At 44.3% G+C, this 266,563-nt stretch overlaps 9 protein-coding genes, 1 long non-coding RNA gene and 162 other non-coding genes across 179 annotated transcripts in view; 5 read left to right on the forward strand and 167 right to left on the reverse strand.

The window, feature by feature from the left end:
* Positions 1 to 2,111: 2,111 nt before the first annotated feature.
* LOC147195366 (dynein, cytoplasmic 1, intermediate chain 2a-like) lies at positions 2,112 to 15,012 on the forward strand. 4 transcript variants are annotated; one of them, XM_086129196.1, is made up of 17 exons: positions 2,112 to 2,281; positions 3,475 to 3,583; positions 3,656 to 3,770; positions 5,414 to 5,555; positions 6,962 to 7,024; positions 7,226 to 7,347; positions 7,993 to 8,082; positions 8,429 to 8,591; positions 8,679 to 8,778; positions 10,351 to 10,476; positions 11,558 to 11,704; positions 11,784 to 11,897; positions 12,068 to 12,201; positions 12,849 to 12,993; positions 13,336 to 13,476; positions 13,587 to 13,712; positions 14,036 to 15,012. In XM_086129196.1, the coding sequence occupies exons 2-17, from the start codon at positions 3,476 to 3,478 to the stop codon at positions 14,135 to 14,137; spliced, it is 1,938 nt and encodes a 645-aa protein (XP_085985322.1). In that variant the 5' UTR covers positions 2,112 to 2,281; position 3,475; the 3' UTR covers positions 14,138 to 15,012. The 4 variants fall into 4 exon arrangements, with proteins under 4 accessions (XP_085985322.1, XP_085985323.1, XP_085985324.1 ...); XM_086129197.1 differs by having other exon boundaries at positions 5,471 to 5,555; XM_086129198.1 differs by lacking the exon at positions 6,962 to 7,024.
* A 468-nt stretch (positions 15,013 to 15,480) lies between these two features.
* On the reverse strand, positions 15,481 to 31,954 carry LOC147195367 (electrogenic aspartate/glutamate antiporter SLC25A12, mitochondrial-like). Of its 3 annotated transcripts, none has more exons than XM_086129242.1 (18): positions 31,880 to 31,954; positions 31,164 to 31,217; positions 28,986 to 29,131; positions 28,393 to 28,508; positions 27,898 to 28,037; positions 27,634 to 27,780; positions 25,209 to 25,347; positions 24,991 to 25,084; positions 24,803 to 24,887; positions 23,997 to 24,084; positions 23,762 to 23,920; positions 23,605 to 23,657; positions 22,150 to 22,230; positions 21,922 to 22,062; positions 21,698 to 21,836; positions 19,572 to 19,730; positions 19,011 to 19,101; positions 15,481 to 17,606 (listed from the first exon to the last, which is right to left on the reverse strand). In XM_086129242.1, the coding sequence occupies exons 1-18, from the start codon at positions 31,889 to 31,891 to the stop codon at positions 17,396 to 17,398; spliced, it is 2,055 nt and encodes a 684-aa protein (XP_085985368.1). In that variant the 5' UTR covers positions 31,892 to 31,954; the 3' UTR covers positions 15,481 to 17,395. The 3 variants fall into 3 exon arrangements, with proteins under 3 accessions (XP_085985368.1, XP_085985369.1, XP_085985370.1); XM_086129243.1 differs by having other exon boundaries at positions 15,482 to 17,606; positions 31,633 to 31,922; XM_086129244.1 differs by having other exon boundaries at positions 15,482 to 17,606; positions 31,164 to 31,796; positions 31,880 to 31,896.
* A 613-nt stretch (positions 31,955 to 32,567) lies between these two features.
* On the forward strand, positions 32,568 to 39,776 carry metap1d (methionyl aminopeptidase type 1D (mitochondrial)). Its single transcript, XM_086129907.1, has 11 exons — positions 32,568 to 32,857; positions 33,371 to 33,474; positions 33,945 to 34,111; positions 35,229 to 35,378; positions 35,475 to 35,623; positions 37,149 to 37,191; positions 37,266 to 37,429; positions 38,380 to 38,477; positions 38,562 to 38,609; positions 38,678 to 38,756; positions 38,845 to 39,776. Exons 2-11 carry the CDS (start codon positions 33,435 to 33,437, stop codon positions 38,939 to 38,941), a joined length of 1,035 nt encoding a protein of 344 aa, XP_085986033.1. The 5' UTR covers positions 32,568 to 32,857; positions 33,371 to 33,434; the 3' UTR covers positions 38,942 to 39,776.
* A 1,219-nt stretch (positions 39,777 to 40,995) lies between these two features.
* LOC147195369 (uncharacterized) lies at positions 40,996 to 42,982 on the forward strand. Its single transcript, XM_086129703.1, has 5 exons — positions 40,996 to 41,138; positions 41,264 to 41,336; positions 41,411 to 41,527; positions 42,110 to 42,188; positions 42,273 to 42,982. The coding sequence occupies exons 1-5, from the start codon at positions 41,032 to 41,034 to the stop codon at positions 42,362 to 42,364; spliced, it is 468 nt and encodes a 155-aa protein (XP_085985829.1). The 5' UTR covers positions 40,996 to 41,031; the 3' UTR covers positions 42,365 to 42,982.
* A 6,064-nt stretch (positions 42,983 to 49,046) lies between these two features.
* Positions 49,047 to 50,617, reverse strand: LOC147195370 (uncharacterized). The gene is made up of 5 exons (XM_086130055.1): positions 50,504 to 50,617; positions 49,874 to 49,970; positions 49,663 to 49,782; positions 49,386 to 49,464; positions 49,047 to 49,291 (listed from the first exon to the last, which is right to left on the reverse strand). Exons 1-5 carry the CDS (start codon positions 50,596 to 50,598, stop codon positions 49,203 to 49,205), a joined length of 480 nt encoding a protein of 159 aa, XP_085986181.1. The 5' UTR covers positions 50,599 to 50,617; the 3' UTR covers positions 49,047 to 49,202.
* A 2,190-nt stretch (positions 50,618 to 52,807) lies between these two features.
* On the reverse strand, positions 52,808 to 52,889 carry trnas-uga (transfer RNA serine (anticodon UGA)). Its single transcript has one exon. It is a non-coding gene; the product is annotated as a tRNA-Ser (tRNA).
* A 277-nt stretch (positions 52,890 to 53,166) lies between these two features.
* Positions 53,167 to 53,248, reverse strand: trnas-aga (transfer RNA serine (anticodon AGA)). The gene has a single exon. It is a non-coding gene; the product is annotated as a tRNA-Ser (tRNA).
* Positions 53,249 to 53,518: 270 nt separating this feature from the next.
* trnas-uga (transfer RNA serine (anticodon UGA)) lies at positions 53,519 to 53,599 on the reverse strand. Its single transcript has one exon. It is a non-coding gene; the product is annotated as a tRNA-Ser (tRNA).
* Positions 53,600 to 53,876: 277 nt separating this feature from the next.
* trnas-uga (transfer RNA serine (anticodon UGA)) lies at positions 53,877 to 53,958 on the reverse strand. The gene has a single exon. It is a non-coding gene; the product is annotated as a tRNA-Ser (tRNA).
* Positions 53,959 to 58,758: 4,800 nt separating this feature from the next.
* Positions 58,759 to 58,840, reverse strand: trnas-aga (transfer RNA serine (anticodon AGA)). Its single transcript has one exon. It is a non-coding gene; the product is annotated as a tRNA-Ser (tRNA).
* A 270-nt stretch (positions 58,841 to 59,110) lies between these two features.
* Positions 59,111 to 59,192, reverse strand: trnas-uga (transfer RNA serine (anticodon UGA)). The gene has a single exon. It is a non-coding gene; the product is annotated as a tRNA-Ser (tRNA).
* Positions 59,193 to 60,180: 988 nt separating this feature from the next.
* trnaf-aaa (transfer RNA phenylalanine (anticodon AAA)) lies at positions 60,181 to 60,262 on the reverse strand. Its single transcript has one exon. It is a non-coding gene; the product is annotated as a tRNA-Phe (tRNA).
* Positions 60,263 to 60,532: 270 nt separating this feature from the next.
* Positions 60,533 to 60,614, reverse strand: trnas-uga (transfer RNA serine (anticodon UGA)). The gene has a single exon. It is a non-coding gene; the product is annotated as a tRNA-Ser (tRNA).
* Positions 60,615 to 60,891: 277 nt separating this feature from the next.
* On the reverse strand, positions 60,892 to 60,973 carry trnaf-aaa (transfer RNA phenylalanine (anticodon AAA)). Its single transcript has one exon. It is a non-coding gene; the product is annotated as a tRNA-Phe (tRNA).
* A 267-nt stretch (positions 60,974 to 61,240) lies between these two features.
* On the reverse strand, positions 61,241 to 61,322 carry trnas-uga (transfer RNA serine (anticodon UGA)). The gene has a single exon. It is a non-coding gene; the product is annotated as a tRNA-Ser (tRNA).
* A 1,347-nt stretch (positions 61,323 to 62,669) lies between these two features.
* On the reverse strand, positions 62,670 to 62,751 carry trnas-aga (transfer RNA serine (anticodon AGA)). Its single transcript has one exon. It is a non-coding gene; the product is annotated as a tRNA-Ser (tRNA).
* Positions 62,752 to 63,021: 270 nt separating this feature from the next.
* trnas-uga (transfer RNA serine (anticodon UGA)) lies at positions 63,022 to 63,103 on the reverse strand. Its single transcript has one exon. It is a non-coding gene; the product is annotated as a tRNA-Ser (tRNA).
* A 277-nt stretch (positions 63,104 to 63,380) lies between these two features.
* trnas-uga (transfer RNA serine (anticodon UGA)) lies at positions 63,381 to 63,462 on the reverse strand. Its single transcript has one exon. It is a non-coding gene; the product is annotated as a tRNA-Ser (tRNA).
* Positions 63,463 to 63,739: 277 nt separating this feature from the next.
* trnaf-aaa (transfer RNA phenylalanine (anticodon AAA)) lies at positions 63,740 to 63,821 on the reverse strand. The gene has a single exon. It is a non-coding gene; the product is annotated as a tRNA-Phe (tRNA).
* A 270-nt stretch (positions 63,822 to 64,091) lies between these two features.
* On the reverse strand, positions 64,092 to 64,173 carry trnas-uga (transfer RNA serine (anticodon UGA)). The gene has a single exon. It is a non-coding gene; the product is annotated as a tRNA-Ser (tRNA).
* A 277-nt stretch (positions 64,174 to 64,450) lies between these two features.
* Positions 64,451 to 64,532, reverse strand: trnas-uga (transfer RNA serine (anticodon UGA)). The gene has a single exon. It is a non-coding gene; the product is annotated as a tRNA-Ser (tRNA).
* A 277-nt stretch (positions 64,533 to 64,809) lies between these two features.
* trnas-aga (transfer RNA serine (anticodon AGA)) lies at positions 64,810 to 64,891 on the reverse strand. Its single transcript has one exon. It is a non-coding gene; the product is annotated as a tRNA-Ser (tRNA).
* A 629-nt stretch (positions 64,892 to 65,520) lies between these two features.
* Positions 65,521 to 65,602, reverse strand: trnas-aga (transfer RNA serine (anticodon AGA)). The gene has a single exon. It is a non-coding gene; the product is annotated as a tRNA-Ser (tRNA).
* A 270-nt stretch (positions 65,603 to 65,872) lies between these two features.
* On the reverse strand, positions 65,873 to 65,954 carry trnas-uga (transfer RNA serine (anticodon UGA)). Its single transcript has one exon. It is a non-coding gene; the product is annotated as a tRNA-Ser (tRNA).
* A 277-nt stretch (positions 65,955 to 66,231) lies between these two features.
* Positions 66,232 to 66,313, reverse strand: trnas-aga (transfer RNA serine (anticodon AGA)). Its single transcript has one exon. It is a non-coding gene; the product is annotated as a tRNA-Ser (tRNA).
* Positions 66,314 to 66,942: 629 nt separating this feature from the next.
* trnas-aga (transfer RNA serine (anticodon AGA)) lies at positions 66,943 to 67,024 on the reverse strand. Its single transcript has one exon. It is a non-coding gene; the product is annotated as a tRNA-Ser (tRNA).
* Positions 67,025 to 67,294: 270 nt separating this feature from the next.
* Positions 67,295 to 67,376, reverse strand: trnas-uga (transfer RNA serine (anticodon UGA)). The gene has a single exon. It is a non-coding gene; the product is annotated as a tRNA-Ser (tRNA).
* Positions 67,377 to 67,653: 277 nt separating this feature from the next.
* trnas-uga (transfer RNA serine (anticodon UGA)) lies at positions 67,654 to 67,735 on the reverse strand. The gene has a single exon. It is a non-coding gene; the product is annotated as a tRNA-Ser (tRNA).
* Positions 67,736 to 68,012: 277 nt separating this feature from the next.
* trnas-aga (transfer RNA serine (anticodon AGA)) lies at positions 68,013 to 68,094 on the reverse strand. Its single transcript has one exon. It is a non-coding gene; the product is annotated as a tRNA-Ser (tRNA).
* Positions 68,095 to 68,361: 267 nt separating this feature from the next.
* trnas-uga (transfer RNA serine (anticodon UGA)) lies at positions 68,362 to 68,443 on the reverse strand. Its single transcript has one exon. It is a non-coding gene; the product is annotated as a tRNA-Ser (tRNA).
* A 629-nt stretch (positions 68,444 to 69,072) lies between these two features.
* Positions 69,073 to 69,154, reverse strand: trnas-uga (transfer RNA serine (anticodon UGA)). The gene has a single exon. It is a non-coding gene; the product is annotated as a tRNA-Ser (tRNA).
* A 273-nt stretch (positions 69,155 to 69,427) lies between these two features.
* Positions 69,428 to 69,509, reverse strand: trnas-aga (transfer RNA serine (anticodon AGA)). Its single transcript has one exon. It is a non-coding gene; the product is annotated as a tRNA-Ser (tRNA).
* Positions 69,510 to 70,139: 630 nt separating this feature from the next.
* trnas-aga (transfer RNA serine (anticodon AGA)) lies at positions 70,140 to 70,221 on the reverse strand. The gene has a single exon. It is a non-coding gene; the product is annotated as a tRNA-Ser (tRNA).
* Positions 70,222 to 70,499: 278 nt separating this feature from the next.
* trnaf-aaa (transfer RNA phenylalanine (anticodon AAA)) lies at positions 70,500 to 70,581 on the reverse strand. Its single transcript has one exon. It is a non-coding gene; the product is annotated as a tRNA-Phe (tRNA).
* A 270-nt stretch (positions 70,582 to 70,851) lies between these two features.
* Positions 70,852 to 70,933, reverse strand: trnas-uga (transfer RNA serine (anticodon UGA)). The gene has a single exon. It is a non-coding gene; the product is annotated as a tRNA-Ser (tRNA).
* A 277-nt stretch (positions 70,934 to 71,210) lies between these two features.
* On the reverse strand, positions 71,211 to 71,292 carry trnaf-aaa (transfer RNA phenylalanine (anticodon AAA)). Its single transcript has one exon. It is a non-coding gene; the product is annotated as a tRNA-Phe (tRNA).
* A 267-nt stretch (positions 71,293 to 71,559) lies between these two features.
* On the reverse strand, positions 71,560 to 71,641 carry trnas-uga (transfer RNA serine (anticodon UGA)). Its single transcript has one exon. It is a non-coding gene; the product is annotated as a tRNA-Ser (tRNA).
* Positions 71,642 to 71,918: 277 nt separating this feature from the next.
* Positions 71,919 to 72,000, reverse strand: trnas-aga (transfer RNA serine (anticodon AGA)). The gene has a single exon. It is a non-coding gene; the product is annotated as a tRNA-Ser (tRNA).
* A 277-nt stretch (positions 72,001 to 72,277) lies between these two features.
* On the reverse strand, positions 72,278 to 72,359 carry trnas-aga (transfer RNA serine (anticodon AGA)). Its single transcript has one exon. It is a non-coding gene; the product is annotated as a tRNA-Ser (tRNA).
* A 270-nt stretch (positions 72,360 to 72,629) lies between these two features.
* On the reverse strand, positions 72,630 to 72,711 carry trnas-uga (transfer RNA serine (anticodon UGA)). The gene has a single exon. It is a non-coding gene; the product is annotated as a tRNA-Ser (tRNA).
* A 277-nt stretch (positions 72,712 to 72,988) lies between these two features.
* On the reverse strand, positions 72,989 to 73,070 carry trnas-aga (transfer RNA serine (anticodon AGA)). Its single transcript has one exon. It is a non-coding gene; the product is annotated as a tRNA-Ser (tRNA).
* Positions 73,071 to 73,347: 277 nt separating this feature from the next.
* Positions 73,348 to 73,429, reverse strand: trnas-aga (transfer RNA serine (anticodon AGA)). The gene has a single exon. It is a non-coding gene; the product is annotated as a tRNA-Ser (tRNA).
* Positions 73,430 to 73,696: 267 nt separating this feature from the next.
* Positions 73,697 to 73,778, reverse strand: trnas-uga (transfer RNA serine (anticodon UGA)). The gene has a single exon. It is a non-coding gene; the product is annotated as a tRNA-Ser (tRNA).
* A 629-nt stretch (positions 73,779 to 74,407) lies between these two features.
* On the reverse strand, positions 74,408 to 74,489 carry trnas-uga (transfer RNA serine (anticodon UGA)). The gene has a single exon. It is a non-coding gene; the product is annotated as a tRNA-Ser (tRNA).
* Positions 74,490 to 74,762: 273 nt separating this feature from the next.
* Positions 74,763 to 74,844, reverse strand: trnas-aga (transfer RNA serine (anticodon AGA)). The gene has a single exon. It is a non-coding gene; the product is annotated as a tRNA-Ser (tRNA).
* A 630-nt stretch (positions 74,845 to 75,474) lies between these two features.
* trnas-aga (transfer RNA serine (anticodon AGA)) lies at positions 75,475 to 75,556 on the reverse strand. The gene has a single exon. It is a non-coding gene; the product is annotated as a tRNA-Ser (tRNA).
* A 278-nt stretch (positions 75,557 to 75,834) lies between these two features.
* Positions 75,835 to 75,916, reverse strand: trnas-aga (transfer RNA serine (anticodon AGA)). The gene has a single exon. It is a non-coding gene; the product is annotated as a tRNA-Ser (tRNA).
* A 270-nt stretch (positions 75,917 to 76,186) lies between these two features.
* On the reverse strand, positions 76,187 to 76,268 carry trnas-uga (transfer RNA serine (anticodon UGA)). The gene has a single exon. It is a non-coding gene; the product is annotated as a tRNA-Ser (tRNA).
* Positions 76,269 to 76,545: 277 nt separating this feature from the next.
* trnas-aga (transfer RNA serine (anticodon AGA)) lies at positions 76,546 to 76,627 on the reverse strand. The gene has a single exon. It is a non-coding gene; the product is annotated as a tRNA-Ser (tRNA).
* A 270-nt stretch (positions 76,628 to 76,897) lies between these two features.
* Positions 76,898 to 76,979, reverse strand: trnas-uga (transfer RNA serine (anticodon UGA)). Its single transcript has one exon. It is a non-coding gene; the product is annotated as a tRNA-Ser (tRNA).
* A 277-nt stretch (positions 76,980 to 77,256) lies between these two features.
* trnas-aga (transfer RNA serine (anticodon AGA)) lies at positions 77,257 to 77,338 on the reverse strand. Its single transcript has one exon. It is a non-coding gene; the product is annotated as a tRNA-Ser (tRNA).
* A 629-nt stretch (positions 77,339 to 77,967) lies between these two features.
* Positions 77,968 to 78,049, reverse strand: trnas-aga (transfer RNA serine (anticodon AGA)). The gene has a single exon. It is a non-coding gene; the product is annotated as a tRNA-Ser (tRNA).
* A 270-nt stretch (positions 78,050 to 78,319) lies between these two features.
* Positions 78,320 to 78,400, reverse strand: trnas-uga (transfer RNA serine (anticodon UGA)). Its single transcript has one exon. It is a non-coding gene; the product is annotated as a tRNA-Ser (tRNA).
* Positions 78,401 to 78,677: 277 nt separating this feature from the next.
* On the reverse strand, positions 78,678 to 78,759 carry trnas-uga (transfer RNA serine (anticodon UGA)). The gene has a single exon. It is a non-coding gene; the product is annotated as a tRNA-Ser (tRNA).
* Positions 78,760 to 79,036: 277 nt separating this feature from the next.
* On the reverse strand, positions 79,037 to 79,118 carry trnas-aga (transfer RNA serine (anticodon AGA)). Its single transcript has one exon. It is a non-coding gene; the product is annotated as a tRNA-Ser (tRNA).
* A 270-nt stretch (positions 79,119 to 79,388) lies between these two features.
* Positions 79,389 to 79,470, reverse strand: trnas-uga (transfer RNA serine (anticodon UGA)). The gene has a single exon. It is a non-coding gene; the product is annotated as a tRNA-Ser (tRNA).
* A 988-nt stretch (positions 79,471 to 80,458) lies between these two features.
* On the reverse strand, positions 80,459 to 80,540 carry trnaf-aaa (transfer RNA phenylalanine (anticodon AAA)). Its single transcript has one exon. It is a non-coding gene; the product is annotated as a tRNA-Phe (tRNA).
* Positions 80,541 to 80,810: 270 nt separating this feature from the next.
* On the reverse strand, positions 80,811 to 80,892 carry trnas-uga (transfer RNA serine (anticodon UGA)). Its single transcript has one exon. It is a non-coding gene; the product is annotated as a tRNA-Ser (tRNA).
* Positions 80,893 to 81,169: 277 nt separating this feature from the next.
* Positions 81,170 to 81,251, reverse strand: trnaf-aaa (transfer RNA phenylalanine (anticodon AAA)). The gene has a single exon. It is a non-coding gene; the product is annotated as a tRNA-Phe (tRNA).
* A 988-nt stretch (positions 81,252 to 82,239) lies between these two features.
* trnas-aga (transfer RNA serine (anticodon AGA)) lies at positions 82,240 to 82,321 on the reverse strand. The gene has a single exon. It is a non-coding gene; the product is annotated as a tRNA-Ser (tRNA).
* Positions 82,322 to 82,591: 270 nt separating this feature from the next.
* trnas-uga (transfer RNA serine (anticodon UGA)) lies at positions 82,592 to 82,673 on the reverse strand. Its single transcript has one exon. It is a non-coding gene; the product is annotated as a tRNA-Ser (tRNA).
* Positions 82,674 to 82,950: 277 nt separating this feature from the next.
* On the reverse strand, positions 82,951 to 83,032 carry trnas-uga (transfer RNA serine (anticodon UGA)). Its single transcript has one exon. It is a non-coding gene; the product is annotated as a tRNA-Ser (tRNA).
* A 277-nt stretch (positions 83,033 to 83,309) lies between these two features.
* On the reverse strand, positions 83,310 to 83,391 carry trnaf-aaa (transfer RNA phenylalanine (anticodon AAA)). Its single transcript has one exon. It is a non-coding gene; the product is annotated as a tRNA-Phe (tRNA).
* Positions 83,392 to 83,661: 270 nt separating this feature from the next.
* trnas-uga (transfer RNA serine (anticodon UGA)) lies at positions 83,662 to 83,743 on the reverse strand. Its single transcript has one exon. It is a non-coding gene; the product is annotated as a tRNA-Ser (tRNA).
* A 277-nt stretch (positions 83,744 to 84,020) lies between these two features.
* trnas-uga (transfer RNA serine (anticodon UGA)) lies at positions 84,021 to 84,102 on the reverse strand. The gene has a single exon. It is a non-coding gene; the product is annotated as a tRNA-Ser (tRNA).
* A 629-nt stretch (positions 84,103 to 84,731) lies between these two features.
* Positions 84,732 to 84,813, reverse strand: trnas-uga (transfer RNA serine (anticodon UGA)). The gene has a single exon. It is a non-coding gene; the product is annotated as a tRNA-Ser (tRNA).
* Positions 84,814 to 85,091: 278 nt separating this feature from the next.
* Positions 85,092 to 85,173, reverse strand: trnaf-aaa (transfer RNA phenylalanine (anticodon AAA)). The gene has a single exon. It is a non-coding gene; the product is annotated as a tRNA-Phe (tRNA).
* A 270-nt stretch (positions 85,174 to 85,443) lies between these two features.
* trnas-uga (transfer RNA serine (anticodon UGA)) lies at positions 85,444 to 85,525 on the reverse strand. Its single transcript has one exon. It is a non-coding gene; the product is annotated as a tRNA-Ser (tRNA).
* A 277-nt stretch (positions 85,526 to 85,802) lies between these two features.
* Positions 85,803 to 85,884, reverse strand: trnaf-aaa (transfer RNA phenylalanine (anticodon AAA)). The gene has a single exon. It is a non-coding gene; the product is annotated as a tRNA-Phe (tRNA).
* Positions 85,885 to 86,151: 267 nt separating this feature from the next.
* trnas-uga (transfer RNA serine (anticodon UGA)) lies at positions 86,152 to 86,233 on the reverse strand. Its single transcript has one exon. It is a non-coding gene; the product is annotated as a tRNA-Ser (tRNA).
* Positions 86,234 to 86,510: 277 nt separating this feature from the next.
* On the reverse strand, positions 86,511 to 86,592 carry trnas-aga (transfer RNA serine (anticodon AGA)). The gene has a single exon. It is a non-coding gene; the product is annotated as a tRNA-Ser (tRNA).
* A 277-nt stretch (positions 86,593 to 86,869) lies between these two features.
* Positions 86,870 to 86,951, reverse strand: trnas-aga (transfer RNA serine (anticodon AGA)). The gene has a single exon. It is a non-coding gene; the product is annotated as a tRNA-Ser (tRNA).
* Positions 86,952 to 87,221: 270 nt separating this feature from the next.
* trnas-uga (transfer RNA serine (anticodon UGA)) lies at positions 87,222 to 87,303 on the reverse strand. The gene has a single exon. It is a non-coding gene; the product is annotated as a tRNA-Ser (tRNA).
* A 277-nt stretch (positions 87,304 to 87,580) lies between these two features.
* Positions 87,581 to 87,662, reverse strand: trnas-aga (transfer RNA serine (anticodon AGA)). Its single transcript has one exon. It is a non-coding gene; the product is annotated as a tRNA-Ser (tRNA).
* Positions 87,663 to 88,291: 629 nt separating this feature from the next.
* On the reverse strand, positions 88,292 to 88,373 carry trnas-aga (transfer RNA serine (anticodon AGA)). Its single transcript has one exon. It is a non-coding gene; the product is annotated as a tRNA-Ser (tRNA).
* A 270-nt stretch (positions 88,374 to 88,643) lies between these two features.
* Positions 88,644 to 88,725, reverse strand: trnas-uga (transfer RNA serine (anticodon UGA)). The gene has a single exon. It is a non-coding gene; the product is annotated as a tRNA-Ser (tRNA).
* Positions 88,726 to 89,002: 277 nt separating this feature from the next.
* Positions 89,003 to 89,084, reverse strand: trnas-uga (transfer RNA serine (anticodon UGA)). The gene has a single exon. It is a non-coding gene; the product is annotated as a tRNA-Ser (tRNA).
* Positions 89,085 to 89,361: 277 nt separating this feature from the next.
* On the reverse strand, positions 89,362 to 89,443 carry trnas-aga (transfer RNA serine (anticodon AGA)). Its single transcript has one exon. It is a non-coding gene; the product is annotated as a tRNA-Ser (tRNA).
* A 267-nt stretch (positions 89,444 to 89,710) lies between these two features.
* On the reverse strand, positions 89,711 to 89,792 carry trnas-uga (transfer RNA serine (anticodon UGA)). The gene has a single exon. It is a non-coding gene; the product is annotated as a tRNA-Ser (tRNA).
* Positions 89,793 to 90,421: 629 nt separating this feature from the next.
* trnas-uga (transfer RNA serine (anticodon UGA)) lies at positions 90,422 to 90,503 on the reverse strand. Its single transcript has one exon. It is a non-coding gene; the product is annotated as a tRNA-Ser (tRNA).
* A 273-nt stretch (positions 90,504 to 90,776) lies between these two features.
* Positions 90,777 to 90,858, reverse strand: trnas-aga (transfer RNA serine (anticodon AGA)). Its single transcript has one exon. It is a non-coding gene; the product is annotated as a tRNA-Ser (tRNA).
* Positions 90,859 to 91,488: 630 nt separating this feature from the next.
* trnas-aga (transfer RNA serine (anticodon AGA)) lies at positions 91,489 to 91,570 on the reverse strand. The gene has a single exon. It is a non-coding gene; the product is annotated as a tRNA-Ser (tRNA).
* Positions 91,571 to 91,848: 278 nt separating this feature from the next.
* trnas-aga (transfer RNA serine (anticodon AGA)) lies at positions 91,849 to 91,930 on the reverse strand. Its single transcript has one exon. It is a non-coding gene; the product is annotated as a tRNA-Ser (tRNA).
* Positions 91,931 to 92,200: 270 nt separating this feature from the next.
* Positions 92,201 to 92,282, reverse strand: trnas-uga (transfer RNA serine (anticodon UGA)). The gene has a single exon. It is a non-coding gene; the product is annotated as a tRNA-Ser (tRNA).
* A 277-nt stretch (positions 92,283 to 92,559) lies between these two features.
* Positions 92,560 to 92,641, reverse strand: trnas-aga (transfer RNA serine (anticodon AGA)). The gene has a single exon. It is a non-coding gene; the product is annotated as a tRNA-Ser (tRNA).
* Positions 92,642 to 92,911: 270 nt separating this feature from the next.
* trnas-uga (transfer RNA serine (anticodon UGA)) lies at positions 92,912 to 92,993 on the reverse strand. Its single transcript has one exon. It is a non-coding gene; the product is annotated as a tRNA-Ser (tRNA).
* Positions 92,994 to 93,270: 277 nt separating this feature from the next.
* Positions 93,271 to 93,352, reverse strand: trnas-aga (transfer RNA serine (anticodon AGA)). Its single transcript has one exon. It is a non-coding gene; the product is annotated as a tRNA-Ser (tRNA).
* A 627-nt stretch (positions 93,353 to 93,979) lies between these two features.
* trnas-aga (transfer RNA serine (anticodon AGA)) lies at positions 93,980 to 94,061 on the reverse strand. Its single transcript has one exon. It is a non-coding gene; the product is annotated as a tRNA-Ser (tRNA).
* Positions 94,062 to 94,688: 627 nt separating this feature from the next.
* Positions 94,689 to 94,770, reverse strand: trnas-aga (transfer RNA serine (anticodon AGA)). Its single transcript has one exon. It is a non-coding gene; the product is annotated as a tRNA-Ser (tRNA).
* A 270-nt stretch (positions 94,771 to 95,040) lies between these two features.
* trnas-uga (transfer RNA serine (anticodon UGA)) lies at positions 95,041 to 95,121 on the reverse strand. Its single transcript has one exon. It is a non-coding gene; the product is annotated as a tRNA-Ser (tRNA).
* A 277-nt stretch (positions 95,122 to 95,398) lies between these two features.
* Positions 95,399 to 95,480, reverse strand: trnas-uga (transfer RNA serine (anticodon UGA)). Its single transcript has one exon. It is a non-coding gene; the product is annotated as a tRNA-Ser (tRNA).
* Positions 95,481 to 95,758: 278 nt separating this feature from the next.
* Positions 95,759 to 95,840, reverse strand: trnaf-aaa (transfer RNA phenylalanine (anticodon AAA)). The gene has a single exon. It is a non-coding gene; the product is annotated as a tRNA-Phe (tRNA).
* A 270-nt stretch (positions 95,841 to 96,110) lies between these two features.
* trnas-uga (transfer RNA serine (anticodon UGA)) lies at positions 96,111 to 96,192 on the reverse strand. The gene has a single exon. It is a non-coding gene; the product is annotated as a tRNA-Ser (tRNA).
* A 277-nt stretch (positions 96,193 to 96,469) lies between these two features.
* Positions 96,470 to 96,551, reverse strand: trnaf-aaa (transfer RNA phenylalanine (anticodon AAA)). Its single transcript has one exon. It is a non-coding gene; the product is annotated as a tRNA-Phe (tRNA).
* A 267-nt stretch (positions 96,552 to 96,818) lies between these two features.
* Positions 96,819 to 96,900, reverse strand: trnas-uga (transfer RNA serine (anticodon UGA)). The gene has a single exon. It is a non-coding gene; the product is annotated as a tRNA-Ser (tRNA).
* Positions 96,901 to 97,177: 277 nt separating this feature from the next.
* Positions 97,178 to 97,259, reverse strand: trnas-aga (transfer RNA serine (anticodon AGA)). Its single transcript has one exon. It is a non-coding gene; the product is annotated as a tRNA-Ser (tRNA).
* Positions 97,260 to 97,536: 277 nt separating this feature from the next.
* Positions 97,537 to 97,618, reverse strand: trnas-aga (transfer RNA serine (anticodon AGA)). Its single transcript has one exon. It is a non-coding gene; the product is annotated as a tRNA-Ser (tRNA).
* A 270-nt stretch (positions 97,619 to 97,888) lies between these two features.
* On the reverse strand, positions 97,889 to 97,970 carry trnas-uga (transfer RNA serine (anticodon UGA)). Its single transcript has one exon. It is a non-coding gene; the product is annotated as a tRNA-Ser (tRNA).
* Positions 97,971 to 98,247: 277 nt separating this feature from the next.
* Positions 98,248 to 98,329, reverse strand: trnas-aga (transfer RNA serine (anticodon AGA)). Its single transcript has one exon. It is a non-coding gene; the product is annotated as a tRNA-Ser (tRNA).
* Positions 98,330 to 98,958: 629 nt separating this feature from the next.
* On the reverse strand, positions 98,959 to 99,040 carry trnas-aga (transfer RNA serine (anticodon AGA)). Its single transcript has one exon. It is a non-coding gene; the product is annotated as a tRNA-Ser (tRNA).
* Positions 99,041 to 99,310: 270 nt separating this feature from the next.
* On the reverse strand, positions 99,311 to 99,392 carry trnas-uga (transfer RNA serine (anticodon UGA)). Its single transcript has one exon. It is a non-coding gene; the product is annotated as a tRNA-Ser (tRNA).
* A 277-nt stretch (positions 99,393 to 99,669) lies between these two features.
* On the reverse strand, positions 99,670 to 99,751 carry trnas-uga (transfer RNA serine (anticodon UGA)). Its single transcript has one exon. It is a non-coding gene; the product is annotated as a tRNA-Ser (tRNA).
* Positions 99,752 to 100,028: 277 nt separating this feature from the next.
* On the reverse strand, positions 100,029 to 100,110 carry trnas-aga (transfer RNA serine (anticodon AGA)). The gene has a single exon. It is a non-coding gene; the product is annotated as a tRNA-Ser (tRNA).
* Positions 100,111 to 100,377: 267 nt separating this feature from the next.
* Positions 100,378 to 100,459, reverse strand: trnas-uga (transfer RNA serine (anticodon UGA)). Its single transcript has one exon. It is a non-coding gene; the product is annotated as a tRNA-Ser (tRNA).
* Positions 100,460 to 101,443: 984 nt separating this feature from the next.
* On the reverse strand, positions 101,444 to 101,525 carry trnas-aga (transfer RNA serine (anticodon AGA)). The gene has a single exon. It is a non-coding gene; the product is annotated as a tRNA-Ser (tRNA).
* A 630-nt stretch (positions 101,526 to 102,155) lies between these two features.
* Positions 102,156 to 102,237, reverse strand: trnas-aga (transfer RNA serine (anticodon AGA)). Its single transcript has one exon. It is a non-coding gene; the product is annotated as a tRNA-Ser (tRNA).
* Positions 102,238 to 102,515: 278 nt separating this feature from the next.
* On the reverse strand, positions 102,516 to 102,597 carry trnas-aga (transfer RNA serine (anticodon AGA)). The gene has a single exon. It is a non-coding gene; the product is annotated as a tRNA-Ser (tRNA).
* A 270-nt stretch (positions 102,598 to 102,867) lies between these two features.
* Positions 102,868 to 102,949, reverse strand: trnas-uga (transfer RNA serine (anticodon UGA)). Its single transcript has one exon. It is a non-coding gene; the product is annotated as a tRNA-Ser (tRNA).
* A 277-nt stretch (positions 102,950 to 103,226) lies between these two features.
* Positions 103,227 to 103,308, reverse strand: trnas-aga (transfer RNA serine (anticodon AGA)). The gene has a single exon. It is a non-coding gene; the product is annotated as a tRNA-Ser (tRNA).
* Positions 103,309 to 103,578: 270 nt separating this feature from the next.
* On the reverse strand, positions 103,579 to 103,660 carry trnas-uga (transfer RNA serine (anticodon UGA)). Its single transcript has one exon. It is a non-coding gene; the product is annotated as a tRNA-Ser (tRNA).
* A 277-nt stretch (positions 103,661 to 103,937) lies between these two features.
* trnas-aga (transfer RNA serine (anticodon AGA)) lies at positions 103,938 to 104,019 on the reverse strand. Its single transcript has one exon. It is a non-coding gene; the product is annotated as a tRNA-Ser (tRNA).
* Positions 104,020 to 104,646: 627 nt separating this feature from the next.
* Positions 104,647 to 104,728, reverse strand: trnas-aga (transfer RNA serine (anticodon AGA)). The gene has a single exon. It is a non-coding gene; the product is annotated as a tRNA-Ser (tRNA).
* Positions 104,729 to 105,355: 627 nt separating this feature from the next.
* trnas-aga (transfer RNA serine (anticodon AGA)) lies at positions 105,356 to 105,437 on the reverse strand. The gene has a single exon. It is a non-coding gene; the product is annotated as a tRNA-Ser (tRNA).
* A 270-nt stretch (positions 105,438 to 105,707) lies between these two features.
* Positions 105,708 to 105,788, reverse strand: trnas-uga (transfer RNA serine (anticodon UGA)). The gene has a single exon. It is a non-coding gene; the product is annotated as a tRNA-Ser (tRNA).
* A 277-nt stretch (positions 105,789 to 106,065) lies between these two features.
* trnas-uga (transfer RNA serine (anticodon UGA)) lies at positions 106,066 to 106,147 on the reverse strand. Its single transcript has one exon. It is a non-coding gene; the product is annotated as a tRNA-Ser (tRNA).
* Positions 106,148 to 106,425: 278 nt separating this feature from the next.
* On the reverse strand, positions 106,426 to 106,507 carry trnaf-aaa (transfer RNA phenylalanine (anticodon AAA)). Its single transcript has one exon. It is a non-coding gene; the product is annotated as a tRNA-Phe (tRNA).
* Positions 106,508 to 107,136: 629 nt separating this feature from the next.
* On the reverse strand, positions 107,137 to 107,218 carry trnaf-aaa (transfer RNA phenylalanine (anticodon AAA)). The gene has a single exon. It is a non-coding gene; the product is annotated as a tRNA-Phe (tRNA).
* Positions 107,219 to 107,485: 267 nt separating this feature from the next.
* trnas-uga (transfer RNA serine (anticodon UGA)) lies at positions 107,486 to 107,567 on the reverse strand. The gene has a single exon. It is a non-coding gene; the product is annotated as a tRNA-Ser (tRNA).
* Positions 107,568 to 107,844: 277 nt separating this feature from the next.
* Positions 107,845 to 107,926, reverse strand: trnas-aga (transfer RNA serine (anticodon AGA)). Its single transcript has one exon. It is a non-coding gene; the product is annotated as a tRNA-Ser (tRNA).
* A 277-nt stretch (positions 107,927 to 108,203) lies between these two features.
* Positions 108,204 to 108,285, reverse strand: trnas-aga (transfer RNA serine (anticodon AGA)). The gene has a single exon. It is a non-coding gene; the product is annotated as a tRNA-Ser (tRNA).
* A 270-nt stretch (positions 108,286 to 108,555) lies between these two features.
* On the reverse strand, positions 108,556 to 108,637 carry trnas-uga (transfer RNA serine (anticodon UGA)). Its single transcript has one exon. It is a non-coding gene; the product is annotated as a tRNA-Ser (tRNA).
* Positions 108,638 to 108,914: 277 nt separating this feature from the next.
* On the reverse strand, positions 108,915 to 108,996 carry trnas-aga (transfer RNA serine (anticodon AGA)). The gene has a single exon. It is a non-coding gene; the product is annotated as a tRNA-Ser (tRNA).
* A 629-nt stretch (positions 108,997 to 109,625) lies between these two features.
* On the reverse strand, positions 109,626 to 109,707 carry trnas-aga (transfer RNA serine (anticodon AGA)). Its single transcript has one exon. It is a non-coding gene; the product is annotated as a tRNA-Ser (tRNA).
* Positions 109,708 to 109,977: 270 nt separating this feature from the next.
* trnas-uga (transfer RNA serine (anticodon UGA)) lies at positions 109,978 to 110,059 on the reverse strand. Its single transcript has one exon. It is a non-coding gene; the product is annotated as a tRNA-Ser (tRNA).
* Positions 110,060 to 110,336: 277 nt separating this feature from the next.
* Positions 110,337 to 110,418, reverse strand: trnas-uga (transfer RNA serine (anticodon UGA)). The gene has a single exon. It is a non-coding gene; the product is annotated as a tRNA-Ser (tRNA).
* Positions 110,419 to 111,044: 626 nt separating this feature from the next.
* trnas-uga (transfer RNA serine (anticodon UGA)) lies at positions 111,045 to 111,126 on the reverse strand. The gene has a single exon. It is a non-coding gene; the product is annotated as a tRNA-Ser (tRNA).
* Positions 111,127 to 112,110: 984 nt separating this feature from the next.
* On the reverse strand, positions 112,111 to 112,192 carry trnas-aga (transfer RNA serine (anticodon AGA)). Its single transcript has one exon. It is a non-coding gene; the product is annotated as a tRNA-Ser (tRNA).
* Positions 112,193 to 112,822: 630 nt separating this feature from the next.
* On the reverse strand, positions 112,823 to 112,904 carry trnas-aga (transfer RNA serine (anticodon AGA)). The gene has a single exon. It is a non-coding gene; the product is annotated as a tRNA-Ser (tRNA).
* Positions 112,905 to 113,182: 278 nt separating this feature from the next.
* trnas-aga (transfer RNA serine (anticodon AGA)) lies at positions 113,183 to 113,264 on the reverse strand. The gene has a single exon. It is a non-coding gene; the product is annotated as a tRNA-Ser (tRNA).
* A 270-nt stretch (positions 113,265 to 113,534) lies between these two features.
* Positions 113,535 to 113,616, reverse strand: trnas-uga (transfer RNA serine (anticodon UGA)). The gene has a single exon. It is a non-coding gene; the product is annotated as a tRNA-Ser (tRNA).
* Positions 113,617 to 113,893: 277 nt separating this feature from the next.
* Positions 113,894 to 113,975, reverse strand: trnas-aga (transfer RNA serine (anticodon AGA)). Its single transcript has one exon. It is a non-coding gene; the product is annotated as a tRNA-Ser (tRNA).
* A 270-nt stretch (positions 113,976 to 114,245) lies between these two features.
* Positions 114,246 to 114,327, reverse strand: trnas-uga (transfer RNA serine (anticodon UGA)). Its single transcript has one exon. It is a non-coding gene; the product is annotated as a tRNA-Ser (tRNA).
* A 277-nt stretch (positions 114,328 to 114,604) lies between these two features.
* Positions 114,605 to 114,686, reverse strand: trnas-aga (transfer RNA serine (anticodon AGA)). The gene has a single exon. It is a non-coding gene; the product is annotated as a tRNA-Ser (tRNA).
* Positions 114,687 to 115,313: 627 nt separating this feature from the next.
* Positions 115,314 to 115,395, reverse strand: trnas-aga (transfer RNA serine (anticodon AGA)). The gene has a single exon. It is a non-coding gene; the product is annotated as a tRNA-Ser (tRNA).
* A 627-nt stretch (positions 115,396 to 116,022) lies between these two features.
* trnas-aga (transfer RNA serine (anticodon AGA)) lies at positions 116,023 to 116,104 on the reverse strand. Its single transcript has one exon. It is a non-coding gene; the product is annotated as a tRNA-Ser (tRNA).
* A 270-nt stretch (positions 116,105 to 116,374) lies between these two features.
* Positions 116,375 to 116,455, reverse strand: trnas-uga (transfer RNA serine (anticodon UGA)). The gene has a single exon. It is a non-coding gene; the product is annotated as a tRNA-Ser (tRNA).
* A 277-nt stretch (positions 116,456 to 116,732) lies between these two features.
* On the reverse strand, positions 116,733 to 116,814 carry trnas-uga (transfer RNA serine (anticodon UGA)). The gene has a single exon. It is a non-coding gene; the product is annotated as a tRNA-Ser (tRNA).
* A 277-nt stretch (positions 116,815 to 117,091) lies between these two features.
* On the reverse strand, positions 117,092 to 117,173 carry trnas-aga (transfer RNA serine (anticodon AGA)). The gene has a single exon. It is a non-coding gene; the product is annotated as a tRNA-Ser (tRNA).
* A 981-nt stretch (positions 117,174 to 118,154) lies between these two features.
* Positions 118,155 to 118,236, reverse strand: trnas-uga (transfer RNA serine (anticodon UGA)). The gene has a single exon. It is a non-coding gene; the product is annotated as a tRNA-Ser (tRNA).
* A 278-nt stretch (positions 118,237 to 118,514) lies between these two features.
* trnaf-aaa (transfer RNA phenylalanine (anticodon AAA)) lies at positions 118,515 to 118,596 on the reverse strand. Its single transcript has one exon. It is a non-coding gene; the product is annotated as a tRNA-Phe (tRNA).
* A 270-nt stretch (positions 118,597 to 118,866) lies between these two features.
* Positions 118,867 to 118,948, reverse strand: trnas-uga (transfer RNA serine (anticodon UGA)). Its single transcript has one exon. It is a non-coding gene; the product is annotated as a tRNA-Ser (tRNA).
* Positions 118,949 to 119,225: 277 nt separating this feature from the next.
* Positions 119,226 to 119,307, reverse strand: trnaf-aaa (transfer RNA phenylalanine (anticodon AAA)). Its single transcript has one exon. It is a non-coding gene; the product is annotated as a tRNA-Phe (tRNA).
* Positions 119,308 to 119,574: 267 nt separating this feature from the next.
* On the reverse strand, positions 119,575 to 119,656 carry trnas-uga (transfer RNA serine (anticodon UGA)). The gene has a single exon. It is a non-coding gene; the product is annotated as a tRNA-Ser (tRNA).
* Positions 119,657 to 119,933: 277 nt separating this feature from the next.
* trnas-aga (transfer RNA serine (anticodon AGA)) lies at positions 119,934 to 120,015 on the reverse strand. Its single transcript has one exon. It is a non-coding gene; the product is annotated as a tRNA-Ser (tRNA).
* A 277-nt stretch (positions 120,016 to 120,292) lies between these two features.
* On the reverse strand, positions 120,293 to 120,374 carry trnas-aga (transfer RNA serine (anticodon AGA)). Its single transcript has one exon. It is a non-coding gene; the product is annotated as a tRNA-Ser (tRNA).
* Positions 120,375 to 120,644: 270 nt separating this feature from the next.
* On the reverse strand, positions 120,645 to 120,726 carry trnas-uga (transfer RNA serine (anticodon UGA)). Its single transcript has one exon. It is a non-coding gene; the product is annotated as a tRNA-Ser (tRNA).
* Positions 120,727 to 121,003: 277 nt separating this feature from the next.
* Positions 121,004 to 121,085, reverse strand: trnas-aga (transfer RNA serine (anticodon AGA)). The gene has a single exon. It is a non-coding gene; the product is annotated as a tRNA-Ser (tRNA).
* A 1,692-nt stretch (positions 121,086 to 122,777) lies between these two features.
* On the reverse strand, positions 122,778 to 122,859 carry trnas-uga (transfer RNA serine (anticodon UGA)). Its single transcript has one exon. It is a non-coding gene; the product is annotated as a tRNA-Ser (tRNA).
* Positions 122,860 to 123,137: 278 nt separating this feature from the next.
* Positions 123,138 to 123,219, reverse strand: trnaf-aaa (transfer RNA phenylalanine (anticodon AAA)). The gene has a single exon. It is a non-coding gene; the product is annotated as a tRNA-Phe (tRNA).
* Positions 123,220 to 123,489: 270 nt separating this feature from the next.
* trnas-uga (transfer RNA serine (anticodon UGA)) lies at positions 123,490 to 123,571 on the reverse strand. Its single transcript has one exon. It is a non-coding gene; the product is annotated as a tRNA-Ser (tRNA).
* Positions 123,572 to 123,848: 277 nt separating this feature from the next.
* trnaf-aaa (transfer RNA phenylalanine (anticodon AAA)) lies at positions 123,849 to 123,930 on the reverse strand. The gene has a single exon. It is a non-coding gene; the product is annotated as a tRNA-Phe (tRNA).
* Positions 123,931 to 124,197: 267 nt separating this feature from the next.
* trnas-uga (transfer RNA serine (anticodon UGA)) lies at positions 124,198 to 124,279 on the reverse strand. The gene has a single exon. It is a non-coding gene; the product is annotated as a tRNA-Ser (tRNA).
* A 277-nt stretch (positions 124,280 to 124,556) lies between these two features.
* trnas-aga (transfer RNA serine (anticodon AGA)) lies at positions 124,557 to 124,638 on the reverse strand. The gene has a single exon. It is a non-coding gene; the product is annotated as a tRNA-Ser (tRNA).
* A 277-nt stretch (positions 124,639 to 124,915) lies between these two features.
* On the reverse strand, positions 124,916 to 124,997 carry trnas-aga (transfer RNA serine (anticodon AGA)). Its single transcript has one exon. It is a non-coding gene; the product is annotated as a tRNA-Ser (tRNA).
* A 270-nt stretch (positions 124,998 to 125,267) lies between these two features.
* Positions 125,268 to 125,349, reverse strand: trnas-uga (transfer RNA serine (anticodon UGA)). Its single transcript has one exon. It is a non-coding gene; the product is annotated as a tRNA-Ser (tRNA).
* Positions 125,350 to 125,627: 278 nt separating this feature from the next.
* trnaf-aaa (transfer RNA phenylalanine (anticodon AAA)) lies at positions 125,628 to 125,709 on the reverse strand. The gene has a single exon. It is a non-coding gene; the product is annotated as a tRNA-Phe (tRNA).
* A 270-nt stretch (positions 125,710 to 125,979) lies between these two features.
* Positions 125,980 to 126,061, reverse strand: trnas-uga (transfer RNA serine (anticodon UGA)). The gene has a single exon. It is a non-coding gene; the product is annotated as a tRNA-Ser (tRNA).
* Positions 126,062 to 126,687: 626 nt separating this feature from the next.
* Positions 126,688 to 126,769, reverse strand: trnas-uga (transfer RNA serine (anticodon UGA)). Its single transcript has one exon. It is a non-coding gene; the product is annotated as a tRNA-Ser (tRNA).
* A 277-nt stretch (positions 126,770 to 127,046) lies between these two features.
* trnas-aga (transfer RNA serine (anticodon AGA)) lies at positions 127,047 to 127,128 on the reverse strand. Its single transcript has one exon. It is a non-coding gene; the product is annotated as a tRNA-Ser (tRNA).
* Positions 127,129 to 127,405: 277 nt separating this feature from the next.
* On the reverse strand, positions 127,406 to 127,487 carry trnas-aga (transfer RNA serine (anticodon AGA)). The gene has a single exon. It is a non-coding gene; the product is annotated as a tRNA-Ser (tRNA).
* Positions 127,488 to 127,757: 270 nt separating this feature from the next.
* trnas-uga (transfer RNA serine (anticodon UGA)) lies at positions 127,758 to 127,839 on the reverse strand. Its single transcript has one exon. It is a non-coding gene; the product is annotated as a tRNA-Ser (tRNA).
* A 277-nt stretch (positions 127,840 to 128,116) lies between these two features.
* trnas-aga (transfer RNA serine (anticodon AGA)) lies at positions 128,117 to 128,198 on the reverse strand. The gene has a single exon. It is a non-coding gene; the product is annotated as a tRNA-Ser (tRNA).
* Positions 128,199 to 129,175: 977 nt separating this feature from the next.
* Positions 129,176 to 129,257, reverse strand: trnas-uga (transfer RNA serine (anticodon UGA)). The gene has a single exon. It is a non-coding gene; the product is annotated as a tRNA-Ser (tRNA).
* A 277-nt stretch (positions 129,258 to 129,534) lies between these two features.
* On the reverse strand, positions 129,535 to 129,616 carry trnas-aga (transfer RNA serine (anticodon AGA)). Its single transcript has one exon. It is a non-coding gene; the product is annotated as a tRNA-Ser (tRNA).
* A 270-nt stretch (positions 129,617 to 129,886) lies between these two features.
* On the reverse strand, positions 129,887 to 129,968 carry trnas-uga (transfer RNA serine (anticodon UGA)). The gene has a single exon. It is a non-coding gene; the product is annotated as a tRNA-Ser (tRNA).
* Positions 129,969 to 130,245: 277 nt separating this feature from the next.
* trnas-aga (transfer RNA serine (anticodon AGA)) lies at positions 130,246 to 130,327 on the reverse strand. Its single transcript has one exon. It is a non-coding gene; the product is annotated as a tRNA-Ser (tRNA).
* A 270-nt stretch (positions 130,328 to 130,597) lies between these two features.
* On the reverse strand, positions 130,598 to 130,679 carry trnas-uga (transfer RNA serine (anticodon UGA)). The gene has a single exon. It is a non-coding gene; the product is annotated as a tRNA-Ser (tRNA).
* Positions 130,680 to 147,441: 16,762 nt separating this feature from the next.
* Positions 147,442 to 172,309, reverse strand: mmp16b (matrix metallopeptidase 16b (membrane-inserted)). Its single transcript, XM_086129027.1, has 10 exons — positions 171,884 to 172,309; positions 170,549 to 170,697; positions 168,648 to 168,764; positions 165,541 to 165,845; positions 157,528 to 157,689; positions 156,573 to 156,790; positions 156,349 to 156,487; positions 154,642 to 154,792; positions 152,313 to 152,428; positions 147,442 to 151,321 (listed from the first exon to the last, which is right to left on the reverse strand). Exons 1-10 carry the CDS (start codon positions 172,205 to 172,207, stop codon positions 150,960 to 150,962), a joined length of 2,043 nt encoding a protein of 680 aa, XP_085985153.1. The 5' UTR covers positions 172,208 to 172,309; the 3' UTR covers positions 147,442 to 150,959.
* A 10,638-nt stretch (positions 172,310 to 182,947) lies between these two features.
* Positions 182,948 to 184,798, reverse strand: LOC147195534 (uncharacterized). The gene is made up of 3 exons (XR_015102837.1): positions 184,721 to 184,798; positions 184,284 to 184,600; positions 182,948 to 183,318 (listed from the first exon to the last, which is right to left on the reverse strand). It is a non-coding gene; the product is annotated as an uncharacterized LOC147195534 (long non-coding RNA).
* Positions 184,481 to 237,561, forward strand: egfra (epidermal growth factor receptor a (erythroblastic leukemia viral (v-erb-b) oncogene homolog, avian)). Its single transcript, XM_086129083.1, has 28 exons — positions 184,481 to 184,619; positions 207,758 to 207,909; positions 208,489 to 208,675; positions 208,761 to 208,895; positions 208,970 to 209,038; positions 209,799 to 209,917; positions 210,711 to 210,852; positions 212,641 to 212,757; positions 214,942 to 215,068; positions 215,136 to 215,209; positions 215,285 to 215,372; positions 215,464 to 215,663; positions 216,269 to 216,401; positions 216,582 to 216,672; positions 221,263 to 221,420; positions 222,521 to 222,559; positions 224,477 to 224,621; positions 224,739 to 224,861; positions 225,761 to 225,859; positions 228,211 to 228,396; positions 229,210 to 229,365; positions 230,045 to 230,120; positions 230,770 to 230,916; positions 231,510 to 231,607; positions 231,684 to 231,851; positions 234,124 to 234,171; positions 234,256 to 234,349; positions 235,600 to 237,561. Exons 1-28 carry the CDS (start codon positions 184,505 to 184,507, stop codon positions 235,917 to 235,919), a joined length of 3,606 nt encoding a protein of 1,201 aa, XP_085985209.1. The 5' UTR covers positions 184,481 to 184,504; the 3' UTR covers positions 235,920 to 237,561.
* Positions 237,562 to 238,886: 1,325 nt separating this feature from the next.
* npc1 (Niemann-Pick disease, type C1) lies at positions 238,887 to 262,644 on the forward strand. Its single transcript, XM_086130091.1, has 25 exons — positions 238,887 to 239,049; positions 243,946 to 244,074; positions 244,265 to 244,371; positions 244,469 to 244,638; positions 245,412 to 245,579; positions 245,653 to 245,902; positions 247,656 to 247,738; positions 247,833 to 248,203; positions 248,946 to 249,172; positions 249,288 to 249,388; positions 249,836 to 249,938; positions 250,713 to 250,902; positions 251,966 to 252,148; positions 252,234 to 252,348; positions 252,455 to 252,582; positions 252,656 to 252,790; positions 252,907 to 252,996; positions 254,048 to 254,238; positions 254,339 to 254,454; positions 255,180 to 255,309; positions 255,387 to 255,572; positions 256,756 to 256,987; positions 257,061 to 257,174; positions 260,124 to 260,286; positions 261,418 to 262,644. Exons 1-25 carry the CDS (start codon positions 238,972 to 238,974, stop codon positions 261,498 to 261,500), a joined length of 3,843 nt encoding a protein of 1,280 aa, XP_085986217.1. The 5' UTR covers positions 238,887 to 238,971; the 3' UTR covers positions 261,501 to 262,644.
* A 1,609-nt stretch (positions 262,645 to 264,253) lies between these two features.
* Positions 264,254 to 266,563, reverse strand: part of cables1 (Cdk5 and Abl enzyme substrate 1) — a 29,130-nt gene continuing 26,820 nt past the window's right edge. For all 3 annotated transcript variants that reach the window (XM_086130092.1, XM_086130094.1, XM_086130095.1), the window contains one exon: positions 264,254 to 265,947. In XM_086130092.1, the coding sequence (XP_085986218.1) occupies positions 265,807 to 265,947 (141 nt within the window). In that variant the 3' untranslated portion in view covers positions 264,254 to 265,806. The remainder of the gene's footprint in view (positions 265,948 to 266,563) is intronic.

Raw genomic sequence — 266,563 nt, forward strand, 5'->3', positions numbered from 1 at the left:
CATTGAAAATTTCGTGGTTTTTTCCTGCCGTTATTTTGACATATAAAATGCTTTGGTATGTTATAAGGATTTTTTGCTCTTTATAAGGATTTTTTTGGTAGTTTATACAGGTTGGCGCTCCAAAAAGTTGACAGGTATGCCAATGCAACATAAAAAAACGTGATTTTCTTGGCACACATTTGCATTATTTGATTAATATTTCTCATATAACTATTGAGGGCGGCCCGGTGATCCAGTGGTTAGCGCGTCGACCTCACAGTGCAGAGGTCGTGGGTTCGATCCCGGCTCCGGCCTCCCTGTGTGGAGTTTGCATGTTCTCCCCGGGCCTGCGTGGGTTTTCTCCGGGTACTCCGGTTTCCTCCCACATTCCAAAGACATGCATGGCAGGCTGATTGAACACTCAAAATTGTCCTTAGGTGTGAGTGTGAGCGCGGATGGTTGTTCGTCTCTGTGTGCCCTGCGATTGGCTGGCAACCGGTTCAGGGTGTCCCCCGCCTACTGCCCGAAGACAGCTGGGATAGGCTCCAGCACCCCCCGCGACCCTAGTGAGGATAAAAGCGGTTCGGAAAATGAATGAATGAATATAACTATTGAACATAAATAATTAGACACAACACAAGCATATGTGGTATACTGGCCTAATAATAATCACTGTTATTTTCAGGCAGCACAGAACTCTTCTTAAACTGAACCCCAAAGCTAAGAACTATTTGTATGCTCTTGCATTTAGTTGAACTACCGGTACATGTTGGCTTGTTTGACTATTGCTTTTTCTGTTTTTATGTGTAAGTATATACTATAAATGTGTGTACGCACAGATATTTATAACACATTTCAGAGATTATTGCATTTGAATTAGTTGTGAGGTCGATTCAAGTCAAGTACAACTTTATTATCAAATGTACACATACAGCACGTGTACAGCACAGATGAAATTTCCTCCCACTTAAACAGACAACAGACAACAAGAGGAGCCGCTGCGGGTGCCCGTGCCGCCATCAAGAGAACACTAAACATAAAATGACAAAATAATACAACACAACAAATAAAACAGACAGTCGTGCCATCTTAACCACTTTTCCTCCATTCACTTTGTTGTTTGAAGCAGTAATAGATGAAAGAGTGTCATTTTCACCAGTGGATCAAAGATGTCAAGCTGTGTGCTTTAATGCACAGCATGTTTGCATGTTTGCACTGAGGAGGATTGAGAGGAAGAAATTTCATCTATGCTGCATGTCATACATAAAGCATATTTGACAATATAGATGACCTTGACCTTGACCTGCAATGTGCACACGTCTGCTACAAGCTAGCTTGAAAGCAACAAGAAGCTGTAGCATTCATGAACGAAAAAGAGATTGTCTCTCTTCTCCTTTCCGCATACATGTAACATAACACTCAGGTACTGTACGTGTTCTATGTAAATGTCGCACACTGCTTGGAGAAATTTACAAAACGGTTTGAATGATTTTATTAGTAAACAATTAAGATTTGTATTAGGACTATTCTAGGCACAGGGTAATGCTCTAATATACGCGGACATGACTTCAGGCGAAAATAAATAATAAAATGTAGCCTCCAAGTAAAATCAAATACTTGTGGCCACGAGGACGAGATTCAACTTTCAAGTGTACGTTATACCTATTTCGTAACCACAGCTGAACCCCGGCCCCCAAAACACACACACATTTTCAAGCTATTTTATGGCCAAAAATTTGTAGTATGCGTGCATGTTATATCTACTTTGTGTTTTTGGACTGTGGCCACAATTAAATCCCCACCCATGTATAGATCAAAATTGTGCACAAAATACTATATTTGTGGCCACGGAGTCAGTACAATGTGCACAAAAACATTGGACAGTTGGGTAAAAAAACCAAGCGCACCTCTAAACTACAGCTAAGGAAAGCTAAGGTATAGGGAGAAAAGGTGCGCTCCATATGCTTCCCAGACACCCCAATTATTCATGGAAAAAATGTCAAACGCACAAATGAGTATTTCCTGCGCAGGTTATGCGTTTTTCCGCGGCCAGACCGGAAATACAAGATCTGTTCACAACTTTTCTGTACAATTCTCGCCCGTAGGCGGCGGTAATTCCCGGCTTGTTTCATTAAAAGCTTCGACGAAGAAAGCGGCCGCAGGGGCCGGGCGGCGTCTGGGTCTTGTCTTGCACTCCAGTTTCCAGCATCATCACCGCCCATCCCTTATTTTTGTTCTCCTCGGGAATCAGGCCAACCACACCGGGCTGCTTTGTCACTGAACTGTTTTACTTGGACGTCAGGTGCTCATTCCCTTTCCATTTTTTTTCCCTCGACGTGCTTCGGCGATATGGCTTTTGTTGTTTTTATTTTTATTTTTTTTGGCGTGGCTTGTCGCGGGCCCTCTCGGATTAGCATGCTAATTTAGACAGCGACCTGCTGGTCCAGGCTGACAGTGAGGCTTTTACCGGTAATTCGATCAAAACATGTTTGACAGGGTCGCCACTATGTGGGAGACATTTATCTGACATGGTCAAGTGACTAAAACCTCACTCGTTTTGAATACATTTTCAATTTGTCACAATAGCTACTGTTGGGATATATAGTTGTCAGGACAGCGGGAGGAGCAGTATTTAGCATCTTGGAAGTGCTGACGTCATACATGGGCAAAAGTAGGAGTGCACGTTAAAAACAACTAGTTATGTGTTTTAATTCTCTGCGAATGACACCGTTGTTGGTATGTTTATCCGTCCTGGTTATTTCATAAGGGTTTTCAGTTTCGATTATTTGAGTATTCGAGTTTCATTAAAGTTAATATTTCTTTCATCTCTTTTTTTTAGCTTTAATTTTCATTTTACTGGTTGATCTTATTTGGTTTATTATGAGCTGTGCATTCTTGACTGGACCGCATTATGTGAGTACGAGATTATACAAACAAACAAACATTTTAGTGAAAAAGAATGCCCAATCTCAGTCATGAACACATATATAAGATATCCTTTATTTGTCCCACACTGGGGAAATATAAAGAGAGCATTGTAATAAGCAGCTGTTCTCATATTAATAGTGTGACAGCCCCGGGGCCACTTCTTCCTTTCTTGGTGAATCAGCCCAGGCATCACATAAACACTGGTTTTGTTCGTCAAAACGGAGGTTAAAGTAATCCCATGTTCACATGTTTATACTTTGCAGAGCTGCAAAAATAGGGATCTACGTTAACAGTCACCCAGGGCCACTATGTGACTGTGATTGGGACACTCACACGTTCATTGACGCAGGCCCCACCAGGCTGCGACAAATTTCTTTCTAAACTACCACGAAATCAACATGCTCTTGTTTGTACTCACATGAACTTGTATTAACTCTTTCCAGTATGTATTGTTTGTGATTGTGATTGTGTTTTTGTTTTCATTTTTCTGAGAAGTGCCTTGAAGACAGAATGTCCTCTTTAATTCACTGATGTAAGTGATGAGCAAACGCTGCCGTCATCCCACAGTATGTCCGACAAGAGTGAGCTGAAGGCCGAGCTAGAGAGGAAGAAACAGCGCATCGCGCAGATTCGAGAGGAGAAGAAGAGAAAAGAAGAGGAGAAGAAGAAGAAGGATGTTAGTCGCCTGAACAATAACACATATTAAGAGGTTGGAAGTGCTCTTTGAGCTTGTCCTTGTCCTCTGCAGGGAGACTCAAAGCGTGCTGTGGAGGCAGGTGGCGAAGACTCAGACCTGGAGAAGAAGAGAAAGGAAGCCGAGGCTTTGCTGCAGAGTGTTGGCATTACCCCTGACATACAACATGGTATACACACACACACACACACACACACACACACCGCAGCAGCATGCACATCTTTTTTTGTTTGTTTGTTTCACTGTCGTGGTACTTTGACTTGACCTTAAGGCTGACCAATTTTCAAAAAGAGTCTAATTGCCGTTTTTTTCCCCTCCTCAGTATTGCCATTGTGATGTAATCTGCAATTATTTTTCCCATGTCCTCATTTCATTTATTTTTGAAACAAACACAAGCAATAAAAAAAATCAATAATATCAAATTGATTATATGGAAATGTTTTGGTCTTATAGTTTAGCTACTGCTAAAATACAGGCAAATAAACCATTAATTAATATGAAACACATCTAATTTATCTACCTCAATTTGAGCTGTTTAAACTGACTTGTAGGCTTTTACGCAATCACGATGCCAACTTCACAAAATTAAACCAATGTGATGTGAAGTGTGAACTCAGATGAAAACAATAATGCAACCAAATCTGTGGCTTTTTCATTTCAACTTTACACGTTGCTATTCATGCTATCGACTGCAGTTGACATGACAGCAGCGCCCCTGGGCTCAGGTTGCAAACGTCATGTGACCAAACCCAGAAAACAGGTGAGCCATGACGTTGGCAAGCTCAGCCCGTGTGGCTTTGCTTCATTTTCTTCCATCCATCCATTTTCTAATCTGCTTATCTTCAGAAGGGTCGCGGCAGTGCTGGAGCCTATCCCAGCTGTCTTCGGATAGTAGGGGGTAATCCCTAGTTGCCAGCCACTCGCAAGGCACACAGAGATGAACAACCATCCGCACTCACAATGACACCTAGGGACAATTTAGAGTGTTCCATTAATCTGCCATGCATGTTTTTTGGAATGTGGGAGAAAACCAGAGTACCCGGAGAAAACCCACAAAGGCATGGGGAAAAAAATGCAAACTCCACAAAGGAAGGCCAGGGCCTGAATCGAATCTTCCACCTGTGCACTGTGAGGCTGACATACTAACCAGTAAATCACTGTGCTGCCCTGCTTCATTCTTATTTCCACAAAATCCTTTTAAGCGTATGAGGGTACAAAGAAAAAAATTGACTCGACTTTCACTTTGTCGTTTGACATTTGCTGGACTTCATACCTTGTTCAAGCCATTTCTTGTGGAAGAATTTAATCTGACGCGTCAGTCAATGTGCACGGCACGTGAAAAAGACCAATGATGATCGATCACTTCAAGTGGATACGCTTCCAAATATTGAATAGCAAGAACCTGTTAATTTCATCCTTATTCCTTCTGACAATTGTACCGTGCCTGTAATATTGCATGGTACACTGTTAATGCTTAAGTCAAAGTATCACTGTACGTATGACAGTATCTGGGATCACCTCTGATGGACTGCTTGATACGGTGAAGCTTGAACAAAGTCTAATGTTGCAGTTTGGCTAAATTGTGTTCACCCCTCTCTTCGCACATTATCCGACCGCTTTGTGCATGATACCTAAGCCCGCCTGTCATTTATGTTCATTCTCTCTTTTCTCCTGTATCTGTGTGTGTGTGTGTGCGCGCACGTGTCGTTGGGTGGGCCCCCCCTGCTGCATGCTTGACTCATCCGCGCGCCACTGCTACTCCAACAAACCCCTCACTCTCCCACTCACTCCCACCACCCACCGGTCAAACAGCCACAGCTCAGCCCCTGAGGGTAGTAACAGAGGATACCTGTCTATTTCACTACCTAGTCCCCGCCCCCATGTCTCCCTCCAACAAATCAGTGGCCAGCGACGCGGGAAGCCAGGATTCCGGGGACGGAAACGCAGGACCAAGGTGCGTGCGCACATGCGTGCTGTGTATATTTGTGAGAAAGAGTGAGAGAAGCAGACACTTCATTAGCTACATTCAACACTGTATTCAAGCAGAAGCCAAGTCCCCAAACTTCTTTGCAATAACATGTTCTCTTTATCGCCACTGATTAATGTCGTGCAATAGGAATTAGGCAAGTAAATCCACCCGGGAGGCTGACGTTTTAAGCAGCGCTGCCCCCTGCTGGGCTTGCTCACGTGTGACACGCCCGCGGAGACTTTGACGTCCAATTCAGTTGACAGCATTGATTAAACTATTGCAAAGAACATTTTTGGCTTGACTTCCGTTTGAAGGTAGTAATGCATACGGTATTAATAAAACAAAATACTTTCTGTTGTGTTTACATTGTTCAGCACCATAATGCAACTTCTCTCTGGTGTACAACTCTACAACCACGATAATGAACAAATGAAATTAACTTTCTGTTAATGCGACTTAAGACTGAGCGTTATTGTTTTTCTAAAGGCAGAAATGTTGACACATTAGCTCATTATCATAGATCAGGGGAGCCTCTTAATATTTGCTGCATTATTTACCGGTAAATGTTTTTCCTTCTAAAATTGGTGAATTCAAATATCATTTATCTTATTAAATAGTGAAGTAATTTATTGGACATGGAAAAATTAGGACTGGGGGAAAAATAGCCAGCGGGGTTAAGTCAACGACAAAAATTGCTCGACACAAGAATATTTGTGGCAATCTGTAAGCAATGTTTGGCCACTTCTGTGTTTCCTCAAGGACTTTTGTTGCTGAGGACGCTCTTTTCCGGCGCCGAACGTTCATGCTGATTACTCAAGTAAATCGATGGAATAATCGCTCGAATAATCGATTCTAAAAAGATTAGTTCGTGACATCCCTCGGAAAAATAAAAGGCGGTTCATTAGTAAAACAACCCATTTTGTATTTATAATGAAGTACTTTTGGTTGAGTCATTTAATCATATATAATAATAAGACCAAAATGCAAAGACAATAATCCAATCTATTCTTCCCAAAACAATTTTGATGACACGATTGAACAATTTCATCTACAAATAAGGTGGCACTGTCCATTTTGAAAATCAATGCTGGCCCCTGAGCACCAAAGTTTGCACACATCACGCTGGAGTATACTGTATGTGACAAATGCTGACCCTTGACCTCTTTGCCTTTTCCGCAGCACGCTGATGTTTACCCGATTAACACGAGCTTCTTCTTCTTTTCCCCTTTCTTTCCTTACCTTCTTTTGACTCCTCCATCTTTAACTTGATCCCATCTCACCCTTGAGCCGTCTCCTTGTGCGATTGGTTCGTCCCGCTGCTGTCCACGTGTCCACTTTCTCCCGTCTCTCTGTCTCTTGCTAACTCTGGTCTGGTGGTTTGGCCCCTTAAGGACTTTGCATTGGGATCCTGACCCCTCTACTCTGCAACTCCACTCCGACTCTGAGCTGATGGGGTACTGCTCCTCCTCTCAACTCTTGTAGCTACCAGCCTTTAATTGGCTTCTCGAAAGTTTCAACTCACGAGTGTCCAAATATGTTTGAGTGTTAGTCATATGTCTGTTAGCCCTCATCACCATGTCTCCTGTCATCTCAAGTTTTCTCCGGCGCTGCATTCTTGCTCGTATGTTCATGTGAGCTGTGATGCCTCTATGCAGGCGTGGGGCTGTGAGGCTCGGCATGTCTAAAGTGATCCAAGTGGACATTGTCCCCAAAGAAATGGTCTCCTATTCAAAAGAAACCCAGACCCCCACTGAAGCTCACACAGATCAAAAAGCAGGTAAAGAAACACACTTTTTTTTTTTAATCGCTTGCTATTCCTGGACGAAAGGGGATAGCAAATAAATGACGTCCCCTCCCTCATAAAAGAGGTTCATAATTGTGGATCAATGCCACAAAATGACGAACAAGCATTTTTCCAAAATTTATACTATTGGTGATTCCACGCGTGAGGGTGTTATTTTTACAAACGATTGACCAATCTCAAGTGTTGAAAGTGGCTTGAAGATCAAGTGTTAACGGTTGACGAAATAGGCCGTTTTTGCCGTCTCCTGAAAAATGGGTTTCTTTTTGAGGGGCAAGGTTTCGGACCGACGCCAGCGATAATTGTGTCACCGTAATTGCACCATCCTCACATCAGGCTCACTAATAATATTACCTAGCATATTAGCCTAAAACACAAACTGCCCTGACATCACACAGAGGCAAATAAATCACCACACTCGTACTTTTCACAGACAACTATCAATGAATTAAATCAGGTGGCGCCAAAGTCAAAATGTTATCAATAGATGAGTTTTGAACTGTTAGAAGAAAGGTCCTGGAGACCAAAAAAATCGAAATTTGCAAATGCAGAACCACCCATATGTGGGAGGTGACAGTACTCTTTTAATTGTTTCATGGGTGTATTTTGTGTGCTCTACAGATGAGGATGAGGATGATGAGATAAGTGCGCCCCCACCAGCAGAGGATGCTCAGGAGGAGAAGGAAGACCAGGGCGACCAACATGAGGAAGGTTTGTAACATCACAACATCAGACAAAGTCAAATCAAATCACACTGTCTATGAGACACACCCTGAACTGGTTGCCAGACAATCACTGGGCACACATACACAAACAACCATTCGCGCTCACAACCACACCCAGGGACGATTTGGAGCCTTCAATCAACCTACCATGCCTCTTTTTGGAATGTACCCTGGAGAAAACCCACACAGACACGGGGAGAACATGCAAACTTCACACAGGAAGGCCAGGACCTGAAATCAAACCCATGACCTCTGAGGCAGAGGTGCTAACCAGATGCTCACCGTGCCACCATTAAAAAGAATTGTTTGTGTGTGTGTGTATATGTGTATAGACACCCCCAAGGAGCTGACAGAGGAAGAGAAGCTGCAGGTCCTGCACTCAGAGGACTTCCTGGCTTTTTTCGAACGAGGCAGCAGGATTTTGGAGCGGGCATTGTGCGAGCAGGTGGACGTCTGCTTTGACTACAGTGGGCGAGATCTTGAGGACAAGGAAGGGTGAGTCCCATTCATGAGGAGAGAGGGAAAACAAAATGGAGGACGGAGATGAAATCCAGGACTAGCAATGCATTCTGTCCTGTTCAGGGACTTGCAGGCGGGTGCCAAGCTGGTTCTGAGCAGACAGTTTGCAGATGAACGCTGGAGCAAAAACAGAGTGGTCACCTGTCTGGACTGGTCTCCTCAGGTGGGTTTGTAACACAGGACTATGTATCACTTCGAATCACACCTGGCCAACCCAATGCATATACAGTGATCCTTCGCTGTATCGCGCTTCATTTATCGCGGATTCACAACATCCCCCCCCACCAAAGTACTGTATTCAGAAAAAAAATGCAGAATGACTCAGAGGTTTTGTACATGACTGTACGCATGATTGGTTCCCGGTGCGACATCTATGAATGACAGCACGAGTGGATTTATCCCGTGAGCTGATTGGCTGCGCATCTTCGCAGTCCTGCCCAGCACCTTCCCTGTTGACTCTCTGATCAGTGTCTCATCAGCTGATGACTCTCTGATCAGTGTTTCGTCACGCTGTTGTGTTTGCTACATGTGCTGCAGAGAGAGAGAGAGAGTGAGTGAGTGAGTGAGAGAGAGAGAGAGGGTGATATGGCTTGTCCGAAAAAAGCAGCACATCTCTCTTCGCCTCCTCCTCCTCAATACCGATTAATTGTCTTATTATAAACACATCGGCTGCGCGGGGTAGCTGGCCAGGAGCTAGCTGGAGGCTAACGGCGGCTACACTGTCGGAGCGTCAAGTGAAAGCCCCTCTCCCAACACAAGTCTCTTCGCCTCACTCAATTATACCCCATTCCCACTGCCGCAAAACCACGGGAAAACACGCATTTTTTGGGCAGTGGGAAAGGCTCACTGGCCAGTGTCGATTCGTGTCCACCAGCACGCCATGGGAGGCGGGTTGTGATCGCCTCCGCTCCGTATCACTTGCAGTTTGAAAGCCTGACACGGTAGCTGCCCGGTAATTACGTGATGACATAGGGCGGTGCGTAATGCGTCATAACATTGCGCACCATCGGTCTCGTATATAGCACGCCCCCCACAATTTTGGCCAAAAACTCGCGTCGTCTACGTTGTCTCAGTACACTAGTAGCAAAGAGTTGAATCTCCGCTGCTTTTCAGCCATTATGAGGACGGTAAAAAGCATGATAAAGAAAAAGAACACTCGCTTCCATGTTGCTTTGTTTACCACCAAGAAATCTGTCGCGGTATCATCGACGCAATCACAGCGTGGTGACGTACCCGGCCGCAAAGTGGTGGAGGGGGGCGGGGGGCTGAATCGCCTTCTGTTGATCAATAGGAAAGGGACAATATGCCAATTGGTGGCGTGTCGCCACGATTCACTCCTATACACTAGTTTCAGTGGGAAAACGGTATCAGAAGGCAATGCTGATGAATGTATAAGGTTTTAACATTAAAGATTTAAGTAAATATGTGTAACGCTGTCTTTGTCTCAAATATGTAAAATATAAATACTGTTTACAAACATGCTGGTACTCACATACCCTCCTTCGCGGTTTTTCACTTATCTGCGGGAGGGTCCCGGTCCCCATTAACTGTACGAGGGATCACTGTTCGTCCTAAAAATTGGTTTACAAAGTGATTTGTCAATGAGCTGAAGTTCCACCTTTGCTTCATTTTTATCCCCCCGCTGTACTTTTACATTGGGGCACTTTTAAGTCAGGGTATTTGTATACTTTGCTGTGAATGACGCTTACCTAATGAGCTGATTGCGTTCCATCAGTACCCAGAGCTGCTTGTGGCCTCCTACAACAATAACGAGGACTCTCCCCATGAGCCTGATGGAGTAGCGCTTGTCTGGAACTTGAAATACAAGAAGAACACCCCGGAGTACATCTTCCACTGCCAGGTTAGAGGGAGTTCACATTCTGCTAACAGCATCGAATGAACAACGCAGAGTACATCTTGTAATGATGACCGTGTTTTTTCAATCCAGTAAGGGTATATTATGATGTTAAAGACTGTTTAAAAGAGGAAAGAAGTCCCAAAATATCCAATGAGATCATACAGGCCGAAATTCATAGCTGTCCTCCAAGTGGACTCCTTGATATTATTGTGGTCGAATGAGCTGCACTTCTTCCAATGATGGTACTCACAAAGGGATTACAAGGAGTAATTAACCCTTTCACGCACACTGTGACATGGTAAGCTTCCCACTGTAGTAAGCGCTGTCCCTGAAAGGGTTAATTGAGGGGGAGCCAAAGAAGCCATGCTCATCGCTAAGGTGATGTAATGTCATCATGACAGACCCGAATTGAAAGCGCATGGGTGATTGAGTACACTTTGCAGAGGTCTCGCTGGAACAAATCAAACTTTGATCAGCAAAACAGCTGGCAATTAGGGTCTGAAGAGAAAATTCAGACAAGTTCATGCTACACACAAAACGAAACAGGAAATGTGACAGCGTCCTGGAAGAGAGGCCTCGAAAAATTAATACTGAGCGTAAGCAATTCAAAAAATGGATGCAAAAATAGTGAGTGTATTTGATGCATCGACTCCTACAAATAGGATTTTTTTTTTCACGATACAGTTCTGAGTTTTGACTTTGACTTTTGAGATCTGCACGATAAATGTAGAATTTGAAGGGCTTTTGAAGTGCAAATGATATGCTGTTCAGAAAATTTCCCCAAGATGGCTGCCCCTTTTCACATTGCTATTGTAATAATACACCTTTTGGTTCTAAGAAGGAAAAATAGGCTGACCCGGAGATGTCGTCTTTATCTTATGTGACATGATATGACATGTCACAATCATATCAGAACTTCCAGTTGGTTTCTTTTATTGGATGGTCCTCATCTGCTGTGACGCCATTTTGAAATGATACAACATAGTCATTTATTGCAAATTGTTGTGCGTCATCACCAGTTTAAGCGGCCTCGACCGAAATATATTTGAGATAAAGCTTGACTGTTTTGTGTGCCTTTCTTTAGTCAGAGGTGATGTCAGCCGGCTTTGCCAAGTTTCACCCCAACCTAGTTGTCGGCGGCACCTACTCGGGACAGATTGTCTTATGGGACAACCGCAGCAACAAGCGAACCCCGGTCCAGAGAACCCCGCTGTCTGCCACTGCACACACTGTAATTCCCCGTCTGCGTCGCTCCACCTCCCACCAACATCGACGCGCGCTCGCTGTACTCGGTTCTTGTTGTGCCGCAGCATCCCGTTTACTGCGTGAACGTGGTGGGAACCCAGAACGCCAACAACTTGATCAGCATCTCCACAGATGGCAAGATGTGCTCATGGAGCCTGGACATGTTGTCCCAGCCGCAGGTATAAGCATCGCTTGCCCTTGTTGAAATCCACGTAAGACAATTAATTGGGAAGAGTCTTTTGGTATGTGTGTGTGTGTGTGTGTGTGTGTGTGTGTGTGTGTGTGTGTGTGTGTGTGTGTGTGTGTGTGTGTGTGTGTGTGTGTGTGTGTGTGTGTGTCCCTCCAACAGGACAGTCTGGAGCTGGTGTTCAAGCAAAGCAAAGCAGTAGCTGTCACTTCCATGGCCTTCCCGCTCGGCGACGTCAACAACTTTGTCGTGGGCAGCGAGGATGGGTCCGTCTACACCGCCTGTCGGCACGGGAGGTGCGTGCTCATCATACAGCCCTTCCAACAAAGGAGCGCAGCAAAGTTAATGGCTTGCTGGCAGTGTGGTTAGTGTGGTGGGCAGAAGCACTGAGCTACATTTCCAACGTTAAGTCTAATCTTTGTTCCTTGCTATTGTATATTCATTTTTTGCCAACAGTCTATTCTCTTCATTTTTGTTTTTCTTGGCTGCACTGCTTCCACTTCGTACATGTGTGTGTGTGTTCGTATGCTTGCACGTGCGCGATCGGGTCCATCGTGGGAGGTTGGTCGCTCCAAAAGTCGATCTTTGGGCAAAAAAGTGTGCGTGCGTGCGTGCGTGCGTGTGGCTCTTTGCAGTAACACAGTAAAAAAATTGGCTCTTAGTCTCTGACTGGTTGGCTACCCCTGCTCTAAATTGTCCCTCGGTGTGAGCGTGGATGTTGTTCATTGTGCGGTTAGCTGGCAACCGGTTCAGAGTGTCCCTCGCCTCCTGCCCGAAGACAGCTGGGATAGGCTCCAGCACGCCACGCGACCCTAGTGAGGATAAAAGCGGTTCGGAAAATGGATGAATGAAAGTCCCCACTGAGGGCCAAGGCACCAAAATGCACGGACTGCCACTGTCTTTCCCACCAGGCTGATTCTGTTGTTTTGCGTTTGCCTTTTAGTAAGGCGGGCATCACCGAGGTATTCGAGGGCCACCATGGCCCCGTGACGGGTTTGAGCTGTCATACCGCAGCAGGACCTGTGGACTTCTCTCATCTCTTCATCTCCTCTTCGTTCGACTGGACTGTCAAACTGTGGAGCACCAAGGTGACTTGATGTCAGTTATCTTCAATCCTGTGCCTGGAGGGCTGCTGTCTTGGCTGTTTTCCATCTATCCCTGCTGCAAAACTGGCCTGATTCAAATGATCCGCAAGATCGTAATCCAGCATCTGCAGACCTTGCTGATTTAGCCATCATTTGTGTTGCCGATTTAGCGATCGGATTTGTTGCAGCAAGTGGACATATAAAACAGGCAGGACAGTGGCCCTCCAGGAACAGGACTGCAAACCACAGACTTACAGTGTGCATTTCCAAATAGCAGTCAGGATATGACTTTTTGTTGGGGTTTTTTTTTCTTCTCATTCTTGCCAATCAATTTCCTCCACGCAGAGCACCCGCCCGCTGTACTCCTTCGAGGACAGTTGCGACTACGTGTACGATGCCATGTGGTCTCCGACGCACCCTGCACTCTTCGCCTGCGTGGACCTGGCCGGACGTCTGGACTTGTGGAACCTCAACAGTGACACAGAGGTACGCCCACAGGAAGAGGACTCGGTGGAACCGATCGTAACATTCTGTTTTTGGGGTGCGGGGAGGCTTTAGGCGGTCATCTCACAGTAGCACCGCTTATTGTTCACCAGGTTCCCACTGCCAGCGTGTATGTGGAAGGGGCTCCAGCGCTGAACCGCGTGCGATGGGCTCACTCCGGAAAAGAGATCGCCACCGGAGACTCTGAGGGTCAAGTGCAGGTGTACGATGTGGGCGAGGTGAGCGAAAGCAGCCACTAAATGAGCACATTCCAAATGTGGTTTGTTCTCCATGTGACGTTCGCAAGCTGAGCCATCATTGGTCCGTACCTGTGCCCCCGAGGGAGTGACAAAACGGACAAAAGCGGGTGGATTATGTTCATATTCCACAAATGCAATATTAATCAGAATACCGTTTGTAGACTATTGGGGCTGCATAGAACATATCCCAAAGAAAATTTGGGGTTTGACTTCCTTCCCCTTTAAGCACAGCAGCAAAGTTGGTTAGTTGATCACCACTGCCGTTGGCAGCTGCTTTTCATCGTCTTTCATCTTTTCTTCAGCAAATCTGCGTGCCCAAGGCTGACGAGTGGACGCGCTTCGTCAGGACTCTGGCCGACATCAATGAGAACAGAGACGAAGCCGAGGAGCTCACCAACGTTTGACGATGCAAGCGCTCTTCTTTTCCATACACTACATCCCAAAATCACACGAGTGGAGCTTTGCCATCCGACTTATCCTCTAACCCCTTTTCGAGATCCCGACTTGGCCTGGAGATGTGTGCAGTGTTAGATTTTAATAGAACACTTTTGAGATTTGTAGATATTGTTACATTTTGAGTGCATTTTAGGTTGTCCAAAGTCTCTGGCGGCAGTACTAGAGCAAAAATCAAGTATGGCAAACTGGAAAACTAAATACTGTAATCTAAATCGGAACTTTTAACATTCGAAGCTCTATGCTAATATGCAACCCTTTGGAGTTGCATCATCATACTCCCAATTTCTGATTATTTTATTGTTTTTGCCAAGACAAGTTTTACTATTTCCACAACACCCTTGTGCACATGGTGGGAATGTGTCCGGCAAATAATGAAAAAAGGATACGCCTGACCTGATCAGCACAACTTGGTCACACTATTTCGCTGCAGCCTGAGAAGTGTTACATTTTAACCACTTCAATATTTAATATTTATTCTGCTGCTTGCACTTATTTAAAATATGATATGTTTTCTTTCTTTCTGCTTTGTACTTAAAGCACACATAATTAGCATTGAAGCTTTAACCTTTAAAGCAATCCAGGCTTCAGCGTTTAACTGTGTGCCATGCGGTGCTTAAGAATAGTACTGTATTCACATTTTTAAGATCAAAGTGGACTTTGTTGATGAAGGTATAATCCACAGGTCCTTTTTGTAGCCACTTTACCGTCCAAACCTTTCCTTCTGTCTGTGTAACAGTCTAACTAGTCCTTATCAAAATGTTTCTCAATGTCATGAACAATGGTTTGAGACCTTGTTAATTAAAAAACAATGAAAAAAATGTGACTACCTGGATATTGTTTCTCAGTGCAAACAACTACCTGTTGGACTAAAATGTGTGTAAATAAAGCCACCAGCGGATGGAATATATACCACTGGGACGTTGCAGGGCTTCTCCACATTGCAACGAGGCGCTCTAAAGCTAGTTAGCTAGCTGCACATTGCAATTCCATTGGATAACCATTCATGAGAACAAAGGCACTACAAGTTCTTATGTATAGACCAAGGGGGTGTTCACTGGGCCCTGATTTAACCACCTCCTACAAAAACAAAATTGAAAATTGGTGAAAAATATTTCAATGCAATATTTCCACAATTGGGTTCTATGTAGTTGTTTGTCCGTCTTTGGGCGTTTTCACCAATTACTGTGGTCAACAAATATTTCGGAACTTTTTTTTATTTTTATCAGAGATGCAAGTAAACTTTTCTAGATTTTTGTCTGAATCTGCCCTTGTCACGTCAGGTTTCAATAACAACAGTAATATAACACAATGTAATAAGTCATATTTTTGAATTAAGGCTTAAGTGCAGCAACAGGTGGATTTATTTCCTGTAATGTCATAGCTATAAATTGATAAAATACATGTTAAAACTCTGTATTGCGCAAACGTTTTTAGGTCAGAAAACAGTCACCATTTTTTAAATCAACATCAGATACATTAAAGCAGCAGTCCCTTTTTTGCCCCAAGAACCGGTTGAATGTCAGACAATATTTTCAAGAACTGGCCTAAAGACAACAAAATAATATATAACCTGCATGAAAACTGTGGTATTTTCTAAACATAAAAATGAAAACAAATCATGACAAGAGGACTCCTATCTGACCGGAACGCTCTCCGATTGCTCGGACATGCCTTCAAAATAAGATACGTGGCAAACACAAAGTGCATGTAAAATACGACCCAGCATCACCGCATATTGTGCAGAGTGCACATCAATGACATAGGCCACTCTTTCATGGATTATTGTAATGTACTTCTTGAATTATGGTGATGTGCTTAAAGGTCCTCGGGTGCAGGATTGATACACTACTCGTGAAAAGAACGTTTACGGTCTCCAGCACCAGACTCATCAGCAAAGCTTGCTTCTGCTGTCAAACTTTTTTATAGGGCTCACAAGAAGAAACACATGCACTTTTGGAAAGCCTCTAACAGATTGGATTGGATTAAACTTTGTCAAATGTACTGTATGTGAAACATACAGCACAGATGAAATTTCTTCCCTCTCAACACAAAACAAGATGATGAACAGTATTTCAAGTATTTAACATTCTTCACATGTTTGCGGTCAGATCTTAAACAAGGAGAGGCCCCATTTGAATGCACATATTGCAAGCACACATGATGGCTGAGAACTCAAATCTGGAAATGCATCATACTCTGTGGATTAGACGGCTGCACTTTATCGAAATAAAACTCCAACGTCCGTTTTTGTATAATTAAAACCACATGGATGATTTATTTGACTAAAATGACTCAATTTATAAGCACATCATTCAATAATACCTAATTTCATGAATACAGAGGTCTGTACACTAGTAAGCATAACTTTTTTTCCGTAACATCACAATAAGCACACCATGCATCAGTGGATGTCGCCTCGTAACAGTTCTGTCTCGGCAGTTTTGTACAGTACTCCATTACGCATACTGCATGTTACGCCGTCCTATGCATATGACGTTTACAATATGTACAGTGTTCATTCTCCTGTGAGTGTGGACTCACGCGACTAGGGTTGCAAAATTCTGCACCTTTTCAAAGGTTGAAACTTGACATGGAGAGAAGCCAGGAATTTACAAAATTTCAGGTTGGCTCTTAATATGGAATTTTACTTGAGTTGGGGAACAGCCAAATTCAAAGTACAGCAATACCTTATCAGTTCCCCCAACTTTTCTATGAGATCATTTGCAAAAGTTCCACAGCTAAAAATTCTCATGGAAATTACCCAGAAACTACACGCCGCCCATTGCAACCCTACACACATCACACTGCTTACCAAGTTAATCACTTTCTATACCCCAGCCTTACTCACAAAGAGTATCAGACGAAAAGAAACAGCAAAAATCATAGCTACTCAGAATAGTGCGTAAGGCTGTCTCCTAGGAATTCTGGAGTGCGCGATGGTGATTCCACAAGTCAACACAGTGCTGAAGTCTGCTGACAAGTTGCTGCTCCACGATTGGCTGAGGGATGGGGCCGCACCATGATGACACATACGCTGCCGTTCTTGAATCTACGGCCCACCCCGGTGATTTGGGGTACACTGAAATTGAGGCAGCGTTTTTTTAATTGTTGTAAAATATCTTCTTGCCCGACCCCTGGAGAAGGAGGATGACTTGGGGGGGGGGGGGGGGCAGGATGGAGAAGCGATATGAACACTCAGACCTTCCCTAAGGGGACTGAGCGGGAGCGGCAGCGGGCTCTTGAGGGTGGATGGACACCACACCCGAAGACTTGAATTTGGGCAGGTGGAGCCCAAATTTGTTCTCCACTCCAGCGAAAGTGGCGGCAGCCAGACGGTAGCCTCCCACATGATCGGCATTGATGGGAGGGAGTTCCGAGATGCGAGACTTGGGTGTGGGCTCGGATCCCGATGGACGACTGCAATGGAGGAGCAAAAAAAAAAAAAAAAAAAAACATGTTTCAGTCTAATGATTCTAACGAGATTCTAACGGCCGCCGGGGAGCGCTCGAGCAGAAAAGGTAACAATGAGATGCTATCATGTGTCACAGTTGAAAACAACCGGCCATGAGAGGGCACATTTTACTTGTGTTTTGAGCTGGACTGCAATCCGAAAGCTGTGTGGTCGTGTCTATGACAGACTTGACCGAGCACAAAATAATTTTTATGGAGGCTATATATGACTGAAAATAGAAAATGTACCGCATTAATAAAATAAAATACTGAGATATGTCAAATGTAACTAACAATAGAAAAGTATACAAAAATAGACGAAAGTCGTGGCTTGAGAGCACTTTCTGGCATGTTGCATGCACCCGAAACATGCAGAAAACGACTAATCTTCCCTGCTTCATGGCTGTTCAACACGACTCACCGTGCGACACCATTCAATCTCCCAAACGACAATATTTTACTCTTAATATCGGCCGAGTTACAATGCCGATTGCAGATACATTGGTTTGGAATAAGCACAGCTCAGCGTTCGTCACACTTCACTTTGTGGCCCAGGTCTTACGAGATTTCCCACAAGATTATCCAACGCTCCTTTTAAAGTGACCGTGCTCCATTTATCAAACGTGAATACTGACTTATTCACTACAACAGTCATAATATTGTTCACCTGGTTACATATGCCAAAAGAAATGCCAAAAGACACTGTCGTGAAAGGTAGAAAACCTAATGAAGGAATGCTTGACCGAGTGTTTCGGCAAGCGAGAAATTTTTTATTTTCAAAACAAACCATTACTCGAAAGGGAACGGTGCCTTTTCTTTTTTTAGCCAGCCGTGTGAGTGCTGTTTTACTGACGTGGTGCTGCTGTGTTACAGGCACTATTTGGAAAGAAAAGGTAAGATATGTCATTAAACGTTGAAGCCTCTTTCTGTGCCACATCTTTCTTTGCAAATATCTCATGTTACAATATGGGCACCTGCGGCTTGTAGACCGGTGCGGCTTATGTGTGTACAAAATGTTTCTTCCCTTAAAAATGTACTTGGTGCAGATTATAATCAGGTGCGCTCTATAGTCCAGAAATTATGGTATGTATATATGTGTTTCACACGACCCCCCCACTCCCATCCAATATAGGCATGGCTTGGGATTTGCTCCCTCGCCATCTCATGTGTTTTCCACTTCATATCTAAGAAATTGGGGTGCAGCCTGGCAACCCATCAAATTCCCTGTCTCCCCACTCTTTTCATGTTTCTCTTGGACTGTAAAATGAACTTCGTTGCTCTCTACTTGCAACAACAATACATTCGATTCCATTCCATGTTAAGATCGGTAGCAAAAATTGTCATTTGGCTTCAGAAACAAAAAGAACTTACTGTCCTCCAAAGTCAATATAGAACCACCTCTGCAAGAGTTCATATGTCACCAGAGTCACGCCAAACTGGGGGGAGGACCGGCACATACGAGCTGGACGAGAGAGACAACAGTGCTGTGTCAACATTGAAAATGCGCGTGCGTACACGCACGCGCATTTGACTGAACAACTTTTCAGATTTGCATAATCTTGACTCAGACAATAGACCTCTTTTGTTTTCGTTTCGTTTGAAAATTGTGACAAAGGTAAGGAAGCTCCCAGGGTCATGAGCATGTCTTCAAAAGTTACCGAGTGAAAACTTGAACAATAGCTGCACAATAAACAGTTTTCCATACTGTCACTTATCTTTTTTTAAAAAATAATTTAATAGTACCCTGAATTCAAGAAAAATGAATTGAGTCCTCACCAGCGGGCAGAAAACAAACAAACAAAAAGCCACTTCAATCAAGACCTTAAGGAAGTGGATAATACCGCCCTACACACACCGTCACTACTATTCTATCATCATACACTCATTCCCTCTCACACACACACTCTATCTTTCTGTCACTCATTGACTGACCGCCGGCTCCCTTCCAGAGAGCTTGGAATCCTTCCTCCCGCATGATCTTCCGGAAGCAATCAGTGACTCCGGAATAGGTGGTCTGACCCGCCCGGGCGGCCACTTGCAGACGAGTCTTGATGACGTCGGCTGGCGTCACGAGCGAGGCTGCCGGGATGCCTGGGAAATCAAGCCGGAAGAGACGACTGCTGAGATTGCCCGATGACACAAGTTAAGTTCCGAATACCCTTCCTACTGGCAGGTCACACATTGATTGATTATTTTTAGTTAACATACATTCGCTTATTATTAATGTTATTATTGTTATAATGATATTGATTAATTGGTTGATTATGCTCGCAATGAAGAACGCTTATGCCTGCAATGATAAATTGATTATGCTTGCAAAGAACGGTTATGCCTGCAAACATTAATTGAAGAACGCTTATGCTTTTAATAAAGATATACTGCTTCTTAAACATTATATATATTCATCATAATGTGCTCACATTTATAATCCTTTTTATCCTCACATTTATACTCAAGAATGCTTAGTGCACTGTGTGGAAGTTTAGGGACGCAACCACCTTTCCGAGGACATGGTTGGAAAGAGATAAGTGTTAAGACTAAACAGGAGCAAGGTTGGACAGTGGATGGAGCCATCAACACCGGCTGCAACGTGATGTTTTTGTAACAATTGCACACATGTACGTAATTTACACTCACATACACACACATAGTCAAACAAGTTCAGTGTGTCTTCAACAGCCCCCACCCTTTAGGCTGGGTTGTTAGCGGAAGTTACGGAAGGAGAGTCTTTGGCGGATTTGTTTTTATAGTATTTGTGACACTTTCAGAAAGAAGGACAGAGTGGACAGAGAAGCAGAACGTGAGACTACAATGGCCAGCAATACAGAAATGTCTATTAGTTCAGCGATGCAGTAAATCCACAGAAATTTTACTGTGTTCATTTTGTTGTTTGTAGTGAAAGGACTGCGATTGGCTGGCAACCGGGTTAGGGTTGCCCCCCGCCATCTGCCCGAAGACAGCTGGGATAGTTAAAGGATATAAGAAGCAGAGTTTTTAAAAATGGATTTCTTGAAGCTCCATTGCACTAAATGTGCATCGAATTACTGCTCAGTGACGGTGGTGTTTCATTTTCGACAATGATGTGCAGTTGTGCTAAGAAGGCAAAGAAGTAGTGAAGTGTAAAGATTGATGTGGAGCACACGACGCACTTGTATTTTACTTTGCAGGTTAGGTAAAGAACGAAATAGAGCATCCATCCATCCATCCATTTTCCGAACCGCTTGATCCTCACTAGGGTCGCGGGGGGTGCTGGAGCCTATCCCAGCCGTCTTCGGGCAGTAGGCGGGGGACACCCTGAACCGGTTGCCAGCCAATCACAGGGCACACAGAGACGAACAACCATTCATGCCCACACTCACACCTAGGGACAATTTAGAGCGTCCAATCAGCCTGCCATGCATGTTTTTGGAATGTGGGAGGAAACCGGAGCACCCGGAGAAAACCCACGCAGGCCCGGGGAGAACATGCAAACTCCACACAGGGAGGCCGGAGCTGGAATTGAACCCGGTACCTCTGCACTGTGAAGCCGACGAGCTAACCACTGGACTACCGGGCCGCCCCGAAATAGAGCAACTCCTGCTTATTTGTTTATTCCAACTTACAACTCCTCACAGTCGGTTCTGCTAAGCCACGTTTCGTGCAGGTGGAAGCTTTCGACCTCCTCTTTTTGTTGCATTGCCTTTTGAAGAATAGGACTCTCAGCAAAAGCCCATACAGAGCAACTCCTTGGAAAATGGACCTTGAAGTTCAACAACGCATTTGGGGTCTGGAATTTATTACTGTATTCCAAATTGAATCACTAGCAAAGAGAAATCTGTTTTCGAAATCCAAGCCAGCAGAAGATGGATTCTTGGATAACTCTTATTCGGTGACAGTGAGCGAGTATCCTTTGGTGTGGGGGTGTGGTTGTTTCCCCCGGCCCCCTCTCTAATCGTCTCATAAAACGGTTGGGGCCAGCAACCATAGCTAAATATTTCCAATCGCAAGAGATACACTCTGCGATGATTATTTTTCAACACGGACTCACAAACGGCATACGAAACAGCATCTGCGTTTACCCGCAATTGCTCCAGCCGTGAGAAGCTGCAAGGGGCCGAGCCGACCTTGGTCGTCGGCCATTGTAGACTTGAGGTGGGCGTAGGCGGGGAAATAGATGGCGGAGAAGGGGATGTCCCTCAGGAAACAGGCCTTAGCTCCCTAGAAACGCAATGCGCAGTAAAGCACCAGCGTAACCAAGAGGCGGCGGCGGCGGCTTGCGGAATGTACCGGGACATATTTTTACCTTGTAGAGTCCAAAGAAGCCCAAGTCTCGTACCACGTTGAGTGCGCTAACTCGAGGCCCGGTGGTGATCTCACCTGCCACCTGCAGACGGATTTTCACGATCTCCAGAGGGTTAGTAAAGATCACCTGGGAGCCTCCAGCCTGCAAGAACCACGGCAACAAGAGCTTGTGAGCATACTTGCGCTACCCCTTCCACATGGGTGCTTGATGGCGCGTGATGCCACTTACACAGCCGCCAGCCAAGATCTCTGCGAGGAAAGGGATTGAGTTGTCCTTGTCGGTGAACTTGTCTCGTACAAAGTCATTCACCTGTGAAGCGCAAGTACAGATAAAGTTTGCGGGTTTGTCTGTCCGGGGAAAAAAGCCACCATTCAAAGAAAGTCTGATTTTTTTTTCCACCAAGAACTAAAGGCATATTTTCTCAAGAATATAAAGCCAAGATTTTTTTTAAGGCATCATTTGAAGAGTAAAAGGCATACGATTATAAGAAGTTGAATTGTTTTTGCACTTTACTTCTTCCCTCGTTAAACTTTCACTTCAACATTTTAATGTTAGATTTCAGCTTGGTAAAAGTTAAAGCGTGAATCTTGCCAAATTTCTGAAGTGCAAAAACTACATACGGTTCCTGATTTTATTTAGGGCTGCGGCTTTCAAATAGTATTAAAATCAGCTATTCTACTTATTATCCCTTTGATTAATCAAGAAAAAAAAAATTGGATTAAGAACAATAACAATACAAAATATGCATGTGAGGTGCAAGAATACATTTTCTCCACTTTGGCTCGGTGTGACAAGAGACCGAGAAAGATTTTGAGACGATAATGCCTTCGGCATTGTTTGGGGAGGAAAAGAGTGTCTATCGGTGTTTAAGTTTTAATCTAAGTTTTTACAAGTCCAGTTTGCCATGTTATAATGTGGAGAACCGTGCCAATTAAAACAAAGGGGCCAATGTGTGAAAAAATGTGTTTTTATGGCCACATTTAGCTGTTGCGGCTTTTACCAGGTGCATTTTGTCATCTGGAAATTAAGATACTGTATTTTCTGCACTATAAGGCGCACTTAAAAGCATTCCATTTTCTCAAAAGCCGACAGTGCACCTTATAAATGGATCAATATTCTGATTTCTTGGACGTAGTATTCTAAATGTTCTGTAAAGCGCTTTGTTACAGCTGCAGTGGTGATGAAAGCTCGATATAAATTAATTATATTGTTTTCCTTTAGCGTAGCTCCATCTAGTGGATGCATAACGCAACCGCAGCCACTATTGTAGCTTCTACTCTATGCGCGTACAATGCAGTGCGCCCTATACATGATAAGAGCTTCAAATTATGCCATTGAAGGTGCGCCTTATACTCCAAAGCGCCTTAAAGTGCGGAAAATACTAAAAATCTAGTTTATCCAAATCCACAAGTACTCTATCGAATTTTCAGTAGTATACACGTGAATGCTGGAAATTTTATTTTAATTTAAATTTAATTTTAAATTGCAGCCCTCACATTAATATTACATTGTCGTATTTCTGTTTAGCAAAATCTCTGTCCATGGAATTAACCTACAAACAAACAGAAAAATAAATTAATTGCTCCTCATAGGAAAAAAAAAAGTTATTTTGAGCCTTTGTAGTGATCCAAAATGTTCATCTCGTTTGATCTCTACATTAGTGTACGAATGGAGGGGACTCACAGTGAGTTTGATGGCTTTCTCAGGCGCCACGCCAATGAGCTGGGGAACCAGACCTGCGGGTCATCATGCGCGAGAAGCGTTTGTAGTCGTTTGCGATGCCAACTGGTTAGTCGAATGGAAGTGACGGAACGGGCAGGAGTGGTTCACTGTGGCGTACCTCTGTAGAAGCCAAAGAAGCCTTCGTAGCGGAGCACTTTCTTAGCGCAGTCAAAGCTGTTCTTGTACATCAGCTCCCCGACAAACGAACCTGTGGACCTCTGGTTCTGCATTCGGGTCTTCACCAAATCGATTGGGTACACCGCCGTGGCGCCCGTCGCTGGGCATAGAAACACGAGCTTGGAGCAAAACGGATTCTCTCACGATGTCGATGGCCGCAAGGAAGAAGAACTCACCTCCAGCAATAGAGCCCAAAGTGAACCTGTAAGCAGATTCTGCAATTTGCAGCCACACGGGCCTCGAACTGTCCCCTTGAGCATGAGTCTGGGGAATCATAAAACGGAAAATGACGCCCGATGCAAGTGTTGAATAGTGAATACTGTACTTCCTAAAACGGAGGCCTCTACTCTTAATAAACTGCCCCATTCCCATTTATCACAAATAAGCGGTGCAGCATTCCCTGCCTCATGAGCCATTTGGAGTTACTACTTGGCTGTAATTAACGACTACGACTGGTACCGGCGTGTATCGTGCTACACCCCTTGAATGAACACATACAATTTGCATGGCAGGAATGGCAACGCAAATATGCAGTGCACTCCAACATTTCCTTCAAAGCATACTGTAATAAGTTCCAAAATATTACACTGATTGCAAATGAGGTGTATACGCAATAGGGCTGTCCCGAGTCAAGACTTTTACAATCAATTATTTTATCCATTAAGCAAATAATTGATACAATTTTAGTTGGCTTTTTTCCTTCTTCAAGATGACTGTTTATTCATCGATTGTTAATTATTTCTAAATTTTAAGTGATTAAAAAAAACAATTAAGCAATATCACAGGAGACGGGTAGATGTTGTACTTGCAAACATTTTAAAACTGATTGGGGTACTTGTTCAGTCATTTCCTAAAGTTAAAGTGGATGCTCGCAAATGCTTTATTTTAAATAGTTGAATTAATAAACACCAATGGGGAGATATACATACACTATGTACACGATTTAATGTGTGAGATGGGCAGTGGGGGAGGGACAAGTTACCTGTTTTTGGGTTTCAGCCAGGTTATATGGAAGACTTCCTTCTTCCAGGGGAGCGATTCTCTCAATGTCGGCAAGATTCAGGCGCCTGACACACAAGTACAGAGATGAGCCACTGTTGACAGCTGATAAAAGAAGTGTTGAACTTGACCCCGTTTGTTGGTTTTACAGCAATACGCGAGCATGTTTACCCAGAGGGGGAGTGCAGGCCTGATAACTGGTACAGGATGTCAATCTCCATTGGCGTGATTTGACCAAACTTGTTGGCAGCATGAACAAACTCCTCTGTAGGGGACAAATAATAAGATCAAACACACACACACACACGCACACACACACAATATAAATAAAAGTTTGCTTTCGCATTGTTGTTTGGAGACAAAATAAATAAATAAATAACTGCACGCACCTTTGGTGACCAACGTGTCATTCCAGGAACCGGCCAGTGTGCTATAGATTTTGCGGATCAGCTCCATGTTGTTGAGGAGGGAGTTGAAGGCGTTGAAGTAAGAGAAGCTAACCAGATGCGAGGTGCTGCCTCCAGCTGCCTGAGAAGAGAAAGCCACAAAAAAAAGCACCATTTCATTACAGCTCAATCATGTCTCGAGTATTTCGTACTACTATTGAGACAAGACCAGTTCATCGCGGCGCATATGCTCGAGACCCACCAAAATCCAGTTGTACGTCAAACAAAATGATTCAAGCAGCCTTTCTTTAGGCATTTGAACGCAAGAAAATTGCAAGAATGAAAATGGAAAAATCCACAACTTCATGTCTGGTAGTGGCCATGTGTTCATTATGTGCCTATGTGCAGAGCCACAAGGGGCGGATCATGAGTGATGATGGCGAGTTTGCGTGTGAGTGTCCAGGCGTGAGCTGTCGCGGACAACAGCTCCTGCATGAGTCTCCTCATTGTGTTTAATAACTGTTTCGTGGGTTTTCCGTCAGAAAGTGCACCGCCAACTGTGGCTCTCTTTTCCAAGAAAGTATCCTGTAAAAATCCATTTAAAAACGATGGTTACAAGCCACAAATTTCCACGGAAATTATGTCTTCGACAAACTGATACACTCTATACAAAACAAAATAAATCTGTAATACAGCAGGAGCGCAAACAACACTAATGACTACCTAAAAAAGACAGACAGTACTTGCTCTGGGAAAAAAAAGCAGAAGCTTCTCTGATGTTGCAAGACTGCAGGTAAATTAGTACATGAGTTGAGGATTGGGTCATGTGATTTTTGTTGTTGGGTGAAATCTGACCACCACGCATTTTTCCCCCCTCTAAATATCACAATTGCGATTTAATATATGCTTCATTTTTCAAGGCCCTCTTCCTTTGCATTTAATAAAAAACACAACCAATACATTAATCTGCATTACAATAAACCAGATTTATTCGACAGGATTAGCTTTCCGCTAACATAAAGGCAAATGAACTATCAATTTAATATGAAAGCGTAAGAGACATTCGCTCGGACAGTTGAACAGACTCAGGAAGAGATTGCCTTTTTTGCCAGCAGGAGGCGCAGTTTTCTACAAAGCCACTCCTCGTGCTTCTTAACTGACACCTGACCTCTGCAGCCTCTTTTTAATGATAGTGTATGCAAATTACAAGTGATATATCAGAAAAACACTCCCTTCATCATTTACATGTCACGCCTCAGCCCAGCCCACCGATACGCCCCTCAGAGGCCAAAACATCTCTCGGTACAAACAATGGATACCTTGTTCATTCAGTGGGTATATTTCGCATGAATTGAGACACTGCACAAACTCAAGGACATCTTATCGTGCTGCCCACCCAAAGTTGAACCTTCCTGTTTGTACTATCAGTTAACAAGGCCTCAGTTTCATTCCGCTCGAGTTGGCCCCTTTTTCTGTGTGCTCTAAAAACACGCTTATAAGGTCAATCAAGCATACAACAAAATGAAACTTTTAAACACGACAACTTTGAGTTTGTCTATACTCTATCAGAAAGATAGCTTGTTGTTGTTAACTTGCTCATCACTTTGACGTGCAGTCATTTTACTTGAGAAATCCTTTATTCGTCTCATATTACGCATTCACTGCACCAACTTCACTAAATTCTACCCAACAAGTGTGCCGTAAAAAAAGTCACTCAGGCAGATGACAACAATAATGTCAACAAATCTGTGGCTTTAACACGTCACCGTTTCCTATTTCATAAAATATATGGCACTTCTTAAAGCAAGACGGCAGTGAAAATTCCTTTCCCTTCATTCAACGAGGCAGTGTGAATAAACATTAATAGTGGATATATCAATGGCATCTGATTTCCCAAACAAAAGTTTCAGGCGATTAACTGAAGCCATACTACGAAAATATTCAAACGAATGACTGCACTGACCTCTAAGTAATAATTGATTTATTTATTTTTAATGAGTTACAGCAGAAACTTGGGGGAAGGTTCACACACCTTCATTCATCGATTCGCCTGCTACTCCAGGAGTTGGCAAACAGTCCCAAGAGGCAAAAGGAGTGGCAAATATCCCAAATAGCAGCAAACAGTTGCCCTCTATCTTTCACAAACAGAACGTTGTCTCGAAGCATTGCTAACAGTGGCTAAATGTGGCGAATGAAAGAGGCGACCTCCTGATTTGTGTCAACATTTAACAAAAGAAAAAAGGTTGCCCAAACTAATATTCCCTACCTGCACAAGCATTCACCGCCCAGTGAGAGACCACTCTGGGCAGAGGTTCAAAAGAAATAAATGCATAAACCTGGCCAAAAATGAGCTGTTCATGTACATGGGATTAACATCACCTGGTGAGAGAAAAAAAAAAAAAAGACTGTCTGTCACACACTAACTCACCGAGACGAGGTTCTCCTCCACAAAGGGTGTGAGCATGTGGTGCCTGATGGTGGCCATAATGTCAGAGAAGTCCAAGGCGGAGATGACCCCATTCTTCCCTTTGTCCTTCTGGGCAAAGGCCTGCCGAGCGTGCTCCAACTGTAGCTCCTGCAAGAGAATGACACTGTGAAGCTGCGCTAAAACAGAGGACACAATTTGGTGTCCCGTCGCGATGCGACAAGGAAGTGAAAAGCAAACGCGGCGATGTTTCATGGGTCAAAATACCTGCAGGAATTGGGTGAATTCGAGGTAGTTGAGACGTTTCTTGCGGTCGTGGCCAAAGTGCAAATGGATGAACTCACAGTCCCAGTTGAAGGGAATGTGGTGGTGCACGGTGGTCTGGCTGAAAATGTCCCGCACATTTTCTGTGGCAAAATTACACATATTTAAAAAGATAGGACTTCAAACTCAGAGTAGCGCAAAGAATTGTGTTTTCTCAGACGAAGAGGGAAACAGTCAGTTCATACATGCTGGAGGGAGCTAGAAAGAGCAATTATCGGGTTCAAAGAGTCACGGTAGGAAAAGTCCATATCTGCCGGGGACTACACAAACACACACAAGAAGGTGCACTGATGATGAGGCACGCAAACACAGAGGACATCAAGTTGGGAACCGGACCAACGGCAAGCAATGCTGTGTGGGTTTACGGATCAACTGGTCACATGACTCGAGCCCGGAGGCGGTCAACAAACAAAAGACGAGACAATGGCACGTACGTACCAAAGGAAATGTCTCCTGTTCCAGTCTTGTCAAAGAGCTGGAAGGCAACTATGAAGAGAGCGTCAGGTGCACACAAGACGGACTCAAAAGCAAGAAACTCCTGGAAAGAGATGAGCCTGTCCAAGCAGTCAGACAACAAAAACATTTTTCGATTCAATCTTAAAGAAGTAATTGAGGTCATAACGAATCAAATAAATGTCTCAAAGTAGTGGTTCTCAAAGTGCCCTCGCTAGGATCACAACTAGTGGTATGCGGGCTCTTTCTGGTGGTACACAAAAGTATCCATTTAATACAAATAAAAGATTTCCAACTTGTAATGCAATTCAAGAGATCAGAACGACGCTCGTCGCTAGACGTACTGCCTGTTTACACTTTTTGTTTTGAAATCCAGTCCAGGACTTTTTTTTTTTGTGGTACATTTTGAAGTACACTTTAGTTGTGTTTAACATGAAAGATACGCGTGCGTATTGTCTGTGTGTCATTTGTGCACAAGTTGTCGATCTTATCTTTATGAGGTAACAGTAGCAAGTCCTTCATCAGCCACCGTTTAACAATTAGTACTGCGTAATGTTTTGGGGGTTCGTGGCACAAACCCGTCCTTGGTGGTGTCGGCCACAGCAGCCAGCAGTTGTACAGTTTTGGGGTTGTGATGGAGCTGTGTTTGCAGTCCCAGATACTTCTGGACAAAGTCTCCAGGGGTCATGAACCTGTCTCCATCCTTGTCCACTTCGCTGGCATACTGACGGTACAAAAAGCCATACGAGAAGATTTACGTTGAAGTCGGCCATTGTGACTTGGGGACTTCAGCTTCACAGACCACATAACGCTTCACGCTGCTTTGTGTGTGTGTGATGCGTGCACTATTAAATAATCACGCTCATGTGTCGCATGAGTATCACTTTATATCATCCACAGTCTTGCTAATCCGCAGCATTTCAGTTAGAACACCTTCAAGGACCACGTTTGTTTGGAAAAGCTCCAGGGGAAAGAGCAAACTGAAACGGTTGAGGGGGAAAAAAAAGTCAAAGGATAGTGATCGGACAATTCTGTCAGTCATTCATAATGCATTTTTCAGTCATCGCCACCCCCCAAAGAAAGAATAACTTACATAATTTCAACGATTAGACTCCCTTCTAAATTTGAAATTCAGTATGGTACATGTGATGGTAGACACAAGTAGAATTGGTTCTGTGAGCAGGCTCAGAACTTAAAACACTATACAGTATCGCCTATATCCTTTTCTCTGACGGGCTAGCATTAAGTATGTGGATTTGAAGGCAAAGTTGTGTTCAGTTTAACGGTAAACCATAAATTACAAGAAGCAAAACTACAGTATTGTGGCCAGCAGCCAGGCTGGCTGGTCATGATGTATTCAAAGTTACGTCGCTGTCCGACACACATCACCCTAGAGGCTGGCCAAGATGTCTCACAACAAATTAACATATTCCCAGGTGTCATATATCTGTTGTGGGCGGCACCTCAACAAATTCGGACATGTCAGACTGACCCGACTGAGCTAGTGGATGTATCTTCTTGGCTTGAGCTCGTGTGCTATTCAACCCCATGCATGTCCTCGCAAGTACCAACAAGGGCTTGTCATGCAAGGGTCACATGGTCAGTCACACATTGGCTATGCCGAGAACATCGTGAAGGTTAACTGTTGCTGTAATAAGCCAAGGTGGCTTATGGACTGCCCAAGTATTTTTTTTTTTAATACGAAACGTGATCAGTGGAGTGGCCCGGCTGGTAAAAGGCTCCTTAAGCACTTGCTTGCGTGTGTTCTCAGCTGACAACAATGCTTGCCCCTTTATTAAGCCTCACGCTGAAGAAAAACAACAGTGCCAAACAAGCTGACACGCACCCCTAACGCATGTGTTTTGAGCCTTGACAAGTCACTCAAGAGATTCAACTTTAAATGTCAGCGTATTTGGTTTCAATCACTTGTCATTTAGAGTTTGAGTTTTGTTTTCTACTTTGTACATGAAGCAAAACAGCTGCCTTTTACGGCCATTTAGCGTTGGCAAACAGTGTAATTTAAAACCTGAGACACAAACTCCTCAGCTCACTTACCAAGCAAAATCAGACTGGACTCACTCTTTCTTCTCATGCACAGTCTGAGGCAGTCTTGCCTAATCTTTTTTTTTTTTTTAAGCCAAGGTACTGGAAAAATCCCACACCAGAGCACCAAACAAAAATGTCACAAAAAGTATGAATGAATGATGGTCTCTTCTGAATTTAGTTTAATAAAAATCTACATATCATCATATACATAAGGGTAAAAGTATTTGATGATATGTAGATTTTTCTGTTCTTCTTTGTTTTGAAAAATGATCAATTCAAATTGCTACAAAATAAGGGGCAGGACTAGATAAGTTACTTACTTCTTCCTACTCCCTTGAGCATACAACTGTGATGATGTGTTTTTCTTCTTTTATCTACTTTCTAATTTTCCTTTCATAATTTTTGTTCGACTTTTGTCAACCTGTAATTGTGTATACTATATATGCTCAATAAACAATAAAACAAACAAACTCATTGTGAAATCTGGACCTGTTCAACTAAACACATACTTGCACGAAGTTATGCATTCAATTGTTCTGCCTCCCACTATACATCGCTGAGATGAACAGAGGTGTATTTTCAACTAATAACTATTTTTTGACAAATTAAGCTACACACTAGTGAGCTACTACACCTTGGTTCAATAACGCTCACAAAAATTAAATCAAAACATCTGACCACGGAACATATTTTAAAAGTGCAATACTCACCTTTTGGAAGATTGCTTTGAGCTCACTTGGATCCCCGCGTTTGGTTGATTGCACCTAAAAATAAAAAAAATATATATATATAGAAAAATCCAACAAAAATTATAAGAGGGTGATAGGGAATTTGAGGCTGTTTACACATCCCTTCCCCCTAACAAATATGTAAATTATAGCCTATGTTGGTGTTGGAAGGCCAGGCCAAAGACGCACGTGTACATTTTAGCTTGCAATGAACCGAACTAACGCTGATGCTACCCAACAGAACCGGGCTGGCGGTTGCTCACAGGTCGAACCTCGAACCAGCCCCTGGTAACGACAAGCTAACAGCTAGCACGAAAAGGACGCGACCCGTTACAGTGACTCGGGAAATAAAAGGCAAGGCAACTAATGGATTAAAAAAAAGAGAGAAAGAGGGAGGAAAAGAAAAAGACGTCCCGTTTAGCGTTTTTGTCAGGAAGAAAGTAAGACTGACAGCTGGTTAGCATTACGGAGCTATCCTCCCTCCAGCCTGTTGGGAAGTGTCATCAAGGCCAGCAGCCGCCGACCGGCCGCCGGGCGTCAGCTAGCCCGGTGATGCTACAAGGCAGCTCCGAGCACGACGCCCGCTCGTCTGGCACACACTCGCTTCGACTGTTCCTACACACGAAAACGAGCAAAACACCAAGAGAAATGACGGAAGTAGGGGTTGCAAATTGCAAAGGAAATGATGCCGAAGTCACCTTGACCGCCATGCTGGTTTGACGTCACGGATCGTATGCGGGGGGAGAGAAAGAGTGAAGGAGCAAGAGAGAGACGACGGAGGAGGAGGCGATGGGGGCGGGGGTGCAGACAGTCAAACAAAGTGCCAAAGTGAATCACTACAACAAAAAATGTAAACTATTTTACTCATCAAAACGAAACGTTGATGCGACCTTTTGAGCTGGTCCCGCTGATGATGCCGTTTAGCACTTTTGTTGCAAGACAGATGATTTGCAATTTCTGCCGACTATCCTGACAACTTTCCTCACAATAGGTGTCAAACTAATTTTTAATCGCGGCTCACATTGTAGTTACGATTTATATCAGAGGATCGTGATGATTATGAAATCAAATAAATGTTAAATCATCACACCCTTGCCACTGTGAAACCTACACAATGTTATATATAAGGATGTCTAACACAATAGCAATGGAATTCTCTTAGCAACTTTTTAAGACCTTTAACATTTTCCTAAAATAACGTAGTGCGTAACACTGCGTCCAAGGGTGCAGCCAGTTCAACAGAGTGAAGCGCTCAAACAAAAATGCAAACGATTCACTTTATCACTTATCAAACCGAATCAGTGTCATTGAAGGGCGTGTTGCTTTTCTCACAAATATGAACAGAACACACGGAACAACGAAGAACAAACGATTGAATCTGTGTATCTTTTTCTTGTATTGTTCTCCTCCCAACTCTCTGCTCTTGGATTACCGTTGGCCCAATCTGGAGTCATTTTAGGTTAAAAAACAAAACACATTGGAGTTTCCAGTGTCAGTAGACGAGAGAGCTTTCTTTGGCAAACTCATCTAGAAGTTATGTTAATTCTATCAAAATGTGAACCTGAAAATGTGACCAAATTGATGTCTATGTGTTTTCTGTACACCCAGGTGGCTAACTGTGTTTTCTGCTGTTGAAGGGGGGATGTTTTGGCTTGTAATAACAGCAGGTGGAGAGAGTAAGTCAAACGTTTTGTAAAAAAAATTGTGTTGTAAAAAAACAAAGTTCCTACTTATAGTATAGGAGTGTTATTAGTTTCTATTTCATTTTCCAACGTGTGAAAAGCCGAATGTTGTACTGTATTTTACAAGAGTTAAGCGCACTGAGTTGCCTTGTGTATGAAATGTGCTATGTACATAAAGCTGCCTTGCGTTTATAACAACTAAATTTCATCACCGATAACAGAAATGTTTTGGCTACTGTTCCAAATCACAAAATAATAATTACCCTACGACTATTATATTGGTATTCACACTTATTCACACGTATTTTTTAATCGTGGCTGAAGAATTATGTGACTTAATTATAAGCACAATGATTTTTTTTCATTTTCCATTTCAAAACTTTTTTACTTTGAAGAAAGATTGATGAATGCAGTGTGATCTAACATTCCATAATATTTAGAATTTTAATTAAAAACATATTTTGTTTTTACACGCAACAAAATTGATGGATGGATATCCACCTACAGTCATGGCGTCCCTGATTTGCTGCCCCACGTCACATGACTACTGTACCGCGTGACGTCACTTGTAATGGCTTCCTACTGCTCTTCGGGATCTGCAACAAGATCTGGTAGGTGACTTAAACAGGTCACACGTATCGGTGAACAACGCACCCGAGTAAAAGGCAGGTGGAACAGCCGTGTTACGTTCACACCATGTCTTTGGCATGTGTGCTAACTGTGGGGAAGTAACTCCGGCTGAGCAAACTAATACATTAAACAACCAGAGGGGAACACACGCGCACACACATTCGAACAGCGTGCGCTTGAATAACATGCGTTTGGACTGATCACTTTTAGCTTTTATCAATAACACATCAATGCTGTTTTGCAAATACAATAGATGGAAGACTGTTACACTTATACAAAGCATCGCACTTATATTTTTAAAACTAGTACCACTAGTATATACTCATTTACAAGTTTTTTTCCCCCACCCTTTATTTAGCCAAGGCGCACATTTTACATTCGGACACATCACAGCACAACACTAAACAAAGATTTCACAAATGTATATGCTGAGATAAAGATTTGCTTGCAGGACTGGCCGGTGTCCTTCGCCGAGTGTGCGGTTTTGACCTGTGCAGGTCCACCACGGTGCGACTGTGTCAGCCACATCGACGCTTCTTCTGGAGGAAGTGGATGAAATCTCATTCATACAATGTAGTTCGTCCAGCTATTGTCAGGCCCGCTTATCCCGTACCCAGGGTAGAGACTTTTTTTTCCCGTTTTTCAAGTCAAGAAATAGGCTGATACAGGTTTTCTTTTTCAGGCCAATGCATACCAATTACACTGGTCAACGCATTTTTACAACGGCATTATTTTCTTTTTAAAATCAGAGATACAAGTTTTAGATAAATTGTTTGCACTGATACTGAATCTGCCCTCCTTTTTTCTTTGGCAGGACAGGTTATTATAATCATAATTATATAACAAGAAATATAAAATGTTAGGGATATATTTAGTAATATTTATGAATTTAGAGTTAGGTTCAACAGCAGGTGGAATTTATTTCTGAAACGTCATTGCTACAAAGCATGTTAAAATCCATATTGCAAAAGTGTTTATAAGTTAAAAAAATCATAAGTCTGATGTTGCTAGGAAAAAAGTAAGTACATTTTTCTAAAATCACTGTCAAAAATATATCGAGGGACACATAGCACCATCTTTGGGGGGGTGCTGGAGCCTATCCCAGCTGTCTTCGGGCAGTAGGCGGGGGACACCCTGAACCGGTTGCCAGCCAATCACAGGGCACACAGCGACGAACAACCATCCACGCTATGGGAAAATATATTTAAAAAAATGTCTTTCAGCATATCTCTATTAAACTACTATTCTTGTTTGCAACACAAAACGGGCAGAAAGCTCCCTGTCGGGGTCACTAGAATGTCTTATAAAGTTAAATGAAAGAAAATAAATTGTACCTGAAGTTTTCTACAGTAAATAAAGTTTTCCAGAAATTAAATCTAAATGAATGTTAAACTTTCATTTATCTTTGTTTCAGTTCAAACAAAAAGAGCAAGTAATTGAAAAGTTACTGTAAATCAGTAATTAAATAGTTCCCTGAAGTTAACCCAGTTTTTAATAGCTCTCATATCTGCTGTCAGATAAAAATAAATAAATAAATGATATATCCGATATTCATTCAAATATAGCTCGAAATTTGCCATTGCGGAAGTTTTATTCCCTCTCTCCTCGACGGATGTGAACTACTGAACTCATGATGTGTCAATTTAATTTCTTATTAGTTTGTTTCTGGATATGTCGTCCATATTTCATACAGCTTTTTGGACAACAATGTTTTTCTCTCCTTTCCGGCTATCAGCACATTGAACAGCCGGATTACGTTGGCACTGGACTGGTCCCAGAATGGCCTGACTATATCGAAATCAAAAATGCAGAGCAAATTGAAGGCCTCGCCAGAGCGTGCCAGCTAGCTCGACATGTGCTGCTACTAGCCGGGGAAAGTCTGAAAGTAAGCGTCGACTTGCACACACAGTTCTTGTTTGTGGGTTTGTCATAAAAAAATGACAGTGTGAGATGTTATATATATATATATTTTTTATTCCAGGTTGGTATGACAACAGATGAAGTAGACTTCCTTGTACATCAGGAAACAATCCAGCACAACGCATACCCCTCCCCTCTCAGATACGGAGGTTTCCCAAAATCCGTTTGTACTTCAGTCAACAACGTGGTGTGTCATGGCATACCTGACAGGTACGCGACAAGTGTGACTGCTTAAATCCTTGACATGTTTGGGGAGAAATCCTGGACAGGAACATTTGTCTCTCTCTCTTTCTCTCTTTCTTTCTTTCTTTCTTTCTTTCTTTCTCTCTCTCTCTCTCTCACACACATACACACACACGCACACACACACACACACACACACAGGATTGAGCAGGATTTTACAGCAGTGATTCCAAACTATAACGAGAGATCTTCACCTATGCCGCAAGAATTTGTCCAGTCTCAGTTAATGTGGCCCATGATGATGAATTCATTACAAATGTTTTTTTATCGATAACTATTTATGCCAGAACACGCTATGCACAAATGTTTCTCGAAAAAAAACCAAATCTACATTTTGTGACTGATCTGATTTAGAAGTAAGAAAAATATGAAGAAAATTAGGGAGCTGTACCAGTCCCTTTTCACGGGTGTGCACAATACCCAATACCATTTGTGAAAAAAAGCCCCCCCAAATAATTTTCCCTGTGAAAGGTTACTGTAATTTCCCTTGTAGTCATTGTATGGCATTGTACAACACAACCGTTTGCAACACATGCTTGCCGTTTTCGTTTTGTCACCATCCACACCCAGAATTCGCGACTTTGACCCCCCTTACTTAGCCTCACATTATGCGCAGACACACCTTTTCATGTTGACCCATTCATGTCCGTGATCATGATGTCATGAGTGGTGTGGCGCAACAGTAGATATGTGATTGAAAAACTGAGATCATTCTCTTTTTGATGCCGAAACCCCATTTTGAAATGTAGGTCATGAGTCATTTTGCTGTGCTGTGATATTTTTTTCCAATAGAAAAATTTGCGGCGCCCCGGTGGTCGAGTGGTTAGCACGTCGACCTCACAGTGCAGGGTTCGATTCTGTCTCCGGCCTTCCTGTGAGGAGTTTGCATGTTCTCCCCGTGCCTGCGTGGGTTTTCTCCGGGTACTTTGGTTTCCTCCCAGATTCCAAAAACATGCATGGCAGGCTGTTTGAACACTCAAAATTGTCCCGAGGTATGAGTTTGAGCGCGGATAGCTGTTCGTCTCTGTGTGCCTTGCGATTGGCTGGCAACCGGTTCTGGGTCTACCCCGCCTACTGCCCTGAGACAGCTGGGAACGGCTCCACCATGCCCCACCACCCCTGTGAGGATGAAGCGGATCTGAAAATGGATGGATGGATAGAAAAATTTGCGCCTTGGCTTGGTGTTTTTGAGCAAGGTCTTGTAGCCCACTACTGCACTGTATAGCTTTAGTAACTGGCCACACATAGTATTAGGTACATTTTGATTTAATGAATCCAAGAGGTGAGTAAATTCTTGCGCCTTTCCAAACAATAATGCTCTGTCTGAAATTTGTGTGTGCGTGTGCGTGTGAATTCTGCAGTACGTTGCTGATGACCCCAAAACGCTGAGTGCATGTGTATGAAAGATGACATGCAGTGTCGTCATGAATGTTATTGCCAATGAGAAGAACTTTGTGTATGCAGCATTCATCCTCTATTCGTATGCCTGCAGTCGGCGACTTGAAGATGGCGATATTATCAACATAGATGTCACTGTAAGTTGACGGTTGGGAACCAGGATACAGCTGTGAAGAGTCTGAGGTGCACTCATTCCGCCCGTTCCCCCTAGGTGTATTTGGACGGTTACCACGGTGACACATCAGAAACCTTCTTTGTCGGCGAAGTGGATGAGGTCGGCCGGCGACTGGTGGAAACGGCAAAGCGTTGCAGAGATGAGGCCATCGTCGCCTGCAAGCCTGGTGCACAGCTTTGCGTTATCGGAAACACGATTAGGTACGCACCAGGGTCAGAACAGTTTGGGAATTCTTATAATTACTTTTATTGCCTTTTGAGTTTTGTTTATTGCACTTTATTTTTAATTTGATTTCCAAGCAGCTTTATTAGATTTTTTAGTTTAGTTTAGTTTTAGTTTTTTTGATTTTGTGTATTTGTTGCGATTCAAAAAACATAATAAATATTGTGCGGTAAAAACTCAACAAAAATATTCTTTTTAAATCAGCCATCCGCAAATGAAATACAGGCACCGTATAATAGCCCACAGACTTTGTAATCCAATAAGCGCAACACCTAATAGTGCTCTTTATGTTGTTCGCATCACAACCCAAACGTCTTAAATGAGGTTAGCATGGTCACGCTTTCTTTCCCTTGTACGCCAAGCTGTCAACTTCTAAAGGGCCGAATTAAGTGACAAAAGCTGGCAAGGTGCAGTGTCTTTTTGGTGGCGAAAGGACCCCAAACTCTCAGACAACTCTTCGACCTTGCTACTTCCGACGAACGGTCGTGCTGGAATACCCCAAAACATTTGAAATGAATCCGTTTTAAATAATAATAATAATAATAGATTTTATTTATAAGCGCCTTTCAAGACACCCAAGGACACTTTACAATAACAAAAAACACAAAACAATACAGGTTGAGCAGCGGCAGCCAAAACGTGCCAGCGTTCACTGAACCCGGAAGTCAGAAAATCAACGGATTGAATAAATTGCCAAGAACGAAAAGGAAGGACATTTTCGCCGTAATTGTAGTTAGTTCTGTAATCATAAATCAAAAAATGTAGTCTCAGCTATTTATTTTTATTTTTTAAAGTTTCATTTCATTATTGTTCATCTACTATACCTTCATACGCACACATATACGGTAATCTGTGGGATGTATAACTGACTACCCATCGATTACAGTACACCTCGAGCGTGAACTAAAATGTTTGTGCTGTGTCACAGTGAAATAGCTCGCACTAATGGCTTCCAAGTGTGTCCCTATTTCATTGGACACGGAATCGGCTCCTACTTCCATTGCCATCCTGAGATCTGGCACCATGGTGAGTTATCTTGAGGAGAGCCCTTGTTGCGTGCTTCACGGTTGGGTTTCTCGCATACACCGCACTCCCTGTCTTTCTTTCCAGCCAATGACAACGACATGACCATGGAAGAAGGCATGACTTTCACAATTGGTGAGGCCAATTATCAATTTGTTGCGCTGATGTGGGGGGTGGGCTGACAGGTTCTGCTCCTTTGGCAGAACCCATCCTAATGGAAGGGTCGGCAGAGTTTCAAATCCTCCGGGATAAGTGGACCGCGGTTTCTGCAGACGATGCAAGGTGGGTTGCTGGACTTCGCCTTTCTCATCCAAATCTTACCTACCGGGATGTACAGTATGTCGCCTGTGCTTTCTTCCCACTCATGCAGATCGGCTCAGTTTGAACACACAGTCGCTATCACCTCGGACGGAGTGGAAATTCTCACCAAATTGCCAGAAGAGGACGATAAAAAGATTCTCGTGTGAAATTTGACTGTTAGAAAGTCTACACTTGGACACATGCGCACACATGGACAAAAACATACTTGAACTGGAAGGTCTCAGGTCAAATGTTTAATTCGCATCTGCAAGACAACATATGCATACATGGATTTCACATTTCAACATGATGTTTTGTTTTGTTTTGGGGTTTTTTTCTCCCCTGGCCACATCCAGTACAACAGGTTTTCAACATTAGTTTTTTGGAACAGCACCCTCAACTATACCAACGTGAGCATATCTCCAATTGAACACAAGTGATGTGTTTTTCATAAAGTAACAATGTTGAATGTCTTTGACTCCTACCTTGTAACATGCACCGCAGTTTGATTCAAATTCCATTTGTTGTTGTTGTTGTAATACACCATAGAGCACATGTGTCAAACTTAAGGCCCGGGGGCCAGATCCGGCACTCCAAATCATTTTATGTGGCTTATAAAAGCAAATCACGTGTGTCAGCTTGCTACAATGTGTACTGAAATTTCAAATTGTCATGTGTAATAAGTAACTTTGAGGTTTTGCAATAATTTTGTTACCCTGATTACACTCACTTGAACAATAATTGGACAAGCTATTATTATTATTGTAGTATGTATGGAGGAATCATGAAATACTCTGTATGAATGATATGGATATTCTGTTTGCCCATGACACATCGCAGACTGGTGTTGACCTGAAAGTCGTCGTGCAACCCCCAAAAACATTTTTTTTGACAGGGAAGTGGGAACCACATCGATCCGAGAGATGGCAGCATACGCTTCTCCTTCCATTTGTCACTTGCTTTTGTGAGCATGTTTTACCAATGAAGCCACTCTCCACTCATGCCGCGTGGTCTGCGTCTATTTGGGCCAGTTGGCTGATTCAACAAGGCGTCGACACAAGCCAAATCACACTTTCTGCTTGAATCGCCAGCCTCACAATTGGCAGTCGGCTCTTCGATCCGGAAAAATTGGAGGTGGTGAAAATGTGATTATGCACACATGAGTTTATTCCTGCATTTCGCAGGGTCACAGGAGTCTTATTTATCAGCCACTTCATGCAAGACGCTTGCACATAAAACAGTTCAGTGGAAGAGCTGCCCATCCATCCATCCATTTTCCGAACCGCTTGATCCTCACTAGGGTCGCGGGGGGTGCTGGAGCCTATCCCAGCTGTCTACGGGCAGTAGGCGGGGGACACCCTGAATTGTTTGCCAGCCAATCGCAGGGCAGGAAGAGCTGCCCATTTTTTTTTCTTCATTTTGACATTGAGCACTATGCGGATTAAGGTGGTTGTGGTTGCCACCCTGTCAAACTGAAAGCAGCTTCTTCAAGGCCACCACATTCCGCTTTACATGGTCAGGTGATTTTCCTCAATTTTGTGAAATTTACATACAGACTTAAAATGTTCAAGTTGTTCAATAAAACACTTTTAAGGTCGGCAGAAGAAAAATCCACTTTGACGCAGGTGCGTGGAGAGCGTGGGACCGATAGAGCAGCGTCCCCCGGCACCCACCAGACCCCCCATTGTGTATTTACTGCCATGTGGAAGCGGCATCCGGCTGAAATTGACTTGGCAAAACTGCCACCCGCCGTTAGGGTTTCAGATGATGTTTTTCGTCTTGGGTTAGCCTTTCAAATTACCGGTAGTTCCTTTAACTTGGGTTAAGGATGTACAAAGAAGGCTTTCAAATTAGTATTAGGGTTTTCAACTCAGATTCGGGTTTCAAATTAGGGTTTTAAAGTACGCTTAGGAATTCCAAGTAGGATTCGGGTTTCAAACTAGGGTTTAATGTCAAGAAACAATAATAAATGCTCTTGCGATGCGGAGGCCCAGTCTCCCAAGAAACAATAGAAGATGATATTGTGGACAGTTACACAAAGAACACAGTGTTATGAAAAGACAGATGTTGCATGTATGCGTGTGTAAAATGTGTCCAAAATCCGAGCGTGCACCATGAAGTGTCATGCTAATGCCATTTACATGCTGCCACATGATCGTTCTCACCGAGGAAGTTCTTTAAAAAGCCAAGTCGGGCGTGGACATTCCCAGACAAACTGCCATCGCCGCACTCTGAGCACATTTTTTTTCCTGCCGCCATGTCCACTAAAGTCAAGTTTGCTGCTCTTTTCCTCGTTTTAGGTTTATGCGTTTTTGCACATGGCGCGCCCACCGACCTGACGCGCGCCTTCTGCAAGATCGTCTGGTAAGACCGCGCGACCTTTGTCTTTGTTGTGAAGTTTCTACCGGCCATATTTATGCAAAGGTAGCGGTAATTGCAATTCTAATCCTGGATTACGCGGATGAGTAAATCAAATTTAATCTGTCCAGGCTGCTCGGTGTGCCGTGCAATAAGGCCAACATGGCCATTGTGACTCAAATAAAAGCAATGGGGTCATACAAGGTAAGAAACGAAGGGTTAATTCATGTAGGTATGGATTCATAGATGACAAACTTCCCACTGTGTGTTGAATGCAGCTGGGACCGGTGACCCCGTTGCTAATCCAAGCCAACCACACCTCCGCAGTAGGCCAGATGGAGAGCGTTAACTTCACCATAACGTCCACCGCCATGAGCCTGGGTTGCCGTGTGGATGTAAGTGCTTTTCTGTTGCATTATTCTTCATGTTGTCATTGTACCACAGGGTGCAAGGAAATGGAACATACACGAGCCATCCAGGAGACAGAACAAACAATGACCAACAGGGGAATCCAGAACGGGAGTCGCCTTTTACAGCTTGCCTTTTACGTTTTTGCTGATAAAAAGGGGGGAAAAAAGAAATAAGGGAGAGGGACGCGAAAGAAGAACAGCCCCAGACTAAGCTCCTTTAAGAGGAGCCCAGTATGGATTTAGGGCAGGGGTGTCAAACTCGTTTTTGTCGCGGGCCAGATTTTAATTACAGTTTCCCTTGGAGGGCCGTTATGAAACCACGTAAAGGAGTGAAGAAGAACAGTTTTTTTCACCAATTGTTTAAATGACTAACTGTAGGGGTAACAAGAAAATGCTTACAGTATCACTGTTATTTATTACAAATGAGAATTTGAAATTTTGGTAGCCAATAACATCCTCCTCAGTTAGAATATTTCTCGTATTAGCAGTGATTCTGGTTCTCGTAGCACACATTGAGCATCGCTGATGTCGATGGAGTAACTCACTTCAATTGCGACTTTGTTTCAGGGTGCGTCAACGTCCGCCTTTTGGTCCAGCCTGTTTGATAACGGCACCAACTATTGCAATCTCCGCAATGTGATGCAAGGTAGGCTTTTCTGTCCTTCATTTTTCACGCCCAGTGCTCTTTCCCCCCCCCCCCCCCCATCGCTACCATTTCCCCTCTGCGCAGGAAGTGGCCTCGCCAAGGCTCCGGGCTTCACCGAGTACACCAACGAGTGGCTCTGCCTGGGTTACGGACTCTCAGCCTGCAAAACCACATGAGTCGGAAAATGTTTGTGTTGCCTTTGCTCCGAATAATAATGCAAATAAAAGCCGCAAGCAATGATGAACCTTCTAACCTATGCCAGTGACGTATGGCGAGAGACAAAAAAATTCAACGTCCCTCCGCTTGACGGCAGTCGGCACAATAACCCATGTATCCATCACATTTTGCTTTTTGTACAGTTCAACTAATAGGCCATGGCTTCCTGTGACTATATCAGCTTTGTGGTCAACTAAAGAGGCTCGCATTTCACACTAGGTACATTTGTGAGTGAATTGATTGATTTCAGGACACATTTCTTACGACATATTTGTTTGGTGGTGTGAGATTTTCCTCATGTCAAATATGGGCCTTGGTTTCTTCAAGAAGAAAAAGGATCATTAAAATATATGACAAAAATGTGAAGTTTACACAAGGAAGCGTTGAGTTCCAGAGCATTTTTCATGAATCTAAATTCCAATTTGATTATACATGACACTTGCTAATGACCTTGCCTCCTCTGTTGTTCACTCTCTCATACTTTACCCATTTTTTTGGAATAAAATGCTCATTTTATTTCTCAGCATTTCCTGTATCTGTGCAGTTAATCAATTGTGTTCAATAAAAGGAACATGGAGCACTTTTTCAGGATTGTTTGCAAAACACAACATCCTCATTTTACATGACCCAAAAGCGTACAAACAGAGCCAAGCAATTGTTCCCGTGACAGCAGTGGTGGGCACCCTTCGAATTTGCAATGCGTTTTAGCCAAACACAGATTTTTGCATGATATTGACATAAAGTGGCGCCCTGAGTTGAAAATAGCACGTTATTGTATTGAATGTAAAATCAACGAATAAAACTTCAATAATCCGTCCATCCAGTCTCTCAAATAGCGTAAATACAATGCAAAGTGTTGAACAATTCACTGGGGTGCACTGGAGGGCAGTACAATACTGTTGCGCAGACAAGTCAAAATAAACAGCTGGCCAAAATAAAACCTCTCCTCTCACATGAACACTTTGAGACAGTAATTCATGCCTTTGTCACATCCCGGCTCGATTACTGCAATGCCCTTTACTTTGGAGTCCGCCAGTCCTCCATTAAGCGGCTCCAGCTGGTCCTGAATGCTGCTGCTCGCCTCTTGACTGGTACTCGTAAGAGGGAGCACATAACTCCTACTCTGGCATCCCTTCACTGGCTCCCCATACATTATGTTATAATGTTATTTTCAAGATCCTCTTATTTGTTTTCAAATCTCTGAATAATCTCGCGCCACCTTACCTCTCTGAGCTCATCCGCCCCTACACACCTGCCCGGCGCCTCAGGTCTGTGGACCAGACATTATTAGAAGTACCAAGAACTAAACTGAGGCTCAGAGGGGATCGAGCCTTTTCTGTTGCTGGTCCCTCTCTCTGGAATGACCTCCCACTGAACATTCGGCAAGCCTCCTCGCTGCCCATCTTCAAAACTCTCCTCAAAACTCACTTGTATTCTTTGGCATTCGACTCAGCATGACTTAGATTTGTTCTTGGTTTTACTGTTTGGTGCTTTCTACCGCCTTTATTACAGATTTATCTTACTGTTTATTGTGCATGTTAAATTGCTCCATGTACAGCACTTTGTATGCAGCGATGGCTGTTTGAAAGTGCTCTATAAATACAGTTGACTTGACTTGACAAGTCAGGCGCTTCACTGAACTACTGCAAGTGACTCGGGAAGCCGGAGTCGATTACTGTTGCCATTTTTGCGCAGAGGCTAATGACTATACTGTACATTCCTGAGAGTATTCTTATAGCGACCACCTGAATCTGTTGGGCCATAGTTCATGTTCAAATATCGATTGGTTAAAACATCATGCAGATGCTATTCGTTAGCCTGTCCGTGGCATTGTTCATTGTTTGTCGGCATTAAGAGATACAGACATGCCAAAGGCAAAGCTATGTGCTAGTTCATAGGTGTCAAACTCAGGTCCTAGAAGGCCGCTGTCCTGCATGTTTTCCAAGTCTCCCTGTTGCAACACATCTGATTCAAATGATCAGCTCATCAGCAAGCTCTCTGGAATCCTGACATTGAACCTGTTCATTTGAATCAGGTGTGTTGCAACAGGGAGACTTGGAAAACATGCAGGACAGCGGCCCTCCAGGACCTGAGTTTGACACCTATGAACTAGCACATAGCTTTGCCTTTGTGCTAGTTGAAATGTGTCATTGTCTCGGTTTACTTTGACAGTAAAAATGAGTTCACTGGCACCGCAAAACAAATGCTTTGGCTCAGTAAGGTTGAAAAAAAAAACCTGTTTTAAGCCATTCAAATTGGAAGACATCCGCTATAAAGACAGGGTTCTCAAACTCCGGACCACGGGGCCTGCTCTGCTGCATCTTTTTGATGTTTCTCTCCTCCAATATACCTGATTCAATGATCTGCTCATCAAAGTTTTCCGGGAGCCTGAGAATGATCCTGATCATTTGAATGAGGCGTGTTGGAGGAGAGAAACATCTAAACCAGGGGTGTCAAACTCATTTCACATTGTGGGCCTCATATGGCCTCGGTAGTTGTCAAGTGGGCCGGACCATTAAAATTATACCATAATCTGCTATGTTCTTCTTCTTCTTTTCCTTTCGGCTTTTCCCTTTACGGGTCGCCACAGCGAATCAGTTGCCTCCATCTAGCCCTGTTTTGTGCATCCTCTTCTCTCACCCCAGCTACCTTCATGTCCTCTTTCACTACAGCCATATACCTCCTCTTTGGTCTTCCGCTCGGCCTCCTGCTTGGCAGTTGAAGACTCAGCATCCTTCTTCCAATATATTCACTCTCTCTTCTCTGGACATGTCCAAACCATCTCAGTCTGGCCTCTCTGACTTTCTCTCCGAAACCTCTAACATGAGTTGTCCCTTTGATGTACTCATTCCTGATCCTATCCAACGTGGTCACTCCCAAAGAGAACCTCAACATCTTCATCTGTGAAAAGGGACTGGTACAGCTCCCTAATTTCCTTCATATTTTTCTTACTTCTAAATCAGATCAGTCATAAAATGTAGGGGTTTTTTTCGCGGAAATTTGTGCATAGCGTGTTCTGGCATAAATAGTCATCGATAAAAAAACATTTGTAATGAATTCATCATCATGGGCCACATTAACTGAGACTGGATAAATTCTTGCGGCATAGGTGAAGATCTGGTCTACCTCCAGCTCTGCCTCCTGTCTTTTCTTCAGTGGCACTGTCTTAAGTCCAGCATGACTGGTCTCACCACAGTTTAATACACCTTTCCTATCATCTTATCTGAAACTCTTCTATCCCACATCATACCTGACACTTTTCTCCAGCCTTTCCACAATTCCTCCACTTCAATGCCCTCCTCACTTCATCCTTGCTCCTGGTCTACAACAGTAACCAAAATAAAATGTCTTTCCTTTGTTTTGGTATAGTGAAGCCCAAGAACAAAATGTTTACATTTAATGACCATATCTTTTGCAAAACAATTCATGAAACACCTTCGATTTCCGAAACACGAGATTTATAAAGAAAGGATTTTTAAAAACCATTTACACATGTGCATATTAAATCTGAATTTAAACCCTGCCTACACTTTACAAACTAAAGAGAAACAGTGTGCCCCCTAGCGGATAATCCATGAATTGCTTCTCACTAAAATTATTCATTCCGTGTCTTTTATGCATTTTTTTATTTTTTAATTATCCTGCGGGCTTGATCGAACCACAGGGCCGGTTCCGGCCCGCGGGCCATATCTTAGACACCACCGATCTTACACATGGTGGAAAGCAGCCCTCAATAAGGCTTTTGGGGAAGGCTAAATAGAGGGTCCGGCAGACCTGCAGCCCGCCAACCCAAAACCCAAACCACAACGGACATTTGTTCCTGAATCGTGTGTGTGTGTGTGTGTGTGCGCACGCGCGTCCGTGTGTGTGTGTGTATGTTGTGTGTTGTTTAAGTTCCGCAAAAGAGGCATTCATTACCTGTTACTGTCATTAGTCTGGGAAGGCCCTTTCAGTGGTGATGCTGATTTTCCACCCCAAATGCAGTTTAAGGCGAATAAGGCATGATCGACATCACGCAAGTCACATGTCCAGGCCATTTCTGAGTAAATGCGGCTATTCTCTTCATGCGCTCTTTGTTTATTGCGGTGACCTGAAGTAAGATCATCATTTCTGGGAGGTCGGGTCAGAGCATCTTTTTCCCAAAGGATTTGATGCGCCAAGGTTCTGTCAGATCAATAGAGAGGGAAAAACCAAGGACATAAAATCTGACCTTTTCACAGGCGGTTCTGAGCATTTTAAGTGTGTGGAGAATGTCTGCAAAATTGCCCATCCACACTGAGGAAATTCATGTGAGCAAAGATTAAAAAGGCATGTGAGTTAAGACAGGCTTGTTTATGGGCGAAACTGTAGAGTACCAAACAGGAATTTCTTTTGTGGGTTTTTTTTTCTTTTTTCCTCACTGGAAGTAGTTTAATGAATGTTTCAGCTGTGATCAAGCCGTTTTGGCTGACCGGATGCTGTTGGCTACCCGTATCTAATGATGATAGTTGATAAGATTTGCTCATTCTCACGCAATCTCCCCAAAGGAATCAAGCTTCAAGGGGAAGTCAACCCCCAAATTTTCTTGACAGGACTATGTTGTATACACTTCTACTTGTCTAAATATAGCATTCAGATGAATATTGTATTTGTGGAATATGAGTTAAGGTGTAAAATGCAACCATTTTGTCCATCTCAGACCATTTCGACATCACCATTGCTCAGGTCATTGCCTGAGCCCTGAGCGGTGAGGTCTTTTTCAGTCCATAGCAAGTGGGAAAGAACATTTCTGACTTGACTTCCCCATCAAAATTATCCAAAAAATACATGATGCATACAATGCGCAATTTTTGTTGAACAAAAAAAAAAAAATCCCCCTCCCCCAGAAACAAGCTTAAAATAAAATAAAACAAATTATGTAAAAACTATGAATAAATACAATAAGAAGAATATGCATATACACCGGTACTCATTTTATTTTTTTTAATTTCAAAATGATTCCACAGAAGCACATTTTGTTGCTTAAAAAAACAAAAAAAGTCATCTTAAAATGAAAATGAATGAATTGCATAATTATATACATCCAATCCAATCCAATACATCTTTATGTATATAATGCTTTTACAACAGCTGCAGCTATTACAAAGCGCTTCACAGAACATTTGACATAATATCACAATAATACAACAGAACACATGAAATTAATGAAAATATTTATGTATCATCTTGGAATTAAGATTTCCACATACAACCCCTGGAATGTGCTTCCGTCTCCCTGATTGTGAAGCACTGATTTAGAGCATTTATATGCGGAAATTGAAAAATGGCCAGAATATTCCCCACATTTTAATTTAAAAATGCCTGGTGTTTTTTTGGTTTCTGCCTGAAAATGGATAGCATAGGCGTCAAACTCAAGGCCCAAGGTCAGATTTGGCCCACCATGTCATTTTATGTGGTCCGCAAATGCAAATTATGTTCACGGTCATAGCGGCCCTCTGCAGGAAACCATGACTCTATTGTGGCTTGTGACAAAAATGAGTTTGACACCCCTGGAATAAATTAATAAATACAATTGATCTCTTGACCGAAAATATGAGAATATGAATGTCAGGGCTTACACTTTGTCACATATGATAAAAGCATATCACTGGTGTGGTGCCTTATGTAGTCTGTGACGAGATCATGTCTGCATGCGCAATCCAAAGTGATTGCGGCTTGACAGTTGATTAAAATCCACAAATCAATTTGAATTGTACAAGAAAGAAATCCAAAATCATGTGGTCCACGAGTAACACATTCATCCTGGTCCACAGTGGCGGTCACAAGACATTGGAGAAAAATAATAATGCAGTAAACAAACAAACAAATACATATTCGCTCGCAAAAGCTTTGTCCTACCAAAAGATTAATGAACTAATAATACAATCGTGTGACAAGATAGTGTGTACATTATGCTTCACTGTACCTCTTCTGGCACTTTTGGACATGTACACTCATAAACTACTAAAAAGTCAAATATAAATATTTCCCCTTGTGTTCTCTGGTTTGAAATATTTGTTGTATGAAATGATTGTTCGTTTAATTCATGGATTAAATATTTATATCATTTTTTTTTTTTTTTTAACATATTACTGACTGGCGGCACGGCACACTGGTTATCTGGTTAGCACGTCCGCCTCACAGTGCAGAGGTGCAGGGTTCGAGTCCGGCTCTGGCCTTCCTGTGTGGAGTTTGCATGTTCTCCCCGGGCCTGCGTGGGTTTTCTCCGGGTACTCCGGTTTCCACCAACGTTCCAAAAACATGCATGGCAAGTGAATGGAACACTCCGAATTGTCCCTAGGTGTGAGTGTGAGCATGGATGGTTGTTCGTCTCTGTGTGCTCCGCAACCGGATGAGAAAATGGATGGATGGATGGGGGGAAAATCCAAGTCCAGAAAGTAAAATCTCAACTACACTTTGGTTTAAGCCACAGGTGCTTCTACTCAACGGGCAGGTCAGCGAGCCCAGGAGCCATCTCTTTTGAATTCACATAACTTTTCTTGGATGTTGCATTTTTTTTCAATGAACTATTTGATTAAAAAAAAAGAAACAGACTGTACTGTATCCCCAGCCACGAAGGGTCGCCAGTGTTGATAACATCATCAAAAGTCACAAACGCAGGAATTAATGATGCAGCCAAGTAAAGCTTTATTATTTCAAAAGCAGAAGACGCGAAAAACATTCTCAGTGAATTTCTTATGCTTTAGTTAAAATGCAAAAAAAAAACCCCCATCACATTGGTGCTTTGTTTTTCTTTATTGCTTTTTTTTTTTTTTTTTTTTAGACTTTGCAAGTTGCAAGTCCATAGCCCAGGCAAGCCCATTCGTTGGTCATCTCCATGAAGCCTGGACCACTGTTGAGTCCGCTCGCTGGGTTGGAATGACCAAAAACAACAAGAACAAAAAACAATAGTATTCGCATTAGCATTAAAAAAATAAAACTTCTTGAACAGGGGGAGCTGACCTGAAAGCAGATCATAGAGGTTGCAGTAGTTGAGGCCATCGTCCAGAAGGCTGGTAAAGCCGAGAGAGGTGGACTGAGCCTGGTAAAAAAAAAAAAAAAAGGAGAAAAAAGGTGCATATATATATATATATATATTTTTTTTTTCAATTCACTTTGCAAAACTATTTTTTCTATTTAACAAATAAAAGACCGAAACAACATCCCTTAGTGAAGAAGCGCGTTCAACCATTCCGCCCAATACTCTTAAACCGGACAATGTCAGATTAGGTGGATTTACAGTCACGCGGCAGCCGGTGCTCATCACAGTGGAGCTGAAGGTGAAAGTGATGTTCTCCGCTTTGAGACCGTCTGCCGACGTGTGGTTGGCTGTGACACCCAGAGGAGTGCCGAACACCAGCTGTAGGAACATTTTGATGGATGGGAAAACCACTGAAATATGTCGAATGAATTTGCTGAAATGACTTTCTGATGGAAAAAAACAACATTACCATGTAGTGACACTTGGCACAGCCAAACATGGGGTTGAAGGCTTGGATCTGCTGCACCAATTTGGTGCTGACCTCCGCACAAGTTGAAGGAAAGAGCCTAGAGGAGCAGAGACGATGTCAGGTTTGGTCTTTGAAAACAGGGGACGTTCTTTTCTTTCATTTTACATTTTAAATTAGTGCCACGGGTCACAGTGTACTTCTGATTTGTGTCAGAGGGCCATAAACATGTACAACTCTGTCATCATGTGACATGTACGGTACACAAAATAAATTCACTCATTACTGTTCATAATAATTAGTGTTTGGTAAAACAACGGGTTTTAAATCAGAGATGTGAGGAAAGTTTTCGAAATGAACTTTTTGTGCGGATTGTGAATCTGCCTTTGTTTTATCTCTCTGTTGACCAGTGTGATTAAATTTGACAATTGGTAACTCTGGTTTATTTTAGGAAAAGACATGAAGTAAAAGGAAATCATTTAATTTGACAGATGGCCTGGCCCAGTGTGTTCAATATGAAATTAATGTGGCGTGAGGGTGAAGAATCTTAGCGTCGAACCTGACCCGACCCCCAAGCTTAGCACTTAAGCGCAATCGTTGGCCCACCGGCGTTTCATGTGCAATGTGACTTACCAGAGTGTTCTGCAGAAGGCGTGGTAGGTGGGCCCGGGGAGAGGCACGGCAGACACAAACAGGAGCAGCCCGGAGAGAAGAATGAGAGCCTTCATGGTGGCGGCTGATGCAGGAGGTTGTTGTGGGAGCAACAGTGACCGTTGGCCCCATCCTTTTATACAGACGAGGTCATTTGTCCATCTGTCCCGACTCAGTCATGCGCTCGGCTCCATGGCGGCCTGACATTGGATTGAGCACGGTTCACACTGAGCCCGAGTTCTGAGACAATGGCAACTATTTTGCACCACAAATGTTAGCGTGGCCCCGTGATGAAGACGATGGGCCAGAAATCCAGTCTTGTCTACCAACCCAGGTTGAAGTCCTGTCAAGAGCGAATACAGTTTGGAGATTTGAAATCAAACATGCTGACGTTTTCGAAGAAAAGCACAGAATTTCAGAAAATGTTTTTCCAATAGATTTACGTGGTCAGCAGGATTTTAACCGACGCAAAAAAACCCAAAGGGTTTGAAGGTCAATCGCCTTAAGCACTCGGCAACGAAAAATCATTTGGTTTCCAATGAATGACAAATTTGTAGGAGAATAATTCTGAACCCAATGGATTTCTAGTCCATCGCCTTAACCACTCGGCCACAACAACACAGCTGCTTTTGCTATAGAAGACATTTTTGTCGGAGAGTACTTAATTTTGAGTGCCGTGCAGGAGTCCTGAGACAATGGCGGCTATTTTGCACCACAATGTTGGTATGGCCCCAAAATGAAGACGAAAGACAAGAAATCCAGTTGGGTCCCGCTACCCAGGTTATAATCCTGTCGACAGTGAATAAAATTCTGAGGTTTGATTTAAAACATGCTGACTCTCGAAGAAGAAAAGCACAGCACTTTAGAAGATTAGGAGAAACTATTTACACTTGGCAGGATTTAAACCTAAGGAGATTTCAAATCCATCACCTTAACCACTCTGCCATGACAACTGATTTAAAGTCTATTGGGTGACATTTTTGTCGGAGAATAATTTTGAGGGTCTCGTTTCACCCTGAGCCCGAGTCCTGGGACAATGGCAGTTATTTTGAGGCACAAATGTTGGTGTGGCCCCATGATTAAAATGATGGACAAGAAATGCAGTTTGGTCTCTCGACCGAGGTAGAAGTCCTGTCGACAGGGAATGCAGTTTGGAGATTTGACATTGAACATGCTGACTCGCTTCAAAAGAAGCACAACATTTCAGAAGAATTTTCTCCAGGAGGGGATCGTTGTCGGCAGGATTTAAACCTATGCAGGAAGAACCCGATGGATTTCGAGTCCATCGCCTTAACGACACGGCCAAAACAACACAGTTGTTTTTACTGTAGGTGACATTTTTGGAGGAGAGCACGTAATTTTGAGGATCGTGTAGGAGTCCTGAGACAATGGCAGCGATTTTGCACCACAAATGTGTGGCCCAAAAGTGAAGATGATGGATGATAAATGCAGTTTCGTCTGCCAACTCAGGTTGAAGTCCTGTCGACAGGGAATGGAGTTTGGCGAATTGACATAAAGCATGCTGACGCTCTTCAAAAGTAGCACAACATTTTAGAAGAATTTTCTCCAGGTGGTGATCGTTGTCGGCAGGATTTGAACCTATGCGGGAAAAGCCCCATGGATTTCAAGTCCATCGCCTTAAGCACTCGGCCACGACAACTGATTTGATGTTTATTCTGTGACATTTTTGTAGGAGAATAATTTTAAGGGTCTCGTTACACCCTGAGCCCGAGTCCAGAGAAAATGGCAGTTATTTTGAGGCACAAATCTTGGCGTGGCCCAATGATTAAAACGATGGACCAGAAATAGACTTTGGTCTCTCGACCGAGGAAGAAGTCCTGTCGACAGGGAATGCAGTTTGGAGATTTGACAGGAAAGATCCTGACTCTGTCAAAGACGCGCACAACATTTCAGAAAATGTTACTCCGAGAGATGATCGTTGTCGGCAGGATTTGAACCTGCGCGGGTAGAACTCAATGGATTTCTAGTCCATCGCCTTAACGACTTGGCCACAACCACACAGTTGGTTCTGCTATAGACGACATTTTTGTTGGAGAGTACTTAATTTTGAGTGCCGTGCAGGAGTCCTGAGACAATGGTGGCTATTTTGCACCACAAATGTTGGTGTGGCCCCATGGTGAAGATGGTGGATGAGAAATACAGTTTGGTCTGCCGACGCAGGTTGAAGTCCTGTCGACAGGGAATGGAGTTTGGCGATTTGACATAAAACATGCTGACGCTCTTCAAAAGAAGCACATTTTAGAAGAATTTTCTCCAGGTGGTGATCGTTGTCGGCAGGATTTGAACCTACGCGGGAAAATCCCAATGGATTTCAAGTCCATCGCCTTAACCACTCGGCCACGACAACTGATTTGATGTTTATTCGGTGACATTTTTGTAGGAGAATAATTTTAAGGGTCTCGTTACACCCTGAGCCCGAGTCCAGAGAAAATGGCAGTTATTTTGAGGCACAAATGTTGGCGTGGCCCAATGATTAAAATGATGGACCGGAAAAGCACTTTGGTCTCTCGACCGAAGTAGAAGTCCTGTCGACAGGGAATGCAGTTTGGAGATTTGACCTGAAAGATCCTGACTCTGTCAAAGAGGCGCACAACATTTCAGAAAATGTTACTCCGAGAGATATTCGTTGTCGGCAGGATTTGAACCTGCGCGGGAAGAACCCAATGGATTTCTAGTCCATCGCCTTAACCACTCAGCCACAACAACACAGTTGATTTTGCTATAGACGACATTTTTGTTAGAGAGTACTTAATCTTGAGGGCCGTGCAGGAGTCCTGAGACAATGGTGGCTATTTTGCACCACAAATGTTGGTGTGGCCCCATGGTGAAGATGATGGATGAGAAATACAGTTTGGTCTGCCGACGCAGGTTTAAGTCCTATCGACAGGGAATGGAGTTTGGCGATTTGACATAAAACATGCTGACGCTCTTCAAAAGAAGCACAACATTTTAGAAGAATTTTCTCCAGGTGGTGAGCGTTGTCGGCAGGATTTGAACCTACGCGGGAAAACCCAATGGATTTCAAGTCCATCACCTTAACCACTCGGCCACGACAACTGATTTGATGTTTATTCGGTGACATTTTTGTAGGAGAATAATTTTAAGGGTCTCGTTACACCCTGAGCCCGAGTCCAGAGAAAATGGCAGTTATTTTGAGGCACAAATGTTGGTGTGGCCCCATGGTGAAGATGATGGATGAGAAATACAGTTTGGTCTGCCGACACAGGTTGAAGTCCTGTCGACAGCGAATGCAGTTTGGCGATTTGACATAAAACATGCTGACGCTCTTCAAAAGAAGCACAACATTTTAGAAGAATTTTCTCCAGGTGGTGATCGTTGTCGGCAGGATTTGAACCTACGCGGGAAAATCCCAATGGATTTCAAGTCCATCGGCTTAACCACTCGGCCACGACAACTGATTTGATGTTTATTCGGTGACATTTTTGTAGGAGAATAATTTTAAGGGTCTCGTTACACCCTGACCCCGAGTCCACAGAAAATGGCAGTTATTTTGAGGCACAAATGTTGGTGTGGCCCAATGATTAAAATGATGGACAAGAAAAAGACTTTGGTCTCTCGACCGAGGTAGAAGTCCTGTCGACAGGGAATGCAGTTTGGAGATTTGACCTGAAAGATCCTGACTCTGTCAAAGAGGCGCACAACATTTCAGAAAATGTTACTCCGAGAGATGATTTTTGTCAGCAGGATTTGAACCTGGGCGGGAAGAACCCAATGGATTTCTAGTCCATCGCCTTAACCACTCGGCCACAACAACACAGTTGATTTTGCTATAGACGACATTTTTGTTGGAGAGTACTTAATTTTGAGGGCCGTGCAGGAGTCCTGAGACAATGGTGGCTATTTTGCACCACAAATGTTGGTGTGGCCCCATGGTGAAGATGATGGATGAGAAATACAGTTCGGTCTGCCGACACAGGTTGAAGTCCTGTCGACAGGGAAGGGAGTTTGGCGATTTGACATAAAACAAGCTGACGCTCTTCAAAAGAAACACAACATTTTAGAATAATTTTCTCCAGGTGGTGATCGTTGTCGGCAGGATTTGAACCTACACGGGAAAATCCCAATGGATTTCAAGTCCATCGCCTTAATCACTCGGCCACAACAACTGATTTGATGCTTATTCTGTGACATTTTTGTAGGAGAATAATTTTAAGGGTCTCGTTACACCCTGAGCCCGAGTCCAGAGAAAATGGCAGTTATTTTGAGGCACAAATGTTGGCGTGGCCCAATGATTAAAATGATCAGAATCAGAATCATCTTTATTGGCCAAGTATGTAGAACACACAAGGAATTTGTCTCCGGTATAACACGCTGCATTAGTATCATCGTAAACAACAAATCATTGAACCATTTTAGAGTAACCAGTAGCAGTATTTGTAGTACAAGAAGAGTGACTACGTCAGTGACTGTTTAAGGAGTTAATGGCTAGAGGGAAGAAGCTGTTCAAGTGTCTACTGGATTTGGTGCGCATGGATCTGTAGCGTCTGCCTGAGGGGAGTAGCTGGAAAAGGTGGTGGGCAGGGTGCGGGGGATCCAGGAGGATTTTCCGTGCCCTTGTCTTGATTCTTGCAGTGTGCAAGTCCTCAAGAGTGGGTAGGGCGGTGCCAACGATTTTTTCCGCCGTCCTAACTGTCCGTTGAAGTCGGATTTTGTCCTTTTTTGTGGCGGCCCCAAACCAAACCGTGATTGAAGAACACAGGATTGATTCGATGACTGCTGTGTAGAACTGTCGTAGCACCTCCTGTGGCAGGCCATGCTTCCTCAGCAGCCTCAGGAAGTACATCCTCTGCCGGGCCCTTTTCAGGATGGAGATGGTGTTGACTTCCCACTTCATGTCCTGGGAGACTGTGATTCCCAGGAACTTGAAGGTCTCGACGGTTGACACGGGGCAGTTGGATAGTGTGAGGGGCAACTGTGGAGAAGAATGTTTCCTGAAGTCCACGATCATCTCTACAGTCTTGAGCGTGTTCAGCCCGAGGTTGTGTCGGCTGCACCAGAGCTCCAGCTGCTCCACTTGTTGGCGGTACGCAGACTCGTCGCCGTCTTTGATGAGACCGATGACCGTGGTGTCGTCTGCGAACTTTATGAGTTTGACAGCTGGATCTGTTGAGGTGCAATCGTTTGTGTAGAGAGAGAAGAGCAGTGGAGAGAGGACACATCCCTGTGGGGCTCCAGTGCTGGTGGTGCGTATTGATGATGTTGTTGCTCCCAGTCTCACCTGTTGTGTCCGTCCAGTCAGGAAGCTGAGGATCCACTGGCAGATCGTAGGGGACACACCGAGGTGGAGAAGTTTGGGGGTGAGGAGTTCCGGGATGATGGTGTTGAACGCAGAGCTGAAATCCACAAACAGAATCCTTGCGTAGGTCCCTGTGCTGTCGAGGTGCTCGAGGATGTAGTGCAGACCTATGTTGACTGCGTCTTCCACAGACCTGTTTGCCCGGTAGGCAAACTGGAGAGGGTCCAGCAGGGGTCCGGTGACGTTCTTTAGGTGGTTCAGCACAAGGCGTTCAAATGACTTCATGACCACAGACGTCAGGGCGACAGGCCTATAGTCGTACAGTTCCGATGTTGCCGATTTCTTGGGAACTGGGATGATGGTAGACTGTTTGAAGCAGGATGGGACCTCACACAGCTCCAGAGATCTGTTGAAGATTTGTGTGAAGACCGGAGCCAGCTGGTCAGCGCAGACTTTCAGGCAGGAGGGGGACACTTTGTCGGGCCCCGCAGCTTTCTTGATCTTCTGCTGCTTGAAGAGCCGTCTCACATCCTGTTCGTGGATCTGTAGTGGAGAAAAAGAGGGTGTGGGGGTAGGTAGAGTGGTTTCTGGTAGAGGTGGGTGTGTGTGGGAAATGGGGGTGACCTTTTCAAATCGGCAGAAAAACATGTTTAGTTCATTAGCAAGACCCTTATTGTTCACTGTTTGGGGGGGTGGCATTCTATAGTTAGTGATTGCTTTCAGGCCATTCCATACAGATGCAGAGTTGTTAGCAGAGAACTGGTTTTTCAGCCTCTCTGCATAGCTTCTCTTAGCGATGTTAATTTCCTTTGTCAATTGGTTTCGGGCGTGTTTGTACAGTGCCCGATCTCCACTTCTAAATGCGGCCTCTTTCTCTTTCCTGAGTTGCCTGAGTTTGGGAGTAAACCATGGCTTGTTATTGTTGAAGGAGCGGAAGGACTTCGTTGGTACACACATGTCCTCACAGAAACTGTTGTATGATGTTACAGTGTCTGTGCATTCATCCAGTGTGCCCGTTGAAGTTTCAAAGACGCCCCAATCAGTGCAGTCTAAGCATTCTTGTAGAGCTAGCTTTGCATCATCTGTCCATTTTTGCACAGTCTTAACAACCGGTTTAGCACATTTGAGTTTCTGTCTGTATGTAGGTATTAAGTGGATTAAATTGTGGTCAGAAAGACCCATTGCTGCACGGGCGACCGATCGGTATGAATTTTTGATTGTTGTATAGCAGTGGTCTAGAATGTTGCCTTCTCTGGTGAAACAGTCGATGTGCTGCTTATATCTGGGAAGTTCACGCTTAAGATGTGCTCTATTAAAATCGCCCAAAATTATCAGGGGTGACTCTGGGTATTTTAGTTCGAGTTTGTTTACTTGTTCGGCTAGCGTTTGTATCGCCGTGTTAGCGTTAGCTTGTGGCGCAATGTAAACACCGATTAGTAAAAAGGAGGTGAACTCACGTGGCGAGTAGAATGGCTTGCAGTTTAAAGACAGCGACTCCAGGTCCGGGCTGCAGTGTGCGTCGAGCTTCGTGACATCAGTGCACCATTCTTCGTTGATATAGAAGCAAATCCCGCCACCTTTCGATTTCCCTGATAGCTCCGTGTCGCGGTCGGCTCGGAGAAGGCGGAAGCCGGGTAGATGTAGCGCGGAATCCGGGTGGCGGTCACTGAGCCAGGTTTCAGTGAAGCAGAGCGCAGCAGAACGTGCAAAGGTTTTGTTGGTCTTTGTGAGGAGAAGAAGTTCATCCATCTTGTTTGGCAGAGATCGTAGATTAGCAAGATGGATCGATGGGAGCGGGGTTCGAAATCCGCGCTGCCGGAGCTTGACGAGCACGCCGGCTCTCTTCCCCCTCCTCCGGCGGCGTTTCCATGCTCCGTACAGCGCAGCCGCTCCGCTCGCGATTAGCTCCGAAAAACCTTGTGGGTTTTCGTGTGCTGGTGAAAAAAGACCGAGCGTAGACTCCCCAATGCGCAGCAACTTTTCCCTCGTGTAAGTAAGCCGCTCAGGGTCGCCAAAAACTAACGAAAATGACAAAAACAAGGATAATACTAGGGAGCGTGTGACCGAGGCTGCCATACCTGTCGGCGCCCGATGATGACAAAATGATGGACCAGAAATGCACTTTGCTCTCTCGACCGAGGTAGAAGTCCTGTCGACAGGGAATGCAGTTTGGAGATTTGACAGGAAAGATCCTGACTCTGTCAAAGAGGCGCTCAACATTTCAGAAAATGTTACTCCGAGAGATGATCGTTGTCGGCAGGATTTGAACCTGCGCGGGAAGAACCCAATGGATTTCTAGTCCATCGCCTTAACCACCCGGCCACAAAAACACAGTTGATTCTGCTATAGACGACATTTTTGTTGGAGAGTAATTAATTTTGAGTGCCGTGCAGGAGTCCTGAGACAATGGTGGCTATTTTGCACCACAAATGTTGGTGTGGCCCCATGGTGAAGATGATGGATGAGAAATACAGTTTGGTCTGCCGACGCAGGTTGAAGTCCTGTCGACAGGGAAGGGAGTTTGGCGATTTGACATAAAACAAGCTGACGCTCTACAAAAGAAGCACAACATTTTAGAAGAATTTTCTCCAGGTGGTGATCGTTGTGGGCAGGATTTGAACCTACGCGGGAAAATCCCAATGGATATCAAGTCCATCGCCTTAACCACTCGGCCACGACAACTGATTTGATGTTTATTCTGTGACATTTTTGTAGGAGAATAATTTTAAGGGTCTCGTTACAACCTGAGCCCGAGTCCAGAGAAAATGGCAGTTATTTTGAGGCACAAATGTTGGCGTGGCCCAATGATTAAAACGATGGACCAGAAATAGACTTTGGTCTGTCGACCGAGGTAGAAGTCCTGTCGACAGGGAATGCAGTTTGGAGATTTGACATGAAAGATCCTGACTCTGTCAAAGAGGCGCACAACATTTCAGAAAATGTTACTCCAAGAGATTATCGTTGTCGGCAGGATTTGAACCTGCGCGGCAAGAACCCAATGGATTTCTAGTCCATCGCCTTAACCACTCGGCCACAACAACACAGTTGATTTTGCTATAGACGACATTTTTGTTGGAGAGTACTTAATTTTGAGGGCCGTGCAGGAGTCCTGAGACAATGGTGGCTATTTTGCACCACAAATGTTGGTGTGGCCCCATGGTGAAGATGATAAATGAGAAATACAGTTTGGTCTGCAGACGCCGGTTGAAGTCCTGTCGACAGGGAAGGGAGTTTGGCGATTTGACATAAAACATGCTGACGCTCTTCAAAAGAAGCACAACATTTTAGAAGAATTTTCTCCAGGTGGTGATCGTTGTCGGCAGGATTTGAACCTACGCGGGAAAATCCCAATGGATTTCAAGTCCATCGCCTTAACCACTCGGCCACGACAACTGATTTGATGTTTATTCGGTGACATTTTTGTAGGAGAATAATTTTAAGGGTCTCGTTACACCCTGAGCCCGAGTCCAGAGAAAATGGCAGTTATTTTGAGGCACAAATCTTGGCGTGGCCCAATGATTAAAATGATGGACCAGAAATGCACTTTGGTCTCTCGACCGAGGTAGAAGTCCTGTCGACAGGGAATGCAGTTTGGAGATTTGACATGAAAGATCCTGACTCTGTCAAAGAGGCGCACAACATTTCAGAAAATGTTACTCCGAGAGATGATCGTTGTCGGCAGGATTTGAACCTGCGCGGGTAGAACTCAATGGATTTCTAGTCCATCGCCTTAACGACTTGGCCACAACCACACAGTTGGTTCTGCTATAGACGACATTTTTGTTGGAGAGTACTTAATTTTGAGTGCCGTGCAGGAGTCCTGAGACAATGGTGGCTATTTTGCACCACAAATGTTGGTGTGGCCCCATGGTGAAGATGGTGGATGAGAAATACAGTTTGGTCTGCCGACGCAGGTTGAAGTCCTGTCGACAGGGAATGGAGTTTGGCGATTTGACATAAAACATGCTGACGCTCTTCAAAAGGAGCACAACATTTTAGAAGAATTTTCTCCAGGTGGTGATCGTTGTCGGCAGGATTTGAACCTAAACGGGATAATCCCAATGGATTTCAAGTCCATCGCCTTAACCACTCGGCCACGACAACTGATTTGATGTTTATTCTGTGACATTTTTGTAGGAGAATAATTTTAAGGGTCTCGTTACACCCTGAGCCCGAGTCCAGAGAAAATGGCAGTTATTTTGAGGCACAAATCTTGGCGTGGCCCAATGATTAAAATGATGGACCAGAAATGCACTTTGGTCTCTCGACCGAGGTAGAAGTCCTGTCGACAGGGAATGCAGTGTGGAGATTCGAAATGAAAGATCCTGACTCTGTCAAAGAGGCGCACAACATTTCAGAAAATGTTACTCCGAGAGATATTCGTTGTCGGCAGGATTTGAACCTGCGCGGGAAGAACCCAAAGGATTTTTAGTCCATCGGCTTAACCACTCGGCCACAACAACACAGTTGATTTTGCTATAGACTACATTTTTGTTGGAGAGTACTTAATTTTGAGTGCCGTGCAGGAGTTCTGAGACAATGGTGGCTATTTTGCACCACAAATGTTGGTGTGGCCCCATGGTGAAGATGGTGGATGAGAAATACAGTTTGGTCTGCCGACGCAGGTTGAAGTCCTGTCGACAGGGAATGGAGTTTGGCGATTTGACATAAAACATGCTGACGCTCTTCAAAAGGAGCACAACATTTTAGAAGAATTTTCTCCAGGTGGTGATCGTTGTCGGCAGGATTTGAACCTACGTGGGAAAATCCCAATGGATTTCAAGTCCATCGCCTTAACCACTCGGCCACAACAACTGATTTGATGTTTATTCGGTGACATTTTTGTAGGAGAATAATTTTGAGGGTCTCGTTTCACCCTGAGCCCGAGTCCAGAGAAATTGGCAGTTATTTTGAGGCACAAATGTTGGCGTGGCCCAATGATTAAAATGATGGACCAGAAATGCACTTTGGTCTCTCGACCGAGGTAGAAGTCCTGTCGACAGGGAATGCAGTTTGGAGATTTGACAGGAAAGATCCTGACTCTGTCAAAGAGGCGCACAACATTTCAGAAAATATTACTCCGAGAGATGATCGTTTTCGGCAGGATTTGAACCTGCGCGGGAAGAACCCAATGGATTTTTAGTCCATCGGCTTAACCACTCGGCCACAACAACACAGTTGATTTTGCTATAGACTACATTTTTGTTGGAGAGTACTTAATTTTGAGTGCCGTGCAGGAGTTCTGAGACAATGGTGGCTATTTTGCACCACAAATGTTGGTGTGGCCCCATGGTGAAGATGATGGATGAGAAATACAGTTTGGTCTGCCGACGCAGGTTGAAGTCCTGTCGACAGGGAAGGGAGTTTGGCGATTTGACATAAAACATGCTGACGCTCTTCAAAAGAAGCACATTCTAGAAGAATTTTCTCCAGGTGGTGATTGTTGTCGGCAGGATTTGAACCTACGTGGGAAAATCCCAATGGATTTCAAGTCCATCGCCTTAACCACTCGACCACAACAACTGATTTGATGTTTATTCGGTGACATTTTTGTAGGAGAATAATTTTGAGGGTCTCGTTTCACCCTGAGCCCGAGTCCAGAGAAATTGGCAGTTATTTTGAGGCACAAATGTTGGCGTGGCCCAATGATTAAAATGATGGACCAGAAATGCACTTTGGTCTCTCGACCGAGGTAGAAGTCCTGTCGACAGGGAATGCAGTTTGGAGATTTGACAGGAAAGATCCTGACTCTGTCAAAGAGGCGCACAACATTTCAGAAAATGTTACTCCGAGAGATGATCGTTTTCGGCAGGATTTGAACCTGCGCGGGAAGAACCCAATGGATTTCTCGTCCATCGCCTTAACCACTCGGCCACAACAACACAGTTGATTCTGCTATAGACGACATTTTTGTTGGAGAGTACTTAATTTTGAGGGCCGTGCAGGAGTCCTGAGACAATGGTGGCTATTTTGCACCACAAATGTTGGTGTGGCCCCATGGTGAAGATGATGGATGAGAAATACAGTTCGGTCTGCCGACACAGGTTGAAGTCCTGTCGACAGGGAAGGGAGTTTGGCGATTTGACATAAAACAAGCTGACGCTCTTCAAAAGAAACACAACATTTTAGAATAATTTTCTCCAGGTGGTGATCGTTGTCGGCAGGATTTGAACCTACGCGGGAAAATCCCAATGGATTTCACGTCCATCGCCTTAACCACTCGGTCACGACAACTGATTTGATGTTTATTCGGTGACATTTTTGTAGGAGAATAATTTTAAGGGTCTCGTTACACCCTGAGCCCGAGTCCAGAGAAAATGGCAGTTATTTTGAGGCACCAATGTTGGTGTGGCCCCATGGTGAAGATGAAGGATGAGAAATACAGTTTGGTCTGCCGACACAGGTTGAAGTCCTGTCGACAGGGAATGCAGTTTGGCGATTTGACATAAAACATGCTGACGCTCTTCAAAAGAAGCACAACATTTTAGAAGAATTTCCTCCAGGTGGTGATCGTTGTCGGCAGGATTTGAACCTACGCGGGAAAATCCCAATGGATTTCAAGTCCATCGGCTTAACCACTCGGCCACGACAAATGATTTGATGTTTATTCGGTGACATTTTTGTAGGAGAATAATTTTAAAGGTCTCGTTACACCCTGAGCCCGAGTCCACAGAAAATGGCAGTTATTTTGAGGCACAAATGTTGGTGTGGCCCAATGATTAAAATGATGGACCAGAAATAGACTTTGGTCTCTCGACCGAAGTAGAAGTCCTGTCGACAGGGAATGCAGTTTGGAGATTTGACCTGAAAGATCCTGACTCTGTCAAAGAGGCGCACAACATTTCAGAACATGTTACTCCGAGAGATATTCGTTGTCGGCAGGATTTGAACCTGCGCGGGAAGAACCCAATGGATTTCTAGTCCATCGCCTTAACCACTCGGCCACAACAACACAGTTGATTTTGCTATAGACGACATTTTTGTTAGAGAGTCCTTAATTTTGAGGGCCGTGCAGGAGTCCTGAGACAATGGTGGCTATTTTGCACCACAAATGTTGGTGTGGCCCCATGGTGAAGATGATGGATGAGAAATACAGTTTGGTCTGCCGACGCAGGTTTAAGTCCTATCGACAGGGAATGGAGTTTGGCGATTTGACATAAAACATGCTGACGCTCTTCAAAAGAAGCACAACATTTTAGAAGAATTTTCTCCAGGTGGTGAGCGTTGTCGGCAGGATTTGAACCGACGCGGGAAAATCCCAATGGATTTCAAGTCCATCGCCTTAACCACTCGGCCACGACAACTGATTTGATGTTTATTCGGTGACATTTTTGTAGGAGAATAATTTTAAGGGTCTCGTTACACCCTGAGCCCGAGTCCAGAGAAAATGGCAGTTATTTTGAGGGACAAATGTTGGTGTCGCCCCATGGTGAAGATGATGGATGAAAAATACAGTTTGGTCTGCCGACACAGGTTGAAGTCCTGTCGACAGGGAATGCAGTTTGGCGATTTGACATAAAACATGCTGACGCTCTTCAAAAGAAGTACAACATTTTAGAAGAATTTTCTCCAGGTGGTGATCGTTGTCGGCAGGATTTGAACCTACGCGGGAAAATCCCAATGGATTTCAAGTCCATCGGCTTAACCACTCGGCCACGACAACTGATTTGATGTTTATTCGGTGACATTTTTGTAGGAGAATAATTTTAAGGGTCTCGTGACACCCTGAGCCCGAGTCCACAGAAAATGGCAGTTATTTTGAGGCACAAATGTTGGTGTGGCCCAATGATTAAAATGATGGACAAGAAACAGACTTTGGTCTCTCGACCGAGGTAGAAGTCCTGTCGACAGGGAATGCAGTGTGGAGATTCGAAATGAAAGATCCTGACTCTGTCAAAGAGGCGCACAACATTTCAGAAAATGTTACTCCGAGAGATATTCGTTGTCGGCAGGATTTGAACCTGCGCGGGAAGAACCCAAAGGATTTTTAGTCCATCGGCTTAACCACTCGGCCACAACAACACAGTTGATTTTGCTATAGACGACATTTTTGTTGGAGAGTACTTAATTTTGAGGGCCGTGCAGGAGTCCTGAGACAATGGTGGCTATTTTGCACCACAAATGTTGGTGTGGCCCCATGGTGAAGATGATGGATGAGAAATACAGTTCGGTCTGCCGACACAGGATGAAGTCCTGTCGACAGGGAAGGGAGTTTGGCGATTTGACATAAAACAAGCTGACGCTCTACAAAAGAAGCACAACATTTTAGAAGAATTTTCTCCAGGTGGTGATCGTTGTCGGCAGGATTTGAACCTACGCGGGAAAATCCCAATGGATTTCAAGTCCATCGCCTTAACCACTCGGTCACGACAACTGATTTGATGTATATTCGGTGACATTTTTGTAGGAGAATAATTTTAAGGGTCTCGTTACACCCTGAGCCCGAGTCCAGAGAAAATGGCAGTTATTTTGAGGCACCAATGTTGGTGTGGCCCCATGGTGAAGATGATGGATGAGAAATACAGTTTGGTCTGCCGACACAGGTTGAAGTCCTGTCGACAGGGAATGCAGTTTGGCGATTTGACATAAAACATGCTGACGCTCTTCAAAAGAAGCACAACATTTTAGAAGAATTTTCTCCAGGTGGTGATCGTTGTCGGCAGGATTTGAACCTACGCGGGAAAATCCCAATGGATTTCAAGTCCATCGGCTTAACCACTCGGCCACGACAACTGATTTGATGTTTATTCGGTGACATTTTTGTAGGAGAATAATTTTAAGGGTCTCGTTACACCCTGAGCCCGAGTCCACAGAAAATGGCAGTTATTTTGAGGCACAAATGTTGGTGTGGCCCAATGATTAAAATGATGGACCAGAAATAGACTTTGGTCTCTCGACCGAAGTAGAAGTCCTGTCGACAGGGAATGCAGTTTGGAGATTTGACCTGAAAGATCCTGACTCTGTCAAAGAGGCGCACAACATTTCAGAAAATGTTACTCCGAGAGATATTCGTTGTCGGCAGGATTTGAACCTGCGCGGGAAGAACCCAATGGATTTCTAGTCCATCGCCTTAACCACTCGGCCACAACAACACAGTTGATTTTGCTATAGACGACATTTTTGTTAGAGAGTCCTTAATTTTGAGGGCCGTGCAGGAGTCCTGAGACAATGGTGGCTATTTTGCACCACAAATGTTGGTGTGGCCCCATGGTGAAGATGATGGATGAGAAATACAGTTTGGTCTGCCGACGCAGGTTTAAGTCCTATCGACAGGGAATGGAGTTTGGCGATTTGACATAAAACATGCTGACGCTCTTCAAAAGAAGCACAACATTTTAGCAGAATTTTCTCCAGGTGGTGAGCGTTGTCGGCAGGATTTGAACCGACGCGGGAAGAACCCAATGGATTTCTAGTCCATCGCCTTAACCACTCGGCCACGACAACTGATTTGATGTTTATTCGGTGACATTTTTGTAGGAGAATAATTTTGAGGGTCTCGTTTCACCCTGAGCCAGAGTCCAGAGAAAATGGCAGTTATTTTGAGGCACAAATGTTGGCGTGGCCCAATGATTAAAATGATGGACCAGAAATGCACTTTGGTCTCTCGACCGAGGTAGAAGTCCTGTCGACAGGGAATGCAGTTTGGAGATTTGACATGAAAGATCCTGACTCTGTCAAAGAGGCGCACAACATTTCAGAAAATGTTACTCCGAGAGATGATCGTTGTCGGCAGGATTTGAACCTGCGCGGGAAGAACCCAATGGATTTCTAGTCCATCGCCTTAACCACTCGGCCACAACAACACAGTTGGTTCTGCTATAGACGACATTTTTGTTGGAGAGTACTTAATTTTGAGTGCCGTGCAGGAGTCCTGAGACAATGGTGGCTATTTTGCACCACAAATGTTGGTGTGGCCCCATGGTGAAGATGGTGGATGAGAAATACAGTTTGGTCTGCCGACGCAGGTTGAAGTCCTGTCGACAGGGAATGGAGTTTGGCAATTTGACATAAAACATGCTGACGCTCTTCAAAAGGAGCACAACATTTTAGAAGAATTTTCTCCAGGTGGTGATCGTTGTCGGCAGGATTTGAACCTACGCGTGAAAATCCCAATGGATTTCAAGTCCATCGCCTTAACCACTCGGCCACGACAACTGATTTGATGTTTATTCGGTGACATTTTTGTAGGAGAATAATTTTAAGGGTCTCGTTACACCCTGAGCCCGAGTCCACAGAAAATGGCAGTTATTTTGAGGCACAAATGTTGGTGTGGCCCAATGATTAAAATGATGGACCAGAAATAGACTTTGGTCTCTCGACCGAAGTAGAAGTCCTGTCGACAGGGAATGCAGTTTGGAGATTTGACCTGAAAGATCCTGACTCTGTCAAAGAGGCGCACAACATTTCAGAAAATGTTACTCCAAGAGATATTCGTTGTCGGCAGGATTTGAACCTGCGCGGGAAGAACCCAATGGATTTCTAGTCCATCGCCTTCACCACTCGGCCACAACAACACAGTTGATTTTGCTATAGACGACATTTTTGTTAGAGAGTACTTAATTTTGAGGGCCGTGCAGGAGTCCTGAGACAATGGTGGCTATTTTGCACCACAAATGTTGGTGTGGCCCCATGGTGAAGATGATGGATGAGAAATACAGTTTGGTCTGCCGACGCAGGTTTAAGTCCTATCGACAGGGAATGGAGTTTGGCGATTTGACATAAAACATGCTGACGCTCTTCAAAAGAAGCACAACATTTTAGAAGAATTTTCTCCAGGTGGTGATCGTTGTCGGCAGGATTTGAACCTATGCGGGAAAATCCCAATGGATATCAAGTCCATCGCCTTAATCACTCGGCCACGACAACTGATTTGATGTTTATTCGGTGACGTTTTTGTAGGAGAATAATTTTGAGGGTCTCGTTTCACCCTGAGCCAGAGTCCAGAGAAAATGGCAGTTATTTTGAGGCACAAATGTTGGCGTGGCCCAATGATTAAAATGATGGACCAGAATTGCACTTTGCTCTCTCGACCGAGGTAGAAGTCCTGTCGACAGGGAATGCAGTTTGGAGATTTGACAGGAAAGATCCTGACTCTGTCAAAGACGCGCACAACATTTCAGAAAATGTTACTCCGAGAGATGATCGTTGTCGGCAGGATTTGAACCTGCGCGGGAAGAACCCAATGGATTTCTAGTCCATCGCCTTAACCACTCGGCCACAACAACACAGTTGATTCTGCTATAGACGACATTTTTGTTGGAGAGTAATTAATTTTGAGTGCCGTGCAGGAGTCCTGAGACAATGGTGGCTATTTTGCACCACAAATGTTGGTGTGGCCCCATGGTGAAGATGATGGATGAGAAATACAGTTTGGTCTGCCGACGCAGGTTGAAGTCCTGTCGACAGGGAAGGGAGTTTGGCGATTTGACATAAAACAAGCTGACGCTCTACAAAAGAAGCACAACATTTTAGAATAATTTTCTCCAGGTGGTGATCGTTGTCGGCAGGATTTGAACCTACGCGGGAAAATCCCAATGGATTTCAAGTCCATCGCCTTAACCACTCGGCCACGACAACTGATTTGATGTTTATTCGGTGACATTTTTGTAGGAGAATAATTTTGAGGGTCTCGTTTCAACCTGAGCCCGAGTCCAGAGAAATTGGCAGTTATTTTGAGGCACAAATGTTGGCGTGGCCCAATGATTAAAATGATGGACCAGAAATGCACTTTGGTCTCTCGACCGAGGTAGAAGTCCTGTCGACAGGGAATGCAGTTTGGAGATTTGACATGAAAGATCCTGACTCTGTCAAAGAGGTGCACAACATTTCAGAAAATGTTACTCCGAGAGATGATCGTTGTCGGCAGGATTTGAACCTGCGCGGCAAGAACCCAATGGATTTCAAGTCCATCGCCTTAACCACTCGGCCACGACAACTGATTTGATGTTTATTCGGTGACATTTTTGTAGGAGAATAATTTTGAGGGTCTCGTTTCACCCTGAGCCAGAGTCCAGAGAAAATGGCAGTTATTTTGAGGCACAAATGTTGGCGTGGCTCAATGATTAAAATGATGGACCAGAAATGCACTTTGGTCTCTCGACCGAGGTAGAAGTCCTGTCGACAGGGAATGCAGTTTGGAGATTTGACAGGAAAGATCCTGACTCTGTCAAAGAGGCGCAAAACATTTCAGAAAATGTTACTCAGAGAGATGATCGTTGTCGGCAGGATTTGAACCTGCGCGGGAAGAACCCAATGGATTTCTAGTCCATCGGCTTAACCACTCGGCCACAACAACACAGTTGATTTTGCTATAGACTACATTTTTGTTGGAGAGTACTTAATTTTGAGTGCCGTGCAGGAGTTCTGAGACAATGGTGGCTATTTTGCACCACAAATGTTGGTGTGGCCCCATGGTGAAGATGATGGATGAGAAATACAGTTTGGTCTGCCGACGCAGGTTGAAGTCCTGTCGACAGGGAAGGGAGTTTGGCGATTTGACATAAAACATGCTGACGCTCTTCAAAAGAAGCACATTTTAGAAGAATTTTCTCCAGGTGGTGATCGTTGTCGGCAGGATTTGAACCTATGCGGGAAAATCCCAATGGATTTCAAGTCCATCGCCTTAACCACTCGGCCACGACAACTGATTTGATGTTTATTCGGTGACATTTTTGTAGGAGAATAATTTTGAGGGTCTCGTTTCACCCTGAGCCGGAGTCCAGAGAAAATGGCAGTTATTTTGAGGCACAAATGTTGGCGTGGCCCAATGATTAAAATGATGGACCGGAAAAGCACTTTGGTCTCTCGACCGAGGTAGAAGTCCTGTCGACAGGGAATGCAGTTTGGAGATTTGACAGGAAAGATCCTGACTCTGTCAAAGAGGCGCACAACATTTCAGAAAATGTTACTCCGAGAGATGATCGTTGTCGGCAGGATTTGAACCTGCGCGGGAAGAACCAAATGGACTTCTAGTCCATCGCCTTAACCACTCGGCCACAACAACACAGTTGATTCTGCTATAGACGACATTTTTGTTGGAGAGTACTTAATTTTGAGGGCCGTGCAGGAGTCCTGAGACAATGGTGGCTATTTTGCACCACAAATGTTGGTGTGGCCCCATGGTGAAGATGATGGATGAGAAATACAGTTCGGTCTGCCGACACAGGTTGAAGTCCTGTCGACAGGGAAGGGAGTTTGGCGATTTGACATAAAACATGCTGACGCTCTTCAAAAGAAGCACAACATTTTAGAAGAATTTTCTCCAGGTGGTGATCGGTGTCAGCAGGATTTGAACCTACGCGGGAAAATCCCAATGGATTTCAAGTCCATCGCCTTAACCACTCGGCCACGACAACTGATTTGATGTTTATTCTGTGACATTTTTGTTCGAGAATAATTTTAAGGGTCTACACCCTGAGCCCGAGTCCAGAGAAAATGGCAGTTATTTTGAGGCACAAATGTTGGCGTGGCCCAATGATTAAAAAGATGGACCAGAAATAGACTTTGGTCTCTCGACCGAGGTAGAAGTCCTGTCGACAGGGGATGCAGTTTGGAGATTTGACATGAAAGATCCTGACTTTGTCAAAGAGGCGCACAACATTTCAGAAAATGTTACTCCGAGAGATGATCGTTGTCGGCAGGATTTGAACCTGCGCGGCAAGAACCCAATGGATTTCTAGTCCATCGCCTTAACCACTCGGCCACAACAACACAGTTAATTGTGCTATGGACGACATTTTTGTTGGAGAGTACTTAATTTTGAGTGCCGTGCAGGAGTCCTGAGACAATGGTGGCTATTTTGCACCACAAATGTTGGTGTGGCCCCATGGTGAAGATGATGGATGAGAAATACAGTTTGGTCTGCCGATGCAGGTTGAAGTCCTGTCGACAGGGAATGGAGTTTGCCGTTTTGACATAAAACATGCTGAGGCGCTTCAAAAAAAACACAACATTTTAGAAGAATTTTCTCCAGGTTGTGATCGTTTATCGGCAGGATTTGAACCTACGCGGGAAAATCCCAATGGATTTCAAGTCCATCGGCTTAACCACTCGGCCACGACAAATGATTTGATGCTTATTCGGTGACATTTTTGTAGGAGAATAATTTTGAGGGTCTCGTTTCACCCTGAGCCCGAGTCCAGAGAAAATGGCAGTTATTTTGAGGCACAAATGTTGGCGTGGCCCAATGATTAAAATGATGGACCGGAAATGCACTTTGGTCTCTCGACCGAGGTAGAAGTCCTGTCGACAGGGAATGCAGTTTGGAGATTTGACAGGAAAGATCCTGACTCTGTCAAAGAGGCGCACAACATTTCAGAAAATGTTACTCCGAGAGATGATCGTTGTCGGCAGGATTTGAACCTGCGCGGGAAGGACCCAATGGATTTCTAGTCCATCGCCTTAACCACTCGGCCACGACAACTGATTTGATGTTTATTCGGTGACATTTTTTTAGGAGAATAATTTTGAGGGTCTCGTTTCAACCTGAGCCCGAGTCCAGAGAAATTGGCAGTTATTTTGAGGCACAAATGTTGGCGTGGCCCAATGATTAAAACGATGGACCAGAAATAGACTTTGGTCTGTTGACCGAGGTAGAAGTCCTGTCGACAGGGAAATGCAGTTTGGAGATTTGACATGAAAGATCCTGACTCTGTCAAAGAGGCGCACAACATTTCAGAAAATGTTACTCCGAGAGATATTCGTTGTCGGCAGGATTTGAACCTGCGCGGGAAGAACCCAAAGGATTTTTAGTCCATCGGCTTAACCACTCGGCCACAACAACACAGCTGATTTTGCTATAGACTACATTTTTGTTGGAGAGTACTTAATTTTGAGTGCCGTGCAGGAGTTCTGAGACAATGGTGGCTATTTTGCACCACAAATGTTGGTGTGGCCCCATGGTGAAAGTGATGGATGAGAAATACAGTTCGGTCTGCCGACGCAGGTTGAAGTCCTGTCGACAGGGAAGGGAGTTTGGCGATTTGACATAAAACATGCTGACGCTCTTCAAAAGAAGCACAACATTTTAGAAGAATTTTCTCCAGGTGGTGATCGTTGTCGGCAGGATTTGAACCTACGCGGGAAAATCCCAATGGATTTCAAGTCCATCGCCTTAACCACTCGGCCACGACAAGTGATTTGATGTTTATTCAGTGACATTTTTGTAGGAGAATAATTTTGAGGGTCTCGTTTCACCCTGAGCCCGAGTCCAGAGAAAATGGCAGTTATTTTGAGGCACAAATCTTGGCGTGGCCCAATGATTAAAATGATGGACCAGAAATGCACTTTGGTCTCTCGACCGAGGTAGAAGTCCTGTCGACAGGGAATGCAGTGTGGAGATTCGACATGAAAGATCCTGACTCTGTCAAAGAGGCGCACAACATTTCAGAAAATGTTACTCCGAGAGATATTCGTTGTCGGCAGGATTTGAACCTGCGCGGAAAGAACCCAAAGGATTTTTAGTCCATCGGCTTAACCACTCGGCCACAACAACACAGTTGATTTTGCTATAGACGACATTTTTGTTGGAGAGTACTTAATTTTGAGTGCCGTGCAGGAGTTCTGAGACAATGGTGGCTATTTTGCACCACAAATGTTGGTGTGGCCCCATGGTGAAGATGATGGATGAGAAATACAGTTTGGTCTGCCGACGCAGGTTGAAGTCCTGTCGACAGGGAAGGGAGTTTGGCGATTTGACATAAAACATGCTGACGCTCTTCAAAAGAAGCACATTTTAGAAGAATTTTCTCCAGGTGGTGATCGTTGTCGGCAGGATTTGAACCTACGCGGGAAAATCCCAATGGATTTCAAGTCCATCGCCTTAACCACTCGGCCACGACAACTGATTTGATGTTTATTCGGTGACATTTTTGTAGGAGAATAATTTTGAGGGTCTCGTTTCACCCTGAGCCCGAGTCCAGAGAAAATGGCAGTTATTTTGAGGCACAAATGTTGGCGTGGCCCAATGATTAAAATGATGGACCGGAAATGCACTTTGGTCTCTCGACCGAGGTAGAAGTCCTGTCGACAGGGAATGCAGTTTGGAGATTTGACAGGAAAGATCCGGACTCTGTCAAAGAGGCGCACAACATTTCAGAAAATGTTACTCCGAGAGATGATCGTTGTCGGCAGGATTTGAACCTGCGCGGGAAGAACCCAATGGATTTCTAGTCCATCGCCTTAACCACTCGGCCACGACAACTGATTTGATGTTTATTCGGTGACATTTTTGTAGGAGAATAATTTTGAGGGTCTCGTTTCACCCTGAGCCAGAGTCCAGAGAAAATGGCAGTTATTTTGAGGCACAAATGTTGGCGTGGCCCAATGATTAAAATGATGGACCAGAAATGCACTTTGGTCTCTCGACCGAGGTAGAAGTCCTGTCGACAGGGAATGCAGTTTGGAGATTTGACATGAAAGATCCTGACTCTGTCAAAGAGGCGCACAACATTTCAGAAAATGTTACTCCGAGAGATGATCGTTGTCGGCAGGATTTGAACCTGCGCGGGAAGAACCCAATGGATTTCTAGTCCATCGCCTTAACCACTCGGCCACAACAACACAGTTGGTTCTGCTATAGACGACATTTTTGTTGGAGAGTACTTAATTTTGAGTGCCGTGCAGGAGTCCTGAGACAATGGTGGCTATTTTGCACCACAAATGTTGGTGTGGCCCCATGGTGAAGATGGTGGATGAGAAATACAGTTTGGTCTGCCGACGCAGGTTGAAGTCCTGTCGACAGGGAATGGAGTTTGGCAATTTGACATAAAACATGCTGACGCTCTTCAAAAGGAGCACAACATTTTAGAAGAATTTTCTCCAGGTGGTGATCGTTGTCGGCAGGATTTGAACCTACGCGTGAAAATCCCAATGGATTTCAAGTCCATCGCCTTAACCACTCGGCCACGACAACTGATTTGATGTTTATTCGGTGACATTTTTGTAGGAGAATAATTTTAAGGGTCTCGTTACACCCTGAGCCCGAGTCCACAGAAAATGGCAGTTATTTTGAGGCACAAATGTTGGTGTGGCCCAATGATTAAAATGATGGACCAGAAATAGACTTTGGTCTCTCGACCGAAGTAGAAGTCCTGTCGACAGGGAATGCAGTTTGGAGATTTGACCTGAAAGATCCTGACTCTGTCAAAGAGGCGCACAACATTTCAGAAAATGTTACTCCGAGAGATGATCGTTGTCGGCAGGATTTGAACCTGCGCGGGAAGAACCCAATGGATTTCTAGTCCATCGCCTTAACCACTCGGCCACGACAACTGATTTGATGTTTATTCGGTGACATTTTTGTAGGAGAATAATTTTGAGGGTCTCGTTTCACCCTGAGCCAGAGTCCAGAGAAAATGGCAGTTATTTTGAGGCACAAATGTTGGCGTGGCCCAATGATTAAAAAGATGGACCAGAAATAGACTTTGGTCTCTCGACCGAGGTAGAAGTCCTGTCGACAGGGGATGCAGTTTGGAGATTTGACATGAAAGATCCTGACTTTGTCAAAGAGGCGCAAAACATTTCAGAAAATGTTACTCAGAGAGATGATCGTTGTCGGCAGGATTTGAACCTGCGCGGCAAGAACCCAATGGATTTCTAGTCCATCGCCTTAACCACTCGGCCACAACAACACAGTTGATTTTGCTATAGACGACATTTTTGTTGGAGAGTACTTAATTTTGAGTGCCGTGCAGGAGTTCTGAGACAATGGTGGCTATTTTGCACCACAAATGTTGGTGTGGCCCCATGGTGAAGATGATGGATGAGAAATACAGTTTGGTCTGCCGACGCAGGTTGAAGTCCTGTCGACAGGGAAGGGAGTTTGGCGATTTGACATAAAACATGCTGACGCTCTTCAAAAGAAGCACATTTTAGAAGAATTTTCTCCAGGTGGTGATCGTTGTCGGCAGGATTTGAACCTATGCGGGAAAATCCCAATGGATTTCAAGTCCATCGCCTTAACCACTCGGCCACGACAACTGATTTGATGTTTATTCGGTGACATTTTTGTAGGAGAATAATTTTGAGGGTCTCGTTTCACCCTGAGCCGGAGTCCAGAGAAAATGGCAGTTATTTTGAGGCACAAATGTTGGCGTGGCCCAATGATTAAAATGATGGACCGGAAAAGCACTTTGGTCTCTCGACCGAGGTAGAAATCCTGTCGACAGGGAATGCAGTTTGGAGATTTGACAGGAAAGATCCTGACTCTGTCAAAGAGGCGCACAACATTTCAGAAAATGTTACTCCGAGAGATGATCGTTGTCGGCAGGATTTGAACCTGCGCGGGAAGAACCAAATGGACTTCTAGTCCATCGCCTTAACCACTCGGCCACAACAACACAGTTGATTCTGCTATAGACGACATTTTTGTTGGAGAGTACTTAATTTTGAGGGCCGTGCAGGAGTCCTGAGACAATGGTGGCTATTTTGCACCACAAATGTTGGTGTGGCCCCATGGTGAAGATGATGGATGAGAAATACAGTTCGGTCTGCCGACACAGGTTGAAGTCCTGTCGACAGGGAAGGGAGTTTGGCGATTTGACATAAAACATGCTGACGCTCTTCAAAAGAAGCACAACATTTTAGAAGAATTTTCTCCAGGTGGTGATCGGTGTCAGCAGGATTTGAACCTACGCGGGAAAATCCCAATGGATTTCAAGTCCATCGCCTTAACCACTCGGCCACGACAACTGATTTGATGTTTATTCTGTGACATTTTTGTTCGAGAATAATTTTAAGGGTCTACACCCTGAGCCCGAGTCCAGAGAAAATGGCAGTTATTTTGAGGCACAAATGTTGGCGTGGCCCAATGATTAAAAAGATGGACCAGAAATAGACTTTGGTCTCTCGACCGAGGTAGAAGTCCTGTCGACAGGGGATGCAGTTTGGAGATTTGACATGAAAGATCCTGACTTTGTCAAAGAGGCGCACAACATTTCAGAAAATGTTACTCCGAGAGATGATCGTTGTCGGCAGGATTTGAACCTGCGCGGCAAGAACCCAATGGATTTCTAGTCCATCGCCTTAACCACTCGGCCACAACAACACAGTTAATTGTGCTATGGACGACATTTTTGTTGGAGAGTACTTAATTTTGAGTGCCGTGCAGGAGTCCTGAGACAATGGTGGCTATTTTGCACCACAAATGTTGGTGTGGCCCCATGGTGAAGATGATGGATGAGAAATACAGTTTGGTCTGCCGATGCAGGTTGAAGTCCTGTCGACAGGGAATGGAGTTTGCCGATTTGACATAAAACATGCTGAGGCGCTTCAAAAAAAACACAACATTTTAGAAGAATTTTCTCCAGGTTGTGATCGTTTATCGGCAGGATTTGAACCTACGCGGGAAAATCCCAATGGATTTCAAGTCCATCGGCTTAACCACTCGGCCACGACAAATGATTTGATGCTTATTCGGTGACATTTTTGTAGGAGAATAATTTTGAGGGTCTCGTTTCACCCTGAGCCCGAGTCCAGAGAAAATGGCAGTTATTTTGAGGCACAAATGTTGGCGTGGCCCAATGATTAAAATGATGGACCGGAAATGCACTTTGGTCTCTCGACCGAGGTAGAAGTCCTGTCGACAGGGAATGCAGTTTGGAGATTTGACAGGAAAGATCCTGACTCTGTCAAAGAGGCGCACAACATTTCAGAAAATGTTACTCCGAGAGATGATCGTTGTCGGCAGGATTTGAACCTGCGCGGGAAGGACCCAATGGATTTCTAGTCCATCGCCTTAACCACTCGGCCACGACAACTGATTTGATGTTTATTCGGTGACATTTTTGTAGGAGAATAATTTTGAGGGTCTCGTTTCAACCTGAGCCCGAGTCCAGAGAAATTGGCAGTTATTTTGAGGCACAAATGTTGGCGTGGCCCAATGATTAAAACGATGGACCAGAAATAGACTTTGGTCTGTTGACCGAGGTAGAAGTCCTGTCGACAGGGAAATGCAGTTTGGAGATTTGACATGAAAGATCCTGACTCTGTCAAAGAGGCGCACAACATTTCAGAAAATGTTACTCCGAGAGATGATCGTTGTCGGCAGGATTTGAACCTGCGCGGCAAGAACCCAATGGATTTCTAGTCCATCGCCTTAACCACTCGGCCACAACAACACAGTTGATTTTGCTATAGACGACATTTTTGTTGGAGAGTACTTAATTTTGAGGGCCGTGCAGGAGTCCTGAGACAATGGTGGCTATTTTGCACCACAAATGTTGGTGTGGCCCCATGGTGAAGATGATAAATGAGAAATACAGTTTGGTCTGCAGACGCAGGTTGAAGTCCTGTCGACAGGGAAGGGAGTTTGGCGATTTGACATAAAACATGCTGACGCTCTTCAAAAGAAGCACAACATTTTAGAAGAATTTTCTCCAGGTGGTGATCGTTGTCGGCAGGATTTGAACCTACGCGGGAAAATCCCAATGGATTTCAAGTCCATCGCCTTAACCACTCGGCCACGACAACTGATTTGATGTTTATTCGGTGACATTTTTGTAGGAGAATAATTTTGAGGGTCTCGTTTCACCCTGAGCCAGAGTCCAGAGAAAATGGCAGTTATTTTGAGGCACAAATGTTGGCGTGGCCCAATGATTAAAATGATGGACCAGAAATGCACTTTGGTCTCTCGACCGAGGTAGAAGTCCTGTCGACAGGGAATGCAGTTTGGAGATTTGACATGAAAGATCCTGACTCTGTCAAAGAGGCGCACAACATTTCAGAAAATGTTACTCCGAGAGATGATCGTTGTCGGCAGGATTTGAACCTGCGCGGGAAGAACCCAATGGATTTCTAGTCCATCGCCTTAACCACTCGGCCACAACAACACAGTTGGTTCTGCTATAGACGACATTTTTGTTGGAGAGTACTTAATTTTGAGTGCCGTGCAGGAGTCCTGAGACAATGGTGGCTATTTTGCACCACAAATGTTGGTGTGGCCCCATGGTGAAGATGGTGGATGAGAAATACAGTTTGGTCTGCCGACGCAGGTTGAAGTCCTGTCGACAGGGAATGGAGTTTGGCAATTTGACATAAAACATGCTGACGCTCTTCAAAAGGAGCACAACATTTTAGAAGAATTTTCTCCAGGTGGTGATCGTTGTCGGCAGGATTTGAACCTACGCGTGAAAATCCCAATGGATTTCAAGTCCATCGCCTTAACCACTCGGCCACGACAACTGATTTGATGTTTATTCGGTGACATTTTTGTAGGAGAATAATTTTAAGGGTCTCGTTACACCCTGAGCCCGAGTCCACAGAAAATGGCAGTTATTTTGAGGCACAAATGTTGGTGTGGCCCAATGATTAAAATGATGGACCAGAAATAGACTTTGGTCTCTCGACCGAAGTAGAAGTCCTGTCGACAGGGAATGCAGTTTGGAGATTTGACCTGAAAGATCCTGACTCTGTCAAAGAGGCGCACAACATTTCAGAAAATGTTACTCCGAGAGATATTCGTTGTCGGCAGGATTTGAACCTGCGCGGGAAGAACCCAATGGATTTCTAGTCCATCACCTTAACCACTCGGCCACAACAACACAGTTGATTTTGCTATAGACGACATTTTTGTTAGAGAGTACTTAATTTTGAGGGCCGTGCAGGAGTCCTGAGACAATGGTGGCTATTTTGCACCACAAATGTTGGTGTGGCCCCATGGTGAAGATGATGGATGAGAAATACAGTTTGGTCTGCCGACGCAGGTTTAAGTCCTATCGACAGGGAATGGAGTTTGGCGATTTGACATAAAACATGCTGACGCTCTTCAAAAGAAGCACAACATTTTAGAAGAATTTTCTCCAGGTGGTGATCGTTGTCGGCAGGATTTGAACCTACGCGGGAAAATCCCAAAGGATATCAAGTCCATCGCCTTAACCACTCGGCCACGACAACTGATTTGATGTTTATTCTGTGACATTTTTGTAGGAGAATAATTTTAAGGGTCTCGTTACACCCTGAGCCCGAGTCCAGAGAAAATGGCAGTTATTTTGAGGCACAAATGTTGGCGTGGCCCAATGATTAAAATGATGGACCGGAAAAGCACTTTGGTCTCTCGACCGAAGTAGAAGTCCTGTCGACAGGGAATGCAGTTTGGAGATTTGACCTGAAAGATCCTGACTCTGTCAAAGAGGCGCACAACATTTCAGAAAATGTTACTCCGAGAGATATTCGTTGTCGGCAGGATTTGAACCTGCGCGGGAAGAACCCAATGGATTTCTAGTCCATCGCCTTAACCACTCGGCCACAACAACACAGTTGATTTTGCTATAGACGACATTTTTGTTAGAGAGTACTTAATCTTGAGGGCCGTGCAGGAGTCCTGAGACAATGGTGGCTATTTTGCACCACAAATGTTGGTGTGGCCCCATGGTGAAGATGATGGATGAGAAATACAGTTTGGTCTGCCGACGCAGGTTTAAGTCCTATCGACAGGGAATGGAGTTTGGCGATTTGACATAAAACATGCTGACGCTCTTCAAAAGAAGCACAACATTTTAGAAGAATTTTATCCAGGTGGTGAGCGTTGTCGGCAGGATTTGAACCTACGCGGGAAAACCCAATGGATTTCAAGTCCATCACCTTAACCACTCGGCCACGACAACTGATTTGATGTTTATTCGGTGACATTTTTGTAGGAGAATAATTTTGAGGGTCTCGTTTCACCCTGAGCCAGAGTCCAGAGAAAATGGCAGTTATTTTGAGGCACAAATGTTGGCGTGGCCCAATGATTAAAATGATGGACCAGAATTGCACTTTGCTCTCTCGACCGAGGTAGAAGTCCTGTCGACAGGGAATGCAGTTTGGAGATTTGACATGAAAGATCCTGACTCTGTCAAAGAGGTGCACAACATTTCAGAAAATGTTACTCCGAGAGATGATCGTTGTCGGCAGGATTTGAACCTGCGCGGCAAGAACCCAATGGATTTCAAGTCCATCGCCTTAACCACTCGGCCACGACAACTGATTTGATGTTTATTCGGTGACATTTTTGTAGGAGAATAATTTTGAGGGTCTCGTTTCACCCTGAGCCAGAGTCCAGAGAAAATGGCAGTTATTTTGAGGCACAAATGTTGGCGTGGCCCAATGATTAAAACGATGGACCAGAAATAGACTTTGGTCTGTCGACCGAGGTAGAAGTCCTGTCGACAGGGAATGCAGTTTGGAGATTTGACATGAAAGATCCTGACTCTGTCAAAGAGGCGCACAACATTTCAGAAAATGTTACTCCAAGAGATTATCGTTGTCGGCAGGATTTGAACCTGCGCGGCAAGAACCCAATGGATTTCTAGTCCATCGCCTTAACCACTCGGCCACAACAACACAGTTGATTTTGCTATAGACGACATTTTTGTTGGAGAGTACTTAATTTTGAGGGCCGTGCAGGAGTCCTGAGACAATGGTGGCTATTTTGCACCACAAATGTTGGTGTGGCCCCATGGTGAAGATGATAAATGAGAAATACAGTTTGGTCTGCAGACGCCGGTTGAAGTCCTGTCGACAGGGAAGGGAGTTTGGCGATTTGACATAAAACATGCTGACGCTCTTCAAAAGAAGCACAACATTTTAGAAGAATTTTCTCCAGGTGGTGATCGTTGTCGGCAGGATTTGAACCTACGCGGGAAAATCCCAATGGATTTCAAGTCCATCGCCTTAACCACTCGGCCACGACAACTGATTTGATGTTTATTCTGTGACATTTTTGTAGGAGAATAATTTTAAGGGTCTCGTTACACCCTGAGCCCGAGTCCAGAGAAAATGGCAGTTATTTTGAGGCACAAATCTTGGCGTGGCCCAATGATTAAAATGATGGACCAGAAATGCACTTTGGTCTCTCGACCGAGGTAGAAGTCCTGTCGACAGGGAATGCAGTTTGGAGATTTGACATGAAAGATCCTGACTCTGTCAAAGAGGCGCACAACATTTCAGAAAATGTTACTCCGAGAGATGATCGTTGTCGGCAGGATTTGAACCTGCGCGGGTAGAACTCAATGGATTTCTAGTCCATCGCCTTAACGACTTGGCCACAACCACACAGTTGGTTCTGCTATAGACGACATTTTTGTTGGAGAGTACTTAATTTTGAGTGCCGTGCAGGAGTCCTGAGACAATGGTGGCTATTTTGCACCACAAATGTTGGTGTGGCCCCATGGTGAAGATGGTGGATGAGAAATACAGTTTGGTCTGCCGACGCAGGTTGAAGTCCTGTCGACAGGGAATGGAGTTTGGCGATTTGACATAAAACATGCTGACGCTCTTCAAAAGGAGCACAACATTTTAGAAGAATTTTCTCCAGGTGGTGATCGTTGTCGGCAGGATTTGAACCTAAACGGGATAATCCCAATGGATTTCAAGTCCATCGCCTTAACCACTCGGCCACGACAACTGATTTGATGTTTATTCTGTGACATTTTTGTAGGAGAATAATTTTAAGGGTCTCGTTACACCCTGAGCCCGAGTCCAGAGAAAATGGCAGTTATTTTGAGGCACAAATCTTGGCGTGGCCCAATGATTAAAATGATGGACCAGAAATGCACTTTGGTCTCTCGACCGAGGTAGAAGTCCTGTCGACAGGGAATGCAGTGTGGAGATTCGAAATGAAAGATCCTGACTCTGTCAAAGAGGCGCACAACATTTCAGAAAATGTTACTCCGAGAGATATTCGTTGTCGGCAGGATTTGAACCTGCGCGGGAAGAACCCAAAGGATTTTTAGTCCATCGGCTTAACCACTCGGCCACAACAACACAGTTGATTTTGCTATAGACTACATTTTTGTTGGAGAGTACTTAATTTTGAGTGCCGTGCAGGAGTTCTGAGTCAATGGTGGCTATTTTGCACCACAAATGTTGGTGTGGCCCCATGGTGAAGATGGTGGATGAGAAATACAGTTTGGTCTGCCGACGCAGGTTGAAGTCCTGTCGACAGGGAATGGAGTTTGGCGATTTGACATAAAACATGCTGACGCTCTTCAAAAGGAGCACAACATTTTAGAAGAATTTTCTCCAGGTGGTGATCGTTGTCGGCAGGATTTGAACCTACGTGGGAAAATCCCAATGGATTTCAAGTCCATCGCCTTAACCACTCGGCCACAACAACTGATTTGATGTTTATTCGGTGACATTTTTGTAGGAGAATAATTTTGAGGGTCTCGTTTCACCCTGAGCCCGAGTCCAGAGAAATTGGCAGTTATTTTGAGGCACAAATGTTGGCGTGGCCCAATGATTAAAATGATGGACCAGAAATGCACTTTGGTCTCTCGACCGAGGTAGAAGTCCTGTCGACAGGGAATGCAGTTTGGAGATTTGACAGGAAAGATCCTGACTCTGTCAAAGAGGCGCACAACATTTCAGAAAATATTACTCCGAGAGATGATCGTTTTCGGCAGGATTTGAACCTGCGCGGGAAGAACCCAATGGATTTTTAGTCCATCGGCTTAACCACTCGGCCACAACAACACAGTTGATTTTGCTATAGACTACATTTTTGTTGGAGAGTACTTAATTTTGAGTGCCGTGCAGGAGTTCTGAGACAATGGTGGCTATTTTGCACCACAAATGTTGGTGTGGCCCCATGGTGAAGATGATGGATGAGAAATACAGTTTGGTCTGCCGACGCAGGTTGAAGTCCTGTCGACAGGGAATGGAGTTTGGCGATTTGACATAAAACAAGCTGACGCTCTTCAAAAGAAACACAACATTTTAGAATAATTTTCTCCAGGTGGTGATCGTTGTCGGCAGGATTTGAACCTACGCGGGAAAATCCCAATGGATTTCACGTCCATCGCCTTAACCACTCGGTCACGACAACTGATTTGATGTTTATTCGGTGACATTTTTGTAGGAGAATAATTTTAAGGGTCTCGTTACACCCTGAGCCCGAGTCCAGAGAAAATGGCAGTTATTTTGAGGCACCAATGTTGGTGTGGCCCCATGGTGAAGATGAAGGATGAGAAATACAGTTTGGTCTGCCGACACAGGTTGAAGTCCTGTCGACAGGGAATGCAGTTTGGCCATTTGACATAAAACATGCTGACGCTCTTCAAAAGAAGCACAACATTTTAGAAGAATTTCCTCCAGGTGGTGATCGTTGTCGGCAGGATTTGAACCTACGCGGGAAAATCCCAATGGATTTCAAGTCCATCGGCTTAACCACTCGGCCACGACAAATGATTTGATGTTTATTCGGTGACATTTTTGTAGGAGAATAATTTTAAAGGTCTCGTTACACCCTGAGCCCGAGTCCACAGAAAATGGCAGTTATTTTGAGGCACAAATGTTGGTGTGGCCCAATGATTAAAATGATGGACCAGAAATAGACTTTGGTCTCTCGACCGAAGTAGAAGTCCTGTCGACAGGGAATGCAGTTTGGAGATTTGACCTGAAAGATCCTGACTCTGTCAAAGAGGCGCACAACATTTCAGAACATGTTACTCCGAGAGATATTCGTTGTCGGCAGGATTTGAACCTGCGCGGGAAGAACCCAATGGATTTCTAGTCCATCGCCTTAACCACTCGGCCACAACAACACAGTTGATTTTGCTATAGACGACATTTTTGTTAGAGAGTCCTTAATTTTGAGGGCCGTGCAGGAGTCCTGAGACAATGGTGGCTATTTTGCACCACAAATGTTGGTGTGGCCCCATGGTGAAGATGATGGATGAGAAATACAGTTTGGTCTGCCGACGCAGGTTTAAGTCCTATCGACAGGGAATGGAGTTTGGCGATTTGACATAAAACATGCTGACGCTCTTCAAAAGAAGCACAACATTTTAGAAGAATTTTCTCCAGGTGGTGAGCGTTGTCGGCAGGATTTGAACCGACGCGGGAAAATCCCAATGGATTTCAAGTCCATCGCCTTAACCACTCGGCCACGACAACTGATTTGATGTTTATTCGGTGACATTTTTGTAGGAGAATAATTTTAAGGGTCTCGTTACACCCTGAGCCCGAGTCCAGAGAAAATGGCAGTTATTTTGAGGGACAAATGTTGGTGTCGCCCCATGGTGAAGATGATGGATGAAAAATACAGTTTGGTCTGCCGACACAGGTTGAAGTCCTGTCGACAGGGAATGCAGTTTGGCGATTTGACATAAAACATGCTGACGCTCTTCAAAAGAAGTACAACATTTTAGAAGAATTTTCTCCAGGTGGTGATCGTTGTCGGCAGGATTTGAACCTACGCGGGAAAATCCCAATGGATTTCAAGTCCATCGGCTTAACCACTCGGCCACGACAACTGATTTGATGTTTATTCGGTGACATTTTTGTAGGAGAATAATTTTAAGGGTCTCGTGACACCCTGAGCCCGAGTCCACAGAAAATGGCAGTTATTTTGAGGCACAAATGTTGGTGTGGCCCAATGATTAAAATGATGGACAAGAAACAGACTTTGGTCTCTCGACCGAGGTAGAAGTCCTGTCGACAGGGAATGCAGTGTGGAGATTCGAAATGAAAGATCCTGACTCTGTCAAAGAGGCGCACAACATTTCAGAAAATGTTACTCCGAGAGATATTCGTTGTCGGCAGGATTTGAACCTGCGCGGGAAGAACCCAAAGGATTTTTAGTCCATCGGCTTAACCACTCGGCCACAACAACACAGTTGATTTTGCTATAGACGACATTTTTGTTGGAGAGTACTTAATTTTGAGGGCCGTGCAGGAGTCCTGAGACAATGGTGGCTATTTTGCACCACAAATGTTGGTGTGGCCCCATGGTGAAGATGATGGATGAGAAATACAGTTCGGTCTGCCGACACAGGATGAAGTCCTGTCGACAGGGAAGGGAGTTTGGCGATTTGACATAAAACAAGCTGACGCTCTACAAAAGAAGCACAACATTTTAGAAGAATTTTCTCCAGGTGGTGATCGTTGTCGGCAGGATTTGAACCTACGCGGGAAAATCCCAATGGATTTCAAGTCCATCGCCTTAACCACTCGGTCACGACAACTGATTTGATGTATATTCGGTGACATTTTTGTAGGAGAATAATTTTAAGGGTCTCGTTACACCCTGAGCCCGAGTCCAGAGAAAATGGCAGTTATTTTGAGGCACCAATGTTGGTGTGGCCCCATGGTGAAGATGATGGATGAGAAATACAGTTTGGTCTGCCGACACAGGTTGAAGTCCTGTCGACAGGGAATGCAGTTTGGCGATTTGACATAAAACATGCTGACGCTCTTCAAAAGAAGCACAACATTTTAGAAGAATTTTCTCCAGGTGGTGATCGTTGTCGGCAGGATTTGAACCTACGCGGGAAAATCCCAATGGATTTCAAGTCCATCGGCTTAACCACTCGGCCACGACAACTGATTTGATGTTTATTCGGTGACATTTTTGTAGGAGAATAATTTTAAGGGTCTCGTTTCACCCTGAGCCAGAGTCCAGAGAAAATGGCAGTTATTTTGAGGCACAAATGTTGGCGTGGCCCAATGATTAAAATGATGGACCAGAAATGCACTTTGGTCTCTCGACCGAGGTAGAAGTCCTGTCGACAGGGAATGCAGTTTGGAGATTTGACATGAAAGATCCTGACTCTGTCAAAGAGGCGCACAACATTTCAGAAAATGTTACTCCGAGAGATGATCGTTGTCGGCAGGATTTGAACCTGCGCGGGAAGAACCCAATGGATTTCTAGTCCATCGCCTTAACCACTCGGCCACAAAGACACAGTTCATTTTGCTATGGACGACATTTTTGTTGGAGAGTACTTAATTTTGAGGGCCGTGCAGGAGTCCTGAGACAATGGTGGCTATTTTGCACCACAAATGTTGGTGTGGCCCCATGGTGAAGATGATGGATGAGAAATACAGTTTGGTCTGCCGACGCAGGTTGAAGTCCTGTCGACAGGGAATGGAGTTTGGCGATTTGACATAAAACATGCTGACGCTCTTCAAAAGAAGCACAACATTTTAGAAGAATTTTCTCCAGGTGGTGATCGTTGTCGGCAGGATTTGAACCTACGCGGGAAAATCCCAATGGATTTCAAGTCCATCGGCTTAACCACTCGGCCACGACAACTGATTTGATGTTTATTCGGTGACATTTTTGTAGGAGAATTATTTTAAGGGTCTCGTTTCACCCTGAGCCGGAGTCCAGAGAAAATGGCAGTTATTTTGAGGCACAAATCTTGGCGTGGCCCAATGATTAAAATGATGGACCAGAAATGCACTTTGGTCTCTCGACCGAGGTAGAAGTCCTGTCGACAGGGAATGCAGTGTGGAGATTCGACATGAAAGATTCTGACTCTGTCAAAGAGGCGGCACACAATTTCAGAAAATGTTACTCCGAGAGATATTCGTTGTCGGCAGGATTTGAACCTGCGCGGGAAGAACCCAAAGGATTTTTAGTCCATCGGCTTAACCACTCGGCCACAACAACACAGCTGATTTTGCTATAGACTACATTTTTGTTGGAGAGTACTTAATTTTGAGTGCCGTGCAGGAGTTCTGAGACAATGGTGGCTATTTTGCACCACAAATGTTGGTGTGGCCCCATGGTGAAAGTGATGGATGAGAAATACAGTTTGGTCTGCCGACGCAGGTTGAAGTCCTGTCGACAGGGAAGGGAGTTTGGCGATTTGACATAAAACATGCTGACGCTCTTCAAAAGAAGCACAACATTTTAGAAGAATTTTCTCCAGGTGGTGATCGTTGTCGGCAGGATTTGAACCTACGCGGGAAAATCCCAATGGATTTCAAGTCCATCGCCTTAACCACTCGGCCACGACAAGTGATTTGATGTTTATTCAGTGACATTTTTGTAGGAGAATAATTTTGAGGGTCTCGTTTCACCCTGAGCCCGAGTCCAGAGAAAATGGCAGTTATTTTGAGGCACAAATCTTGGCGTGGCCCAATGATTAAAATGATGGACCAGAAATGCACTTTGGTCTCTCGACCGAGGTAGAAGTCCTGTCGACAGGGAATGCAGTGTGGAGATTCGACATGAAAGATCCTGACTCTGTCAAAGAGGCGCACAACATTTCAGAAAATGTTACTCCGAGAGATATTCGTTGTCGGCAGGATTTGAACCTGCGCGGAAAGAACCCAAAGGATTTTTAGTCCATCGGCTTAACCACTCGGCCACAACAACACAGTTGATTTTGCTATAGACGACATTTTTGTTGGAGAGTACTTAATTTTGAGTGCCGTGCAGGAGTTCTGAGACAATGGTGGCTATTTTGCACCACAAATGTTGGTGTGGCCCCATGGTGAAGATGATGGATGAGAAATACAGTTTGGTCTGCCGACGCAGGTTGAAGTCCTGTCGACAGGGAAGGGAGTTTGGCGATTTGACATAAAACATGCTGACGCTCTTCAAAAGAAGCACATTTTAGAAGAATTTTCTCCAGGTGGTGATCGTTGTCGGCAGGATTTGAACCTACGCGGGAAAATCCCAATGGATTTCAAGTCCATCGCCTTAACCACTCGGCCACGACAACTGATTTGATGTTTATTCGGTGACATTTTTGTAGGAGAATAATTTTGAGGGTCTCGTTTCACCCTGAGCCCGAGTCCAGAGAAAATGGCAGTTATTTTGAGGCACAAATGTTGGCGTGGCCCAATGATTAAAATGATGGACCGGAAATGCACTTTGGTCTCTCGACCGAGGTAGAAGTCCTGTCGACAGGGAATGCAGTTTGGAGATTTGACAGGAAAGATCCGGACTCTGTCAAAGAGGCGCACAACATTTCAGAAAATGTTACTCCGAGAGATGATCGTTGTCGGCAGGATTTGAACCTGCGCGGGAAGAACCCAATGGATTTCTAGTCCATCGCCTTAACCACTCGGCCACGACAACTGATTTGATGTTTATTCGGTGACATTTTTGTAGGAGAATAATTTTGAGGGTCTCGTTTCACCCTGAGCCAGAGTCCAGAGAAAATGGCAGTTATTTTGAGGCACAAATGTTGGCGTGGCCCAATGATTAAAATGATGGACCAGAAATGCACTTTGGTCTCTCGACCGAGGTAGAAGTCCTGTCGACAGGGAATGCAGTTTGGAGATTTGACATGAAAGATCCTGACTCTGTCAAAGAGGCGCACAACATTTCAGAAAATGTTACTCCGAGAGATGATCGTTGTCGGCAGGATTTGAACCTGCGCGGGAAGAACCCAATGGATTTCTAGTCCATCGCCTTAACCACTCGGCCACAACAACACAGTTGGTTCTGCTATAGACGACATTTTTGTTGGAGAGTACTTAATTTTGAGTGCCGTGCAGGAGTCCTGAGACAATGGTGGCTATTTTGCACCACAAATGTTGGTGTGGCCCCATGGTGAAGATGGTGGATGAGAAATACAGTTTGGTCTGCCGACGCAGGTTGAAGTCCTGTCGACAGGGAATGGAGTTTGGCAATTTGACATAAAACATGCTGACGCTCTTCAAAAGGAGCACAACATTTTAGAAGAATTTTCTCCAGGTGGTGATCGTTGTCGGCAGGATTTGAACCTACGCGTGAAAATCCCAATGGATTTCAAGTCCATCGCCTTAACCACTCGGCCACGACAACTGATTTGATGTTTATTCGGTGACATTTTTGTAGGAGAATAATTTTAAGGGTCTCGTTACACCCTGAGCCCGAGTCCACAGAAAATGGCAGTTATTTTGAGGCACAAATGTTGGTGTGGCCCAATGATTAAAATGATGGACCAGAAATAGACTTTGGTCTCTCGACCGAAGTAGAAGTCCTGTCGACAGGGAATGCAGTTTGGAGATTTGACCTGAAAGATCCTGACTCTGTCAAAGAGGCGCACAACATTTCAGAAAATGTTACTCCAAGAGATATTCGTTGTCGGCAGGATTTGAACCTGCGCGGGAAGAACCCAATGGATTTCTAGTCCATCGCCTTAACCACTCGGCCACAACAACACAGTTGATTTTGCTATAGACGACATTTTTGTTAGAGAGTACTTAATTTTGAGGGCCGTGCAGGAGTCCTGAGACAATGGTGGCTATTTTGCACCACAAATGTTGGTGTGGCCCCATGGTGAAGATGATGGATGAGAAATACAGTTTGGTCTGCCGACGCAGGTTTAAGTCCTATCGACAGGGAATGGAGTTTGGCGATTTGACATAAAACATGCTGACGCTCTTCAAAAGAAGCACAACATTTTAGAAGAATTTTCTCCAGGTGGTGATCGTTGTCGGCAGGATTTGAACCTATGCGGGAAAATCCCAATGGATATCAAGTCCATCGCCTTAATCACTCGGCCACGACAACTGATTTGATGTTTATTCGGTGACATTTTTGTAGGAGAATAATTTTGAGGGTCTCGTTTCACCCTGAGCCAGAGTCCAGAGAAAATGGCAGTTATTTTGAGGCACAAATGTTGGCGTGGCCCAATGATTAAAATGATGGACCAGAATTGCACTTTGCTCTCTCGACCGAGGTAGAAGTCCTGTCGACAGGGAATGCAGTTTGGAGATTTGACAGGAAAGATCCTGACTCTGTCAAAGACGCGCACAACATTTCAGAAAATGTTACTCCGAGAGATGATCGTTGTCGGCAGGATTTGAACCTGCGCGGGAAGAACCCAATGGATTTCTAGTCCATCGCCTTAACCACTCGGCCACAACAACACAGTTGATTCTGCTATAGACGACATTTTTGTTGGAGAGTAATTAATTTTGAGTGCCGTGCAGGAGTCCTGAGACAATGGTGGCTATTTTGCACCACAAATGTTGGTGTGGCCCCATGGTGAAGATGATGGATGAGAAATACAGTTTGGTCTGCCGACGCAGGTTGAAGTCCTGTCGACAGGGAAGGGAGTTTGGCGATTTGACATAAAACAAGCTGACGCTCTACAAAAGAAGCACAACATTTTAGAATAATTTTCTCCAGGTGGTGATCGTTGTCGGCAGGATTTGAACCTACGCGGGAAAATCCCAATGGATTTCAAGTCCATCGCCTTAACCACTCGGCCACGACGACTGATTTGATGTTTATTCGGTGACATTTTTGTAGGAGAATAATTTTGAGGGTCTCGTTTCAACCTGAGCCCGAGTCCAGAGAAATTGGCAGTTATTTTGAGGCACAAATGTTGGCGTGGCCCAATGATTAAAATGATGGACCAGAAATGCACTTTGGTCTCTCGACCGAGGTAGAAGTCCTGTCGACAGGGAATGCAGTTTGGAGATTTGACATGAAAGATCCTGACTCTGTCAAAGAGGTGCACAACATTTCAGAAAATGTTACTCCGAGAGATGATCGTTGTCGGCAGGATTTGAACCTGCGCGGCAAGAACCCAATGGATTTCAAGTCCATCGCCTTAACCACTCGGCCACGACAACTGATTTGATGTTTATTCGGTGACATTTTTGTAGGAGAATAATTTTGAGGGTCTCGTTTCACCCTGAGCCAGAGTCCAGAGAAAATGGCAGTTATTTTGAGGCACAAATGTTGGCGTGGCTCAATGATTAAAATGATGGACCAGAAATGCACTTTGGTCTCTCGACCGAGGTAGAAGTCCTGTCGACAGGGAATGCAGTTTGGAGATTTGACAGGAAAGATCCTGACTCTGTCAAAGAGGCGCAAAACATTTCAGAAAATGTTACTCAGAGAGATGATCGTTGTCGGCAGGATTTGAACCTGCGCGGGAAGAACCCAATGGATTTCTAGTCCATCGGCTTAACCACTCGGCCACAACAACACAGTTGATTTTGCTATAGACTACATTTTTGTTGGAGAGTACTTAATTTTGAGTGCCGTGCAGGAGTTCTGAGACAATGGTGGCTATTTTGCACCACAAATGTTGGTGTGGCCCCATGGTGAAGATGATGGATGAGAAATACAGTTTGGTCTGCCGACGCAGGTTGAAGTCCTGTCGACAGGGAAGGGAGTTTGGCGATTTGACATAAAACATGCTGACGCTCTTCAAAAGAAGCACATTTTAGAAGAATTTTCTCCAGGTGGTGATCGTTGTCGGCAGGATTTGAACCTATGCGGGAAAATCCCAATGGATTTCAAGTCCATCGCCTTAACCACTCGGCCACGACAACTGATTTGATGTTTATTCGGTGACATTTTTGTAGGAGAATAATTTTGAGGGTCTCGTTTCACCCTGAGCCGGAGTCCAGAGAAAATGGCAGTTATTTTGAGGCACAAATGTTGGCGTGGCCCAATGATTAAAATGATGGACCGGAAAAGCACTTTGGTCTCTCGACCGAGGTAGAAGTCCTGTCGACAGGGAATGCAGTTTGGAGATTTGACAGGAAAGATCCTGACTCTGTCAAAGAGGCGCACAACATTTCAGAAAATGTTACTCCGAGAGATGATCGTTGTCGGCAGGATTTGAACCTGCGCGGGAAGAACCAAATGGACTTCTAGTCCATCGCCTTAACCACTCGGCCACAACAACACAGTTGATTCTGCTATAGACGACATTTTTGTTGGAGAGTACTTAATTTTGAGGGCCGTGCAGGAGTCCTGAGACAATGGTGGCTATTTTGCACCACAAATGTTGGTGTGGCCCCATGGTGAAGATGATGGATGAGAAATACAGTTCGGTCTGCCGACACAGGTTGAAGTCCTGTCGACAGGGAAGGGAGTTTGGCGATTTGACATAAAACATGCTGACGCTCTTCAAAAGAAGCACAACATTTTAGAAGAATTTTCTCCAGGTGGTGATCGGTGTCAGCAGGATTTGAACCTACGCGGGAAAATCCCAATGGATTTCAAGTCCATCGCCTTAACCACTCGGCCACGACAACTGATTTGATGTTTATTCTGTGACATTTTTGTTCGAGAATAATTTTAAGGGTCTACACCCTGAGCCCGAGTCCAGAGAAAATGGCAGTTATTTTGAGGCACAAATGTTGGCGTGGCCCAATGATTAAAAAGATGGACCAGAAATAGACTTTGGTCTCTCGACCGAGGTAGAAGTCCTGTCGACAGGGGATGCAGTTTGGAGATTTGACATGAAAGATCCTGACTTTGTCAAAGAGGCGCACAACATTTCAGAAAATGTTACTCCGAGAGATGATCGTTGTCGGCAGGATTTGAACCTGCGCGGCAAGAACCCAATGGATTTCTAGTCCATCGCCTTAACCACTCGGCCACAACAACACAGTTAATTGTGCTATGGACGACATTTTTGTTGGAGAGTACTTAATTTTGAGTGCCGTGCAGGAGTCCTGAGACAATGGTGGCTATTTTGCACCACAAATGTTGGTGTGGCCCCATGGTGAAGATGATGGATGAGAAATACAGTTTGGTCTGCCGATGCAGGTTGAAGTCCTGTCGACAGGGAATGGAGTTTGCCGATTTGACATAAAACATGCTGAGGCGCTTCAAAAAAAACACAACATTTTAGAAGAATTTTCTCCAGGTTGTGATCGCTTATCGGCAGGATTTGAACCTACGCGGGAAAATCCCAATGGATTTCAAGTCCATCGGCTTAACCACTCGGCCACGACAAATGATTTGATGCTTATTCGGTGACATTTTTGTAGGAGAATAATTTTGAGGGTCTCGTTTCACCCTGAGCCCGAGTCCAGAGAAAATGGCAGTTATTTTGAGGCACAAATGTTGGCGTGGCCCAATGATTAAAATGATGGACCGGAAATGCACTTTGGTCTCTCGACCGAGGTAGAAGTCCTGTCGACAGGGAATGCAGTTTGGAGATTTGACAGGAAAGATCCTGACTCTGTCAAAGAGGCGCACAACATTTCAGAAAATGTTACTCCGAGAGATGATCGTTGTCGGCAGGATTTGAACCTGCGCGGGAAGGACCCAATGGATTTCTAGTCCATCGCCTTAACCACTCGGCCACGACAACTGATTTGATGTTTATTCGGTGACATTTTTGTAGGAGAATAATTTTGAGGGTCTCGTTTCAACCTGAGCCCGAGTCCAGAGAAATTGGCAGTTATTTTGAGGCACAAATGTTGGCGTGGCCCAATGATTAAAACGATGGACCAGAAATAGACTTTGGTCTGTTGACCGAGGTAGAAGTCCTGTCGACAGGGAAATGCAGTTTGGAGATTTGACATGAAAGATCCTGACTCTGTCAAAGAGGCGCACAACATTTCAGAAAATGTTACTCCGAGAGATGATCGTTGTCGGCAGGATTTGAACCTGCGCGGCAAGAACCCAATGGATTTCTAGTCCATCGCCTTAACCACTCGGCCACAACAACACAGTTGATTTTGCTATAGACGACATTTTTGTTGGAGAGTACTTAATTTTGAGGGCCGTGCAGGAGTCCTGAGACAATGGTGGCTATTTTGCACCACAAATGTTGGTGTGGCCCCATGGTGAAGATGATAAATGAGAAATACAGTTTGGTCTGCAGACGCAGGTTGAAGTCCTGTCGACAGGGAAGGGAGTTTGGCGATTTGACATAAAACATGCTGACGCTCTTCAAAAGAAGCACAACATTTTAGAAGAATTTTCTCCAGGTGGTGATCGTTGTCGGCAGGATTTGAACCTACGCGGGAAAATCCCAATGGATTTCAAGTCCATCGCCTTAACCACTCGGCCACGACAACTGATTTGATGTTTATTCGGTGACATTTTTGTAGGAGAATAATTTTGAGGGTCTCGTTTCACCCTGAGCCAGAGTCCAGAGAAAATGGCAGTTATTTTGAGGCACAAATGTTGGCGTGGCCCAATGATTAAAATGATGGACCAGAAATGCACTTTGGTCTCTCGACCGAGGTAGAAGTCCTGTCGACAGGGAATGCAGTTTGGAGATTTGACATGAAAGATCCTGACTCTGTCAAAGAGGCGCACAACATTTCAGAAAATGTTACTCCGAGAGATGATCGTTGTCGGCAGGATTTGAACCTGCGCGGGAAGAACCCAATGGATTTCTAGTCCATCGCCTTAACCACTCGGCCACAACAACACAGTTGGTTCTGCTATAGACGACATTTTTGTTGGAGAGTACTTAATTTTGAGTGCCGTGCAGGAGTCCTGAGACAATGGTGGCTATTTTGCACCACAAATGTTGGTGTGGCCCCATGGTGAAGATGGTGGATGAGAAATACAGTTTGGTCTGCCGACGCAGGTTGAAGTCCTGTCGACAGGGAATGGAGTTTGGCAATTTGACATAAAACATGCTGACGCTCTTCAAAAGGAGCACAACATTTTAGAAGAATTTTCTCCAGGTGGTGATCGTTGTCGGCAGGATTTGAACCTACGCGTGAAAATCCCAATGGATTTCAAGTCCATCGCCTTAACCACTCGGCCACGACAACTGATTTGATGTTTATTCGGTGACATTTTTGTAGGAGAATAATTTTAAGGGTCTCGTTACACCCTGAGCCCGAGTCCACAGAAAATGGCAGTTATTTTGAGGCACAAATGTTGGTGTGGCCCAATGATTAAAATGATGGACCAGAAATAGACTTTGGTCTCTCGACCGAAGTAGAAGTCCTGTCGACAGGGAATGCAGTTTGGAGATTTGACCTGAAAGATCCTGACTCTGTCAAAGAGGCGCACAACATTTCAGAAAATGTTACTCCGAGAGATATTCGTTGTCGGCAGGATTTGAACCTGCGCGGGAAGAACCCAATGGATTTCTAGTCCATCACCTTAACCACTCGGCCACAACAACACAGTTGATTTTGCTATAGACGACATTTTTGTTAGAGAGTACTTAATTTTGAGGGCCGTGCAGGAGTCCTGAGACAATGGTGGCTATTTTGCACCACAAATGTTGGTGTGGCCCCATGGTGAAGATGATGGATGAGAAATACAGTTTGGTCTGCCGACGCAGGTTTAAGTCCTATCGACAGGGAATGGAGTTTGGCGATTTGACATAAAACATGCTGACGCTCTTCAAAAGAAGCACAACATTTTAGAAGAATTTTCTCCAGGTGGTGATCGTTGTCGGCAGGATTTGAACCTACGCGGGAAAATCCCAAAGGATATCAAGTCCATCGCCTTAACCACTCGGCCACGACAACTGATTTGATGTTTATTCTGTGACATTTTTGTAGGAGAATAATTTTAAGGGTCGTTACACCCTGAGCCCGAGTCCAGAGAAAATGGCAGTTATTTTGAGGCACAAATGTTGGCGTGGCCCAATGATTAAAATGATGGACCGGAAAAGCACTTTGGTCTCTCGACCGAAGTAGAAGTCCTGTCGACAGGGAATGCAGTTTGGAGATTTGACCTGAAAGATCCTGACTCTGTCAAAGAGGCGCACAACATTTCAGAAAATGTTACTCCGAGAGATATTCGTTGTCGGCAGGATTTGAACCTGCGCGGGAAGAACCCAATGGATTTCTAGTCCATCACCTTAACCACTCGGCCACAACAACACAGTTGATTTTGCTATAGACGACATTTTTGTTAGAGAGTACTTAATTTTGAGGGCCGTGCAGGAGTCCTGAGACAATGGTGGCTATTTTGCACCACAAATGTTGGTGTGGCCCCATGGTGAAGATGATGGATGAGAAATACAGTTTGGTCTGCCGACGCAGGTTTAAGTCCTATCGACAGGGAATGGAGTTTGGCGATTTGACATAAAACATGCTGACGCTCTTCAAAAGAAGCACAACATTTTAGAAGAATTTTCTCCAGGTGGTGATCGTTGTCGGCAGGATTTGAACCTACGCGGGAAAATCCCAAAGGATATCAAGTCCATCGCCTTAACCACTCGGCCACGACAACTGATTTGATGTTTATTCTGTGACATTTTTGTAGGAGAATAATTTTAAGGGTCGTTACACCCTGAGCCCGAGTCCAGAGAAAATGGCAGTTATTTTGAGGCACAAATGTTGGCGTGGCCCAATGATTAAAATGATGGACCGGAAAAGCACTTTGGTCTCTCGACCGAAGTAGAAGTCCTGTCGACAGGGAATGCAGTTTGGAGATTTGACCTGAAAGATCCTGACTCTGTCAAAGAGGCGCACAACATTTCAGAAAATGTTACTCCGAGAGATATTCGTTGTCGGCAGGATTTGAACCTGCGCGGGAAGAACCCAATGGATTTCTAGTCCATCGCCTTAACCACTCGGCCACAACAACACAGTTGATTTTGCTATAGACGACATTTTTGTTAGAGAGTACTTAATCTTGAGGGCCGTGCAGGAGTCCTGAGACAATGGTGGCTATTTTGCACCACAAATGTTGGTGTGGCCCCATGGTGAAGATGATGGATGAGAAATACAGTTTGGTCTGCCTACGCAGGTTTAAGTCCTATCGACAGGGAATGGAGTTTGGCGATTTGACATAAAACATGCTGACGCTCTTCAAAAGAAGCACAACATTTTAGAAGAATTTTATCCAGGTGGTGAGCGTTGTCGGCAGGATTTGAACCTACGCGGGAAAACCCAATGGATTTCAAGTCCATCACCTTAACCACTCGGCCACGACAACTGATTTGATGTTTATTCGGTGACATTTTTGTAGGAGAATAATTTTAAGGGTCTCGTTACACCCTGAGCCCGAGTCCAGAGAAAATGGCAGTTATTTTGAGGCACAAATGTTGGTGTGGCCCCATGGTGAAGATGATGGATGAGAAATACAGTTTGGTCTGCCGACGCAGGTTGAAGTCCTGTCGACAGGGAATGGAGTTTGGCGATTTGACATAAAACATGCTGACGCTCTTCAAAAGAAGCACAACATTTTAGAAGAATTTTCTCCAGGTGGTGATCGTTGTCGGCAGGATTTGAACCTACGCGGGAAAATCCCAATGGATTTCAAGTCCATCGGCTTAACCACTCGGCCACGACAACTGATTTGATGTTTATTCGGTGACATTTTTGTAGGAGAATTATTTTAAGGGTCTCGTTTCACCCTGAGCCCGAGTCCAGAGAAAATGGCAGTTATTTTGAGGCACAAATCTTGGCGTGGCCCAATGATTAAAATGATGGACCAGAAATGCACTTTGGTCTCTCGACCGAGGTAGAAGTCCTGTCGACAGGGAATGCAGTGTGGAGATTCGACATGAAAGATTCTGACTCTGTCAAAGAGGCGGCACACAATTTCAGAAAATGTTACTCCGAGAGATATTCGTTGTCGGCAGGATTTGAACCTGCGCGGGAAGAACCCAAAGGATTTTTAGTCCATCGGCTTAACCACTCGGCCACAACAACACAGCTGATTTTGCTATAGACTACATTTTTGTTGGAGAGTACTTAATTTTGAGTGCCGTGCAGGAGTTCTGAGACAATGGTGGCTATTTTGCACCACAAATGTTGGTGTGGCCCCATGGTGAAAGTGATGGATGAGAAATACAGTTTGGTCTGCCGACGCAGGTTGAAGTCCTGTCGACAGGGAAGGGAGTTTGGCGATTTGACATAAAACATGCTGACGCTCTTCAAAAGAAGCACAACATTTTAGAAGAATTTTCTCCAGGTGGTGATCGTTGTCGGCAGGATTTGAACCTACGCGGGAAAATCCCAATGGATTTCAAGTCCATCGCCTTAACCACTCGGCCACGACAAGTGATTTGATGTTTATTCAGTGACATTTTTGTAGGAGAATAATTTTGAGGGTCTCGTTTCACCCTGAGCCCGAGTCCAGAGAAAATGGCAGTTATTTTGAGGCACAAATCTTGGCGTGGCCCAATGATTAAAATGATGGACCAGAAATGCACTTTGGTCTCTCGACCGAGGTAGAAGTCCTGTCGACAGGGAATGCAGTGTGGAGATTCGACATGAAAGATCCTGACTCTGTCAAAGAGGCGCACAACATTTCAGAAAATGTTACTCCGAGAGATATTCGTTGTCGGCAGGATTTGAACCTGCGCGGAAAGAACCCAAAGGATTTTTAGTCCATCGGCTTAACCACTCGGCCACAACAACACAGTTGATTTTGCTATAGACGACATTTTTGTTGGAGAGTACTTAATTTTGAGTGCCGTGCAGGAGTTCTGAGACAATGGTGGCTATTTTGCACCACAAATGTTGGTGTGGCCCCATGGTGAAGATGATGGATGAGAAATACAGTTTGGTCTGCCGACGCAGGTTGAAGTCCTGTCGACAGGGAAGGGAGTTTGGCGATTTGACATAAAACATGCTGACGCTCTTCAAAAGAAGCACATTTTAGAAGAATTTTCTCCAGGTGGTGATCGTTGTCGGCAGGATTTGAACCTACGCGGGAAAATCCCAATGGATTTCAAGTCCATCGCCTTAACCACTCGGCCACGACAACTGATTTGATGTTTATTCGGTGACATTTTTGTAGGAGAATAATTTTGAGGGTCTCGTTTCACCCTGAGCCCGAGTCCAGAGAAAATGGCAGTTATTTTGAGGCACAAATGTTGGCGTGGCCCAATGATTAAAATGATGGACCGGAAATGCACTTTGGTCTCTCGACCGAGGTCGAAGTCCTGTCGACAGGGAATGCAGTTTGGAGATTTGACAGGAAAGATCCTGACTCTGTCAAAGAGGCGCACAACATTTCAGAAAATGTTACTCCGAGAGATGATCGTTGTCGGCAGGATTTGAACCTGCGCGGGAAGAACCCAATGGATTTCTAGTCCATCGCCTTAACCACTCGGCCACGACAACTGATTTGATGTTTATTCGGTGACATTTTTGTAGGAGAATAATTTTGAGGGTCTCGTTTCACCCTGAGCCAGAGTCCAGAGAAAATGGCAGTTATTTTGAGGCACAAATGTTGGCGTGGCCCAATGATTAAAATGATGGACCAGAAATGCACTTTGGTCTCTCGACCGAGGTAGAAGTCCTGTCGACAGGGAATGCAGTTTGGAGATTTGACATGAAAGATCCTGACTCTGTCAAAGAGGCGCACAACATTTCAGAAAATGTTACTCCGAGAGATGATCGTTGTCGGCAGGATTTGAACCTGCGCGGGAAGAACCCAATGGATTTCTAGTCCATCGCCTTAACCACTCGGCCACAACAACACAGTTGGTTCTGCTATAGACGACATTTTTGTTGGAGAGTACTTAATTTTGAGTGCCGTGCAGGAGTCCTGAGACAATGGTGGCTATTTTGCACCACAAATGTTGGTGTGGCCCCATGGTGAAGATGGTGGATGAGAAATACAGTTTGGTCTGCCGACGCAGGTTGAAGTCCTGTCGACAGGGAATGGAGTTTGGCAATTTGACATAAAACATGCTGACGCTCTTCAAAAGGAGCACAACATTTTAGAAGAATTTTCTCCAGGTGGTGATCGTTGTCGGCAGGATTTGAACCTACGCGTGAAAATCCCAATGGATTTCAAGTCCATCGCCTTAACCACTCGGCCACGACAACTGATTTGATGTTTATTCGGTGACATTTTTGTAGGAGAATAATTTTAAGGGTCTCGTTACACCCTGAGCCCGAGTCCACAGAAAATGGCAGTTATTTTGAGGCACAAATGTTGGTGTGGCCCAATGATTAAAATGATGGACCAGAAATAGACTTTGGTCTCTCGACCGAAGTAGAAGTCCTGTCGACAGGGAATGCAGTTTGGAGATTTGACCTGAAAGATCCTGACTCTGTCAAAGAGGCGCACAACATTTCAGAAAATGTTACTCCAAGAGATATTCGTTGTCGGCAGGATTTGAACCTGCGCGGGAAGAACCCAATGGATTTCTAGTCCATCGCCTTAACCACTCGGCCACAACAACACAGTTGATTTTGCTATAGACGACATTTTTGTTAGAGAGTACTTAATTTTGAGGGCCGTGCAGGAGTCCTGAGACAATGGTGGCTATTTTGCACCACAAATGTTGGTGTGGCCCCATGGTGAAGATGATGGATGAGAAATACAGTTTGGTCTGCCGACGCAGGTTTAAGTCCTATCGACAGGGAATGGAGTTTGGCGATTTGACATAAAACATGCTGACGCTCTTCAAAAGAAGCACAACATTTTAGAAGAATTTTCTCCAGGTGGTGATCGTTGTCGGCAGGATTTGAACCTATGCGGGAAAATCCCAATGGATATCAAGTCCATCGCCTTAATCACTCGGCCACGACAACTGATTTGATGTTTATTCGGTGACATTTTTGTAGGAGAATAATTTTGAGGGTCTCGTTTCACCCTGAGCCAGAGTCCAGAGAAAATGGCAGTTATTTTGAGGCACAAATGTTGGCGTGGCCCAATGATTAAAATGATGGACCAGAATTGCACTTTGCTCTCTCGACCGAGGTAGAAGTCCTGTCGACAGGGAATGCAGTTTGGAGATTTGACAGGAAAGATCCTGACTCTGTCAAAGACGCGCACAACATTTCAGAAAATGTTACTCCGAGAGATGATCGTTGTCGGCAGGATTTGAACCTGCGCGGGAAGAACCCAATGGATTTCTAGTCCATCGCCTTAACCACTCGGCCACAACAACACAGTTGATTCTGCTATAGACGACATTTTTGTTGGAGAGTAATTAATTTTGAGTGCCGTGCAGGAGTCCTGAGACAATGGTGGCTATTTTGCACCACAAATGTTGGTGTGGCCCCATGGTGAAGATGATGGATGAGAAATACAGTTTGGTCTGCCGACGCAGGTTGAAGTCCTGTCGACAGGGAAGGGAGTTTGGCGATTTGACATAAAACAAGCTGACGCTCTACAAAAGAAGCACAACATTTTAGAATAATTTTCTCCAGGTGGTGATCGTTGTCGGCAGGATTTGAACCTACGCGGGAAAATCCCAATGGATTTCAAGTCCATCGCCTTAACCACTCGGCCACGACAACTGATTTGATGTTTATTCGGTGACATTTTTGTAGGAGAATAATTTTGAGGGTCTCGTTTCAACCTGAGCCCGAGTCCAGAGAAATTGGCAGTTATTTTGAGGCACAAATGTTGGCGTGGCCCAATGATTAAAATGATGGACCAGAAATGCACTTTGGTCTCTCGACCGAGGTAGAAGTCCTGTCGACAGGGAATGCAGTTTGGAGATTTGACATGAAAGATCCTGACTCTGTCAAAGAGGTGCACAACATTTCAGAAAATGTTACTCCGAGAGATGATCGTTGTCGGCAGGATTTGAACCTGCGCGGCAAGAACCCAATGGATTTCAAGTCCATCGCCTTAACCACTCGGCCACGACAACTGATTTGATGTTTATTCGGTGACATTTTTGTAGGAGAATAATTTTGAGGGTCTCGTTTCACCCTGAGCCAGAGTCCAGAGAAAATGGCAGTTATTTTGAGGCACAAATGTTGGCGTGGCTCAATGATTAAAATGATGGACCAGAAATGCACTTTGGTCTCTCGACCGAGGTAGAAGTCCTGTCGACAGGGAATGCAGTTTGGAGATTTGACAGGAAAGATCCTGACTCTGTCAAAGAGGCGCAAAACATTTCAGAAAATGTTACTCAGAGAGATGATCGTTGTCGGCAGGATTTGAACCTGCGCGGGAAGAACCCAATGGATTTCTAGTCCATCGGCTTAACCACTCGGCCACAACAACACAGTTGATTTTGCTATAGACTACATTTTTGTTGGAGAGTACTTAATTTTGAGTGCCGTGCAGGAGTTCTGAGACAATGGTGGCTATTTTGCACCACAAATGTTGGTGTGGCCCCATGGTGAAGATGATGGATGAGAAATACAGTTTGGTCTGCCGACGCAGGTTGAAGTCCTGTCGACAGGGAAGGGAGTTTGGCGATTTGACATAAAACATGCTGACGCTCTTCAAAAGAAGCACATTTTAGAAGAATTTTCTCCAGGTGGTGATCGTTGTCGGCAGGATTTGAACCTATGCGGGAAAATCCCAATGGATTTCAAGTCCATCGCCTTAACCACTCGGCCACGACAACTGATTTGATGTTTATTCGGTGACATTTTTGTAGGAGAATAATTTTGAGGGTCTCGTTTCACCCTGAGCCGGAGTCCAGAGAAAATGGCAGTTATTTTGAGGCACAAATGTTGGCGTGGCCCAATGATTAAAATGATGGACCGGAAAAGCACTTTGGTCTCTCGACCGAGGTAGAAGTCCTGTCGACAGGGAATGCAGTTTGGAGATTTGACAGGAAAGATCCTGACTCTGTCAAAGAGGCGCACAACATTTCAGAAAATGTTACTCCGAGAGATGATCGTTGTCGGCAGGATTTGAACCTGCGCGGGAAGAACCAAATGGACTTCTAGTCCATCGCCTTAACCACTCGGCCACAACAACACAGTTGATTCTGCTATAGACGACATTTTTGTTGGAGAGTACTTAATTTTGAGGGCCGTGCAGGAGTCCTGAGACAATGGTGGCTATTTTGCACCACAAATGTTGGTGTGGCCCCATGGTGAAGATGATGGATGAGAAATACAGTTCGGTCTGCCGACACAGGTTGAAGTCCTGTCGACAGGGAAGGGAGTTTGGCGATTTGACATAAAACATGCTGACGCTCTTCAAAAGAAGCACAACATTTTAGAAGAATTTTCTCCAGGTGGTGATCGGTGTCAGCAGGATTTGAACCTACGCGGGAAAATCCCAATGGATTTCAAGTCCATCGCCTTAACCACTCGGCCACGACAACTGATTTGATGTTTATTCTGTGACATTTTTGTTCGAGAATAATTTTAAGGGTCTACACCCTGAGCCCGAGTCCAGAGAAAATGGCAGTTATTTTGAGGCACAAATGTTGGCGTGGCCCAATGATTAAAAAGATGGACCAGAAATAGACTTTGGTCTCTCGACCGAGGTAGAAGTCCTGTCGACAGGGGATGCAGTTTGGAGATTTGACATGAAAGATCCTGACTTTGTCAAAGAGGCGCACAACATTTCAGAAAATGTTACTCCGAGAGATGATCGTTGTCGGCAGGATTTGAACCTGCGCGGCAAGAACCCAATGGATTTCTAGTCCATCGCCTTAACCACTCGGCCACAACAACACAGTTAATTGTGCTATGGACGACATTTTTGTTGGAGAGTACTTAATTTTGAGTGCCGTGCAGGAGTCCTGAGACAATGGTGGCTATTTTGCACCACAAATGTTGGTGTGGCCCCATGGTGAAGATGATGGATGAGAAATACAGTTTGGTCTGCCGATGCAGGTTGAAGTCCTGTCGACAGGGAATGGAGTTTGCCGATTTGACATAAAACATGCTGAGGCGCTTCAAAAAAAACACAACATTTTAGAAGAATTTTCTCCAGGTTGTGATCGTTTATCGGCAGGATTTGAACCTACGCGGGAAAATCCCAATGGATTTCAAGTCCATCGGCTTAACCACTCGGCCACGACAAATGATTTGATGCTTATTCGGTGACATTTTTGTAGGAGAATAATTTTGAGGGTCTCGTTTCACCCTGAGCCCGAGTCCAGAGAAAATGGCAGTTATTTTGAGGCACAAATGTTGGCGTGGCCCAATGATTAAAATGATGGACCGGAAATGCACTTTGGTCTCTCGACCGAGGTAGAAGTCCTGTCGACAGGGAATGCAGTTTGGAGATTTGACAGGAAAGATCCTGACTCTGTCAAAGAGGCGCACAACATTTCAGAAAATGTTACTCCGAGAGATGATCGTTGTCGGCAGGATTTGAACCTGCGCGGGAAGGACCCAATGGATTTCTAGTCCATCGCCTTAACCACTCGGCCACGACAACTGATTTGATGTTTATTCGGTGACATTTTTGTAGGAGAATAATTTTGAGGGTCTCGTTTCAACCTGAGCCCGAGTCCAGAGAAATTGGCAGTTATTTTGAGGCACAAATGTTGGCGTGGCCCAATGATTAAAACGATGGACCAGAAATAGACTTTGGTCTGTTGACCGAGGTAGAAGTCCTGTCGACAGGGAAATGCAGTTTGGAGATTTGACATGAAAGATCCTGACTCTGTCAAAGAGGCGCACAACATTTCAGAAAATGTTACTCCGAGAGATGATCGTTGTCGGCAGGATTTGAACCTGCGCGGCAAGAACCCAATGGATTTCTAGTCCATCGCCTTAACCACTCGGCCACAACAACACAGTTGATTTTGCTATAGACGACATTTTTGTTGGAGAGTACTTAATTTTGAGGGCCGTGCAGGAGTCCTGAGACAATGGTGGCTATTTTGCACCACAAATGTTGGTGTGGCCCCATGGTGAAGATGATAAATGAGAAATACAGTTTGGTCTGCAGACGCAGGTTGAAGTCCTGTCGACAGGGAAGGGAGTTTGGCGATTTGACATAAAACATGCTGACGCTCTTCAAAAGAAGCACAACATTTTAGAAGAATTTTCTCCAGGTGGTGATCGTTGTCGGCAGGATTTGAACCTACGCGGGAAAATCCCAATGGATTTCAAGTCCATCGCCTTAACCACTCGGCCACGACAACTGATTTGATGTTTATTCGGTGACATTTTTGTAGGAGAATAATTTTGAGGGTCTCGTTTCACCCTGAGCCAGAGTCCAGAGAAAATGGCAGTTATTTTGAGGCACAAATGTTGGCGTGGCCCAATGATTAAAATGATGGACCAGAAATGCACTTTGGTCTCTCGACCGAGGTAGAAGTCCTGTCGACAGGGAATGCAGTTTGGAGATTTGACATGAAAGATCCTGACTCTGTCAAAGAGGCGCACAACATTTCAGAAAATGTTACTCCGAGAGATGATCGTTGTCGGCAGGATTTGAACCTGCGCGGGAAGAACCCAATGGATTTCTAGTCCATCGCCTTAACCACTCGGCCACAACAACACAGTTGGTTCTGCTATAGACGACATTTTTGTTGGAGAGTACTTAATTTTGAGTGCCGTGCAGGAGTCCTGAGACAATGGTGGCTATTTTGCACCACAAATGTTGGTGTGGCCCCATGGTGAAGATGGTGGATGAGAAATACAGTTTGGTCTGCCGACGCAGGTTGAAGTCCTGTCGACAGGGAATGGAGTTTGGCAATTTGACATAAAACATGCTGACGCTCTTCAAAAGGAGCACAACATTTTAGAAGAATTTTCTCCAGGTGGTGATCGTTGTCGGCAGGATTTGAACCTACGCGTGAAAATCCCAATGGATTTCAAGTCCATCGCCTTAACCACTCGGCCACGACAACTGATTTGATGTTTATTCGGTGACATTTTTGTAGGAGAATAATTTTAAGGGTCTCGTTACACCCTGAGCCCGAGTCCACAGAAAATGGCAGTTATTTTGAGGCACAAATGTTGGTGTGGCCCAATGATTAAAATGATGGACCAGAAATAGACTTTGGTCTCTCGACCGAAGTAGAAGTCCTGTCGACAGGGAATGCAGTTTGGAGATTTGACCTGAAAGATCCTGACTCTGTCAAAGAGGCGCACAACATTTCAGAAAATGTTACTCCGAGAGATATTCGTTGTCGGCAGGATTTGAACCTGCGCGGGAAGAACCCAATGGATTTCTAGTCCATCACCTTAACCACTCGGCCACAACAACACAGTTGATTTTGCTATAGACGACATTTTTGTTAGAGAGTACTTAATTTTGAGGGCCGTGCAGGAGTCCTGAGACAATGGTGGCTATTTTGCACCACAAATGTTGGTGTGGCCCCATGGTGAAGATGATGGATGAGAAATACAGTTTGGTCTGCCGACGCAGGTTTAAGTCCTATCGACAGGGAATGGAGTTTGGCGATTTGACATAAAACATGCTGACGCTCTTCAAAAGAAGCACAACATTTTAGAAGAATTTTCTCCAGGTGGTGATCGTTGTCGGCAGGATTTGAACCTACGCGGGAAAATCCCAAAGGATATCAAGTCCATCGCCTTAACCACTCGGCCACGACAACTGATTTGATGTTTATTCTGTGACATTTTTGTAGGAGAATAATTTTAAGGGTCGTTACACCCTGAGCCCGAGTCCAGAGAAAATGGCAGTTATTTTGAGGCACAAATGTTGGCGTGGCCCAATGATTAAAATGATGGACCGGAAAAGCACTTTGGTCTCTCGACCGAAGTAGAAGTCCTGTCGACAGGGAATGCAGTTTGGAGATTTGACCTGAAAGATCCTGACTCTGTCAAAGAGGCGCACAACATTTCAGAAAATGTTACTCCGAGAGATATTCGTTGTCGGCAGGATTTGAACCTGCGCGGGAAGAACCCAATGGATTTCTAGTCCATCACCTTAACCACTCGGCCACAACAACACAGTTGATTTTGCTATAGACGACATTTTTGTTAGAGAGTACTTAATTTTGAGGGCCGTGCAGGAGTCCTGAGACAATGGTGGCTATTTTGCACCACAAATGTTGGTGTGGCCCCATGGTGAAGATGATGGATGAGAAATACAGTTTGGTCTGCCGACGCAGGTTTAAGTCCTATCGACAGGGAATGGAGTTTGGCGATTTGACATAAAACATGCTGACGCTCTTCAAAAGAAGCACAACATTTTAGAAGAATTTTCTCCAGGTGGTGATCGTTGTCGGCAGGATTTGAACCTACGCGGGAAAATCCCAAAGGATATCAAGTCCATCGCCTTAACCACTCGGCCACGACAACTGATTTGATGTTTATTCTGTGACATTTTTGTAGGAGAATAATTTTAAGGGTCGTTACACCCTGAGCCCGAGTCCAGAGAAAATGGCAGTTATTTTGAGGCACAAATGTTGGCGTGGCCCAATGATTAAAATGATGGACCGGAAAAGCACTTTGGTCTCTCGACCGAAGTAGAAGTCCTGTCGACAGGGAATGCAGTTTGGAGATTTGACCTGAAAGATCCTGACTCTGTCAAAGAGGCGCACAACATTTCAGAAAATGTTACTCCGAGAGATATTCGTTGTCGGCAGGATTTGAACCTGCGCGGGAAGAACCCAATGGATTTCTAGTCCATCACCTTAACCACTCGGCCACAACAACACAGTTGATTTTGCTATAGACGACATTTTTGTTAGAGAGTACTTAATCTTGAGGGCCGTGCAGGAGTCCTGAGACAATGGTGGCTATTTTGCACCACAAATGTTGGTGTGGCCCCATGGTGAAGATGATGGATGAGAAATACAGTTTGGTCTGCCGACGCAGGTTTAAGTCCTATCGACAGGGAATGGAGTTTGGCGATTTGACATAAAACATGCTGACGCTCTTCAAAAGAAGCACAACATTTTAGAAGAATTTTATCCAGGTGGTGAGCGTTGTCGGCAGGATTTGAACCTACGCGGGAAAACCCAATGGATTTCAAGTCCATCACCTTAACCACTCGGCCACGACAACTGATTTGATGTTTATTCGGTGACATTTTTGTAGGAGAATAATTTTAAGGGTCTCGTTACACCCTGAGCCCGAGTCCAGAGAAAATGGCAGTTATTTTGAGGCACAAATGTTGGTGTGGCCCCATGGTGAAGATGATGGATGAGAAATACAGTTTGGTCTGCCGACGCAGGTTGAAGTCCTGTCGACAGGGAATGGAGTTTGGCGATTTGACATAAAACATGCTGACGCTCTTCAAAAGAAGCACAACATTTTAGAAGAATTTTCTCCAGGTGGTGATCGTTGTCGGCAGGATTTGAACCTACGCGGGAAAATCCCAATGGATTTCAAGTCCATCGGCTTAACCACTCGGCCACGACAACTGATTTGATGTTTATTCGGTGACATTTTTGTAGGAGAATTATTTTAAGGGTCTCGTTTCACCCTGAGCCCGAGTCCAGAGAAAATGGCAGTTATTTTGAGGCACAAATCTTGGCGTGGCCCAATGATTAAAATGATGGACCAGAAATGCACTTTGGTCTCTCGACCGAGGTAGAAGTCCTGTCGACAGGGAATGCAGTGTGGAGATTCGACATGAAAGATTCTGACTCTGTCAAAGAGGCGGCACACAATTTCAGAAAATGTTACTCCGAGAGATATTCGTTGTCGGCAGGATTTGAACCTGCGCGGGAAGAACCCAAAGGATTTTTAGTCCATCGGCTTAACCACTCGGCCACAACAACACAGCTGATTTTGCTATAGACTACATTTTTGTTGGAGAGTACTTAATTTTGAGTGCCGTGCAGGAGTTCTGAGACAATGGTGGCTATTTTGCACCACAAATGTTGGTGTGGCCCCATGGTGAAAGTGATGGATGAGAAATACAGTTTGGTCTGCCGACGCAGGTTGAAGTCCTGTCGACAGGGAAGGGAGTTTGGCGATTTGACATAAAACATGCTGACGCTCTTCAAAAGAAGCACAACATTTTAGAAGAATTTTCTCCAGGTGGTGATCGTTGTCGGCAGGATTTGAACCTACGCGGGAAAATCCCAATGGATTTCAAGTCCATCACCTTAACCACTCGGCCACGACAAGTGATTTGATGTTTATTCAGTGACATTTTTGTAGGAGAATAATTTTGAGGGTCTCGTTTCACCCTGAGCCCGAGTCCAGAGAAAATGGCAGTTATTTTGAGGCACAAATCTTGGCGTGGCCCAATGATTAAAATGATGGACCAGAAATGCACTTTGGTCTCTCGACCGAGGTAGAAGTCCTGTCGACAGGGAATGCAGTGTGGAGATTCGACATGAAAGATCCTGACTCTGTCAAAGAGGCGCACAACATTTCAGAAAATGTTACTCCGAGAGATATTCGTTGTCGGCAGGATTTGAACCTGCGCGGAAAGAACCCAAAGGATTTTTAGTCCATCGGCTTAACCACTCGGCCACAACAACACAGTTGATTTTGCTATAGACGACATTTTTGTTGGAGAGTACTTAATTTTGAGTGCCGTGCAGGAGTTCTGAGACAATGGTGGCTATTTTGCACCACAAATGTTGGTGTGGCCCCATGGTGAAGATGATGGATGAGAAATACAGTTTGGTCTGCCGACGCAGGTTGAAGTCCTGTCGACAGGGAAGGGAGTTTGGCGATTTGACATAAAACATGCTGACGCTCTTCAAAAGAAGCACATTTTAGAAGAATTTTCTCCAGGTGGTGATCGTTGTCGGCAGGATTTGAACCTACGCGGGAAAATCCCAATGGATTTCAAGTCCATCGCCTTAACCACTCGGCCACGACAACTGATTTGATGTTTATTCGGTGACATTTTTGTAGGAGAATAATTTTGAGGGTCTCGTTTCACCCTGAGCCCGAGTCCAGAGAAAATGGCAGTTATTTTGAGGCACAAATGTTGGCGTGGCCCAATGATTAAAATGATGGACCGGAAATGCACTTTGGTCTCTCGACCGAGGTAGAAGTCCTGTCGACAGGGAATGCAGTTTGGAGATTTGACAGGAAAGATCCGGACTCTGTCAAAGAGGCGCACAACATTTCAGAAAATGTTACTCCGAGAGATGATCGTTGTCGGCAGGATTTGAACCTGCGCGGGAAGAACCCAATGGATTTCTAGTCCATCGCCTTAACCACTCGGCCACGACAACTGATTTGATGTTTATTCGGTGACATTTTTGTAGGAGAATAATTTTGAGGGTCTCGTTTCACCCTGAGCCAGAGTCCAGAGAAAATGGCAGTTATTTTGAGGCACAAATGTTGGCGTGGCCCAATGATTAAAATGATGGACCAGAAATGCACTTTGGTCTCTCGACCGAGGTAGAAGTCCTGTCGACAGGGAATGCAGTTTGGAGATTTGACATGAAAGATCCTGACTCTGTCAAAGAGGCGCACAACATTTCAGAAAATGTTACTCCGAGAGATGATCGTTGTCGGCAGGATTTGAACCTGCGCGGGAAGAACCCAATGGATTTCTAGTCCATCGCCTTAACCACTCGGCCACAACAACACAGTTGGTTCTGCTATAGACGACATTTTTGTTGGAGAGTACTTAATTTTGAGTGCCGTGCAGGAGTCCTGAGACAATGGTGGCTATTTTGCACCACAAATGTTGGTGTGGCCCCATGGTGAAGATGGTGGATGAGAAATACAGTTTGGTCTGCCGACGCAGGTTGAAGTCCTGTCGACAGGGAATGGAGTTTGGCAATTTGACATAAAACATGCTGACGCTCTTCAAAAGGAGCACAACATTTTAGAAGAATTTTCTCCAGGTGGTGATCGTTGTCGGCAGGATTTGAACCTACGCGTGAAAATCCCAATGGATTTCAAGTCCATCGCCTTAACCACTCGGCCACGACAACTGATTTGATGTTTATTCGGTGACATTTTTGTAGGAGAATAATTTTAAGGGTCTCGTTACACCCTGAGCCCGAGTCCACAGAAAATGGCAGTTATTTTGAGGCACAAATGTTGGTGTGGCCCAATGATTAAAATGATGGACCAGAAATAGACTTTGGTCTCTCGACCGAAGTAGAAGTCCTGTCGACAGGGAATGCAGTTTGGAGATTTGACCTGAAAGATCCTGACTCTGTCAAAGAGGCGCACAACATTTCAGAAAATGTTACTCCAAGAGATATTCGTTGTCGGCAGGATTTGAACCTGCGCGGGAAGAACCCAATGGATTTCTAGTCCATCGCCTTAACCACTCGGCCACAACAACACAGTTGATTTTGCTATAGACGACATTTTTGTTAGAGAGTACTTAATTTTGAGGGCCGTGCAGGAGTCCTGAGACAATGGTGGCTATTTTGCACCACAAATGTTGGTGTGGCCCCATGGTGAAGATGATGGATGAGAAATACAGTTTGGTCTGCCGACGCAGGTTTAAGTCCTATCGACAGGGAATGGAGTTTGGCGATTTGACATAAAACATGCTGACGCTCTTCAAAAGAAGCACAACATTTTAGAAGAATTTTCTCCAGGTGGTGATCGTTGTCGGCAGGATTTGAACCTATGCGGGAAAATCCCAATGGATATCAAGTCCATCGCCTTAATCACTCGGCCACGACAACTGATTTGATGTTTATTCGGTGACATTTTTGTAGGAGAATAATTTTGAGGGTCTCGTTTCACCCTGAGCCAGAGTCCAGAGAAAATGGCAGTTATTTTGAGGCACAAATGTTGGCGTGGCCCAATGATTAAAATGATGGACCAGAATTGCACTTTGCTCTCTCGACCGAGGTAGAAGTCCTGTCGACAGGGAATGCAGTTTGGAGATTTGACAGGAAAGATCCTGACTCTGTCAAAGACGCGCACAACATTTCAGAAAATGTTACTCCGAGAGATGATCGTTGTCGGCAGGATTTGAACCTGCGCGGGAAGAACCCAATGGATTTCTAGTCCATCGCCTTAACCACTCGGCCACAACAACACAGTTGATTCTGCTATAGACGACATTTTTGTTGGAGAGTAATTAATTTTGAGTGCCGTGCAGGAGTCCTGAGACAATGGTGGCTATTTTGCACCACAAATGTTGGTGTGGCCCCATGGTGAAGATGATGGATGAGAAATACAGTTTGGTCTGCCGACGCAGGTTGAAGTCCTGTCGACAGGGAAGGGAGTTTGGCGATTTGACATAAAACAAGCTGACGCTCTACAAAAGAAGCACAACATTTTAGAATAATTTTCTCCAGGTGGTGATCGTTGTCGGCAGGATTTGAACCTACGCGGGAAAATCCCAATGGATTTCAAGTCCATCGCCTTAACCACTCGGCCACGACAACTGATTTGATGTTTATTCGGTGACATTTTTGTAGGAGAATAATTTTGAGGGTCTCGTTTCAGCCTGAGCCCGAGTCCAGAGAAATTGGCAGTTATTTTGAGGCACAAATGTTGGCGTGGCCCAATGATTAAAATGATGGACCAGAAATGCACTTTGGTCTCTCGACCGAGGTAGAAGTCCTGTCGACAGGGAATGCAGTTTGGAGATTTGACATGAAAGATCCTGACTCTGTCAAAGAGGTGCACAACATTTCAGAAAATGTTACTCCGAGAGATGATCGTTGTCGGCAGGATTTGAACCTGCGCGGCAAGAACCCAATGGATTTCAAGTCCATCGCCTTAACCACTCGGCCACGACAACTGATTTGATGTTTATTCGGTGACATTTTTGTAGGAGAATAATTTTGAGGGTCTCGTTTCACCCTGAGCCAGAGTCCAGAGAAAATGGCAGTTATTTTGAGGCACAAATGTTGGCGTGGCTCAATGATTAAAATGATGGACCAGAAATGCACTTTGGTCTCTCGACCGAGGTAGAAGTCCTGTCGACAGGGAATGCAGTTTGGAGATTTGACAGGAAAGATCCTGACTCTGTCAAAGAGGCGCAAAACATTTCAGAAAATGTTACTCAGAGAGATGATCGTTGTCGGCAGGATTTGAACCTGCGCGGGAAGAACCCAATGGATTTCTAGTCCATCGGCTTAACCACTCGGCCACAACAACACAGTTGATTTTGCTATAGACTACATTTTTGTTGGAGAGTACTTAATTTTGAGTGCCGTGCAGGAGTTCTGAGACAATGGTGGCTATTTTGCACCACAAATGTTGGTGTGGCCCCATGGTGAAGATGATGGATGAGAAATACAGTTTGGTCTGCCGACGCAGGTTGAAGTCCTGTCGACAGGGAAGGGAGTTTGGCGATTTGACATAAAACATGCTGACGCTCTTCAAAAGAAGCACATTTTAGAAGAATTTTCTCCAGGTGGTGATCGTTGTCGGCAGGATTTGAACCTATGCGGGAAAATCCCAATGGATTTCAAGTCCATCGCCTTAACCACTCGGCCACGACAACTGATTTGATGTTTATTCGGTGACATTTTTGTAGGAGAATAATTTTGAGGGTCTCGTTTCACCCTGAGCCGGAGTCCAGAGAAAATGGCAGTTATTTTGAGGCACAAATGTTGGCGTGGCCCAATGATTAAAATGATGGACCGGAAAAGCACTTTGGTCTCTCGACCGAGGTAGAAGTCCTGTCGACAGGGAATGCAGTTTGGAGATTTGACAGGAAAGATCCTGACTCTGTCAAAGAGGCGCACAACATTTCAGAAAATGTTACTCCGAGAGATGATCGTTGTCGGCAGGATTTGAACCTGCGCGGGAAGAACCAAATGGACTTCTAGTCCATCGCCTTAACCACTCGGCCACAACAACACAGTTGATTCTGCTATAGACGACATTTTTGTTGGAGAGTACTTAATTTTGAGGGCCGTGCAGGAGTCCTGAGACAATGGTGGCTATTTTGCACCACAAATGTTGGTGTGGCCCCATGGTGAAGATGATGGATGAGAAATACAGTTCGGTCTGCCGACACAGGTTGAAGTCCTGTCGACAGGGAAGGGAGTTTGGCGATTTGACATAAAACATGCTGACGCTCTTCAAAAGAAGCACAACATTTTAGAAGAATTTTCTCCAGGTGGTGATCGGTGTCAGCAGGATTTGAACCTACGCGGGAAAATCCCAATGGATTTCAAGTCCATCGCCTTAACCACTCGGCCACGACAACTGATTTGATGTTTATTCTGTGACATTTTTGTTCGAGAATAATTTTAAGGGTCTACACCCTGAGCCCGAGTCCAGAGAAAATGGCAGTTATTTTGAGGCACAAATGTTGGCGTGGCCCAATGATTAAAAAGATGGACCAGAAATAGACTTTGGTCTCTCGACCGAGGTAGAAGTCCTGTCGACAGGGGATGCAGTTTGGAGATTTGACATGAAAGATCCTGACTTTGTCAAAGAGGCGCACAACATTTCAGAAAATGTTACTCCGAGAGATGATCGTTGTCGGCAGGATTTGAACCTGCGCGGCAAGAACCCAATGGATTTCTAGTCCATCGCCTTAACCACTCGGCCACAACAACACAGTTAATTGTGCTATGGACGACATTTTTGTTGGAGAGTACTTAATTTTGAGTGCCGTGCAGGAGTCCTGAGACAATGGTGGCTATTTTGCACCACAAATGTTGGTGTGGCCCCATGGTGAAGATGATGGATGAGAAATACAGTTTGGTCTGCCGATGCAGGTTGAAGTCCTGTCGACAGGGAATGGAGTTTGCCGATTTGACATAAAACATGCTGAGGCGCTTCAAAAAAAACACAACATTTTAGAAGAATTTTCTCCAGGTTGTGATCGTTTATCGGCAGGATTTGAACCTACGCGGGAAAATCCCAATGGATTTCAAGTCCATCGGCTTAACCACTCGGCCACGACAAATGATTTGATGCTTATTCGGTGACATTTTTGTAGGAGAATAATTTTGAGGGTCTCGTTTCACCCTGAGCCCGAGTCCAGAGAAAATGGCAGTTATTTTGAGGCACAAATGTTGGCGTGGCCCAATGATTAAAATGATGGACCGGAAATGCACTTTGGTCTCTCGACCGAGGTAGAAGTCCTGTCGACAGGGAATGCAGTTTGGAGATTTGACAGGAAAGATCCTGACTCTGTCAAAGAGGCGCACAACATTTCAGAAAATGTTACTCCGAGAGATGATCGTTGTCGGCAGGATTTGAACCTGCGCGGGAAGGACCCAATGGATTTCTAGTCCATCGCCTTAACCACTCGGCCACGACAACTGATTTGATGTTTATTCGGTGACATTTTTTTAGGACAATAATTTTGAGGGTCTCGTTTCAACCTGAGCCCGAGTCCAGAGAAATTGGCAGTTATTTTGAGGCACAAATGTTGGCGTGGCCCAATGATTAAAACGATGGACCAGAAATAGACTTTGGTCTGTTGACCGAGGTAGAAGTCCTGTCGACAGGGAAATGCAGTTTGGAGATTTGACATGAAAGATCCTGACTCTGTCAAAGAGGCGCACAACATTTCAGAAAATGTTACTCCGAGAGATGATCGTTGTCGGCAGGATTTGAACCTGCGCGGCAAGAACCCAATGGATTTCTAGTCCATCGCCTTAACCACTCGGCCACAACAACACAGTTGATTTTGCTATAGACGACATTTTTGTTGGAGAGTACTTAATTTTGAGGGCCGTGCAGGAGTCCTGAGACAATGGTGGCTATTTTGCACCACAAATGTTGGTGTGGCCCCATGGTGAAGATGATAAATGAGAAATACAGTTTGGTCTGCAGACGCAGGTTGAAGTCCTGTCGACAGGGAAGGGAGTTTGGCGATTTGACATAAAACATGCTGACGCTCTTCAAAAGAAGCACAACATTTTAGAAGAATTTTCTCCAGGTGGTGATCGTTGTCGGCAGGATTTGAACCTACGCGGGAAAATCCCAATGGATTTCAAGTCCATCGCCTTAACCACTCGGCCACGACAACTGATTTGATGTTTATTCGGTGACATTTTTGTAGGAGAATAATTTTGAGGGTCTCGTTTCACCCTGAGCCAGAGTCCAGAGAAAATGGCAGTTATTTTGAGGCACAAATGTTGGCGTGGCCCAATGATTAAAATGATGGACCAGAAATGCACTTTGGTCTCTCGACCGAGGTAGAAGTCCTGTCGACAGGGAATGCAGTTTGGAGATTTGACATGAAAGATCCTGACTCTGTCAAAGAGGCGCACAACATTTCAGAAAATGTTACTCCGAGAGATGATCGTTGTCGGCAGGATTTGAACCTGCGCGGGAAGAACCCAATGGATTTCTAGTCCATCGCCTTAACCACTCGGCCACAACAACACAGTTGGTTCTGCTATAGACGACATTTTTGTTGGAGAGTACTTAATTTTGAGTGCCGTGCAGGAGTCCTGAGACAATGGTGGCTATTTTGCACCACAAATGTTGGTGTGGCCCCATGGTGAAGATGGTGGATGAGAAATACAGTTTGGTCTGCCGACGCAGGTTGAAGTCCTGTCGACAGGGAATGGAGTTTGGCAATTTGACATAAAACATGCTGACGCTCTTCAAAAGGAGCACAACATTTTAGAAGAATTTTCTCCAGGTGGTGATCGTTGTCGGCAGGATTTGAACCTACGCGTGAAAATCCCAATGGATTTCAAGTCCATCGCCTTAACCACTCGGCCACGACAACTGATTTGATGTTTATTCGGTGACATTTTTGTAGGAGAATAATTTTAAGGGTCTCGTTACACCCTGAGCCCGAGTCCACAGAAAATGGCAGTTATTTTGAGGCACAAATGTTGGTGTGGCCCAATGATTAAAATGATGGACCAGAAATAGACTTTGGTCTCTCGACCGAAGTAGAAGTCCTGTCGACAGGGAATGCAGTTTGGAGATTTGACCTGAAAGATCCTGACTCTGTCAAAGAGGCGCACAACATTTCAGAAAATGTTACTCCGAGAGATATTCGTTGTCGGCAGGATTTGAACCTGCGCGGGAAGAACCCAATGGATTTCTAGTCCATCACCTTAACCACTCGGCCACAACAACACAGTTGATTTTGCTATAGACGACATTTTTGTTAGAGAGTACTTAATTTTGAGGGCCGTGCAGGAGTCCTGAGACAATGGTGGCTATTTTGCACCACAAATGTTGGTGTGGCCCCATGGTGAAGATGATGGATGAGAAATACAGTTTGGTCTGCCGACGCAGGTTTAAGTCCTATCGACAGGGAATGGAGTTTGGCGATTTGACATAAAACATGCTGACGCTCTTCAAAAGAAGCACAACATTTTAGAAGAATTTTCTCCAGGTGGTGATCGTTGTCGGCAGGATTTGAACCTACGCGGGAAAATCCCAAAGGATATCAAGTCCATCGCCTTAACCACTCGGCCACGACAACTGATTTGATGTTTATTCTGTGACATTTTTGTAGGAGAATAATTTTAAGGGTCGTTACACCCTGAGCCCGAGTCCAGAGAAAATGGCAGTTATTTTGAGGCACAAATGTTGGCGTGGCCCAATGATTAAAATGATGGACCGGAAAAGCACTTTGGTCTCTCGACCGAAGTAGAAGTCCTGTCGACAGGGAATGCAGTTTGGAGATTTGACCTGAAAGATCCTGACTCTGTCAAAGAGGCGCACAACATTTCAGAAAATGTTACTCCGAGAGATATTCGTTGTCGGCAGGATTTGAACCTGCGCGGGAAGAACCCAATGGATTTCTAGTCCATCACCTTAACCACTCGGCCACAACAACACAGTTGATTTTGCTATAGACGACATTTTTGTTAGAGAGTACTTAATTTTGAGGGCCGTGCAGGAGTCCTGAGACAATGGTGGCTATTTTGCACCACAAATGTTGGTGTGGCCCCATGGTGAAGATGATGGATGAGAAATACAGTTTGGTCTGCCGACGCAGGTTTAAGTCCTATCGACAGGGAATGGAGTTTGGCGATTTGACATAAAACATGCTGACGCTCTTCAAAAGAAGCACAACATTTTAGAAGAATTTTCTCCAGGTGGTGATCGTTGTCGGCAGGATTTGAACCTACGCGGGAAAATCCCAAAGGATATCAAGTCCATCGCCTTAACCACTCGGCCACGACAACTGATTTGATGTTTATTCTGTGACATTTTTGTAGGAGAATAATTTTAAGGGTCGTTACACCCTGAGCCCGAGTCCAGAGAAAATGGCAGTTATTTTGAGGCACAAATGTTGGCGTGGCCCAATGATTAAAATGATGGACCGGAAAAGCACTTTGGTCTCTCGACCGAAGTAGAAGTCCTGTCGACAGGGAATGCAGTTTGGAGATTTGACCTGAAAGATCCTGACTCTGTCAAAGAGGCGCACAACATTTCAGAAAATGTTACTCCGAGAGATATTCGTTGTCGGCAGGATTTGAACCTGCGCGGGAAGAACCCAATGGATTTCTAGTCCATCGCCTTAACCACTCGGCCACAACAACACAGTTGATTTTGCTATAGACGACATTTTTGTTAGAGAGTACTTAATCTTGAGTGCCGTGCAGGAGTCCTGAGACAATGGTGGCTATTTTGCACCACAAATGTTGGTGTGGCCCCATGGTGAAGATGATGGATGAGAAATACAGTTTGGTCTGCCGACGCAGGTTTAAGTCCTATCGACAGGGAATGGAGTTTGGCGATTTGACATAAAACATGCTGACGCTCTTCAAAAGAAGCACAACATTTTAGAAGAATTTTATCCAGGTGGTGAGCGTTGTCGGCAGGATTTGAACCTACGCGGGAAAACCCAATGGATTTCAAGTCCATCACCTTAACCACTCGGCCACGACAACTGATTTGATGTTTATTCGGTGACATTTTTGTAGGAGAATAATTTTAAGGGTCTCGTTACACCCTGAGCCCGAGTCCAGAGAAAATGGCAGTTATTTTGAGGCACAAATGTTGGTGTGGCCCCATGGTGAAGATGATGGATGAGAAATACAGTTTGGTCTGCCGACACAGGTTGAAGTCCTGTCGACAGCGAATGCAGTTTGGCGATTTGACATAAAACATGCTGACGCTCTTCAAAAGAAGCACAACATTTTAGAAGAATTTTCTCCAGGTGGTGATCGTTGTCGGCAGGATTTGAACCTACGCGGGAAAATCCCAATGGATTTCAAGTCCATCGGCTTAACCACTCGGCCACGACAACTGATTTGATGTTTATTCGGTGACATTTTTGTAGGAGAATAATTTTAAGGGTCTCGTTACACCCTGAGCCCGAGTCCACAGTAAATGGCAGTTATTTTGAGGCACAAATGTTGGTGTGGCCCAATGATTAAAATGATGGACAAGAAATAGACTTTGGTCTCTCGACCGAGGTAGAAGTCCTGTCGACAGGGAATGCAGTTTGGAGATTTGACCTGAAAGATCCTGACTCTGTCAAAGAGGCGCACAACATTTCAGAAAATGTTACTCCGAGAGATATTCGTTGTCGGCAGGATTTGAACCTGCGCGGGAAGAACCCAATGGATTTCTAGTCCATCGCCTTAACCACTCGGCCACAACAACACAGTTGATTTTGCTATAGACGACATTTTTGTTGGAGAGTACTTAATTTTGAGGGCCGTGCAGGAGTCCTGAGACAATGGTGGCTATTTTGCACCACAAATGTTGGTGTGGCCCCATGGTGAAGATGATGGATGAGAAATACAGTTCGGTCTGCCGACACAGGTTGAAGTCCTGTCGACAGGGAAGGGAGTTTGGCGATTTGACATAAAACATGCTGACGCTCTTCAAAAGAAGCACAGCATTTTAGAAGAATTTTCTCCAGGTGGTGATCGGTGTCAGCAGGATTTGAACCTACGCGGGAAAATCCCAATGGATTTCAAGTCCATCGCCTTAACCACTCGGCCACGACAACTGATTTGATGTTTATTCGGTGACATTTTTGTAGGAGAATAATTTTGAGGGTCTCGTTTCACCCTGAGCCAGAGTCCAGAGAAAATGGCAGTTATTTTGAGGCACAAATGTTGGCGTGGCCCAATGATTAAAATGATGGACCAGAAATGCACTTTGGTCTCTCGACCGAGGTAGAAGTCCTGTCGACAGGGAATGCAGTTTGGAGATTTGACATGAAAGATCCTGACTCTGTCAAAGAGGCGCACAACATTTCAGAAAATGTTACTCCGAGAGATGATCGTTGTCGGCAGGATTTGAAACTGCGCGGGAAGAACCCAATGGATTTCTAGTCCATCGCCTTAACCACTCGGCCACAAAGACACAGTTCATTTTGCTATGGACGACATTTTTGTTGGAGAGTACTTAATTTTGAGGGCCGTGCAGGAGTCCTGAGACAATGGTGGCTATTTTGCACCACAAATGTTGGTGTGGCCCCATGGTGAAGATGATGGATGAGAAATACAGTTTGGTCTGCCGACGCAGGTTTAAGTCCTGTCGACAGGGAATGGAGTTTGGCGATTTGACATAAAACATGCTGACGCTCTTCAAAAGAAGCACAACATTTTAGAAGAATTTTCTCCAGGTGGTGATCGTTGTCGGCAGGATTTGAACCTACGCGGGAAAATCCCAATGGATTTCAAGTCCATCGGCTTAACCACTCGGCCACGACAACTGATTTGATGTTTATTCGGTGACATTTTTGTAGGAGAATTATTTTAAGGGTCTCGTTTCACCCTGAGCCCGAGTCCAGAGAAAATGGCAGTTATTTTGAGGCACAAATCTTGGCGTGGCCCAATGATTAAAATGATGGACCAGAAATGCACTTTGGTCTCTCGACCGAGGTAGAAGTCCTGTCGACAGGGAATGCAGTGTGGAGATTCGACATGAAAGATTCTGACTCTGTCAAAGAGGCGGCACACAATTTCAGAAAATGTTACTCCGAGAGATATTCGTTGTCGGCAGGATTTGAACCTGCGCGGGAAGAACCCAAAGGATTTTTAGTCCATCGGCTTAACCACTCGGCCACAACAACACAGCTGATTTTGCTATAGACTACATTTTTGTTGGAGAGTACTTAATTTTGAGTGCCGTGCAGGAGTTCTGAGACAATGGTGGCTATTTTGCACCACAAATGTTGGTGTGGCCCCATGGTGAAAGTGATGGATGAGAAATACAGTTTGGTCTGCCGACGCAGGTTGAAGTCCTGTCGACAGGGAAGGGAGTTTGGCGATTTGACATAAAACATGCTGACGCTCTTCAAAAGAAGCACAACATTTTAGAAGAATTTTCTCCAGGTGGTGATCGTTGTCGGCAGGATTTGAACCTACGCGGGAAAATCCCAATGGATTTCAAGTCCATCGCCTTAACCACTCGGCCACGACAAGTGATTTGATGTTTATTCAGTGACATTTTTGTAGGAGAATAATTTTGAGGGTCTCGTTTCACCCTGAGCCCGAGTCCAGAGAAAATGGCAGTTATTTTGAGGCACAAATCTTGGCGTGGCCCAATGATTAAAATGATGGACCAGAAATGCACTTTGGTCTCTCGACCGAGGTAGAAGTCCTGTCGACAGGGAATGCAGTGTGGAGATTCGACATGAAAGATCCTGACTCTGTCAAAGAGGCGCACAACATTTCAGAAAATGTTACTCCGAGAGATATTCGTTGTCGGCAGGATTTGAACCTGCGCGGAAAGAACCCAAAGGATTTTTAGTCCATCGGCTTAACCACTCGGCCACAACAACACAGTTGATTTTGCTATAGACGACATTTTTGTTGGAGAGTACTTAATTTTGAGTGCCGTGCAGGAGTTCTGAGACAATGGTGGCTATTTTGCACCACAAATGTTGGTGTGGCCCCATGGTGAAGATGATGGATGAGAAATACAGTTTGGTCTGCCGACGCAGGTTGAAGTCCTGTCGACAGGGAAGGGAGTTTGGCGATTTGACATAAAACATGCTGACGCTCTTCAAAAGAAGCACATTTTAGAAGAATTTTCTCCAGGTGGTGATCGTTGTCGGCAGGATTTGAACCTACGCGGGAAAATCCCAATGGATTTCAAGTCCATCGCCTTAACCACTCGGCCACGACAACTGATTTGATGTTTATTCGGTGACATTTTTGTAGGAGAATAATTTTGAGGGTCTCGTTTCACCCTGAGCCCGAGTCCAGAGAAAATGGCAGTTATTTTGAGGCACAAATGTTGGCGTGGCCCAATGATTAAAATGATGGACCGGAAATGCACTTTGGTCTCTCGACCGAGGTAGAAGTCCTGTCGACAGGGAATGCAGTTTGGAGATTTGACAGGAAAGATCCGGACTCTGTCAAAGAGGCGCACAACATTTCAGAAAATGTTACTCCGAGAGATGATCGTTGTCGGCAGGATTTGAACCTGCGCGGGAAGAACCCAATGGATTTCTAGTCCATCGCCTTAACCACTCGGCCACGACAACTGATTTGATGTTTATTCGGTGACATTTTTGTAGGAGAATAATTTTGAGGGTCTCGTTTCACCCTGAGCCAGAGTCCAGAGAAAATGGCAGTTATTTTGAGGCACAAATGTTGGCGTGGCCCAATGATTAAAATGATGGACCAGAAATGCACTTTGGTCTCTCGACCGAGGTAGAAGTCCTGTCGACAGGGAATGCAGTTTGGAGATTTGACATGAAAGATCCTGACTCTGTCAAAGAGGCGCACAACATTTCAGAAAATGTTACTCCGAGAGATGATCGTTGTCGGCAGGATTTGAACCTGCGCGGGAAGAACCCAATGGATTTCTAGTCCATCGCCTTAACCACTCGGCCACAACAACACAGTTGGTTCTGCTATAGACGACATTTTTGTTGGAGAGTACTTAATTTTGAGTGCCGTGCAGGAGTCCTGAGACAATGGTGGCTATTTTGCACCACAAATGTTGGTGTGGCCCCATGGTGAAGATGGTGGATGAGAAATACAGTTTGGTCTGCCGACGCAGGTTGAAGTCCTGTCGACAGGGAATGGAGTTTGGCAATTTGACATAAAACATGCTGACGCTCTTCAAAAGGAGCACAACATTTTAGAAGAATTTTCTCCAGGTGGTGATCGTTGTCGGCAGGATTTGAACCTACGCGTGAAAATCCCAATGGATTTCAAGTCCATCGCCTTAACCACTCGGCCACGACAACTGATTTGATGTTTATTCGGTGACATTTTTGTAGGAGAATAATTTTAAGGGTCTCGTTACACCCTGAGCCCGAGTCCACAGAAAATGGCAGTTATTTTGAGGCACAAATGTTGGTGTGGCCCAATGATTAAAATGATGGACCAGAAATAGACTTTGGTCTCTCGACCGAAGTAGAAGTCCTGTCGACAGGGAATGCAGTTTGGAGATTTGACCTGAAAGATCCTGACTCTGTCAAAGAGGCGCACAACATTTCAGAAAATGTTACTCCAAGAGATATTCGTTGTCGGCAGGATTTGAACCTGCGCGGGAAGAACCCAATGGATTTCTAGTCCATCGCCTTAACCACTCGGCCACAACAACACAGTTGATTTTGCTATAGACGACATTTTTGTTAGAGAGTACTTAATTTTGAGGGCCGTGCAGGAGTCCTGAGACAATGGTGGCTATTTTGCACCACAAATGTTGGTGTGGCCCCATGGTGAAGATGATGGATGAGAAATACAGTTTGGTCTGCCGACGCAGGTTTAAGTCCTATCGACAGGGAATGGAGTTTGGCGATTTGACATAAAACATGCTGACGCTCTTCAAAAGAAGCACAACATTTTAGAAGAATTTTCTCCAGGTGGTGATCGTTGTCGGCAGGATTTGAACCTACGCGGGAAAATCCCAATGGATATCAAGTCCATCGCCTTAATCACTCGGCCACGACAACTGATTTGATGTTTATTCGGTGACATTTTTGTAGGAGAATAATTTTAAGGGTCTCGTTACACCCTGAGCCCGATTCCACAGAAAATGGCAGTTATTTTGAGGCACAAATGTTGGTGTGGCCCAATGATTAAAATGATGGACAAGAAATAGACTTTGGTCTCTCGACCGAGGTAGAAGTCCTGTCGACAGGGAATGCAGTTTGGAGATTTGACCTGAAAGATCCTGACTCTGTCAAAGAGGCGCACAACATTTCAGAAAATGTTACTCCGAGAGATGATTTTTGTCAGCAGGATTTGAACCTGGGCGGGAAGAACCCAATGGATTTCTAGTCCATCGCCTTAACCACTCGGCCACAACAACACAGTTGATTTTGCTATAGACGACATTTTTGTTGGAGAGTACTTAATTTTGAGGGCCGTGCAGGAGTCCTGAGACAATGGTGGCTATTTTGCACCACAAATGTTGGTGTGGCCCCATGGTGAAGATGATGGATGAGAAATACAGTTCGGTCTGCCGACACAGGTTGAAGTCCTGTCGACAGGGAAGGGAGTTTGGCGATTTGACATAAAACATGCTGACGCTCTTCAAAAGAAGCACAGCATTTTAGAAGAATTTTCTCCAGGTGGTGATCGGTGTCAGCAGGATTTGAACCTACGCGGGAAAATCCCAATGGATTTCAAGTCCATCGCCTTAACCACTCGGCCACGACAACTGATTTGATGTTTATTCGGTGACATTTTTGTAGGAGAATAATTTTGAGGGTCTCGTTTCACCCTGAGCCAGAGTCCAGAGAAAATGGCAGTTATTTTGAGGCACAAATGTTGGCGTGGCCCAATGATTAAAATGATGGACCAGAAATGCACTTTGGTCTCTCGACCGAGGTAGAAGTCCTGTCGACAGGGAATGCAGTTTGGAGATTTGACATGAAAGATCCTGACTCTGTCAAAGAGGCGCACAACATTTCAGAAAATGTTACTCCGAGAGATGATCGTTGTCGGCAGGATTTGAACCTGCGCGGGAAGAACCCAATGGATTTCTAGTCCATCGCCTTAACCACTCGGCCACAAAGACACAGTTCATTTTGCTATGGACGACATTTTTGTTGGAGAGTACTTAATTTTGAGGGCCGTGCAGGAGTCCTGAGACAATGGTGGCTATTTTGCACCACAAATGTTGGTGTGGCCCCATGGTGAAGATGATGGATGAGAAATACAGTTTGGTCTGCCGACGCAGGTTTAAGTCCTGTCGACAGGGAATGGAGTTTGGCGATTTGACATAAAACATGCTGACGCTCTTCAAAAGAAGCACAACATTTTAGAAGAATTTTCTCCAGGTGGTGATCGTTGTCGGCAGGATTTGAACCTACGCGGGAAAATCCCAATGGATTTCAAGTCCATCGGCTTAACCACTCGGCCACGACAACTGATTTGATGTTTATTCGGTGACATTTTTGTAGGAGAATTATTTTAAGGGTCTCGTTTCACCCTGAGCCCGAGTCCAGAGAAAATGGCAGTTATTTTGAGGCACAAATCTTGGCGTGGCCCAATGATTAAAATGATGGACCAGAAATGCACTTTGGTCTCTCGACCGAGGTAGAAGTCCTGTCGACAGGGAATGCAGTGTGGAGATTCGACATGAAAGATTCTGACTCTGTCAAAGAGGCGGCACACAATTTCAGAAAATGTTACTCCGAGAGATATTCGTTGTCGGCAGGATTTGAACCTGCGCGGGAAGAACCCAAAGGATTTTTAGTCCATCGGCTTAACCACTCGGCCACAACAACACAGCTGATTTTGCTATAGACTACATTTTTGTTGGAGAGTACTTAATTTTGAGTGCCGTGCAGGAGTTCTGAGACAATGGTGGCTATTTTGCACCACAAATGTTGGTGTGGCCCCATGGTGAAAGTGATGGATGAGAAATACAGTTTGGTCTGCCGACGCAGGTTGAAGTCCTGTCGACAGGGAAGGGAGTTTGGCGATTTGACATAAAACATGCTGACGCTCTTCAAAAGAAGCACAACATTTTAGAAGAATTTTCTCCAGGTGGTGATCGTTGTCGGCAGGATTTGAACCTACGCGGGAAAATCCCAATGGATTTCAAGTCCATCGCCTTAACCACTCGGCCACGACAAGTGATTTGATGTTTATTCAGTGACATTTTTGTAGGAGAATAATTTTGAGGGTCTCGTTTCACCCTGAGCCCGAGTCCAGAGAAAATGGCAGTTATTTTGAGGCACAAATCTTGGCGTGGCCCAATGATTAAAATGATGGACCAGAAATGCACTTTGGTCTCTCGACCGAGGTAGAAGTCCTGTCGACAGGGAATGCAGTGTGGAGATTCGACATGAAAGATCCTGACTCTGTCAAAGAGGCGCACAACATTTCAGAAAATGTTACTCCGAGAGATATTCGTTGTCGGCAGGATTTGAACCTGCGCGGAAAGAACCCAAAGGATTTTTAGTCCATCGGCTTAACCACTCGGCCACAACAACACAGTTGATTTTGCTATAGACGACATTTTTGTTGGAGAGTACTTAATTTTGAGTGCCGTGCAGGAGTTCTGAGACAATGGTGGCTATTTTGCACCACAAATGTTGGTGTGGCCCCATGGTGAAGATGATGGATGAGAAATACAGTTTGGTCTGCCGACGCAGGTTGAAGTCCTGTCGACAGGGAAGGGAGTTTGGCGATTTGACATAAAACATGCTGACGCTCTTCAAAAGAAGCACATTTTAGAAGAATTTTCTCCAGGTGGTGATCGTTGTCGGCAGGATTTGAACCTACGCGGGAAAATCCCAATGGATTTCAAGTCCATCGCCTTAACCACTCGGCCACGACAACTGATTTGATGTTTATTCGGTGACATTTTTGTAGGAGAATAATTTTGAGGGTCTCGTTTCACCCTGAGCCCGAGTCCAGAGAAAATGGCAGTTATTTTGAGGCACAAATGTTGGCGTGGCCCAATGATTAAAATGATGGACCGGAAATGCACTTTGGTCTCTCGACCGAGGTAGAAGTCCTGTCGACAGGGAATGCAGTTTGGAGATTTGACAGGAAAGATCCGGACTCTGTCAAAGAGGCGCACAACATTTCAGAAAATGTTACTCCGAGAGATGATCGTTGTCGGCAGGATTTGAACCTGCGCGGGAAGAACCCAATGGATTTCTAGTCCATCGCCTTAACCACTCGGCCACGACAACTGATTTGATGTTTATTCGGTGACATTTTTGTAGGAGAATAATTTTGAGGGTCTCGTTTCACCCTGAGCCAGAGTCCAGAGAAAATGGCAGTTATTTTGAGGCACAAATGTTGGCGTGGCCCAATGATTAAAATGATGGACCAGAAATGCACTTTGGTCTCTCGACCGAGGTAGAAGTCCTGTCGACAGGGAATGCAGTTTGGAGATTTGACATGAAAGATCCTGACTCTGTCAAAGAGGCGCACAACATTTCAGAAAATGTTACTCCGAGAGATGATCGTTGTCGGCAGGATTTGAACCTGCGCGGGAAGAACCCAATGGATTTCTAGTCCATCGCCTTAACCACTCGGCCACAACAACACAGTTGGTTCTGCTATAGACGACATTTTTGTTGGAGAGTACTTAATTTTGAGTGCCGTGCAGGAGTCCTGAGACAATGGTGGCTATTTTGCACCACAAATGTTGGTGTGGCCCCATGGTGAAGATGGTGGATGAGAAATACAGTTTGGTCTGCCGACGCAGGTTTAAGTCCTGTCGACAGGGAATGGAGTTTGGCGATTTGACATAAAACATGCTGACGCTCTTCAAAAGAAGCACAACATTTTAGAAGAATTTTCTCCAGGTGGTGATCGTTGTCGGCAGGATTTGAACCTACGCGGGAAAATCCCAATGGATTTCAAGTCCATCGGCTTAACCACTCGGCCACGACAACTGATTTGATGTTTATTCGGTGACATTTTTGTAGGAGAATTATTTTAAGGGTCTCGTTTCACCCTGAGCCCGAGTCCAGAGAAAATGGCAGTTATTTTGAGGCACAAATCTTGGCGTGGCCCAATGATTAAAATGATGGACCAGAAATGCACTTTGGTCTCTCGACCGAGGTAGAAGTCCTGTCGACAGGGAATGCAGTGTGGAGATTCGACATGAAAGATTCTGACTCTGTCAAAGAGGCGGCACACAATTTCAGAAAATGTTACTCCGAGAGATATTCGTTGTCGGCAGGATTTGAACCTGCGCGGGAAGAACCCAAAGGATTTTTAGTCCATCGGCTTAACCACTCGGCCACAACAACACAGCTGATTTTGCTATAGACTACATTTTTGTTGGAGAGTACTTAATTTTGAGTGCCGTGCAGGAGTTCTGAGACAATGGTGGCTATTTTGCACCACAAATGTTGGTGTGGCCCCATGGTGAAAGTGATGGATGAGAAATACAGTTTGGTCTGCCGACGCAGGTTGAAGTCCTGTCGACAGGGAAGGGAGTTTGGCGATTTGACATAAAACATGCTGACGCTCTTCAAAAGAAGCACAACATTTTAGAAGAATTTTCTCCAGGTGGTGATCGTTGTCGGCAGGATTTGAACCTACGCGGGAAAATCCCAATGGATTTCAAGTCCATCGCCTTAACCACTCGGCCACGACAAGTGATTTGATGTTTATTCAGTGACATTTTTGTAGGAGAATAATTTTGAGGGTCTCGTTTCACCCTGAGCCCGAGTCCAGAGAAAATGGCAGTTATTTTGAGGCACAAATCTTGGCGTGGCCCAATGATTAAAATGATGGACCAGAAATGCACTTTGGTCTCTCGACCGAGGTAGAAGTCCTGTCGACAGGGAATGCAGTGTGGAGATTCGACATGAAAGATCCTGACTCTGTCAAAGAGGCGCACAACATTTCAGAAAATGTTACTCCGAGAGATATTCGTTGTCGGCAGGATTTATACCTGCGCGGAAAGAACCCAAAGGATTTTTAGTCCATCGGCTTAACCACTCGGCCACAACAACACAGTTGATTTTGCTATAGACGACATTTTTGTTGGAGAGTACTTAATTTTGAGTGCCGTGCAGGAGTTCTGAGACAATGGTGGCTATTTTGCACCACAAATGTTGGTGTGGCCCCATGGTGAAGATGATGGATGAGAAATACAGTTTGGTCTGCCGACGCAGGTTGAAGTCCTGTCGACAGGGAAGGGAGTTTGGCGATTTGACATAAAACATGCTGACGCTCTTCAAAAGAAGCACATTTTAGAAGAATTTTCTCCAGGTGGTGATCGTTGTCGGCAGGATTTGAACCTACGCGGGAAAATCCCAATGGATTTCAAGTCCATCGCCTTAACCACTCGGCCACGACAACTGATTTGATGTTTATTCGGTGACATTTTTGTAGGAGAATAATTTTGAGGGTCTCGTTTCACCCTGAGCCCGAGTCCAGAGAAAATGGCAGTTATTTTGAGGCACAAATGTTGGCGTGGCCCAATGATTAAAATGATGGACCGGAAATGCACTTTGGTCTCTCGACCGAGGTAGAAGTCCTGTCGACAGGGAATGCAGTTTGGAGATTTGACAGGAAAGATCCGGACTCTGTCAAAGAGGCGCACAACATTTCAGAAAATGTTACTCCGAGAGATGATCGTTGTCGGCAGGATTTGAACCTGCGCGGGAAGAACCCAATGGATTTCTAGTCCATCGCCTTAACCACTCGGCCACGACAACTGATTTGATGTTTATTCGGTGACATTTTTGTAGGAGAATAATTTTGAGGGTCTCGTTTCACCCTGAGCCAGAGTCCAGAGAAAATGGCAGTTATTTTGAGGCACAAATGTTGGCGTGGCCCAATGATTAAAATGATGGACCAGAAATGCACTTTGGTCTCTCGACCGAGGTAGAAGTCCTGTCGACAGGGAATGCAGTTTGGAGATTTGACATGAAAGATCCTGACTCTGTCAAAGAGGCGCACAACATTTCAGAAAATGTTACTCCGAGAGATGATCGTTGTCGGCAGGATTTGAACCTGCGCGGGAAGAACCCAATGGATTTCTAGTCCATCGCCTTAACCACTCGGCCACAACAACACAGTTGGTTCTGCTATAGACGACATTTTTGTTGGAGAGTACTTAATTTTGAGTGCCGTGCAGGAGTCCTGAGACAATGGTGGCTATTTTGCACCACAAATGTTGGTGTGGCCCCATGGTGAAGATGGTGGATGAGAAATACAGTTTGGTCTGCCGACGCAGGTTGAAGTCCTGTCGACAGGGAATGGAGTTTGGCAATTTGACATAAAACATGCTGACGCTCTTCAAAAGGAGCACAACATTTTAGAAGAATTTTCTCCAGGTGGTGATCGTTGTCGGCAGGATTTGAACCTACGCGTGAAAATCCCAATGGATTTCAAGTCCATCGCCTTAACCACTCGGCCACGACAACTGATTTGATGTTTATTCGGTGACATTTTTGTAGGAGAATAATTTTAAGGGTCTCGTTACACCCTGAGCCCGAGTCCACAGAAAATGGCAGTTATTTTGAGGCACAAATGTTGGTGTGGCCCAATGATTAAAATGATGGACCAGAAATAGACTTTGGTCTCTCGACCGAAGTAGAAGTCCTGTCGACAGGGAATGCAGTTTGGAGATTTGACCTGAAAGATCCTGACTCTGTCAAAGAGGCGCACAACATTTCAGAAAATGTTACTCCAAGAGATATTCGTTGTCGGCAGGATTTGAACCTGCGCGGGAAGAACCCAATGGATTTCTAGTCCATCGCCTTAACCACTCGGCCACAACAACACAGTTGATTTTGCTATAGACGACATTTTTGTTAGAGAGTACTTAATTTTGAGGGCCGTGCAGGAGTCCTGAGACAATGGTGGCTATTTTGCACCACAAATGTTGGTGTGGCCCCATGGTGAAGATGATGGATGAGAAATACAGTTTGGTCTGCCGACGCAGGTTTAAGTCCTATCGACAGGGAATGGAGTTTGGCGATTTGACATAAAACATGCTGACGCTCTTCAAAAGAAGCACAACATTTTAGAAGAACTTTCTCCAGGTGGTGATCGTTGTCGGCAGGATTTGAACCTACGCGGGAAAATCCCAATGGATATCAAGTCCATCGCCTTAATCACTCGGTCACGACAACTGATTTGATGTTTATTCTGTGACATTTTTGTTCGAGAATAATTTTAAGGGTCTACACCCTGAGCCCGAGTCCAGAGAAAATGGCAGTTATTTTGAGGCACAAATGTTGGCGTGGCCCAATGATTAAAATGATGGACCAGAAATGCACTTCGGTCTCTCGACCGAGGTAGAAGTCCTGTCGACAGGGAATGCAGTTTGGAGATTCGACATGAAAGATCCTGACTCTGTCAAAGAGGCGCACAACATTTCAGGAAATGTTCATCCGAGAGATGATCGTTGTCGGCAGGATTTGAACCTGCGCGGGAAGAACCCAATGGATTTCTAGTCCATCGCCTTAACCACTCGGCCACAAAAACACAGTCGATTCTGCTATAGACGACATTTTTGTTGGAGAGTAATTAATTTTGAGGGCCGTGCAGGAGTCCTGAGACAATGGTGGCTATTTTGCACCACAAATGTTGGTGTGGCTCCATGGTGAAGATGATGGATGAGAAATACAGTTTGGTCTGCCGACGCAGGTTGAAGTCCTGTCGACAGGGAATGGAGTTTGGCGATTTGACATAAAACATGCTGACGCTCTTCAAAAGGAGCACAACATTTTAGAAGAATTTTCTCCAGGTGGTGATCGTTGTCGGCAGGATTTGAACCTACGCGGGAAAATCCCAATGGATATCAAGTCCATCGCCTTAACCACTCGGCCACGACAACCAATTTGATGTTTATTCTGTGACATTTTTGTAGGAGAATAATTTTAAGGGTCTCGTTACAACCTGAGCCCGAGTCCAGAGAAAATGGCAGTTATTTTGAGGCACAAATGTTGGCGTGGCCCAATGATTAAAAAGATGGACCAGAAATGTACTTTGGTCTTTCGACCGAGGTAGAAGTCCTGTCGACAGGGAATGCAGTTTGGAGATTTGACATGAAAGATCCTGACTCTGTCAAAGAGGCGCACAACATTTCAGAAAATGTTACTCCGAGAGATGATCGTTGTCGGCAGGATTTGAACCTGCGCGGCAAGAACCCAATGGATTTCTAGTCCATCGCCTTAACCACTCGGCCACAACAACACAGTTAATTGTGCTATGGACGACATTTTTGTTGGAGAGTACTTAATTTTGAGTGCCGTGCAGGAGTCCTGAGACAATGGTGGCTATTTTGCACCACAAATGTTGGTGTGGCCCCATGGTGAAGATGATGGATGAGAAATACAGTTTGGTCTGCCGACACAGGTTGAAGTCCTGTCGACAGGGAATGGAGTTTGGCGATTTGTTATAAAACATGCTGAGGCGCTTCAAAAGAAACACAACATTTTAGAAGAATTTTCTCCAGGTTGTGATCGTTGTCGGCAGGATTTGAACCTACGCGGGAAAATCCCAATGGATTTCAAGTCCATCACCTTAACCACTCGGCCACGACAACTGATGTGATGTTTATTCTTTGACATTTTTGTAGGAGATTAATTTTGAGGGTCTCGTTACACCCTGAGCCCGAGTCCAGAGAAAATGGCAGTTATTTTGAGGCACAAATGTTGGCGTGGCCCAATGATTAAAATGATGGACCAGAAATGCACTTTGGTCTCTCGACTGAGGTAGAAGTCCTGTCGACAGGGAATGCAGTTTGGAGATTCGACATGAAAGATCCTGACTCTGTCAAAGAGGCGCACAACATTTCAGAAAATGTTAATCCGAGAGATGATCGTTGTCGGCAGGATTTGAACCTGCGCGGGAAGAACCCAATGGATTTCTAGTCCATCGCCTTAACCACTCGGCCACAACAACACAGTTGATTCTGCTATAGACGACATTTTTGTTGGAGAGTAATTAATTTTGAGTGCCGTGCAGGAGTCCTGAGACAATGGTGGCTATTTTGCACCACAAATGTTGGTTTGGCCCCATGGTGAAGATGATGGATGAGAAATACAGTTTGGTCTGCCGACGCAGGTTGAAGACCTGTCGACAGGGAAGGGAGTTTGGCGATTTGACATAAAACATGCTGACGCTCTTCAAAAGAAGCACAACATTTTATAAGAATTTTCTCCAGGTGGTGATCGTTGTCAGCAGGATTTGAACCTACGCGGGAAAATCCCAATGGATTTCAAGTCCATCGCCTTAACCACTCGGCCACGACAACTGATTTGATGTTTATTCGGTGACATTTTTGTAGGAGAATAATTTTGAGGGTCTCGTTTCACCCTTAGCCCGAGTCCAGATAAATGGCAGTTATTTTGAGGCACAAATGTTGGCGTGGCCCCATGATTAAAATGATGGACAAGAAATGCAGTTCGGTCCCTCGACGCAGGTTGAAGACCTGTCGACAAGGAATGTAGTTTGGAGATTCGACATGAAAGATGCTGACTCTGACGAATAGAAGCGGATTTCAAAAATTGTTTCACCGAGGGGTGATCGTTGTCGGCAGGATTTGAACTTGCGCGCGGGAAGAACCCAATGGATTTCTCGTCCATCGCCTTAACCACTCGGGCACAACAACACAGTTGCTTTCACTATAGGTGACATTTTTGTAGGAGAGTACTTAATTTTGAGGGCCGTGCAGGAGTCCTGAGACAATGGTGGCTATTTTGCACCACAAATGTTGGTGTGGACCCGTGGTAGAATAGGTCCCTAGCACCCCCTTGCTGTTCGTAAGAGGCGACAAATGGGGCGAGTCGTTTGCCGCGAGTTGCGACCCGTGGGGTGGGAGGAGCTCCTCAGCCTTGGTCGGCAATCTTCCTTCGGGAGTAAACCCAGAGGCCAAATCCGGAGTTTGAGTCCCTAAGGCGGTGCGTTGTGAAACTCCCTCAGGGTCCCGGCAACTCCTGCGACGACGTCGATGCCAAGCTGCTTGGGCCCCGCCCGTCCCTTGGAGAACATCAACGGCGTGGAGAGGGGGTATCTAGCGCATGGGCAATGCCAGGTCCTCCATACACACCTGCCCAGGCTTGTGCCCTGGAGAGGACACTCCAGCGTCATCGTGTGACGACACAACACGAGGAGTGGCAGACACCAGTGATAAGTCAGTGCTTAATTGGCGTAGAGCTAGGCGCTAGGGGTCACTCCTGACAGTGGGAGGGGGCCTCATACCCCCACTGGCTAGTTACCGCCTGTCACGTTTCGGGCAAGCCGAATAAAGTTGGGATCCCAGAAGTGTAGACACCAGACAAGGTCTCCATAGCAAAAAGGGTTTAATATACAAAAATCACACTGCCAAAGAAGTAACAAAGTGCTGGTCAAAACAAGGACCAGAGGGCACAAAAACGAATAACAAAAGGCGCTTGCACAAAAGGCAAGGGAGGAAAATAAGAACCGCGAAGGCAAACAAAAAACAACGTAGCAAATACACGCAAGCGAAAGCCAAATCACAAAATAATAACCATACTTACAAAATACTTGGTACCGAGAGTTCAAAAGCAAAACACGACAAGGTCTATAGCAAAAGCAGTCTATGAGCAAGGAAGCAGCAAGGCAAAGGCAATACTCGGACAACAGGTGCACAGCAGAGGGGTCCTTAAATACAGAGAGTACTAATCATAGATTGGCAGCAGGTGTGCACAGAAGTCCGCTCATGCCACCTGCTGGCTAGACCGAAAACAGACCCGTGACACCGCCCGCTTCAAGCCGGGCAGCCCCCGGACAGTAAGGTGCTACCCCTCCACAGTTCACTTTCCTTACTGGGTGCGTAGGGATTAGGACCAGGAATAGTTTGAAAGGTGGACTGTAAAACCGATGCACCAGGAAACAACAAAAGAAACACAACAAGGAGCAAGTCCTTGTTAAAACTTGCAACATGGAATGTCAGGACAATGACAACCGGTCTGACGTCAGACCTAATGGACATCAGCGATGCCCACAAGACAGCAGTGATCAACAACGAGCTGCTGAGACTCAGCATTGACATTGCTGCGCTGCAAGAAACCCGCCTCGCCGAAACTGGATCTCTCCGGGAGAAAGACTACACCTTCTACTGGTGCGGTAAAGCTGCCGACGAGACCAGGGAGCACGGCGTTGGTTTCGCTGTCAAGAACTCCCTGCTGAGCATGATAGAGCCTGGTGGAGAAGGGACTGAGAGGATTCTCACCTTGCGACTTCACACTACAGTCGGCACTGTCACCCTGTTCAGCGTCTACGCCCCTACTCTATACTCCACGCAGGAGGTGAAAAACAAGTTTTATGACCAGCTGTTGGCAGCCATCCAGAAAGTTCCAACCACCGACCAACTTGTTCTTCTTGGGGACTTCAACGCCCGCGTTGGATCAGACCACATATCATGGCCCAGTTGCCTCGGCCCTTGGGGAGTGGGTGACATGAACAACAACGGACAACGTCTCCTGGAACTGTGCACACTTCAAGACCTGTGCGTCACCAACAGCTTCTTCCAGAGCAAAGCGCAGCACAAGGTGTCGTGGCGCCACCCCCGCTCAAAGCGCTGGCACCAACTGGATCTCATCTTGACCCGCCGCAAGCAGCTAAGCAGCATTCTCACCACACGCTCCTACCACAGCGCTGACTGCGACACAGACCACTCCTTGGTCTGCTGCAAGATCCGACTCCAGCCCAAGAAGCTGCACCGAGCCAAGCCACCAAGCAAGCCCCGCATCGACACAGCCATGGCAAACCATGTGGGCATGGTGGAGGCACTCGCCCGGCACCTGAAAGACGCCCTGGAGAAGAAACCACCAGAAGGAAACGCGGAACAGAGGTGGGACCTCCTCCGCAACACCATCCACGACATTGCCTATTCCATCTTCGGCAAGAGAAAAAGGAAAAGCCAGGACTGGTTTGAAGCATACGTGACGGAACTCATTGCTGTAATGGAAGCGAAGCGCACAGCACTGCTGAAACATCACCAGCATCCCTCCCAGTCCACACTGCAGGCTCTCCGAGCTACCAGAAGTCAAGTCCAGGCTACAGCGAGGCGCTGCGCCAACAAGTACTGGATGGATCTCTGTGATGGCATCCAACGAGCCGCAGACACCGGCAACATCAGAGGCGTCTATGACGGGATCAAGAAAGCCATAGGTCCTTCACACAGCAAGACAGCCCCCCTCGAGACGAAGACAGGCGAGACTATCACAGACAAGAGCAAGCAGATGGAGCGATGGGTAGAGCACTACTCAGACCTCTACAGCAAAGAAACCACCATCTCCGATGCCACCCTAGAGTCTGTTGAGCGCCTGCCCGTCATGGAGGAGCTAGATGAGTTACCAAGCCTTGAGGAGCTCAGCAAAGCCATCGACAGCCTGCCCGTCGGGAAAGCTCCTGGCCTTGACGGTATCCCAGCAGAGGTGATCAAGACCGGCAAAGAACCTCTGCTGCACCACCTACACAACCTACTCTGCCAGTGCTGGGAAGACGGTGAGGTACCTCAAGACATGCGTGACTGTAACATCATCACCCTCTACAAGAACAAAGGTGGTCGCAGTGACTGCAACAACAACAGAGGCATCTCCTTACTGAGCATCGTGGGGAAACTCATCGCCCGAGTGGTCCTGAACAGACTCCAGAAGCTCGCTGACAGGGTGTACCCCGAATCACAGTGTGGCTTCAGGTCGGAACGATCCACCATCGACATGATTTTCTCGCTCCGCCAGCTCCAGGAGAAATGCAGAGAGCAGAACCAGTCATTGTATGTTGCCTTCATTGACCTGACCAAGGCCTTCGACCTTGTGAGCCGCGACGGCCTCTTCAAAGTCCTTGACAGGATTGGTTGCCCGGGGAGGCTGCTGAGCATCATTCGTTCCTTCCACTCCGGAATGAAGGGTGTCGTCCAGTTTGACGGCGTAACATCTTCCTCTTTCGAAGTGAAAAGCGGTGTTAAGCAAGGATGTGTACTTGCTCCGACCCTCTTCGGCATCTACTTCGCTGTCATGCTCAAGCACGCTTTCGGGAACTCCACTGAGGGTGTCTACCTCCATACTCGCTCTGACGGCGGCCTCTACAACATGGCGAGGCTGAGGGCCAAGACCAAGATCCGCAAAGTCCTGATCAGAGACATGCTGTTTGCGGACGATGCTGCTGTCACTGCCCACAAGGAAGAACATCTTCAGCATCTCATGGATCGTTTCTCGAGGGCGTGCAGCGACTTTCAGCTGACCATCAGTCTCAAGAAGACCAACATATTGAGTCAGGACACGGAGAGCCAACCCACCATTTCCATTAACAACTACCAGCTGGATGTGGTCAAGGAGTTTACTTACCTTGGCTCCACGGTGACAGACTCGCTTGACTTGGACCCTGAACTGAACAGAAGGATCGGCCGAGCCACCACAACTCTTGCCCGGCTCACCAAACGCGTGTGGGAAAACAGCAAGTTGACGACCAACACCAGGATGGCAGTCTACAGGGCCTGTGTTCTCAGCACCCTACTGTATGGCAGCGAGTCCTGGACCCTGTATGCACGCCAAGAAAAGAGGCTCAACACCTTCCACATGCGAAACCTCAGGCGAATCCTTGGTATCAAGTGGTCCGACTTCACCACCAACAAAGACGTCTTGGAACGTGCCAACATCCCCAGCATGTACACCCTCCTCCGTCAGCGTCGCCTTCGGTGGCTCGGCCACGTCCGCAGGATGGAGGACGGTAGGATCCCCAAAGATCTGCTCTATGGAGAAGTCGCAGTTGGAAAGAGAACACAGGGCCGCCCACAGCTTCGTTTCAAAGACGTTTGCAAGAGGGACATGAAGGCTGTTGAGTTAGATGTGAAGGAATGGGAGTCACTGGCCCAGAACCGCCCAAACTGGAAACAAGAACTGGCACGTGGTCTGTGCCGAGGGGAGGAGAAGATGAGAGCATCAGCAGAAGACAAGAGAGCCAGGAGAAAGAACAGCCAGGACAAACAAGCGCCCCCCTCCAACTGTGTGTTCAGGTGCATCCACTGCAACAGGGACTGTCACTCCCGGATCGGCCTCTTTCGCCATACCAGACGGTGCTCCCAGTCAGGCACAAACAGATAATCACACTGTGATTGAAATGCCAATGATGATGATGTTGGTGTGGCCCCATGGTGAAGATGATGGATGAGAAATACAGTTTGGTCTGCCGACGCAGGTTGAAGTCCTGTCGACAGGGAATGGAGTTTGGCGATTTGACATAAAACATGCTGACTCTCTTCAAAAGAAGCACAACATTTTAGAATAATTTTTGCCAGGTGGTGATCGCTGTCGGCATAATTTGAACCTACGCGGGAAAATCCCAATGGATTTCAAGTCCATCGCCTTAACCACTCGGCCACGACAACTGATTTGATGTTTATTCGGTGACATTTTTGTAGGAGAATAATTTTGAGCGTCTCGTTTCACCCTGAGCCCAAGTCCAGAGAAAATGGCAGTTATTTTGAGGCACAAATGTTGGCGTGGCCCCATGATTAAAATGATGGACAAGAAATGTAGTTTGGTCTCTCGAACCAGGTTGAAATCCTGTCGGCAGGGAATGCAGTTCGGAGATTTGACATTAATGACATTGACTCTGTCGAAGAGGACCACAACATTTCAGAGAAAAATTCTCCAAGAGGTGATTTTTGTCATCAGGATTTGAACCTACGCGGGAAGAACCAAATGGATTTCTAGTCAATCACCTTAACCACTTGGCCACAACTGATTTGATGGCTTTTCCTACAAAGCCCTCCCACTCCCTCAACTTGGTGCCTCAGACCACACCACTGATGCTAATGCCAGCATACAGGCCGCTGGTGAAAGTCATCAAACCAGTGAGGAAGCAGGTACGAGTGTGGCCTGAGGGGTCCACAGAGTGACTCCAAGACTGTTTACCCACCACAGACTGGAGTGTGTTTAAACATGCAACCACTAACCTCAACGAGTACGCGGAGACCGTCCATGAGAAGTGCATCGATGAAGTCACGGTCACCAGAATCATCACCATCCGTGCCAATCACAAACCATGGCTGACAGGTGAGGTCCACAGGCTCCTGAGGGCCAGGAACACTGCCTTCAGAGCTGGAGACATTGTGGGCCTCAGGACTGCCAGGGCCAACCTGTCACGAGGCATCAGACTGGCCAAGAGACAATTTTCAATAAGGATTGCAGACCAGTTCAAGGACAGCAGAGACACCACGAACCTGTGGCGGGGAATCCGGACCATCACAGACTACAAGCCTTCTCCGCACACCTGTGACAATTCCATCTCTCTTCTGAACTACCTGAATGACTTCTTCGCCCGTTTCGAGATAGACAACAACACCCGAGCACAGAAAACCCCACCTCCTACTGGCGACCAGGTGCTGACGTTTTCCCAGGATAGTGTGAGGCGTTCCCTCAGAAGAACAAACGTACATAAAGCGACAGGTCCTGACAACATTCCTGATCGCGTCCTTCGAGGCTGTGCTGAGGAGCTCACAGATGTTTCACAGACATCTTCAACACCTCTCTGAGCCAGGCTGTTGTCCCCACTTGTTTCAAAGCCACCACCATCATCCCGATCCCGAAGAAGTCGTCCCCCTCCAGCTACAATGACTACCGCCCGGTCGCACTCACCCCCATCCTCATGAAGTGCTTCGAGCGGTTAGTCATGCAGCACATAAAGTCTGCCCTCTCCCCCACCCTGAACCCCTACCAGTTTGCATATCAGCAGAACAGATCGACTGCAGACGCCATCTCCACCACCCTCCACTCAGCCCTCACCCACCTGGAGACCAAGGACTCACACATCAGAATGCTGTTCATCGACTTCAGCTCAGCATTCAACACCATCATCCCGCAGCAGCTCATCCACAAACTGGACCACCTGGGGCTCAACACCTCCCTGTGCAACTGGCTGTTGGACTTCCTGACGGAGAGACCACAGGCAGTTCGGGTCAGCAGCAACACCTCCAGCACCATCATGATGAACACAGGTGCCCCACAAGGATGTGTGCCGAGCCCCCTCCTCTTCACACTGCTGACCCACGACTGCACTTCTTCGTCTAGCTCCAATTTCTTCGTTAAGTTTGCGGATGACACGACTGTAGTGGGTCTCATTAACAACGACGATGAGACAATCTACAGGAGTGAGGTGAGCAGGCCGGTCTTGTGGTGTAAAGACAACAATCTCCACCTGAATGTGGAGAAGACAAAGGAGATTGTATTGGACTTCAGAAAGACGCACTCCCAGCATGCTCCACTGATCATTAACGGTGCCACAGTGGAGAGAGTGAGCAATTCTAAGTTCCTGAGAGTGCACATCTCTGAAGACCTGTCCTGGAGCCACAATACAGTACCTCATCACTCGCCAAAAAAAGCCAACCAGCGCCTGTACTTCCTCTGCAAACTGAGGAGAGCAAGAGCCCCGCCCCCCCCATCATGCAGACATTTTATACAGGCACCATTGAGAGCATCCTGTCCAGCTGCATCACTGTGTGGTATGGTGCTTGCACTGTGTTCTGCCAAAAGACTTTGCAGCGCACCGTGAGAGCAGCTGAGAAGATCATTGGTGTCTCACTCCCCCTACTCGTGGACATTTACTACTCCCGTCTCACCCGCAGAGCCATTCGGATTGCAGGTGACCCCACCCACCCATCTCACAGCCTCTTCGGCCTGCTGCCGTCGGGAAGGAGATTGCGGTGACCATTTTGTCTGAGAAATTTCTTCCCTCAGTGCAAACATGCAGGGGCTCTGTAGTACAAATCGTTCCTGGACTGATATCACAAAAGATTCAATTGAAGCACAAACTCGGAGTTATTATCTGGGAATAAATCAGAGTGCCCTTGCTGATTAACCCCCGCCCCCCCCCCCACACACACACACACACTTCTTTTTTCCATTTTTGGTTGGACGGATGCCACACAGCCATGAATTTTTTTTTACAACCAACTAATCATATTGCATTCTAAAAAAAGCTTCGATACATCAATAATATTTTGCAGTTTTATTTTTTTGCCCACTGTTAAGACGTTATACGTTTAACCAGGTCCCATCTCTTCAATAAAATAGAAACAACATGGCTCATATAATCTATTAATGGCTATTATCAAGTCGGATTCTTGTCCCTCTGGCACACAAACACAAACAGCATATTTGTTCATCAGGATTTTGGTTTTTAATGATAATTCATCATTTCGATTAAATGCAAACACTTTTTAAACATGCAGCAGAAAGTAGTTGAAGTGCTCAAGGAGCACATATTCATGATGGAAAACACTTTCTGACACAAGATGGCGACAGAGCGTTTCCATCAAGCATCGGCAAACGTCAACTATCAGATGCACAGGAGCCCATTTGAATGCTTAAAAGGCAGAATAAGTTTTTTGTTGCGTTCTTTTTCTTTCTTTCTTTTCTTTCAAAGCTTTGCATGTGGCAAGTCCGTAACCCAGGCAAGCCCACTCGTTGGTCATCTCCATGAATCCAGGTCCGCTGGCCAGTCCACTAGCTGAAGGAAAAATAAAACACATTAGCATCAGTATGGTATTGTTTCAAAAATCTCTCCCTTGCATGTGAGTGGCTAACCTGAGAGCAGATCGTACAGGTTGCAATAGTTGAGGCCGTTGTCCAGAAGGCTGGTGAATCCCAGAGAGTTGGACTGGCCCTGCGTACAACCCCCCCCACAAAAACACTCATTGTCAAACATTTAGCCTGCGATTCACCAAAATGATCCCCAAACACTTGAATATCACTGCAACTTAATCTAACATCGTCACCTAGACAGTTTACAGATGACTGAGTTTCAGAGGAAACACTCTGCTCACAACCAAGACTGAATTTAGCTCCTCCCTGACACAGAGCTTGTCTCTCGGTCAAGATATATCATTAATATGATGCCAATTTCTGTATAGACAATGTTAAGTAGGGTGTTTCGGAAAGACCACAATTGCAAATCTTCAGCAAAACAATTTCAAGTCAAGTGCGGAGCTTCGTGGAGACACAACTAGTCTCTTGACACCATCTTGTGGCATGTAAAGACGATTACAAATGGCATTCATGACTACAAGACCACACAATGTAATAAGAGTGGGTGGACGTACGGACACCCTGCATCCTCCGGTCATGAGAGTGGAGCTGAAGGTGATGTTCCCAACCGCCAGGCCGTCGATGGAACTGTGGTTAGCAATGAGGCCCAAAGGAGTGCCGGCTACCAGCTGGAGGAACGATTGGAATGGTTAAATCTGTGGAAATGTCATTTGATTTGGATTTCTTGCCACGTTTTCTGAGGGGCGTCCAAATTGCTCTCACGGGCGGTCACATCAAGAAAAATGGAAGAAGGATCATGTGTTTGGGAAACATACGAAAACCAATGCAAAACTGCATACTGGCGGTCAACAAAGCACGTGTTGTGATTAAAAAAAGGCATGATGTATTTTCTATCTTTCTTTAATCAGACAATATTTTGTAAAATTCAAGTTTAAAAATGTTAAAATGTAGTGTGATATCGTGTTGTTACAAATTCAATTCTCTTTCATCCATCCATCCATTATGGGTGCCACTTCTCCTCACAAGGCTCACAGCCGTGTTGGAGCCTATCCTAGCCGCCTTCGGGCAGCAAGTACACCCTGAACTGGTTGCCAGCCATTCGCAAGGCATACAGAGACGAACCACCACCCACGCTCACACTCACACCAAGCGACAATTTAGAGTGTTCCATTCACCTGCCACGCATGTGTTTGGAATGTGGGAGGAAACTGCAGTACCCGGAAAAAACCCACATAGGCACAGGAAGAACATGCACACCCCCAGGAAAACCAGGGCCTGGAATCAAACCTATGATCTCTTCACTGCGAGGCAAACGTGCTAACCAGCCTCTCTGATTCTTTTTTTCATTTTTAATTATAAAATGGTGTGACAAATTTCCATTTCATTAAAAAAAAAATCTAAAGTACTTAGAGTTATGTCTTTTAAAATTTAGCTCTTCTGTTTTTAAATTGTCATGAGTTGAATAAAAATAGCCAATATCACGTAACATACAGAGTACAGGATGTTAAAAAACTCATATGATGTGAACTCTATTTTTATTTTTACAATTTAAAATCAGTTCACAAAACGTTCAAAGTACATATTTTTAATATTAAAAAAATACTGTGCGACCTTTCAACAAACTTGGAAATTTTTCTTCATACCGGTAAATTTCAGCTTGCAGAGAGCCGTACATGGTATTTTCAACACACACGTGTGAAAACAAGATTACCATGTAGTGACACTTTTTGCAGCCAAACATGGGGTTGAAGGCTTGGATCTGCTGCATCAATTTGGTGCTGACCTCTGCACACAGTGAAGAAAATAGCCTAAAGGTGCACAGATGACATCACATTACACGTGTGTGTATATGTGTGTGTGCGCGTGTGTGTGTGCATGCGTGTGTGTGTGTATAATATACTAACACGTGCGTGTGTGTGTGTGTGTGCGTGTGTGTTCACACACACACACACACACATAAAATGAGTGACATTGGGCATCCAGATAAAATGTCAACCTGAAATGCACTCTTATCTTGAGAGGTCAACTTAGTTTGACCATCTCTCTACTTTGGAATGTAATGCACTTGTCTTGCTCAGGTCTTACTTTTCCACAACATACTGCTCTCGAACAAGGAACTGAATTGCAACATTGCAGAGACAACCACTCCTATGCCTTTCTGTGATTCTTCCAGTTACTCTTTTGCAAAATGCTACGCTGAGTGGCCACATTGAAATGGTGCGCTTCAGTTGATCAATTCTTGATCAAAAGTGATGCCTTCGTCTGATGATGTGAAAAGGTGAACAGTATAATTCCAACTGAGAGACACAGTGACTGAAGGAGTCACAGAAAGGCATGAAAGTGGTCTTCGCTGGATTTTCTTTTTTTTTTTTTTTTTTGCTGTTTCTCAAACGTTTAGAAAAGCTCAAATGAAGTTGACTATTTAAGGTTTTAGATTCATCCTATGTACTAAATAGTGTACATATTGATAATACATAGTCAGTTTTACCAGAGAGTTCTGCAGAAGGCGTGGTAGGGCACAGGAACAGGCATGGTGGCTGCAAGGGCGACGAGTCCAGCGAGTAGAATGAGAGTCTTCATGGCGGCAGGTGGAGGCGTTTCTTGCTCTTCCTGAGCTCAAAGAGAATCTGCGCTTGGACAAATGCCGGCCAGATGTTTCTTATAAAGCCGATTGATGCAGGCTCACGCGCTCGGCTCAATGACGGCCTGCCAATAGATTAAGCACGCAGTTAGTTACAGTATTATTATTAATAAATGACCTGACACTGAGATAGTCTTTTATCTCCAACTCTCTGTCTTACATTATCTCTGCATAAACATGCATAAACAATTGGACGCTCCAAATTGTCCTGAGGATTGTGATTATGAGCGCGTATGGTTGTTTGTCTATGTGTGCTCTCCGATTGCCTGGCAACAAGTTACAGGTGTATCCCGACTACTGCCTGAAGACAGCTGGGATAGATGGATGGATTATTAAGCATTCTTTTTTGTACCCGGTATATAATCGGACCCATTTGATGTTCTGGTTAAAACTGTATATGAATGTTGTGCTCATTTTCATCAGAATCAGAATCAGAATCATCTTTATTTGCCAAGTATGTAGAACACACAAGAAATTTGTCTCCGGTATAACACGCTGCATTAGTATCATCATAAACAAGGACATGACAAATAGGTATGGAAAAATTAAGTATGGAAGGACATTTCGTAATTTAAGTGAACCGTAGTGCGGTGGTACCACCCTGTGACAACTGTGAGACCATGTGCAAAGTATCAAGCAGAGCGAAAGTGATCAGTGGTAGAATACAATACTATAAAAGTTGTGCAATCATTTTAAAGTGACCAGTCGCAGTATTTGTAGGACAAGAAGTGTGCAATTGTGCAGATGTCCTTGAGCGCTTTGAAGTGTCTGGTGCGGTGGAGTATACATCAGTGACTGTTTAGGTTTAGGGAGTTAATGGCTAGAGGGAAGAAGCTGTTCAAGTGTCTGCTGGATTTGGTGCGCATGGATCGGTAGCGCCTGCCTGAGGGAAGTAGCTGGAAAAGGTGGTGGGCAGGGTGCGGGGGATCCAGTAGGATTTTCCGTGCATGTAATCTTTTATGGTTTATGTTAATTTTCTTGTCTGTAACTTGTAATGTTGCAAGTTGATTTTTGTGGCAAAGCATGTGCATGATTTCATCCATCCATCCATTTTCCAATAAGCTTTATCCTCACAGTGTCGTGGAGGTGCTGTAGCCTATCCCTGCTGTCTCCAAGCAGTAGGCGGCGGCCTGAACTGGTTGCCAGCCAATCGCAGGACACACAGAGACGAACAACTATCCGCGCTCACACTCACACCTTGGGACAATTCAGAGTGTTTGTATGATTTCAATGTAATTGAATTCATTTAGTAGTTTTAATTTAACATTTTTACTGAACTTTGTCATTTCTGTAACATTGTTGGGTTTGTTTTGACTGTAGCAAGAGTACAATTTTGGTGAATCACACTTACATTCGGATGCGGATCAATGAATTTCATCCTCCAAAGTTTGAGTTTTGTTCTTTGCTCTATGCTGTGGCATGAGCATAATTTCATTACATTTATGTTAACGTCTGCCAGCCCCCCACCCAAAAAATTCCAAAATGGCACAGTAAAGGATATCTTAATCTAGTACAGTATAGTAGTAAATTATCATAAGTATAAATTGAAATGAATTGCACTCTTGCTCCAATTGTCTTTGTATTGATGAATGTATTTTTGAGGTTGTAAGCGCTAACTCTGTCACATGCTCTGGTTTCTTGCATTGTACTGTTTCCTATATACAGTATATATATCTAATTTTTTTCATGGTTGTAGCATGTGAGCGGGATACATTTTGTAGGTATTTTTTTTCTGTTAACTGCTGAAAAATGGTAAATTTGCATTGTTGTCTGAGATAACCACAACGATTTGACTGCGTGGACTTCTCTCACAAATTTAGCCTACTCCAGCAAAGCGTCTCATAATTTTGGCGTGGGTGAATCTGTTTGCGGTTAGTGCGTCGACCTCACAGTGCAGAGGTTGTGGATTCGATTCCGGCTCCAGTCTTCCTATATGCCTGCGTAGGTTTTCTCCGGGTACTCCGGTTTCTTCCCACATTTCAAAAACATGTGTGGCAGGTTAATGGAACACTCGAAATTGTCCCTAGGTGTGAGTGTGAGCATCTCTGTGTGCCCTGCGATTGACTGGCAACCTGGTCAGGGTGTCCCAGCCTACTGCCCAAACACAGTTAGGATAAGGATAAAAGCAGATCGGAAAATGGATGGCTGGATGAATCTGTTTGTTCATTCCAGATTATCCACAGAATACCATAGAAAATTACTCTCTGAGGCAATGAGAGATGGAAGAAAAGGAAGCAAACAACACATTTTGGGATATTACTATTAGACCTGTGATGTGATGCTCTAAATAGCCAAAGAGACCATGCAAAACAAATCCACAAGATTCCGACAAAACCAAGAAATGATGGTTTTTGGCCTTGAAATTTGTTTAGATTCTCTCCATCTTTTGAAGTCTGAATTCCTTGCTACTGGTAATTGAATTGAAAATGACACACACTGACACAAAGTTGTTATTGAAGAGAAGTCATATGCCACAATGAGCATGGACAACAAGTATAAAATTGTGTTATTCTTGCTGACACGCCTGACTGTCATCCGCACATCAGCTGATCCTGACATGCAGCATTTGATCAATGAGGCCAGTGCAGCGAGGTGGCAGCAGTTGGGGACTTCACGGGACCTACGGCAGAGATTAATGATGACCAACCACAAGGCCTCAATTCTGGCTGCCTGGCTGCAAACCAAATAAACCCAATTATTAAAAACTGATCAAATAGTGTTAAAACTATCCATTGAACTGTATCATCGCTGATACCATTGTTAAGGGGAGTCCCACATGCATGGGTCATTGTCATATAATTTGGCCAAGAATGGTAATGACACTTTACACAGAAGGAAATAATAAGACACAGAAGAAAATAATAATTCTGTTTTAACAATTTTTCGTGATTTATAGTTTTAAGCATTCACCATAAAAGCAGCGTAGGTGCTTCATGGTGGCCATTCCCACAGTATTTTCAGATCTCCTTGCACTCGGCCACAAATCATTTGTAGGAAAAGACACCGTCTTTAGAATATACATTTATATGTATATTATATATATATATATATATATATATATATATATATATATATATCCATCCATCTTCCGAACCGCTTGATCCTCACTAGGGTCGCGGGGGGTGCTGGAGCCTATCCCAGCCATCTCCGGGCAGTAGGCGGGGGACACCCTGAATCAGTTGCCAGCCAATCGCAGGGCACACAGAGACGAACAACCATCCACGCCCACACTCACACCTAGGGACAATTTAGAGCGTCCAATCAGCCTGACATGAATGTTTTTGGAATGTGGGAGGAAACCGGAGCACCCGGAGAAAACCCACGCAGGCCCGGGGAGAACATGCAAACTCCACACAGGGAGGCCGGAGCTGGAATCGAACCCGGTACCTCTGCACTGTGAAGCCGACGTGCTAACCACTGGACTACCGGGCCGCCCTATATATATATATATATATACTGTACGTATGTATATATATATATATATATATATATATATATACTGTACGTGTGTATATATATATATATATATATATATATATATACATACGTACAGTATATATCAAGAGAGACATATCAGCGCACCTACCTACCGATTTTTGTGTCATTGTGTTTTTTATAAGTGGTTCGAATGAATGAGCCTTTGGTCAAAAGATTCAAAATGGCGGCAGCTGATCACGCTGATTGGCTGTTATCTGGCTAATCAGTGCATGAGCTAGAACTATGAAACTATGAGGCAGGATACAAAAGCAACACAATGGCAAAGAAAATTCAGCTTAGCAAAATATTGCTTTTTACTTTGACTTGTTCTTTTGAGTGTGTTGGGCAAGGTTCTGTATGTGTATTTCATGAAATCTGGCTGTGGAAGGTATGATAAACAATTACTTCCTGGCATCACCACTTTCATGACAAATCCCTGAAATGGTCAGCAAACAGATCTTCATCATGACCCGTGGTTTCCATGTTTGGATTATATTGTATTTTTTTTTTTTTTGTTTGTTTCATGCTATCCCCCTGTGTCCCGTATTGATGTCTTGTCCTTAGGTCATTAAGTTTTTATTTCCCCCTACTCTTGAGCCACTCCCATCTTGTCCAGGTGTGCCTCATCGTTTTGTCAGTTGTTTTGTGTTGAGCTTTGTTTTTTTCTTCTTTCTATCCCCCAATTTTGCTGCTGTAGACTGTAAATTTCCCCATTGTGGGACAAATAAAGGATATCTTAATTCTTAATTCACTGGTTTCTTTGCCTCTGTCCATTGTTGTTGTCACAAATAATGTTCCTTTTGTAGAAAATGTATGGCTGCATAGATTTGAACAAAATACATCAGAGTTGCTTGTGCACCACTACCACTAACAGCAAGGTTGTGAACAGAGCGAAGCTTGTTTCGTGAAAGCATCGTGACCCCCGTGATGGCGTGTGCTGTCGTGTAGTTCAAAGATTTGTCATGTGCCCCATGAGGCTCAATCCAAATCTCTTGGCTTCACCGTTGTTTTTGACGACGCTGTCAACTAATGCAACCTCTACAATGTGCTACCAGGTAAGCTCAGAACATTCAGGTGTCCTCAAATATGTGCTGAAAATATTTGCTTGTTATCCGGTGTCATCAATCATCATCATCATCATTATTAATAGTGTCAGATTCTGTCTGTTTTGACTGTGTTTCAGATCCAACTGGAGTGAAGGGCATTTCCCTTTAGCAGGTACACCTGTTATACATTTGCCTCATATTTGATGGACTGTCAAGTTTCCAAGTCAGTTTATTCTGTCAGGTTCCGGACCAAACCGAATAATGTCTTGGGAAAAGCGCACTGACAACGTCCAAACAGAAATCGCTGGTCACAAGGAGCCAGGAAAAACAATGCAGGAACAAAAGCCGAGAATAAACAAACAAAATATCTTGAAGCCAAAGTTCAAGAGCAATAAGAAAAAATAAAAATACTTACAGATTCGAATCTATGAATAACGAAGGGCCTAGAAAGCAACACTTGAAGGACAATAGCGAACAAGATCAACAAGCCAACAGTGACTTGGAAACAGTGATAGAGAAATCAATGAGCAAAATGGTATCATGTTTAAAGTTTCGTTTAATTTGGGCATGTCTAGACGTTTGGGGCGTATTCAGCGCCCCCAAATGCCTGTGCGCAAAGGTGTCAGCCGTTTGAGTGGAGGGCTTTTGAAGTCCACAGGTAAAACATCAAAACAAGGGGGGGGGGGGCAGATGGAAGAAGGCTTGACTCGGTCACAAAGTGGGAATAAACAATTTGGGAACGAAGTGTTGTTGAACATCAAAAGACAGTTTGGGAATGAGTGTCGCGCCCAAGCGGACGTTTGTCATCTGCGAAGTCTTCAACTTGCTGATTCGTTGTAGACCAGACTGGAAGGTGTCAAGGTGTCTGTGGTGTCTGTGGTTCAAAGCTTAAACCAAGGTAATCAGATCACGACCAAGGGGCCGGACTGGGGGCGTGGAATGCAAATATTGGGCAGTGTTTTTCTTGTATTTTGCATATGTAAACAATAGGTCCGACAGGAGCACAATGTGTGCTTCCCCGTGAGCTGCTCCATAATAATTATATGCACGTACTTCGACAAGCGAGCGAGGGTGAGGTCTGGCTTGTTTCGGCAGGCGGCATCGCGTCGCTACACGCACTTCCTTATAAACACAGTTTGGTGGGCTTTTGTGGCGTCGACGCCCCCTGGACTGAGTCGACACAGTTCATGTATTGGTCACGTGATCGTCTTGAAGCAGCACCAATGCATGGATTGCTCTGAGAGCTCAACGCGCGCGTCGACGCATCGGTGTTGCTGGACCCATCGCTTTTTCACTTCAACATGCTTTGGGACAATGAAGGCCTCTGTGACTCACTCGTTTGTTATGCACTTGCTTTTATTTAGAACATACAGCATGTCGTTACCCTTGGAGTAGTAGATGGTTTAAATAAAAACAAATCTTTCGAGCAGACAGCATCCTCCACTTTATGTACATAGTGTATATACGTTTAATCCTACTACATGAGGCCTCGGACGTGTTGGGAATTTAGAACAAAACCTTCCATAGTTGCATCAGCTACTTCCTGTCTTTAGCCCTAATGCTTAGCGGCACAAAGTTGGATGAAAGGCAGACAAGAAAATAAAACGCAAAGGTGGAGTTAGTCCACATGTCAAAGTGTCAGTCAGTACTGCTTTCAAAGCTTGTGATTGGTATCTCTACAAAAACACATGAATGCAATGAGCAGTCTAGGAGATAAAATAGCAGCTTCAAATGCATTTTTCTTTCTCTAACATGAAATACGGTACTTAATACTGTCCCACCTGGCCTTATTGTACCCACAAATCCACGGTTCATCACACGCACGTCCACTTTACGACTTTTAAATGCTTTTAAGACTGACATAATACCTTGTACACAGTCACAGATGGTGGTCAGGTCCAATTTCTTAAAAAAAAAAAAGCACAAAAAGACACCTTGTACAGCAAGTAGAACCTTTAGGACCGCAGCTTCAACCTCCTCCACCACTAAACTTAAACCATTCATTATGGGAGCGCTTCTCCTCATGAGGGTCGCAGGCATGCTGGAGCCCATCCCAGCCGTCTTGGGGCCGTTGGCGGAGATCACCCTGAATCGGTTGCCAGCCAGTCGCAGGGCACCACTAAAATGATGATGCGAAAGCTCCACCCAACGTAAATGACATCACCTTTGAAGGCTGCAACACGTTTACTGAGAGGTTGAGTCTGTTTCAAGTAGAAAAAAAAAAAAAGATCCATCAAAGCTCCACTTAAACTGGCGTGCCTGCGTTGATGATACATATTTGTCAGAAGCTGCTCATCTTAAATATTTCATCAGACTTTGGTTAGACATAAATACTGTATTTCATTTTGGATATGTAATGTCACAGAGTATGTGAAATGTTAGAGGTGATTTATTTCTATAAATATACTCATTGATTCAAGCCGTGGTAGTCGTTAAACAAGATTGGATTCTTTCTCTTCTTAACAATTTTATTTTTTTGCGGTTAATCTGAATTATTGTTTAATTTTAGTAAAACTACTTCATATTTTCAGCCACACACCGGATGAACACGCACTTCATATCTCACGTTGTGTCTTGAGATTCAAAGACTATTCTTTTTTTTTTCCTCTTTTCCCAGAGGAAAAATAAGTCTTCTTTTGCTTTCATCCCCATTCCCATGTGCATGTCCAAACACAAAACATAGTATGGATGACCAAACTTGTTGAAGGTGAACGGAATGCACTTGTTGATAGCAGAAACAAACAAACAAACAAACAAACAAAAAGCTCTCAAACCGAGCTAAATTGGACAGAAATATTTGTAATGGTTTAGGATTGGGATTAGGTAGTTTAGGGTCAGTTTACTTCTCCAATGCCAAGATAACTTTGACACAGAAATGTTTTAGTTTTCTTCCCAAAAGAAATCTATCAATATCTTTATATATAATAACATTAGCTGTGTTAAAGTGGGGAGGTGAAGATGAGAGCACTCAATATAAAGGTATTGCATCAAACAAACTAGTCAACTAGTCAACCAGTCCACTTTACTAACCCGTATCCATATGTTTGACTACAATAATGAATAATCACGTGTTTTTGATATCTCGTCTTCCAATCGGCCAATAAGGAGGACTTGAGACTCGGCCGCCAACCACGATCACTGGCGAAAGATAATCTGCCAGAAGACAACTCGGTCTACAGATGACAAAGGCTGGTTAGCCGTCCGGCGCGAGCGTCGGCCAGTTAGATTGCTGCTAATCTTTAAAATATTCAGGGCAGTGGGACCATGGGACTGGCGGTGAGGAACGAGGGCAGCGGCGCCAAGTGACGCTCCATATTTGTCGCCAGAACGTTCTGCCCAACAACTGTATGCTAATGGAACAAGCATCGTAACACTTTGAGTAGTTAGTACAGGACGGCCTGCCATGAGAAAAACGCAGCGCTCCCACTGATTATAACTAGATTCGGTGTAATGCTGGACTGTATTTTAATCAGATGTTTTTATTTCTTTCTAAGCAGGTTAATCAAAATCTATCTTTTCATCAAATTCATAAGTGGTGCAGAAATGTTGCCGACCGCCGTACTGTACCGACTAGTCAACTTTGATGTAACTTTAGATTATCATTAGCATTGACTACTAAGAATTCACTTTGCGCTTGGGAAGTCAAAATTTTGTATCGATATATGGTGATAAAACTTTGCGACCAAGCTCTGAAAATAACAAAATATAGTTTTCCCCAATTTTGCAATACGAGTATGTTTCGTGTACATGCTTCCAAGGGGAAATCAAGATGACAGTAAAATGTTCTATGTGCACCCACGTGTCAAAAACATGGTATTCTGATGAATATTGTGTTTGTGAAATATGAATTAAGCAGCGTTTTTAAACATCGCAGGGGGCAGCCATCTTACCACTTGCTGTCAACTGAAAATGACATTACAGTTGCCGAGATGACTACAATGTCATTTTCTCTCGACAAATGGCAGTACAAGACCAAAATGGTTGCACCAAGAGATGAATGAAAACGACTGGATTTTTCTGCTTAAGTCATATTAATTCATTATTAATTTTCATCAGAATGCCATGCTTGGACTAGTGGAAGGGCAGAGAACATATTGTTGTAAAGAACGATATTGACTTGCCTTCCCCTTTAAACTTGGTAGCAAATTTTGGTTGGCCAAATGACCACTTCAAACAAAAATGGCCGACTTTCTGTATCTTGTGCATTTATTCATGAATGGACTGGCATGCCTGCTCATTCTAAAGTTTCTAACTCCGTGAGGCCGTTATGGGACAGTTTTTTGGATGAAGGACATACCCTCAAAATGGCTAGTTAGTTCTGTTGTGTTGTTGCATTTTTACCACACTTTATAGCTGCCTGCCATGTGTTATGAAAAAAAATCTGAATGTGTTACCAAAAGTAAGGGAAAAAACTTGAGCCAACATCCTCTTTGGAAGAAAAGGTCCACACAATCTTTGTGTGCGCGCGCATGTGTGTGTGCGCGTGTGTGTGTGTCAGTCTGTCATACAATTTCAATTAAAAAAAAAAAAAAGCACAGCTCAGGGTGATTCCATTGAGAAGAAAAGTCAATTTGAAGCTTAAATCTAATTGGTTGGTGCTCAGGAAGTTTCTTCAAGCAAGTGTGCAGACAGGAGAGACAAAAAAAAAAGAAAAGTCCACTTACATACAGGAACTTGAGTCACACTCGCACTGTTGAGTTCATTAGAGAAAAAGAGTCCAAGTAGATAAATACACAGGACTTAAGAGATATGGCTCCCTCACTGCCTTCAGTCTCCTTTTGTGCAGTTCTGCCGGGCATCGCAAAACGCGGCCGGCGATTTCGAAACCTGTCGATCCCAGCTCGGCGAGCTCTTCCTCACACCCACTCCTGCATGGAGCGCTTGCAGTACAGTATGTGGCGCTGCGTGCTCTTCCTGCGGAACTGGAACACGGTGTACAGCAGGACCATCATGCAGAGCGCCAGGACACACGGGATGGCGATGGCCACCGCCTTCTCCGTGCCGCCCGCACCGTCCAGTTTGATGACCACGTCGGCGTCGCCGCTGTCGTAGTGGCGCTCCTCGGCTGCCGGCGGGCTCCAGTCCCAGTCGGGGTCCGGGGGGAGACCGTCGCAGCCCATGAAATCGCGCAGGATGGAGCGCGGGTAGCCCGGCTCCACGCGGAGCAGCTGGTTGTTGAACTTCCAGTATTCCTTACCCTTGTAAAAGTAGGTGAAGCCTGGACGGACACAGGGAGCCGGCATTTCAGTGCTGCTTTTTCATTTTGATTCACAATTTGTCAGCAACATGGTGAAATATTGGTGAGCGCATGCATTGCCTACCATTGGCCCTCTGCTCATTTGGTACCGGGCCACAAAGGTAAGCACTACATTTTTTCTTTTTCTTTTTTTTTTTTGTTTGTTTTGAAGGGGAACATATACATCCGGATCAGCAATGTATGTCTGAATCCCATCCCCCCATTCAGAAGCAAAACACAAACTGACAAACACTTGTGGACCATCAACGTGATTTGTTCACGAAGCAGAAAATGGAGGAATTTTTGTTCATGAAACTGAATTATCTTTCTTCTCCACAGTGTCAGGAAAGAGAAATTATGTTACAATAGTAGTCGTAATAGGAGTGTTGGTCTTCGTTACTCACATGTCCCCACAACATCCAATGCTGCCAACCCTCAAACTGCAAAATTAATTCCACACGGACCACTAAAAAGTGCACTGGGGGCTGCAAAAGGCCCCGGGCCATAGTTTGGATATCCCGGCTCTACAACATGGACTTATTTTAGTTCCATGTTTGGCTTTTCAGTAAGGTGAATAACCAGTGTGTGAAAAATCACATCAAATCTGTTTATAGTTTTTCAATGTAATTTTTTCGACCCTGATCACATTGTTGCGCTGTCTCAGTGTGAACTGCTCAGGGTCCATTTTAAAACCGCTCCCCATGTTACCAAATGTCTTTCAAATATGGTCAGGGTGTCATAAGTAGTTACTGTTGCTGGGTCACGTGACACGCCTGGTCAAAGCTTACGTGACAATCACACGCCGATGCCGCAGTGCCTTCCTTGTGTTCAGTGTAAGCAACAAGCAAAGCAGCTTAATGGCGCTCGGCTGCCGTCGCGCTCTCAAATCGGCTTTGAAACAACGACGGCATTGAACCGTATATGCCGTTGCAATCTCTCTCTCTAATGGGATTTGCGGCACCAGGTGGAGTACCGTTGGCTTTGTCCACGAAAGCCCCCTGCGGAGAATCGGGGATGCCCTTCCAGATGGTGATAGGCTTGGGATAACCTGGATCCATGGTCCTCATGTCTTCATTATAGCGCCAGTATCTGGAAAATGGCACACAAACACCACATTCACACTCATATAAGCAGAGAGTTTCATTGTTTTACACTATCGGGCGATTCACAAAGATTCCAATGAGCCGGTGCTCAATTGTGTGTTCGCACTCTAACAGATTGCAGGAGCTGTTGGCAGCAGGTGAAAAAGTCCATTGCGTTTAAAAAAAGAATGATGCACTTTGGATAACTCAAATGGTTTTCACATTTAGTTTTGCTCTTTCGATTCAGCACAGGAAGATGCACATGTCAAGTAAAAGATGATTTTGTTTACCTTTTATTAACGTCTTGACAGCAGCATTGACACATTCCTTTGACCACTGAAATGGAGCTATATACTCATTTACGTTGCAACGAAATCCCGGCTGTCCGATGGGAACATTTACTCCTTGGTTGTGTAGCTCAGCTGTACTGGATTCTGAGTTTGGCTATCAGGCTTACATTCCAGCGTGATGCTCAATTCAGATTTTTAGTTAAATCTGATCTTTTTATTTACTTGTTCATACAGTCACATAACTAATGCAACGTCTAATGCAATTGCGGCATGGATGTGATGTGTCACGCGTGCGCACAAAGCATGACGTCGAGTGGCATGCACTAAAAAATGATCAACATCACGTGGTGCAGTGTTTATGGAAGTAAATATGGTCCCGCATGTAGGGGCTCATCTCATCATTTTATATCGCCAGAGTAGCGAGGTGGGAGGAGGTAGAAATATTTTGGAGATAGGAAACAACGGTTTGGCTCCTCATTTAATGGATACGTCAATCAAAACGAGGCATATTCGCAGACAATTGTCAGTCGTCTCCCGCGCATAGTGCATATTTGGCTTTTGATGACGAATAGGTCTGATGTGTGCAGATGAGTGTTCATACTGAGGACACTTCACATACACTATGCGATTGAAAAAGATTGCAATTGTACTGTTCACACTATATGAAAAAATAATCAGATACATATCGCATACAGGCAAAAAAAAAGTATGAACATAGCTAAAGTCATGGTCTCCCAACATATGAGACAGAATGCTTTTGAGTTGGATAGTGGAGGAATAAAAAAGTACCAGTACTTGGATTTGGTTTTAAAAACTCTTCTCAGTGAACTTGAGGAACTTTGGAATAGTCGTGCAGCATTGTGTCTGCAATACTGCAAATCTCGTCTGGTCAACAAACAACTGGATTGGCTCATTATGGTCCCTTGACCACAATGATGCTGAATATACCAAGTCTGTGACCGCCATGTACAATATGTGAGAATAAATGGCTGCATGATGATTCAAATTCCGCCGGTATTCTTACATAGGAACTAGGGGCTGTTAAAAAAATACTGGTATAAAAATCAACATGCTCGACCATTGCAGCCAATTGGAAGTTGACACGAATTTTGCAATTGATACCCCACACCTGACTTCTTCCTGATAACTGACAACCGCAATTTTTGTGGGTGGATTAAAAAAAAAAATCCAGGACTAAATCAAGAAGTCAGATTTCATGTTGAGACTGCACCACCACAAATGAAGGACCAATTTCAGAAATCGACTGATTTTAAAATGTGTTTGGGTCTCACGTTGATCGGAAATGCATTCATTGTGTCACATGCGAGGAGATAAACAAAATGCGGGCATGATATCACCGTTGCCATGATGATCGTGGCAAAGCAATTTGTCAGCGCCACATTCCCCTCTTGGTGACCCCTACTGCAGATGATTTATGGTGACAGCTGTACAAACATGTCACAGAGCTATGCTGGCAAGCTGTGAGACTCCACTGCCATTCATTTGCAACAAGGGAGAAGCTATTGTACCTCCGAGACACCTTGATGCACTTGCTCAAGCAGCTTGCATACAGATTACAATGAAAATCAGGACAAATTTGAGCATCTTCCTTCCATTGCAATCAAAATCAGAAAAAGGTCGACTCTGGAATCTCTCGAAAAGACTATCCTAAGCGTTTGTGTGTGGTGTGTGTTAAGAGTGATTTTTCCGACCACCGACAAATTTGTTTTGTACTGACACCGTTTAGGTACAGTGAGTGGACATTTTGACCAAAAATGTATTCATAAGAATTTTGCGGTAAATATGACAAAGCATGTGCTCATTTTGGGCTCATAACGAAACTTCTCAGATTCTCAGAATATGTCCTATAAGTGCTTGGCAAAGTGGAAAAATGTCCCCATTGACACCCTAGATGATGCATGACGCAGACCTGTCTCCTTTGAAGAAGTAAGTCTTGGCCACATCCTCCCACCACACGGCCGTCTCAATGCTCTGTGTGGGCATGCCGCTGCCAAACAGCGAGATGTCCTGCGGGTAGGACGGCTGCAGAGTCGTGTCCTTGAACACCCAGAAGCGGCTACCTGTGAACGATGACGTGAACGTTAGCTGACCTTTGTGTTGTCATTGGTATGCATATGACCTCATTCTAGCAGAGATTCCAGATTGACTGACAACACACTCTGATCCAACTGGGTGACAGATGTCATGCTCATCTGCCTCATAGATGTGTGACTGTGTGTGAGACCTGCACGTGTTATGTTCAGTTAGCAATCCAACAGAAAATTACACCCTTCAAATTGGCTTCTGTGCAACATGAATGCATATACACAGCAATCAAAATGGCTCAAAAGTAGAGAATGCTTTTTCTAGAGGCGCTGTTTTCTGAGCCCCGTATGGTGGTAGTCAATTCAACTCAATTCACTTTACAATGAGCAGCAGTTTCTTGACATAAAAGCTGCTTCGAGCTGTTTAAAGCCACTCCGCATTGATGTTTACTGTACTGTCAACCTCAGCATAAACAAAGAGAATTATGTGTTCCGTATTAACCAAACCACAAAGCCTTTCTTTACTTTCGTCCACTTGCTTAATGCTAATGCACAACACAAAACACCACACATAGGCTAATTTATAGCATAAGGGTTGTGGTATCGTAACCCTTTAGAAATGGATACTTTAACACAAAGTATGGAGCAACACATGCAGACAGACAATACTCACAGGCGTATATTCTTTTTCCCCATTGAAAAACAATTCTCTGTGCCTCTCTGTAAAAAGGCCTTATCATACTTCATTTAGTAGAACCCAGCATGCCATCGACGAACTCAGTCATTGTGTATGTGTTGCAAGGGCACAAAGATGGAGCGCCGTGTCATGTAGCGACACAGACAGTAGATGTTTGTCGTCGCTCCACCACTTTGAACTGAAAGGCATTCGTTTCGGGAGAGTTGCCGAGTGATTTCGGAGAACACGTCCAATAGGAGAGGGCTTGGCCGAGTGACCTCAGAGTCCTATCAGCAAAAGACTTTGGCTGACTTGACTCGTACTGTAAAGGGCACGGACAATTGAATGAGGTCATAATAAATGAAGTGTCCGAGTGTCCCAAACTTTGGGACACAAGAAGAATGCCATACGGTCGACTTCACATGCAAACAGCGGGTAAAGTCAGCAGGCTACTCTCTGGGAGGCCGTTAAGCAACCACTTTTCAAATATGGCCAAGCTTGCGCTGGGACACCATCAGCCCTGCACCCTGTTCTGCATTTCACACCAAGACAACCAAATGCAATGTGAAGAGGCCTTTATACTGCCCCCTTTTGGTCAAAGTGCACACACCAGAAGGAACCGCACAATGTCAATGGAATTGAAGAAAACGTGGCAAAACCTATTGAACGCTTTACATTTTATTGAACAGTTGCATTACTTTATATAGTGCAATATTATAGAGTAAGCGACTATCGTTCTAAAGTTTAAAAAACACATGACAAACGTTTTTGCTGGGTTTCTTTGGAAAGCCAGACAGAATTATTATTATTATTATTACCGTATTATTCTTACTATTATTAAATCAAGCCGTAGTCTTTGCCTCCACAAGCTCACTGTTTTGTTCCCAATCTAAAATGTGTATCTTGCGTTTATTACCTTTGAAAAATACAAATTTTCCTTCGCTGTTTTCATAAACGGCATCAATTTTGGCAGGCAAGCCTTTCCAGAAGTAGTTGATTTGCATGGGGTATCCAGGGACCACCGAGTTGTCCCGCACCCTCCAAAACCACTGGTCCTACAGATAAAGCAGGGATCAGGAAAATCATCATCATCACCAGAGTGATCGTCAGCAGCATCGCTCATCGCTGTGCCGCTTTTACCTTGAAGACAAAAAGTTCCTGCCGCAGGATGGCCAGCGTGTTGAAGCCTCCATCGCAGATGTTGGGCTTGGAGTTGGGGTTGGATGGCTTGGCCCCTTGCGGAGGGCGGTGGGGCCTGGCGTGGCGGTCGTGCTTGCGGGGGTCCGAGGGAAGGTGGAAGCGAGGAGGGGGCGCCGTGGGCGGAGGCCTTGTCGGCTGCGGGGCTCTGTCGGGTGGACCTGAAGAAATCATCGCAAAAAGCAAACTTGTTTGTCTTCTATTGACTGTAAAAATTCTTCAATTACAAACAATCAATGCTCTATAAATTTCAAAGAAAAAGTCAAAAATAAATCTTTCAATATAATTAAATACAAGTGTAAACATGTTGGGGAAAAAAATCCTAAATTAACAATATGAATATGATGTAAAATGAGGTATTTAAATACAGTTCATTTCATCATGTGAGAGGTTTAATTTTTTTTTTAATTTATCATAAAAATACATTTTTAAACCCCCCCCCCCCAAAAAAGTCTCAAAAATAAATTCATGGTGTGGGTGACTTGTCACCAAAATAAAACATTCAAGACTTTTTAAAATATCTGAAGTAACATCAATCAATATATGAATTAGACACATGATTTACATTTTGAGTACATTATATGACATCATATCAATATTACATAAGTATTACAATACAAAGTAGTGTTCAATTCCTGTATATCACCTCCCCCCCCCCAAAAAAAAACCTTTCCGGGAGATCGTCCAAATCATTCAGTCACTTCAGTTCATTTCAACGAAAGAAAATCTGTTTGGAAAGGTCTTCCCATTTATTCACATGTACAAAAAAACTGAATAATGCTGGTGACATGTTAGCTTTGCCTTTTTTCTTGATATGTGAGTATATGTGCACCAAATACATTAGCTGGCTTTCTTGTCCTCAAGTGTTTTTACTCTAAGCAAATAGCTGCAGTGTTACCGTAGATCTTCTGGATGCCCTGCAGGTCGTCGTGAGGTAGTTTAAAGTTCTCTGTATCCATGTACTGGTAGAAAGGAGCCATGATGGCAGTGGGATCATTGGAGTGTTCCAGGCCGAGGGCGTGGCCCAGCTCGTGAACAGCGACCAAGAAGAGATCGTTCCCTACAGGGGGGAACGGGGACAACATTGTGGATCCATGACACATTGAGAAAGAAGTACAGTGATCCCTCGCTACTTCACGGTTTGTTTATCGCGGGTTCAGTGCATCGCGGATTTTTTCAAACATATTAAAAAAAAAAATTATATATATATATATATATATATATATATATATATATATACACAGTATATATATATTTATTATTTATTTTACATATACACGGAGTACAGTACTGTATATGTTGCTCTATGTGACTCGCTGTTGTTTTGCAGCTTCTCGCGGACCGTTTGCGGACTTTAAAATGTTTTTTTTAACCTGTTTATGTTAATTGGACGCTACTTCGCGGATTTCCGTTTATCGCGGGTGGTTTTGGTCCCCATTAACCGCGATAAACGAGGGATTACTGTATTATTGAGCTTCATACTTCATTTGATGATTCAAATAATTTTTAATGCTCGCTGAAACTTTCGGTGGCCCAGAATGTCTGTGTTGTTTTCTTTTGGGGGGGGGGGGGGCATTTAAACAGGTTATCCTCCGAATGAGTCACTCATCTATATGCTATCAAATCCATCCTTTATTGTGTGTATGGTGGAAAGCCCTCAAGCCAATTCGTGTTCTGTGTCACATTGATGTCTCCCTCCTCTAACGCATCCAATTCAAATGATCAGCTCATCAGCTCCTGGACATTTGAATCAGGTGTGTTGGAGGAGGGAAATATCTCTCTAACACAGGAGTGCCCATTACGTCGATCCTGATCTACCGGTAGATCTAAAACAGGTCCCAAGTAGATCCGAAGAGTGTCGAGGAGAAAAAAAAACAAACAACCATTTGTGTGTCTTTGTACATGTTAGTAATATATTTTTTTGTGTTAATGTACGCTGCACCATAATCATCCTATCATTCTCCTTTTCACAAAATAAATATTTAAAAAATAAAATAAAGCAGGTAAATCTTGAATTCATAGTGGCGCGTGATGACGTCACCGGACGTTGTTTGCGCTCAGCAGTCTGCAATTGCAGCTTGTGATCAGAGCTGTTGCGATCTATCTTTTATCGACATTATTCTCATTCAGAGTTTGCTTCGTGTACAATTCACCGATGGCACGGGCAAAGAATAGGAACCTAGGAGGGACCAGGGAAGCACTTTAAAACTGAGCTACGACAGTTAACAGGCTGCAAAAGTGCATCGCCTGCCTCAGTTTCAGGCTGTTTCTCATCATGGCGTGCGTGTGTGTGTGTGTGTGTGTGTGTGTGTGTGTGTGTGTGCGTGTGTGTGTGTGTGTGTGTGTGTGTGTGTGCGTGCGTGTGTGCGTGTGTGTGTGCGTGTGTGTGTGTGCGTGTGCGTGTGCGTGTGCGTGTGTGTGTGTGTGTGCGCGTGCCGGTAAGGGTAAATCCCGTGAGGTTAGTTGATCGAAAAGTAGATCTTCGGTCCAAAAAGTTTGGGCACCCCTGCTCTAACACATGCAGGAGAGTGGCCCACAAGGACCGTAGTTGCCCACCCCTGGCCTGGATGGATGTGAATGTATTGACAGCTTGTATCGTGTTGAATTGTGTTGTATTTTCACAACAACAAGTCTGGTTCGAAGGTGCAAAAAAGTGACGAGAGTGTGTGACTGGATGCCCATAATTACCAAAACTGGGTCAGTGTGTTCTTCCTGTCACTGCCAATGATATGCGAATTTATGATAATGTGTCACACACACAACACCAGTGTGCTCGCTGAACAGTGTGTGATGTTATATGAACAGGCTACCGTGTCTGTACACACACAAACGTTAGCTGTCCATCATGTCTGATGATGGCACTTGCTCCAAGGGAGGGGAGGATGGGTAAGGTGGGGGGGGGGGGGGGTGTCGGGGGTGTCAGCGACTCTGTTGCTGGTGCCACTTCTCGTGGGCATAGAGACCGATTCTTGAGCCGCAGACTCGACCACAGATGGAGCAAGGGAAACCGGATACCAGGGGGGTACCAGCTGCCCGCTGGTGTCGTTGAATGCGTTTCTCGGTTCGTCTGGCTTGGTTAATTTTGTGTATTTGAGAGATTGCAGTGGCACAAGTGATCTGCCAGGTTGGTCTGTTGAGTGCAAGTGTTTCAAGCTGCGTGGGGTTGACGTTGGCTCGCTTTAGGAGGTCCCTGCTGTAGTCCTTGAGGCGCCGCTTTTGCCCCCCAGCAGAACGCTTTGCACCTCTCAGTTGGCCGTAGAGGACCTGGCGGGGCAGGCGGTTGTCTGGCATGCGAATGGTGTGTCCAATCCACCGAAGATGTTTTTTCGCCACGGCCGCTTCCATGCAGATGGAATTGGTGCTTTTGAGGATGTCTGTATGGGGAATTCGATCTTGCCAGGACAGGCCAAGGATCTTTTGCAGGCAGCGGATGTGGAAGGCTTCCAAGGTAGTAATGTGCCGGCGATATGGAGTCCATGACTCTGACCCGTAGAACAGAGTGGAGAGACACACTGCATTGTACACAGCAATCTTGGTACAGGTCTTCAGGTTTCGGTTTTCAAAGACCCTGCTGCGTAGGCGACCAAAGGATGATGATGCTTTATTAATATGGGTGTGGACTTCAGTGTCAAGGGAACAGTTTGAAGATAAAGTGGAGCCAAGGTAGGTGAAATGGTCCACTACGTTTAGTGGAGTGCCATTAATGTGAAAGCTGGGGGATGTGGAAGTTGGGGTAGCGAGTTGGAACATGACCTCAGTTTTTTTAATGTTGATCTGAAGACCAAAGGATTGGTACAGATTGGAAATGGTGTCCAGGGCGTGCTGCATAGAGTTTGAACTGTGAGCTAGTATAGTGCAGTCATCAGCATACTGAAGCTCACAGATCTGACAGATTTTTGTCTTTGTGTGAGCCTGGAGCCGTCTGATGTTGAAGAGGCTTCCGTCTAGGCGGTACTCCATATGGACACCGTCTTCATGTCCCATGCCACGGTGGAAGAGGCACGTGGTGGCAGAGAGGAGGATGTTAAAAAGCACTGGAGCCAAGACACAGCCGTGCTTCACCCCGACTTTCACCTTGAAGAGCTCTGACTGGAGTCCTCCGATGAGCACTCTGGCTTGCATCCCATCATGCAGCTGCTGGAGGATGCAGAGAAACTTGGGTGGCACCCCAAGTTTGGAGAGGTGTTTCCAGAGCAACTCCCGGTTGATGGTGTCAAAGGTTTTGCTGAGATCGATGAAGGCTATGTACAGGTCCTTGTGATGTTCTCTGCTTTTCTCCATTAGCTGTCTTAAAACAAAGATCATGTCAATGGTGGATCTAGTCTTCCGGTAGCCACACTGGGTTTCTGGAAGCACACCTTCTGAGATGTGCTCGACCAGCCTGCTGAGCATGATTTTGGCCAAGATCTTTCCTGCGGTGGAGAGGAGAGAGATTCCTCGGCTATTCCCACAGGCTGCTCTGTCCCCTTTCTGCTTATAAATAACAACGATGTTAGCATCCTTCCAATCCTGCGGGACGGTCCCATGTTCCCAGATGTTTTGAATCAGGAGGTGCAGTCGGCGCGTGAGGAGATAACCTCCGTGTTTGAAAACCTCTGCAGGGATGCCATCAGGTCCAGTGCTTTTGTTGTTCTTTAGGCCCGCAATGGCTTGATGGGTTTCAGAATAGGATGGTGGGGCGTCGATGCTCATGATTGTTGGCAGGTCTGGAAGATTGTCCAGAATGTGTGGGTTGACAGGGTTGGTATGGTTGAGAAGATTTTTAAAGTGGTTTGCCCAGCGGGCAAGGATCTCATGGTGGTCCTTGAGGAGTGCAGAGCCATCAGCTGATCGGACTGGAGCAATTGCCCGCTTCTTGGGACCATACAGTGCTTTGATGGCATTGTAGAAGCCCTGGGTGTTGTTACAGTCTGCCAGGTTTTGGATCTCATTTGCCTTCTGCACCCACCAGGTGTCCTCCATGGTACGGAGTGCTCGCTGGGTCACTGTTCTAACTGCAGAAAAGGCGGCTTTACGGGTGAGAGATGTAGGGCAGGACAGGAGAGCTTTATGGGCCTCATGCTTTGCTTTCAGAAGTGTATGTATCTCGGTTGAGTTGCAGTCAAACCAATCCTGGTGGCGTCTCTTTGACTGGCCAAGCACCTCCGAAGCTGTGCTCTGGATAGCCTGGTGCAGAGCTGGCCAGTCACCTGATTCCTCCGGGATCTTGTCAAGGTTTTCAGCAAGGAGTCGCCGGAGGTTGGCTCTGGTGGTGGGGTTGTTCAATGCTGCACAGTTGAGCCTTTTGTTGGGAGCTGTCCTTGGATGACGGGGTTGAATGCTCATGAGGAGTTTGGATCTGACCATGAGATGGTCAGTCCAACACTCAGCTCCGCGCATGACACGGGTGATGAGGACATCCAGTATGTCCTTTTGACGGACAATCACATAGTCCAGGAGATGCCAGTGTTTGGAGCGGGGGTGCTGCCAGGTGGTCTTAAACCTGTTCTTCATTTGGAAAATGGTGTTAGTGATGACCAACTGATGTTCTGCACAGAGAGAGAGGAGCCGTAGGAGTTGTTGTTCATTTTTCCCACTCCATGCTGGCCAATAACTTTACTCCATACCAGGTGTTCCGTGCCCACCCGAGCATTGAAATCTCCCATGACTATGAGCTTGTCCATAGCCGGTGTTTGCTGCAGGATGGTGTCCAGAGCTCTGTAGAAATCCTCCTTTATATTGTGCTCGGCATTCAGAGTTGGTGCGTAAGCACTGATGAGTGTGGCGAAGCGTCCCTTTGCCAGGGGAATGCGCCATGTCATCAGCCTTTCATTGATGCCGGTGGGGGATTCTGGGATGCGCTTCAGCAGTTGGGACTTCACAGCAAAGCCAACTCCATGGTTTCGACGAGTGCCTTCAGGGACCCCTTTCCAGAAGAAGGTATACCCTGCACCAACTTCTGTCAGGGAGTCCTCTCCATGTATCCTGGTCTCGCTGAGAGCTGTGATATCGATGTTATACCTCGCGAGCTCTGTGGCCACAAGTGCTGTCCTCCGGTGGGGCCTGTCAGGAGTTTCAGCCAGGTCCAGCAGTGTGCGGACATTCCACGAAGCTATGCATAGATTTTTTCTATTTCGTTTATTATCCTTTCGACTGCAAGGGGGATGCTCTGACGATTGCGGTTTACCGTCCGGAGTGTGGAGAGCAGACAATTTTTAGACCATTTTTTCTAGGTCCCTCCCCATCACAGGGGTGAGCAGTGTGGAGCTGCTCAGTCACAATGGAAGCTGCCGAAGAGATGCGCTGCTCCATCCCGCAGTGTCAACGACCATCACTCCATTGCCGCCTGTGTGCATGGTTTGGCTAGGCACTCCCAGCCACATCCTTGGCCTGTGCCCACCGCCATTCCACATCGCCACAGGACTTTGGGGGATTAGGGGGATGCAGGGTGGGGGATTGGGTGTGGGGTTGGGGCAAGAAGCTTGCGCAGAGGTTCGGATTAAGGTGAGGGTGTGGGTGCACAGTCCTCACTCCCACCATCTTCACTCCTGCCAGGTGGTTTCCGGTGGCATGAGGGTACCCATGACGACCTTCTCCTGGCAAGAGTTGCAGGGGGCTGCCGGTAGTCACACACACACACACACACACGCGCACACACACGCACACACGTGTGTGTGTGTGTATACTGTATATATATATCATTTTGTGTTAGTAATGCCCCAAGTATTGTCTGACAACACAAATACTGTGTATATAGATGAGTGGTTGCAACAGATCCCCAGAACAACATCGGACATCTCAGTCCAGAAATGTGCAGTGCGGAACAGCAAGGATACTGCGCAGAACCCTCAAGCTTCCTGGGTGAGACGAGGAATTATATATATATATATACATATATACTGTATATATTCAGTATATATATATATATATAATCGCTGGCAACCGATTCAGGGTGTCCCCCGCCTACTGCTCGAAGACTGCTGGGATAGGCTCCAGCACCCCCCGCGACCCTAGTGAGGATGAAGCGGTTCGGAAGATGAATGAATGCATATATACTGTATATATATACAGTATATAGCATTTTGTGTTAGTAATGCCCCAAGTATTGTCTGACAATGCATCCAATTCCTTATGAAACTTATAGCATCTTGCATGTCTTTGCAATCTCCCAATTGCATGGACCAATTTCACGATGATGATATTATTGCAGCCATTCACACAAAATTCAAAACGTTTATATTTAGAAAGAGCTGTTTCCAGGAACTAATCGCAGCTGCTGTCCCTGGCAACAGTGCACATGAAAACGCAGGTTATTACAAACTATAAAGCGTCTCAAATCAATGATGTTGTTTTCATGAAACAAAAAATAAGGATGGCCTGGCCGTTGTGTTCGAAGCTGCAACTCACAGTGCCAAACAAATTTTTGTCAGACACTCAACATTTTCATATAGCTTGTAACTGCCTGCCTCCTCAGGAGATTGTTGCCCTTTAAAAGACGAAATCCACTCCCGCCAGATTCCACCCAGCCAGAGCCAACAGCTAAAAGGTTACACATGATTACTGTATGTATGCAACACGACCAGCCTCCTGCACCAACGTCCCACAAGGACTCCCGAGCGAGCGGCCGGGGCCACCATTAGCGCACATGTCAACATGCATCATTTACAATTACACTGCTGTGAAAGCCCATTAAAAGGCTGCGTGGCTTTCGAGACACACAAACAAAGACGGGAGCTTTTCCCGAATGTGAAGCACCAGGGAGGATGGGAATTTGACTTGAGGGTTTTAACAACGACCACTCACACACACGTCAGCTGGGAAACACAATGTACCGGTCGGTTGGATGGAAGCTTGCATTTTGCCTTTACAAAGTTCAACTTTCATGTGTTTTATTGTGGTTGCAGTTTGCAGGTGTGTAGTGCCCCAACTTACATTTTCCAAGATACGAACCATTGCGTGTTTGACTTGTTATTCGTCTTGCAAGAAAATAAATCGGACTTAATAAGGGACTTTGCAATCCGCCCGCTTGTTGCACAGTGCGAAAATGATCTGTGAAAAAAAAAATCCCTCACACATGGGCACACATGCCCCAAATAAACAAGGTTGTGAGGGCTACTGCTCCTAAAATTGCGAGGTGCTTTCATTGATGAAGATGCTATGGAGTAATTTTCTGCTAGCCAGCACAGCAAAAAGCTGTTGTTTCCCATCATTTGCAGGAAGAAAACACAAGCGGCAGATGGGCTGATGCGTCCTTACACAGCGCAGCCCGAAGATGAGAAACCTTTTTGCATCCTCTTTCGTTTTTGCTCCCTTTCACCCTGCTGAAACGTCTCATGCTGTCACACCAACTTTGTCTTCCCGAGACGCCCACTTTGTTCTGTCGCTTTCCTTTTATCTTTTTTCTATGCTCGCTCTTCCCCTGTTGACGTAAATTCGAGCATCCCACACTCAGCGTTTCTTTCTTTTACTTCAATAATTACCTTCCCGCTGCTGTTTTGTATATGACAAAAGGTAGAACACAAACAATACTGCTAACTACACTGAAAATGTTGTCCTTTGAATTGACTTAATTTCAACATGCGGATGATCACAGTGTGGTCAAGCAACATCATTTCTAAAAATGTTTCCCCATCTTCGAAAATCAGCTGACCGCATTTCAATAATGTGATGTATATGTTCAGTTCAAGTCAATTTTCCACTAACAACAAAGGCTGAACTTAACTCGTCCCTGACATAAGAATACGTTCATCCCAAAGTCCAGATGGATCGCTTCAACTTAATTTCTGGACATCAACTATGACTTTCAGGGCTTTGGTGCCATCTTACAGTATGAAGAGAAAGATCCCAAAAACCATAAACAGGTGATGATAGTTCCGTGGCAAAATACAAATCGGGCTAATTTATAACCGAGCCAATCATCTTGTCCACTTACCGTCATGGTTGGGGTTCCCCAGAGTCCAAGGCTCATCTGAGTCAAAGTGGGTGTCGCCACCTATTCCGGGCCCAGGAAAGTAGGCGTGGGCGAGGAAGCCGCCCTCCCCGTCGAAAGGTGAGCTGTCACCGTGGAAACCCGAGGCGAAGATGATGGTGATGTCCACATCACGCCGGCCCGTCTCCAGGGCACTGTAAGGGACGGCCTCGAAGCGCAGCGGCGTCACGCCCTGCCACACGTCGAATGCCCGGCGGATGGCGTCGTGGGTCTCCCGGGCCCCCACCTTTGGCGTGACATTTTTTATACTGTGGGAGAACAACACAGAGCTGCCCATTCACAGCCAGAAACTCAATGAAATTCGGCTACACAGATTTATGACAGGGCGGTGTAGCGCATCCCTGCATCCCAGTGTTGGGAATTTCGTAGACAAGTGCAGGGCGAAGATCTGTGCTACTGCGGGAGTGGTCACAGCTTACTTCAATAATGGCCACTCAAAGGGGAGCCTTTCATTCTCAGTCTTGATATGATAATGACATGGGTGAAGCAGGCACATGGAGTTCCAAAACATCTGCACGGGCATTTCAAGACCGAGCCCCATCCCCCACCCGCTATCGTTCGTGTATAGTGTGCAGTTAGCTAGCTTTGTAGCTATGTCTACAACCCGAAAGTGATTTACAGAACAACTTGGTGTCGTTACTTAAATTCCCAAGTGATGAGTTGCCACCGCGGCTGAGAGGGAGCCCTGGAAATTTGCGAGCTCGCGAGCAATCTGGTGGCGAGTGCCTCTCATTGCGACATGGAAAGCCCAGTGATGGCCCTGTGGGATATTTTCCAGTCAGCGGAGAATTTAAGCGCATACGTTTTAGGATGTGCAGGCATAAAAGAGACGGTACACAAAGCGGAATCCGTTTTTCAGCGGGATGTGGATTCATTCATTCAGTAGACACGCCCACATCATTCAAGAGAGCCTCATTTTATATATACAAAGTACTTTGATAGGATGATTATTGACACTTGTCTCTGTGGTGCATCAAATTAAAAAGACACCTACAAACTATTTTCACTTTACATGGCCTTTAGCCGGACTGTGAAACGGGAACCCGCGTTGGTGAGGGGTTTACCGTTGAAGAAAATTCAAATTGCATGTTCTCCCCATACCTGCGTGGGTTTTCTCCGAGTACTCCGGTTTCCTCCCACATTCCAAAAAAACGTGCGCGGCAGGTTAATGGAACACTCTAAATTGTCCCAAGGTGTGAGTGTGAGCACAGATGTTCATCTATGTGTGCCCTGCGATTGGCTGGCAGCCAGTTGAGGGTGTACCTCGCCTACTGCTAAAAGACGGCTGGGACAGGCAAGCCTTTGTGGGGATCAGCGAATCAGAAAATGGATGGATGGATGGACTTGAAGTACACATTTTTAACATCTTCAAGGGGAAGTCAAGTCAAAAATGCTCTTGTATGCACTCTCCACTGATCTAAACACAGCATTCTGATTAATATTGCTCAGGGCTCAGGTAACGATCAATTGCGGCTCACCTGTTTTCTGAGTTTGGTCGTGTGATGTTCGCAAGCTGAGCTGCAATGATGTGACATTCGCATTTCGCATCAGAAATGGGATGTGCTGTGCCAAATCGGATGGTGAACTGAACTGAAGTGATGGAAACCAAATGCATTGACAATCCCTCGTACCTCCATAGGTCAGTGTACAGAGAACATTTGACTTAGTCAGTGAGAAAATAAGTTGATGCAACTATTTCGAGGCTGGCAGCATTCATTGAACTTTTACACACAGCCCTCTTTATCAGTGCCTGGCAGGCAGAGAGGAATTGGGAATCTTCTCTCTCACCTCCCATCTTCATGAATAACACGGGAGTCACCGGCTCAGCACTGATTGACATTCTATTTGGAGAATGTTCTCATCAATTCAAATTAAGGGAGGGAAGGATTTGAATAAATTGACGGCATTATCTGCGACAACGGCTGAAACCTGTCAATTTCTGCCGCCGCAGACCCGTTTATCGGTCCTCCTCAGAAGCCATTAAAAAAAAAAAAAAAAAAACGAGGAGGCCAGAGCCTAATCGGTCGGAGAGTTAAAATGAGGTTGGAAATATTTTCTGCTGAAATGAGGGATTCTGCAGTCAGGGACTCATGTGGAAATTGTTTGCTGCAGGGTATGAAAAGGCAAAAAGAGAACCGCTAGCTGTTTTTTATAAATAGAACATGACGGCAAATGGCGAAACACACACTCACAGAGATGGCAAAACTACTCACACTTAGGTCGAAGTACTGTGAATACACAACGCTTGTGTAGAAACCATCCATCCATCCATTTTCCAATCTGCTTATCCTCACAAGGGTCGCGGGGGGTGCTGGAGCCTATCCCAGCCGTCTTTGGGCACCCTGACCCGGTTGCCAGCCAATCGCAGGGCACACAGAGACGAACAACCATCCACGGTCACACTCATACCTAGGGACAATTTAGAGTGTTCATGTTTTTGGAATGTGCGAGGAAACCGGAGTACCCGGAGAAAACCCACGCAGGCCCGGGGAGAACATGCAAACTCCACACCGGAGCTGGAATTGAACCCGGTACCTCTGCACTGTGAGGTCGACGCGCTAACCACTGGCCCACCGGGCCGCCCTGTGAAGAAACCCTTTACTTAAATCAAAGTAAAAAGGATAGACTCTGAAATGTAATTCAGTGCAAAAGTAAAAATAATAGATTTTTAAGAATGATGTGAATGTTGTAACAAGCCTACTTTGACAGAGTAAGGAGTAGAAATTCCAGATTTGCATATGTTGAAGTGCAGTAGAGAAAGCTGAAAAATCAAATGCCACCACTGGCGCGCGCACGCACACATGCACGCAATGTATGTGTCGAAGCCCACGTTACTGTGAGTGTGATGCGGACTGTATTTTCTTGTAAGATGACGTTTTGGAGCAGTCGCCATGGCAACACAGAGCATGTGCTCACCATTGGTGCTGACAGAAAAAAAAGTCATCACTGGCACACATGACTGCTCCTCCTCCTTCACGGTTAAGTGCAGCTAAAGCTGAATGGTCTCCAAGGCAACTGCCTCCCTCCTACCCTGCCTGGCTTCTCCTCACCTGTAGGTGATGTGCGTACGCTGCCACTTCTGTCCTGTCAGCGCATATCTCCGCCTCCGTGACCTCGAAGCACTTTTGAGCGTGTCTGGAACGCCGCAGCGGGGCTTCTGCATCCAACTGGAAACAGACAAAAGGAGATCATTTCAGGAGACCGTTCACATATGACAGATCTCCACATCCATGCGAGGTCAACGTTCACTCCATCTCCCATGAATGTGCAATTGTAATTCAATAACAATAGTGTCAGGGTACAGTGAGGGTCTACACAGTAATACATGTCATCACAGTGCCAACATATTGAATAAAAATCCACATTTTGCCGTCCAATATCTCATACACCGCAAACCCGGATTAATTGAGCGTAGATACTAGTAAATCGCTTACCTTGAAAGCACTAAGCCATGAAAGAGGAAAACTTACACAGGCTTTTCTCAACTTTTTCTGTCGTTTCAACACGATTCGACAGAACATGTTTCATTGAATAAACATAATGCTTATTTGTGACAACTTCAAATATTAAGTAATGGCAATTATTTTTCCAAAATAACTTACAGTTAAGTTAATTTAATTCTGATTCAATTACCGGTACATTTGAAATATTTTGTATAATTTAGAGAAGAAGGGACTTTCAGCTTTTCCCAGTCATGTCTCAAGATATGTTTGGAACACTTTCCACAGCCATCCATTTTTAGCCAGGTTAAGGAAACAGGGTACTGTAAATGCATGTCTTACCTAAAGTGAACATGAGCATTTGCCCTGCCCGGGATTTGAACCTCTTTCCTCTCTCCTTGCATCCAAAGTCAGCTGTGTTACCCTCAGGGCCATCCAGCCATCAAATCCCATTTTAGCCAGGTCACAAAAACACTTATTTAAAAATGCTTTTACCGCGAATGTAGAGAATGTTGGGTTTTTCATCGGTGTTCGTGAAAGATTGCGAAAGGCTGCAAAAAATGATTTTCTCATCGCCAAGAAATTGTGAGCATGTTCCAAATGTTCCCTAAATTGACCGTCCTTCGCCTTCACAGCACTTTGCAACGTTGATATGTTTCACACAGCTAATAAACTGTCGCCCGCCTAGAAATACATTTCTTCAATGTCACAACACTACTTGATCAGCAGAAAATAACACAAACTAGTCCCGATAGGGCGATCCATTTTTGCAGTCACCAGTGTGTCCAGGTCTCGGGTTGAACATCCCACCAGCCAATCACTGACCCCCACTTCCTTTCGAATTAGGGGTGTGGTTTGGGGTGTAAGCTTGAATGTATTTATGCATTCTAATAAGCACCTGAATTCGTAAATTGCGCTTGAATTACTCAAGTTCTGCAACAAAACTTTTTGATTCATGTGGGGAATGTGGGTTTACCATGTAGGAACTCCCAATATTGCATTTAACACTGGTATCATAATGCAGTCACTGTGCGATGATCAAAGATAAGCTATCCTTTATTTGTCCCGCAATGGGGAAATTTACAGTCAGAGTTCAGAAAGGAAAACACTGGGTAGGGAGAGGGAAAAACACAAAGCATTGCATTGCAAGCATTGCAAACACAAAAAAAAAGTATCATAAATGTTCATATTGTGAGAAAACTCAATTAGTGTGGTAGCATTTTAAACCAATTTGTGAAGTTGGCATATTCACTAGTGACAAATATTCTTTGACAAGTTTGTGCAAACTACACTACCACCACTTATGAGTCACACACACAGAAAGAAGGCAAGAAATAACATCAAGGCTCACCTCAGTGTGATATCACTGCATCATCATGCAAAATGAGAAGGACAAGTGTTAAAGCATCACCTGCACGTTGATGGGCGTGTGAGGACAACACGGCTTATTTCTGTTCTTCACACACACACACACACACTTTTGCATGTCAATGACAATGCGCCATACTCACTCCTTGGTTCTTTCATCCAGTGTCCCGGTGACATTGAGGCCGTAGGCACGCTGCATGGCGGCGATGGCCAAGTGCACGGTTTGGGCTGAGCGCAAGACGGACATTTTGGGTTCTGTGCGGGGAAGGTAGCCGTACCTCTGTAGCCATCCCTGTAAAGTGACAACATTTGATTGATTTATATGTGATAGACAGACAGTAATATGCGAAAGTCGGATGGCTTTGTTGTTTTCTTATAGCTGTCAAACGTGGTACAAAAACAATCATTCTGTGTTCCTGCTATTTATGTCAATTAATTGATCCAAAAGGAGTCGATTCCGTTTAGCAATTAGAAATACTTACCATTTGAGCCTATTGAAGAAGCATTTATGTCTTTTGTCTACTTTGTGGCTAACTATTTGAAACTGTAGGTTATCTATCTATCGATCAATCGATCTATCTATCCATCCATCCATCCATCTCTAGCAAGCAAAAATAGTAGCTTTCCAAAGTGGAAAAATTCCAAATGTGGATCAAAATGGACCCCGAGCACCTTTTAACCTATACTCCGGATGAGCAAGAGTGTACCAAGGAGGACACTTGTTCAGTTTTGAACAGAGTAACTCACAACATATCCACCATATTGATGTACCGAGTGCCAGTATCCGCTTCATCATCCGTTCATCCACCCTCGCATCCATTCACACGGTAACGAGCAGCCTCGCCGCGGGGGCGGCCAATCAGAAATGTCCCTCCCCCCACCCTCCTACACTACCTATAATCTGTCGGTCCCTCCCGGTTTCCCGACAGCCTTGTTTATGATCCATTTCCTGCAGCCAGCGTGTATGCGTGTTTGTTTTTCCTGCGATTATTCCGAGCGACTCGTCTCCCACATGTATGGCAGCGAGGCGTAAAATTAATTCGGGGAGAATGCTGGAATCCGCGACGAGGGGAGGCTTATATATCGGATAAAATAATGAAAAAAGAAAAACAACCCTAACAAATCTTATTATGCAACTGGCATGTGTGAATGGCTAATCCATTCCATCAACTTGATGTTAAGGCTTATCACTTTTGTTCATCAATGAATGCATTGCAGGCAGGCCCCAACAAAGCATGCATCTGTATCTGGGTTACATGCGCGCGCGCACGCACACACACCCACACCCACACACACACTCAAGCACACGCGCACACAAACGCGCGCGCGCACAAATGAGCCTTGAGTGGCCACGTCGTGCTGTTGGTGTTTCAAATTTGGATTTTTGGGGGGGCTGCTGGAGGAGAGAGCACGGTCACGGATGGAGCCAAACAGCAGGGAAGGGCCGCGTATGTATTATGCATATATGTGCATCCTACCTCGACGTTGAAGTGCTGGTGCTCCTCTCCGGACACTGCACAGGCAATCCAAAGCATGAGATGCAAACACAACGCGGCCGCCTGAACGCAATCCGATGGTTTCCTTGCACTGGAGGCGTCTAAGGTCATAATGACCCTCTTTAATCCCGAGTCTCTTTTATTGTTGTTGTTGTTCTGCTTTTCAGGGAGAAGCGTCCCGCGTTTCGCTTTGGCGTTTTTTTTTTGCGTCAAGCTAAAGGCATGGATGCATAGCGTGCAGCGTCCGCAAGGCGCGTCGAGAAGAAACTGTCCGATGTCAATCACACATGAGGCGGCGTGTTCCATCCGCTGCCCTCGCCATCCTTGTATTTACATCACGGGCTCCATTTAGGTAGCAGCAGCAGCAGCAGCAGCTGCGGCAGCATCAGCAGCATCACTGGGGCTGAAGGCAGGCAGTCTGCGCAAGATTGGCCGCCTCCTCCACCTCCTCCCCCTCCTCCTCCTCCTTCACGCCTGCGCTTTGATTTCGTGCATAAAAGAAAGTGCACGGTGTCCATAAAGGAAAATGTTTTTTATTGCGCGTTTGTTCTGACACTTGCAAAATCTGAGGTTCCCTGGTGGGGAGTTGCTTCAAATCCCCTTTAAAAACACCAACTAATAACACCGATGATTATTTGGGATTTTGATCAGTCACTACAACAATGAAAAAAAATGTCACAAATGGTGACAAAAATACACATCAATCGTTTTTCTATTTTCATTCCCGAGCAAAACACAGCAGCAACGTAGAGTAAAAACATGAACACGTGACGTCACACGTCTGCCCCGCCTCTCGTTGCCAGGCAGACTTGTGTACACGCAGGTTGGCCTTGGAATGAAAACAAATGGGGAAGGTAAAGCTCGAACCCATGACAGAAACAAACAAACGAATATATATACAGTATATATATATATATATATGTATATATATATATATATATATATATATATATATATATATATATATATATATATATATATATATATATATATATATGTATATATAGTATATATATATATATATATATATAGGCGGCCCGGTAGTCCAGTGGTTAGCACCTCGGCTTCACAGTGCAGAGGTACCGGGTTCGATTCCAGCTCCGGCCTCCCTGTGTGGAGTTTGCATGTTCTCCCCGGGCCTGCGTGGGTTTTCTCCGGGTGCTCCGGTTTCCTCCCACATTCCAAAAACATGCATGGCAGGTTGATTGGACGCTCTAAATTGTCCCTAGGTGTGAGTGTGGGCGTGGATGGTTGTTCGTCTCTGTGTGCCCTGCAATTGGCTGGCAACTGATTCAGGGTGTCCCCCGCCTACTGCCCGAAGACGGCTGGGATAGGCTCCAGCACCCCCCGCGACCCTAGTGAGGATCAAGCGGTTCGGAAAATGGATGGATGGATGGAATATATATATATATATATATATATATATATATATATATATATATATATACATATACACTACCGTTCAAAAGTTTGGGGTCACCCAAACAATTTTGTGTTTTCCATGAAAAGTCACACTTATTCACCACCAAACGTTGTGAAATGAATAGAAAATAGAGTCAAGACATTGACAAAGTTAGAAATAATGATTTGTATTTGAAATAAGATTTTTTTTACATCAAACTTTGCTTTCATCAAAGAATCCTCCATTTGCAGCAATTACGGCATTGCAGACCTTTGGCATTCTTGCTGTTAATTTGTTGAGATAATCTGGAGAAATTGCACCCCACGCTTCCAGAAGCAGCTCCCACAAGTTGGATTGGTTAGATGGGCACTTCTTGCGTACCATACGGTCAAGCTGCTCCCACAACAGCTCAATGGGGTTCAGATCTGGTGACTGCGCTGGCCACTCCATTTCCGATAGAATACCAGCTGCCTGCTTCTGCTCTAAATAGTTCTCGCACAATTTGGAGGTGTGTTTGGGGTCATTGTCCTGTTGTAGGATGAAATTGGCTCCAATCAAGCGCTGTCCACTGGGTATGGCATGGCGTTGCAAAATGGAGTGATAGCCTTCCTTATTCAGAATCCCTTTTACCCTGTACAAATCTCCCACCTTACCAGCACCAAAGCAACCCCAGACCATCACATTACCTCCTCCATGCTTAACAGATGGCGTCAGGCATTCTTCCAGCATCTTTTCATTTGTTCTGCGTCTCACAAACATTCTTCTTTGTGATCCAAACACCTCAAACTTGGATTCATCCGTCTACAACACTTTTTCCAGTCTTCCTCTGTCCAATGTCTGTGTTCTTTTGCCCATCTTAATCTTTTACTTTTGTTTGCCAGTCTCATATATGGCTTTTTCTTTGCCACTCTGCCCTGAAGCCCAGAATCCCGCAGCCGCCTCTTCACTGTAGATGTTGACACTGGTGTTTTGCGGGTACTATTTAATGAAGATGCCAGTTGGGGACTTGTGAGGCATCCTTTTCTCAAACTAGAGACTCTAGTTAGTACTTATCTTCTTGCTCAGTTGTGCAACGCGGCCTCCCACTTCTTTTTCGACTCTGGTTAGAGCCTGTTTGTGCTGTCCTCTGAAGGGAGTAGTACACACCGTTGTAGGAAATCTTCAATTTCTTAGCAATTTCTCGCATGGAATAGCCTTCATTTCTAAGAACAAGAATAGACTGTCGAGTTTCAGATGAAAGTTCTCTTTTTCTGGCCATTTTGAGCGTTTAATTGACCCCACAAATGTGATGCTCCAGAAACTCAATCTGCTCACAGGAAGGTCAGTTTTGTAGCTTCTGTAACGAGCTAAACTGTTTTTAGATGTGTGAACATGATTGCACAAGGGTTTTCTAATCATCAGTTAGCCTTCTGAGCCAATGAGCAAACACATTGTACCATTAGAACACTGGAGTGATAGTTGCTGGAAATGGGCCTCTATACACCTATGTAGATATTGCACCAAAAACCAGATATTTGCAGCTAGAATAGTCATTTACCACATTAGCAATGTATAGAGTGTATTTCTTTAAAGTTAAGACTAGTTTAAAATTATCTTCATTGAAAAGTACAGTGCTTTTCCTTCAAAAATAAGGAAATTTCAATGTGACCCCAAACTTTTGAACGGTAGTGTATATATAAGCCATTGTAGTGTATGTAGCGGTCCCAAGTGATGGAATCATTAGAAAGAAGGAACACGAGAAACTCGAGAAATACCAAGGGCTCAGAGAGGAGCTGGAGAGAGCCTGGAAGGTAAAGGTGACAGTCGTGCCTCTGATGATCAGAGCAATCGGGCAGTGACCCCCAAACTGGATGAATGGTTGCAACAGATCCCGGGAAAAACAACGGACATCTCAGTCCAGAAAAGTGCAGTGTTAGGAACAGCAAGGATACTGCGCAGGACCCTCAAGCTTCCTGGCCTCTGGTAGAGGACCCGAGCTGAATGGACACCACCCGCTGGGTGAGACGAGGATTTTATATATATATATATATATATATATATATATATATATATATATATATATATATATATATATATATATATACAGTATGTGTGTGTGTGTGTGTGTGTTATATATACAGTATATACATATATATACAGTATACTGTATATATACTATGGTTGTTCATCTCTGTGTGCCCTTCGATTGGCTGGCAACCGGTTCAGGGTGTCCCCCACCTGCTGCCCGAAGACAGCTGGGATAGGCTCCAGCACCCCCGCAACTCTTGTGAGGATAAATCACGCCCGGCTGTCCCATGTCCCCCGTTACGTCGAGCTCTGTCCATGTCAGGCCACGCCCAGCCAAAGGGTTGCCGTCGCTTTTGTTCCTGTTCCCTGGCGAGGCGAAGGTCGCCGTCGCTTTTGTTCCTGTTCTCCGGCGAGGCGAAGGTCGCTGTCGCTTTTGTTCCTGGTCTCCGGCGAGGCGAAGGTTGCCATCGCTTTTGTTCCTGTTCTCCGGCGAGGCAAGGGTTGCCGTCGCTTTTAGTTCCTGTTCCCCGGCGAGGCAAGCCTTTGGACAACTTTGGGACATCTGGGATCTGTCCCTTGAGGGAGGGGTACTGTCATGATTTGGTTTAGGACCAACAGGTGGCACTGTAGGGTTCCCCTGCAGTTGCACACCTCTTGGTCATTATGTAATTATTAGTTGTATAAAAGGACTCCTGCCTGAACACTCAGTGTCGGGTCATTGTTGCTTTTTGCTGCTGTCATGTTTGTTTCTGGCTGTTGGTATGCTCCTGTCATGTTTGTTTCAGTCATGTTTTTAGTTTCTGCCATGGTTTTTGTTTGTTACTTTCGATTCGTTTTGTTTTCATGACTTTGTTTTGGATTTAGTTTTCTGTGTTTTATCAATACACTACTTCAAATACACCCTGCTCCTCCCTCCTGCCTGCTTTTTGGGGTCCACCACCACCTTGCTACATGACAGGCAAGGCAGGGTGCATTTCATAAACAAGATACTTTGATGTGCCTAATACAATTAAAAATATGGATTTTAAAAGCATTTACACAAAAGGAATTAAAGACATTTCAAAATATAGTCAAGAAATAAAAAATACCGTTGCTTACAAAAATTACTTTACAATTGTACAGTGCTAAGCAAGTCTTTGGAAAATTGAATTTTAAAAGCCTTAATCATGTCTATGGGTAAAGAAAAAAAGGTTTTAGACTGAATTTAAAAGAATTTTATTTGACCTCAAATGCTCTTGCAGGCCTCATTCTTTTCAACAATAATCTATTGCACATATTGCTTGAGGATCAATAAATGTATCACTAAAATGTATTCTGTTCTATTTTGAGTCAGATTCTTGAAAAGGGTTTCCACTGAACAAAATGGAGTGTTTAATTTGTATTTTCATGTTAGGATGCCATTTCATCGAACATTAATTTATTAATTTGGGGTTTTATTATTTTGGGACATCCTAAAATTATTAACTGAGTGGAAACAACAACACGCTGTTGAATAGATATGAGCATACCACAGAAATCTCTAGATGCAAATGTACCACTAGTAGCCGTGAACAGCATGGCCATCACCTACGCTGGTCACACAGCTACCTGGAGACATATTTGCATGGGATTCAACGGTAGTTGTGATATGTTGTTGTTTCCAGTATTTGCAGCTGTGGGATCCATGAAAAGAACTTTGAAATTACCCCTGAGGAGTGCATCTGGAAGCACAACAGCCTGCAACTTGCAAAGTGGCCAAACGATGGCGGTGTTTCCTGGAGCTTTTTGCCTGCAAGCCATTACCTGGCCGTGAACCCTTAAGGGCCCCAGAGCGCACTGCAACCTGTTCCCATCTTTATTGGAACGTCCTTAAACAGAGCAAAAGCAAGCTGGATCATTCCACACCATAAGGATGGAGGGATGCTTTCACGGTCTGCTTGACTGTCCGACGTTTGATCGTCATTTCATGTAGGTATTGAACACTGAGACAGGGAGAAGACAAGCCTTTTACTGGAAGCGTCTGGCACGAGTCTTGGGAACTCATAGGCTTCAAGTCCCCGACTGGTGCTTGTTAGTGGTTGACTTTTGGGCATCTTAATATGTTCATGTTAGTGTTCTCTTCTACTGACATGATAGGCAAAGAATGTCTTCAATCTAATGAATTTTAGAGGATGCCCTTGAGGGTGGCCCGGTGGTTGACTGGTTAGCGCCTCGGCCTTGCAGTGCAGAGGTGCAGGGTTCGATTCCGGCTACGGCCTTTCTGTGTGGAGTTTGCACGTTCTTCCGGTGCCTGCGTGGGTTATCTCCAGGTACTCCGGTTTCCAACCACATTCCAAAAACATGCATGGCAGGTTGATTGGGCACTCCAAATTGTCCCTAGGTGTGAGTGTGAGCGCGGATTGCTGTTCGTCTATGTGTGCCCTGCGATTGGCTGGCAATTGGTTCAGTTGTCCTCCACCTACTGCCCAAAGATGGCTGAGATTGTCTCCAGCACGCCCCATGACCTTTGTGAGGATAAGCGGATCAGAAAATGGATGTATGGATGGATGCCCTTGACAAGTCAGTTGTTACGAATCAGATCATGTGCAGTAAAATGTAAGTGTGACTGAAATGAGTTGCTCAACCTAACCACCCATCCATTATCTGACGAGGTCATGGGTGTGCTGGTGCCTCTCCCAGCTGTCTTTGCACAGCAGGCGGGATACACCCTGAACTGGTTGGCACACAGAAACGAACAACAAGCATCCACACTCGCAATCACACCTTGGGGCAATTTAGAGTGTTCTATTCATCTACCATGCATATTTTTGGAATGTGGGAGGAAACCGGAGTACCCGGAAAAAAACACATAGGCATGGGGCAAACATGTAAACTCCACGCAGGGAGGCTGGGGCCAGAATTGAACATACTAACCAGTTGTCAACCGTGCGACCTTCCTCAACCTAATTGGTTTTTATGTTCTTCAACAGGAAACCCCTCTCCAACGCGGTTTCCAGGTTTACAGTCATGGTATTTAACAGATTTTTTTCTTTTGTCCAATTATAAATTTGTATAGTTATGTCTCCTTTTTGGTGTGATTTGACAATCAACCAGTAGAAGGCGGCATGGTATGTCGTTCAACACTGTACTGTAATTTTTGGGGGGAACATGCCTCGAGGGCAAAGAATTTTAGCCAAAACTTTGGAGGAAACCTTTACAGGAAAGAGTCATACTACTTCCATTAACATTTTTGGAAATGTTGGCAAAATGTCTCTTAAAAATAACATTTAAAAAAAATTCAAAAGAAAAGGGGAGAGCTCTCCCCTCAAAAGTCAAACAATTTCACCCTCAGTTTTGGGAGAATTTTTGCCTCAAGTGTGTGTGATACAACATGACGTACAGCCGAAACCCGTATTACTCAAGAGTTGTGGTGCATCTTTTGAAACAGGATGTAGTAGGTTGAGGGGCTGAACGTGAAATTGTGTCGACGTCAATGCAGGCTCATTCATAAACTCAGAGGTGTTGCTGTGTGTGGCTCACAGGTCGCCATGACGATCTCATGCTCTGGCAAGCCCACAGCAACAATGCCGGAAACGGTTAAAAATGGAGCCCAAGCAGGGTGTGCGTATGGCTGTGCACGAATCGGTGGTGACTTGAATAGTCCATGGCCACACTTGCCGGTCTCTCTCTTGGCAGCCGGAGTACGTGGCCGATCATTTTCCTTCTCCTTTCAGAGACAATGTCTGACAGTTCAGCCACTCCTGCCCTCTTCATCACCTCCTCGTTGGTGATGTGGTCTCTCCATGAGATCCTCAGGATGGATCTCAGGCAAGGCCGATGAAAGACATCTAACTTGTTGGTAATGTTGGCTGTCTTCATCCATGTCTCACAGGCGTAAATCGCTGTTGGGATAACCACTGACATATAGAGGCGTAGCTTGGTGGTCGTAGTGATGGCTTTCGATGACCAGATGTTGCGGAGGCGTTGGAACACTCCCGCAGCTTTACCAAGTCTACTGTTGACGTCTTTCTCCACACCACCTGTATTTGAGATGTTACTCCCAAGATATGTGAAGCTGTCAATGTACTCTATGTCATGTTGGTGTAGAGTGAGTGGTTGAAGGTGTTGGTGCTGTCCGACGGCCATGGCCTTGGTCTTTTCCTGGCTAATTCGTAAACCGACTTTAACTCCGTGCTCATGCAGATTGTTGGTCAACTCCTGGAGTGCGGGCTGGGTGTGACTTAACAGAGCCAAATCATCTGCAAATCCCAGGTCAGCTAGTCTGCTCCCTCCCCACTTGATACCAACTTCTTCCCCTGTGATGGACTTCCTCATCACAAAGTCAATTATGATGATGAAGAGTAGGGGTGACAGAATGCAACCCTGTCTTACACCAGTGACAATGTCAAAATCATCAGTTGTGCCACTGTTGGTTTTGACACAACAGGTTGAGTTGTGGTACAATGACCTGAAGATGTTGATGTACTTGAGGGGTACACCATACAGCTGGACGATCTGCCACAGTGACTCCCGGTGGATGCTGTCAAAGGCTTTCTTGAAATCGATATAGTTGATCATGAGTGGTGTCTGAAGTTCTTGGCACTGCTCTATGATGTTTCGAAGGGTAAAGATCTGTTCGGCGCAAGACCTTCCCTTCCTGAAACCGGCTTGCTCTTCCCTCAAGATGTTATCCACTTCATCTTTAAGGCGATGTAGCAGGACACTGCAGAATACCTTGCTGGGGATTGACAGCAGTGTAATGCCCCGCCAGTTATTGCAGTCTGCGAGGTTTCCCTTCTTAGGAAGCGTGACAATGACCCCACGTCTCCAGTCGGCAGGAACCTCTTCAGCATGCCAAATCAGGTTGAACAGGTGGGTAAGGCTCTCCACAACAGCGTCTTGGCCGTGTTTCAACATCTCGGCAGCTACCTCATCGAGTCCCGGTGCCTTGTTGTTCTTAAGGCCCTTGATTGCTCTGGCAACCTCAGTCTCGGATATCTCTTTCGATGTAATATTTAGAGCTGGAGCTGGTGTCTCTTGATCAAAATTGAAGAGCACGGGAGGCATTGGTTGGTTGAGAACCTCCCTGAAGTGTTCCAGCCATCTTGCTTCTTGCTCCTCGTCGCTTAGAAGTGTCCTGCCATCCTTGCTCCTGATTGGCACGCTAGAGCTGCTCCTGGAGTTGGTTAGCTCCCGCACGATCTTGTATAGGGTCGTCGTGTTGTTGTTCTCGGCTGCTTCCTGTGCCTCTCTTGCTTTCTCTTCTAGCCACTGTCTTTTATCCTTCCTGCAACTCTTCTTCACTGCCCTGTCCAAGCGCCTGTACTCCTCGTCTTCCATCCTCCAGCTCCGGAGCCTCCTCTTTTGTTCTCTTTTTATCTTGGCCACTTTCCTTTCATCAATCAACTTCCAGGTGTTGTCTGTTATCCATCTCTCTTTGTTGGTACCCCTCTTTCTGCCGATAACTGCTTCTGCAGTTTCAGCAATGGCACAAGAGAACATACTCCACTGCTCCTCAATGTTTGCAAGGTGTTGTGATACCTTGAGCTTCCTACTCAACTCCTCACAGAAGCTTTCTGAGATGTTGTTATCCTTTAGCTTGTCCACTGCGTAAGGTCTCTTGGGCTGCACCCTTTTCACCTTCTTCAGCTTCAGCTTGATTTTACTCACCACAAGGAAGTGGTCTGAACCCACATCTGCACCTCTGTGGGAGCGAACGTCGAGCAATGACGAGCGCCACCTTGTGTTGATGCAGATGTAGTCCAGTTCGTTCTGGGTCCCGCCACCAGGTGAAACCCAGGTTACTTTGTGGATCCGCTTGTGCTCAAAAAAGGTGTTGCCAATGCTGAGGCCGTTGGCACTGGTTAGCATCAACAGTCTCTCCCCGTTATTTTTTGGACTATGACGTGTACTATGACTTGTTTTTAGACAAAAGTGCAATTAATAACAAATCAGGGTTGATTTGGGACTCGCAGCTTTCAATGGTAAACAAAGAGCGAACGAGGATTTTGAATGCGAGGCCGAGCTTTAGGTGTGAGTATGTTTTCCCGGTGTTAAAAGTCAACAAAGTGTGTGTGTGTGTGTGTACTCGTAATTAAAACCCATCACTGCTTTTCAAATATTTGCCGAGAGCAGTAGCTGGAGAGTCATTTCCTTCAGGGAGGCAGATGATGAAATACACGTGGAATTCTCCAATTCAACTTAATTAATTGCTACTTGACAGTTTGTTCTCTAGCGCACCAGGCACTTTTTAAGCCTGAAAAACAGATTTAACAACCATTTCTAAATCTTTCGAGGTTTCCTAAAAATAAAATGTACATGTTGTAGAAGTGGGCGGCCCGGTAGTCCAGTGGTTAGCACGTCGACTTCACAGTGCAGAGGTACAATTCCAGCTCCGGCCTCCCTGTGTGGAGTTTGCATGTTCTCCCCGGGCCTGCGTGGGTTTTCTCCGGGTACTCCGGTTTCCTCCCACATTCCAAAAACATGCATGGCAGGCTGATTGAACGCTCTAAATTGTCCCTAGGTGTGAATGTGAGCGTGGATGGTTGTTCGTCTCTGTGTGCCCTGCGATTGGCTGGCAACCGATTCAGGGTGTCCCCCGCCTACTGCCCGAAGACAGCTGGGATAGGCTCCAGCACCCCCCGCGACCCTAATGAGGATCAAGCGGTTTGGAAAATGGATGGATGGATGTTGTAGAAGTTCATTTTCGACAAATGACAGCTTTTTCATCAATCCAAGACCAAAAATGTAATTTGGACAGTAGAACTACAATGATGCACTAAAAAAATAGTAATACTGTACATGAAGGAAAGAACGGTGAGCTCGTGGTTAGCATGTCTACCTCACAGCTACAAAGGCTCTGGTTTGGGATATCTCAGCCTTGCTGTGTGGAATTTAAATGATCTCTCCATGCTTCCATCGAACCCAAGCTTCCTTCTCCCTATATGACCCAAAACAGGTTCATTGAAGATTGTTCAGACATAAAGATGAGAGTGAATGCTTGTTTGTATATACACTGTAATACCCTCCGATTATGACAACGATTCATGAACATTTGAAGATGTAAAATAAAACCCCAAAACAAAACCTAAGAATAATAAAGTGCTGTCTGTATAACGGCATTGTTTCATGGTAAATAAGCCATATTTGCAATAGACCTAAGTCTACAGAGCACAAGTACAATAGAGTGCTGTTACTCAACTGAGTGGCTACATTTGTCAATTAACAGTTTCATGAACACTTCGGGTTATTCCACTGGGCCTTATTGACCCCCCGCCAAAATCTTTGTGGTATTTAGAGAAGATAAAATTTTTGGCCCATGTTTACACTTCAAATACTGTTACAAACAAAACAAAATTTAAAACTTTCCACGGTGATTCGATAAACAATGTATCCCAAATCACTGTATGGGACCAAGAAGTCTAGGTGTCCGTATTTTTCCATGCAACGCTCCCATAAGTACTTATGATGTTGCCAACCCATCTGGACCCAGTCATACGGAATAGACATGTAAAGATCCCGCACCCCACAGCCACTCACCCTGCCCTCACACACACACACGCACACACGCACGCACACACGGCAATAATATTCTGTAAGAGACATGTTACTTGAAATGTATTTTATTGATAAAAATATTGGGCCACAACTAAGTAAATTGCATATTTGAACTCCTAGTATTTAGTGTATGTATGGAACTTCTTAGGCGGCATGGTGGCCGACACAGAGGTGTAGGGTTCGACTCCAGGTCCGGCCTTCCTGTGTGGACTTTACATGTTTCTCCTGTGGCTGTGTGGGTTTTCTCCTGGGACTCCGGTTTCCGCCCACATTCCCAAAAAATGTATGGGATTGTCCCTGGATGTGTTGTGAGCAAGAATGGTTGTTTGTCTAAATGTGCCCTGCGAATAGCTGGCAACCAGTTTAGGGTGTACCCCACCTACTGCCCAAAGACAGCTGGGATAGGCGCTCCAGCACGCTCCCGGCCCTTGTGAGGATAAGAAGGCTTGAGAAAATGGATGGCTGAATGGATGGCCCTTCTTTTGCTGGTTCACTGTTGAACAAATACAACAAAAAAAGGCAAACTCCTCTTCCAAACAAATTCAGGCCGTTTCTGATAATATTATGACTTTATTTTGGATGACATTAATTTTCTCAAGATTATGACTTTTCATCCTGACATGGTTGTTCTTGTAAAGATTATACTGTACCTTTGTGTATGTGTTACCGTGATACTATTACGTTTTTTGTCTCAAAGAGACACATTTTTACACTGCATTGACACACAGTTTTGTTGAATTTGTGTGTTGGATAATGAGGAGGTCTTGGGGAAAAGAAATCTCCACTGTGAGAGCCAAGGGTATTCTTAACTAATTCTAATGAAATTTAAAGTGACTACAATTAAAATTGCAAAATATTTTTATTCATGAAAAAAATAAAAACGAATGTGCTTTTACCAAAACGAAAATTAACTGAAACTACATCTTACATTTCTAAAAGTAACGAAAACTAACTACAACTATAGTGAAAATGTCCTTCCTTTTCGTCTTTATCAATTCCAGTACTATCTTACATGAGCCTTCGGGATTCATTTTCAATTGATTTATTTCGGTATTGGTGTATGTCTGTACAGAAGAAGGAAGGCCAAACAGTCGTTTGAGAATTGTAGTTTGGTTTATTACGCAATAATTTATGATATATACTTTAACTTTCACCCAACAAATGCTGAAAAACAATTTTTAAAAGAACTATAACTTTAACGAAGCATTGTCGAAAAAAGGGGAAACTAATAAAAACGAACAAATTTGCTCGAAAAACTCATTAAAAGGAAGTGAATTTAAAAAAATGTCAAAACGAAATAAAACCTGACTAGAAGGAATAAAATCCCAAACTATTATATAGATATATACCCGAGGCGTTGAAAGTGAGAATCCCGGGTGTGTGTACCGAATGCAGAATCCAGTGAGAAGCGGAGGGACGGAGAGGCGGGAGAGAGGCAGCGCGTGTGCGCGCGCGTACCTGCGGCTCGCGTGACCCTGCCTCTTGTGACGTCATCGCGAATCGTCCTCCTCCGGCGGCCGAAGTACTTGGAGGGTGTTTCAGAAGGAGGAGCTGTCAAAGTTGCCGGACAGTCTCTTGCCGCGGAAAAAAAGAAAAAAGGAGAAAGAAAAGCAAGCAGCACGTCTGCATTGGACGTGGGGCACGGTGGACCTACTTCGAGCGTTGATTGTGTTCGGAACATGGCTTGGCACCTTCGAGGTCACAGCGTCGAAAGGAAGATGACTCGCCGCCTTCTGGAGTGGCTCACCGTCACGTCGCTGCTGTGCTCCTCCTCTCTTGTGGCCGAAAAGAAAGGTATGTCTGCGGGGAACGAAGGGGGGGGGGGGGGGGGGGCTGGCTGGGAAACCGCAGCCTGAGAAAGTCCACGTTCGTGGCGGTGGGGAAAAGTTTCTCACCGCTCAGCCTCGCAGCTGAGGTTGAGGCTCGGTTCCGGTAAAGCTTGAATGAGCGTCGCTCCTGGCGGCCGACGTCGGTTAAACATCTGGCCCGATTTGGACCAAATGCATTTTTGTCACATTCTAACGGCAAGGGAGCATTGTGCAATTGTGTCTTGTTTTACTTTGGGTATCTTCGGAATCTGTTCTGCCGCGTACAATCAGTGCACCTTTTGCACTACCTTTTGACACATGAGAATCCAGTTTTTCATTTTTCACTTATGCTCTTACCGATGCAATATGATATGGTTCAATGCAGTAGATGTAAAAAAAAAACAAAAAACAAAGTCTCCATTTGCAGTGGGGCTGAACAATTAATACAATTCAAATCGACATCACAATGTAGTCAAATGTCATTTTCATGCTGCAAAGGCTCCAATTTGGAAAAAAACCCGGCTTCATTTCATTTTATTGGTAGGCTTTCTTCTTTTATGTATGTACAGAACATTGTAGCCATTTATTTATATAGTGACTCGATTCGTTCAGGGCTTTAGAACAAATGTTTCCACGATTATTTTCCAAAACATGAAAACATTGAAGTGATAAATCACAGATCTGTTTGCATTATTGCTGTCATCTGATTTATCTTGTCGTCACACTTCTTTGGTAGAATTCTGTGCATTTTTTGTATTGAATGCTTAAAAGTCAAAGTATTAAGTTCAGACCTCTTTCATATGTATTCAAGGTGAATACATACGATTTTAGCGTAAGTCTAACCTACAAGACAAAAACATTTATGAATAATACACCTGATGTTAGTGATTGTGCTCCACATCAGGCTGCATGATGTTGGAAAAAAAACAAGAGATGGGTTTTGAAAATTACTATAGCAATATTATTGCAATATTTAGTGTGTACCGAAAGAAACAATATTTTTCTTATCTCAAGAAATACAGTTTTCCTTTGTGCAAAATAAGCAAGCTCAGTGTAATCTTAGCTAAATAATTGTAATGCCTATAGATACTGTTCACAGATTGTATGGCGATCCACATTTAAAAGTTTGCATCTGACTCGATAAAAAAAACAAAACCCTTTTCCTTATGAAACTCATTCCCCGCCTTTGCGAGATGCACATTGCATTGCACGGGCCCCTATTGCAATGATGATGTCCCAGTGGCGCTCTGGTGTTAGCACGTGTTGGTGAAGATGGATAGAAAAGACGCTGAAAGATTCGAAATGATTGAAAACTGCACAATGAATAGAACATGATGACACAGAAGAACCTGTGCCAAGAAGAAGAGTGGCACTGTTGTTTGGAGGATTGTTTGGGTCTTCATAAAACCTCAGCCAATCAAATAATCATTTTACGCAAGTGTTTCCGGGCTTAAATTATTGCCTGAGTCAGCAACACAAGCTGTTTGCACTACATCCTTAGCAGCAAGCATAGAATATCACAAACATATGAAGCTAAGCTCAGCATGTTGGCCTTACAACGGGAAAGCAAAATAAAATTGGAGCCAACTATCACTTCAGGACGCGTTTGCTAGAATAACTTCCCACAACAGAAAAAGCCAACGTTGTATCAAGATTGCAAATGTTTTCCCGACCCACCTGGCAGAAAACATGGTTCTGCTTAAGGAAAAGAAAAACAAAAGTAGTTGATCAAGACGGTGGATTGCAGGGATGACATAGCCAAGCAGAAAGTGCTTTTACCAGCTTGGGTGGCTTCTTTCAGTGCTATACCTTTGAAGAAAGTAACAAGTATTGCAAGTTGCCTCAGTTTATTTGTTTGCATGTGTAATAGACCTGAAAGCTATGCAAATTGTCATTTTACATTGACTTGAATACGTGTGTCATGGACCACGGCTTTCACGAATGCGATTGACAAGGATATACGTGTACAGCCTTTTATATGATATGGAAGTTGCCTTTGTTTGCTCTTCACTTGTGAATTTACCCTCCAAGCACATAATAATGCAAATTGTCTTTTCACTACGCACAAGTTCCACTCCTCGCGATTGTAAAATACGCCACTCCAAGTTGGTCTACTGCAGTGATTCCTCACTCAACCAGTAGGAAATATTCTAGAAAAACAAAACACAGCAACAAAAAACATTAAATGCGGTGGAAATATTTTGAAAATGCCATGATGTCGATTTTTGGTCGGCACTGTGATTTCCGATGTTCCTTTTGTTGTCCTGTAACTATAGAAAATAACCTTTGAGTGTGAACCAAAAAAAAAAAAATCAATTTCTGAGAATCATTACAGTCACTCGTTGGAATAATATCAGGTCTATTTTTTTCCAAGTAGAGATTTATCTTCATTGGGTGACTCAGAGGCTTGGAAAGGCCAGATGTCAGTAGAGAAAGTGACCAGGAGTGTTCCCGTACTTCCTATTAGTATGAATCATCCAGTGCTCGTTCTTTCCTCCTATGTGCACAGCGTGCTGCACAAATACAACATGCTCGGTAGCCAACAAGGACAGCGCTCCTAAATATAGCCGCACTTCGAAACCAAAAAAATGGGCAGCACTGTTTGAGAACAGAGAAGCACAATCTAGCCTAATTTCCATTTGTCAAGAGATGCCAGTTCCTGTTAGCGCCGAGCGCATGTGTTAATGTGCTTTGTGAAGGTTTCCCCCAAAGACGTCAGATGTCAGACTCAAACGTTTTGGGCATCTCAATTGCACCTCCTGCTGAACTAGAAGCAAGACTTTGTGGGGACCGTTTGGGGAAAGGGCTTTTTCTTCTTCCCAAGCATGGTCAGGAAAGGCTCCCTTGCATGAGTTTGGAGTGCAAAAACTCTTCTTTTGCTCTCAGCCCGAGTCAAAGCGGCCATTAATTGTTTCATGTCTCCGTGTGAGCCGTAGCACTTGCTGAAATGGAATCAAGACTATGTGGAAACAGTTTGGAAAAAGCCTTTTTTTTTTCTCTCCACAGCATGCTGCACAAAATCATGCTTAACTTTGGTGCGGTCGAACTGGAGAGCCATGCTTTTGAAGCCCATTAGTCTCTTCTCATGAATGAATTTATATGGACCGCCATCATTTGTGCTAAAACTGTTGGCGACCCGCAGCCCCACCGCGGGTCGTAACTGCGGCGGTCATTTCCCCAAATGACGGGCCAGGCTTGGCGGTCACCGTGATAAAAAAAAAAAAAAAACTTTTTTATATGGTCTCTCCAAAGTGCAGCCATGAGGTGAACCTGCTCAGAGTTTGACTGAGCGGTATGCGGGATAATCTGTCAAAGATGAATCTAATCTGACTGCGTGTTAATGGCAAAATCCTTAATCCAGAAAGGCGCAATTCCCAGGTCATCTTCAGCACATGGTAACAAACTCATTTCATTGAACTGTTTTTCATTGTTTTTGGGGATTCTCCTGTTTTTGCAAATACAAATGCTGGTGCGGGATTTCTTTCCTCAGTTGCAGATGGAAGGAGATGTCTCGGGGGGGGGGGGGCACCTTGATTTTGAGACAGTTTGGAATAAGTGTATCAGTAAATTACAATTTGCGTCAAGTAAAGCTTGTATTCAAAACAAAAAAGACAAGAAATTAGAGATTGCGTAAAAACAAATCTGTTAACTCCGTTCGCTGATGTGTGACAATCTATGAAAATGCTAATCGTTGTCCATGCGCAATGTACGAATCATCTTGAATACTGGACAAGGATCTCGTGTCAAACGCTGAGCAGGCAACTCCCTTGCAGAATAACTTCACAATCTTTTCGCTCAGACTGTTTTGTGTTTCAGTCGGTACTGCTATTTTGTTTAGCTCGTTCCTACCAACTGCTGTCAGGCTGCTGAATAAAAAATAGCAACAATAATATTTAATAATTGAATGATGTGGAAAACAACTGTAAATAGCACTGCGATTTATCCATTTTGTATTTATATTGCACTTAATTGGACGGTGTTTGTTTGTTTTTTCTTCTTCTTTCTGCCTACATTCTTGCTGCTGGAGGCTGTAAATTTCCCCAGTGTGGGACTAATAAAGGATATCTTATCTTATCTTATCTTATAGTTACAGTTCCCACCTTTTTTTTCCTGACGGGAAAACAGAAGGCAAGGCAAGTTTATATTTATAGCACACCTCCGGCACAAGACAACTCAAAGTGCTTTACAGAAAACAAGACCATAACAGAAAGATAAATAAAACATTTCGAAGAAATTGATTTAAAAAAAAAAGCAAGCAACAGTTTAGATGAGTTAAAAGGTACCGTGCAGATTTCATGCATAGGGGCATGGAGAACTAAATCTCGATTTGAAAGTGTCTGCGTGTGGTTAAAATTAAATCTCCACTGGCAGTTTATTTCCTTTTTTTTCTCTTTATAATTTTTTTTTTTTTTTTGCAGCGTTAACAGCTAAATGCTGCCTCAACACGTTTAGTCTGGACCCTGAGTTGTTGGATCTGAGAGCTCTTCTAGGGTTGTATTCTCCGAGATGTGTTCTGGGCTCAACCCATTTTTGTGAACGATCAGTAGGTTTTGAAAATATATTCTGTGACTGACTGAAAATCAATATGGAGATCTTAAAACTGTTGTGATGTGCTCAGATCTCATAGTCCTGTTTAAGACGTGAGCAGCAGCGTTCTGGATGAGCTGCCACTGTTTAATGCTCTTTGTTTCCAAAGTTGGGCAGAAGCGTTCGCGTTCTCCAGGAAGTCGGTCGTTTTAGTTGGGCAGAAGCGTTCGCATTCTCCAGGAAGTCGGTCGTTTTGGTTGGGGGCAAACCTTTTTGGGTCATTTTGCGTTGTTCCAGGAAACGCAAACTCGTCCGACAGATTTTGTCCGATTGCTCCCAAAGTCCATATCATCGCTGCCCTGTGAGAAACACAAATGTCCGTTTTTGTCCCTTTTTTTGTTTGCTTTTTCACATTCATTCATGGGACGTCCAAAACGCAGACACCCCATGAATGTAAACGTTTTAAAAAGGACAAACATGGACATACCTGGATGTGTTTTTCACAGCGCAACTACGATAGACTAGACATGACGGGCTGGATAAAATTCTTGTTTCAATCCTCGCATCTGCGCGCAACATTGCGGCGAAGCTCGATGATCATTTGAAAATAGAAGATGAAAAGGGCAGGTTCGGCATCGTCCCTCTGGAAATTGAACAGATGTTTTTCATGACAAAAGTTCACCCTGCAGCCAGCACACTTGGGAGACGCCCCCCAAAAGCTATTCCTCGTCACTCACAAATCTCTCCAGGATGAAAAACCGGGCCTTTGCTGATCATTAAGGCAATCTCTGCGGGAAAAGATGGATGCGCGCAGTGTACTAAAAGTGATCCCGTGTCATCGGAGAAGCTGGCGCCTGTCCTGATGAACTTGCCAGACGCCCGTTATGCTGCAGACGTCGAAAATGTGCCTTTGCGTTTTGAATGATCATTTTTCACTGCCACCCCCTCTCAACTTGAGAAACATTAGAGAGTCTCTAGTTGAGGTGAACGATTCTGGTGTCACTCTGGGACAATAGCAGCTCTGTCTTTAGCAGCTCTGGGTGCTATCTGAAACCCGTCTACTGCAGCCATTTACTGGTTGTCATTGAAAGGAAAGAAAAAAAGTGACTTTTTTCATCTCATTTCATTTCAGCACCCACCTGCCACCATTTAAAGTGCTTCCGATGAACCCCAAATTAAGCTCACATGCTCTAGTAGGCCTTTTCTGATCGTTTTTCCCTGATTCAGTTTTGCTGACGCTGACTGTTTTTTTTTTTTTTTTTTTTTTCTTAACTTGAAGGAAAAACAGCCCCAAAGCATCATGCTGCCATCATCAGTATTGTGCTGTGTCCGTGTCTGGGTAATGTCAATCTTGTGGAATATTTTCACCACTTGATGATGAGTATCATCACTCTGTTCCACGATGAATTTATTGTATTGCCTTGGAAATGATTTGTACCCTTCTCCTAACTTGATATGATTGAACAATTTGGGCATGTAGACTTTTCACCTGCACTGTATTTTTTCTTTCCGATGGCAAAAGTGAGCCTCCTGTTTTTGGAAAGCGTTTATTTGGCTTGATCAATTGGGCCACTTGGGGCTATTTTTGGGACAGAAATCTAGTTTGTAGATAGCAATGTGTTGTTTGCATAGATAAAGCACTTGCACTCTGTTTCAGTTGAGCCGCGCGGTGCAAACACATCACAAAAACACAGACACTCATTCATTAATTGGTGTATACATGCAATAAGTCGTGGTTACTCATTGAACAGGTTGGTGTCTTTTGTTTGTACGGGGTTGGAAGAAAACCACCCGCTTCATTTTATGGCCTTTCCGTGATTCACAGCATCGGTCCTAGTGGAAAGCAAGAGTTTCAAAGTGGGGGAAAAAAGCCGGTTATCTTCGGATCTCATCAGATGTAGCGTGGCACTAAAAAAAGAAGGGGGAAAAAAAGCAGAATAAGGCCTCTGATGTTTTCCTCTCACAATACATCTTTAGGCTTGGCTAGAATTGAGTTGTATTCACTTCTTTCTTTTCTATCTTGCCTGTGATGCTGTGATACTAACTCAAACCACGTCAATTTGCCAGGTTGCCCCCCACCGTCCACACCCCTCGCTCCATATCAAATGTAACCTCGATGCTTCAAGAAATGAAAGCCTCAAGGTGTTCGACTGGAGTCCACCATGGCTATTTGTGTGCTCCACTGCTTGGGCGACTGCTTCCTCGTCAGGGCAATCTGCAATCGTATCTCTTTACTACTGCCGGTCCTGGGGAGGGATCTCCCACGGTGAGGACAACAATGGCAGAGCAAACAACTCAGCAGCTTTTTCAAGCACCTGATCTCCGCAACACCACCCTTCTTCTTGTGTGGCCCTCACTTTTGGAAACGGAACGCTCGGACTCACACGTTGTGTGTTTCTGCCTGAATTCTGAATTCTTTGGATGGATGAAATGTAGGTCTTGATTCTTCATCCCCAGGGCGTTTCGATCATCTTGGCTTCACTCTCTCGCTTGAAGCCACATTTTTACACTGTCCTGTAAGCTTCAGGATGACTTGACTCGACAGCCACGGTGGATGTGTCAACATCGAAGTGCCGTCCATTTCAAATCCTTCATGATGCTGTGCCTGATCGGGCCTGTCTTGGTTTATTCGCTAGACTGCCTTTGAAAACCTGTACTATCCCCCCGACAACAACCCCCTCCCATCCTCCGCTTCCCACCACCACTTGTTTTCTTAGTGCATTACACGGTACATTACAAGGGTGTGTTGAGATATCACTCAAGATTTCCTTGTTTTCACTTCTGTTGAATAGGTGGCTGCATAGTTTCTGATGTGCGATAGATTAGAAGGGATTTTTTATTTATTTTTTTTACGGAAAATGTACTTTGTAATTGTTTTTGATACAACTTGATGGGACTCTGGAGTGCCTGCCCAACCACCAAGGGTGAAATAAAGACAAAAGACATACACTTTTTCCGATCTGCCCACTTCAAAGATGTTACTTATGGTAACAGCATGGCAAATTTGCATAATAACCCCACCCAAAGTGGGGGTTGCATGAAGGGGTGTACAGCCTGCTACAATAATGTCACAGACCTGTGGAATGTTTTAAATTGTGAGGAAAATGCATCTTATGTGCATTCATAGAGCTCCCAATTGGGCTAATTACATTGAAAGTCATGTAGAATTCATTCATTCACTGCGCTCCTGTTTCTCATTGCCTCCACCTCCTGTCGCTTCCTTGGACAAGGACTGGCATTGACAACATGCAGTCAAAGCGTTGGTTCTCGACTTACACTTTTCTTGTTTGGCTTGGCATCCAAACTGGACTTGTGAGAATGAGCAAAAATGTCCTCCAATGCGCAGCCGAAAGGCGTCCCTGCAGAGCGCCGACACCCCCAACCCCCACCTTGAGACGGAGACAAAAGGTTTATTCAGGACTTTGTTTCCTTTTTGACACAGACTTATCTGTCTTGTGCGTGACCTTAACTTGCCATGTAGACATGACTTTACAACCCGCCGTCAACACATACAGAGGAGAAAGGCATCCCAGTTTAGTTGACGGCTTTCATGCCGTCAAAGGCCTTTTTGTGCTTTTTTTAGTGCTTCTTCCAACGGTCGCGCATGAAAGCTGCGAATGGTCACTAGAGTCATTTTAAACTACGACGATAGTATTATACGCCGTGGATCCTCTGAAGCGTACCTTATCAGATGCCAATTCAGCGAGAAATGATTGGCTCTGCACATGCGTTTTGCTTTTTCTTTGGCTTTTTGCTGACACTTCACTCCATAGCCCCAAAAGGTTTCGATACATTTGAGCATCACGGTACACATTTGATAAGAGTTGAGATGTTTCACACTGGTTCAGTTTACATGACCTTGAACAATGTTAAACCCAGTGTTTTCTAGTTTCAACGTCTTACTTACCGTCAACTGCGGTAAACTTGCTTCTTGACACTTGAATGGCAGTAAAGACTTTAATCCTTTTCTCTTGTCCTGTTACAAAGGCTTGGTCTTAGAAGAGATTCTTTCCATTCATTCCAACAGGAAAACAAACAGCTCGGTTGACCACCATCCGGCTTCACCGTACTTTGTCATGTTAGCATGCGTGAGCAGGTGCTTTAGATGAGAATGCGATCACTCTGGCCCGTCGCATGAATCCAGTTCTTGTGTACGGTACGATGCAACCAGGTGCTGAAAGATTTGTTCACATGATCACATCATACTCTTTGTCGTAGTGGCGAGTGACATCAGGGTTTTTGTTGAAGCACATCCCAAAATGTGGTCCTTGGAATTGAGGTTTGATGTCTGTGAATGCCATCCCTCCCATTCTAGCCGAGGCAATAAGCAGCCGTATAATCCTTGCAGCAGGTTGTGTAGGAGACCCGAAGGTACTGAGCTCATTGTCACTTTGATAAGCCGGTGGTAAGGGGGGGGGGGGGCATAAAGTTTATGATGAAATGTGGCATGTGGTCAGCAATAAAAATCAGCTTATCAGTGGTGGTTAGTTGATACTAAAAAGCAAGTTACCCACCACAGCAAGACAATAGCCCCCCTGTGTTTTTTAAGGGCTTTGGAAAATACTTCATTAGATAGTTTGGCTCACGCCTAAAGCTTTGTTTCCGACATGATACAAAAATACACCAGCAAATTATCTTGTCATGCACTTCTAAAGTGTTATTTCTTGAGCAGTGAATTGCAATGATAGGGGCTGCCGGCAGTATAATTTGACTGTGTGTTGCGGGGGAAGAAAACAAGATGTCATCCCGTCTCTCGCAGTGGTTCCGGCACATTATGAGCTCGGTGTTTCATCATCAGTGTAAAATGTCTTTTTTTGCCGTTTTTTTTTTTTTTTAAATTCCTGCTATTTAAAGATGAGCTGATGGAAAATGTCACTTCATATTTGGAGAGATCCATCAACTCCCACAGTGCTAAAACATATTGTGTTGCAATGTCTTCAAGTTGTAGCTTTCTCATTTGTCTTGTAGGCTTAAACACCAGTGCTTCATTGCACTCAGTTAATTTCCTTGTGGTGCAACCTCTCCATTACCACAAGATTTCATGATTAAATCCGAAGGCCTGCATGGGGGGGAGGAAAAAAGTCCTTGCGGTGTTTCGTTCCATAAAAATAGGTTGCGCTAACTTTCGCATGACATAATATGCACATGGTCTGCCTTTGTCTTACAACTGCTTGACTCTTAAAGAACCAAAAAAAAAAAAACACTCCGGAGAATGAGCAATGTTGCTACTCTGACTTTAATATCCACAATAAACCACTTTATGCTGAACGCTTTGTGGTAAGGGAAAGACTGTTCCCCGTGGTGCAAATACCCTCGAGTGCATAGCTGGAGCGGTGCCAGGCGGGAGGGATTAGTCCTCTTGACCCGGAGTGTTTCCACTCCATCAACAATCCACCACTGAGTTGATTGGCTGGTTTAAAAAAATATATTCTCCTTGTGAGGTGTCCAGCTAAATCTCAGTAATCGGGTGGCCAGGCAATTTTCACAAGATTAAAAAAAAAATAATAATAAAATAAGGGTTATTGGGTCAATGGACCTGCAAACAACCCACTAAACTAGAGTTAATTTATTCTTAGATCCGATTTCTGCATGATTTGTTCGAACTGCATGGGTGTTTTTATCAGCAGATGACAGCAACTAGAATTGCACTCAGTTGAGTACAGACCTGTGCCAAGTCAAAACATTCCTGACCGAAACTGTTGCCGTTGAGAATGTCGGTGCGTTAACTGAAACACAATGCCACGCATAGCATGCTTTCTATTTGACCAAACTACCTGGTTGGTCACTGCACCACTGAGCCCCAATGCAAGTGGCCTGCAGCATCGAAACAATCAAATAGACGCCTTGATCGGCACAGAAATCTCATAGGTTCTTGCTTGGCCCAAGTACCAACCCTCTACTAAGTTTTATTGAAAAGAAGTAAGAATGAATTCTTTTTTTGCCGGTGTTCGACACAGTAAAAAGTCATCTATGTTTATTTGCAATTTATATAAGGCTTAGGTAGTCGTCAGATGACCACTGGGAGGCGCCCATGTAAGCATGAGCGTGATGTCGACCACAGAAGAATCTTCAAAATTCCGTATCGTATGGTTTGACATGGTCAGTCAAAAAATATTTAATGTTAAATTATGGATTTAATGTTATTTTTGAATTTCAGATGCACTTTAAATCTTTTCTGTTCCAGTTACTAAAGCTATTCTTTATTGTAGGTTGGTCCATAAAGTTGATACATATTTCTTACTTTTTTAAATTCTCTTATACGTTAATAAGGATTATGCAAAGGTGTACTTATAACAATTTTATAGACAAATGATACTATTTATAGCCGTGCGGGGGGGGGGGGCGCGAGATGTTTTCCTCTTCCTTGGGGGGGCATGAACGAAAATAATTGAGAACCACTGGGCTAAGGTAATTTACAGCAGTAGGGTACGCTAATGCCAGCATGTTTGGCTAGCGGGGGTTTTAGTTTCTGCCCGCTTCGAACTCCAGCTCATGAGGTACCGGTACTTGAAAAAGTACCTTGTAGTATCTAGTAAAGTTTCAAAAAGGGTTTTAAATCTCTGCTGAGAATTGCAGCAGCGACGATATGGTGATAGAATTTATTGGCCGAGTGCCGACCAAAGGAAAAGACAGTGACTATAACATGACGTAGGTTGAAACTTGTCTGCTACGTGTGATGACTGATGTGAAGCAGTGGAGCAAAAGCCCCTCAGTGTGTTCCTGCCTGAAACAACAGCCATCATCTGTCATCCCGTTTTGTTTTGGGGGGACTTTGTCAACTGTGATTGTTTTGAGGCGTCGGGCGAGGCTAACACCCCCACCTCTCATAACAATGGATGAAAGAAGCTGAGGCATGCATTGCCTGCAGTGTGTTGGGCAAGTTTTGTTACCAGAGCGTAATATCTTCTATGATAGTTGAATTGTTTATGTAAAATTACAGTCTAAATTGTGTTAAATTCTCCACTTCTGCACTCCCAACTTACACTTTTTAGCAAACTACATGATTACTGACACTACAGTAATGACGGCAGGAAGGCGGGACTTTGCTTTACTATGGACCGATATTATTATTATTAGTAGTAGTAGTAGTAGTAGTAGTCGTAGTACTGTGGAACTTTGAGTTACCAGTTAAATTGGTTCAGTGATTTTATTTTTAACCTGAAAAATTCATAATTCCAGGTAATGTTTCCCATTGAAATTAATCCATTCTTAATCTGGTATACCTACTTTTTTTCTTTTTAACCAGTGTGTGGTTAAGAATCAACGTAATTGAATGCAGAAATTCAGTGAAAGGATAATTTTAGAACCTATTACAACTCTAGAGCTATTTATTGCTCATTAGCTTTAACTAAGGAGGGGAACTACAGCTCTTCTTCCATGATAACATGGGAAAATTCTCATTCTCTCTTCTTTTTTTTTCCTTTCTAACTCATTGGTTGATTTTGGCATACTAATCCAGGGAAATTTGTCCCTTTCTGTCTAAAAACATTCATAAAGTGGAACGGCACATTGTCATTTAAAAGATGAATTGCTTTTGGTCATTTTTGCAACTTTTTGATCGCCTTGCTCACGCTGTCACCAACAAGAGCTTTCTTTTTCCACAAGGCAGTTTTTCTTTGGCGTGTACTCACAAAATATTTTTATTGACTCGACCCAGTCCAACTCTGTTTTTATTTGTGGAAATGATCGTCCTCCCTCTACAGAAACATGAAATAAAGTTTCTCTGATGATCAAAATAGCCATCGATTGGTTAACCAGAGTTTAACCAGAACTATTGCAAGAGCTCATTTCCTGTTCCATAATAACTCTTTGCGTTGCTTTTCTACATCGCCAGGCATTCTAACGTGCTGCTGCCAGAGTCAGATGTCTTGTCACCACACGAATCAGCGATGACTATAAATGCTTTACTTTTCCAACACGCAGCACTGATTGCCAGTCCTCCGTTGCTCTTCTTCACACGGCTCTGGTGTAAAACAGTTGATTTTAACGGAGAGCACCCCCACCCCGCCCCACGAGTCTTGGCAGGGGCATGCCACTGCATGACAAACATATCAGCTTGATGTGTCATGAGGAGGCCGCTTGCTCCAAACTCTCTTCTTTGCTTGCTTGCGCAAATGAAATTGGTCACAGTTTTGGTGAGAACAAAAGCTGTCTTGAACAGGAAAGAAAAGATAGTCGTTCCTCGGGTGTTGTGAGCCATTCTCGCAGAAGCATCGACTCAATTTAATGGGCCACTGCTGTGTAAAGTAGGGGTCGAGATGGTGAGTAAGGGCTGAGTAAAGCTCGCTCTCTCCAACCTTCCCGGGGGCTTTTTGCGGAATATTCCTTTTATGGGGCCTCTTGTGACGAGGATGAGTCGCCGAAGCACCGGCTGAACTGTCGGCACAAATGAGCCTGTCAGCGCTCGTTTCTAAAAATAAGAAAGCTCTTCAAGTGGAAAAGGCTGATTATCGCTTTTTGGTTAGCTGGAGTTGAGGAGTTATCTGTCGCTCCTGTTGTGTTGATGTGCTCCAACCTGGGCCTCAGACCAGGAATGCTTAAAGCAAACCAACAGGGGATTCCCAAATCACAGCTGGCGAAATCGCGTGTGTGAAACATACGCGTCCCACTTTTGCCCGTGGTTGTTGTTTTTCCTCCCCTGCTCATGCCTCTGTGACAGTTTGAGGGAGTTTTTTTTTTTTTTTAGGGAGGCGGCGGGAGGGTCGAGGAGTGAGTTAGCAGGAGCGTGCTGGCCGCCCACTCCCTCTGCCGGCCTTCCTCTCTTGCTTCCTGTGGGAACGAAGAGGAGTATGGCGTATGGCTTTAACAGGGAAAGGTGGATGGGGTGGGGGGTTCTTGGCCGGGAGAATGTGTGCTGGATGTTGGGAAGGAAGCGGGCTGTTTTCAAAAGAGAATGCTGGGTGCATTATTGAAATTTTCAATTGGGCCGGGGGGGGGGGGGGCATTGTGTGAGTTTTGAATAGCACAGGAGTGAGATTGTTTGTGGGGCTAATGGACTTGGGGGAGATTTATCTGACTGATGACATACTACACTGAGGAGTTGGGCCCAGCTGTGTATACTTCATACAAGTAAATGAACTTGGGGGCCCGGCACACTCACAATAAGGTGGATTTGTCCCCCACTGTCATTGAAGCAGAGAATCCCTGGTTACACATTGTGTGTTGATAATTCACCCCAGCAGCTCAAATGATAACCAACAAAAGAGCATCCAGTGAGTCAATAACTGTGGAATTAATCATTGAAAACGAAACGTTTCTCCCTCGCTCACTTGCCTTGTTTTTCTGAACATTGAGTGGTTGGGAGAACTCCTGTAGGACATATCTGGCTCTTCGGCTGCTAACTGCTCTTCCAGTCAATATTTAGGCGTCTCTGCTGTCAGTCGGCTTGGTTTTACAGTTTTTGATTTTGTTGATGCGTTGAATAATGAAGGGAAAGGTTCTCCAGAGTGAGGGGCCCCAATTCAACTTGATGGCATTTAGCGTAATTCATGTCATAGATGAAAAAATTAATACTGTAGTTTAAATGAAAAAAAAATACTGTATCTGCTATTTGTAAATCCAATACAAACTGTATCTCAAGGCCGCGGAACTCCACAAATGCCGAACAAGATCACCAAACCGACAGATTCCAAAAAGCCAGCCATTGACGCTAGAAATTGGAGAAGCCAGGATTTGGGTATTATGTATTACGTGTTGCAGTAATCCCTCATTTATTGCCACAGTGATGTTCCACAAAGAACCTATGACGAGTGAAATCCGTCAAGAAGTCATCTCTATTTTTTAGTTTCTCTCTCTCTCTCTCTCTCTCTCTCTCTCTCTCTCTCTCTCTCTCTCTCTCTCTCTCTCTCTCTCTCTCTCTCTCTCTCTCTCTCTATCTCTCTAAGATAAGATAAGAAAACCTTTATTAGTCTCGCAGTGGAGACATTCCCAATTCACAGCAGCAAAGTTATGAGAGGAAGAAGTAGAACAACAAAATATAGGAGCTGCTGGAAAGGCAGCCACTCTCGCGGCGCCATTTTGAAGTCAAAATAACAAAAATAACACAACACAACACAACACATAGGACACAGACAGTCGTGCAATCTTCACCACTTTTCTGCATACACTTTGTTGTCTGAAGCAGTTCTAGATGAAAGAGGAGAGGATCAAAGTGTCCTTTCACCAGTGGATCAGAGACGTCATGCTGAAAATGTGCACACGTCTGCTACAAGCTAAGTTTTGAAAGCAAACACGAAGCTGTAGCGTCCATTGACGAAAAGAGATTAGTTAATTTCTCCTGTCCCACGTAATCCGCTTCAAACTCCAAGCCGCGACTCCCAGTTCCAAATCCGCATCGGCGCTCCGCGCTAACGCTCCTTTCTTCTCATCGTCGGCTCCTCAAGACTTACATCCATCCAGCCGCAGACCGTTCAACAGCACCGATCTCTCCGCTGAACAAAGCGGGGCTGTGAAAAATGCTGCCCATTACAGGCGCAAGACACAAGCGCCCCGGGACTGTCCAGCAACGACAGTCAAATGGCGCCGACATTCGTCCCAGTCAAAAACAGTGCTGGTATACCCATGCTGCCGAGAAGGCGCAACCACCGAGCACAGAGTCTCCTCCTCGATGAATGTCATGGCCAAAAAAATGCTGAAAAAAGTCCACATCAGGTCCACACGACGTAACAACAACACAAAGTGACAAAACAAACACAAAAACAACAAAAAAAGCAAGGCTCATGAGAGCACTTGCCGACGGCTGCCTACTCGGGTGCCATCTTGACTTCTATATATATATCTATAAAGTGTGTGTGTGTGTGTGTGTATATATATACACACAGTAAAGATTAAACCTGTACTCTGGCCAAGGATTTAAGAAAAACAAAAATATCGTTTTCTTCCAAACAACCGACAGGTTTTAGAAATACTGTATTGTACAGAATGTTTGGTCGACATTTGTGGGTTTTGTCATGGAGGAAATTTGGTAACATCAGGTTAGTAAGCGATGAGGCACGGAGATTGTTGACATTAGTCTCCAGTTCCTTAGCCAATCAGGATGCAGAACACAATGCACTACGAAAAAAAAATGCACGAAAAAAATCTGTGAAACAGCGAAGCCGTGACAGATGAACCTTGTTCTGGTGAGGGATTACTGTGCGTATTTTACAAGTCATTCTTGACATGGGTCCATGCTTGTGCGTTGCCTTTGAAATCCAGCTTCCTCAAGATGAGTTAAAGCCCCAAACATTAAATCAGCTCAGCCAAGAGCATCTGCAGTGGCTCATACACTTTGAAACCCATCATCTTTGTTTGGTCTCCTTGAGCTTTTCTCAGACTGTTCTTCACAGACTCCTTCAATGGGCTTGTTTATGACCCATGGTTAGTCTTCAGGGGAAAGACCCTGACATGTTCATAGGTTAGCCTTTGTCCAAAGCTAAAGATTCCAAAGAATTAAAGTTTGACTACACAACCAACAGCTTCAGCCCACTTGCAGTTGAACCATGACTGATCACCCCCCACTTCCCTCATTCCCCACGAGAACAACCAGGAATATACCCAGCTTCGTAGTTATTGTGCAGAACAAAGGTCCGATGAGAGAAAAAAAAGTAAATTTGTAATAATTTCTAAATTTGTCAGGCAGCAGCATTTTGGACCAGATGGAGAGTCTTCTTCAGCTAGTTGCTTGAGCGGCCTGCGAAGCGAGAGTTACGGTAGCTTCTCAGGATTCAGTAACAGATTCACTATCATTTGTGTGACAGCTTAATATATTTCAAACCATCTTAAAATTAATTTTCTCAAAAATCGACGGAGCGCCTTGTAATCCGGTGCGCCTTGTGCAGTGATTCCCAAAGAGTGTGCCAGGGCACTTTATTGTCCCGTGAGATCGCTGAAGGTGTGTCGTGGGAAATAATTACATTTCACTTAATTGTTCAGAAAATTATTTCTTTATAACAAATAGTGTATATTTATTCATCCATCTATTCCAGCAACTTCTCGTGACAGACATGACAAATAAATGATCTTTCTCTTCGATGGCAGAAAGTATATAACTGACATCTGTCTCCACTTTTTGTGACACTTTTGTTTGGTGGTGTGCCATGAGATTTTGCGGACTTAAAATATGTGCCTTGGCTCAATAAAGGTCTGGAGTGCCTGGCCTTGTGAATGGATGTTGCTTTTTCATTACTCGTCTTTTATTCAGATTTTCTCCTGTGTACTTTCATGCATCAAAACGCGAGCTGGTGTACAAGTTTTCCTTATACTGGACCTAGAACTACTTGCTGCTTCCACGTCTAAGAATAATGGAAAATGTAGTCCTACTAGCCTGATGCTGAGCATTTCTGGTCGCGCCTTTCAAATGGTAAAATGTGGAACAATATCATTGCGGTGTGTGCGACCGAGAGCTAAATGACACAGCCAGCTTCCAACAGCAACCTAGCATAAAATGAGCAGGCTTGAATAATGGCGAGTCAGGAATTTGAAAGTACCCAGTGAGTGTATTGACTTGTTTACAGCTGTTGAACTATCAACCAATATAGCATTTCACACACAACCACCAATCACCATATTGACTAACGATGTTTAAACTTTCCCCCCCCCCCAACCTTCAGAGGAGCGCCTTCTCTTATCCATTTGACAGGTGAACAAAAGCACGTGGCACCCAGTCTAAACCTATTTTATCGTCCTGATTACCAGTCTTTCAAATTTGTCCCCTGTAGAGGACATTTGTGAATCTAAATATCTCCCACCCAGTGCATCCAATCGCATTAACTTTTGTGCTCTAAAGAGGACATTCAGTGCTTTCCAATGATACCAAATCTGTAGGGGGTGGGGCTTTGTTACTTTGACTTCTCAATAGAAGAAAATGGCTTCCTTCAGTGCAAGCACTTTTTATTGCAAGAGGAAAAGTAATACTTTTTATCAAACACATTTTGTCTTGAAATGCTGTTGGCATTTTATTTATAAGACTCTTATGAACACGTTAAAGTGTTGTTTGAGTTCTTTTAAGGGTATTTGACCCTCGTATTCAAGTGTTTTAAAATGTCTTCTGTAGTGGAATTTCTTTTGGAGTAGTCCAATTACTTCACATAGATTGGGGAATTTCAAAATAAATGTGATTGGACAACATTTTTTTTCCTGGTAGTCAGGAGGATAGGCACACAATATCTATCCAATAAACATAGTCTGAAAAGTACGATGCAGTCGCACAACTGGAGGATTCTGAAAGTATTTATTTATTTATTTATTTTTTAATTTTTAATAGGCGAGGAAGGGATTTTAAATTACCTTATCACTTGCAGTGTCAGCCTGCGAAGAGAGAGCTGCAATAATCCCGCCTAGATGTTGCAAAAGCAAGTGGTTCATTTTTCAGCATTGTCTTTTGATAACCTTGCTGACGGCGCTACATATAGAATAGCAACAAACAATCGAAGGATGACATCTATGACCCTGCTTTTCTACTTTGGAAATCTTTTCTCTCACTTCCTGCCCAGAGTTGTACATAATTCCGTCCATCCTCCTCTTTCCCCGGAGACGAGAATCAACTACCATCTGGTCCGGCATCACAGGGTAGCCGCCTGGAGCGGATCAAGCGCAAAGAGCAACTTCCTGACATGTCATAGAAGGCTTGGGTTTCTTTTTTTCCCTCCCGTCCTTTATTGCACTCCTCCCACCTTTTTCTTCCCTTTCCGAGACTCAGAGACGTTTGTTGTCAGGGCCCGAGGCAGCTCCCTCATAAAGGAAGAATGTATTTCCCGTTTCCAGCATCTAGGATATTGATACCTTTGAGAAGCCCTCGCTGATCTCCAAGTGAGTCGGTCCACTGCAGTTCTGTAGGGGGCAGTAATGTGCATTACACATGAATCAACAGCTGCCCCAAAAGACAGATGATGATGTTTTGATGTACTGTCATAGACAGGACATCTTAGAAGATGAAGACGGTGTGATTATTCTGATTATTCAACGAGGCAATTTACTGTCAGACTGAAGGCACAGGTTACATAACGCTAATGCTGTTGACTGGCAAATCAACAAGAATGGCAGTTAGCATCCTCCTTTGATTATGTACACTATATGTTTACACATAATTGAATGAGCGGCCTCTGGATGCAGCGTAATTCAATTGCAGCTCGCGGGCAAGAGGAAGCGGTCCGCTCATAAAACGAGCTTGGATTTCAGTGTGGATTGGATGTCCAAAAGAAATCATTGGACGGCTCTTGACAGCTTATTGCGTGTTGGTTGTAACCCATCAAAGCCGAGGTTTGAATTTGTAGACTTTCATTGGTTTGTCTGAAAATGCACAGTTTTGCACAAAGTGTAATTCAGACCGAGAGAAACTTGTATTTATGACCCACTTGAGCCGTTGCAGAAATGAGCTTTTGAGTTATCTGGCTGCTGCAGCGTTTCCAGTAAATCTCCCAGTTATCACAGTTCAGTTTTGCTTGCTGCAGTATCCACTTGGTGATTAGAATCCATTTTGGGTGACAGATGGAAGAAGATCAGATAAATTGACACTACTTGCATGATCGCGAGAATTCGCACGCAGGCCTGCGCACTAGCCTTGTTGGAAACATTGGGGAAGTTTGCAGTGTGCCAGTTGACCGTTACGCTTCTCATGCACACATTTGCATTTTGTTCACTTTATAATAATAATAATAAATTTTATTTATAAGCGCCTTTCAAGACACCCAAGGACACTTTACAATAACAAAAAACACAAAACAATACGGGTTGAGCAGCGGCAGCCAAAACGCGCCAGCGTTCACTCAACCTTTAGCACGGCAAAATATGATTGCGTGAAGCCAGTCGACGAGTTTGTTCGTATGCATTTTTCCATTTTAAGTTTAACATTTCACATGCTTTACGCTGCAATTGATTTCCCCAGAAGAACGGTGACTACTCTATTCAGATAAACATTTTGCCATATTTACTTAACTCTCGTAAAATTATGACTTCCTCCTTGGAAAATAACTATGTTTTGGAAAATACTTTTCTGTAAATTTATTACTTTCTCCTCGGAATTGTTTTTTTCTTAAAATGATTTTCACCTGCATTTGCTTTTAGATAATTTATTCCAGTATGTGATTATTGTAAATTCAGTTTCATACAATTACAACTTTTATAAGATAGGAACTTTTTTTTTTTTTACAAAGAAATTTTATTTGTAATGTTACTTACCACATAGTTACTTTTTGGTATTATTGTAATTTTCTTCTCTTAAAAGTTAGCTTGTCCCCTCAGAATTACATTTTCCCCCAAAATACTTTTTCCTCATAATATTACAGCCATATTCTTCTAGAATTATGACGTCTTGACGGTTAGGACCTTTATCTCTAAAAACAACCACCCAAAGAAAATCACATTAATACTAATTTATTCATCGAAAAATTGGAAAACACCCATGATTTTCTAAAAAAAAATATTAATTTTGTGATAATGCCTTTTTGGAAGTTGACAACGTAATCATTCTAAGGTCAAGTTTTTTTTCCCCCCTCTTATAGTATGACAACTTTTTATAACATTGTGTCTTTTCTTGGGACATCTTGTCAGCCAAATATCGTAATTGCCTCAGTCATTTTTCAATATTTTTGCAAAACATGAAAAAGTGCAATTTTTTGAAGACACACGGATATTTTTCAAGGGGTCTTTTTCCTTCCGCTTACTTGTTCATCCAAAGCAGCCTGATACAATTTTTGTGAACACAGGTACACACACACTGCCAGATATTGTCGCCCTGAGAAACAAATACCGGTACTTGGCCCACAGCCTTGACTTCCAACGTAAATCCCTGAGGACACACCTGTGTGACTCTGCAATTAATCATAGTAAAGATGGTTCGCTTTATCATATTGGCTGCTCACAGGGTCAATAATCTCAATGCACACACACTGTTCTCGGAGCCACTCCTTGCCTCGGTTGCCTTTAACTCCATGTGAAGGCAGCGCAGCGGCAGGAAGTGAAGCAATGGCTAATTTGTAATTTGTCTCTGTTGCACTGTTCCTGACGTCAGCACAAGCCCCGCCCATGTACTGGGTGACAGGTACTTTTGAGTCAAATGTGTTTAGTGGAAAACACCAAAGTGTTTCAACTACAATACAAGTCCTTGTCTTGTACTCGCCGTAATTGAGCAAACCTGCACAATGTACCCTCGCTGGCCACGTTTTTAAAAGGTACACTAGCATTCCATTTCACAATGTTTTTTTTTTTTTTCGTTATTACTGTATATTTTTAAAGCACTTGAGCAACAAGAAAGTCTATGATGTTAAAAGAAATCGTGAAATAATAAAGAAAACCCGTCAAGACAAACATACAAATACACTCCAATGCATTGTATTAAAAATAAAATAATATCCATCACCTTAAGTAGAAAAAACTATTAGATTAAAATTTCATTTGATGAGTAAAAAGGTAATAAATAAATACATAAATACCTTGGTCAGGAAATAATTCATGATTTTTTTTAATAGGTTCAGTTTAATTATCAAATGATTTTTTTTCTTTTTTCTTCCTGTTAAGATTATGATTTCCAAATGACATGACAAGAATTTTGGATTTTGAATGTTACATTTTGGGGGGATTTTTTTTCCTTCATGCTATTTTCTTCTAAAAAGGCCGTTTTCTTGTTAGAGTTCAACAAAATCAGATTTTCCATAATATTGTTCTTGTAAAATTATAGCTTTGTCTAATATTCCCACTTTTTTCTCATAATGTTAGGTTTTGTTCTTGATTTTTATTTATTGATGGGTGTGCTTCATTCTCAAAAGATGCCAGTCTCTGATAAACAAGCATGACTTTTAATGGAATATTACCAAATTTGAGGATATATGTTCCACAGTCCTTGGATCCCACTACCTTCTTCTTCTGATATGCATTACAAGAAGTACTGCATTTACAACACATCCAGCCTTGACAGAGATGACGAACAGTGATATTTAATAATGTAGCTTGAATATACTCAGAGTCTGAATTTTGCGGTGTTGCTATATTGTGCAGCCGTTGGGTCCAGATGAGTAAAATCTAAGCAGCCCAGTGAGGAAAGCTTGCGGTGGCCTGTGTGTTGATACAGTCTGACCTTGTTTTCTGCCTGCCGGCCTAATAAGGAAGTGACTTTATGGTCCCAGGCAATCAGGCCCTTTACCACCTGCAGGGCCCGTTATGAAATCAGGAACGCCAAGCAGAGGTGGCTTTGCTTGTTTCTTGCTGCCACCCCCACTTGCGCAGCTAACCGATTCGTCGGTGGGGCATGTGTGTTGACGTTACCCGGTTTTCCCCGCCGTTTGTCGTAAATCAGAATAACGTAGTAATCAGAGAAAGCAGCTGTGCCATGTGTACATATTTACCGGACACACCGTTTACTTATTGTGCTTTGGCTTGAGGACTAATTACAACACAAATTGCATCTTACGTGGCTCCCCTAATTAATTTAAAGCTTCCTAGTGTGCCTTCGGTTGTCGTGGACGGTTGGCCCGGTTCGTGTCAGCAGGGGCCCTCAGGGAGCAGCTAATGAGGAGGGAGAGGGAGGATGACGGCAGGCAGATGTTTACCTCCTAATTCCCGCTCAATCAGTGCAATGAAGTTGTTTGCATATGCATCAGGTGAAATTTTAGTGTTTTTCCTACTGAACCTAATTTAGAGTAGGCCTGCAGCTGTTGAATATTTTTAGAATCGAGTATTATACCACTGATCCCGTCCGTTCATGGAATAATCAGATTAAAATGGATTCTGCGATATTAAAGACAGCGTGCATGTGAGGGGGCATGTATTAGTGTCCACTTGGGCGCCCTCTCATCGTGTGTATGGCTTCTAAAGTTGAGGCCTGGCCTGTGACAACAAATATGACTTCAAACTGACTCCATATCATACGACAATTTAAATTTTTTGTTCTAGGGGAAGACAATTATTTTCTCAATTGTGTGTCCCCCGCCTACTGCCCGGAGATGGCTGGGATGGGCTCCAGCACCCCCCGCGACCCTAGTGAGGATCAAGCGGTTCGGAAAATGGATGGATGGATGGCTTCTAGGAACTTTGTGTTTTGGTCATTATGTCTTTTTCCAAGAACATTGTAACTTCATTATCATAGTAAATTTTTTTCTCTCAAATTGTTTCTATTTTTCTTCCCCCTTTCTAATAAAATCTACAAGAAGTGCTGACTTTATGGTTTGATCTGTTTGGCAGTCAAGTGCTAACCTGTTGTGGAATGCTGCCTGGGAGACTTCAGAGTACGGCAATACCGTGATTTCCACTACACATCTGGAAGAGTCTTTGCTTGCTGGCGCTTTTTGTATAACCATAAATCTCCACTTTAAAAGTGCCAGCCAAAGAAATTCATTACACAGTTACTAAATGTGCCGGTCGGTAATATGAGTGAATGTATGGCAGTGTGTGTTGCTGGCGGAGGGGGTTACACAGCACGGGGTGACTCCTGCCTTGGGCCGGTCAGAACTCGTCGGACCGGCTCGCGCTACAATGGAAGCCTCGTTCAGCACTTATCCTTATTTAGACACTCTGTTGGTGTGTGCGTGCGTGCTTGTAATGTCAGTGACTGATAGCAATACAGGCCACAGTCATTAGTGGCATTGCCCCATAGTTACAGATGATTGTTTGTATTTTTCCCGGCAGTGTGCCAAGGCATCACCAACCGCTTAAACTTGCTGGGCTCCAAAGAGGATCACTACCTGAACATGGTAAAAACCTACAGCAACTGCACTGTGGTCCTGGAGAACCTGGAGGTCACTTACATGGAGGAACACCATGACTTGTCCTTCCTCAGGGTAAAAATATATTTCTCTTCTGTGTTCATTTTTCTCCTTTTACAGCTTACAACCTCCCCAACACAAAAATGACTATTCTTTAAAATTGAATCCCAGAGAATAGATTCCCCCCCCCCCCAAAAGATCTCATAAGAGTTTGTCTTTAATCTCTTAAAACAAATTTTTTCATGTAAAAGTAGAACATTGTCTGAAAAAACATTTTTTTTATTCCTATTATTATTTCTAGTATTACTTTGCTCAAAAGGATATGACTATTATATTCAGATTAAAACGTTTTTTTCATGAAAGAGTACAAAATTAATTATTCTCCACAATTAAATTCTTCAAAAAAATGCTTCTTTTTATCAATTAACATTTTTCTTGCAGATGGATAAGCGGATTAGAAAATGGATGGATATATGACATGAATATTCACATTTCCACAATTTTACTAAATATTACTGATAAATGGGTTGAAGTGTGGAGCAGAAGTTTTTTAGCAACAAAAATAATCAAGAATAGTTAAAATAAAAAATAAAAAAGCTATACCCAACCAGTCGTGGTTATCTGAAAGCACATTTAATGTTTTTGCTTCTACAGACGATAGAAGAAGTGGGCGGCTATGTGCTCATCGCCCTCAACACTGCATCCAGGATCTCGCTGGACAACCTGCGCATCATTCGTGGTCACTCGCTGTACGAGGGAAGCTTCGCCCTTACCGTGTTGGCCAATTACGACAAAGTCTTGGGTCTGGGCACCAGTGAGCTCCTTCTGAGCAGCCTCACAGGTCTGTGCCAGCACATTAGCGCTTTGTCTTAGAGAACGATCACTTCATTAAAGTTGACATTCTAATTGTGGTTTGTCTTTTCCAGAAATCATCAAAGGTGGTGTAAAGTTTGGCAACAACCAGCTGTGCAACGTGGAGACCATCCAGTGGTACGACATCATTAACGAGGACAGTAAACCCAAAATGGAGTTGCCACCCGTGGCTAGCAACTACCCGCTTTGTGAGTGATGCACTGAGGAGTATTATTCATCATTAATTATGGCAGTAAGAACATGTTTCTGCTTTTTCTTGCAGGTAAAAAATGTGATAAAAGTTGCTTCAACGGTTCTTGCTGGGCACCCGGACCCCAAAACTGTCAAACTTGTAAGATGATTTCTGTCATTTATGCTGAATGTGGGCTGAACAATATGGACAAAATTTCAAATCTCATTATTCGATTTCTTGAAATCGATACTGTATGATGTGACAATGTTCTGGCCTTTAAAAACAGCTCCTGTGAGTTTTAATAACATTTGTGTGACCTGCTTCCGTCAGAATTCCCCTCAAAATTCAAGATAAGCTCCATGTTAGGGGCTAGTGTGTGTCTCAATCAAGTAAGCGTGTATCCCCCGCCCCGACAACGTGGGACTTAAAGACGCTGAAACAATGGATTCATATGCTCACACACTCACACTCTGGCAAAATATATTGCGTAGCCGCCCCTGCCCCGAGGAAAGCGTGGCTGCCAGCGTGCGCCTTTAGCCCCTCCCACCACCAGCCAACATTCATGCCTAGTGTCTTGCACAAGGACACGACGACACATGACTCAGGCACAGCGGGATTTGATCAGTGGTCTGCGCATTCCCATTCCAAAAATACTCATTGCAGCTCTGCTTACCTTTTGGCTATGATGTGATAGCTGGGCCTTGTACATGTGGGCTGTTTGCGCATCAGAGTGCTTAATTTGAATGATCGTGTTTCAGAGAGTGTAGTCACTGGAAAGTGGCCCCAGGTTTTCAGAGACCCAAATATTGTGCACAAGTCAATCCAATTTGAACACAAAACATGAAATGGTCCATTTTAAATGAAAGAAGTCAATCAAAGGCTTCTCATTGCATTTTCTTTATTGTGCTCCTTTGTGCAGTGACCAAGCTAAACTGTGCTCAGCAGTGCTCCAAGAGGTGCAAAGGACCTTCGCCTAGCGACTGCTGCAATGAACACTGCGCTGCGGGATGCACGGGACCACGTCCCACCGACTGTCTGGTAGAAGATTATAGGGCTACCGTCACTATTTATTTGGAGGAGATTACAGCTTCCATTAACCTATTAAAATTACGGCTCCATCTCGAAGAATGCTTTTTTTTTTTGTGTTATTACTTTATTCCTGTAAGAACAATTTTTTTCTCGTACGATAATTACTACTAAGAAAAGTATAATAATTATTCTACAACTTTATTGTCATTTACCAGCTTTATCTTGTAACATTGCGACTATGGCTGGAAAAATGCTTCTTCTTTTAATGATCACTTCATTCTCATAAGAAGGCATTTATCCTTTTCCCATAATGATTTATTTCTCGATTCGTGGTTTCAGCTGAATACTGCACTGAGTGTATGTGGCACATGGGCACATCACCAACACAAATCCAACTTTTGGGGGACTGAGAATTCAGAAAATTCGCACTTTCAACTCATACTAGATACTGTTTTCTTAATATTGCCACTTATTATGAAAATGATGACTGTCTGATATGCTATTATTTCATACTGCCTCATAGTATCACAGCTATCTACAAGATGTCCATACTATCTTGAGATAATATTATGACAAACTAGCAGCACTGCGCAGGTTACTGAATTATTTATTTTTCGGCGAGGGCCCAGATAGTTTATGTTGTCTGACGGGAGGCCAATTCTTTCAAAACTCCCATCTTAGGTTATTGCAAGCGTTCTGAGCGTTGTGCGTTCAGCAGGAGCCTGAGCAGCCTCGGGAGCTTCGAGGCCGGCGTGGAGGAATGCACTGTTTTCATTAAGCCTGCGCTCTGTTTGTCCTGCAGGCCTGTCGGGACTTCCAGGATGACGGAGTGTGCAAGGACTCCTGCCCGGGCCTCATGCGCTACGACCCTAACCAGCACCAGTTGGTCCCCAACCCGCACGGGAAGTACAACTTTGGCGCCACCTGTGTCAAGAACTGCCCCCGTAAGTGAGGCTCCTGAGCAACTTCACTTGCTGTCAACACTTTGTTGTTGGACATTGGCTGCTCCCTGGTGTAATGATAAACCTTTGTGGACAAAGACAGAAAATGATTGAGTTTCCTGGCATTCTCATGTCACATCTGTTCTTTCTCACTTTAACTTCTTTGAGATATTTGAGTCCTGTCAGCCTGTGAACAGTCAACCTTGTACCATTCGAAACAGCACACTATTTTCTCTGAAAATAGGACAGTTCCCCTCTAGACTAGTGTCCAAAAAATACAGCCATTTTTTTTTCTAAGCGTACCACTTTAACCTTCTGGAATTTTCTTTTTTCTTAAAAAAATACATTTTATGAGAGTACAACTTTTTTCAAATAAGACTTCTTTCTTTAAAAAAATGTCTTCAATTTTGACTTTCTTTTTACTCTTCTGGGGGAAAAAAACTATTTTCTCAGGTTTTGATGTATTTTGTCAGAGCGTGCCTTCAAAATAAGGTACACCGCAAATACAAAGTGCATGAAAAATATGACTCACCATCGCCGCATATTATGCAGAGAGGGCTTGGTGCGTGGGAATCTCCCGTTGAGATAAATCCACATTTTAAATAGGACTCCTCATACTGAGATTAAATGTAGCCTTCTTTTTCTTGGAAGTCATAGGCTCCTCTTCTGTCTCCTGGCTGGACCTTTCCCACTTGCCAAAGAAACCTTCCAAGGACATTTGTTTTTTTACTCATTTTGCGAGTTCCTGGGCTTCATTTTAGCGGTAACCTATCACGTGACCAAGAAGCGTGCTTTGACCTGCGTCAAGAGTAACATACTCTAGACCAGTGGTTCCTAACCTTGTTAGCGGTACCGAACCCAACCAGTTCATATGCACATTCACCGAACCCTTAGTGAAAAATAAAAATTTGATTCAAGAAGTGTTCCTTGAGTTTTGCTGGAGTGAGACTAGAGTTGCTCAACTTGGCATGACAAATCATGCAGATAGGACGCTGTGAATCCATGTTGTACATATTCGTCCGACCACTTTCTTTTTTTGCTCAACATAGCATGTATTAAAACAATTTTTAAAAATCACATGACGTACTATCACGACAGTTACACGTTGACAACTGAGCGAACTGAATTTCCTGCAGCACTGATTGGACAAGCGATGTAATGTGATCATCTGCAGCGGGCGTGTCATAACTAATTGACATGTTGAGTCGGGAGTGTCTTAACCTCCATGGCAGAGGCTGCGTCGAACCCGTGAGATTGAGTCATCAAACCCCTGGGGTTCGACCGAACCCAGGTTAAGAACCACTGCTCAAGACCAATGTAAGAGAATCCGGTAATTTTTCAAAATAAAACATCTTTCAGATTCTGAAATGAAAGTAATGTAAGTTATCTATCCTTTCTGTGCGGCCTGGTACCAAATGACCCACAGATCGGTACCGGTCCGCAGCGCGGGGTTGGGGACCGCTGTACTAAGACATATTTTTCTTGCAAAAAGACTTTACTCTTGCAGAGAATTTTCATGTAAGTACAATTTTTAAAAAATTAAAAAATCAAATAAGCAAATGTCATTTATTTGGTCTTTTTTTTAAAGTTCACATCACTTTTTTCTTGAAAACAAGCCTTTTTTTTTAAGAGTATGACTTCTTTCAAGAAGCAGTACGTCTCATAACACAATAACTGTCTTGAAAATGATTGTTGACTTGATCTACAATGTTTAAGTCTCATCAGCCTGTAAAACGTCACGGTGCTCGCATCCGAAAGCAAAACCACTCACGTGTTTTTCAATCCTCGCAGATAACTATGTGGTGACAGACCACGGCGCGTGCGTGCGGACGTGCAGCGGCAACACTTACGAGGTGGAGGACGGCGGCGTTAGGAAATGTGCCAAATGCGATGGACTGTGCCCCAAAGGTGAGTTCCCCAACTGACACCGGTCTCTCTTACATCCATCAGAAAACGTTGAGCCATATTTTACACACAAACACACCTGCTTAGCATGACCACAAATGCAAATCATTATTAGACATATTTTGACTCTGTGAATCATTTCTAGTCGTGCTTATTTCTACTGCAGGGTCATGAATTACTGGCCAGAAGAGCAGTCGGATCTGTGCAGTGATTTTTACAGTTTTTTTTTATGACCGTATTGGCCCGAATATAAGACGGTGTTTTTTTGCATTGAAGTAAGACTGAAAACGTGGGGGTTCGTCTTATATTCGGGGTCTAGACATTATACCCATCATTGAAGCGAATGCTGAACTTGACTCCCCAGGCCAAAGTGAACCCCTGTCACGAAGAATAAAAATAAATATTGCGGTAGCACGAAGAAGAAAAATAAAAAATAGCGGTAAGAAAGAAAAGAGAAGAAAATAATCGAAGAGATAACAGAAAATGGAGAAACGTAGCGACAAGCTGGAGAAAAGTGGGTTGAAGATCGGCCAGGTTAACTGGCAGCTGAGAAGTTATGATGTAATTTACATTTCAAAAACCAGAAGCCATTCATTTATGAATGTGATTGCACTTTAGTTTACATATTTAAATGTTCAGATAAAAAGATTTGAATGAAGCAAAATAACATGCTTTTTCTCTCAAATATATTGTTATAATAATTTGTTTCAGATGTACTGTAATTCTTTTCTGTATAAAAATTAATTTGGTGTTCAAAAAGTATTTTCTCAAACTTGAAAAGAGGGGGGTTGTGTTATAATCAGGGTTTATATTCGGGCCAATACGGTAAGCGCTGTGGATTATTTCTAGTTGGACTGTTCATTTCTGTTGTGCAAGGTGGCACCTCTCCTGAATAATCATGGACAAAAGGAACGAGTGCATGTTGTGTCTTATGTGTTGTGTTGTATTATTTTGTCATTTTATGTTAACTGTTCTTTCGATGGCGGCGCGGGCACCCGCAGCGGCTCCTCTGGTTGTCTTGTTGTCTGGTTGAGAGGGAAGAAATTTCATCTGTACTGTATATTACACATAGAGCACATTTGACAATAAACTTGTACTTGACTTGTATGGCATGTACTTTGTGCACATACATGTGACAGTGTGCCGTTTTCTTATATTTTGTGTATTAGTCGTAGTTCTGTTCATTTTTTTTAATCCAATGTGGCACTTGTGTTTAGTAACTTACAAGGAATCGACCGCATAGCAGTGATTTAGTGACAAATCTGTGTGCGTGTGTGCGTGCGCGTGCGCACCGTGGGCTTTTTTACTCTATTGATAATTTATAATTAATTCTTCCAGAAAGTTGTATTGTGCAAGTTGGCAGCTATCATGAATTAATAAACAATATAACTGTTTCAAATATAACAAAAAATTGGGGGTTTTTTTCTCTGGTTTGTCCTTGTGTGCCTTGGCGCAGCATTCTTTGGACTTTTTTTTTTTTTTTTTTTACCGCTGGATTATTTGGAGTTTATTTCTGTTGCGTAAGATGGTTCATGAATAACTGACAGAATGATCACTTGACAAGATGCTTGTCTGCTTTGTGAGCCGAGGACATTTTTCATGCTATGGATTTATTCGATGTATTTGTGTTGGGCAAGGAGGCAGCTATCATGAATCATGAATAACAGTTGTGAATTTTTGCCTGTGGCATGTGCTTTGCATGTGGCCTTTGTTATTGACTATCTTTTAAACTGTATTTCTAATTGTTCTACTCCTTTCTATTGTCCTAAGTCTAAGTGTGCATTTAACTTTTTGACTTATTTCTCTTTATTCTGCTTCATGCTATTGTTGTTGACTCCATTAGGCAACATGACAGTTGTAATTAATCATTGGCAAAGAACGATGGCATGACAGTAATTGTATGACATGCCTCTGTTTGTGCTCCCATGTGCCTTTGCATGACTGAGTATGCTGTGAACCTGAATCAGATTTTTTTAGTCTGTGCATTATTTCGACTCATTCTTTATTTCTATTGTGTAACATGGTGGTTATCGTGAATGACTGTCAAAAGGAAGTCGGAATCTTGTTGTAGAGATGGTCATTGAGCAATTGTATATATTGTGTTTATTATGGGGGTTGAGATTTGCCTCAGCACATGAGCTGAATGCCTCGCATTCAACATGTCCCCGTTGTTTCAATTGTCGACAGTGTGTAACGGACTGGGGACAGGCCACCTGGCCAACACGCTCTGCATCAACGCCACCAACATTGACTCATTTAAAAACTGCACCAAAATCAACGGCAACATCGCTTTCATCCGCACGTCCATTCACGGGTAAGTCAGGGACCTCAAGAGCCTACGTGCCCTCAACGCAGAGCGCCAACCTGTCCGATGTTTGCAGGGACGCATACACCAAAACGCCAAAGATGGACCCCGCCCAGCTGGATGTGTTCAAGACGGTTAAAGAAATAACTGGTAAGTTTTCTGGAGTTTTTTTAATACAAGCTCTGCTCATTGTTTTCATGCTTGACAAGACCGCTGCCGCCTCAGGATACTTGTGGATTCAAACGTGGCACAAGAGCATGAATGCCCTCACTCCCTTTGAGAACCTGGAAATCATTCGAGGACGCACCAAGCGGTAAAGAGAGTGCAAAATCTTGATGTTTTTTTAAACATTTACTTTTTATTTAGCAGTGTCATGAAAAAAAATGTTTGATTTCATTAATTAGGGGAAGCCGTAGCCTGGTGGTTACCCAGCTGGACATTAGCTACCTGGGCCTGCGCTCCCTCAAAGAGATCAGTGATGGTGACGTGGTCATCATCAAGAACCAGAACCTCTGCTACACCAACAACAGTCACTGGAAGGCGCTCTTCAAGTCCGCCAGCCAGACTACCACCGTCGCCGAGAATGCCAGCTCTGACAAATGTGGTAAATAAGCATAATAATTTCACACATGCCACACGGTGGGGGACTGGCTTGCATGTCGGTGTAGAGGTCGTGCGTCCGATTCTGGACCCGGCATTCCTGTGTGGAGTTTGCATGTTCTTCCTATACTCTGGTTTCCTCTCACATTCCAAAAACATGCATGGCAGGTGAATGGGACACTGTAAATTGTCCATCGGTGTGATTGAGAGTGCGACTGGTTGATTGTTTATATGTGCCCTGCGATTGGCTGGCAACCAGTTCAGGGTGTCCTCCGCCTACTGCCCGAAGATAGCTGGGATTGGATCTGGTACACCCCTGACCTACATGAAGATAAAGCGGCTCGGATAATGGATGCGTGTTTGAATTTCACACATATTTTACAGACCTTGTGCTTATGAATGCTGGACCATTTAACATATTCATGGTAATAAATACACACAGATTTTTCAAACTAGAACAAACAATGTTCTCAACTCTTTTTTTAATGTGAAAAATAAAGATATTTGGGAAATATGCAATAATCTTTGATATTTTGGCTCCCAAGGAGGCACTTACAGCGACAGCAAATGGGTAACTCGATCATCCCCCCGGCCCCTGTTTGTCTCCAGTTCAGCGAAACGATACGTGCGATCATAAGTGCACGGTGGACGGATGCTGGGGTCCCGGCCCAGACATGTGCTTTGCCTGTCGGGACCACAGTCGCGACGGCAGCTGCGTGGACTCCTGCAACATCCTGGAGAGGTAAGGGAGGAAAACGTATCCTGAAGTGTACTCCCTTCCCGGCGTAATGTTTAACGAGCGATTTGTTATTAAAAAGCAAGCCGGTTAAATGTACTGCTGGAATAAGGCAAACATTCTCACCTGAGTTTGTTTGTCAAAGGTTCACTCTGGTTTAAAATGTAACCCTCTTTGGCTTTGCAGGGAGCCACGGGAGGCCATGGTGAAGAAAACCTGCGTGCCTTGTCACCCGGAGTGTCGTCATATGAACGGGACGCCCACTTGCAGCGCTCCAGTACGTGACGCCTTAACACCAAAACACCCGAGGTCCCTGAATGCAGCATGGGTGATTTCATTAAGTGGAGGCTCACACGATCATGAATAACTTAACGTATATATGACACTTAGATTGCACACAAGTATGGAATTATGTTTGCGTCTGGATTATTTATGCTTATTGTGCAGGGTGGCAGTTTAAATCATGAATAACTGGATTGCGTTAATTCTCGTGACATATACATTGCTGTGAGCACAAATGTGCCTCTCAATTTAAAAAAAAAAAATTGGGGGATGATTCTGTGGGCTATTCATTGTGTTTGTCGATTGTAGAGGGTGCTGCTTATCATAATTAACCATCAAGAAGAGCTTTTCAAACTTAGGACGTACTGTTCTGGCGCGCGCAAGGGCTTGAGCTGATCAGTCAACTAGCCGAGTGAACTTTAGTCACACCGCACTCGAGGTTTAAACTTGCAGTCATCCAACTAAACATAAACATTTTGGGCATCTTGTCCTCCAATGGTCCAATTTACAGAAGACCTTTCACTTGCTTGTCGGCCATCATCACCAGACTCTAAAGCTCTGTGGGGAAACGAAATGTTTGGCCAACAAGGCATTGCAGTCTTCATACATACAGTATGCGTGGGTCCTGTAGTACAGATATAAGCATCACTGTTAGCCTCACTAGCTTCTCTTCAAGTGTCTTTAACTCATGTAGTCCATCCATTCATCCATCCATCTTCTACCGCTTATCCGGGGCTGGGTCGCGGGGGCAGCAGCTTTAGCAGGGAAGCCCAGACTTCCCTCTCCCTAGCTACTTCTTCCAGCTCTCCCCGGGGATCCCAAGGCGTTCCCAGGCCAGCTGGGTGACATAGTCTCTCCAGCATGTCCTGGGTTGTCCTCGGGGTCTCCTCCCGGTGGGACATGCCCGGAACACCTCATCAGAGAGGCGTTCAGGAGGCATCCGAATCAGATGCCCAAGCCACCTCATCAGGCTCCTCTCGATGTGGAGGAGAAGCGGCTCGACTCTGAGCCCCTCCCGGATGACCGAACTTCTCACCTTATCTCTAAGGGAGAGCCCGGACACCCTGCGGAGAAAACTCATTTCGGCCGCTTGTATCCGGGATCTCGTTCTTTTGCTCACGACCCATAGCTCGTGACCATAGATGAGGCTTCGCCCTTTCGCTCAGCTCCTTCTTTACCACGACAGACCGATACAACGTCCGCATCACAGCAGACGCTGCACCGATCCGCCTGTCGATCTCTCGCTCCCTCCTGCCCTCACTCGTGAACAAGACCCCAAGATACTTAAACTCCTCCACTTGGGGCAAGATCTCCTCCCCGACCCAGAGGGGGCACTCCACCCTTTTCCCACTGAGGACCACGGTTTCAGATTTGGAGGTGCTGATTTTCATCCCAACCGCTTCACACTCGGCTGCGAAACGCTCCAGTGAGAGTTGGAGAGCCCTGCTGCAAAAAGCAGAGATGCAATACTGAGGCCACCAAAACGGACCCCCTCAACGCTTCGGCTGCGCCTAGAAATTCTGTCCATAAAGGTTATGAACAGAATCGGCGACAAAGGGCAGTCTTGGCGGAGTCGTACCCTCACTGGAAACGATTCTGACTTACTGCCGGCAATGCGAACCAAACTCTGACATCGGTGGTATAGTGACCGAACAGCCCGTATCAGGGGGTTCGGTACCCCATACCCACGAAGCACCCCCCACAGAACTCCCCGAGGGACACGGTCAAACGCCTTCTCCAAATCCACAAAACACATGTAGACTGGTCGGGCGAATTCCCACATACCCTCGAGGACCCTGCTAAGGGTGTAGAGCTGGTCCACTGTTCCACGGCCGGGACGAAAACCACAATGCTCCTCCTCAATCTGAGGCTCGACTGATGGACCCTCCTCTCCAGCACCCTTGAATAGACCTTACCAGGGCTTACCAGGGGTTGGGGGTTACCAACCTTATCCCTCTGTAGTTGGAACACACCCCCCGGTCCCCTTTTTTAAAAAGAGGGACCACCACCCCGGTCTGCCAATCCAGAGGCACTCTCCCCGCTGCCCACGCGATGTTGCAGAGGCGTGTCAACCAGGACAGCCCCACAACATCCAGAGCCTTGAGGAACTCCGGACGGATGTCATCCACCCCTGGGGCCTTGCCACCGAGGAGCTTTTTAACCACATCAGTGACTTCAACCACAGAGATGGGAGAGCCCACCTCAGGGTCCTCAGACTCTGCTTCCTCGGAAGGCATGTTGGGGGAGTTGAGGAGGTCTTCGAAGTACTCTGCCCACCGGTTCACAACGTCCCGAGTCGAAGTCAGCAGCTCCCCATCCCCACTGTACACAGTGTTAGTGGTGCACTGCTTCCCCCTCCTGAGACGTCGGATGGTGGACCAGAATTTCCTCGAAGCCGTCCGGAAGTCGGCTTCCATGGCCTCACCGAACTCTTCCCACGCCTGGGTTTTTGCCTCGGCGACCACCGAAGCTGCGTTCCGCTGAGCCAGTCAATACCCGTCAGCTGCCTCTGGGGTCCCACTGGCCATAAAGGCCCGATAGGACTCCTTTTTCAGCTTGACGGCATCCCTTACTGCTGGTGTCCACCAGCGAGTACGGCCACGACAGGCACCAACCACCTTACGTCCACAACTCAGATTGGCCGCCTCAACAATAGAGGCACGGAACATGGTCCATTTGGACTCAATGTCCCCCACATCCCCCGGGACATGGGAAAAGCTCTGCCGGAGGTGGGAGTTGAAACTCTTTCTGACAGGGGATTCTGCCAGACGCTCCCAATAAACCCTCACAATACGTTTGGGTCTGCCAGGACGGACCGGCATCTTCCCCCACCATCGCTCCGATGGATGGTGGGGGAAGATGGTGATCAGTTGACAGCTCCAGCCCTCTCTTCACCCGAGTGTCCAAAACATGCGGCCGCAAATCCGATGATACAACCACAAAGTCAATCATCGAACTGCGGCCTAGGGTGTCCTGGTGCCAAGTGCACATATGGACACCCTTATGTTTGAACAAGGTGTTCGTTCTGGACAATCCGTGACGAGCACAGAAGTCCAATAAAAAAACACCACTCGAGTTTTGATCGGGAGGGGCCGTTCCTCCCAATCACGCCCTTCCAGGTCTCACTGTCATTGCCCACGTGAGCATTGAAGTCCCCCAGCAGAACAAGGGAGTCCCCAGCAGGGGTACTCTCCAACACACCCTCCAAGGACTCCAAAAAGGGTGGGTTCGCTGAGCTGCTGTTTGATACATGTGCACAAACAACAGTCAGGACCCGTCCTCCCACCCGAAGGCGGAGGGAGGCAACCCTCTCGTCTACTGGTGTGAACCCCAATGTGCAGGTACTGAGCCGGGGGGCAATGAGTATGCCCACACCTGCTCTGCGCCTCTCACCGTGAGCAACTCCAGAGTGGAAGAGAGTCCAACCCCTCTCGAGAGAACTGGTGCCAGAACCCAGGCTTTGTGTGGAGGCAAGTCCGACTATATCCAGTCAGAACCTCTCTGCGTCACACACCAGCTCGGGCTCCTTCCCTGCCAGAGAGGTGACATTCCATGTCCCAAGATCTAGCTTCTGCAGCCGAGGATCGGACCGCCAGGGTCCCCGCCTTTGGCTGCCGCCCAGCTCACATTGCACCCGACGACCCCTTTGGCCCCTCCCATGGGTGGTGAGACCATGAAAAGGGGGACCCACGTTGCCTCTTCGGGCGAGCGCCTGGTGGCCGGGTGTAGGCCCGGCCACCAGGCGCTCGCCAATGAGCCCCACCTCCAGGCCTGGCTCCAGAGGGGGGCCCCGATGACCCGCGTCCGGGCAAGGGAAACTGAGTGCCATTTATTTTATTCATTATTAGGGGTTTGTGAGCCGTGCTTTGTCTGGTCCCTCACCTAGGGACCCTGCCAGGGGCATAAAGCCCCAGACAACTTAGCTCCTAGGATCATTGGGACACACAAACCCCTCCACTACGGTAAGGTGATGGCTCACGGAGGGGACTCATGTTGTCATTCATTAAATTGGTCAACACATTTTGACAAAGTAAACTTGTTTTGCACCGATTCCAAATCGACCCACGTTTTTTAGCCAGCAACTCAGGTTTTCATAATAATAATATGTAAAAAAAAAATATATATATAATATTTTTAGGAATATTTCTGAAATAAAGGTAAGACTTAGTAGGTAACTTTTTTTCTAAAACGCCATCGCTATCACACACATGGTGAAATCAGTATTGCACAAGCTTTTGAAGGTCAAACTTAAAAACAAAACAAACAAACAAAAAATGAAAGTATTTCAAAAAGGTGTATGAATCGACTTTTTTTTCATGGACGTCAAACTGATGCGAAGGGACACATAAAGACATCTCTGATTAAAATTTGCTCTTGATCAGTGCTATTTGTGTGGTATTATTTTCATGAAAGACACAATTTTAATTCGATACCACGATTAATTATTGTTAACGCTTTATGTGTGAATGGCCTTTGCCTTTGTTGCCAACGGCGGGCTCCACAACAACTAAGCTGATGTTGCAATCATTAGTCAGATCCAAGCTTATGGCTCCACGAACGACATTTTAATCATGTGCACTTGCAGGGTTCCGCCAACTGCAGCAAGTGCGCCAACTTCAAAGACGGACTCTTCTGCGTGTCCCGCTGTCCTCAAGGCGTGCCCGGTGAGGACGACTCACTCGTGTGGAAGTATGCCGACGACGCCAAAGTCTGCCGGCTGTGTCACCCCAACTGCACCCAAGGGTAACATTATTTTGCTTTGGTAACTTCAATTTGGAATCATGATCATTACATTGAAAATGATGACACACTTTTCTTCCCTTTAATCACGGCTTTCCTTTGTTGATTGGCCCGGGCGAAATCACATGGTTCCATTGGCATATAATGAGCCGTGTGGTTTCATTTGAAGTTACCCAATATGGTTCCAAGTCGTCTTATCCTGGGTTGGATTGTGAAAACTGGTGTTATTTACTATTTGATGATGGAAATTACAAGTTAAACTTCATTTTCTGGTCTGCTACTATTTTTCTTTTGTGATGTCACTAACCTATCGTGCCCTGACATGGATAATAATGCTGCTTATGGGGGGGTGGGAACGACATTGCATTGAATGGTTCTTTATTTTGGGGCGGTGATTAGCACTTGTCTGGCCGTTCTGATGTTGTGGGTTTTAATCTGTGCTCCGGCCTTACTGCCTGCAATTTGCATGTGCCCCCTGTGGACTTTCCTCCTCAAAACATGCATGTTGGATTCATTCATGGACTCAAAATTGTCCATAGGTGGAATTGTGAGTGAGATAAATCATCCATCTATCCATCCATTTTCTGATCCGCGTATCCTCAGGAGGTTTGCGGACCGTGCTGGAGCCTATCTTAGCCGTCTTCGGGCTGCAAGTGGGGTACACCCTCACCTAGTTGCCAGCCAATCACAGGACACACATAGACAAACAACCATCCACGTTCACAATTTAGAGTGTTCCATGAACCTGCCACGCATGTTTTTGGAATGTGGGAGGAAAATGGACTACCCGGAGAAAACCCACGCAGGCACGAGGAGAACATGCAAACTCCACACAGGAAGGCCGGAGCCAGAATCTAACCCTGCACCTCTACACTGTGAGGCCGACGTGCTAACCAGTCAACCACCGGGCTGCCTGAGATAAATCAATCATTAAATAAATATGCCTTGTATTGTATTGTATAGAATGATTTTTTTTGTCTGCAACCAGTCTAGGGTGTACCACACCTCTGGTTCCCTAATGGCGATTGCTAAAGAAAATAGACTGATGGAGTTCACGGGCCTCTGTGACGTATTTAGTACACGTGCTTGATTTTTGTTTACAGGTGCACGGGACCCGGTCGTGAAGGCTGCCAGAGTAAAACGTAAGTAAAAAGTGATGATTTCATCCCACTGGCATGTGTTCAACCTGCTGTGCGACTCTTGATCTCTAACATCTCGACCCCACACATGAGGGGCAAAATGTGTGCACAAAGTGTACTTGAACTGTGACACCCCTGCTAATTTGTGGTTCTCTATTCACAAATGTATCTACCGTATTCGTTTTTGGTGTGTACGGCTCTTGCTACATTTTTGTGCACTTTGCTCTTAGAGGCAGCAAGCTGATGTCCAAATGTTGGCTAATGGCCATATCGTAAATGGCTTCATGGAAGTATGTTTAGGTGATACGTGTCGACTCTTCTAAAATGTAGTATGTCAAGGAAGCGTTACATTAGTAGACAGCTTACAGAGAGACTTCTGCCGCATGTGTGCTTTTCCATTTGTTTCCAAAATCTAATAATCTGTAAGACATTTATTTTCAAGGGTTGTGTTGTAAAATGACTGTCAAGTGATGTTGAAGTGATTTGGTAGATTTAGGGTTGAAACTATTAATATAGACAATTCTAAACATTTTATGTGTGTGGGGTGGGTGGTGTCATTGACTTTTGGCCTTTATTTATGTACCGTATTTTCCGCACTAAAAGGCACACTGGATTATGAGGCACACCTTCACTGAATGGCCTATTTTTTCATATATTGGATGCACTGGATTATAAAGCGCAATCTACAATGCATCCACTAGATGGAGCTACGCTCCTTCTGTTCGACTCGAGAGGCGTTCATGACAGCCTCAGAAAAACGTAAATTAATGATTACCGTATTTTCACGACTATAAGGCACTATTAAAAGTCTTAAATTTTCTCCAAAATGGACAGGACGCCTTATAACGCGGCGTGTCCAGTGTATGAGCTGAGTTCCAAAGCATGACTGAGAGCGCTTCTGGCCGACACGCTGTTTATATAGAGAAAAGGCGGAGTGAGTGACGACAGGCATGCGGAAGTCCGCCAATGAGTGAAGGGTGGGCGTGTAAGAGGACGCTAAAGGCACGTCCCTAGCAGATACCAGTCGCCAATGAGTGAAGGGTGGGCGTGTAAGAGGACGCTAAAGGCACGCCCCTAGCAGGTACCAGTCGCCAATGAGTGAAGGGTGGGCGTGTAAGAGGACGCTAAAGGCACGCCCCTAGCAGGTACCAGTCGCCAATGAGTGAAGGGTGAGCGTGTTGGAGGTGAAGAGAGAAACGTGAGCACATTGTAAAATAGCTAAATAAAGTACAACCGAACTCAGTTTTGCTTCCGTTGCCTTTTTAAAAATGTGTTTTTAGCGTGCGTGCATGCATGCCGTATGTTTAAGCTGGCGTATGTTTTACCATGCCTGGCTGCGCCCAATAATACAGTGCGTTTTGTGTATGTGTCAAATACAGAAATAGCACCCCTTACTGAGACTGCGCCCAACAACACGGTGCGCCGAATGGTCGTGAAAATACGGTACTTCAATGAAACAACGAAAATTGAAAATAATGCATCAAAACAGAAAATCAAGCGAGGAAATCACAAAATAAATTCTATGGCCCCCCTACAGAATTTATTTTGGCATTTCCTTGAGCGTAGCTTCAACAGAACGATCAGATGTCAGTAAAATGTAGGAGACTGGACTGTCTCAGAAGTGTTTATTTATTCCTTTGTTGTGTACTGTATTCACAAATGATAAAATCACAAAATAAATTCTGTCAGGGGGCTATAGAATTTATTTTGTGATTTCCTCACTTGATTTTCTGTTTTGATGCATTGTTTTCAATTTTCGTAGTTTCATTGACGGAATCGTTAATTTACGTTTTCAATTTACGATTGTCAGTTGTTTCTTTCTCCGACAAGCTGGTCTTTGCTGACTTTGTTCTAACTAAGAGGGGGGAAAAAAACGCTTATTTTGGGACCCAGTAGTCAGTATTCATGTTCTCGCCTCAGCTCTTCGGGTCTGTCCATAATTGCGGCGGGTGTGGTGGGTGGCCTTTTGGCGGTCCTGCTGGCGGGCCTGATGGTTGTCGTGTTGCTGCGGCGACGCCACATCAAGAGGAAGAGGACCATGAGGCGACTACTCCAGGAGAAAGAGGTATGATGGGGTGGACAGACGCGAGAAAACATATCGACATATCGCCAGAGAGAGAGATCTGTGTCATGGGAGCTCATTGTTTTGGTGGTCATAACATACTGAGCGCTGTCGTTCCAGTTGGTAGAACCACTGACTCCAAGTGGCGAGGCCCCCAACCAAGCCCTGCTGCGCATCCTGAAGGAACCCGAATTCAGGAAAATCAAAGTTTTGGGGTCAGGGGCTTTTGGGACAGTCTACAAGGTAATAACAGGCTTCTTTTTTTTTTTTTCCTCAAAATGGCAGGGTTGACAAGAAATCTCTTCTGACTTTTCTTCGCATCTGTTGTCAATTTTTCAATTAAAATACGCATTTTTAACTCGCGTGCTCACACACTCCACTGACTCCACGTTGGCTTCCTGTGTGCGTTCAGCACACACATGCAGGCTTAAGAGTAGGATGACGCAATGCGTTTGCTATTTGTCTTCTGATTGGCTAGCATTTTATTGCTTGTGTAGATTTCTTACTGGACTCTCATATCCAGTATATTACCCCAGGACGGAAGAAATGGCTTTAGGGTACCAAGTTACTCATATATCATGTGGTTGTTCATATAAAGATCAGTTGACAGCCCATCATGTTCGAGATTAAAGTTCAAAACTGACACAACCATACTTTAATGTTAAATTTATAAAAAGGATGGCAATTTAAAAAAAAATTGGATTGTTGAAAATCCTCCTGTGTCAAATTGACCTATTTTGAAAATGTTAAAAAAACAAAAAAACAACGCTGATGATGTTAAATGTTCTGCCGGCATTACTTCTGCGATTTTCTTTTTACTTTTTTCCCCAATATTTCAAATTATTCCTTGATTTTACCGACCCTGAAATTCGACATCCATTACAGGTGTAACCAACATGAAAAGCATGGAGCTGTGCATGCGCGACAAACATACAGCATCATTGCGCAAACATTAGCCATACTACACTGTACTGCATTGGACTGCACAGTACTGCAAATTGTTTCGCTTACTTAAAAATGTGGTGCTTGAAATCCCTGATGTGTTCAGTGGACAGCCAAAATAAAGGAATTGTTGTGACTGTTGCGATACGATTGGAGGTCGTTGTCATTAAAGACCCTCCTTGGATTGTGTGTCCATGCAGGGTCTTTGGGTGCCAGAGGGAGAAGACGTGAAGATCCCAGTGGCCATCAAGGTTTTGAGAGAGGCCACGTCGCCGAAAGCCAACAAAGAGATTTTAGACGTAAGTGGACTCCCATTTTAAAAGTCACCACGACCGCTTGTTTTGACTGTAAATGGAGAAACCGTCTCACTGGAGGAAATCCAGAATACTGTAAATCCAATCGTGTGGGCGTTGGTGTGATTCAAGGCCTTCTGGAAAATGAATGCAACCTCTTCAAACTGCATGAGCTGTTCTAATATTCCCACAGGCAATCATTTCAAGCAAATGAAGACTCGAACCATCTCCATCATAAAGCAGTTATTCATTTTATAGAAAATGTTTGAAGTCAGCAGAGGTACTGGGTTCGATTCCAGCTCCGGCCTCCCTGTGTGGAGTTTGCATGTTCTCCCCGGGCCTGCGTGGGTTTTCTCCGGGTGCTCCGGTTTCCTCCCACATTCCAAAAACATGCATGTCAGGCTGATTGGACGCTCTAAATTGTCCCTAGGTGTGAGTGTGGGCGTGGATGGTTTTTCGTCTGTGTGCCCTGCGATTGGCTGGCAACTGATTCAGGGTGTCCCCCGCCTACTGCCCGGAGATGGCTGGGATAGGCTCCAGCACCCCCCGCGACCCTAGTGAGGATCAAGCGGTTCGGAAAATGGATGGATGGATGTTTGAAGTCACATTTATTTTTTTGCACCAACATCCAACGAGTGATTCTCAACCACGATGCCATAGCACATTCGTGTGGCATGAGATTATCTAGTGTGCCAATGGAAATGATCTAATTTTACTGAATTGACCCCAAAGTTACAGTATGTATTTAGTACAAATAATGTACAGTCAATTTGTTGGTGTATATCTAACAGCAACATGCGGTTGGTTACAGGAAGAAAAAGCGTGAGCTGATGGTACACCCAAAAAGCAGGGAATCAGGGAGTACTGAACAAAATGTATGAACAAAAACACTTGGAAAAACTGAATCTGAAACACAAAAAAAATCCACTAAACCTTAGTAACAAACACAAAAACCCATGACAGTAAATCAATACAATGTGACAGCAACACAATGATCCGAGCAAGACTGACAGAACCCAGGGAACTAAATACAGTAATCCCTCGTTTATCGCGGGGGTTACGTTCCAAAAAGAACCCGTGATAAGTGAAATCCGTGAAGTAGGATTTATTTTAAAAAAGCAAAAAAGTATGTGAAAACATACAGCACATTTTACAATAAAGTTGTACTTGGTACTTGATAGTCAGCTTTATTTTTTACAGTTATTATACAATATTGAACTATGTATACAATGCAGAGGCGATTGCTCTAAGACTGCAAGGGAAGCTCAGCTTCCCATAAAATGTCAAAAAGTAAGTGATCAAATATATGTGTGTACGTACAATTGTGTGGACATGTCATTGACTAAATATGCGCTACAACGTGCTCAACTTTTGTTCCGAATCAGCTTCTTATTACTGGTTACGACGCGACTCTCTTCTCATTCATTCCCACAGCTTCACTGTGCTTTAAACTGTGTGAACGCTGAGCGTCGACCGCGCGGACGCTGGGCGTCTAGAGAGTTCAGCGTAGGTTGTCCCAATGCATTGAAACGAGACGAGTCATTGGATAAATGCTGGTTTTGTCCCGCCCATTAGACGCTCAGCGTACCGGCTGGCCCGGACGATCAGCTTTTCTGCATGATGATTGGATGATCTGTCTGAGGCTGAATCCTTTTTGATTGCGAAGCCGCGGAAGGTGAACCGCATTAGAGCGAGGGATTACTGTACAAGCAAACTGACGAGACAACAAAGAACACCTGGACAAGACAAAGGGTTTAGGGAGTTGATTAGTTGACACAAGGGAACTGAATGACAAGAACAGGTGGATATAAAACCAAAACACGGAAGACCATAGCACATGAGGAAACATAACTATCTAAACAAAAGTCCAGCAGGCAGCCAAATCATGACAGTTCCCCTCCCTCAAGGGACTGATCCCTGAGGTCCCATGGTCACCCAGTGGCAGTCGCAGGAAGTGCGCTGTTGGAACAGGGACTGATGGTGGTCGCAGGAAGTGTCCTGTTAGAACAGGTACTGATGGTGGCCACAGGACGTTTGCCGCCGGAACAGGGACTGACGGCGGCCGCAGGACGTGCGCCGCCTGAACAGGATCTGGTGGTGGCTCCAGGACAAGAACAGGTGGAATCAAAACCAAAACGAGGAAGACAAAAGCACATGAGGAAACCAAACTATCTAAATAAAAACTGAATCATGACAGGTTTACACCGCTTCTTGCCGCAAAGTCAACTAGGATAAGCTACAACTCACCCGTGAGCCGAATGAATGCAAGCGCATTCGTAAATGGTTGGCGGGCCATATGAAGTAAAAGTAGTTTTGGTGCCATTTTTGAGGCCTATTTTTGCATGTGTGCACTGCAGGAGGCCTACGTGATGGCCAGCGTGGAGCACCCACACGTGTGTCGCCTTCTGGGCATCTGTCTGACGTCCACTGTACAGCTCGTCACGCAGCTGATGCCCTTTGGCTGCCTGCTGGACTACGTCAAGGAAAACAAGGACAATATCTACTCACAGTACCTGCTCAACTGGTGCGTGCAGATTGCCAAGGTGAGCCACGGCGTATTGGACTCCTTTTATTACCTCTGCAAAGCACTCAAAATATCAAGTATGATCATATTCAAGGTCGGAAAGTGAGTAACTCTCAACATCTGTGATATATTGCAATCATTGCAAATGCTCATCTAATTTATGTTAATCTGTAAAATTGTTTTTTTCCCCTCCAACTTTCCAGTCGGTACTACTTGGGACCTATGAAACACATCCATTGTCATTAGCATACTTGCGCTTGTAAAGTGTTTTCGGGCATGTCGAGGCCCCTCCAACAGAGCAACCAATTCGTCAGAAAGCAAATATGCATAACACTATCATCACATCGGTGGAGAGAATAATGCATGTTTTGTTTGAAATCTGGATGAAGGAGACTTTGTGTATTTTCACTTGTTCCTGTCAAAGTGCATTCGTGCCAAGGCTAAGGGGGCACGGAAGCACCAGCTGTGAGTGAAAAAAGCCCAATGTGTGAGGAAGTTTGTTCTCACTTTGTATTAGGCATTACCACCACCTTAAGAACTGTAAGGGAATCCTCACTTGCGTCTCATTTGGGATTGTTTGCTTCTTTGCTGAAGTCTGATTAGTGTTGTATGGCTGAGACCATCCGTGAGTAATTGATGGCCCATCCAAAAGGTGACTGAAAGACTTAAACCTAATCGTACAAAAACGGAAGTAATAGTTTTAATAACCAATCATGTAAAATCCCTGAATCCCTTCCAGACATCCAAAAATATGTTTTTGACCGACAAGAAAAATGCTCAAATTCACCTGTTGAGTTGTAATTGGCCATTTTTGACACCCAACTGACTCAAGGGGATGAACTACCTCGAGGAGCGCCATTTGGTCCACCGCGACTTGGCGGCCAGGAACGTCCTGGTGAAGACCCCCCAGCATGTCAAGATCACCGACTTTGGCCTGGCCAAGCTGCTGAATGCAGACGAAAAGGAGTACCATGCAGACGGAGGAAAGGTTGGTGCTCAAACTCCGTTTTAGTTGTGTTTCCTCCTTGTGACATTCGGGCCTGTGTGATCAACACTCTGCTGAGTTTCTAGCCAAGTAATCATGTGTCAAGAAAGGTGCTATTTTTGGCGCTTTTGTTTTTGTCTTAAGTGTTATGTAAGGAATATAAATAGTTCCCGGTTGCTCTGAGAAAAATGACAAATCAGATAAGAGCCTCTTTTTATGTGATTCACAGCATTATTGCAGATAGATGAGTCACCCCTGCGTGACACGGCCGTTTGGTCATAAAGACTCTAAATCGGAAATGCAAGAATAATCATTCAAAGACTTGGATGCAATATAATGTGAACTAATCCCCAATAAATTTTCAGTTTCAAAATAAAAGCTCTTCTCATGCAGCAACTAACGTTTTACGTGTAACGCGTCAAAATGGGCTGTTTTAATTGGGACATCTATACACTTTGTCGAGGAGGAAATATTTTCCTCCAGGGGGACGGGCCGTTGCGGCCACCTCAGGGAGCGTTGCGGCCGAGTACAAGTTTGTTTGTTTGTTTGTTTATTGAACATAAAACATATATACAGTAATAATTTGACAGAAAATAAGGTAGATAAAAAAAGTAAAAAGAAAGAAATCAATCTTCATTCAACACAGTTATTATGTTCAACTTTCAACTTCCACACTTTCCAGGTGCCCATTAAATGGATGGCTCTTGAGTCAATACTCAACAGGACATACACACACCAGAGCGACGTATGGAGTTACGGTGAGTCCCACACAGCCGCTTGTGTAACTTCCAATTGCAAAAACAGCGTTTGCCTGTGAATGCCAGCAGGCGGGGACATTTGTGAATGGAATATTGTCTTTGGATGTTGTCAGCATTTAACAACACAACATGAGATGGGAGAACATCTTGCTTTTTTTTCCACAGACACACACACACACACACGAGCTCTCCCAGCTGGACAATATCGCATCAACCCACACAAGAACGTCTTCCAGCTAGCGACCACTTGTGTTCTAACTCTAGAGTCATGGAAACATAACACGGCATTGCCTCTTTCTTTGCTTTCCTTCTTTCATTTCCTTCTTTCTTTCATCCTTCTGTATGTCTGTCTGTCTTTCTTTATTCTTTGTATCTTTCTTTGTATCTTTCCTTCTTTCCCACCTGCTTTAAAATCGTCTTCTAGCCCCTCAGGGTTTGATCGTACCTTTCTGTCTAAGCCATCAGCAAGCTTTGGCACAAATTACAGCCTTTCCCCCTCTCTGAACTCCCCGGATACGTCCTGCTAACTCCCACATCCCATTCGTCAACATTTGGACACCGCGGGTCATTTTTGCTCACATCCTGTTGCTCGCATTTCCACGGCTGGATCGCACGCGAGAAGCCAAGTGACTTCTTCTTTTCGCCGCAGGCGTGACCGTGTGGGAGCTGATGACATTCGGGACCAAGCCATACGACGGCATTCCGGCCAGCGACATAGCCAGCGTCCTGGAGAAAGGCGAGCGTCTGCCTCAACCTCCCATCTGCACCATTGACGTCTATATGATCATGGTCAAGTGTAAGTGTTTATTCAATCAATCAATCACAAATTATTGATAGAGCACTTTTCACATAGAAAAATGCAACTCAAAGTGCTGTACAATTAAAACGTCAAAATTACAACATAAAAAGAGGACCCTACCCCTGCCCCCAACATACACAGATGTCCCCACAAGCATGCCTATGCTCGCGTGCACACACACTCACACAAAACACAAAACATGCACTCATACCCTGATTAACTATTTTAAAAAAGACATGGAAAGGTACAGAGAAACCATATGAGGAGAAGAGCACCGAAGGGGCGCTAATTCACCCTGACAAGAATGACAGCTGCCACATCTCCCACCGTGGAAGCCCCCAACATGAGGGGAAATGTGGCTAAAGAGAACAAATCTCTACTTAAATACAGTAAGAGTGTTTGGGGTCAAATAGCTCAGTAAAAGATGTCTTCTCCTTCCACTAAGCATTTCTCCATTATTAAAAAAAAAATCCTCATTGAAATGAATGAAAATGTCTTTGTGTTCCACCCCCCCCCCAAAAAAAAACCAATGAACAACAACTAAAACAACCTTATTGCTTTACACAGTGTTCATCTTGTCGTGTGTGCAGGTTGGATGATCGACGCAGATAGTCGACCACGCTTCCGAGAACTAATAGCAGAGTTCACTAAAATGGCGCGGGATCCTCCCCGCTATCTCGTCATCCAGGTCTGAGCTTTCCCGATGTGCCTGATCTAGCTGCTGTTCATAAGGCTGGTTCTGTTAAACGCTGTACTTATTACAGGGGGATGAGAGCTTGCACCTGCAGAATCCTCCCGACAAAAAGTTCTGCCGCACCTTGGTGAGCGGCGAGGACATGGAGGATGCCGTTGATGCCGATGAGTATCTCATACCACAGCACGGCTTCTTCACCAGCCCGAGCACGTGTCAGACCCCGCTGCTGCACTCCACCGTAAGCTTTCACCCTGTCCGCCAAAACCATCACAGGCAAAGACAGAAACTCTGCCGGCTTTGCAAAAGCTTGTTTATAACGAGTTGGGTCGCTGGAGTGCCTGCCCAGACTTCAAGTGGGAAAGGAAAGAACCTTACAAATCTCTTGGAGCTGACTTCTAAAATTGTGTGAGGGAATCGATCTATTCAATGTAACGATAGAACCAATCTACATCCAGTGGTTCAAGATTAAAACAACTTCATTTATCCCCAGAGGGCAATTCAATTTTCAGACTATTAGTGGGGTCTCATACAAAAACAATCTGTGAGGTTGAAATCTATAGGCACTCCGTCCGTGACCATCAATCGGCAGACCGAAGCCGCAAACACACCACTGGTCATGAATGGGCAAACCAATTGCAAGACAATAACTCCCCTCACCGAGTTTGTCTGCCCAGTACATGAACAGCTATGGTAGTGAAGATCCATTGCCACTTTCAGGTGAAGGCTCGAGTCTATTGGGTGAGGTATTTTGGCTTTTGACGAGCAATGCATGTTCACTTTTGAGGCTTTGGACTTTTGGGGTGTTTGTCTTGGAAGTGCGTGACTTTTGAAGTGTTTGACTGGGAGGCATTTGACATTTGAGAGTGTTTGTCTTTTGAGACATCTGACTTTTAGGGTATTGACCTGTCTCACAACAGTTTGACTGTTGGGGTGCTTGACTTTGGGGCATGGAACTTTGTCACAGGCGTGTGACTTATGAAACAATTGACTTTGGGCACATTTGACTCTTGTATTTAACTGTTGAGGCACTCGGTTCTTGGAGCATTTGGCTTTCGAGGTGGAGGACTTTGGGGGGCTGACTTTTGAGGCCTCAAAATTTGGGTTTTTTTGACGATTGGTACGTTTGTCTTTCCGTTTGACTTTAGAGGTGTTGAGGAAATTCGACTTTGGGGGAATTGGACTGGAGGCACTTGATGTGTAGGAGTCAGGAGATTTGACTCTTGATTGCATTTTGTATCGGGAGACGTGACCGTTACACTAACAGGAAGAGTCTTCAAAATTCATTTTCCCCCAAAAAAGTGTGAAAGGCTTCTTCCATATCAAACTCATCTGTACTGTCCAATTCAGATGGTACCAAGTGGCTCAGTCCAACCCATGATTGACGATGAATGGTGTCAGAGTTTTTTTCTCGGACAAAGTTAAACAAATGACTCGACACACAGGTAAGATTGTTTTTCTGATGGCGGAAGAGGATCTCTGAGGGCGAGCGACGGTAGTTGCCCCGTGATCACATTTCGAGTTCCTTGTGCTCCTGTCTGACTTTTATTGTTTACATATGCAAAATACAAGCAAAACACTGCCCCCGATATTTGCATACCACGCCCCCAGTCCGGCCCCTGGATAGTAACTTGGTTTAAGCTTTGAATCACAGATACGTTGACACCTTCCAGTCTGGTCTACAACGAATCAGCAAGTTGCAGACTTCGCAGATGAAAAATGTCCGCCTGGGCGCGACACCCGTTCCCAAACTGTCTTTTGATGTTCTACAACACTTTGTTCCTAAATTGTTTACTCCCACTTTGTGACCGAGTCTAGCCTTTTTCCATCTGTTCGCCCCCTAGCTTTACCTTGATTACTGTGGTCTTCAAAGTGTCCTCCGCCCAAACAGCCGACACCTTTGTGCGCAGGCATTTGGGGGCGCTGAATACGCACCCAAACGTCTAGACATACCCAAATTAAATGAAACTTTAAACAAGATTTCATTTTGCTCATAGATTTCTCTATCAAATGGTTAAAGAAGTCTGTACCTCACTGAGATTGAGAGTTTAGAGCCCATTTGTCCTGTTTCTGTTGGAGTCAGCCACCCCCCACTACCAGTCCGATGGGCCTCTGTAAAAACCGCAACACAAACAAGTAGGCCTCATACTCCTCCCCTCTCCCACGATTCCTCTCAGGTGGAGCTCTTCTTCCTCCAGCTCAATGTTGGCCATGTGTCAGTCTGGCTCCTTTACCGGGAGTGTCAAGTGTGATCACTTTTGCAGACGCTCTGTTTTTGTCATATCCGAGCCGGGGGTGGCGGCGTGCTGGGCCCCCAAATGTTTTCTCGGCGCGTGTTTTCATTGATTGCTTTCCTTGCGACGACAACAAACGCGGTGGAGCTTGTCACGGTGGCTTCTTGGATGCTTTTTCACGCCGCCTGTGACAGCCGTGCGGTTCCGCTTGGTGCCAAAACAAGACTCTATAATGGCTTCAAATGGAAAATGTGTCATGAACTTTTCTTTTCCCCACAGAGCCTGAACAGCAGCATTGGGACGTGCAATGGCAGAAATGGATTGCTGGTAAGCAAAAAAGAGCTATTTTATGTCTTGATCTAGTTCATCTTTTTCAAAAGGGGAAAAAAAAGACCGTTTTTGTGTTTACAGAACGGATTATCCAGCAGGGATGGAAGTATAGTTCTTCGTTATATACCTGACCCCACAGATAAATTATTAGATGACGCCTTCCAGCCTGCTCCAGGTGAGTTTCCTCCTTTCAGAAGCACCACATGTCGCTCAGGCGAGCTCAGCTGCCTCTTTAGGACTTGCCAATAAATGGTGACATCTGGTGGTCAAAAAGCCCATTGCAGAATGCAATGTTCAAATCGCAAAGGCTGCAATTAGCGTCGTCCTGGTTGGTTGGTGATTTTATTAGATTTTTTTTTTTTAGATATCAATATCTATATCGATATAGATATTCATTCCCGAACTGCTTTAATGATTCCACATTTTTTCTTGTCGGGGCCAAATTATGAACATGTTCAAAATGTCTTTGGGACAAATAAAATTTTTATTTTTGAGGCCATGAACATTTATGGCGAACGTCTTAGTGACCCTTCGCGACCAAAAAAAAAACTAAAAAAACGTGCAAAACCTTTGCCAGTCAGTGAGATACGGCCTTAACCTATCAGACCAAAACTTGCTTGGGTTTGTTAAAATTACATGGGAAGAGGAATTGAAAAAAATAACTCCATATTAAAACGCAATCACAATATTGGGAGGGAAAAATTGCACTTTGATTATTTATCAAAATCATTCAGCCTTAATGCGAAGTGTCAGTTTAGAAGGTGTTACCTAAGCTAAATTGCTTGCTCTCATTCGAACCCCCCCCCCCCCCCCCCAATGTGTTTCAGTGGTCGTCAATTCTATGCAGATATGTGCTGTTTAAAAATAAATAAATAAAGATTTGTTTCCCCAGAATGTATTGTGTGGCACAGTGCATTTGATTAATGAAATTCTTAGGACTTAATGTGTGTTTGTGTTCTCAGTTGTTCAATGTGTGATATTTAACACACATTTTTGTTTGATTTATATTGCTATATTTTTTGATTATTATTTCTGACTTTTTTCAACAAACTGTGACTTTAAATTGTGTATAAAATAGTGGCATCGAGGTCGATTACTTGCATCGCTCACCTAAGCATTGCTTGTAAAAATAAAATTGCTTTGTTTTGAATAAAATGGTCCTTCAACAAATGGCATTATACATATTTAAGGATTCAAGGTCATGGTATCAATGTATGTGTAATAAATAATGACTTTACTCTTGTACAACTGCTGTCTCCAATTGGCTGATTATGTTGATTGATGTTTGAAGGGCCACAACTGGCCGTCCAATTAATCGGCCAGGCCCTACGTAAACAATGTGAACATTTTTCGTTTCTTATTAATGTATAATGTCGACTGATGTGCAAAAACATAACAGTCTGCCCTGCTCACGTATGCCAACAGACTACATGAACCAGAACACAGCCTCGGACATGATGAATCCCGTGTACCAGCGCCCCGGCCCTCTGCGCACCCCCCTTCCCACCATCTCCTCGGACGATGCTGACGACTCCCAGTACCTCAACTGCTTCAAGAACGAACCCGAGTACCTCAACGAGTTCACTTCCCACCCCAACGGCGAGCTCCACGCCATCCACAAGTACAAGCTGCAGAACAGTATAGACAACCCCGACTACCAGCAGAGCTTCACACCCAGCTTCAAGGCCCGCATGAACGGGCACCTGCCGTCAGCGGAGAACGCAGAGTACCTGGGCCCCGACTGATGACTCCTAGAAGTGAAACGATATATTTTCTTAGCGGTACCATCAATTAGCTGTCACCTTGAAACAGTGATCCTGAAAGTTCACATGAGCCCTGTCGGAAAGTGAAAACCTCTCGTGACGACAAAGAGGACGTGACCCCGTCCGCAGCGGGCATAAAAAGGGGGAACTGAAATGAGCAGCTCAAGCCAAAAACAAATTGGTTTGACATCCAACAGCCTCTCAAGATGTCACATGGACCACCCACTGTGATGTGGAGGGGACGGGCGGGCGGGCGGGGCTAAACTCACCTTTCTTGGGATGGTAATGCTGGATACACTCTTGGTGACGCTCCTCTCCTCATGAGGAAGCATAGAACGTATGAATCGGCCACTTTCAGGGAAAACCCGGTGAATTGCTTACTATTCAAAGATAATGCTGAGAAGTGGAGTTCAGAAACTGTAACACTCATTAAACACACATATCTCTTTTCCACTGCACATTACCTACCGTACTTGGCCTCTTACGGCGCTACTTGCTAGAAAGGACAAACACACGTGCTCAAGTTATTAGGGCCCGACCGCTCGAGATTTTTGGAGGCTGACACCTTTGTTTTGTTTTGTTTTTTGTCACCCTTATTCTCTCTTCAGATTAAACTTGTCTGGATACTGTGGCAAATATGTTGAAAAGTAAATACAGGAGGACTTTTGGAAGTGGTAAATCACCCACCCAAACAGAAGCGAACAGAGCCGACCGAGACCCTTGTGCAGTGGAAAAGTGGCATAAATTGCATCCTATAGTTGTATAGTATACTGTATTGGATTTATTGTTTTATTGTTGTTGTGTGCAGGACGCAGGACACAATTTTCCTTGCAGCATTTTGGGTGTCCATAGGATTACATTAGGACAGAAAAAATGGTATTTTGTATTTGGATTAATTTGTGACTGTTTTTAAAATGAAATCGTGAAAAAAAAACTGTACACAGGACATTTGGTGGAATACGCTGGGGTCATCTTTGATCATGCATTTCTAGTTTTGTGTAGTTTAAGTTAAAAACACACACGCATGCACACACACACACACACACACACACACTTTAATTTGACTCAACCAAGAAAGAGGAAACAACTTCCCAACACATTCCTGTTTCCCCTTTTGTGGAGAGAAAATTCCAGGTCAGCTAAGGCCCTGTGTGTGCATTCGGGGAAGTCAATTTTGATAAATATAGTATTTCCCTGTGGTTACAGAAATAAAGCACTTTTATGTAATCCTTCCCAAGCTGGTCGACACTGTAACTCCCCAGTCTTTTCTCTCTTCCCTGCGAGAGTGTTCACTATAAAATTCCCAGTTTTAAAGAAATGCACAAAATGTAGCAGCCTGTTCAGCCTACTTTTGTAGATGTGACACAGGTACAGGTACAGGTTATAACGGTGTATTCACGATGCTGTGATTATATTTCTCTCTCTAGGCAGATATACACTTGTACATTATATATACCTGTACATACATACACTTATATATGTGTGTACAAACACACACACACATTATGAATATACTCTGCTGTAATATACAAACGCTGGACCATATGCAAATACTCACTAGAATTTTGATGATTTAAATGTCTGTATGTGAATAAATCGTTTTCTTCTGTGGAAATAAAATCCATTTGGTTCTCTTTTTTTCACCTGAAATTGAGTTCTTTATTATCTTGAGAAAAAAAAGAGTTGCTTGCCTCACCTGATCAGTCACAAGTGCTGCACCTCAAGTCAATGACGACTCTCTAGAGATAAGATACTGTAGGCATTTTAATATTGTCTCACTCTGTTTTGGGTGAGTGGATGTAATCCATCACTCACACGGGGTTGATAAAGGAACATTTTGTCAATGTGCATAGAATGCATGAAGTTTGTCTCAACCAGCAGCAAAGTAGCTCTAAATTGTACATTCATTTCCATAACTCCGATTAATGTATGAACATACAGTAGCATTATTAATTTTGAATGTGATGGTGGGAAAAGTCAAGTACGAATTTGTAAAATTGGGTTAAATCAACTGTGCGCTCATTAAAAATTCCATCTTTACTCATAATTACAAAATACTATGAAAAATAAACCTCTAGTACTGTGTGATTGTTTCACTTGTGGTTGATGTTCCTAATGCTTTGCTGTAGTTACACGAGTAAAAATATGAAAATCACATGACGTACAATATACTCAATTAATTCATAGTTAAATTAAAAGCTCTGAAGCTAAGAAGAATCGTTGTTTTACAAAATAAAAGTGGCTAGAAATCTAACACTGAATCTCATGTATTTCATGTTGCTTGTGTCATATTTGTATCTTCATTTTACAATACTATAACCTTTATTGAGCAAAGGGACGCCTTATATTAGAAAAATGGGTTAAAGTTTTCAAATGGCAATAATCGCTCCACGGATCAACCTCATAAACTACGACGGCACAGCTCCATGAAAATGTGAGAGAAGGGCTAAATCCCACTAAAACTTGAATTCGTCACAAGAGCTTTGTCCCAAAAGCATTTTTGGCTTGTCAACATGCATTTCAGCACATTCTTTGTGGCATGGGTGTTTTTTAAATGCCATTATTTTCTCCTCTTTTCTTAAAATATGTAGTTTATAGTATAGTGTTTCAATGTTTATTTTTGTATTTTCATTTTGAGGTATTTTATATTATTGGTTGCATTATTTTTAATTTAATAGTTTTTCAATTTTGTTTAGTTATTATTGTATTGTTTTAATGTGTTTTTAGTATTGAATTATTTTACTAAACGTTCGTTTTTTGGTGGATGGATATTTTTATTTTATATTTTATTCTTTCATTTTACATTTAAAGCGTATTTTTGTTGTTCATTATAATTTTTGAGGATTTGAGCGATATGGCGTAGTTGACAATGTTCCCTCATGGTGGCAGCACCGACGTTTCGCCTTGCCCCCGCCCTTAAACAAGTAAGCCAGACGAAGAAGAAGAGGATCAAGCCTCCGACAAATATGCGAAAGTTTCGCTGCTTAGCCACTCCGTTAGTCGTCGTGCTGCTTTCTGTCAAGTGACACCCACGATGGGCTTCGTGCCGGACAGAGGTGGCTTCTATCTTCTCTTGCTGCTTCTGTTTCTTTCGGAGGCCCACTTTAGATGGGTAAGTCGCATTGTTTGGGTGTGCTTCTCGCCCTTAGAAAACATGACTCAGCTCCTAAAGCCGAAGCGTTCACGTGAACATTCACACAAACCGGTCAGCGGCTTGGCGTGAATGACTGCTAGAGTTAGCCCATGCTAACTTGCTTTTCATTGAACCGACGTCGTTTCTACCATTCCGATGTCGCCGTTGACTGAACGGGCTGTAATTAAAATAGACGTGCCTACTCCTAATGTCTCCCGAAGGCTTCCAAGGCTTCTTTGATGTTGTAACAAGCCTCTCAAATGTACCTGGAATTTGAACTTGTCATTGATCCGGCGAAACGTTCAGTCAGCACTTACATGCATGTTTTCAAAGCAAACACTGACAGAACCGATTCGAATTTGTGCTACCATGACAATACATAGTTGCAAGCCTCAATCACAGCACATCATAGCACGTCTCATACATCATCGTTTCAGTGACCGACACCTTTGCCTGTGAGGGAGCACGATGTTCTACTCGGTTCTGGGGCTTGCTTCATCTTACACAGGGGACAAACCAATCCTGAAAAGTAGTAATACAATAAAATACTTAAAACTAGAGCTGCAGGCAGCTTTAAAGTCGGTAAGTGACAACAACATTTATTATTTTTTCTTTCTTTTAATCAGAAATACCACTGTCACTAAAAAGATCGTGAATAAACTAACAGAAAATGGTAGTCAATTTGTGAAGCATTAAGCAAGTTATGACATTTTAAAGACTTAAAATAGTGGGCAAAAATGAGCGCTTGTTTCCAACAATGGAATGGCTTGTCACTGAGTGTGCGAAGCGGTATGCATCTAAGTTTGAACAAGTAAGCAAAGAGAAGCATTCGTCTTGAGTTAAGATAAGCAGAGTGAACGACTATGATTGCCATAAAATCTATCTCTGCAGTGTGAGTTTCACAGTATTGTATAGTGTTTTTTCCAAAGCTGTAGTTTTGCCTCATCTGTCCAAAGGACATTCTGCCGGATGCTTTGTGTATCGTCAATATCTCGTCAATTTCCACCGATTTCAGTGACCTTAGTGGTTAGTCTTGTTGATGCACGGGAACCAACAATTTCGCCTGAGAACTAGTAAGCAGATCGTGCAAACAGGAAAAAGACCCAAAACACAAAGCGAGCAAAATATGCTCCCATTCTGTACAGACCTGATCAGTTCCAGAAATTGTTTTACTGCCGCTATTCCTGCTTCACGGAACTCAAAATGATTTTGTTTCTGCGTGTAACGAAAAAAAAATTAACTTGAAAAGAAAATGAATGTGGAGCGTGCAGTCGGCTGTCAACTTGAATTAAAAAACAACAACACAATTTCGTCTAACAATGTAAAAGTATTGCAAAATAATAACTAACCTGAATATTTGACCTGATTAATATGACATGTTGCAAGCTGTCATCTTTCAGGCTTTGGTCATATTGGTTTTTAATGTCGTTCGCGGGCACAGTGTGATTGTTGAACTCTCAGCCTAGAGAGGGCTTATTGTTGCCATTGCAGATGCTTCGAAACAAACGTGATTCAATCAGGCTGGACAAATTTCATCACTCTTTGATTGACGTGCTTTGTTTTGACTCCTCTTTGCTGTCTTTTCTGTCAACTGTTTGGCCATGCTCCAATATCACACTTTACCCTGATTAATCAACAGTATGACTACAATCCTAAACAAGCCTATCATTTTCTGACATCAGCTGTTTTGTTATGGCCGTGACATTTCCACACCACCTTTGAACTCTGCAGAAAGACACAAGCAGGTCCTGTGGTTTTTTTCTGATTTAAAAAAAAAAAAAAAAGAGGGGCATGGGGAGCACTTTGTGGAGTAAGTGAATTTACTTCCTCCCAAGTCATTGCTTCCAACAGAGAGCATGTGAGCAGTGGGATGCTGAATAGGCAGGAAGAGTAAGAATGACAGCTGCTCAAAGAAGTACAAAGCTGGACTCTATCAAAGGCTGCATTACACTGCATATGCCCAATCCCCATTTCATGCTGACATCCTGTTTTTTTGACTGGCTGGTACCATATACATTATTCGCGGGAGACTCCTGTTATTTGCTGAAGTACTCACCTATTTCCTGTTTTTGTTCTTAGGCCAGAGGCAATGTCTCATAAAGAAAATATTACATTCCCATCTGGTGGGATCCTGGTGCCAAGGGCACATGTTGAACTCTAGGGAATGAGCTTCATTTAGGCTATGTTCACACTCTAGCGCAATTCCAAATTCTCCCCCGACCCCAGTTTTTTTTTTTTCCCTCTCCCTACCCAGCGTTTTCCTTTCTGAATTCTGATTGTAATTTCCCCATTGCGGGACAAATAAAGGATATCTTAATATGTGACATGTATCATTTAAATAAAAAAAATCAGTTTGGGAGCGAGACGACTGACAATAATCGTTCGTGCATGTGCATGAGTGGTGACTTTACATTTGACTTTCATTTAATCCCACTTGAAGCACGAAGAATAAAATTGACACTTGAGATGGTATATATTCAGCCACGCAAATAGTTAATTTATTTCTTGCGGCAATTATGTGACATCATCTTTAATGGTCGTCTGCATGAATTGGAGCTTGACAAACAGAAGAAAAGTAGATTGCTGCCATCTTGTGGCATCCGTAGGCAATTAGAAACCTTTTTCTGTGTCGGCTATTCATACTTGATTCACTATCCATCTCATTTTGCAGGGCTTTGTTTGTGTTCTTGAACGTGAAACAATCCACAGGCACTGGCCCTCAAATTGGCACAGGAAACCTCCCACGCACATTGCAACGCCACCCAACACCACCGAACTGTTGTGCAATGTGCAGGGTTATGCAAATAGTTTTCATAAGTGTGCATGGAAGAAAAAAAACGTCCATCCGTATGAGGGTTGCAGGCGTGGTATCCCGGCCGTCTTTGGGCAGTAGGCGTGGTGCACTCTGAACTGGTTGCCAGCCATTCGCAGGGCACACATGGACAACAAACCTACGGTGAATATTTTTAGTATCTGGAAAGCGGAGCACCCTGAGAAAAAAACACCCACACCGGCACGGGGGAGGCATGTAATTTATGTAGATATCAGTGGCGGATGCTGGTCTGTCAAGGAGGGGAAGCTCAATTTCGGCCTACATCATAAAATGTGTCCGTTTATTTATACGTGTGAATTTTACTCTCTGTTCCTTTTCAAGAAAATGATCTGTGACCCTGTCATACCAACAAGGCGTCTTTTCCAGGGTCTTAACTGTGGTAATATAAATCAGTCTGCTAACACAAGCAACTACAATAAAACACACCAGAAATAAAATATTAATCTGTCGCTAGTCGTCTTCAACAAAGAGAGTGTCGCTAAAATGATTAGAGGAAGTCTCCAGTTCAACTCAGAACAGAATGAGAATTGGAAAATGCTCCCACGGATGCCAACACCAAAAGATCGGTGATTAGCTCATTTTGCTGTCAATCAAAAAGAGATACAGCCTCAGACAGATCATCCAATCATCATCCAGAAAAGCTCAGCATCCTGGCCGGCCGATACATGCCCACTGCCCATAGACTCCCAGAGACGCTGAGCGTCCATGGGCGGGACAAAAAACAGCATTTATCCAATGACTCGTCTCCTTTCAATGCATTGGGACAACCTACCCTGAACATTTTAGACGCCCAGCGTCCGCGCTGTTGATGCTCAGCGTCCACACAGTTTAAATCACAGTGAAGCTGCGGGAATGAATGAGAAGAGAGTCGCGTCGTAACCAGTAATAAGAAGCTGATTCGGAACACAAGTTGAGGGTGTTGTAGCGCATATTCAGTCAATGACATGTACACACAATTGTATGTACACACATATATCTGATCACTTATTTTTTGACATTTTAGGGGAAACTGAGCTTCCCTTGCAGTATTAGAGCAATCGCCTCTGGTAAATATGTAGCTAGATAGAATGGTGTATGTCTACGTATATGTATGAGTTTGCTCCACAGGGTATCTGGCCTCTACCTTAGAGATAAGGTGAGAAGCTCAGTCATCCAGGAGGGGCTCAGACTCGAGTCACTGCTCCTCCGCATTGAGGCGGCTCGGGCAGCTTGTCAGGTCGCCTCCCTGGTGAGGTGTCCCACTGGGAGGAGGCCCCGAGGACAACCTAGGACATGCTAGAGACTCTCTCCCAGCCGGCTTGGGATCTCCCAGGATTGGCTGGCAAAAGTGGCTTGGGAAAGTGAAGTTTGGGGTTCCGTGCTGAAGCTGCCACCCCCGGGACCAGCCCACCGATAAGCGGAAATCAATGATGATGGATTTTCATCCTCGTTTGATGTCAATCTGAAAGTATCAACCTCCTACCCCCCAAATGTTCATGCTGCAATGACTCGTACTCCACTTGAATCCTATTGTGTCACGTGACCCATGCAGTTGTAAACCCAGCGGATGACACTCTGATGTCGATACACTATTCCCTTGAACAATGAGTGTGTTTTCTGTCGCCGCTTCGGGCGACAGCTGTTGAGTCGGTGGCTTTGCTGTGACTCAACTCATGTCACGTCTTTCATTCAACATGTACGTATAATCCCTAAATATCAAAACGGAAAAGGAAACGCGTTTGCAGAAGTGAAATAGTAGTATTTTCCGACAAGCGTCAAGGCGCCAACAAAATCAGTTCAACTTCAAATCTGAAGCGTCAAATCTGTGAAGTAGTGATGGTAGTTGTCATGTCATCCCAAAATGTGCCTTAAATGTCATTGTAGAAATTGTTTCGCACACTTGGCTAGACCTCATTTCAGCGAGCATCAAAGAATTAACTTGCATGTGTGTTTGTTTTTATTTGACTGCCTAATTCCCAGGTAAAAGGGCATCACAAGAGAAAAATCTCCAGGAAAGACTCTGGCAGCATCCAAGTTGATGTTGTGCTGTGTTTGTTTTGCAGGCGGCGGCACAACACTGCGTGTGGTATGGCGAGTGTGCCGAGTCCGACAAGGTCCCCGGAAAGAAATATAATTGTAACTACACAGGATCCCCCAAACCTCTGGACCCCGAGGGCTACGACCTCCTCTTGGTATGTGTCAAGACTGTACGAGAGCACAAAATCAACCCCTCAAAATGTATTTCATCATATTATTGTTTCAAGCATTTATTTTTTGTTTTTTCATGTATTGTTTTAATAACCTTACCTTAAATATTTTTAAAAAAAATATTTTGTAATTGTATTTATTATTGACTCTTGTACATATGGACGTATGATACAGGAGCTGTGTCCTGGTTATGACTATGGCAACCGCGAACTCTGCTGCAATGTGGATCAGTTGCGTACTCTCAAAGCGAGTCTCCAGCTGCCCCTTCAGTTCCTGTCCCGGTATGAACTTTAGCTAACAACATGAACTCACAGCGTACAGGTCATGGCATAATTGATACTGACTCATTCTGACATCATTCTGTGTGGCCATTTGCAGGTGTCCCTCATGTTTCTTCAACTTGATGAACCTCTTCTGCGAGTTGACGTGCAGCCCGCACCAGAGCCAATTCATGAATGCCACCAAGTTCGAGTACACAAATTCCACCGAGTTCAACAGCTCCAGCATCGTCGAGGTTCAGTACTATATCGGACAAACATTCTCCAACGGTGAGTTTGCATGCACACCACTTGCCTCAAACATCAGTATTTGCACGCCTATCTCAGTAGCTTGGACCTACACAGCCTCTCTTAAGCCATTAACAACCACGTTCCCCTCACATGTGTTCCAACCTTTTGAAACACTTGTTGCATTAATAAACGCAACTTTTAAATCGTAAAATGTAGAATAAATACGAGTGAATCCGCAAATTGTTTTACATATTTTTGCTTCAAATGGAGAGTGAGGGCTGAGCAAAATGGCCAAAAATTCATATCATAGTATAAATTGAATCCCTTCACAATAATGGTACCGATCGTGATATAAACTTCAATGTCAACTATTATTATGGAAATATGAGTATTTACTGTTTAGTGGCAGAAAGAATGAGATTTATTATTCTTTCTGCTTCTTTTCATAATTATTATTTTTATAGTATCATATATATATATATATATATATATAGTGATTTATTATTTCATTTTATTTTACATTTTTCATAAATGCCATTATTTACTTGGTTTCCTTGATTTTTCTGATGAACACTCATTTTTGCTTCTCCTTTACAGTTGTAGATTTGGATTTTGCGAAATATTTCCCCCAATATTTCAAAATGTACAAATATCGTTAAAAATTGCGTCTACTTGCCTAATTTATTTATTTGTTTTTTTTAGAGCAAAGCAGTGTATCTAAATACGTTCTCAAACAATTTCCATACCACAAGGCCAAGCAAACCCGTGCGCTGGCGAAATGTGACTTTAATGGATGCTGTCCCTTTTTGCAGCCATGTACAACGCCTGCCGGGATGTACAAGCGCCGTCCAGCAACGTGCCGGCCTTGTCCTTGCTGTGCGGCAAAGCCGCCCAGTACTGCAATGCCACCAACTGGATCCAGTACATGTTTGACATAAACAATGGGCAGGCTCCTTTTCCTATTGTACCAATATTCACAGGTAAATATTACCTATCAGAAAAATATATATTTCTCTCAGTATGTCAATTTTTGTTCTTTTAAATTGATTTTAGATGTGCCGGTGTTTGGCTACACCCCGATGAACAACAAGACATATGGCTGTTCCGAAGGCCTGGACGATGGTTCAGGTCCTTGCTCCTGCCAGGATTGTACCAAAGAATGCGGGCCCAAACCCCTCCCTCCACCTGTCCCGCCTCCTTGGACCATCATTGGAGTGGATGCGATGACTGTCATTATGTGGATCTCTTACATCACCTTCCTGTTCGTGTTTATCGGCACAGTGCTCGCAGCGTGGTGCTACAGGTAAAAAAAAAAAAAAAAAGTTCTCTATAATCTCTTGATTTTGTTTTGAATTCTCTGTGCTCCACTCAGCTTTCTGATTTGAACTGTTTTTAGCTGTTTTAACGTCAATATCAGTATATATCGCGATAGACACATGATCAATATCAATGTAATATGCTATTTTCAATCGTAAAATAATCTGGAAGGAGACTCCACCCCCAGCATTCTGCTCGCTATAGACGGAGGCCGTAGCATGGCGTCAGATGTGCCACAATTATAATCACATCAAAGGAATTTTGGAGCACAAAAGCGTGTTTTGAGTTCAGCAGAGTCGCTGCCTGCCCGTCTGCCAAAGAAGCAGCAGCTGTACCAATGAAGAAGCATGCGTGCGTGTGGCTTCGCGTTTTCAATGACCTGTCGCCTCATGAAATTGAAAAAAAATTGAAAATTTGTTTTACTCGCAGAAATTTTGAATGGGATTTTTCTTCTGGATTCTTCTGGAGTTTTAATCTATCCAATGTTTTTTAATTGTTATTTTAATCAAAAATCAAATCAAAAACAAAAATCAATGTATATGTGTCCATATCGACCAATAGGGATTACCAGTGCCTTTATCGTGACACACTTTTCAGCCATATCACCTAGCCCTACTAACCACTATTCTCATCCACGACAAGCTTATTTTCATACTCTGGGACCATGTTAGATGTATGAGGAGTGTCCCCTTGTGGGCGACTAGTCTGGATGATGGCAAATGGCCAATTAGGAAAATGAGATGCCAAAAACACAACTGGCAATTAGTCAAGCCAGGGTAGTAAAGACTATTATGTTCAAACTCTGTACTCATGACAAGAACTGAGGCTGGTGAAAAAAAAAGTTAAGCAGTAAAAGTCACAAACTAGCTGAAACGTGAGATAAAATTGAACCAAGACCTGAGGATTTTTTTTCTTGCTTGGCTCTCGACGAAGGCGGACACTTTTTTGCTCTGCTCCTGCCCTCCCCTCACCCTTCCCCGCCACTCAGTCTATGTGCTGTCCTTGTCTGACTTTCCTAGCCTCCTGCCGTACTTTCATCCTAAAACAAACCATGGAATTAGTTGGCCGGTCTCTCGATGCCATCGACAAAATTGACAAGAAGAGCAGGCAGTGGGGAGCCTACTTGCCCCTCGGGAACATTTGCTGCTGGGTACACCCTAGATCCCTGGAGGAAGTGGAGAATGGTGTGCCTGTCAATACTAGTGATGGCCAAATGAAGTCCCATGAAGCAATGAAGCTTTGCAGCCCATTGGTTTGCACATGTAGCAAAGCTTTATGGTGCTTTATACTCTATGGCCCCATCAAGTGGTCCAGAAGCCCAACAGGTCAACGGTGTTAAGAATTCAATGGCTATTTGTCTAAGACAAAGATATGAATGTACTTGTGTTAGTAATTTAGTATGTGAACAAAATACAACATGTGCTAAGGATAATTTGTTATTCATTTTTATTTTGAGATAATAGCTTTCCCACAATGGCTGGCTTTAAACGGTTTCTTTTTTTGGACAATATTTCACCAGCTTTAGAAAATATTCTTTCACAAGGCACAGATGAAGCTGGGGTGCAGAGAAATGCGAGTGCCAGTTTATATAAATTTGGGTAGGTATGGCCCAGTTTCATGGCTCTCCTTCCTCCCATGCAAGGCTCTATAATGCCTCAACATTAGATATATAGAGATAAATAAAGTTTTCTGAATCTGAATTAAATGTACAAAGCTAGTTAATGTGTACTTTTGTTTAGGAAAAGGACAATTCTGTCGGAGTATGGGCCCATATTGGATAGTAATAACCCGTTGTCGCTCAACAGCGATAATCCTGAAGCAGGTAAAGGGATTTGATTCACTTCACCTAAGAACGTCTTCTTTTAGTGTATGTGAAATGACACATAAGCAAATAGTCAATTTGTGTCTGCCCACAGTCAACGCATCGTGCTGTGAAACGCTGGGAGAGCGTTTTGAGAACGCGCTGCGGGCGGTCTTCAGCTCATGGGGCTCATTCTGCGTGCGCTACCCGTGTTCGGTCATTCTGGGCAGCCTGCTCCTGGTGATGGCGTCCTCGGGCGGTCTGGTCTACATGCGCATCACCACCGACCCCGTGGAGCTATGGTCGTCGCCGGGCAGCCAGGCGCGCCAAGAGAAGGACTACTTTGACAGCCACTTTGGGGCTTTCTACAGGACGGCTCAGCTCATCATCACCACGCCGCTCAACGAGACCTTCACCTACAAGCCCTACTTTGGAGGGTCCGACGTCCCCTTTGGAGCCATTTTGGATAAGGACATCCTTCATCAGGTGAGGTGGAGAATGGAACGAATATCTGTTCGGAAACAATAATCATGTACTGCCATCTGCTACTTTCGAGCCTGTGCAAATTAGAGTTTTTTTGACTGAGCACTTAGTGGGAAACTCACGCTAGGACCATGTAGATATAATATATATACATATATATATATATTTTTTTTTTTTACTTTATATTTTCCTAAGTCAGTGATTAAAGTACAGATGATACTTTTTATAATTCTTGTTGAATATTTCAGCTGATTCGATTTTTGTTTGATTCTATTTTTTGTTCATTTTGTTTGATTTGAGGAGTTTGTTTATTCTAGTGTTTTTTGTTGTATTTGATTTTACTGATTTTGGTGGAATTAATTACACTTTTATTTGATTTTATTTACCTTCAATTCTCAGTAAGAGAATTTCATGATTACTGTCCATTTTCTCGAGGGATAGATACTTGCGCATGCACAAATCTAATTGGCAAATATTTAATTTGCTTTTCTTATTTACCCTACTTAAAATGTAATTGTTTGGTGATTTTGATAGTTTTACTATTTCCACCAAAAAATAGTGGTGAAACAGTGATGAGGGCCGCATTGCATTTTTCTTGTTTGATTTTTACTGAATTTCTAATCAATGTAGATAAACATTGCAAAGGGACCATTCTATGTCATGATATATGCTGCAGCAAATTCAAAGCTCCAAAGTGATTTGAGGTTTTCTTTCTTTTAATTTCCCCCTGCCTCAAACCCATCAGGTGTTGGATCTGCAGCTTGCCATCGAGGCACTCGTTGCCCAATACGATAGCCAGAACGTCACGCTGAAGGACATCTGCATCTCCCCGCTGGCCCCTTTCAACGACAACTGTACTATCTTGAGTGTCCTGAACTACTTCCAGAATAGCCACGCTGTACTGGATCACATGCGAGGCGACGAATTCTTTGTCTACGCCGACTTTCACAGCCACTTCCTCTACTGTGTCAGGTTCACTTCTCCCTCCCTTTTTTTCTTATGCAAAGCCGAGGGGGTGAGAAATTGTTTAAAATGTAAAAAAAAAGAGGGAGAGAGAATTGGTATAGAACACATTTCTGTCTTACAGCGCACCGGCATCCCTCAATGACACCACCATCCTCCACGATCCTTGTCTCGGCACTTTTGGAGGTCCCGTCTTCCCTTGGCTGGCGCTGGGAGGCTACGACTGTAAGCAGTACACACACAAAAGGAAGTACAGGGACAACCTTTTCTGCGGCATCTATCAGGTTGCATAATCAGAACTTACACAGGCATGAGATATACCGGAAATGTTCTCATTTTGGCCACTTCTGTCTTGGAAATCAAGGCCTGGATGTCGCTGATTTTCTTTAATTTTAATGAAAAGAAAGGGGAAATTAGGATGTTTAGTTCCATGCTGACTTGGGACCCATGGCGCCTTATCTAAAGCCAACAGTCTTCGTACTTCACACACATTTTTTATTCCATGGCTTTTGATTCAGGGTGGCACTTGGCATTGATTTTGTGTAGTGGTGTACTGTTTTTAATGTTATTCATCTCTTTTAACTTGTCTTTTGTTTTAATGTCAAATTCTTGTTCTATGTACACAGCACATGTGGTGATGTTGAGTTGTTTGCTTTGTTTCCTTCATATCAGCCACCAACTACAACAACGCGAGCGCTCTTGTCATCACCTTCCCGATCCACAACTCCCGCAACGACACTGACATTCTGGGCAAAGCCCAAGCGTGGGAAAAAGAGTAAGACTTTGTTTCGTTTAAAGCAGGGGTGTCAAACTCATTTTTGTCACGGGCCACATTGTAGTTACGGTTTCCCTCGGAGGGGCGTTGACTGTGAATTTTGTGAAACTATATACATGTGTAACCACCTCCACATATTAGACACACGGTGAACAACAAATAGATGCATAACTAGTTTTGACAGCAGAAGTCAAGAATAATGGATTGTTCGAACGTTGTAATTATTACATAATATATGACAATTTCAAATTTTGATTCAGACTTTAGCAAGCATCATGAAAGTTGTCATCTTTGATATGCTTTCACGGGCCAAATAAAATGATGTGGCGGGCTAGATGTGGCCCCCAGGCCTTGACTTTGACACCAGTGGTTTAAAAGATACTATTCCGTATTGTGATGTCACAACACAGCTAATTAATTTAACACCTCCACACGGAATTTCTTGGCACATGACCTGCTGCTTGGCTGAGGGAAGATCCTCCATTTTCACGTGACACCCAGACCAAACACGCAAACACCGTTCTGTCAAAGACAAAAGCTCAGCAGGGATGCAGTGTTAGGAGCATAGATTAAGATAAGAAAAACCTTTATTAGTCTCGCAGTGGAGAAATTCCCAATTCACAGCAGCAAAGTTATGAAAGGAAGTAGTAGAACAACAAAATATAGGAGCATTAGCGAATGATGTTAGCTTCTTATAAAATAGATAGGTATCCAAGATTTCTTGCTATTGATCTCCTTCATTAAAGTACCTGTGTGCGTGTGCGTGTACTCCAGATTCATCCGCTTCATGAAGGAGTTCCACAACCCCAACCTGACCATCGCCTTCAGCTCCGAGAGGAGCGTCGAGGACGAAATCAACCGGGAGAGCAACAGTGACATCAGCACCGTTGTCCTGAGCTACGCCATCATGTTTGTCTATATCTCGCTAGCACTAGGACACATCAACAGCTGCAGAAGACTGCTGGTAAGCGGCTGCTGTCACAAGTTCATGTCACGGTACACGGGGCAGATTCAATAGAACCTGCTCAACCTGCCGCCACAGGACTTGATGGCTCACAAAAAGGAGCGGTAGAAGAGGGAAAAGGGGCAATTTAAGTAGAAGGAGAATAATATATACCAAACACAGGGGTCGGCAACCCAAAATGTTGAAAGAGCCATATTGGACCAAAAAAACCCCCCAAATATGTCTGGAGACGCAAAAAATTAAAAGCCTTATAATGAAGGCAACGCATGCTGTATGTATCTATATTATTGATATTAGTCTACTATCAACATGACTAAGTTGGCTACAAATACACAACGAACGTTCATGATTAAAAGTTTTTTTTCCCCCCTGCAGTTCATCCTGTAGAGCAGGCAGGGGTGCCCAAGCTTTTTTGACAGAAGATCTACTCTTCGATCAACCAACCTCCCGCGATCGACCCGTTACCGCACACACTTACACACGCATGCCGTAATGACCAATAGCCATAACGGCCGCCAAGATGAACGAGGCACGGGACGCACTTTCGCAGCGTTCTATCGTAGCTCATGTGTAACGTTTAAACATGCTTTTCTTGGCGACCCAGATTCCCATTCTTTGCAAGTACCCTCGGTGAATTGTACATGAAAGGCCGGGTTTTTTTTTTTTTTTAACAGCCTCCTGACTGACATCCCGCCCTGCTATTAGAAATGTGTGTCGCAGGCTGTGACACAAATCCTCGTTGACGAAATGTTGAAATGTAATATTTATTCGACACGTTTTAACAGCATCGGAAAATGTTAATGATTGTCCTCTTACAGAAACTATAATCAAAAACTATATATATATATATTTCCCTCCGCCATCTTTTTCCATTTTCAAACATTTTTGAAAAAGCTCCAGGGAGCCACTGGGGGCGCTAAAGAGCCGCATGCGGCTCGAAAGCTGCAGGTTGCCGACCCCCGACCTAACAGTATGAGTTGTCAGAGCAGTTCAAGTGTGGTACATTTATGTCACTGGTTTTCATTGTTATTAACAATGAGTTTTTTTGCATGCACACATACAGGTGGATTCCAAGATTTCTCTGGCCATAGCGGGTATTCTGATTGTGCTGAGCTCAGTAGCATCCTCGCTGGGCATCTTCAGCTACATTGGCATCCCCCTCACCCTCATCGTCATTGAGGTCATCCCCTTCCTGGTGCTGGCTGTCGGTGTGGACAACATATTCATCATTGTGCAAACGTACCAGGTAGATGTATTCTCTTGAGTTCATCACCGAGTCCCTACAAAACATGACTTAATTAACCTTTTTTTGGTTGTTGTGTTGGTGTCAGCGAGATGAGCGGTTGCCCCAGGAGGAACTTCACCAACAGATAGGTCGCATCCTCGGCGACGTTGCACCCAGCATATTCCTGTCCTCCTTTTCAGAGACTGTGGCCTTCTTTCTGGGTATACACATATGATCAGGAATGAAATTTGTAGGCCACTATACTGTATGTTCTCAATGGTGCCATGCATTTTCTAATTCCATGCTGATGATGGTCTTGTTCTGCAGGAGCACTGTCCAACATGCCTGCAGTTAGGACTTTTTCCCTCTTTGCTGGCCTGGCTGTTTTCATTGATTTCCTGTTGCAAATCAGCTGCTTTGTCAGCCTTCTGGGCTTGGATCTGAAGCGGCAGGAGGTGAGCCTAAACGTTGGCAACACATTTAGATGATGATACTAGCTGAAGTTCCTAAATCTTGCTGTCACAATAGGCAAATCGTCTGGACATTATCTGCTGCGCCAAGTTGCCCGAAGGTCAGGAAACAAGGACAGACAGCATCCTTTTCCGTTTTTTCAAGAAGGTCTTTGCGCCATTGATCCTCAAAGAATGGGTGCGGCCCATCATTGTAAGTGCGTGCAGCAGCGGCACGTGTTTGCAACAGCTGCTTTGCTTTTGTACTGTTTAGTTTTAAACACAGGTTGTCAGGTGATCATAACTGGGAAAAAAATCCTCCCTCTACAGGTGGCTGTGTTTGTGGGAACGTTGTCCTTCAGTATTGCTGTGGTAAACAAAGTTGAGATCGGACTGAATCAGCAGCTCTCCATGCCTGATGTAAGTCACGTGAATGTGATGCACAGTGTCAATCTCGGTTACAGCTGCCACTATGCAAGATGAACACCTCTTGTTTACAGCAAGCCGTTTCATGTATTCATTTATTTAGTTATTCCCGCTGGTGGGGGGTGGGAGTCCTTGAAATATACATTATAAAAGAATAACGTTTAAATATTATGAGAATAAAGAGACAATTTTAAAGGAATAATATTGTCATGTTACGAGGATAAACACATTAAAGATAATGCAATTGGAGTTATATTGAGAAGTTGGAATATTTTCTGAAGCTGTAAATTTATTGAGGAAAAAAATCTTACATTTCTGAGAGTAGCCATATTTGCATACATTCATACAGAAAATTATCATTTCAATGGGCGCCTCTCCATTGGCATCAATACATTAGGGCAGTGGTTCTTAACCTTGTTGGAGGTACCGAACCCAACCAGTTCATATGCACATTTAATGAACCCTTAGTGAAAAATAAAAATATGATTAAAGAAGTGTTCCTTCAGTTTTGCCGGTTCAAGACTAGTGTTGCTCAACTTGGCATGACAAATCATGCAGATAGGATGCTGCGAATCCATGTTGTACATATTCGTCTGACCACTAAACTTTTTTTTTTTTTTTAATCACACGCCGTACTATCACGACAGTTACACGTTGACTACTGAGCAAACTAAATTTCCCCCAGCACTGATTGGACAAGCAATGTAATGTGATCATCTGCCGCCAATGATGGCCAAGCAGGCGTGTCATAACTGATTGATATGTTGAGTGGGGTGTGTCTTAACCACCTTAGCAGAGGCTCCGTCGAACCCCTCAAGACTGATTCACCAAACCCAGGTTAAGAACCACTGCATTATGGCATATTTTTTAACGATCAATAAATCCAAGTAAAAGTGGTCAGTTCAGTCCATGTTGTGCATTCACATTAAACTGCTGATTGCTGTAGTTCTACGTTATTCTCCTATTTGTATGACGTGGACTTTTTATATTAAAATCTGTCCTTGTATTTGTTGCCTTTGATGCTTTTTTTTTGGCCCTCAAATAGGATTCATACGTGTTGGAGTACTTCAAGAACCTGAGTCAGTATCTCCACACGGGAGCTCCGGTCTACTTTGTCGTGGAGGATGGCCTCAACTACAGCAGCCTTGAGGGCCAGAATGCCGTGTGCGGCGGCGTAGGCTGCAACAATAATTCCCTGGTGCAGCAGGTCTATTCTGCGTCGCTCATCAGCAACTAGTATGTCTCACATCTTCAAATAAAACCGTTTAAGTGACAGCACGAGATTCTCATATATATATGTATTTAATTTTTTATTTTTTATTTTTTTTACTTTCAGCTCCACCATTGCCGTCACACCTTCCTCCTGGCTGGACGACTATTTCGATTGGGTCAAGCCACGGTCCACTTGCTGCCGTTACAACAATGCCACAGGAGCCTTCTGTAACGCTTCAGGTAAATCTTTATCTAATGTCAACAACTCTCCAGGTGAATTCTTGCCCACATTCTATTACCCATGCACACAATGGACTAGCAAACAATGGCACAAGCGCATTGTTAACGCTGCAGTGCTTTTACACAAGGTGGAAAAATTTGTTACTTTACTTCCTCCTGACCAGCAGGGTTTGAACCAACTGTTCGATGCGTCAACTTGACCGCTGCGCAATAATGATAATTTGAAGTTGATTGATCGCCTATCAGATGTTATGGCAATGACAACTTGGGGAAATCAATACGTGGTCGCAAACTATACAAGCAATGCCTCAGGTGTGTTGAAAAGAAATATTGTCCAAGAAATGAAACTGGCGGCATGGTCACTTGCAAAAAGTATGTCTAGCCAGAAAATAAAACAACTGCGCAGGGGCTTTGAACAGCCGTCATAAAAGTCAACTGTTAACGGAAACTGATGACCAGCCTAAATCCTCGTCAGCTGTCGGGCAATTCAACAAATGTCTCGCGTAACAGTGAAAAGACTGCTTCGATGACAAACCAAAGACAAGCGATGGTTGATTGGCATTTGAGCAGGTCGAGGTCTGGTAAACTGGGTTTGACTTAAATTACCCGTGAGCACAATGAGTACAGACACTATTGGATAATTACTTGAACCAAATGCCTTAACAACCAAAATATCATATACAGTTCCAAATACAATGCTTACCAAATGGCCTATGGTTTTCTAGTGGTGGACCCATTGTGTGTACACTGTCGACCTTCGACCCAAAGTGGGAAGCAGAGGCCCCTGGGTGATGACTTCATGCGCTTTCTTCCCATGTTCCTGTCAGACAATCCCAATGTCAAGTGTGGAAAAGGGTAATTCCTAATGCTAAGTTGCGTGCGTGCGTGTTAAAGTATTCCATCTCTGCCCTCACTCTTTGTATTCTTTGCAGTGGCCATGCTGCCTATGCCACAGCAGTGGACATTTTTCCCAACAACACCCAGGTGGGCGCCAGCTATTTCATGACCTTTCACACCGTCCTGAAGGAGTCGTCGGACTATATTGACGCTTTGAAAATGGCCCGCATCTTAGCTGACAACATCAGTCAGACCATGGACCACAAAGTCTTTGCCTACAGGTGGGTCCTACTCCTACTGTCATACTCTAGTCTTGGTGTAATATTAAACCTGCAATTTACTGGCATTTCTCAAATAGTGCACCATTATGAAATGAGACCAGAAGCAAAGTAAACTACTGACTAAACAAAGGAAGGAGACATGTGAGCCCACGATGTTTGTGTGGCTTTTTGTTGAATCAATTGTCTTAATGTTTTGTCTTTCATTTATGGTTTTGTACTGCCATTTGTATTTATATGTTTCATGTCCGCGTTCGTGACCAGTTTTACATGCATAAAAATACAGCTGTATTGTATTGTATTGTATTGTATTCCCTTTAGCAAACTCCATCTAGTGGATACATAGCGCAACTGCAGTCATTGTTGTAGCTTCTGTTCGATGCGCATTATAATGCAGTGCGCTCTATGTATGAAAAGTTTTGAAATAGGCCATTCATTGAAGGTGTGCCTTATAGTGCAGTGTCAGAGTTTTTTCTCGGTCAAAGCTAAACAAATGACTCGACACACGGGGAAGATTGTGTTTCTGATGGCGGAAGAGGATCTCTGAGGGCCAACGACGGTAGTTGCCCCGTGATCACACTTGGAGTTCCTTGTCCTGCAGTCGGACTTTTATTGTTTACATATGCAAAATACAAGAAAAGCACTGCTCCCGATATTTGCATACCACACCCCCGGTCCGGCTCCTCAGTCGTGATCTGATTACCTTGGTTGAAGCTTTGAACCGCAGACACGTTGACACCTTCCAGTCTGGTCTACAACGAATCACCAAGTTGTAGACTTAGCAGATGACAAATGTCCGCCTGGGCGCGACAGTCGTTCCCAAACAGTCTTTTGATGTTCTACAGCACTTCGTTCCCAAATTGTTTATTTCCACTGTGTGACCAAGTCTAGCCTTCTTCCATCTGTTTGACCCCTTGCTTCAACGTGATAACTGTGGACCTCAAAAGCCCTCCGCCCAAACAGCCGACATCTTTGCGCACAGGCGGTTGGGGGCGCTGAATACGCACCCAAATGTCTAAACATGCCCAAATGAAATGAAACTTTAAACATGACACACTTTTGCTCGTAGATTTCTCTATCATGCAGAAAATATGGTCATTGAGGAGGATGCAAATGGCAGAACAGAGAGATGAAAGCACCTGAAAACAAGTCACATATGAGCCACTGACTATCACCTGCTCCGCAGCGTCTTCTACGTGTTTTACGAGCAGTACCTCACCATCGTGTACGACACAGCCTTCCAACTGAGCGTGTCGCTGGGCGCCATTTTCCTGGTCACCACAGTGCTGCTGGGCTTTGAGCTGTGGTCAGCCGTGCTGGTGTGCGTCACTATCGCCATGATCCTGGTCAACATGTTTGGCATCATGTGGCTGTGGAACATCAGCCTGAACGCCGTCTCGCTTGTCAACTTGGTCATGGTGAGGACGGGGGCGTGCGCGTAGGATACGAGTTGTAGAGTTGATGTTATGTGCTCATGTTTTCCTTTTGCAGGCATGTGGGATTTCTGTGGAGTTCTGCAGTCATCTGGTTCGGGCTTTTTCCGTCAGCATGAAGAAAAGCAGAGTGGACCGGGCTGAGGAGGCGCTAGCGCACATGGGCAGCTCGGTAAGTCTTAACTTAAAACTTGAAATTAATCACCTCCTGTTCCTGGATGCTGCTTATCCTCCATTTTGTACAGATTGCAAAAAAATAATAAAAAAATAGCTTGCAATAAGAAGTCATATAGTATAGCTCCTAAAAATGCTTAGAATTACAAATATACCAGCCCAAAACACTTCACGATCATTTCGAACTCCTTTTACAACATTCCGTTACCATAAGTGGGCGTGAATGTCATCCACACAACTGGCGGGCGAGACGCTGTCATTTGTTAGCTTGAGCTTTTAGCTGCTAAAATATAAACAAGGCCAAGATAAATGGTAAATGGGCTGTCACTTATATAGCGCTTTTCTACCTCTGGTACTCAAAGCCCTTTATACTGTTACCTCATTCACCTGATGACGCAGCATCAGGAGCAACTGGGGGTTCAGTATCTTGCTCGAGGACACTTTGACATGGTCACAATGGCCGGGGATCCAATCGCCAAACCTGGGATTGGGAAACGAACACTGTACCACTGAGCACTTGTGTGAATTACACTGAGCTGCCTTGTGTATAAAATCTATTACAGAAAAAAAGTTACCGTAAAAGCCTTCCATTTTCTTAAAAAGAAATTCTTCATGCATTAACACCATTCCCACTCTCCTGCTCCCCATACAACGAAAAATAAACCCTGTTGCATTATACGAAATATTTTTCTCTGCTCCTGCCTCGCGAAGAGATTCACTACAACAAAGTCTAATCCAACAGCGACCTCTGCTGCTTCGTTCGGAAACGGCAACAGCAACCACCACACTGGTTTACACAGCTCCGAGTTTCCTGAACGCAACATACTCATAGCTGCTCTGCCATTGGCCTACTGAGCATCATCTTGGCCTCCGATTGGCCAAGAGGGACCTCACTATCTATGTGTGTAGATACTGTAGCTCGATCTGTGGAAGATAGAGTGGAACACATTCGATTAGCTGCTCAGAGTAAATTGCTTGTGGCTCGACGGACAGTCAAATAAACGAATGTTTCCTGGAATGCTTTACTTGTTATCATGCTAAAAACCTTATGCTAACTGGAGCGCTAATTAGAGAGAAGGCGAGTTCCATCGCGCTAACTATGGCCATTGAGGACTACGAAGCGTCCCGTGGCTGGTTTTAAAATCAGCAGAGCAACGCTGTCTTGGGTAGCGATCAAGGGGAGGTCGAGTTAGAGACCGTAAGATGGTGGAAAGAAAAGCCACCGGGTCCAGGAAGTATTTGTTATTGTTAGATTCAGACGCAGCATGAGCATTGCATTGCTAAAATGGCTACAAAACGGACCTTTGGATGTCAAGCAGCTAAGACAAGCGCTCTGACGCTGGAAGAGGGGGTAAAAGTGATCAAAATGAAAGGCGGAGGAAGCAAAATAAAAGACATTATCCAAGAAATTGATGTAAGTGAAAGTGAATGCTGATCGTACATTTGACAATTTCTTTCCCTTTTTTTTCTTTCTACACTGACTATATGAAGTGTCAAATAAGTGTGTGCTCATACTTATGCACTATTGGAATAAAAATAAAGAGTACGCATACGTTTGTGTGTGCGTGCGTGCGTATGTGTGTTTACATGTGAGATCAAATTTGCGACAGTGAAAACCCCCCTGTTGTGAAAAATGTCTTGCTGCAAACAGGATTTCGTTGTAGAGGAGTTTCACTGCATATAAAAACTGTATTTTAAAAGTGATTTCAACAAAATGTCAGTATAATAAGCCTCTGAATGTATTCTTTAAAATAATTTTGTGATAATACTCACCATTAATGTGAATGGTTTTCCGTTCCTCACGATTGCTAAAAATCCAGCAAAACTATCGGAATGAAAGTCAGATTGCCGGGTCCATCCGCGAAGTTGCTGCTGGCTGGCTTGCACCCTGCTCAGTAACATACACGCTTCCTTTCTGCTGTCTCTCGCAGAGTATTTTGATGCGAACATAGCATGGGGCGTGTCAAAGTGCCGCTTTGCATTCAAACCATTTCATCAATGGTATTTTGTCATTGCAAATTAGACACACCGCAGAACCTGTTCTCTCCACAAAGGTGAATCCTTCGGTCCATTCGTCCTGAAGTGTACCATACTCGTCAACTTTTTTTCTTTTCGCCATCTTATTCGTCGAAGGATTAGCTAAAGGATTTGAGCGAATGACAGAGCGGGCTGATTCAAAAGGGGGCATTTACCTGTTTCCACAGCAATGGCAAAATTGCACCTGGAGCCAACTGCAGCCCGAACAGAAAATGAGCGGTGAAAAATCGACTGACGCATTAAACAAGCGAAAATATTTTGTTTTATCTGCGAGCCAGATGCAATCATCGAAAGAGCCATATATTAGTGTCTTTATATTAGACACTAGTCTGCCATATATTAGATGACAGACTTGTTAGTCTGGCATTGTTTTTCCAAAAAGCTTAGTATAGAGTCTTTATGAAAAAATAAATAAACCCCTCACAGGTAAGTTTGTGAATAGCCAATCAGAAATAGGCAGGGCTTCACTGTAATGGCTTTCAGAGTCCAACTCTCACCATGTCAAATCTTTATTTACAAGTTTTTTTTCCCATTCTCAATTGTCCGACAAGTGTCAACAATATTTAGGTAGACCAATGTAAAATGTGAAAACGCTAAGTCAAAACCAAACGACGGGGCAAGCATAATGTAATTTTCTTTTTTTGGGGCTTGCAAGTGTAAAAAGACTAAAAACCTTTTCACTGTCTCGCCATGGTTTTACGTGACATTTTAACATTCCTGAGTCTTACAACTGTAAATAGAGGTCAACCAATATTAGCTAAGGTTTAATTCCTTATTTGGAAGCAAGTGTGGCACAAAAAGCTGAGCCCATGGATGACCTTTTCTTTTTTTTTTTTGTGTGTGGCTATAGCGGTGTATGCTGAAGTTTATGTCAAGCACTGAGTTATACTGCTGTTTCCTCTTGTCTCAGGTGTTCAGTGGAATCACACTGACAAAGTTTGGCGGAATCCTAATCCTGGCGCTGTCCAAATCGCAGATCTTCCAGGTGTTCTACTTCCGCATGTACTTGGCCATCGTGCTTTTGGGTGCCACGCACGGCCTCATCTTTCTGCCTGTGCTGCTCAGCTACATAGGTCAGTCCACAGCAGACGATGCATACGTGAAGGCGAGAAAAAGTACACATCTCTTTTAAAATTAATTTTAAAAACACACACACACACACAAAAGAAGTGCTTTTACAAAAGCCAAAAAGAAAATAGTTATCGTAAAATAATACTATACCAAGTCAAATCCTTTCTGACAAAAATGTGTTTGTGTACTGAACATTTAAACAGATAATAGAAATTTGGCAGGAAGTAAAGTTGAAAAAGTAAAAAACGTATCTAGTCCATTGTGAGTTTTAATTTGTTTGATATTAAAATGGTAGTCATTTATGTAGTATATCTCAATCTGAAAAGTCTACATATAAGCAAATGCAATACTTGTATATTCCTCCAACTTTTGATTTGTACAGGGACTACTTAAACACACACACTGGCATATGTATATATCACTTTCCTCTCACTGTGATAATTAACATACCGTTACATCACAGCACTTCATCAATTTACCAGCTTAAATCAGACTTATTTCAGTTTTTTTTTTTTTGGTACTTTTGAACCTCTTTTTGAACACGGCAAGCAAGTCACACATTTTCAGGTCCTTTTCAAAATTACTCCACAAATTAACACATATTACAGAAACACACCTTTGCTTAATGTTTGTTCTTGTTTTGGATTTTTTTTTTGTAGAGGTTGGTACCCCTTAATTATAGCAACTCTCTTGAATTTTGAACAGCTGAGTATTTTGGCAGAGCAGGTTATTGCGTACGTTGTACCTTAATCGGGCTGTTTTAAAGTCAACCAATTCATAAAATTTCATAGTGTTTAATTTGATAAATAGTCGAATCGCGGGTTCAATATATTTTAATCAATGCTTTTTTTTGTGTGTGTGTGTGTAGTTTCCAAACAAGGATTGTGTTTATTTTACAGGCATTTCCTCATATTTCCACACAGTAGGTCAAGTGTGGTCATAGTAATGAACAGTATAATTTGTATCAAACCTCTTACTCGGCACATCCTTGGTTTTGTAAAGGAAGTGGTCAGGAAGGCAGCAAAGAGGTCTACAGCTGCTAGAAATTGTTGCAAGAATTGTTGCGTCCTACATGTGACAGAGGAAGTTTTTTTTTTAATCCATTGAATACTGAGCGTGTATCACCCTGACAGGCCCCTCGACCAACAGGGCAAAGTTGCTTGCGGCCAACAGGCGCTTCATCGGAACCGAAAGGGAACGGCTCCTCAACTACTGAGACAGCCGGCCAGACGGGCGGGACAATGAAGCGTGCGGGTCGTGAGTGCCGCCTGCTTTCTCCCCCATCTTTGTCTCCCGCCATTACAGACAACACTTGTCATGGCCGCTGCGGTCTTTTTACACGGATTGGACTGACGACTATGACTTGACATTTCTCGTCGCACGACTACCATCTGGCGCTCAAGTGATATAGAATCGAGACTGAAATATCATGCAGAGATGTCAGTTGACAGACACTTGCGCCTACGTTGGAGGTGATTTGGGAATGTTTAAAGGGGAATCCTGGTCAGTTTTAAAATATACACACACACACACGTAAAATCCACACACATGTTATAAACCTTTTTTTTTTTAAACAACATCTCAGAGCTCAAGCTAACATGCAACATGTTTGAAGTCTTCACTGTTACCGAGTAATGATGCAATAACATGCAGTTTGTAACTCTAGTAATGACTCAGGTTTTGCTCTCGCATAGTTGACAAGAGAGGTACTCGAGCCCTCCAGAGTTGGGCACACCTGAGCGAGGTCTACTTGGGGAAGTACGTTTTATCACGGGTGATCTTTGTAAACAAGAAAACATTTTTGCAGTAGCCGAACAGGTTTAAGTGCCAGCTTTCCGCACGTGTGAATACCTCTAATTTATGGGACTAATTTAAATATTCTTTCACATCCTTGACTGTGTTGTTTGAGAAGTCATTCTTTTACTAAAGGAACTCTTGACTCGGCATAGAACTGGACGACTGCAACATGTGTACAATGACAGCTTGATCTGGAACGAGCAGTACCACTTTTTGTTTTGTTTGGGATACAATTTTTAATTGATGCGGTTACTGTGTCTGGGTTGTAAAAGTGACTCAACCATTCCTTTTGGAGACTAGTTTTTAGAACAATTTTAATACATTATTAAAAATTTCTCAGCCCGAGGGCTTTTTGTGCGGTGGTTGTCTGGGCTCCACGTGCTGGATCCCATTGGGTCAATTAAAATCTCCGATATGATCGTGACGTATCATCACTTAGATCTGACATCCCTGCATGAATAAAGTAGCGGAGGTTAGCATAAAAGGCGTAACTCTGCTTTTACTTTTTATCCGGAATAACAAGTGAAATATGATGACAATAAAGTTGTATTTTTGAAATTCAACTGTGACTTTGTTCCTTTGTTTTGGAGCCTGACTGCAATATCACATTTAGGACTGCAATGAACAACTATGGGCGGTGTCGACTGGCATGTTGGCCTCATAGTGCAGAGGTACCGGGTTCAATTCCAGCTCCGGCCTTCCTGTGTAGAGTTTGCATGTTCTCCATGGGCCTGCGTGGTTTTTCTCCGGGTACTCCGGTTTCCTCCCACATTCCAAAAGCATGCATGGCAGGTTAATGGCACACTCAAAATTGTACTGAGGTGTGAGTGTGAACGCGAATGGCAACCGGTTCAGGGTGTCCCCTGCCTACTGCCTGAAGACGGCTGGGATAGACCCCAGCACACCCACAACCCTCGTGAGGAAAAGCAGGTTAGAAAATCAGTGATGAAAGTCCTCTGGATTTTCCCGGAATTCCGAATTTTCAAATTTTAATGAAAATTTCTCCGTAGAATTGAGGAAAAATTGCCTAAAATTAATCCGGATAACGGCAAACATCTAAATCTGACTTTGGCAATTTTGCAGTCGGTTACAGATTCGCGACAGGGAGCAGGCCCATCAATATTTCTGCTGGTGCTTTGTCCATAGTGATGTGACCTTGAGGACACTTTGTGAGTTTATCAATAAATAAGTGTGAGAGGCGTTTAATGTGCTGGTTTGCGTCAACGGTTTGCAATTAGAGCGGTTTCAACTGACTCTCATGGGGCTGGAACAAAAGGGATTAGGTGGCCGCGTCGGACATGAAGACGATCCCATGGATGTCATGTGCTTGGACAGTGGTTCTTATTACTTCTCAGTAAATAAATTAAAAAATAAATCAAGAAGCACAACGGGTCAGTGGGCTAACATGCCGCTTGCCCAACATTCCAGACCTCCGTGTTTACAAGGGAAAAGTCCTGAGTCACACGACGGTGATGGTTAAAAAAAAAAATGCCACCTCAGCCAATTGTTATGTTCCGGGCAAAGGTAGACAGCATGCATTGACGCCGCCAAAAGACATGACACGTTCTCACAACGATGCCTGTCAATGGAAGCCTTTATGAGCCGCCCAGGGAGGGAATTAGGCCGTCAATGGGGCTGACTAAGCCGCGGATCTCGCGCGTCCTCGCCGTTTGTTTTGACCCGGGCCTTGTTTACGTTGGAGCGTCCACGTGACAGATCCCAACAGTTGATAGGGAAGGTGAAAGCCAAACTTGGAGTATGCCGCTTCTGCTTTCTCTATCCATCCATCCATTTTCCGATCCGCTTATCCTCACAATGGTCGCGGGGCATGCTGGAGCCTATCCCAACCGTCTTCAGGCAGTAGGCGGAGGACACCTTGAACCGGTTGGCTTCTGCTTTCTTTCCTTGTGAAAAGGCGCTCCAAAATCTCACCTGATGAGAGCATTTCTTGTGCTTGACAGAAGGTGGCAGTACAGCACAAAATGGCAGCTGGTCGATTATTCTGCTTAATTCTTATTCCACATGCACTAATTGCTAGCCAAGCTAGTATTAAATTTGATCAATTCTCATTCATAATAGTATAGTTCTGTTAAACTAGCTAGCGCTCAGAAATAAAATAGCCAGAAGCACTCTTTCCATGCCACATCATAAAAAAATAAAAAGAACACAGTCTTTCCTTGATTCGACAAGCAAAGTGATTTATTTACAATGATAATGAAGCAGTAATCATTTTGGACTGTCAGTCATTTCTTAGCTTCTGAAATCTTTGGGGTGTGCCAGCAACTTCCTTTTACACTTGAAAATAGCCCCTCATCACATTTTTGTGATTTGTCTTACCTGAATTGCAAATGCATCTCAGCTCTTTATATAATTTTTTAAAATGTCTTCCTGAAGGAGGATTATAAGACAACTTGTAAACATGCCAAATCAAATGATGAGCACCAGGCATTGCCAAGTATCCTGGTAAAGATTGATATATTTTACTTGGTGGTCCCAAACACGACCTTGCCCCAAAAGTCACTAGATAGCGCCCCCTGGAACATAAAGAAGCCCCTGACACATAACAGGATGCATGAAAAATTCAAGCCATCAATGGCCAAATCAGCCATTTTGGGTGAATTTCAAGGGTCACCTAAATGAGCCCCAATCAGAAGCAGGCATCCTTAACAGACGACCGCAATTTAAAAAGCTTTTTTTCCCCCTACGCCATCTAAAGTGGGCGGAGCATGGCAGCAAAACTAGATTATTTTGAGGATTTGCCATGAAAATTTACATGTGACACCAGTTTCACCAATCAACCCAAAATTAGGTGGACGTCGAACATAAAGGGACACATGAAAAAGTCTCAAGGTAAATTGAACATTTTGGTGTGAAACGGCAATTCTGGAGAAATTCCAGCACTTGTACTGAGTCCAACTGTTCCCGGGAAATTTGCCCAAATGAGCCCCAATCAGAATTAGACTCTTGTCAGACGGGCAACGCAAATTTGTGAAGCTTTTTTTTGGGCGATCATTTTGCTATTTTGCCATGAAAAAGAGATAAAAGATAATGAGCACCGTAACAACAGCTTCACGATTGCCATGAACTTGGGTGGCCGCGCGTTAAAAGTCTCGAGCCCATTCCCGAAGGTGAAAATGACTCAAATGAGCTGCATTTGGAAGCCGGTATCATCTATCTTTTATCCACTGTGACCACACCCGCATTCCTCCAAAAATGACCCCCACCCATCCAAAGAGCACCTTAAGGTGCTAACGATACACTCTAACATAGAGCAGATGAAGATTACACACTGGTCAAAGTGATCGGAATAGCACAATGAATTTGACAGAGAGAGGAAAAAAGGAGTCCAAATGTTGTTTCCTCATGCATGTACTAGAAAAGATCCAACTGTTGCAATCCGGAGCTGTGTAAAAAAAAAAAATCTGGTAATATTCTGAAGGGGGGAAAAGTGCACTTTTTAAGATGGTCAATGAGCCACAAGCAATCACACGCAAAGCAGATTGATGATTAAAAAAAAAAATTAAATGATAAAAGAGAAAAAGATCAATTTCACCCCCTGAAAAATACAAAGTTGTCAAAGTCAACAAGGAGAGAGTCAAAAATATACAAAATGGCAGCGGAGGGGAGAAAAGGTGAGGACCAAGTTCTGCAGCAGTGCAGTCCCAACCGAGCGCTACCGTGACTTGAAGTAGGCGGGGCGGGGGGTTGCCGGTTGCCCACCGGCGCTACGAGGTCTGCAGCAAGCGTCTGTAGTGCGGCATGACCTCGTGCTCGGGGAGGTGCAGGTTGAACTCCAACGCCACCAGGACGGGGAACTCAAAGGCGATCAGTTCGCGCCGGTTTACGCGGAACCTCTCCTCCAGCTTCTACAAGATCGGGGAATCAGGAAAGAATACGATTGGATGCTTCTCCGATGATGACGTTTGCAACATTTTTAGAGCAGTGATTCCCAACTAGGTTGAAATGAAAAATGATCCAATTTCTTTCCATTTGTCTCAAAAGGATTGAATATTTACATCGATCAACGCCAGGGATGGATGGAGCTCGGCAGAACAATCAAATGTTTTTTTTTCCATTGCGTGGATAGCAGGAGGTAGAATGAAGTGTGTATCAGCTTTCTGTTCAACTTTTCAACAAATACATCCGAGAGCAAATTGAGACGAGGTCATTATTTCACTATTCCTAATTTTGGTGACATTTTTGTTTGGTGGTGCACCGTGAGCAGGCATTTGGAGGGATGTCTTCTCCCGACCAGCTATGTGGATATTTTTTTCCCCTTCGTCATTTTTTTTTGACGAGGGAAGCTGTTTCGAAGCAGGAATATATATGAAGATATGAGAGAGAAAGAAATGGACAAATTATATATAAAAATGTAAAAAGGGCAGGGGGCTCGAGCTCCCTTTGATGTTTATACGTGCACGTACCTGGTCGTGGGATTATTTTAAAGTAAAATTGGCGCCTTGACGCAGAGGGTGGGAAACA

The sequence above is a fragment of the Hippocampus guttulatus genome, chromosome 14 (genome assembly GCF_054856545.1).
Source record: "Hippocampus guttulatus isolate MCC_2025c chromosome 14, RoL_Hgut_1.0, whole genome shotgun sequence".
NCBI lineage: Eukaryota > Metazoa > Chordata > Actinopteri > Syngnathiformes > Syngnathidae > Hippocampus > Hippocampus guttulatus.

What these genes read in the sequence shown, in the direction of transcription:
- LOC147195366 (XM_086129196.1), top strand. Translation starts at nt 3,476, where the DNA reads ATGTCCGACAAGAGTGAGCTGAAGGCCGAGCTAGAGAGGAAGAAACAG. An exon ending in GTCTGGACTGGTCTCCTCAG is followed by an intron (nt 8,779 to 10,350) that starts GTGGGTTTGTAA and finishes GCGTTCCATCAG; the next exon opens with TACCCAGAGCTGCTTGTGGC. An exon ending in ACCGCCTGTCGGCACGGGAG is followed by an intron (nt 12,202 to 12,848) that starts GTGCGTGCTCAT and finishes TTTGCCTTTTAG; the next exon opens with TAAGGCGGGCATCACCGAGG.
- LOC147195367 (XM_086129242.1), bottom strand. An exon ending in GGCCTGCACTCCCCCTCTGG is followed by an intron (nt 24,888 to 24,990) that starts GTAAACATGCTC and finishes CTTGTGTGTCAG; the next exon opens with GCGCCTGAATCTTGCCGACA. An exon ending in CACGGCTGGAGCAATTGCGG is followed by an intron (nt 19,731 to 21,697) that starts GTAAACGCAGAT and finishes TTGATTTCCCAG; the next exon opens with GCATCCCGGCAGCCTCGCTC.
- metap1d (XM_086129907.1), top strand. Translation starts at nt 33,435, where the DNA reads ATGGCTTCCTACTGCTCTTCGGGATCTGCAACAAGATCTG. An exon ending in TGTCATGGCATACCTGACAG is followed by an intron (nt 35,624 to 37,148) that starts GTACGCGACAAG and finishes GTATGCCTGCAG; the next exon opens with TCGGCGACTTGAAGATGGCG. An exon ending in GTTTCTGCAGACGATGCAAG is followed by an intron (nt 38,757 to 38,844) that starts GTGGGTTGCTGG and finishes CCACTCATGCAG; the next exon opens with ATCGGCTCAGTTTGAACACA.
- LOC147195369 (XM_086129703.1), top strand. Translation starts at nt 41,032, where the DNA reads ATGTCCACTAAAGTCAAGTTTGCTGCTCTTTTCCTCGTTTTAGGTTTA. An exon ending in GCCTGGGTTGCCGTGTGGAT is followed by an intron (nt 41,528 to 42,109) that starts GTAAGTGCTTTT and finishes ACTTTGTTTCAG; the next exon opens with GGTGCGTCAACGTCCGCCTT. An exon ending in TCTCCGCAATGTGATGCAAG is followed by an intron (nt 42,189 to 42,272) that starts GTAGGCTTTTCT and finishes CCCTCTGCGCAG; the next exon opens with GAAGTGGCCTCGCCAAGGCT.
- LOC147195370 (XM_086130055.1), bottom strand. Translation starts at nt 50,598, where the DNA reads ATGAAGGCTCTCATTCTTCTCTCCGGGCTGCTCCTGTTTGTGTCTGCC. An exon ending in GCACCGGCTGCCGCGTGACT is followed by an intron (nt 49,465 to 49,662) that starts GTAAATCCACCT and finishes TTTTTTTACCAG; the next exon opens with GCTCAGTCCACCTCTCTCGG. An exon ending in CCTCTATGATCTGCTTTCAG is followed by an intron (nt 49,292 to 49,385) that starts GTCAGCTCCCCC and finishes ATTCCAACCCAG; the next exon opens with CGAGCGGACTCAACAGTGGT.
- mmp16b (XM_086129027.1), bottom strand. Translation starts at nt 172,207, where the DNA reads ATGGAACACGCCGCCTCATGTGTGATTGACATCGGACAGTTTCTTCTC. An exon ending in GGGCATCCAGAAGATCTACG is followed by an intron (nt 156,791 to 157,527) that starts GTAACACTGCAG and finishes TGATTTCTTCAG; the next exon opens with GTCCACCCGACAGAGCCCCG. An exon ending in TACTTCTTCAAAGGAGACAG is followed by an intron (nt 152,429 to 154,641) that starts GTCTGCGTCATG and finishes GCCATTTTCCAG; the next exon opens with ATACTGGCGCTATAATGAAG.
- egfra (XM_086129083.1), top strand. Translation starts at nt 184,505, where the DNA reads ATGGCTTGGCACCTTCGAGGTCACAGCGTCGAAAGGAAGATGACTCGC. An exon ending in CCAACAAAGAGATTTTAGAC is followed by an intron (nt 225,860 to 228,210) that starts GTAAGTGGACTC and finishes TGTGCACTGCAG; the next exon opens with GAGGCCTACGTGATGGCCAG. An exon ending in GGTGCGTGCAGATTGCCAAG is followed by an intron (nt 228,397 to 229,209) that starts GTGAGCCACGGC and finishes AACTGACTCAAG; the next exon opens with GGGATGAACTACCTCGAGGA.
- npc1 (XM_086130091.1), top strand. Translation starts at nt 238,972, where the DNA reads ATGGGCTTCGTGCCGGACAGAGGTGGCTTCTATCTTCTCTTGCTGCTT. An exon ending in CACTTCCTCTACTGTGTCAG is followed by an intron (nt 249,173 to 249,287) that starts GTTCACTTCTCC and finishes TCTGTCTTACAG; the next exon opens with CGCACCGGCATCCCTCAATG. An exon ending in CACAAAGTCTTTGCCTACAG is followed by an intron (nt 255,573 to 256,755) that starts GTGGGTCCTACT and finishes CCTGCTCCGCAG; the next exon opens with CGTCTTCTACGTGTTTTACG.